The 258,507-nt window shown below is 39.6% G+C and overlaps 2 protein-coding genes, 1 long non-coding RNA gene and 1 pseudogene across 5 annotated transcripts; 1 reads left to right on the top strand and 3 right to left on the bottom strand.

Annotated features, from left to right (window-relative positions):
* Nucleotides 1-1,657: 1,657 nt before the first annotated feature.
* Nucleotides 1,658-43,977, bottom strand: LOC142876840 (uncharacterized). Its single transcript, XR_012923658.1, has 3 exons — nucleotides 43,783-43,977; nucleotides 25,448-25,553; nucleotides 1,658-3,386 (listed from the first exon to the last, which is right to left on the bottom strand). It is a non-coding gene; the product is annotated as an uncharacterized LOC142876840 (long non-coding RNA).
* A 19,727-nt stretch (nucleotides 43,978-63,704) lies between these two features.
* On the bottom strand, nucleotides 63,705-80,634 carry LEPROT (leptin receptor overlapping transcript). Its single transcript, XM_012767147.3, has 4 exons — nucleotides 80,527-80,634; nucleotides 74,766-74,841; nucleotides 70,869-71,055; nucleotides 63,705-68,916 (listed from the first exon to the last, which is right to left on the bottom strand). The coding sequence occupies exons 1-4, from the start codon at nucleotides 80,540-80,542 to the stop codon at nucleotides 68,800-68,802; spliced, it is 396 nt and encodes a 131-aa protein (XP_012622601.1). The 5' UTR covers nucleotides 80,543-80,634; the 3' UTR covers nucleotides 63,705-68,799.
* Nucleotides 80,635-86,109: 5,475 nt separating this feature from the next.
* Nucleotides 86,110-236,531, bottom strand: DNAJC6 (DnaJ heat shock protein family (Hsp40) member C6). 3 transcript variants are annotated; one of them, XM_012767142.3, is made up of 19 exons: nucleotides 236,388-236,531; nucleotides 135,334-135,484; nucleotides 134,236-134,285; nucleotides 133,980-134,128; nucleotides 124,318-124,440; nucleotides 120,100-120,233; nucleotides 118,440-118,634; nucleotides 117,423-117,540; nucleotides 115,932-116,011; nucleotides 114,819-115,012; nucleotides 114,643-114,723; nucleotides 111,661-112,095; nucleotides 109,373-109,507; nucleotides 107,368-107,436; nucleotides 104,005-104,124; nucleotides 96,539-96,805; nucleotides 93,375-93,517; nucleotides 90,815-90,991; nucleotides 86,110-88,477 (listed from the first exon to the last, which is right to left on the bottom strand). In XM_012767142.3, exons 1-19 carry the CDS (start codon nucleotides 236,500-236,502, stop codon nucleotides 88,376-88,378), a joined length of 2,838 nt encoding a protein of 945 aa, XP_012622596.2. In that variant the 5' UTR covers nucleotides 236,503-236,531; the 3' UTR covers nucleotides 86,110-88,375. The 3 variants fall into 3 exon arrangements, with proteins under 3 accessions (XP_012622596.2, XP_012622597.2, XP_012622600.2); XM_012767143.3 differs by lacking the exon at nucleotides 236,388-236,531 and adding an exon at nucleotides 227,484-233,802; XM_012767146.3 differs by lacking the exon at nucleotides 236,388-236,531 and adding an exon at nucleotides 189,493-189,917.
* Nucleotides 236,532-251,044: 14,513 nt separating this feature from the next.
* Nucleotides 251,045-253,384, top strand: LOC105872827 (RNA-binding protein EWS pseudogene; annotated as a pseudogene).
* Nucleotides 253,385-258,507: the final 5,123 nt, after the last annotated feature.

The raw sequence follows: 258,507 nt of genomic DNA, 5'->3' as shown, positions 1-258,507 counted from the left end.
ATTTAACAAAGTCAAGTTTTAAACAGACAATGTAAAAGCTGATTTAATGAAAGCCTAAAATCAAATTTCCACATTAAACACAAATGATACCCCTAGAACACATTTCACTTTTCAAAGAGTCTTAGCAATTCAAAGTTAAAGAAAATAGTTAATAAGCAATGAAAAAAAGTACTCTAAAATTTTAGAAAGGATTTGAAGAACAAACAAGGAAAATCTGAGTTTCAAAATATTTAATAAAGAGGATAATTAATATCAATGAACCAAGTTTGGCTGTCTTAAGTACTAGTGATTTTTTTCTTTAAGTTAATGATATTTAAAATATCTCCACTAAAGTTTTATCTTCAAGCCCAGAATTCAAGTTAAATCATCCAGAACAAATAGTTCCTATAATGCTCACTATACAATACAATATTGTACTCATAAAATATAGTTGCTCCATAAATGCTTTTTGAGTGAATGAAGCATTTTATGAAGGAAAGACAAAGGGAATAAATATATACAGAACAAATGGACACTTTATTATCAAGCCATAAATTGAGAAAAAAATACTAATGATAAGGAAGTTTAGATTAAAATACTTCAGGAAATCCTATGCTCTTTTAGGAAGTTCTAAGAAGGTATTATTGGATTATTGGGGTACAAAATTTAAAATAAAAATATATGTATAACTTATATTTAAAAAGAAATATGAGATGTTAGAGAACAAATAAACAAATGCATACCTACACATAGACGGCCATGTCATTCCTCCTAGGCATTTTAGGGTCCATATAACATTTTTAAGATACAGCCCTGATCATTTTATGCCCTTGCTCAAAATTATCTATGGTTCCGCACTGCCTATAGAATAAAGTTTAAACTAAGTCTGGCAATCACATTCATTCGCAGTGTCTTGTATACTTGGTTTCCCAGTACATTCCTCCACTACAGGTGACAGCTTACAGTTACCTAAACACATCTTTGCATTTTTTTTCACTTCCTGATTTTGTTCATGCTATGCTATCCTGAAAGTTCTTTCTTCATTACATAACACCTCTCCCTCAACCATCACCCATTACCATTTTTCTGGTGGTTGATATCGTAGCCAATATGCCAAGAGCCAAATAAAGATTCTTTATACTCTCCCAAATTGGAACTATGTTGTCTATGGCCTATGCTTATTCAGAAATTGATTTTGTTTCCATTTTATCATGAAATAATGCCCGATTCATTTAATGACTAGTTGTGCATATATTTATATAAATGCTCTGAGGGCAAAGATTGGTGTCTTATCAATGTTGATGTTTTTTTCTTTATCTCTTAAAGTGTTTATGACTCAATTAAGTATCTTAGATGTAGAAATTGCCCAACTAATATACACTGGCCTGAAGGATAAAAGGTAAATCTTATAGTTTTTGTTTGTATAGTTAAAAAGAACAAAAACAGGCCACCTTTCTTCCCCTCCACATAGAGCAAATAAAACAACTATTTAAAAAAAAAAGAACAAAAACAAAAGTATTTTAATTTATGAAGTTATTTCACAATGCTTATATATCTGTAGTAGTACTGTTTAAAATTCACATACCAAAGGGATTTTTATTCTAAATTTCCATAGAACATATATTAGAGGAGTTATATATGTAGCATAATCTCTATGGTTTTTAAATATATGCATATATACACAGGGGAAAATGATGAGAAATGCACCAAAACATTAACTGAGGTTATGTTTGAATTATAGAATAATGGATGAGTTTATTTTGCTGTTTATTTTTATTTTTCCAAGTTATTTACAATCATCATATGTTACTTTTATGGTCAAGGGGGAAAAAGAGTTATTTGAAAATACCTATGTAAGATCATGTACTCTTTGGAAATTATTCCTAGGAACTAGAGGCATTCAGATACTCCCAAAGGCCCGGGGCAGCCCAGTTACTGCTAGGTGGTGTTCACTGGCCAGTTGCCCCAACCTGTAATTCATTTAGAGTCCTAATCTGTTGGAACACCTTTCCTCACCCTTTGGAATACAGTACGCATAAATATGAAAGAATCCTATTACCTTGACTGCCTACAAACCTACATAACAGCAGTAAAACTCACAGCAGCTATTTATACTGTGATCAAAAAGCCGTGTAGAGTTGAAAGACAAGTCAACTGGATTGTTTGTTTACAATTTCATACTAAGAACAAAAATTATTTAACCCCAACCTTAAAATTAGTACCAGAACATGGACTAGAATATGACTTTTCCTCAAGGAATTTTTTTTTCATTTTTTAGTCCTTTATGCTATGCCTTTATATTTATAATCTATGTACCTATTTATCAGAAGTGAACACCCCAGTGGAAGAAAAACTATAAAATTCTCCAAATTTTATACATAAGCCAGGTTAATTATTATTACCTTGCACCTGAAAGAATATAATGAGAGATAAAGTTAAGAGAATAAATATTGGAAAATTACTCCTAGAATATCACTTGAAAAGGCTGCTATGAATAAACAGTTGGCTGGAATAAAATCATTTCAGAATTATGCAGCTCAGTGAAGTTTTTATTTAAAAAAAATATTTTAGATTTAAGTCCCTATGAGCCTTAAAAGAAAGTGGCCAGCATTTCTGATAATACTCATGATTGGTACACACATACTACAAACCAATTTTCACATAGCACAAAGCACTTTGTTCTCTGCGGGAATATAATGGGATTTGAGAGCAAAAGCCACCAGGCCCATTCACTGACCTATAAGCCAACTCTCATAGTTAAACTGCTGCAAAGTTTACAAATTTACAATGAAAAAGCTGTGTGTGTGTGTGTGTGTGTGTGTGTGTGTGTGTGTGTGTGTGTGTTTTCTCTGAGCCCAGGTTCTAGTTCTGAACTAATGGGTCACAAAAGACATAGTATCTTGTTCATAATTTTAGTTTCTTGCCTTGATCATATTAATATGACATTAAGGACACCTTTATTAGTATGGACATAGGAGACAGATAACCCAATTCAAACAGTTTTATCAGCCAGCTCCCCTTCTCCCCTTCCTCTGGTCAAAGTATTAATATTTCCTTTTGGCAGAGGAACTGCTCCTTCTCTGACACATGGATCTATCAGGGCCGCCAGTTATATAGCAAGTCAGGTTCAGAAGCCACAGAGCATGTGGTCCAAGCTGGACTAACCATAGTATGTCACATTCCTAACTCTGTAGGAATCTCTATCTATTGGTAGATAGCATAGGTCCATGACTAGAGAAAGGCCACTCCAGACTGTCCTCTGAAGCTTTTCAAACAGGAGCTTGGATGAGAGTGCCCAGGTGTGAGTCATAGGGAGGAAGAGCTTCTTCCTTTCAGATGGTGAATATATGCGGTTGTGAGCTGCAGATGCTGGTAGCCAGGTTCTCTGCCACATGTAAGAAGGTGGTCTGCAGTAGAAAACAGAATTTGAATTTTAGCCTACATAAGCAAGCACTCAGAAAGTGTAGCTTAAATTTTCTGTGCAACTGAACTTAATCTCGTCAAAGAGATCTTGTTTTACCAACTGATAGAAACTAAACTTCAATGAATTTCATGTTACCATTTCTTTTCCTTGAGTTCTCATCTAATTTCTAGGCAGGAGACAAGGGGGAGGAAGGAAGGCAGGGCCAGGATAAGAAAAAGTTCTGATCCTTAGTCATCTGTTGAATTTGGCATTATGACTCCTTGTCCTGTTTTTTAAATGTTGGTCTACGTGGATCCATGTCAAAGGTCACTTCAAGATCAATGACTCTCCTTGCTTAACCCTGTTTCTCCAACACCACTCTGGGCTACAGGCACCTTGGTGAAGTTTTCCAAGGCCCAACCACATGTCTTTGCTACACTCAAAAATCTTTCTACTGCTCCTAACTTTGCTGAGTCAAGTTGGAACTCTACAAGGCTGCTTCCAATCTGACTACCTTTATCACACAGCTATTTCTACATACTGCCTCATACTACTCCAAGTTGCAGAGAACACTGGGGTCTTCACTCCTAGCTCTACTCTATGATTCTCCTGGTTCTTGGATCCCCTCCAAACTCATTGGGAGTGTCTATTATTCCTCCCCAACAGGACTCAGGCCTGAGAGATTGGCTGTCCTTGATATTGTGAAACACATTCAAAATATTAAATAAAACAGTAATAAACACAAATGCTCAATGTGTGCTTATTAGTGATAAAGACATCTACTAGATACAGGCTCCTTTCCCAGTGGTACCAGCTGAGCTCTATTTGCTTCCCTTTTGGCTTTCCTCTTTTTTCTGTAATGTAGGGGGAAATCTTCAGAGCCTGAATTCACCTCTGGTTTGCATATTTTTGAGACTCAAAACACAGTGTGCTGTAATATCTCCTTTGGTGTCAATGGACACAAAAATTTCAATGAGTGGAAGAGGGTTACATGGTAAAAAAGTAAAGTACTGGGGAAAACACATCAGGTAAGAGGGCACAATGCCCAGAAAGAAAAGGAGCAGAAGCCACATGAGGGAAAAGTGTGTCACAACACTACCTGGCTCCTGGCCCAAGCTCCAATTTCCTCCTCCTGCCTTCCTAAAGCTTAGTAGATCAAGTTTTTCCTTAAGTCTGTGAGCCACCTGAGGGTCTTTCCTCAATTCCCTCTTTTACTTAAGCTAATTCTAGTTATATTTTCATCACTTGCACCCTACAGAGTCCTACCCAAAACAATAGCTTAGCAAAAGGGGGAATTTTTATTTCATGGAAGCAGGAAGATTCAACAGTCAAATAACAGGAAGAGCATACATGCAGATGGTCCTCAGGAACCCTGAAATCACAGGTAACCTTCTCCATCTTTTATTTGTTTCTTGAAATAAGTGATTTTCATTCCCTCTTACTGACCAATTCTTTCCACATAATGGAAAACATATTGTTACCATTCCCAAGTTTTCCACAGACTGGTTTCCACCGTCAGGTACAGGAAGAAATAAATCAGTTTCTATTATTTTGTTTCAGTAGTAAAAATTTAAAGAGAAGGAAAATTCTTTTTTTCATGCTATAAGTACAATAGCTTATGTTTGGCTTATAACTGTAAAGAAAACACTCCTCTCTATGACTAAGCTATTCAGCCCTTTTAAAGTTACCTTTTAAAAGTATATAAAGGAAAGAATAGATTTAGAGAGATTGCTTTGTGCTTTAAGCTAAATGCAGAGAAGAGAAAGTAATGAGAATAAAAACAATAAAAATATTTTTAAATAGATAAAAACTAGTGATGAGTTAATGCCTTGGGAGTCAAAGTTAAACATAATATAATATAACAAAGAAGGATATTATATTCCCAACATAGAAGAATTTTAAAGTCAAGGAAACTAAACTATGATAAATATATGCCCTATGTTTTTGTACCCTGCCCAAGCATAGGTTACTTCAAAAATTTTGTTTCAATTATAGATTGGATGTACTTGACATTATAAAGCACATTCAATTTAAAACACTAAGAAACACAAATGCCAACAGAATGAAGGACAAAAACCATATGATCATCTCAATAGATGCAGAAAAGGATCTGACAAAATTCAACATCCTTTCATGATAAAAACTCTCAAAAAAGTAGGTATAGAAGGAATGTTCCTCAACACAATAAAGGTCATATATACCTAGCCCACAGCTAATATCATTCTCGATGGTAATAAGTTGAAGGCCTTATCTCAATATCAGGAACAAAGCAAGGATGGCCACTCTTACCACTTCTATTCAATGTAGTACTGGAAGGCCTAGCCAGAGCAATTAGGCAAGAGAAGGTAATAAAAAGGCAACCAAATAGGAAAGAAAGAAGTGTGTTTTTCTGTTTGCTGATGACATGATCTTATGGATAAAAAAATCTCTAAAAATTTCATCAAAAAATTGATAGAACTCATAAACTAATTCAGTAAAGTTTCAGGATACAAAATCAACTTATAAAAACCAGTGTTCCAATACACTAAAAATGAACTATGTGGAAAAAGAAATTAAGAAAATGATCCTATTTACACTATCATAAAGAATACACAAAAATGTTTAGGAGTAAACTTAACAAAGGAAGCAAAATATCTGTATGGCTGAAAATTATAAAACATTGATAAAAGAAATTGAAGATGACAAAAATATATGGAAAGAGGTCGGGCGCGGTGGCTCACGCCTGTAATCCTAGCTCTCTGGGAGGCCGAGGCGGGCGGATTGCTCAAGGTCAGGAGTTCAAAACCAGCCTGAGCAAGAGCGAGACCCCGTCTCTACTATAAATAGAAAGAAATTAATTGGCCAACTGATATATATATAAAAAATTAGCTGGGCATGGCGGTGCATGCCTGTAGTCCCAGCTACTCGGGAGGCTGAGGCAGGAGGATCGCTTGAGCCCAGGAGTTTGAGGTTGCTGTGAGCTAGGCTGACGCCATGGCACTCACTCTAGCCTGGACAACAAAGCGAGACTCTGTCTCAAAAAAAAAAAAAAAAATATATATATATATATGGAAAGATATCCCAAGTTCATGAAATAGAAGAATAATTAATATTGTTCAAATATCCATACTATACAGAGCAATCCATTGGTTCAACTCAATATCTATCAAAATTCCAATGTCAGATTATGGTCAAGGATTAGAAGCAGCCTACACACACCATCCACATGGAGAAGATTGAAAATGGCACATGGATATTCACCTTCAGATTGATCATCTATGAGAGAGCATTGGGAATCAACAGAGAGGTGATAGGAGACTACCAAAGTAAAGGAGAAGGTAAAGAGGCAACCTTCTGTTTGGGATTGGACGCACATGGGGAAGGCACCCACACACAGAGAAAGGACAGGAAAGAGAATCCCAGGGCTCCACACTTCTCCTGAAGACATTGCTATCCAAGCTGTGGAAAGGACCCTTCACCACAGCAGGCCACCAGATTGACATAGGGAGTGGACTAGAGACTATGCAGGAATGTTATTCCAGAGAGAAGGCACAGTGGGGAACCAAGGGCTTGCAAACCCTGCGTACTGCAGCTGACACCATTTTAAGATTTCAGGCTCAGAATACTCCATCTACCTGGGGGTCAGATTCATTGGTAATGCCTCCTCATTTCTCCTGCCAGGCCCAGGAGGGAGCAGGGAGGACAGGAACTCTTGCATACCCCATGTGCAGGCAAGAATTATTATACCACCAACAGGGGACCTGGGCAGAGCTGAAAAACACCAGATCTGAGTGGGAGAGGGCTCAAGTTAATGCAAACCAATAATCACCATAGCCCCACAAACTTGAGTGGAGCAATCACTCACTCTGTGGTGCATGGACTGCCCATGACAACCGCAGGAGAATGGTGAGACATGAGATGGAGGAGAAGGATAGTGTTAAAGGCTCCCAGTGCATCTACCCCTCTCTTGTCATGTCAATATTCTTGAGTAGGACTCAAGTGCATCATCCAGGGACTTTTTCCTCTCTTCACTGAGTAGGAGAGTTACCATAAGAGGAGATCAGGCACACAGCAAACCTATCTATTTGTCTTAGCTGATAGAACAGGTTTCACATGAGAAAGAACCAGCACAAGAACTCTGGCAACATGAAAAAAAAAAAAAAAAGCTGTTTGACCACAATAGTTCTCCAGCAACTGACTCCAACTGAAAGGAAATTGCTGAAATGTCAGATCTGGAATTCAGAATATGGATGACAAGATCAACAGGCTTGATGAGAAAATTGAAAACCAACACAAAGAAACCAAAAAAATAATTCAGGACATGAATGAAAAATTCAATAAAGAGATAGATAAAATAAGAAAATATATAACAGAATTTAAAGAAATGAAAGAGACATTTAGGGAATTTCAAAATCAGGCAGAAAGTTGAAACAATAGACTAGACTGAGTAGAAGAAATTCAGAGCTTGAAGAAAAGGCTTCCAATTTAACTCAATCAATTGAAAATGTAAGAAAAAAAGAAGAATGAACAATCACTCTGAGAAACATGGGACTATGTAAAGTGAAAAAGTATAAGAATTATAGGCATTGATGGAGAAGAAGAAAACGCAAAAAGCATAGAAAATCTATTTGAGGAAGTAATTGAGGAAAATGTCCCTGATAACACTAGACATTTAGACATCCAGATATAAGATGGTCATTGAACACCTGGAAGATTCATGGCAAACAGGACATCACCAAAGCACATAGTCATCAGTCTGGCTAAAGTCAAACTGAAGGAGAAAATCCCACAAGCTGTAAGACGAAATGAAAGAATAATTTACTAAGGAAAATCCATCTAACTAACAGCAGACTTCTCAGCAGAAATCTTACAAGCCAGAAGGGACTGGGACCCCATTTTTAGTCTTTTTAAACAGAATAACTGCCAGCTAAGAATTTTGTGCCTTACAAAACCAAGTTTCATAAATAAAGGAGAAATAAAGTCTTTCTTAGACAAGCAAACACTAAGGGAATTTATCACTATTAGACCTGCCCTACAGGAAATGCTTCAAAGTGCTCTATGCATGAAATAGAATAATCAATACCCACCAGTGCAAAAACACATGAAAGTTAAAGCTCATGGCTCTTATAAAAAGTAACACAAGGGAGAAAACAAAGTGAGTAGGTAACAATCAACATCATGAACAAAATAGTATCTCACATATCAATACTAACATTGAATGTAAATGGTCTTAATGCTCCACTTAAGAGATACAGATTGGCTGAATGACTGAAAAACCACAACCAAAATATATGATGTCTCCAAGAAACCCATCCAAATCACAAGGATTCTCATAGACTCAAGGTAAAGGGATGGAAAAATATTCTACACAAATGAAAACCAAAAGTGAGCAAAAGTAGCTATTCTCATATGAAATAGAATAAAGATTAAATGAGAAACAGTAAAAACACACACACACACAAAGACAGTCATTGTATAATGACTAAGAGAGAAATTTGGGCCGGGCGCTGTGGCTCACGCCTGTAATCCTAGCTCTTGGGAGGCCGAGGCGGGCGGATTGCTCAAGGTCAGGAGTTCAAAACCAGCCTGAGCAAGAGCGAGACCCTGTCTCTACTATAAATAGAAAGAAATTAATTGGCCAACTGATATATATATAAAAAATTAGCCGGGCATGGTGGCGCATGCCTGTAGTCCCAGCTACTCGGGAGGCTGAGGCAGAAGGATCACTCAAGCCCAGGAGTTTGAGGTTGCTGTGAGCTAGGCTGACGCCACGGCACTCACTCTAGCCTGGACAACAAAGCGAGACTCTGTCTCAAAAAAAAAAAAAAAAAAAGAGAGAAATTTGGCAAGAAGATATAACAATCCTAAATATATATGTACCTAAAATGGGAGCCCCCCAGTTCATAAAATGACTTCTACTAGATCTAAGCAGTATCACAATAGCTGAGGATGCCAAGACTCCACTGACAGAACTGGACAGATCAATGACACAGATATCAACAAAAAACAGTGGGCTTAAACAGTACTTTATAACATATGGATCTAACAGACACTTATAGCACATTCTGCCCAAAAACTATGAATATACATTCTTCTCAACAGCATATGAGACATTTTCCTAGATAGATCAATTGTTAGCCCAGAAAACAAGTCTCAGCAAATTCAGAAAAATTGAAATCATACCATGCATCTTCTCAGACCACAGTGGAATGAAACTAGAAATCAATTGCAAGAGGAACTGTCAAATCTGCACAAATAAATGGAAATTAAACTACCTACTGCTGAATGATCCTAGGGTCAATGATGGAAATTAAAAAATTTTTCAAACCAAACAACAAAAGGGAAAAAAGTACACACCCAAAGGACCAATGAAACAAAAGTTGGTTCTTTGAAAAGATAAACAAAATTGATAGACCACAACCTAGATTAACTAGAAATAGAAGAGAAAGGGTTCAAATAAGCTCTATCAGAAATGAAAAAGGAGGCATTACAACTGATACTACAGAAATACAAAATATCATTCATGACTACTATGAAAACCTCCATACACACAAACTAGAACATATAGAGGAAATTATTAAATTTGGGGGAACACACAACCTCTCTATACTGAATGAGAAAGAAATAGAAATCCTGAAGACCAATAATGAAAACCAAGATTGAAACTGTAATAAAATAAAAAGCCTCCCAACAACAACAAAATCCCAGGATCATATAGATTCACAGACAACTTCTACTAGATCTACAAAGAAGAATTGGCACTATCCTACTGAAACTGCTCCACAATATCAAGAAGGAAGAAATTCTCCCTAACTCATTCTATGAAGCCAGTATCACCCTGATCCAAAGCCAAGAAAGGACACAACAAAAAAAGAAAATTATAGACCTATATCCCTCATGATCATAGATGCAAAAATCCTCAAGAAAATTCTAGCAAACCAAAATCAAGAACCCATCAAAAAGATAATTCACCATGATCAAGTAGGTTCCATCCCAGGGATACAAGGATGGTTCAACACATGTAAACCAATAAATGTGATTCACCACAGAAACAGATGAAAAACAAAGACCATATGATCATCTCAATAGATGAAGAAAAAACATTCAATAAAATCCAGCACTCTTTCATGATAAAAACCTTCAATAAACAAGACACAGAGGAACATACTTCAAAATAATAAAAGCTATTTATAACAAACCCATAGCCAATGTCATACTGAATGGGGAAAATTCAAAAGACTTCCCCCAAGATCTGAAACAAGACAAGGGTGCCCACTGTCACCACTTCTATTCAACATAGTACTGAAAGTTCTACCCATAGCAATCACACAAGAGAAAGAAATAAAGGATATCCAAATTGGGAAAGAGGAAGTCAAACTATCCCTGTTTGCCAATGATATGATGTTATATCTAGAAAGCCCTAGAGGCTCCAATTCCAAAAGACTCCTGGAATTGATAAATAGATTCAGTAAAGTCTCAGGTTACAAAATTAATGTACACAAATTAGTCACATTTCTATATACTATTAACAGTCAAGCTGAGAGTTGAATAAAGAATGCAATAGCATTTACAATAGCTGCAAAGAAAATAAAATACCTAGGAATATACTGAACCAAGGAGGTTAAGTATAGTAGTTTTACAAGGAGAACTACAAAACACTGATGAAAGAAATCATAGATGACACAAACAAATGGAAAATATCCCATGCTCATGGATTAGAAGAATCAACATTAAAACGTTCAGGGTGCTCAGAGTAATTTACAAATTCAACACAATTCCCATCAAAATACCAATGTTGTTTTTCCAGATCTACAAAAATTAGTCCTAAACTTCATATGGAACCAAAAAAGAGCCCAAATAGCCAAAGCAATCCTAAGCAAAAAGAACAAATCTTGAGACATCACATTACCTGACTTCAAATTATACTACAAGCCAATAGTAACCAAAATAGTATGGTACTGGTACAAAAGTTGACATGTAACCCAATGGAACAGAATAGAGAACCCAGAAATAAAACACTATAGCTATGACCAAACTGATTTTTGACAAAGCAAACCAAAACATCCATTGGGGAAAGAATGACTTATTCAATAAATGGTACTGGGAAAACTGGATAGCCAATGTAGAAGAATGAAACTGGATCCCATCTCTCACCATATACAAATATTAACTCAAGATGATTAAAGACTTAAATGTAAGACCTGAAACCATGAAAATTCTAAAAGAAAATGTAGAAAAAACTCTTTTGGACATTGGCCAAGGCAATGAATTTATAAATAAGACTCCAAAAACAAATACAACAAAAACAAAACTAAATAAATGGAACTTAATTAAGCTGAAAAATTTCTGTACAGCAAAATAAATAATCAATAGAATAAAGAGATAACAGAATGGGAGAAAATATTCACAAACTATACATCTGACAAAGGGCTCATATCCCAGAATCTACACAGAACTCAAACAAGGCATCAAGAAAGAAACAAATAACCTCATCAAAAAGTGGGCAAAAAACATGAACAGAATGGAAAAAATATGTGCATGCTATACATCCAACAAAGGGCTGGTAACTGGAATCTATAAAGAACTCAGTCAAATCAGCAAGAAAAAAACCAACAACCTCATTAAAAAGTGGTCAAATGACATGAACAGAAACTTTTCAAAAGAAGATAGACTAATGACCAACAAACATATGAAAAAATACTCAACATCTCTAATCATCAAGGAAATGAAAATCAAAACTACAATGAGATATCACTTAACTCCAATAAGAATAGCTTTTATCAAAAAGTCCTAAAATAACAAATGTTGGCAAGGATCTGGAGAGATAGGAACACTCATACTTGGCCGGTGAGATTACAAACTAGTACAATCTCTATGGAAAGTAACATGGAGATACCTCAAAGAACTGAAAGTAGAACTACCATGTCATCCGGCAATCCCACTACTGGGAATCTACCCTAAGGAAAATAAGACATTCCATAAAAAAGACATATGCACTTGGATGTTCATAGAAGCACAGTTCACAATTGCAAAGATGTGGAAACAACCCAAGTGCCCATCAATACATAGATGGATTAACAAAATGTAGTATATGTATACCATGGAGTACTACTCAACCATAAAAAAACAAGAAATTAATACCTTTTATATTACCATGGATGAAGCTGGAGCCCATTCTTCTAAAGTGAAGTATCACAAGAGTGGAAAAACAAACACCACATGTACTCACCATTAAATTGGTACTAATCAATCAATGTTTATATGCACATATGGAAGTAATTCATTCATTGAGAAGTAAGTAATTAATTCATTGGGCAGGTGGGAGGGGAAAGAGGGGATAGGTAAATTCAACCCTAATGGACACAGTGTGTGCTGTCTAGAGAATGGCCATGCTTGTAGCTTTGAGTCAGGTGTGCAAAGGCAATTTATGCGATCAAAGTGTTTGTACCCCCGTAATATTCTAAAATTTAAACAAAGACATGAACAGACTTTTTTTCAGAATAATATAGATAAATGACCAACAGACATATGAAAAAAATGCTTAACACCACTAATTATCAGAGAAATGCAAATGAAAACCACAATGTGATGCCACCCTACCCCTATCAGAAATACAATTATTAATAAATCAAAAGGTATAGATGTTGGCACAGATGCATTGAAAAGGTTACATTTATACACTGTTGGTGGGGATGTAAACTAGTACAACCATTATGGAAAGCAATATGGAGATTCGTTAAAGAACTAAACGTAGACCTACCATTGAATTCAGCAATCCCAAGACTGAGTATCTGCTCAAAGGTAAAGAAGTCATTTTACAAAAAAATACCTGCACCCAAATATTTATTGCAGCACAATTCACAATTGCAAAGATAAGGAATCAATCTAAGTGTCCATCAATGGCTGAGTGGATAAAGAAAATGAGAGGGAGAGTATATATATATACAAAAAATATATATATACACACACACACACACACACACACACACACATATATATATGCATGCTCCATGAAGTATTACCCAGCCATAAAAAGGAATGAAATAAAGTAATTTGTAACAAGAGGATGGAACTAGAGACCATTATCCTAAGTGAAGTATCTCAGAAATAGAAAAATAAATACATATTCTCCCTTATAAGTGGGACCTAAATAAGGGATATTTCTGATCATAAAGTAATGTCATTGACATTGAAAACTACGAAGAGGGAGGTTAGGAGGAGAATGAGTGGTAAAAATCTACCTATCATGTACCATGTACACTATTTTAGTGACAGGTACACTGCAAGCCTTGACTTCAGCATGATATAATTTATCTTTGTAACAAAAACCATTCATACCCTTAAATTTTTGAAATGAAAAAAATTCCAATGTCACTCTTTACAGAAATAGAAAAAAAAATCCAAAATTTATATACAATTACAAAAGACCTCAAATAGCCAAATAAATCTTGACCAAAAAGAGCAAAGCTAGAGACATCACACTACTGGATTTCAAAATAGATTACAAACATATAGTAATCAAAACAGTCAATTGATTTTCCACAAAGGCGCCAAGAACACAAAATACAAAGACAACTCTTTAACAAATGGTGTTGAGAAAACTGGATATCCACATGCAGAAGAATAAAAATGGACCATTATCTCACTTTTTATACAAGAAGCAACTCAAAATAAATTAAATACTTAAATGTAGAACCTGGAATTATAAAACTAGTAATAGAAAAGCTCCATGACACTGGTCTGGGCAGTGATTTCTTGGATATGACCCCAAAAGCACAGGCAATGAAAGCAAAAATAGACAAATGAGATTGCATCAAACTAAAAAGCTTCTGCACAGCAAAGGAAACAATTCACAGAGTGTGAAGACAACCCACAAACTGGGAAAAAATATTTGCAAATCATACACTGGAGAAGGGGCTAATCTCCAAAATATACAAGGAACACAAATTACTCAATAACAAGAAAACACATAACCCGATTAAAAAATGAGCAAATGATTTCAGTACATATTTCTCAAAAGAAAACAAATGGCCAAGAGATATATTTTTTAATTTCTCAACATTTCTAATCAACAGAGAATTACAAATTAAAACCACAATATGATATCACCTCACACCTGTTAGATTGACTATTATCAAAAATATGAAAGATAAGTACTGGCAAGAATGTGGAGAAAAGGAACCCTTGTACACTGTTGATGGAATTGTAACTTAGTATACCCATTTTGGAAACAGTGTGGAAGTTTTTTTAAAAAAACTAAAAATAGAATTACCATATGATCCTGAAATCTCATTTCTGGGTATATACCCAAAGGAATTGAAGTCAATATGCCGAAGAGATGTCTGCACTCCCATATTTACTGCACCATTACTGACAATAGTCAAGATATGAAAATAACCTGAGTGTCTATCAATGGATGAGTGAATTTTTTAAATGTGTTATATACAATGGAATACTATTCAGCATTAAAAAAACAGGAAATTTTGTCATTTATGACAACATGAATAAACCTAGAGGATATTATGTTTAGTGAAATAAGCCAGGCATAGAGAGAAAAATACCATATTATCTAACTTACAAGTGGAATCTAAAAAAATTCATAGAAGTAGAAAGTAGAAGAGTTGTTACCACAAGCTGGTAGGGGTGGGGGTGAGAGTATGGATGAAAAAGGGGAAAATGTTGTTCAACTGGCACAACATTTTAGGTAGGAGGAATAAGTTCTGATGATCTATTGCACAACATGGTGACTATAGTTAATAATAGTGCATTGCATAGTTCAGAACAGCTGAGAAATGTTTCTAAATGTTCTCACCACAGAGAAATGATAAATATTTGAGGTGATGGATATGTTAATTAGCCTGATGTAATCACTCCATAATACACACATGTACCAAAACGTCACATTGTACCCCAGAAATGTATACAATTCTTGTTTGTCAATCAAAAATAAAATAAAATTTGAAAAAAAACCCCACAAATTCCCAATGTGTGTGGTGCTTAGTGATGGAGTTATTTATAAATGAGCTTTTGTAATTATTTATCATAAAAAGGACTTAGAAATAGTGTAAATGTAAACATTTATAGATCTGTTAAGTGAAAATTCTAAGTCACTGTCACCTAACATCCATACTTCATTGAAGAGTCCTTTCAACTTCTTGCTGAAACTTTCAGATGCACTCTAATTCTCTTTTTTTATTCCTGCTCCCATCACAACTCCAAGGAAATGCAATACTTGTGTGAATTCTTGAGACTCAAAACACGGTGCCCTATAATCTCCTTGTGTGGCAAAGGACACAGAAAATAACCTCTTTAATTTTTATAGTTCCTTCTATTTTCCCTGATACTATTTCCCTCTTTATGAGGAGCAGGACAATAAGTTATGCAAGCAACTGAACCCCAGCAACTTGTGTGTCTTCTGTAACAGCCGTTGGCAACTTTCACCAGATTTGTAAGATTCTTGCGGTAAAATGAATTACAGCTGGATCCCCTTAGTGTTTCAAAGTTGAACACTCATTTACATCAATGGTTCCCACAGTCTGGATCTTGAAAGGGAAATTTCAAAAATATGTGGGGAACCAGTGTAAGTTTGCCAACTCTTTCTTTTTGCCAAACAAGGGTTTAGGGAAAATAATGTTCTAAAAGAAGAATATTTTTAAGACCAAAACAGTAGACAGGGCATTATCTTAGCTCAAAAAGGGTGTGTGTTAGGGGGTGGGGAGGGAAGAGTTGCCATTCGCAAGAACAGAGAGTTGACAACTACAGACTAATTGTATCAGTCAGAATTCTAACAAGAAACAGATAGCACCCTCAAAGGGTTAAACTAAAGAATATTTCAGAAAAGAAACAATTTACAGAGGTGTGGGCAAACTAAAAATTAAAAATAATAATAATAACTCAATAAGGGATGGTGAGTTACACAGAGTCTAGCACCAGCAGGAAGCAATTACTCCTCAGCCTGAAGGGTTAGGAAACGGAACCATGTTTCCAGAGCCAAGTGACAGCTGGAGTTGCAATAAACGCAACCACTGCCAGAACCATGATAAGGAAGAGAAAGAGTAGAGCTAAAAATGTGACACCTATCTGCTCCATCCTGCCTGGACCTAGCTGGAAACCAGAGGGCAAGGAGATCTGAGGACTGCGGTGCATAGCGCTAGCCTCCTGGAGCCCAGAGCAGGTCAAAGATGGCAGAAACCGGAAGTGTGGTGGAATTCAATAGAGCATGTCGATATGCACTGGTGAGGGGATGGGGATTTGATAGAGGAAAGGATGGAGTAAGTGTGCATATCCCTTTTGGTTTTTCTTCACTTCAACTGGAGGAAAATTACAAGAGACATTTTAAGATATAATACTGCTTGTGATTAGATGTTTGATGCATATGTCAATTAGAGGCTCTATTATCCAATAGTGTAACATCAAGTGGTGCTCAAATGGGCAACTTGTTCCAGTACTTTATTTTTATCAAGCTCATTACTAAAAATTCAATTTCACATAGGTATAAAATAGAAGCAACAGTCAACACTTTCATTTAGTTCAGAACATTTTGCATGAATTAAGGACAGCCAAAATAGTACAGCCTCTGTGGCTCAGGGACTTCTACCCCAGAGGACCCCAAACTTTGCTGCACACTGATAGCAACTGGGATGTTTAAAAAATGTTAATGCCTGGCTCATAATCCCAGACTTTCTGGTTTAATTGATATGGAATAAAATTTGGCATAGGGATTTTTAAAATAAACTTTTCATTTGAAGTTTTCAGATTTACAGAAAAGTTGTAAAGATAGTAAAATCCCCATAGACTTCACCACCAGTCACTCCTATCAACCCACATTAGTATAGTGCATTGGTCACAATCAGTGAACTAATACTGATATATAATTTTTAATTAATGTCCATAATACATTCAATTTTCATTAGTTTTTACTTTATATTCTTTTTCTGTTCCAGAATCCCATCCTGGACACTACATTGCAAGTAGTAGACAAGTCTCCTTAGGCTGCTCTTGGCTATGAGAATTGCTCACACTTTTCTTGTTTTTGATGACCTTCACAGTTTTTAGCACTGGTCAGCTATTTTATACGATGTCCCTCAATCATGCTTTGTCTAACTTTTTTCCCATAATTAGGTTGTGGTTGTATGTAATGTGGTGAGGAAGACCATAGGAGTAAAGCGCCATTCATATTAATTCACACAAAAAATAAATACTATCAACATGGCTTCCCACTGTGATATTGACCTTGATCACCTGGCTGAGGTAATGTTTATCAGGTTTCACCCCTCAAAGGTACTTTTTTCCCCCTTTCCATACTGTGCTCTTTGGAAGGAAGTCATTATGCTCAGCCCACACTTAAGGAGTGGGCAGTTATGTTCTACCTCCTTGAGGATGGAGGAGCCACACAAATTACTTGGAATTCTACTGCACAGATCTGTCTTCTTCCCCATTCATGTACTTATTTAATTATTTATTTATATCAGTATAGACATAGATATTTATTTTATATCCTACATTATAATGCAATGCTGCTTTATTTATTTTGTTGTTCAAATTGTTCCATCTTAGGCCATTAGGAACTACTTACATTGGCTCATGTTTCCCTTCGATATGCCCCATGATTGTGAAGGTTTTTTAAAGCAATTCTTTATTTCATGGCACTACAACATGCTCTCGACTCATTTTGCACATCTTCCTAATAACTAGCCATTTCTCCAGAGCTCCCTAGTTCCTTTTATTGAAACAAATAGTATTAGAAACAAAGATCTGGTGCTAAGTGTGTTCTTGATCCTTAACCTTTTCAGCTTTTAGAGCAAGATGTGTGTGTGTGTGTGTGTGTGTGTGTGTGTGTGTGTATAGCTAACTTCTGAATGTATGCCTAACTATAAATATTTCTATATATAAACATCTATATCTATAATAATGTAAGTTTGAGTTCACACTGCTGTCTCCAACTCTAATCCATAACCCCATGGGTCATTCTTGCCTTCTCCCTTTGCTTACCAGTAAGCTCGCATTTCAACAACACACCTGGCCCCCAATATCTGCATTCCATTTACTTAATTGTTCAACTCCAGTATACACGTATGGTGGTTTCAGAATGGCTAGCCCATCCCTCCACAGGAAACTTTATCAAGTAGAATACAGTGCTTACATACAAATCCTTTTCCCTTAGTCTTACAGTTTCCACTCATTTCCAAAGTTAATTAGGTAGCAAATCTTCCCCCAAGTCCTTTTGGTGACTTTTTTTCATAGATTTGTAGTCAAATTTGTTTGTTTTGTCTTGTTCTATATTCCACCCTGGATGCCCTGACCTCCTAAATGATTTTTTAAAATTTTTATATACTAAGGCTCACTCCATGCTGTAAATAAAGTTCTATGGGTTTTGATAAATGCATAGTGTTGAGTATTCACCATTACAGTATCATCAGAATGGTTTCACCATTTAAAAAAATATCCTCTGTGTTTCACCTATTCAAACTTCCTCCCTTCCCATACCCCAGTAGTTTGGGGTCAGATCATAGATGTCCTTAGATGCTATGATGAGGAATTTGAATTCATTAGAAAATAAGACATGGCACAATATTAAGTATCGGTTAGAAGAAGGTTGTGTATTAAATGTTGTATAAACGCTGGGGTAAAAGCAAACATTGGTGAACTGTAGGCAAGGAAGATTGGAAGATATTAAAATTCCCAAAGAAGAGATTCTACAGATCTGAACTTAAGTGACAGTGGGAATGGAAACATAGTACCAATTTTTGAAGCCCTAGCATATGCCAGCCCCCCTACTGGCTGCTTTGTATATGTTATTACACTAAACCTGATAACATGTCATGTCTCTGTGGTAGAATTCATCATCCTAATTGTATACTTGTGGAAACTGAAATTCAAAGATATTAAGTATCTTGCCCAAATTCATATAGCTAATAAATGGTGGGACTGATATCTAGAGCCAGAAATTTGGTATATTTTTAAGCTCCTGCCTCATCAACTTTCCTCAACCCATCCTACAGCTCATGTTGCAAATTTTGGATTATTCAGAAAACTTATTAAATGAACCTTTCCACAGTTTTCAATTTTGTACCCTCCCTCCCCAACACTCAAAAAAAGGAAGAATATTGTGAAAACACAGGAATTCTCTTTAGGAAACTCACTGCATTCTCTACTTGCAATTAGTTTGCCATCTATTTTCCCCTATCTTTCCCATCTCCTAAAATACAATGAATGTTTCACTATTGTAAGCATTTAATAACTTTCCTTTTCCCACTGGCACCAGAGAACATTAAGGGCATTTTGACATAGTAAAGAAAAGTGCCCTTTGAACTGTCTATAAAGTGAATGCTGCTACTCAAGTGCACATTGGTTTTCCTTTTAGACTAGGAACACTTAGTGTTTCTCTGCCAGAGATGCATGGATGGCCATTTACACTTGAGACATACATGAATGAGCCAGACAATTTTTCTAATGATACTGAATTGAAAAGAAAACTGTACCTTGATTCCTGCTTGTAAGTTTATTGCCTCAAAATAAAGATACAAACTTTTAAAGAGAGCATTCTGTGCTTGACAGAAGAGGACTCAATCTATTCTTTGATGAGCTTTAAAAGAAATCCTTGATTTATTTATTTTTAAACAATAAAATATCAAGGAGTCAAGTATATACCTGTATATTTGAGGCATTTAAAGAAATGATTGATGTCATTGCAAGGCAACTGGCTAGCCTCTTTTGAGAATCTAAACTAAACTAAAAACAGGAGAACCTGAGGATTTAGAAAGAAAAGCACAGGGACCAAATGAATGCTTTTCCTTCTTCTGTTTATATAATAAATGCACTTATTGTTGCCATGGCAAAAGCCAGTCTGTTTTTCCCCTTCCTCTGTCTCTACCCATTATTATATCCAACACCAGAAAATGTCATATTTCACCATCATCATTCTTGGATCATTATTTTTATCCATCTACTCTGCATTTACCACTCTCCTCTACAATTTGTTTCCACATTTGTACTCAGAGAAAACGTGATTTCAGGTAAGGAAAGTAGCTTCCAATGCAGTTAGAAGAAGGAGGAAGCAAAGAAGGTAGAAAGGAGTTAAGGGGAGGACCTCAGCAGTTATTTAGCTGTGGGGCCTTCCTAACCTTGTAAACCCTCCAGATCCCTCAGAAAAAAAACTAAACATTTCATTTAAAGCATATCCAACCTTATTGATAAGCTAAATCAACTTCCTAGAGATCTATTTTGGCCTTCTAAACACAGATAGCCATAATAATGGGGGTCATCGTCTTGTTTGTCATTATTAGGCTGAACTCATCAAAACATAATATCTAAGTTAGGGAAATTAATAATTCTACTACTCTATAACAATCAAACACCATAGGGCATATTTTGCCCAATTTATGATGACACATTTTATCAGTAACACACTAACATGTTTTCAGGAGATGGCAATGAAAGTCTTGCAACCACATTCCTCCATTCATTACTTCATTTGTGTATTCAAAAAAAAAAAACCATTTATTAAGAGCATGGTATGTGGTAGGCACTGATTTAACTTGAAATTTTTTTTAAGTAAAACCTTATCCCTACCCTCAAAAATTTCACATACCAATCCTGCCATGCAAAAGGCAGTTGAATGAACAAGGTATTTTTCTGTTTAGAAGAGAGAAGACTAAGTTTGAAGAGCTGTCCCTGAGAGGATAGCAAATTTAGGAAAATGCCACAATCAGTAAAAAACATCACTAAGGGTGAGATAAGTGGTCTCATCCTGTTTATATGTCCTGAGGCTTGAGTGTATAAACAATGAGTTCATAATGTTCTTTCCCTCTCAGTCCCATTCCACCTATCATCAGGGCAAAGGGATGGGCAGCCTGCCTCTCTTTTCATAAATCCTTCAGTTGCAGACCCTGATATCCATGCTAACACAATCTAAAGAACAAAAGTACTATCTGAAAGCTCAGGACAGGAAGGTTTCTAGCCTTGAACAATCTAAGAAGAGTCCAGCCAAGGAAAAATTTGGATTCTGTCTTCAAATATTTGAACAGTTGTCATATAGAATAAAGAACAGGATAGACTTACATAAAGTTACAAGAAACCAAATTGCGACAAATGGGTGGATATTATAAGGAAGCTTATAAATTACAAGCTTTCAAGTATATGTGTGTGTGCGTGCGTGTGTGTGTGTGTGTGTGTGTGTGTGTATACTTTAAAGTCTAAAACAATACTTTTCAACTTTGAATGTACAAATGAATCACTGGAGATCCAGTTGAATGTAGATTATGATTCAGGACTGGATTAGGGGCTGAGATTGTTTAGTTCTAACAAGATCCCAGGTTGTGCTGATGGTGCTGGTCCTAGGACCACAACTCTAGTCACACTGCTGTAGAGTTATCTGACAGTGGGGCTCCTTAGGACATACGGAATTGCCAGTCACTCTAAGTATTTAAGCAGAAGTTAATAACTATCTGTCAGGAATTCAACAAAAAGAATGTAAGATTGTTAACAATAGGGGGAACTGGGTGAAAGGTACATGGAAGCTTTCTGTACTATCTTTGCAATTTTTCTTTAGATCTAAAACTGTTCAGAAATAAAAAGTTTTTTAAAAACCTGTGATGCACACCATCTGGGGGATAGACACACTTGAAGCTCTGACTCGAGGGGGGAGGGGAGACAAGGGCAATGTATGTAACCTTAATGTTTGTACCCCCATAATATGCTGAAATAAAAAAAAATTCTTCTTAAGAAGATAATTATCTTTTAGGGGGAGGATTTTTGATTGTGGATTTTTTTTAAATTGTGGGTTTTTTGTTCTTTCAGTCTTCATTTTGTTTTCTTTTTTATTTCAGCATATTATGGGGCTACAAATGTTTAGGTTACGTATATTGCCCATGCCCCACCCAAGTCAGAGCTTCAAGCATATCCATACCCCAGACAGTGTGCACTACACACATTAGGTGTGTATATACCTATCTCCTCCTCCCCCCTCCCACCTTCCCGACATCCAATGAATGTTATTACTATATGTGCACTTAAGTGTTGATCAGTAAAAACCAATTTGATGGTGAATACATGTGGTACTTGTTTTTCCATTCTTCAGATACTTCACTTAGAATGGGTTCCAGCTCTATCCAGGATAATACAAGAGGTGCTATGTCACCATTGTTTTTTGTGGCTGAATAGAACTCAATGCAATCCCTATTAAAATACCAATATCATTTTTCACAGATGTAGAAAATATAATTCTACACTTCGTATGGAACCAGAGAAGACCCTATATAGCAAAAGTAATCTTAAGCAAAAAGAACAAATTGGGAGGCATCAATTTATCAGACTTCAAGCTATATTACAAGGCTATAATAACTAAAAAAATTGTAATTGACCCATAACGATTGTACATATTTATAAAGTACATGTGATTTTTAATACATATATGTACAATGTGTAATGATCAAATCAGGGCGATTGACATATCTATCAGCTCAATTATCATTTCTTTGTGTTCAGAACATTCAAAATCCTCTCTTCTAGCTATTTTGAAATATGTAATAAATTGTTAATTATAGTCACCCCTCTGTGCTGTAGAACACTAGAACTTATGCCTCCTATTTAATTGTAATTTTGTCCCCATTAACCAACCTTTCCCTATCCCCCCACACCACCCCTTTCTCAGCCTCTGGTAACTACTATTCTACTCTCTAATTCCATGAGATCAACTTTTTTGCCTCCCATATATGAGTGAGATCATGCAGTATTTGCTTTTCTATGCCTGATTCGTTTCACTTAACACATGACCTCCAAGTTCATCTGTGTTGCTGCAAATAACAAGACTTCAGGTTTTTTATGGCTGAATAATAATCCAATGTGTATACCACATTTTCTTTATCTATTCATCTGCTGATGGACACTTAGGTTGATTCCATAGTTTGGCTATTTTTAATAGTGCTACAATAAACATGGGTGTACATATACCTCTTAAACATACTGATTTCCTTTCCTTTGGATATATACCCAGTAGTGGGATTGCTGGAGAAAATAGTATTTCTATTTTTAATATTTTAAAGAATCTCCATACTGTTTTCCATAATGGCTGTACTCATTTACATTCCCACCAACAGTGTGTTAAGGGTTCCATTTTCTCTACATCCTTGCCAACATTTGTTGTCTTTTGTCATTTGGATAATAGCCATTCCAATAGTAGTAAGGTGATATGTCATTGTGGTTTTGATTTACATTTCCCTGATGATTACTGATATTAGCAATTTTTCATATATCTGTTGGCCATTTGTAAGTCTTCTTTTGAGAAATGTCTATTTAGGTCTTTTGCCCACTTTTTAATTGGGTTATTTTGTTTTTGCTATTGAGTTGCTTGAGTTCCTTATATATTCTGGATATTAACCCCTTATCAGATGTATAGCTTACAAATATTTTTTCCCATTTTGAAGGTTGTCCCTTCACTCTGCTGATTGTTTCTTTTGCTGTGCAGAAACTTTTTAGTTTGATATAATCTCATTTTTCTATCATCGCTTTTGTTACCTGTGTTTTTGAGGTCTTATCCATAAAATATTTGCCTAGACAAATGTCCTAAAACATTTCCCCTATGTTTTCTTCTAGTAGTTTCATAGTTTCAAGTCTCACATTAGCAAAAAATAAAAGTTTGCCACCATGATTTTGGAATGATAGTCCCAGGGCATGATAGATAGAGACTAGAGAAAGATAATCAGAGGATTACATTTGGAAGGACTTGGACATTTCAAGAACCACCTAGCAAAAGGAGATTAGGGGTCCAGAAATGAGCAATAAAGGAAACAGAAATAAATCAGTGATATGGCAGGAGACTGTGGAAATTGAAGAGAAATGTCAGTCCCCCAAATATCTCCAATGACTAAAAGAGTTTAAGAACAGTATGCTCCAAATCTAATTTAAAGTCTTCTGTACCATTATGATATAAGATAATCTCTACTTTTGTGCTACCTTTTTCTTCATTAAATATCTCTTATAAACAACTGCCTCAAGTAGTATTCTTGAGAAATAAAGGAAAATATGATTCTTTGAGGTACATGTTAGTTGGAGGTCAGAGAACAGCCACAAAAGGCAAAATGCAGGTCAGAAAAAGAATTTTAAAGAGCCAGAAATCAGAACAAGAGGTCTTTATGAAAGACATAAGTGCTCCAAGAACCTTAGAGATGGGGGCAGAGATAATGGCTTTCCCTAAATCTGAAGGACTTGTGTGGCAGGTAAAATGCAATTCAGTGAGGCTATTATTGTAAAGGGACACATTACTGGTAGTGTGTAAATGCATGGGCTTATTTTCAAACAGGAATTGTGAAGGTATTTCCCACATGCAATTTTATGAGTATAAAATGTTAAACTCCAGTTCACGTTGACCACTTCAAACAAAAGGAAGTTGCAATTTATTTGTTGCCATCTTAGTTGAAAAAATAATATGCCAGCACAGAAACTTCCTTTCAATTATGTGTCCCTGGCTTGCTGCCTTCTTAAAATAAATAAAGCAGCACTGTCCCACCTCCCAGAACAAAAACAACAGCACCATGTAATAGTTAAGCCAAAAAGCAAAACCTCCAAAGCAGACGTAATCAACCCCTTATGCCAACTCCTAACTCTGTTGACTTTAATCTATCTCCCTTGCTTACATAAGTGGAAATGTTTTCAAGATGTGCACTATTTCATTGATGACAGAATCCATGTCTGTTAACAGAATAGGGTTCCTGTGGAGATCACATTAGATTAGAACACAGGGAAAGCCAGGGTCGATTTTAATTCCCAAAACAATTATTAATTGATTATACCAGGCAGTTTGATAAAGGATAAAAGTCAGCAACACAGCCCTGTCCTCAAGAAACTTTTGGTTTGATACACAAGGTAAAACAAGCAAACAAATGGCTGTTTAAAAATGTAAAAAAAAAAAAATGGGTTCTGGAGATTGGTTGCACAACAATGTGAATATATTTAACACTACTGAACTGTGTACTTGAAAATGGTTAAGATGGTAAATTTTATGTTATGTGTATTTCACCACAATTATGAACTTTAAAAGTTTTCTAATGAAAAATAAATATATAAATAAAGATAATTAGTTGAGCATACCATCCATTTGAAGAAAAGAGAGGGAAAGGTTGGCATTGGTTCAGCACCAGGCAAGACTGGATTCTGGAGTATGGAGCAAAAGCAGGATCTTATCCAAGGATATCCACTTTAGAAAAAAAAAAAAAATGGAGAAGTTATTTCAAAATCCACTATGGAGAATCAATTAACAAATGCTAAGAGAACAGGTAGAAAAACCAAAAGCAGAATTGGTATGGAGGTGCCAAGAAAACTGGACAGAGATGGGCAATGGACAGGCAGAGTACGGAAAGAATTGGCAGACTACAAGAGCATGACAGAAATAAGAGAAAGAATGGAAGCAATGTCCAATGACTGCTTAGGGCATCTCTAGCTCCCTCCCTAGGTTGTTAGGTAACCAATTCAGGACACATAGGGACAGAGGCAGGATAGCCAGATGATAAGATCTGACGCTGGAAAACAAACTGCAAAGATCTACCAAAATGGAAGGAGGAGGAAGATCAGCTTCATGGAAGAAGTGACAGTTAAAGTGAGATTTAAATCACTTTAAATGGAGGAAATTTAACATATGAGATGGAGAAAAAAGTATTTCTATATGATAAGAGCAACATAACCATTGAAATTAGGAACGACCAGGGATTATGGTAATGTATACGTAGCATTTGCATTTATCTAAAATGCAGGAAAATTGAGACAATAATGCAGGTTAACCCTAGAAAGAAGACTAGGGCCTCACTATTGGGATATCTCAGGCCACAATGAAGCATTAAACAAAATTAATCTGACAATAGTGTTTTTAATGTATTGAAGCAGGGAGAGAGAATACATAAAAGACCTATTGGAAGGCTTTTTCAGTGACTCAGGTAAGATTATGCCCAACATGAGGTTTCACCTTGGTTATTGCTAGTATTCCCAGCTATTAAAACCTAGTAGTACTAGTTAGTACCTAATAGGTGGATAATAAATGTTTGTTGAATTAATAAATTAATGCATAATAAAGAAACACTTAATGAAAGAAATAAAAGAGCTAAGATAATGATAACGATAATGGAAAATGAGGAACAAGTAGAAAAAACATTGTTGAGATTAAATCAATATGATTTAATATTAGATTAGAAGTGGAGAAAGAATATATGACTTTGAAGTTTGGAGCCTGGGTGCTTTGGAGATGGAGGAGGGACAATAATGAGTTTTTCACCCTCACTTGTACATAGAAAATGTTTTGTTTTTTTTTATTGTTAATCTTTCTCATGGGAGGTCTAAGCTATGGTGGAGCTTGGTAAATACTCACAGTACAGGGAAGAGCACAATAAACAAATAATTGACATGAAATAGAATTTACAAATTATCTAGCTATACTTTTTGGAATGGCTGGTAACACTATTTTTAGTTAACTCCTAAAAAGTTCCTAAGCACCTTGGATGCTTCTATGATTCAATAGCTTAGGTCCAACTCAGTTTTTCTCAGCCGAAAATACAAAATGAAAAAAAGTCAATTAAGCAGAAAAGCTGCCTGATAGCCCATCTCACAATTTTAGAAGCAATCCATTTTACTTTAAGTACTCCTAACAGATACCTTCTAAAAGGCAAGGATACTGGTAAAAACGAAACTCAATGTTCCCGGCTCACAATGTTTCTATCTCTGCCCTGATGGATGGTAAAATAATCAAGATGATCTACATACTCCCTACCCTAATATCTGGCTATTTGCTAAAACAGATGTTTGCTTTGTACACCATAGATATCTTGAGTTTCTCCTGGGCATAAAATCAAGAGAGAAAGGGCTCTCTCCTAGAAGGCAAAATCTTAAAAGAGTGAATCACATTGAAATCACATTGATAAATCTGACCACACTTATCTTTGAAATCTTAAACTAAAGCACAGGTAAAGGATGATGATATTTGGCTACCTTAATAGTCACTTAGCAATAATGAGATATATAGTAAGATATAACTAAGAAATCTCATTTCTTTTTCAGACTATATAAGTACATAAGATTTTTATGAAGTTTTATAAGCTAGGCACAAATAGACACAGATCTGTTAGCCGGAAATGGGGCCTCTTCTTAGAGATCTTTAATCCCCTTGATACATTCTGCACATATAGGAAAATAGCTGCCTGGACTATTTACCATAAGGAGATTTTAAGTATATGATAAACATTAATCACTTCCCATCTGAACTAGCAGGAGCAAATTCTCAAGGCAAGGGTGATCTCTCTGCTAGCAACAAGGACTTAGTAGGGATGTAGTAAGGAAATGAAAGCACATTACACAACTATACATACAAATGTATATTGCTCAGCCAACAGTTTTCATTTTGGAGTTGTAATCTTGCAGTCAAGATCCAACCCAAGTTCCATCCAACACTCTGCTTTCCAAATAACATTCTCTCCTGCTATTAAAAATCTACAGGCATCCAGATTTCTCAGCCCACCCTGTGAGTTTGATCCAATGTTCCACAAACATGATAAATTATTTACACTTCTGAAATCATCTACATAGTCACAGTTCTAATTCTTAGTTTAAATCTGAGGAAACTCAATAGGAAAGCTTGGAAGACACTTCCACAAGTCATCCAAGAGGGTGGAGACCAAAATACAAGCAATTCAGCTTCAAAGGCACAACAGCTGGCTGCTAACAACTTTTCTTAGGTCCAAGGACAAAAATACACAGGGGAGGCCATTTTCAGTAAAATGGCTAAAAGGGATGAAAAATTATTGTGGAATTATTTGAGGTCCTAAAACACCTTGTGCATCTTGAAGAGCTGCCATTTCTAGTATCTCTTTGCTCCAAATACCATTCCTGCCACAGCCCAGATTGAAACCGCTTTGACTGAAAAGGGAAAAGTTCAGAAAACCCTCAGTGAATTAGGGAAAACAGACTTCACACCAAGAAAACAGAAACTTAAGAAGCACGAGGGAATTTGCTTTCACAGGAGAAAAAAAAAAAAGCCTGGGATAATCCTCATAAGGAAATTCATATTATCCCCAGGACAGGGCTGTACATAAATTGTGTTACCACTGTCAGATTTTTAAGATTTTTTTTAAACTAACATCAGGACTACCAGAAAAATGTACTACGCTCTTATAAAATGCTTCCCTTAATCTTCTACTTTGCAAGTTGTTTTCTACATTTCTCTTTGGGGACATGGACAGCAAATCCCCCAGTAATGAAAACAACACTAGGAGCTATCATCTACTGAGCATTTAACTAGGCGCCAGGGACTTGCTAAGTATCTTATAGACATTAAGTCTTTTAAACCTCACAGCAATTACTATAATTTGTTAGTATCAACCACTTTTAAAAATAAGACACTGAGGCTCAAAGAAATTAAAAGAATTACAGAAAGGTTATGTAGCTGAAAGTACCAGAACTAGGATTCAAATCCCTGATCTTAGTACTATACTATTTCCACTGCTAATGAAAATGGAGGATGCGCCGAGTATAAACTCAACTTATTGCCCCGGCATTTGGGCTATGAAAAAAAAAAAAAATGTGCCATCTTTATCATGTCCCCTCTCATGTCTCTGAAACTGAACCTACAGGTGATAGGAACTAGAGGAGTCCCATACAAATTGGAATTGCAGAAAAGTAGCTTGAAGATGAGGGTTTGAATGTTGGTTAATTTGGTTCCCATAAAGAGTGGGCTGGAGGAGATGAATTAAAAGCCCAATGAAAAGACAAGTTTAATTTTCAGTTCTATTCAAGATACATAATTAGAGACTAAAAGCCTCAAGACCAGCCTATCTGCTGGTCTGTAAATTTCATATTTATTTATTGAAATGGAATCACCTCTTCCTTATTGTTGGATTCTGGTAGAACTCTGTTTTTCTCTAGCTATGCATATATATTTAGATACAAATGTATATGAAATATGTACATAGATAAGTCTGTATAAAATCACACATAACACTCTAGTATCTAATATTTATTTACTACACCTTCAACAACCTAGAATCTAGGAGGGAAACAGACAGTAGGCAAAATGTTCTCTCTGCACTCAAAATAGATATGGTAAACATCATGTACTTAGAGCACTGCATCATCCTCCCCCGTGCCCACACTCAGAGCTTACGAACTTTTATTTCACTCATCATTGCTCATGAGCTTGGTATTTGGTAACCTGCTTGTTTTTCCATTCCACTGCCGATCAGAAGTAAATAGAAAGAAAAGATTATTAGAGATGCCGGTCCTCAGCAGTCCCCAAAAATGACAATTAACAGACATCTAATAAAACTATAAAAAGTACATTCACAGAGAGTACCTGCTTAATATATTGCTGTTGAATGAAAGGGTGAATGAGCAAACTTTTCAAAAAAATCTATTATACAATTGCTTTAACAGCAAGCAGTTCATGTGAAAAGGCCTGGGTGCTTTAGTTATCTGTGTGCAGAATATGAGTCAAGAATTAGTGCTATATTAGGCTGAATAAACTGTTTAATTCAGTGATAGTTTGATTGCAAGGAACAGAATTTACCTAGACAACCTTCAAGAAAGGGGTGTGTGTGTCTGCCTGTCTGTCCCTGTCTGTCTGTCTGTCTGTCTGTCTGTCTCCTTCGGGGTAGGACAGTGATTATTGTAGGGATTCAGAGATCTCACAGACATGAAGAACAGCGGACCCTCATGGACGCTGGAGCCATGGGGTGGGAAGCTACTGGGTACCTGGGCAGCCATGCGGTCCACCTCGTTTCCTCCCTGGGGCTATATGTCTCTCATCTGTGTTGCCCTTGGTTCTGCTAGAAACTCTGGCCTCCATGAGGCTGTTAACTAGTCAATGTCCTCACTTCCAGCCTCAGCATTGTATATTTCAGCTCATTTCCCCAGAGACAGGTCTTAATTCCAAATTCCCAGGAAAGAAATTTGATTGGGCCAGATTAAATCAGATATTTATGCTTAGTCCAACCAGTTGTAGCCAAGTGTGGCAGAGTCAATGTTATATCGATTACTGCCTAGAGCAGCCATTCAGCATTTATTCATTCAATCACCTGTTTAGCTGTTTACATATAATATGGGGTCCCTCACCAATGGCACTCAACATTTGAGAAGAGTGAATGGTCAGTCACATTTTAGGCTTCACATGTCAAAGAAATAGGATGCTTTATTTCAGTCACTTTAGTGCAGAAAAAATTTATTCAGTCATTCAACAAAAAATATAACCTACTATATTTCCTACACTATGCTATGTGCTGAGGTTATAGTAGGGCCCAAAATGACAACAAGTTCCTTCCTAATGAAGGCAATTTGATTGCTGTCTTCAAATTTTAAAGGTTTGCCATGTATAAAATATATATTTTATTCCACACTGCTTTAGAAGGCAGAATTCAGATCAGAGAATGGAAGCTACATAAAGGAAGATAGAAGAATGTACTATCTGACCATTATTGGAGTCCAGAAATGAAGTGAAAAATCCCAGGAGATAGTGCCTCCTTCCCCAACTGTGGCAAGTGGTGATAACGATCAGGAATATTGTCAAAGTGATTCCAGTATGGGAGAAAAGGTTTAACTAAGGTATTTGCTAAAGTCTTTTTTAATTCTAAGATCCAAAATGCAGCTTCAGAGAATGGAGTTCAGAAGCATGATAACCCCATCTGAAACTCCAGTTTACATCAGAAAGAGGGCTTTCCAACAGGCTTAATTACGTCATTCCCCATCCTCGTTCTTCTTGGAACTCTCTGTGCAGCCGACATTGTAGAAATGTTCAAAGAGACCCACGGTGGCTCCAAAAGAACATTTTTATAAGCAATGTTGAGGGCTGACTATACAAATTGATAATAGAAGCACTATAGGATCTGTTATGACTAATCTGTTTTTAGAATAGTAATGAAAAATGACACGAGTTCTAGCAGAAAGGGAAATAGGCTGGCCTCTCTGAGTGTGTGTATGTGTGTCTGCATGTGATGGCAATAAAGCATTTATGTAAGCAACCTTGAAGATCATCTGTATCCTAACACCTGAATAAGATGCAATGCTCTCTATGGCAACAGAGGGATGCAATAACCCCAGGAGTTTTAAATGCACTTTAGAGCCCACCTGAGGGCTAAGGGTTTGAATCCTGGCTCCCTCGTCTCTACTCTATGCTTTGTTTCTCATTTGTAAAATGGATATAATCACAGCATCTACATCATGATTAAAGGAGAAAATAATACACATAAGGCACTTAATCCAGAGCAGTGCCTGCCCCATAGTGAGCACTAAAGATAGTTTTGTTATAAATTCACATAATAATGAACTGCTCTACTGAATTTTCTCACAATTTTTCCCTGTTTTACAAATGAAGAAATGTTTTATGGGTGAAGAAATAGAGACTTAAGAGAAGTTAAGTGAATTGTTAAGTCAAATAATGAGTGTTAGGGCTGGAATTTGAACCCAGGTAGTTTTAATCCAAGAATTTAAACCCAAGTAATTTCCAACTACTGAATATAGCTCTACTTCAAGTGTATTCTCTCTGCCTGGCATCTTTAATATCAGGCCTCTGTCTGCATTTCAGTCACATGAAAGGAATATGAATTTAGTTGTCTGAAAGAGGGTTCCTTTCACTGACCTAATAGCAGATTTGCTTATAAATATATGCAGCATTTAATTAATACTTTTAGAATAGAAGTCATAGCAGTACCCTTGAACAATCCATCCTATTCTTTGGCCCTTTTCTTCAAAAGAAGCACGAAAATTTTAGATTCTGGTAAATCACAATAAAGGATGCATTTGATAATCTAATGTTTGCTCTGAAATTGACCTAAACAAGTCTTGACCTCATTAGTCTGGAATAAAATTTAATTTCTTTGGGTGTGAAACAACCTTCCTTTCCCATCAGCTATTATTGAAGCCAAAGGTTTTTCAGTTGCATACAGCATTCAAGATTTGATCTAATGGATATTTGTCTCACCCAAACTCCTCCTGCACCTTCAATGTCCTTTATTACCATTTTTTCCTAGTTCATATTGACAAAGCTCAGTGTTATGATGTTCTCTCTGTACAATCCACAATTGAATAGGATAAATATTGACCAGAACATAGGAAAACCTTGGAAGTATGACAACACTGACTTGGAAGCAAATTGTCAGTTTAAAAAGAAGTGTGTGATAAGTAAATAAATTTGTAATGGCCAGACACAGTGCCTGTAAACCCAGCACTTTGGGAGGCAAAGATGGGAAGATCACTTAAGGTCAGGAGTTAGAGACCAGCCTGGGCAACATGGCAAGACTCTGTCTCTACAAAAAAATTAAAAAATTAGCTGGGCTTACAGTGAGCTATGATCAGGCCACTGCACTCCAGCCTGGGTGACAGAGAGTGACTGTGTCACTAAAATAAATACATAAATTTTTTTAAAACAAGAGGAGGTATGTGTATATAACAAAAAGCCCACATGGATGTTAGTAAACTAGATTTAAAAATCTAGAAATAAAATATTTCGTCAGTGTGAATATATTAGATAAGCACTTATGAAGAATTTCTTGTGTTCCTTGATCAACAATATGTATTAAGCTCCTACTATAGTCCAGGTACTATCTAGGAACCAGGAGTATAGCAATGAATAAGACAGAAGTCCCAATTTTCATAGAGCTCATAGTCTAGTGGAGGGATACAGACACACAATTAAAAATATGTAAGGCAGTGATAAGGGTTCTAAAGATAAAGGAAACAGGGAAAAGGACAGTGACAGGTATGGGGGTGGCTTTTCAGATAAAGTGATCAGAGAAACTGTCTTTAAGAGGGTACCTTTCAGCAGGCACTGGCATGGACAGACAGAGCCTTGTAGTTATCTTGAGGAAGAACATTGTAATAAGAGAGAATGGCAAATGTAAAGGAGTAGCTGAGAAACACCAAAGAATAAGGATGGCAAGAGGGGAAAGCAGCAAGAGATGAGGTTAGAGAAGTAATGGTAGCCCCAATTATATAGGTCCTCATGGGGCATTTTAAGGACTTTGAACTTATGGTAAGTGGCCCTTAGTAGTTGATATTCATGGGCTGATGCCATCCACGCCTAGGGTTGCTGTGACACCACAACTCCCTCAGAAACTTAGTAAACTAGCCTGTAATCCTAGCACTCTGGGAGGCCAAGGCAAGAGGATTGCTTGAGGTCACGAGTTCGAGACCAGGCTTAGCAAGAGCAAGACCTCTGTCTCTACAAAAAATAAAAAAATTAGAAAAATTAGCTAGGCATAGTGGCACCTGTAGTCCCAGCTGCTCAGGAGTCTGAGGCTGACTGGCTTGAGCCCAGGAATTTGAGGTTGTTGTGACCTATAATGACCCCACTGCACTCTAGCCTGGGCAACAGAGTGAGACTCTTGTCTCAAAAACAAAAAGAAAAAAAACTTAGTAAACTTAGACTTTATTCCTTCAGGTTAATTCCATGTTGAGACTGGTTGAGTGACCAGTTTTTTGTAACATCAGGCTCTACTTTTTGTCAGTCTATGGGTATGAAATGGTATCTCATTGTAGTTTTAATTTGCATTTCTAAGATTACTAATAAATTTCAGAACATTTTTGTGGTATTATTTGTCTTTTTCTTATTGATTTATAGAAATATTGTATTTTCTGAATACTGATTATCTAATTATGTGCCTAATACACACACACACACACACACACGTGTGTATGTATAACATTCTGCAAGTCTTTGCTTTTTGCTATCTTTACAGTGTCTTCTGATGAACAGAAGTTCTTAATTAATGTGGTCAAATTTATCAATCTTTCTCTTTACGGTTTGTGCTCTTTGTGTTTTGTTTAAGTAACATTTCTTTCTCCCAAGTCACAGATATTCCCTTATACTTTTTTCTAAAAGTTTTAGAATTTTACCTTTGATATGTACATTTTTAATACACATGGACTTGATATTTATGTTCACTGTGAAGCATAGATCCAGTTCCGCTTTTTCCATGCAGGTAACTAATGGTCTCAACTGATCTGAGCCCCACTTGTTGACCACTCCATCTTTTCACTAGTTTTTAGCAGTGCTGTATCTGCTACATATCAAATTTTTTATGCTCCACTGGTCTCTTGGTCCCTTTGTCTTTATGCTAGTCACTCACTCATTTAGTATAGCTTTATCATAAGACTTGCTGCTTCTTTTTCAGAACAATTTTGGTCATTCTTGGACCCTTGGTCTTTTAGGTTTTGTCATGTCGAGTTTTCAAGTAAAACACAGATTATTTTTAGCTTTTTATTTTAATGTCATTGAATATATTATTTTCCATCTGAATAGATATAACATCTCAAGATATTTATTCTACAAATTCATAAATATGGTGTATCGTCTATCAATTCTGGTATGTTGAATATATTTTAATAAATTTAACAATTGTCTCCATAAAGATCTTTACTTTTTCAGATTATTCCCAGGGGTGTATTTGTGTGTGTGTGTGTGTGTGTGTGTGTATAAAATTGCTATTATAAATTGAATTATAACTTTTTATTTCAACTCTTTTTGAGTTTTGTTGCTGTTGTATAGAAATACAATATTTTTGTATATTGATTTCTATCCAACAATTATCTAAACTTTTTAATCAATTTTAGTATTATATCTTTAGTTTGTTGTAGGTTTTTCTATATTAAATCATCATATAAATTCCTAATAATGAAAATTTCCTCTCTTTCCTTCTAATTCTTATACTCTTATTTTTCTTGTTATTTTGTTTTAGGGTTTTTGTTTTGACTTAAGGAGACTTTATTGTGTTTTCTGGTAACATCAACAAATTACCTGAAACATAATGTGTCTGAAGTTGTATCACTGAATATTGTTTGCTATAGGTTTAGGGGGAATACCCTTTAATAGGTTATGAAAATTCCTTTTATTTCTAGTTTTATATAAGTTTTCTTTCCCCAATCATGAACAGATACTTAATTTTTTTCAAAAATGTTTCCTTCATACATTGAGATAATAAAACTGTTTTCTCTTCTAATCTTTTATTATGCTGAATTTTATTAACAGACTTTTCCAAAGTGAAAGTACATTTATATATCTGAAATAAATTGAACTTGATTATAATGTATTAATGTCTTATATACATTGCCAAAATTATTTTTAAATAATACACTGTTTTGAATTATTGTACCTATGTTTTAAAGATTTATTCACTTTACTTCCAGAATGAAACGACTTGGACAAATTTTTCCTATCTTTTATTTTCTGGAACGAAAATAATATAGGGATTTTCTGTTCCTGGAAAATGTGTTTGAACTCACCTGTAAAATCAACAAGGTCTCCATACATTTAGAAGTAGGGGAGCAAAAGCTGTGGGTGGATAACCTTGTTATGTTTTTGATGTATTTAATTTTCTATTTCACCTTTAGGCTATTTTTTCAGAAATCCACTTTTCTAGACTGTTACGGGAAGAACTATGTTCCCAGAAAATTCATAGGTTGAAGGCCTACCCACTAGTTCCTCAGACTGTGGCTGTTTAGAGATACAGCCTTCAAAGAGATGATTAAATTAAAATGAGGCTGCTGGGGGGGGGGCTAATCCTCTCTGATTAGTGTTCTTATAAGAGGAAATTTGACACACACAAAAATTTGACAGCTGGGTGAGGACACAGTAGGAAGGAAGTCCCCTCCCAAGCCAAGAAGAGAGGTCTCAGAAGAAATCAAAACTGCCAACACCTTGATATTGGATTTCCATCATCCAGAACTGTAAGAAAATAAACTTCTGTTGTTTAAGCCACTTAGTCTGTGGTATTTCGTTACATCAACACTAGCAAACTCATACACACCTACACATTTATGGAAATATAAGCTAGTTGTTCACAAACACTATTTTTTTCTTTCCTTTTTTTATTGTGTACTTTGCTCATTCAGATCTCTTTTTTTTATCAGCCTTGCTGGAGGTTTCTCTGTGTTACTAAGAGCAAACCAGACAGACTTCCTGGTTCAAATTTTAGCTCTGCCATTACTAGTTGTATAAACTTTGACAAGTGGCCGGGCATGGTGGCTCTGGCCTGTAATCCTAGCTCTCTGGGAGCCTGAGGCCAGTGGATCGTTTGAGTTCGGGAGTTAGAAACCAACCTGAGCAAGAGCGAGACCCTGTCTCTACTATAAATAGAAAGAAATTAATTGGCCAACTAAAATATATAGAAAAAATTAGCCGGGCATGGTGGCGCATGCCTGTAGTCCCAGCTACTTGGGAGGGTGATGCAGGAGGATTGCTTGAGCCCAGGAGTTTGAGGTTGCTGTGAGCTAAGCTGACACCACGGCACTCACTCTAGCCTGGGCAACAAAGTGAGGCTCTGTCTCAAAAAAAAAAAAAAAAAAAAAAAAACTTTGACAAGCAATTTAACTTCTCTTGGCTTTGTCTTCCTCTTTTGTAAAATAGGATGATTATAATACCCACATAATATATATATATATATATATATATATATATATATGAAATCTAAAAAAAATCTCAAACCTTTAAATTTCCTCTGCTTTAGCTACTTCCAGCAAATTTTGATACCAGATGTATTATCATTTACCTGTAGCTATTTTGTAATTTTATTTTAAATTGCCATTTATTGTAAAGGTTACCTGACACTCAATATTCTGTTTTGGTTTGTTTCCAGAGATATGGGGGTTTTTATGCTCCTTCTATCATTTTTAGGTTCATCTCAGTTTTTCCTTGACACATTTGTCTCTACACAGCTCACCAGACACAGGGTTTACAGGCACCATATCTTCTTGTGCTTTTCTGAGGATGCCAAACTATTTCTTAAATATTCCTCTGGATCCCAAAGAAGCTTGTTTTCACATGTGTACTCTTCCCCCCAAGTTATCGTGGTATTGTTTATTTTCTTTGTTGATCAGTACCATTTTTTTCCACTATAGGGACTATTTTATTTTTTCTTCTCTATTTCTTCTTCAACAAGGCAAGACCTATTCAAGCTCCAGGTTTTCAATATGTAGGGTGAGTGGAGTTTCCCTTGGTCCTGTTCTTTGTTCATTGATATGGTCATGGACTACTTTTCTCAAATGTAGAACTGAAGACTGGCGCTGCTTTTATTCTAAAAGCTAGCATCTAACTGACTTCCTTCTTCTACTTTTTATGAGCAAACATGTTTCTTCCAGTCAACTGAGGGGTTTTGTTTGTTTGTTTTGTTTTGGTGAGCTGAACTGAGTAAGCACCCACTAATACCAAGTTTCTATCTTTCAACTTAAACCTCCCAGACTGCATTCCTATATTCCTGGGAATTGCCTTCTTAGAATGCAATGAATGGTGCTGCTTGTCTTCTATTTTCTGCCCAATTGATTTGGGGGATTTGTGGCTTAGTATCTACCTGGCATTAAGAAGGTGACAGTTGAGTTTGATGGTGGATATAAGATCAGAAAATATGTTTTCTGTCTTAGAAAGCAGCTTTTAAAAGTCTACTAAACACATTTACTATTGTCTGGGTGAGTGAAGAAGTATAAATATTGACCTACCTTGTATCAGGTGATATTTCTGGAAATGAAGTTGCTATATCCAAGATGTTGCTTTGGAAATTGTTTCATGGTGTGTCTTGTCTCTATCACTTCTGCACATGTAACCCTGGGGACAAGTTTATTGGCTCTCTGACTCTGTTTCTTCATCTATGCAAAGGGGATACCTACCTCATTGGGTTATTATGAGGCATAAATGAGATAATTCATGCTAAATACTTAGAACTGTACCTGAATATAATAAATGTTCCATTTTCATTATCATCATAAATCAGTTACTGCTACTGTCATTATTGTAAAAAAGTCTTATACTGACAGCTATGAGACTTAGATCTGCTTTTATCTCTTGCAGCTGAATAATCTTGAGCTTTATTTTCTTTTCTGTGCTTTAATTTTTTCATTTGTAAAATTACAGTGTTGGGATATATAATCTTCAAAATCCTGCCTATTCTGATATGCTAACATTCTGTGCAAACTGAATGTGGCAACATTTTGCTTCATGTGTCCTTTGAGAATGGAAATTCTTTATAAGAAATCTATATGAAAAAAAGCACAATTCTTTCTAAACCCCACGAAGGCAAACTGGGCCTGGGGCATGCACTTTACCACAAAGGTACCCTTGTCCTCAAGAAGATTTGGCCTTGATCAAATGTAGGAAGGTTTTGCAATATCTTTTTATTTATTTATTTATTTATTTATTTATTACCTCCTCTCTGGGCTTCTTTCCCTTCATTTCAAATTCCTGGGTAATTTTACATATGAACATGCTATTCTTCTCCAAATTGAGTTAGATTCTATATCAATTGATTCACTGACTAACTACACTTTAATATATAAAATGAATTGTGTTTCATTCATATTATTAAATCAAAAATTTTTCATTCTCAATACAATGTAGAGCTTTCTTTCCCTGGCAAAAGAATCTCAGACATCATTAAATAGGCATAAAATATATTTGGGGAGAAAACAGTCCTACAAATCACACATTCATGATTTCTCCTACCAGGCTGAGGCTTTACCCTCAATACTACCTAAGTCAGACGAGAGCCCATGATGGCAGGATATTTTCTACCAGGTTTGTGCAGAATCCATCACAAGACCCCTCAGCCAGATGCCACCCAGCCCAGCCTGCCAAAGCCTACTTCTTTCCTTTTACAGCCTTAGTACAGGTACACAGCCATCTCCACTTCCCAGAATCACAACTTAACTTGCCACAACCTACTGTCCACCCCAAGAAATGGAGATACTTAAAATAATTCCAAGCCCAGGAGTCAAAGGATGGTCTATATGATCCAGAGCCAGTGCACTTGGTATTTGTTTAATTGCCTACTTGGGAACAGCATTTCCCAAAGTGTGTTCAGCAAAAAGCTAGTTCTGTGAACTATAAATAGGCTTGGTGAAGTAGAGGTAAAAGATACTATGGTCACATAAATTTGGGAAGCACTATGCTAAACAAAATTAAACAACCTTGTTTTAGAACAGGACTCCTCAGAGCCTTTAATCTACCATTATACATTGTAAATATCTAAGAGATTCCCAAGGTCTTTTAACCATGGGCCCATATTTTCCAAGGACATCTGTGAAAGTATGGATTCATATTTGGCAAACAGTCACTCATTCTGCCCCCATGATGGGGCAGTAAAGTATACTTCCCACCCCCACTGATGCTGGGCTTGGCCATGTCACTTACTTTTGCCAATGGAGTGTTAAAAGATGTGATTGGCACCAGGGCCTTAAATATTTCTGTACATATTAGTCTGTCTCTTACACTTCTGTCTTTTCCATGAGAACCTGTTTTGGTTAGCCACTTGTCCCAGAATGATGAGAAATACCTGCAGAAGACCTGAACCCAACCAGCATCTTGGAACCAAGCCTAGGTGACCTCTGACCTTAAAAGAGAACTACCCAATAGAGCCCAGCCTAGAACAGTCTTCTTGACATTGTTTCTTTTCTTCATTCATACTATTTTTTTCCATCACAAGAACTAGTATTTCTTTGTTTCTTCTGTACTCCTTCTTAACCAAGGAAAGACCTATTCAAGCTCTAGATTTTCAATAGACAGGGTTAGCTGAGTTCCCCTGGTCCTGCTCATTGTTTCTTGGTATAGTGTTGACTACATTTCTCAAATCTAGAATTGAAGAGCAGACGTACTGGTACTGATCTCATTCTAAAACTCACCTTCTAACTGACTCCCTTCTGGTCTACCTCTACTTTTTGTGGTTAACATATTCCTTTCACTCAATTGAGCCCTTTGTTTTCATGTTTTTGTTTTTGTTTTTGTTTTTGTTTTTGAGACAGAGTCTCACTCTATTGCAGGGGCTAGAGTGCCATGGCGTCAGCCTAGCTCACAGCAACCTCAAACTCCTGGGCTCAAGCAATCCTTCTGCCTCAGCATGCACCACCATGCCTGGCTAATTTTTTCTATATATTTTAGTTGGCCAATTAATTTCTTTCTATTTTTTAGAAGAGATGGGGTCTCGCTCTTGCTTAGGCTGGTTTTGAACTCCTGATCTTGAGCCATCCACCCACCTTGGCCTCCCAGAGTGGTAGGATTACAGGCGTAAGCCACCGCGCCCGGCCAGCCCTTTGTTTTTTAAGTGTGCTGAACTGATAAAGCACCCACTAAGACCAACTTTCTTCCTTTCAACTTAAACTTCAAAACTGAATTCTATTTGAACTGCAGACAAGGAAGCTTGAGAATGTATACAACCACTTAGATATTGAGGTTGGCATGCAGCAAAACTTGACTAAATACATCTCACCTAAGTAGAGTTCCATGCAAACAATTTGCACAAATGAGCTCTGGAAGCCTTCAAAATCCCTTTTTCTACCAACCTACCATCATCATTCCAGTGTTTAAGAAAATTAGGGAAGCCTTTTAGACTTAATATAATTTTACAGTTTTCATTTTGATTCTCCTTTTTATATTTCCACAAAATAGAGTTACAGCTTGTGGATTCAGATGGGCAGCCCCATAACCCAACCATATGGGGGACTTGCAGGGCCAATAATTGGCAGAGATGTCAGTGGGACCCAGGTCTCCTGGATCATAGCCCTGGTGCATCTCCATGACACTTTGCTACACCCGTTAATTTTCATAAGAAGCTCTTCATGCTCTTCTGCATATTTACTTCCAAATTTCTATTTTCGGATCTATTGTCTCATCTGAAAAGAAATCCCATAATTAAAGAATGACTTCAAAACAACCTCCAGTTGAATAATATTAAGGGGTTGCATATTTTGAGCACTAATAATACCAAGAAGCCTTCCATTTATTTAGCTGAACAAAAATAGTAATCCAATGTCCTCTCTCCCAAATGGACCAAGTAACTTTAAAAGCTACTCTAGAGGTATGGAGAGCTGTGAGAAATGACTAAATAGCACTGAAAGCTGTACTCTGCTCTTTAAAAATTCAAAAATTGGGCAATCTGGGTGGCAGGAAGATGTGTTCTAAGGGAACCAGGACACATCCCTGAACAAGTTCCAGAATTTGTAAGGAGTTATGTGCTCAAGTATTGAAACCAATAGCTGAGCGGTGTTTAAAAAAATATATTCCTCTTGAACTCTTTTGAGGGCAGGGGGTCTCTTCAGCATGGCCTTCCCCTTGTGCGTGGCACCTGTTACTGGCCAGGTGGCAGGTGGCCCCAGCCACAGTGTGCACTGCTTTGATGCTGCAAGGCTCCTGCTCCCAGTGCCCCACACAGAGATCCTAGGAAGCATTTAAATGATGTCTTAAAGTCCCACCCATCAAAGATACTGCTCTTACATGGCACTGCCTTACACTTCTTGTAGGAGTGGAAAGTAATACAGTATTTCTGAAAGGCACTTTGACAATTTTATACATTCATGCATACATCCCTGGACAAAGAGGTATTAAACTACCTCTCGATGCCAGGCTCTCTTCTAGGGGCTGTTGATACTGTATAGAACAAGGCAGACAAAACGTTCTGCCCTTATAGAGCTGATATTCTAGTGTGGAAGGAAGGGGGAGGTAGGGATGGGAAATAAGTTACTCTGAGGGAGAAAATAAGTTAATTAAAAGGTAATTACTAAATAGAAGGTGAGATAGTCTACAGAGAAATTCTATGCAGTAATGGGGACAGGGAATGGAGGTGGGTTATAATTTTAAATAAGGTGGCCAGGGAATATCTATCTCATGGATAAAGCAACATTTATCCTAATATGTTTAAAAGAAGACTATACTTTCAGGGGTCATTTCTACAGTTTGTTAATAATATGTTTAAAAGTCTATAGCTACAAAAAAGAAAAACTAGAAACACAACAAAGGGCTATCTGTAATTATCTTTAGAAGATACGATTTGGGGTAATTTTTTTTGTGTGCTGCATTCTGCATGCGTGTGCTTGTGTGTTTTTAATTAATTGGAATTTTTGAGGATGTACTCAGGCATCTCTATTTTTTAAAAGCTCCTCCAAACAATTCTGATGCACAATCAGATATAGAAGTGTTTCCTTCCCACCTTACATTTTAGATTCTGTGCTCAAAATGCATTGTCAAATGACCCTGATAAGTAAGTCTAGGCATATTGAATTCAATATTTTAAGTTCCATGTATTTTTAAAACTTCCTGAAATTGCAATTCCAGTTCCCATGAATTGAATTATCAAAGAGTCATACATAAATACCTCATCAGAGACATTAGTGAGAGATTAGTGATATAATCCACGTAAAGAGGTTGGCACTGTGCTCATTAAATGTTTAGCTGCTATTGTTGTTGTTGTTCTTACTATGAGAAACAAACTGACATACTGTTTGATCTTGACCTTGGAAAGGGAGTAGGATACGGGTAAAGGATGTGGATAAAGGCCGATGCTGGATTATCTAGTAAGGAGGAATGCATGGGGAGTGAGCTATTGCTTGAGCTACGGGATCACAGGGCCATGAGTCCATCATGTGAAACTGTGTTCACTGCTTTGTCCCAGCACTTAGCACAGTACCTTACACAAAAAGAGATGTAAATATTTGTTGAATGTTCAAAGCATTTTAACCACAACTGAATGCATGTTCATTTTAGACATGTCCTCAGGCAGTTTCTATGACATCAGTTGCCAGTTTTAACAAAGAACTAACCAGAGCCATGCTGAAAAAATGAGTTAACCAAGGAATATTCAAGTTATAAAAATCAAATGTAAGGCCGGGCGCTGTGGCTCACGCCTGTAATCCTAGCTCTTGGGAGGCCGAGGCGGGCGGATTGCTCAAGGTCAGGAGTTCAAAACCAGCCTGAGCAAGAGCGAGACCCCGTCTCTACTATAAATAGAAAGAAATTAATTGGCCAACTGATATATATATAAAAAATTAGCCAGGCATGGTGGCGCATGCTTGTAGTCCCAGCTACTCGGGAGGCTGAGGCAGAAGGATCACTCAAGCCCAGGAGTTTGAGGTTGCTGTGAGCTAGGCTGACGCCACGGCACTCACTCTAGCCTGGACAACAAAGTGAGACTCTGTCGCAAAAAAAAAAAAAAAAATCAAATGTAATAATTTGTTGGATTTGTATGTAATAATAACTCATTTATCTGATGGGGTTAGGAAATTAGTAATTTCTAAGAATAAAAATATCCCTAAAAAGTTTTTCAATTTTGTTTTAACAAAGTTGAGTAGAAATATTTTTAATTTTTATTACAAATACCTGTGGCTTTTTCAAGCACTGCACATAGAACAAAATTCAGCATTTCCTTTAATGAATCTGTGTCAGTTATGAATCAAAAGTTGTGAGCAGACAAAAGATACCTTTGTCTAACTTAAGCAAATAAATATGTATTTTATTAGAATGTTTTAGAGTAATCCCCCAAATGAAATGAAAATTAGATAACCAATCATGAAAAGATCAGGGACCATGCAGCTCCAAGGTTCTCTGTGGAAGGGAAGAATTCAGGGTACCACCACAGGGATGAACTAGCCTAACAGTTTTGTGTCACTCTGCTCCACATCCAAATTTCTACAAGAAGGCAACTGACCTGGCTTGGATCATAGGCCCGATCTTGTCCAGGGAAGGTGAGAACACCTTAAGTGACAGTTCCTCTGGAACCGAATACAACTTGAGAAGGGTCGTTTTCCAAAGTAAAACCACAGTCCCGCTTCTAGAAGAGAGCAGAATGAATCCCAGGCATGGGAAAACAGGGTCCACCATAAGAATTAGTGATCATTCCGAACATCAATTACAGTACTAAGTTATAATTCAAGGATGTTCTTGGAAACTAATCAACTGTTCAAAGCTAATTTTTCCCTTTACTTCATGGTCTCAGGCTTTTGTACTTTTCGAGTCTCTAACTTTTATAATTCTTTTGTCTCTCTTCTCTTTTTAAAATGATTGTTTACTTCCTACTTTCAACTTACCTACCTTTGGCAGTTTCTATTCATTCTCTTCTTTTACTTGCCAGTGGACTAGGAAACAAAAGAACCAAGCTTGTTGAATGTGTGTATGTAATGAGACTGTGAATCAGTGTGGGTCTATGACTAAGGCATGTGATAAATGCATTCATTTGGTGTCATCTAGATTGGCTGCTCAGAGACTTCTCTTGCTATGTTTAGTTGTTTAGCTACTTAGATTGTGACTAGATAAGGAGTTTCTCTGGAAATGATATACCACCAATTATGAGAACACAATGTTCTTTTATAATTATTTTTATATTCATTTTCACCGTATCATTGAAAGGAAGGAGAGGGCAAATATTTTCTCAGTTTTAAAAGTATAAAAAGGGAGCCACAGAGAGCTTAAGCACATTGGTGGAAAGGCTAACACTAAGCCCCAGGTGTCCCAGTTTCCATTCTAGAAGTTAGTGAATAGATTCACCTATGTCAATATCAAGAGGTCTACAGAATCATAGGTAAGAGGAACCTTAAAACTCAAGGGATCACTAGGGAATACAACAAGTCTATGATACAGACAGAAAAGCACAGGGAAAATTCCATATGTAGCTGTTAAACACACACACATACAATCCTGATAATAGTGGCCATGAATGGGAACAAACATTAATTTCTTTGTTGAATTATTTTTAGCAACAACTTGGATGAAGATACTTAAAATATGCTTACTGTTTTGCAAGTTATGCAAAACTAGAAAAGATTACTAATATATTGAATGACAAAACCAAGATTCTGGCTGGAATTATTGGCTTAAAATTTAATCACGGTAAAACTTAACATGGATTTTTCAATATCTTATCTTTATATCTAAAATTCAAATTTACAAACATTACATAGGGGAAGTCTGACTTGACAGCAATCATATAGGTTTTGGTTAACTGCAAGTAAAGAAATAATAATAATACCATATATTGAATTTAGTGCCAGGCATTATATACTAAGTGCTTTATGCATATGATGTCAATTCTCACAACAATTCTAAAAGGTAGGCATTATCGTCATCATTGTCACCCTACCCACATTGTAGGTGAGAAAACTGATAATTTGAGAAGTTAGGTTAAATGCCCAGAATCTGATAACTAGTGAATGTTGAAAATAGGAGTCAAAACGACCTAAATCCATATCTTAATCAATATGCTACTGTTATTGTTTAAAAACAAATGCCATTAATAAAAGACTCAAGGAAGTGTCTTTGCAATGCTCCTACCTTAATTGGAGTACTATCTGCAGTTTTCTGGAGACCAGTAACTTTTATATTGGTTTTTATATATCTTTTATAGAGATATAGTCACAGTTTATTCTGAGAGCATTGGAAAGCATGCCATATGAAATATGAATGAGGAAACTGAGAAAACGAGTCTGAGATACCGTGAAATATGCAAATTTGAAAGAGGAATCATGTGTGGTGTCAAAAAACTGACAGGCTTTAGACTTAGCCAGACTGGATGCACCCCTCTTAGCTGTGTGATCTTGCACTAGCTCCAGGCACCTCATGACCTCTTCCTGGCACTACTGTCGGAAACATTACAAACAATGCATGCGAAACTTCTTGGCACACCCCTGGCACAGGGAAAGTGATGAGAGACAGTATTATCACTGCTTTTTGTGGATGCTAAAGGACAATGCACTCTCTACACCAATATGAGGAAGAACCTTTTAAAATGGTAGCTATCGGAAAGAGAATTGGTTGCCTTACGAGATCGTGAACTTCCATCCCTGGGGGCATTTAGCCAGAATTTCTACGTGTATCTTAGAGGAATACTGCACCGCATTAGATGATTGCTTAGATCAGACACTATCTGAGGTCCCTTTTAAAGATTAGGGTCTATATAATATATGCATTATGTGTTCATTCCTCCATCTACAAAACAGGCTGACCCGTGCTTTGCGCTGTGGCAGTGGGCTGAGAATACATGGAGATGCCCTCACCATCTTATTCATTCCCCACTGGGCTCAAGGTTATACCCTTTCCATCAGCCTGACAAGGTAAAGGACTATGTGCCATTCCAGGTTGGTGGGCAGTCTTCATGTAGCTAAGTACCCCTGAAGTTTCCGGAAAGTGACTTTGGCATCAATCATGCTCTCAAAAGAAAAGAAAGAAAGAAAAAATATATATACTTTTTACTTATAGCCACAGCTAAATGATCCAGAGAAATAGGGTTAGTTGAATAGGGAACAAATGGAAGGGGAAGGACTGCATATTAACTTCTTTAGCCACTCCACCCCTCCTCCCAAATGACAGGCCTATTTATGAATTACAGCATCTGGTCTGGGTTGCATCATTTCACTATCTTACACTAGTATGCCGTGGGTGACCTGATTGTATCCCTTGTTGCTTATTTTAAATGAATGTTTGGTAGTACCTCATAGTTATATAATGTTTTGAAGACCTGAGTTGCTCTTTGCTTTATTTTTTTTTAACTAGATTAATAGTAGCATATTTATTCACAAGGGTGGGGGGAAAATGTTTTACTGTGTTATTCAAGTTTGGAAAGTAATCTGAGATGATGCAAAAGAGTAATTACAAACTGCCTGCAAAGCATTTAAGGAAGTGTTTTGAGCATTTTGTTTATAGGCCAGAAAGATGAAATTCTGCCTCTCTGAAGTGTTCTTCTTGACATATTTCTGGCCAGACTAAAGTAAAGTGATGAGATTGTCTAATATCACGGGATGTTATGTTTCTATTTCGGACTTTAGACAACTTTCACAATATGAAATTTATTAAAATCGAAGTATACTCTGTCCTGCATGCTACTCTTCCCTGTAAATCTCCCCCACCCCCCAACTCTTCACCAGACCATTTTCCACTCATCCTTTAGATCTTTCCTTTAAAATATCATTTCTTCATAGAGGCTTCCCTGAATACACTATAAAATTTTGTTTGTGAGTAGATCTATCTTGAAAACATGATTCTGTTTGTCCATCAAAGATTCGGTCAAAGGTCGTATGGAAAAGCAGGTCAACCAGATCATTTTTTGACTGTCCACGTGAGCAAAAACATTCATGCACAAAGGTCATGAACACCACAAACATTGTGCAGGCACAAGACCTGCCACCGTTTCATCGCTGCATTCCCCGGTACTTTCTGGGACGATAATGTTGTCAAGATAATGTTTTTGGGAAATAGTAAAAATTTAACTCAAAATGTAGGCATATTTGGCCAAGAGCAGTGGTTTCCAATCAGTTTGCCTCAAAGATTTGCCTTTTTGTTTTTTCCATACCCTGCCCCCACAACCACTTAACATAAAATCATGAGGGCAGGAACCAAGTCCACAGTGTTCCTCATGTGAGTCCCAGTGCCTGGCACACAGAAGGTGCCCAATAAAAATCATGGAATAAATGAACAGATCCCACCTTAAGTCTGGGTCTCCTCACATGAAGGCAAATTAGGAGTGATCAAACCGAGAATAAATGAAAAACTTTGATGTCAGCAAGGGAAGTTTGATTACAAAACAAGTAACTTTTTAACCAACATTTCTTGGTTACCAATCATCATGAATATTGTCTTCCTTTACTGGTCCTCACAAGAACACCTGTGGAACTCCTCAGTAGGAACTGCCTCCAGAAGGTGTGTTTTAACACACTAATTGCCTTGGAGTCACGGTGTTTTATTATGAAAATAGAATAAAATCTTCAAAAACAAATGATCCTTTCTAATTTAATGAAAAATTTGTTATTTTTTATTATTTTCTGTGCATGAGCTATATGCAATTAAATTGTCAATATTAATTGTAACAGTAACAACATCAATAAGTAAGATTTTTCACGAACGAATTGCAGGGTTTTGCCCAGGGGCCACCCGTCACATAACTTGTATGCTACAGCATGGCAGCGTGAGTTGCCTGCGCACCACGTGGCTCCCAAGGTAAAGACGTGTCAGTTACATATGCTTCAGGAGGCAGGCTCAAAACTAGCATGAGTTAAATAAAACTCACAGGGCAGTTAAAGTATTAAACCATATGAGGAAGACTCTCATTAATTTTACTCATACCTACTTAACTGCCCCTAAATAATTATCAATGATCTACTTTATTCACCATATTTGACTTCAAATAATTCTTGATAAGCATTCAAAATTATCTAATTATCATAAAATATTTTGGACATTTTTGAAATAAGGGTAGGACCCTCCCCACACATTGATTTCTTGGATAGAGAAAGCATCCATTCGGACATCAAGAATTTTCATTGCTTAACTTTTCACATAAAATTTAATTCCTATCACATATGTACATACATAAAAAAGTGATGGCGGTGAGGCAGGAGTAGCTATTTCACGCTTTCTCAAGCTATTAAAATGCCAACATTTTATAATCTCCTTATAAATCTTAATGGCAAAGTCATAAGTAACATTGGGTTATCTAAATCAGAAATTTCCCTCTGTTTGCTTATTTGGGAAGGGAGCAACAGATGGGCAAGGGCCCCACTAGGGATTTACATTATTCATTTACAACTTTATCAAGGTTGCTAATAGTTGCTACTATTAATAAGTGTCCTTTCATATAACGAAAATGAGATCAGAGTTGCTTCCTAGGCAGAACTAGAACCAATGGGTGGAAATCACAAAAAACGCCAGCTTCAACTCATTGTTATGAAAGCCCAGCCAACAATTAGCAAAATCCTACTTAAAATGTGTAGCTGACAATTTCTTGGCCTCTGATTTTTGTGCTTCACCACGAGGGGCTTAACATAAATCCTGGAAATGATATTTGATCTCCTTGGTGATGGTGGTGAGGTGGGAGCAGTTACTTCAGCCTCTCTTGGGCTATTAAAATGCCAACATTAGCACAATAAGAGTTTGAAATATAATGCTATTATTTAGGGAGGAATGTGCTCTCATCTAGTGGCCCTGTGGAATGTGAGAGTTTCAAATAAAAATTATGGATGAGAATTTAAGGGAAACGATGCCTAAGGGAGGGTAAGGGAAGCCAGCCAGACAGAAAGGGGAAATTTTCCCACCAAAATAAACCCTTTTCATTTTGTTGGCCATATGCCACACTTTAGAAGGCTTCCTGGCTGACTCTGACCTAATCTCACATTAAATATCACTGCTGTGTGCTGTGTGCACAGGTCAGGCATGGGTTTCTCCATTTCCACAGCTCTGCATCAGTGCAAGAATCCTCCAAGGGTCAAGAGGCGCTGACAGAGGAAGGAGAATGAGGGTGCAAACAGCATGTGCTTATCAGTGTAAAGCTGGGGTGCCCACGGGAGCTTCCTGGGCCCAGACAGGCCAGCTTAGCCCAGTTAGAAAGTGTATGTATGTATCAAATAACTACACCGGGCATCTGCATACACACTCTTTGGCTAATTGTTGTCAATGGTCACTCTCACCTGAACCCAATCATCCTAACTAGACTCAGGGCATTGATTTACTCTGCCTTGCTTTTTCTGGCTGGAATGTTTAGGTGTAAATATCAAATATCTCATTATAACTTGTGATTTCTACCCTGTTTTCCTTCAAGAGAACCTGAGGATTAGTCATCTGTTGCCAACAGCATATATTCCAAATGCCCACGCCCATCGTAATCCGGCTCCGACCTCTCCAGCCCGGTGACTACTTCTGTTCATGAATCAACGCCAATCATCCATCCCCAGACACACACCGTAAAGTCCCAACTCTGGGCCTTTTGCTCATGCCACTCACCACTGATGCCCCCAGCGCTTCTCTGCATTGTCCTCAGCTGTCAAGGACAAGCTCAGGCATTTACTGATCACAGACTGATCTTGTCATCACTCAGGACACACAGACCACCTGCACGCTGTCCACCACGCAGACACGTTCTGGCTCACTACAGTCGCCTGCTGAGCTCGGGACAGCTCAGGTGCACAGACAGTAACTGCAACCTGGCAGTCCGAGCACCATGTACAGTTCACAGAAGCATTTCCTGTGACACAGTTCAGGGATGCATGATGTTTAATAAAAACTTCCTGAAATAGTTGTCAACGTTTAAAAAGCAGAATTGTTGACATTTAAAAAGTAAATCTGTCCAGCTTCTTTTATAGTATGAAGCATCTCAGCTCATTCTCTGGCACAGCAAAAATCAGCCAGCCTGAGTAGCAGCTGTTCTTTCATTGGAGGTTTGTATCTCCTACTTAGCATAGTTCCCAGCACGCTCTTACTTCTTATACCCAATTTGCTTTACTCTTTCAGACTAGCTGGCTGGATGCTATGGGCATTTGGGTTTGCACCCGTGCACATACACATCACACCAAGAGTCTCACTCTCCAGGACACGCGGATCTGTAGAGCTACAGCTCTTCCCAAGAAGAGCCATGAAACAGCCAAGTAGAAACAAGTTGCACACACTAACTTGGCTCCAGCCCTTCTCCCAACCAAATGCCATCTCCTTCCTCTCACACAAGATAGGAATACAGGTCCTAATCCTCCGTGGATTTCGCTCCAACTCTCTTTCCAAGGTTGCCAGACAAAAACATTTGTTCCTGCTCTGTCATTCATTTTTTCAGTAAGATTTTTATTTTAGAATGGTTTTAGATTCACAGAAAAGTTGCTAAGACAGACTGTTTCCATATAAGTATACCCCCTACCCAATTTCCTCTATTATTATCTTACATTAGAATGGTTTATTTGTGACCATGGCAAACCAATATTAACACATGATTATTAACTAACATCCATACTTTACTCATATTCCCTTAGCTATCCAGATGTGCCTTACCTAATGTCCTCTTTCTCTCCTTAAGTTCCCATCGAGGACACTGTATTACATTTAGTCCTCATGTCTCCTTTTGGCTATGAGAATTTCTCAGACTTTCCTTGTTTTCTATGAGCTTAACAGATTTGGGGAGTATTGGTCAGGTATTTTATAGAAGGTCCCTCAGTTGGGAGATGCCCGGTGTTTTTATCAGGATTAGACTGGGGTTTTGGGTTTTGGTGAGGAAGACCACAGAGATGAGATGCCATTCTCATCATACCATATCAAGAATAGACACTATCAATGTTGAACTTGATCCCCTGGCTGAGGTAGGGTTTGGTGTTTGTGAGGTTTCTCTACTTTAAAGTTACTCTTTTCTCCCCTCTCCATAATGTACTCTTTTGAAGGAAGTCAATATGTGCAGCCTGCACTTAAAGAGTGGGGAGTTACACTCCTGGGTATCTACTCAAAGGAAAATAAGTCATTTTATCCAAAAGACTCCCGCACTCGAATGTTCATTGCAGCAAAATTCACAATTGCAAAGATGCAGGATCAACCCAAGTGTCCATCAATTCATGAGTGCATTAACAAAATGTAGAATATGTACACCATGGACTACTACTCAGCCATAAAAACAGATGAATTAATGCCTTTTGCAACAACTGGATGGAATGAGAGATGATAATTCTAAGTGAAGAATCTAAAGAATGGAAAAACGAAAACCACATGTACTCGCTATTAAATTGTATTTTTATAGATGGTTTGGCGGGCGAATGGCTAGGCAACTGGGCCTGCTGATTGGCTGGGTTTGCAGTGGAACTATAGGGGTGTAGAAATTGTCTTCTTTGCTGAGTCAGTTCTTGGGTGGGGGACACAAGACCAGATGAGCCAGTCCCTTGGTATGGGCTACTAGTCTCTGTGGGTCAGCCAGTCCACAGGAATACAGAGCTGGAAGATATCTCAAAAACTACCCTTAGGTTTCACAAGGGTGATGTTATCTATGGGAGCAATGAAGAAAGCTACAAATCTTTATGATCATCAGCTACATGACTCCTGAGTATAACCAATTATAGGAAAGCAAGCTAGGGAACAGTGGCTGGTCATATATATATATATATATATTTGCCCTACCACAGTTCCCACCTTTTGGCCCTTTATTAACTTTATAAAGGGCAGTTTTGTGGGTAACAGGCAGGTTATTTCTCATCTAAAGCAAGCCCCTTAACCTCAGAGAGCCTTTAGGTATTCCAGTAATGCTGCTGCTTTTTTAGTGTGATATGGACCACATGGAAGCCTGTAACTGAAACGGCTTTGTAAACTATAAACAACTACACAGACACACATTATTACAGCAATAAGCAAGAGGATGCTAGCAAAAGTAAAAACTGTAATGGAATACAGAGAATTCAAAATGTTTCATAATATTTTGACCCAGTGGCACACCTCTCCACTTAAATAAAGTTATTTATCCCTTCCTCCTCTCTTCTCCTTCCTTATTTTCTTTTCAATATTTTCCAGCATATTTTCAAGTCTCTATGTGCTATAGGAACAAAGGGTTTTTTCCTCCTCCCCCCCCAGGCTTCTGAAGGCTCAAGAATATGAGTCTACAAGACAAACCGACAATACACAGATTAACAGGAGAAAGAGTAGACATATTTAATACATGTGCACGGAAGCCACACAAAATATGAGACTCAGAGAAGGGTCAGATAGTTGAAGCTTAAATACCGTGTTTCCCCGAAAGTAAGACCTACCCATAAAATAAGCTCTAGCGGGATTTCTAAGCATTTGTGCCATATAAGCCCTATCCCCAAAATAAGACCTAGTGATGGGCGTGGCTACGCAGGTATCTACACAACCCATGCATTCCCTCCCTCGCAGAGCGATAAAAAAGATGAGCAGCCCTTCTCATCTGCCCCATCGTGACAGCTACTATCCCAGAGGTGACTGGAAAGGTGTGGGCAGCCCCACCAACAAGGTGGGCTCCCCCTGTCAAGTCCCGGCCATCCTGTGCGTGCTGCAAGCTGAGGCTTTGAAGGGAAAATAACACATCCCCTGAAAATAAGCCCTAGGGTATCTTCTTGAGGAAAAAATAAATATAAGACCCTGTCTTATTTTGGGGGTAACACGGTAGCATTTTGAGCTACAGAAAGAAATAGGGGCTTAGACGCTCCTGGGCGGGAGGTGACAACAGGCTCTGTGAGGGAGAGGGGAGGAAAGCCATTCTGAGCAAAGGCTATTTTGTTCCCCAGATGACTTCTTCCTGGCAGCAGCCCTCAGAAAGGACAGCGGGTAGCCTGTAGTAAAAGTTACTCCGCCAAACCTTTGAAAGTGACCTTTAGTCACCTTTTCCTGTGAGGTCATCTTTCCTCCCTCCAGATAAGGGACCTCAGAGAAAGCCTCTGCATCTGTTGTTTACTTCACCAATGTAGATTTCCTCTACGGATGCAAATCTTCCCAACAAAAGACAACTTTTCTGAGTTATTCCTGTGTCTGCAGCTTCCCTGAATAATCAACTCAAAATATGCCAAAGAAGTATATTCTGAGGCCGCATATTTTGGTTTCCCACTGTGCCAGGCATTGTTGTAGGTGCTATATGAAGAAAGCATACCAAAAAAAGACTAAGACGTGACCCTTTCCAATGCTAACTTATTCAGCTAAGTTATTCAGTATTTATTGAATGCTTACTATTTTATCCCTTAATATTTAAACATAGTGTATCTTTTTTTACATTTAGAACTCACATGTCCCCTGATAAATTTTCAAAAATGTTATCCAAGTATTGCACATTTTGTAAGAGTTAACCCTTATATATGCAGCATGTATATATAAAATAATTTATATACACAACTATATGGATTATAAGCTATATTATATGTATAATTGCTCTTATTTAAAATTTGAAAAATTGCATTTTCTTTATTTTATTTTTTATTTTTACCAGTTTCCTTAAGAGCTGGAAGGAAAACTGCATTTTCTAATTAGTCATTACTGGTAAATAGGAAAGCAGTTGATTTTTTAAAAATATTGACCTTTATTCTAGTAAGTTTGATAAATGTGATGGGTTTTTTCCAATAGCTTATAGATTCTCTTGGATTTTCTAAGTAAACATAGACTGCAAATAATGATTTGTTTATTCCTTTTCAATCTTTCTGCCACTTCTATCTCCAGCACAATATTGAACAGAGTTGAGTTAGCATAATCTGCCATTTTACCAGAATCAGACTATTGCCAGTAATTTTTGCATGTCTGCCCCTGCCTTATCCTATGAGGTCCTCAGGGCTGTTGCCTCCTCCCCCTAGGGCAGTGATTCAGAGAGTTCCCGTATCACTGAACTATCCTGAGTATGCTCTCTGTGTGCACAGTTTCCCTTGGATGGTAAGCCTCCATAATGTGTGCTGAATTGAGTAGAATGTCACATCTGTGAAGTTTTTCTAACTTTCTGCAGGAATACTTACTTGATCTTTATGTTCCCAGGGTGGTTTCATTTTTGTTTTGTTGTATTTTTTTATTTAGGTATATCATACATATAGTATACATACTGTAAGTATACAACTTAAACTTTCACAAACTTAAAACTGCTGTGTAACCGTCACTAGATCAAGAAACAAATTCTAGCATTCCAAGAGCCCCCTGCATACTCTCCTGCTGTTACAACAGCCCAGAGTAAACATTACTCTGATTTCTAACAGCATGGATTAATTTTGCCTGTTTTTGGACTGTATATAAATGAAAATCATGCACTATGTACTTATTTGGATATAGTTTATTTTATGCCACATTATGTTTGCCAGATTTATTCAGACCTTTCCATGTGTTTGTACATCATTCATTCTTATTGCTGTGTAGTATTTTATCACATAAAAATTCCACTATTTATTTATCAATTATACTGTTGATAGGCATTTGGATTGTTTCCAGATTGGCACTCTTACAGACAGTGCTGCTAAGAATTTCGTTATATGTTTAAGCAATATTTTTCACACAATAATTTCTTTCATGGCAGAGTCCCAAATCCTTAAAGGTAGCAAAAAATTAGCTAATACTACCACCCTATAACCCAATGATCACCATCTCAATGTCCCAAAGTCCATCAACATTTTGAGAATCACCCTTCCATTGTGTAGCTACATTTTTGAAAAGACTTAAGTCTCAACCTAGGTATAGCCGAGTCCTCCCAACAAATATTTCTGAGGCATCTGGAGTGGCTTCTTCTCCCAGTCACCTCTTGGTCCTTTTTACTGCGACTACTTTCTATATCCTGCGTCTCATGCCACCTTGCTTCCTCTTCTCTCTTAGCCCACATCAATCCCAACACGAAACCATTCTCTTTCTCTTCAACCCCCAACGCCACCACCACACCACAACACCAGTGTCAACAACTGTGTGTTTCACACAGGCTTTTAGTGAGAGTCTGGGGCAAGGGAGGGAGAGGCCATGGGAAAGCGGGACTGCCCCACAAACAACTGAAACGTTATTACTAGACCGTTTTGTTCTCAAAAACCCTGAGGCCGTCGTGCCCAAAGGAAAGTCTCCCAGGCGCTATTTTAGCCACAAGCCCCAGCTCTTGGGTGGCCAGGGTTTCTCTGTCTCCTTGCCCCCCTGGTCTCCTTCTCTGCTAGTGTTCATGTATCCGCACTCCCCCACTTGCCCTACATCATTTTATCCTCACTTGATTTTGTAAAACATTTCAAACCCCTTCCTCTGTCCTGGATCCTAGCTCTTAACACTCAAATGGCTTATCTGGGTTTAAACGGACAAAATACGTTTTCTCCTCAGAATCGTGCTGTCAACCATTAAAATGGCAATGCTCCCTCTGTTGCACGAAATGAATTAAATGAATTCAGTTCAAGGGCTGATACTTAGAAATCACTTTCGATTTATGGGTAGCTTAAACTTGAGCTTAAGTTTGGAGTCTGGACGGCACATGCGCCTAAATTGCACCAAAGTCAGTTCCCAGGGTCGCCACGAGGGGGCGGTGGCCCCAAGGCGTCTGTCTGTGTCAGGCCTCCCTCCCTCCCTCCCTCAGCACGGGCCCCGCCCCTTCTGCTAAGTCAGACGTTACCATCCTGTGTCTTCAGGCACCAGGGACAGACAGCCCCGTCGTCGCTGCTGAGGCCGTGTGGCACACCACGCGCAGCACGATTAGGACATAGTTTCAGTTATTTTGGATTTACACAGCATTCTTTGCCACTTCACTGAAAACATGTTTTCATGAGAACTCATCTCATTCCACCTACTGCCGGCTAAATTTATCTCCACAGAGTTTAACGACATGAAGTGATTAATTAGGGACCAAGCCATTTCCTGAGTGCTTTGGACATAACTGTGATTCTACGACTCTGTGATTCACTCTCATTGCTTCAGCCATCTGTCCCTGAACAAAATGCATTTATTTATGTTTTCTGTGGTTTGTTGTTCTTTTTGTTTTTTTTCATTCTTTCAAAGACATAATCACAATTGATTTGGAAAAACAAAATTGTTTTTTCCTCTCTTTATACAATCGTTTTAATTAAAACACAAGTAAGACCCTAAATCATGCTATTCCTGCTCAAATCCCTCTATTGGCTTCTCAAAGTCGATAGAGGGATTGTAAATGCCAAAGTCCTTACAAAGACCAATAAGGCCCCACAGAATCTGTCCAACCCCCCCACACACTATCTTACCTCCCTCTACTCTCCCCATGAATGTTCCATGCCAACCAGCAGCTGTGCCCCAGCTCTGAACGTTTACACTTGCCTATTCCTCTTTGGGGATCATCCTGTCCCACTGCCACCTCCTTAACTGTATGTGTTTTCTTCCACTTCTTTCAAATGTCATCTTCTTAGCAAGCCTTTCCTGGGCACTGTGTCTTAACCGGAAACCACCATCACCCGCCCACACCCACATGCACACTCATACACACTTCCCTTTCTTCCTTCCTTTTTTTGTCTTAGCATTCCCACTAACATACCTCACATTTTATTATATTTATGTGGTTTATTCTTTGCTTCCATACAAAAAAAGTAAGCTGCCTGGGGGTGGAGAGGCCTTTGTCTATTTTATTCACTGGTGTATTTCCAGCACCTAGAATAAAATTTGGCACATAGTAGGTGCTCAAAAAATATTTCTTGAAAGAATGAATCGATTTTTTAAAAGAGGTGAAAGAATAAATCTAAAACTAAGTCCCATCATGTTTGTTCCTTCTCATTATGCACATCTCTGCTCAAGAAGCAATCATTTCTATGCACCTTATTTAAACAAGGCCCCCTATAAATCTTTCTCTACACCTTTATCCTGATTTAATTCTTCATAGCATTCACTCATACTGTCAAATTTCATTACTCAAATATTGTTTACTTTCCGAAATTATTTGTCTTGCCCATTTGAAGGTAAGATCCATGAGGGCAAAGAATTTGTCCCCGGTCTCCTCAGCTTAGAATTTCTTTTTCCTAATCAAAAATCATGTGGCCATGTATATGTGGGTCTATTTCTGGATTCTTGATTCTGTTCCATTGATGACTGTCCTTTTCTTATCACATTGTCTTAACTAATGTATAACTTTATAATAAGCTGGAAATCAGGGAGTACATTAATTTCTCCTAAACATTTTGCTGGGATTTTGATTGGGATTGCATTAAAACTACAGATCACTTTGGGGGAAAAAATGACATCATAACAATATTGAGTCTAATCCTTTGGAGGGATATATATATGTATCTGAAGATCCCAGAAGCAATGGGGACCCATGCCCTATTCCCTGGCAGCACCCTGGGAAGGTGGCAAGACCTGAGAAGGGAAGTAGCTTAATGGTTTCATACCTCATCAGAGGTGCCCTTGCACAGGTGCAAAAACCACTGGTCCTAAAGATATCATGTGATCAGAGGCAATGAGCGTTTCAGCAGTAACATGGTAAGTAATGACCAATGACGAAAAAGGTTGAAAACTTGGTCCTCGGATTAGGATCTGGATTCTCTTTGTTGCCCTATGTTTCAATACCAAGAAAACTAAAGGTGAATTTCTCATCAGTCCATTGAGATGGGAGGCATGGAGTTAAAGTTAAGGTGATATAAGAAATACAAGAAAATGACATGTTTTCATTTGGGTTCTCCATAGTGACAGAACCATTAGGATATAGATAGAGAGACAGATAGACAGCCATGTCAAACCCAATCTGCAAAGGAAGAATTTTTCATTGGGTTGAAAGAGGCAAACCTGAAAACCAATTAAAGGACTAATAAAAAAAAAAAAAAAAAAAAAAAAACAAACACATAGTCCTAAATTGCCAGGAACTGAAAAGCAGAAGCTAAAATATACAGCCACAATCTAATCTTCTAAATCTAAACAGAATAAACCTGTTTTTAGCTAAAGGTATTTACTCTTACTACACTAAGCCTTCTCTGAGAAACTCTATACCAATTAAATTGCTATTTAATATTCTGATTTTCTAGTATGTGTTAGCTGTATTTACCTTGATTAAAATATTTCTCCAGTCCAAATAAATAAGTCCAAACTACAATCAATTTGACCCATTCAAATATGTGATATTAAACTCTTCCAATTGCTAATACTGCCCAGCAGTATATGAGGTTTGGCAGTTCTCTAAAAGCTTTTGAGTGCTCGAATAATCATTTGGCTTATATCAAATACAGTGGGGTTTGTAATCTGACTGATTTGGTTTAGAATAAAAGAGCCCATAAGAATGGACTGTTTTCAGCAGTTTCCAACCTGCTCAAGGATAAATTGAGATGATGAAAAAAACAGAAGAATAGAAAAAAAGAAAAAGAAAAATTTCCTGGCATTGCCTTAATTAGTCCTCAAAGACTAATTGCTACAAAGCTATTGCTACAGTTCACCTGCTACTACCTCATCCATCTCTACCCATCGGGAGCATTAAGGGCCACTGTACTCACTCTCCAACTCAGTCCTCTCTTCTTTTTTTTTGAGACGGAGTCTCACTTTGTTGCCCAGGCTAGAGTGAGTGCCATGGCGTCAGCCTGGCTCACAGCAACCTCAATCTCTGGGGCTCAGCGATCCTACTGCCTCAGCCTCCCGAGTAGCTGGGACTGCAGGCATGCGCCACCATGCCCAGCTAATTTTTTGTATATATATTTTAGTTGGTCAATTAATTTATTTCTATTTTTGGTAGAGACGGGGTCTCGCTCAGGCTGGTTTCGAACTCCTGACCTTGAGCAATCCGCCCGCCTCAGCCTCCCAAAGTGCTAGAATTACAGGCGTGAGCCACCGCGCCCGGCCCAGTCCTCTCTTCTTTACCATGACTGTCACCTGGCCAACGTCCCAGCTGGCACAGTACTTCACTTCCTAAATCAAAAGCTATTTTATTTAGACTTTTCATTTCTCAGCTATAGATGTCAAAGTTAGTTGGAATAGTTTCTGAAAAAAAAAAGGAAAAATTAGTGCAGACTTATTCTACAAAATTTAAAGGTATAGTATAAAGATATATATTTAATTAGTTGATATTTATTAATTATATTAATAATTATTAACATAATTATTAATATAATAATATAATATATAATTATATATAATTATATTATATATAATATTACAATCTAATATAATTATTAATGTATAAATAATTAATATTTATTAATTAATATTAATTATTAAATATTAAATTTATTTTCTCAAATAATTTATTGGTTATTAAATATTTAATATTTAATTTAAATATATACATATATATATATTTTTAGATGTGGTATGACAGCAGTTAAGAGGAACACATAAGTCAAAAAGAACAGAAGAGAAAATCCAGAAACAGGTAGGTATAAATTTTTACTATATGGTAAAGATGATATTTGAAATTTAACAAATTATTTAACAAGCTGAGATACTTAGCTAAAGATACTGGAAGAAATACTCTTGCTTCATATCATTTACCAAAATAAATTCTAGGTGAATTAAAGATATATATATATATATATATTTTTTTTTTTTTAATGAAATCAGGAAAGCTCTAGGAGAATATAGTTTTTTCCTCTTGGAATAGATAAGACCTTTCTAAGAATACATACAAATTCATATTTTTAGGGAAAAAATTGTGTTGGGCTAAATAAAACTCAGAAAAATCTGTAGATAGAAAAACTAAATAAAGTTTAAAATCACAAAGCTACCTTTATTAGTATATTATCAGATTTTAAAAATATATTTACCAAATACAAGAAAGACAGTGCTTAGAATCTTAACATGTAAAGAACTCTTACAAACCAACAAAAAGATAACCATCTATAAGAAATGTAGGCAATTCACAAAAAAGAGCAATGGCAAAACAAAATATGAAAAAAATTCAATATCATACTTTTTAAACATATGTTCAATTTAAAATAACAAGGATGGGGTTGGGTTTTTTCCTGAATAAGTTAGCAAATCTTTTAAAACATGAAAACACATATTCTGGGGGAGAAAGAGCATTCTCAAGAACTGCTGAACAGGAAGATGATTTGGCACCCTGAAAAATGTATATACTCTTCAACCCAACTTTGCTTTTCTGAAAGAGCATCTTAAAGAATTAGGATGTGCAGAAAGATTTAATTCTTCCCTCAGAAATCCAGATAGCTCTCTTTTTTGCCTCTATTGCGTCTGAACTCCTTCACAGTGAGGACTACATGGCCACTGTATCTAAAATGAATGCCCCACATACTACTTCTTCCCCTTCCCCACTATATTTTTCCGAGTAGCACTTATCATATCATATATTTTATTTATCTAGTTTTTTTTTTTCCTCATACTGAAATGTAAGCTCTGTAAGTAGCAAGAATTTTAGTCACTGGTATGGCCATGGGCAATCCTACATTTTGTGGGGCCTTACACTTAACAATTTTGGGGTCCTCCTTAAGAAAAAGAAGTGTCTTTAAATAAAATTTAAATTTTCAAATTAAAAATTTTGAGAAATAAGACACATATTACAGAATCTAGAAAAATAACAATACAGGTAAATTAAAACCACCTCATAATTTGAATTACTTTGGTATCAGCTAGATATCTGACAACATTTTCCCACAGAGCCTAAAAATAACGGATATACTTCAGCAGTTCAGACAAAGAGAGTTCATTCAGTCATTGTTTTGCAGATTTATTGAGATATAATGCACATACCATAAAATTCACCAATTTGAAGTACATAATTCAATGGGTTTTAGTATTTTAACAGACTTGTACAAACATTACCACAATTAATGTGGAACATTTTCATCACTCGTTAGTCTGTACCACATTTTATCAGTTGATGGATATTTGAGTTGTTTCTACTTTTTTTTGTTAATTTTGGGGGGTGGATTGGTCATTTGTTATTGAAATGAAGTTCACATACTACACAATTCACCCATTTAGTATATAGTCCAATGGTTTAACTATATTCAAAGAGCTGTGCAACCATTGGCACTAATTTCAGAACATTTTCATCACCCCAAAGAAACACCATACCCATCGGTAGTCACTCTTCATTTCCCTTTCCCCCAGCCCCTGACACCCATGGACCTACATTCTATTTCTATGGATTTGCTTATTTGGACATTTCATATAAATGGAATTATATAAGATGTGGCCTTTTGTGATTGGCTCTTTTTACTTAACATAATGTCGTCAAGGTTTGCCCATGCATGGTGTAGCATGTATCAGTACTTCATTCCTTTTTATGGCTGAAAATCATCCCATGGTATGGATGTATCACATTATCCACTTATTAGTTGATGGACATTTGCATTGTTTCCACTATTATGAATAATGCTATGAACATTCGTGTACAAATTTTTGTGTGATTTATGCCTTCATCTCTCTTGAGTATATGCCTAGGAATGGGATTTTTGTGTCATGGTAACTCAAATATTTAATATTTTGAGGAACTGACAATTTTTCCCCAAATTAATGTAATTCCCCAAACTAAATGTAAATAGTTGCACTATTTACATTCCCACCAGCAATTTATGGCGTTTCCAATTTCTTCATATCCTTGTCAACATTTGCTCGCCTGTCTTTTTTATTATAGCCATTGTAGCGGGTATAAAGTGCTATCTCATAGCGGATTCCCTTTTTCTCTTTATTTCCCTCAAGTCTGGAAGAGAGGAAAGTCATAGTGGTTTTGACTGGCATTTCCCTGATAAAGAATGGTGTTGAACATCTTTTCATGTGCTTTTTGACTATTTGTATATTGTCTTTGGAGAAATGCCTATGCAGATCTTTTGCCCATTTTTTAACTGGGTAATTTGTCTTTTTATTATTGAAGATGGGAAGCCACTGGAGCAGGGGAGTAACACGATCTGATCTACACTTTACAGGCTCCCCCTGACTGCTGTGTTGAGCGTAGTTTAGAGGAGGAACAGAGCAAAAGCAGGGAGACCAGTTAGGAGGCCAGTGCAATAATCTAGATGCAACAGTGTCTTGAACCACAGTGGTAGCAGTGAAGGTATAAGAAGTGTTTTGTTTGTGGATACATTTTGAAGCTAAAAGCAACAAGATTTCCTGATAGATTAAACGTGGGATGGGCAATAATGAGAAGTCCTGAAACACTCCAAGTATTTTGGCTTAAGAAACTGGGAAGACAAGGAGTATCAAGAGTTTGATCTTGGGCATACTGAATTTGAGGTGCTAATTAGGCATCCTGGCAGCTGGATATATAATTCTGGGGTTTAAAGAAGTCTGGGCTATCAGCTTCCGGAACTATAGAAGTAATAAAAAAAAACAAAAATAAAAAAAAAGAAGTCTGGGCTAGAGATTAAAATGCATGAGTCAGCTGCCTACAAAGGTATTTAAAGCCATGAAAGACAGCGTGAGATCACCCACATAATGAGTGTACAGTAGAAAAGGTTTTTGTTAAACAAATGAGTTTACTCTTAAATGTATGATATATATATATATAATCTTCTAGTATATAAATTTCAAATTAAATTTGTGGGAAGCTTATTAACCTGTAGATACTCATGTCATTAATATGTCCTCATAAATACATTTTATGTGACACCTTGTGCTCATCTCTTATTGATGTGTCTTAGGTCAAAAAAAGTCCCATCTTCAAACTGCCTGTGTATCTGCCCCACAACCTGTCGCTGCCAGTGTTTGGTGGGGACCCTTTATTTCAGAGCCTCTGGCTGGATGATCTCAGCATGACAGAAAATGTCCATAACAGGAAAGACAGGCAAAGTGAAGTGCTCTAAACCACAAACTGTTGGGATTCAGGCTGTAATGCATGGGCTTAGGTACCACTGTGAGACTCACCGCAAATACTAATGTGGTATCTTCTGTAAATGGAGCATCAGATTAAAACCTGAGTTTAAAGCTCTTTTGACTCATGTCCATCAGTGGTTAAGCAGATTTTAGCAAAAGCATTGTCAAGGGACCACAAATGTTGAGGCTGCACCAGTAATGGCTGGAAGTGCTGGAGAATTCTAGATTTGTCAGAGAACAAGCATACAATTTAGGGGGAGGACTGTAAGAATCGTGAAACTTTACAGCATATGGTGATACCATTTGCTTATCAACTACAAAGGAAATAAAAGTGTTAAGGCAGAGGCATGCGGCATTTATGCTTTAAATTAATAAGTGAAATGATTATCCAGCTAAAGTTGAACTGGTTTTATTATTTAATTATTCTAAGGGAAAAAAATGAATGCACAAGTTTAAGTGAATATCTAATAATTAATTTGAAAGTGTGTAAACAGCTATAATTATCTAATTCTGATAAAGATATAATCAACACTGAAGTGATATTGTACAACATCTCCAAGTGTGCTCTTCTCCAAATAAACACTCTTAAGATTGAGACCACTTGCCTATATGTCTAGTATTGAAGGTAACTGTTTCAAAATGGTCATCTGTTAATCTTCCATAGGAACTATTTTTTTTCTTATGGACATTTTACAGTTATGTTGGTATTATCAAATTTATTTTTGTATTAAAAATTTAGCTTTACACTTAGATGGGCAACACAAATAACTCACTCAGTTCCTTTGTAATCGAAAGTGCCTAAATCCACTTGTAAAACATCAGATCTGCCCCAAATGTTTCACACATAAGAAGGACACGTTATTCCTTAAGTACTATTTTCCATCAGTGCATTCTTTTCCGTAGTGTGCAAAGAGATTCTTCAAATGATGTAGAGCACTGTTTTAAAGTGTCAGTTTTCTCTCTCTTTTCCAATATAGCTTCTCCAGTCTTCCACCTCCACAGGGAGTGTCAGCCACAGCAAAGATGTAACCGAGGCCTGCACTCCTCCCAGTCAGCACAACCTTGCTGGATTGCTTCTCTTCAAGTGCAGTAAGTACAGGTTCAAAACTATCAAATTCATGTTAAGATTATCCAGACGAAAACACTGGCAAAACAAATCTCCTGGTCTCCTTTCCAAATTTAATGTATCTCAAGTAAAATATAAACCTTTTCATTTAACAATATACCTAAAGGACTTTGTTAAAGTGTAAATGACAAGTTTTATTTAAAAAGTAATCGTCATCATCACACATATATAATGCACCCTAAAGCAGTCTCGGGGATCTTTCACATCACATTTGGGGTTGCACGTATCACTCCTCTACCCAAACAGCACAACTATATGAAAGTAGATTGTAGTTCATGCACCATTATACACTGGGATTTTTGCAAATAAGGTACATCATGAGGCAGAATATAGAAAAAGGAGAATTAAAATGCACAACTAATATTCATTTACAGGAGTAATATTTCCCAGGTGTGAACTAATTACTTATGCTTGGAAAATGCTAGCATCCTCATAAATATTTTGGTTTTATAAGGGTACAAAACCTGAATTTTGCAAACTTTGAAAAGGCACATTTTTGTGGCACTGCCTAAGGATTTCCCTGAGAGCATAAGCAATATTATTAACATAACAAACCCTTTCGCCCTCTAGAGGAGCCTTCATCAAGGAGATACCCCAGAGGTAAAGATTTCCTGAGGACTGTAAGAAAAATCTGTGGGTTCCTAAGTGGAGGAAAAGAAAACTATGAAAAGCAAGACCAGCTGAGAACTTGCCCTGTGGAAGAGATGAGATATAACAGGGTTGCCCCTGTCCTGAAATATTTCTATCCTTCTATAAACTGCTAAAAAAATTTTTTTTCATTTTACTTGGAAACACTGCCATTTTCTATAAATGAGAATCAGTGAGTTATGAGGCATTCTCTTAAAAACTGCAGTCAGTGGTAACTGCACAATGCAGGTGTGGAAAAGAGTTTCAGATGTGGGGAAGATAATCACAAGTCATTCATTCATTCTATGAAGAAGTCTGACCAGTTTGCTTTCTTCTCAGCACCACATGATTTTGGCTATACTTAGAAAACTGATTAATGGGAGTAGGAAGGTGGGTGATTTGGATATAAAGAACTGGGTGGGGGTGGGGGCAGTGACTAGGAGGAAAGCCCCTAGTTGGGAAAAAAAGTAAGCAAAACTCACAGGCGTATACCTGGACCACAAGGACATTCAGAGGTGGAAGAGGATATAAAAATTGAAGAGAGAAATCTTATTCTTGGGGAAAGAGGTGGAAAGTTGCACTGTCCTTCCCCCAAACTGTTCGCATTACCTTGTTTCCAAGATCCAAAACTCAGGCAGGTACTTCCAGTAACAAAGGTCAGCCATTTTGACTTTACCCTGCCTTGGGAGGGTTGGCCTGGGAACTCAATCACCAATTCGTAATATCATTCCTATAAAAAAAGTGTTTCAAATCCTGCCTGTAAGCCAGTTGTTTGGAACATGCTAAAGAATCCCTTCAGAACAAATTACTGATACACACAACTTGGATGGAGCTCAAGGGCATCACACTAAGTGAAAACGGGCAACCTCAAAAATGTCATGTGCTATATTATTCCATTTATATAATGTTTTTGAAATGACAAAATAATAAGAGATGGAAATAACTTAGCATTGGCCAGGGGTTAGGGCTGCTGGTGGACAGGGAGATGTGTGTATGACTATAAATCAGTAGCACAAGAGACATCTTTGTGGTGATAGAATAGTCTGTATTGGTGGTGGCTACATTACTCTACACTTGTCATAAAATCACATAGAAATATACATACATATTTCCCAACGTTAATTTCCCAGTTTTGATATTGTACATTATCTAAGAGGCAATCATTGGAGGAAGCTGGATAAAGGGTATACGGTGCCTCTCTGCACTACCTTACTACCAACTTCCTGTGAACCTCTTTGAGTTATTCAATTATTTCTTTCAATTAAATTACTTCTACTGGAAAAAAAAAAGAATCCCTTCATAAAATTACTTACTTGTGGGGAATATCTGAAGTGTATTCTCAGTTTTAAAATGTAATCAATATGCTTTGAATCTCCAAATATATTTTTATAATATATAGGAAAAAATGAAGCTTATATAAGAAAAAAAAATGCCCAGCATTTATGTCACCAGGAAGAAACTTTTGTATTGTACATTCATAAATAGTAATATTTCCTACTGAGATTTATTATTTAAATGATACTTAGGCACTGCACAATAAATGTCTCTCTTTTCAGACACACAGCAAATCCAATAATCTATCACATCAAATACTCTTTATGCAAGTACCTATATCATTCTGGAAACACAATCAAGAGGTAATGCTTTAAAGGCTACATATTAAGGCTATCTTGGTTATTTAAAATGTGTATAAGCAACAAAGACACTTTTGCAAAATGTAGTATAAATTAATCACAATTGCCATCTTAGAGAGAAAAGCTATTACATGCCAACTAGACATTCAAAATGGTATCTTAAAACTTATTGCTATTATTCTATTACAGGACAAATTATTGCTCAAAAGTACCCATTTAAAAACATCAAGAAATTCTCACTCTTTTGTTATCTTTCAAGCAATGTGACATCACAATAAAAACTTTTAAAATTAAACTTTTCTTCTGTGTTAAGTGAAATTTATTACAATACAGTAAGTGCAAGTGTCATTTAAAATGCTGGTTAAAATTATATAGTATCTAAATACTTTTTCTAGTATTTAATATAAATATTGGAAAAACAACTGCGACAATTCAATATGTACACAGAACATTAGAAACAGAAAATCATGTACAAGGCCAAGAATAAGGCATATTAATCCTGTAGGCATCACTTTTATCTTCTGGTCCCAGCATCATGCTAGCATACACAGGGTCATCAGATCACAAACGTCGAGGTTTAAGTGTTAGGAACGTATTTCAGTCATCACACTTCAACAATGCTTAAAAACCACTGGTTGTATTCAGGTCAAGTGATTCTATTTCCCATATTTCCCTTTGTCAAAAAGGTCTTGGACAAAAAGATGAGCTAGAAAAACTGTGATTACAGGATCCCACATGACATGTAGTGCCAATGATTCACTTAAAAGGTGATATGAAGTTAGATGCGAAAGTCCTACAGGACATGAAAGACAATAAATATATGGACATGTAAATAAGACTAAGCAGTTCACCTTCTGCTTGCTTCCTCGACTCTTCTGTCTCTTTAGGAAGGAGAAGCCAGAGCAAATCAGAACTGCTGAGGGCAGCACAGGGAAGGCGCTAGGGAGAAGTGCCAGATTATAAAGGGACATTTAAAAGTATTAACTGTCTATCCTTCCCCACTCCTGCTGAAGTAGGAACTGGTTCCAGCCCAGTCTCCCTCCCCGACATCCAGTGCAACTCTTCCCCCAGCACTGTGAAAACAGCCACTGCCTTTCAGACAATACCCAAGGGGACACCTATTCCCTACTGAGAACACTTTCGGAGAGAGGGCGTACGGGGTACGCAGCATGCTTTGTTTTGTTTTTTTAACTTTTTTTATTATACATTGCCAAATTATAGTTGTATATATTTATAAAGTACAAAGTAGTGTTATGATTTTTTAATACAATGTGGAATGATTAAATTAAGCTGATTATTAATAACATAAACATCACCTCAAATATTTAACATTTTTTGTGATGAGAACATTAGATATTTACTCTCTTAGCAATATTAAAAATGTACAGTACTCAATTATTACCTATATTCACCATGCTGTGAGATTGATCTAAAAAAATTTATTCCTCCTATCTAACTGAAGCTTGGCATGAAGAGTTTTCACAAATTTGAGGAACAGACCCTATATTATAGGTTTGAACACTTCACAACACCAGAGTCTGAACCAGGCATTCTCAAACGGTGCCCACAGAGGACATTTATCTGGCCCGCCACTGCCTGTCCTGCTTAGCAGCCAACTGGTCTCGGGCCCACAGTGCGCATGTGTGGAATGTGCGCTGCACTCTCCAACGGCCCTCTAACAGTTAGAGGGACAGTGAACTGGCCCCTGTTTAAAAAGTTTGAGGACCCCTGGTCTGAACCCATCCTCAACATGAGGGCAGGTGAGACATTTTTTACAAATGAGCAGGTAACATCCAGAGAGGTTAAGTGGTTCAGCCAGGGGGCAGACAAGGAAGCTAGATGTAATGTTTCTTCCTCTAAGACAACTCCCCTCAATCTTTAATGTGCGTACAATTTGCTTGGATCTCATCAAAATGCACTGGAGTGGGGGTAAGGGAGGGTTCTGAGTCTGCATTTCTCATAAGCTCCCAGGAAATGTCAATGCTCTTGGTCTGTGGGCCACACTTAGAGAAGCAAGGATCTACAACACAAAGAGGCAGCCCACCTCTGCCTTTCTGGGCCATCAGAGACCTGCTTCAGGGCTACCTGCCTCCCAAAGCACATCCCCAGGCAAAAGGTTCAGACCCACTGCATATGTGAGCAGCTGTCTATAAGACTCTGCTAATATATTTTTTGAGCACCATGATTATATGAACAGCAAACAAGTAACAATCTAAACTTGAAAGGTCTATTTGCTGAGAAAGAAACTAATCTTTTACTCAAGAAGTATTCCTTAAAGTGAACATGATACAAAAGTATAAAAAAAACCCAGCATATTAAATTTCATAGTAAAATGCCATATGTGCACACATATACCTAGAGTATAAATGCTAAAAAATTCAATGAATTCTGTCATAATAAAGTGCTACCACCGGTCCCAGCCAAAATCATCTTCTCTTCCAAATACAAGGAAAAAACCTTGAATTGTAAGGAAAATGACTGCATTGCCTGCCAGCACAAGGCCACAGGCTCCCCATTTGATCTGAAACACAAGAAAAGAAGGATTAAATCCTTACTTCCTTCATACTGTACTCTTTGCAAAACTCTGTTATTTTCTGCATTAGAAACATCCAATGAAATATTACACAAAGCTGCTAAAAGGCTTAATAATGTAACAGGCAGAAACAGTAAACTGTGCAGTAATTAGACTAATTACTTCTGCAATGCTTGTTAATTAAGTCTGGTATCATCCTTAACATTTTCCCTATTAGTCATATTTCTCTACTGATTTTTAATTGACGATGATTGCCTTAAGTAAAATATAAGCAGTAAGATTATAAAGAGTCCAATTACAATATTGGGTACTGAAAGTTCTGTACATATCGACTTCTATCATAGAAAATAGGAATTGGAAAGTTATGGATTCATTTGTTTCTTTTCTAGGCAAGAAAAGAAAGACTTTAAATAATAATCTGTACACAAATGAAAGCAGCTTTCCAGCTTGGCAGATGGTTTTACAGAGGCACAGTAGGGGGTGAGAGTACCCTCTAGTGGGCACTTTTTGTTTTAATTTAACCAATAGAAATAGCAATGAAAATTTCTTCACAAAATGATAGCAGTATCAAAAGGGGAAAATATAAATATTTACAGCAGCACTTAAGAAGTGCTAGTCTAAGGCACAAGAAGAATAAAGTCATGACAACCTTGCATTCAAAACCTTCCTTATTAGATAAAGTTCAAACTGGCATGCCGCTCAGACCCTTGCTAAGCAGTCTTCATGTGTACTCATGAAGTATTCCTTAAAGTGAACATGATATAAAGGTAGGAAAAAAAGCCAGCATATTAAATTTCATAGTAAAATGCCACATGTCCGTACATATACCTAGAGTATGAATTCTAAGAAATTCAATGCATTCTGTCAGGATAAAGTGCTACCACCAGTCCCTGTTAAAATCATCTTCTCTTCCAAATACAGAGAAAAAAACCTTGAATTTTAAGGAAATACAATAGTTATGTATACAACCTTTCTACCCTTAATCTCAACTACTTTCTTTTTGCTCCATCATATTAGACTGTCCTTTATTCTACATATTGCATTTTCACACTTGGGTGTCATTCCATATAAAGCTTTTCTTATTTTAATACAACTACTTATCCTTGGAGGCCTGTATCAAGTGCTAGTCAGAATTTCTCTCTGCTTGGTGCTCCTATGGCATTCTGATCATGTTTCAATTATCAAACATAGTACACTTACAGTAAACTTACTCATCAATCTAGTTTCTGTGTTCTTTAGGAGCAGAGAGAGTATCTGGCTCTTATTTATGGTGTTTTACAAAGAGCAGATGGTCCAAAGGTATTTACTGAATGAATAAACAAGACTTGTGCGTATCTGATGTTCAATGCCCCCAAATAAGAGTTTCATAAAATTAAAATAGAATGTAGTTGGAGGGATTAAAAACAAATAGTAGGAATGACAACAAACATCAAAGAACTGACTAAATTACAACCACAATGTGTTTTGGAGACAAAAAGAAAATTTTTATATTGGATGCAAAGATGTCATCTTATTCATTGTATTTGATAGTTGCTACATAGTTGTCTCTCAATATATAACTATTATATTGAGAATTGAGTTAACGATCCCATTTGCAGGACAAGATTTTGATATGATCTTCATTTTGTAACTAGAAAAGTATTGCTAGCATATTTCCCTGTGTAACGCCATAAGATTTAAGAGGCAGGGATTTACTTAAGAACAATTCCAGAGAACAGCTTAAAGTAGAAAAAGCAAAAAATGGTATGGTTGTAAGAGAAACAAAGAAAGCATTCTGAAAACATGGCTGAGATACTGATAGTGGATCTAAAGTGGAGGAAGAGAGAAACTAAAACTACAGCTAGCTTGGAATACAAACTCTAAGCAATGAAAATGAAATTGAGGTCCCAGACACAGGCCTTTCAAGTAAACTCAGCAAAACAATAGAAAACAAAACTTACCACAGCCACACGAGCAAGAATAACAGGAAATCCAAAGGCAGAAACAACAATTCCAGTAGTGAAGAAATATGCCAGTTCCCGACAGGCACTACTGGTTGCATCAGAGTCATATGTGACTCTTTTGGCAATGAAATGGGGAATGGGGGAGATGGCGTGGAAAATCAGGACGAATAAAGGCCAGTAAACGCTGTCAGTTGGACCCAGACAAGACCCAAAAAGAAAAGTTACATTTCAAACAGTTATATTTTAAATGAAAGACATAGTACTGTTTCAAAATCATTGTTATTTAAATGTCTAGGTCAAAAAAAATTATCAATTGTGACTATTAGAACATAATTTGATTTCTACCAGGAATAGTGATAATTTAAAAATTATTAATACTAGTTCATTAATATGTAGGTAGCTTACATTGTAAGAAACAACTATCCAATGTATAATCTAGAAACTTTATTGTTTTCTGGATTACTGAGCTGTAATTTCTTTTAAAGACAGAATTTTAACTTAGTCATCTCTGCTTTCTCTATAGAACACAGTACAGTGGTTTGCAACATGCTAATTCAACAAAGATCTTTTCAGTGCATGCATGCTTGATACCTTTCAATGGCTTAGAAGAAAACCCAAATTCCTTGCCCCAGCCTACGAAGCCTTATATGACCGAGTATTGTCTACTTCTTCCATTCACTTTGTACCACCTTCCCTTCATTTGCTTAATCTGTAGCCACACCAGCCTTCTTTCTGTTCCTTCACCACTCTGAGCTCATAGTTGCTTTGGGGCCTTTGCACTAGCTGTGCCCTCTGCTTGGAATGCTCTTCCCCTGATCTTCTAGTTTGCTAGCTCCTTCACATCGTGTGATCTAAACTGACAGATTCCCTCCTAAAAGTGGCTATCCCTGACCATTCACTCTAATGTACCCTAGGTCACCTTCGAACTCTCTTTTAACTTTATGTACAGTACTTATTCCCATCTCATATTTTCTTGCTATTGAGAACAGAGATCTGATTAGTCCTGGTCAATCACCATTTATCTCCAGGGCCTAGAATGAATGAGGTGCTGCATTGATGTTTGTCGAATGAATGAAATAATAAGTGGATTTTAAATATAGAATACATGAAAATAAGTATGCTCACTGTTAAAAACTTTAGATGCACTCTATTGTTTATTATAACAGATTACCATAATACTCTAATGCAAAAACAAAACAAAACTGCTTTCTTTCCAAATTTCAATGATTTGCATTTATAAAAAATTGCCATCTGGTTTCCAATAGTGTTTTCTCTATAAGTACTTCAAAAATAATCTATCTTTTTTTTCTCCATCAGTTACACATTTATTATGCTTCATTTCTTAAGAAAAAAACATAGTATCTGCTTATTTTTATGTACATCATAAATGAATAATTCATGTCACCCAATACTGTGATAACAGATCCACACAGATAGCTGGCATCTACAAGCAGGACTTGGGATAAAACCAAACTAATGAAAGCTTTCCATTTCAGACACAGATCTAGGTACCAAAAAGCAAGAAGAGTAAGTATCCTTCATCAAGAAGACTCAGGATAGAAACAGTGAGTTTAGATTCCTAATTTTAAACTAGAGGGATTATAATATTAATATGTTTCAAGAATCATCAAACAATACTGCTGGAGGAGCCCTTAGAGATTCTTTAGTTCAAAGCCCTTCTTTTACCAGGAGGAAAGGAGATACAGAGAAGGGAAGAGGCCTGGAATAGACCCAGCTGTCACCTGACATGCCCATAGCCAAGAGTTCATAATTCTTCCTGGAATACAGGGATAGTTTTCTGAAAAACAATCTAAGGGACTGGCCTCTATGTTTCCATTCACAGTAAGCAACTGAATATATTACTGAATGAATATATACTATTCAGTAAATATGTAGGCCAGGGGTTGGCAAACTTTTTCTGAAAAAGGCCAAAAGTAACTATTCAGGATTTGCAAGCCATAAAGTTTTTGTTTCAACTACTTGACTCTGCCTTTTTAGTGCAAAAGCAGACAAAGATAATTCATAAAGAAATTAGCATGGCTGTGTTCCAATAAAACTTTCATTACAAAAACAGGCAGCAGGCCATTTGTGGCCTATGGGCCAGTTTGCTGACTTCTGATGTAGATGATAATTTGGGGTCACTATCATTAAGATATAAAATTAATTTCTTTATATTAGCAGTAATGGGTCATGTTCTTACCTTACAGAGACACGGTGTATAACAGATTATTAAAACACCTGGATTCAGAGTTGGTTGTAGAATAATGGAAAAACCTTTGGTCAAGAGATTCAGAATATAATCTCCACTTCCATCTCTGCCACTTATTGCAGTGCAACCTGAGTAAGTCTCTAATTACTCTGGGCTTTAGTTTCCCAGCTAGAAATGAGGATAATAGTAACTTACATCCCTAAGGCTAGAATAAAATAATAGCTGTGAAGGCTCTGAACAGATATAAGTTATTGCTTATATATGGATCCCTGTTGTGTTTAAACAATGGCTGGGATAGTGAGCCAGGACTGGCATGGTAGATGTGAACTCATCAATGTCATAACAACTAGTTCTAGGTGCTCTCAGTTAATCACATCATCTTCTATCCATTTGCTCAAGCCAATCATCTGGAAGACATCCAAGAACTCTCTCCCCTTGTTGTTAAACTCTGACATCAATTCACAAAACCTGTTGGTTCTGCTTCCTGGATTGCTCTCCTTTTCTTTCCATTCCCACTACCACAGCCCTAGATTTTGCTTGATTTATGACTACAGTCCCTTACTATTCTACCTGACTATAGTCTCAGCACTTCCCTATCTTATCTCACATTTTGGCCAAAATGACTTTTTAACATAACCCCCTCCCCTCAAACCTGTTCTCAAGATATCTTCCCAGCCCCTATTGCCTGAGCAGACAATCCAATCTCCTCTGCATGACATACAGAGCCCTAACGGATGACTCTATGTTCTTGACCAGCCCTTCTTTTGCCCCTCCCAACTACAGTTTATGTCCTACCATAATGAACCACGTGTGGTTTCCTGAAACGTCTATGTGCTTTCATGTCTGTGGGCCTTAGCATATGCCTTTCCTGCTGCCTAAAGCCCTCCTTTCTCAGAGAACAGTATGGCCTACTTCCTGATATTTTTTTGACGTTTCTGCTCACATGTCACCTCTCAGAGAGGCCTTCCCTTACCACCCACTTCCCAGCCTCTGTGCCCTTTATCTTTCATGACACTTCTACCTCTGACACAATGCACATTGTTGTTCTCTGTTTACTGTCTATCTCCCCACTGAAATACAGACTCTGAGAAAGCAGGATCTTTGTTCTCATATTTCTTTATTCCTACTTCCCATACAGTGGCTGGCACAGGTAAGCACCCAATTGACAGGTGTCGAATAAAAAACGTGAATGTTCCCTCTGCCTGGAATGCCCTTCCCTAAGAAACTCTTATTTATCCACCAAGTCTTGGCTCAAATACAACCTCTGCAATGCAGCACTCCCTGACAGTAGCACTGAAACCCAGGAGCAAGTCCTCTGCACTCCTAGGGTGCTTGCATGCAATGCCACTGCAGCTGCCGTCTTCCTGATGGGACTGTCTGCCTGTCCCTCACTCACAACCAGAACTGTAGCTCCTTGAGGACAGGACTGTGTCTCTTCATTCTCGTACCCCAGGTGGTCCAGAGCGGGTGTTAAATAAATGCTTATTAAATGAATATATCAATTTTTAAAAGAGCTTTTCTCTGTACAAATATACTTGACCTGTGAAGGGACTGTGTTTATAATCTGGGCTTTACTAACTCCTTGGTTAGCGCATGGTGCTAAACAGACCAAACTCTTTAACACCCAAACTAATGGTGACAGAGAAACAAAAAGAGGAATAGTTCTTTCTGAAATGATAACTTACCCATAATCCTCTAAGGCACAGCCCAGCATAAGAAAAGTCAGCCCAATGGCCCCACTGAAGGATAATGCCACAAGAGCTGTAGAAAAACAAAACAAGAGTTAAATGACCCAGATCAGCGGGTTGCCAGGGGCTGGAGAGTTCAGGGAAAATGGGGAATGACTAAAAATAGGTACAGAGTTTCTTATGGGTGTGATGAAATGTTCTGTAATTAGACAGTAGTGATAGTTTCACAACCTTGTGAATATACTAAAACCCATGAAAGTTTACACTTTAAAAAGGTTAATTTTATGTATATGAATTACATCTCAATAAAAAAGTTTTACTAATAAAAGGCTCAACATTTAAGCAAATGTAACAGCTTCTTTATTTTATTAATTAATGTTATATTTGACTAACAAATGATTGCTGTTATGGACCACATATTTGTGTTCCCCTCAAATTCATATGTTGAATCCCTATCTCCCTGCCATGAGATGCTATTAAGAGGTGGGAGCTTTGGGAGGTAAATAATTAGGTTTAGTTGAGGTCTTGAGGGTGGAGTCTCCGCCACGGGATAGGTGTCCTCATAACAAGAGAAAGAGACCAGAGCTCTCTTTGCTCTCTCCCATGTGAGGACAAAAAGAGAAGATGGCCATCTGCAAACCAGGAAGCAGACCCTCACCAGACACCAAATCTGCCAGCACCTCAATCTTGGACTTCCTAGCCTCCAGAACTGTGAAAAATAAATGTTTATTGTTTAAGCCACCCAATCTATAATATATTGTTATAGTCACCCAAACTGATTGAGACAACTACCTATGCCCACCACTTTAAAATCATAAGGTAGAGAAAGAGCTCAAGTAATTCCAGTACCTAACCCCTATCTAATATATGAACTACCTCTGTATTTGCCACGAGAGGCCAGCCAGCCAGCAAGTCCACACAACTCCAGTGAAAGGAAGCTTACTTCCACCCGAGGCGGGTCATTTCATTCTGACAGTTTCTAAATGTTGAAAACCCTCCTTCTTTAACTTATATCCAGAACTTCCTCCCTATAATATGTACCTTTGGCTCCCCAAACCATAAATTGCTTTCACATCTTCATAGAATACAATTCCCTGCATCTGCTGGACACTCTACTCTGAGTGTAGGAATGTATTTGCCCTTGTCAGGCTGCTGAGTGAGAGACAGAATATCAGGGTTGTTAAAAAATCTTGAGCTGTGTCACAAACATAGATCAAATCTTAACTATGCCACCAACTGGTTGTGTGACCTTGAGTAGAATCTGAATCTGTCTGAGCCTGAGTTCTCACCTGGCTCAAGCTCAAAATTTATGGGAATTAAATAACCATGTAAAGTGCTTGGCAAAAGGTAGGTCCTCAATAACTAAAAGTGGACAGATGCAGGGATCTACTCATTTTAGTAATGTTCTCTGATAAAAGTATAAATCAAGAATGGAAAAACAAATGCCACATGTACTCACTATTGGGAATGATGAGCACACGTGCACAAAGGGAAGTAAACCTCAGTGGAAATCAACTGGCGGGAGGGGCAAAAACCTACCTAGTAGGTACTATGAACACTATTTGGATGATAGGAACATCTTTAGCCTGGACTCAAACATTACAAAAGTGATCCATATGATCTAAAACATTTGTACCCTCTTAATATTTTGAAGTTTTAAAAAAAGTATACATCAAAAGCAGAGGACACTATATTATCCAAATTTTCTTCTGAAAAAAATCTGTAATACAATTAATCATTGATTAAACTAATGAACATTTTTATTGTTTCATTTTACTTTGAGAGGAAATGTAGGAAAACTGTTTTATAGGAAGATGTCAAGGAGCTTTTAAAAAACATTTGAGGGGAGGGGAGGAAGGGATGGGTATATTCACACCTAATGGGTGCAGTGCACACGGTCTGGGGGATGGACACGCTTGTAGCTCTAACTTGGGTGGGGCAAGGGCAATATATGTAACCTAAACATATGTATCCCTGTAATATGCTGAAATAAAAAAATAAAAATATAAATAAATGAAAAAAACATCTGGGGCCGGGCATGGTAGCTCATGTCTATAACCCTAGCACTCTGGGAGGCTGTGGCAGGAGGATCACTTGAAGCCAGGAGTTCTGGACCAGCCTAAGCAAGAGAAAAATTAGCCAGGCATGCTGGCATGTGCCTGTAGTCCCAGTTACTCTGGAGGCTAAGGCAGGGGGATCACTTAAGCCCAGGAGTTCAAGGCTGCAGTTAGCTATGATGAAGCCACTGCATTTCACTCCAGCCTGGGCAACAGAGCAAGACTCTGTCTGAAATTAAAATAAATAAAACAGATAAATAAGTAAATAAATCTGGAAGTATACAGATGTTAGGGAACAAGAAAGAATTTTCCATTTTAACCTATTATATCTTTTTCCATTTAGTACATGCCACTTTTTATTTTTTTGTTGTTTGTTTTTTGTTTTTGTTTTTTTTTGAGACAGTCTTGCTTTGTTGCCCAGGCTAGAGTGAGTGCCGTGGCATCAGCCTAGCTCACAGCAACCTCAAACTCCTGGGCTCAAGCAATCCTTCTGCCTCCCAAGTAGCTGGGACTACAGACATGAGCCACTATGCCCAGCTAATTTTTTCTATATATATTAGTTGGCCAATTAATTTCTTTCTATGTTTAGTAGAGTGGGGGTCTCACTCTTGCTCAGGCTGGTTTTGAACTCCTGACCTCGAGCAATCTGCCCATCTCAGCCTCCCAGAGTGCTAGGATTATAGGCGTGAGCCACCGCGCCCGGCCCATGTCACTTTTTAATAGAAAAATGCCCACAAATAGACGGGAAGTAACTTTTCATGTGTTTTTTTCATTACAGATGACCTTTTCCCAGCCAGCTTTGCTCTCCCCTTCTGTTCCTGACCATCTGCAGTATTCCCTCTTCCAGGAATCCTGTCAAAGCTAAGAATCATAGACCTCTTCCTTCTGTGCTGACACCAATCTCTCAAGGTTCACAGCTATATTTGTTAGATTCTTTTTGACCCTTTTTTTTCCTCTTTTCTCAGAAATCACATTCTCTGCATCTCCTAAAGTTGCAGTTGACCAGGAATCTAACCCTATTTCTCTTTTTACTCCACACACTCCTGATGAGAAAATGCATTTGGCCCAAAGCTCCCAGTACCACAAGGGGTAGGCCACAACTGAGGATCCAGCCCAGAGTAGGTCCTAAGAACTAGGCCTGCATTTCCACCTCCAATCTGGACTTCTCTGCCTGGACAGCCAGCAACAACCTCAAAGTCAATATGTGTAAAACTGAACCACCCTCTCCCCTTAAACACGCACTTCACCTTCCATTTCAACATCCTATCTTAGAGGATTGCCACCATCACTACACTCTACCTTCCAGCAAATCAGCACATCAAGAGGACCCCATCTCCCAGACCTCACTCAAATCCACCCTCTTCTTCAGAACTCTCTGCTACTGCCCCAGTGCAAAGGCCTTATCATCTCGTGCCTGCCTCCAACCATGACTCTTCCAACCCATCCTCCCTCCACACAGGAGACAGTGATCTTTCAAATATACATGGCCACTGTCCCCCTTTGCAGTTGCTTTCACAGCCTACAAGTTGTTCAGACCCTGAGGCTCACCATGGTCTGCCTCCTAAACCGCTTTTCCAGTTTCAACCCTCATCACCACTAAGTTCCAGTCTTACTAAGGGAGCTTAAATTCCTGAAGAGAACAAGGCATGTTCTTTCATGTCCCCTGCCCCACATCATGTGTTATTCTCTCCACTTGGAATATACTCCGCCTTCACACCATGCCTTGTCAGGTGAAGCCTTATTGATCTTTTTGGATTCACTTTGAGCTTTGTCTCTTCTATGAAAACAGTCCTCTTTCTCCCTGGAGCAGGGTTAAGCAATCCCATCTGTATTAGTTCCCCAGGGCTGTAGCTATAAAGTACCACATACTGGGCAGCTCAGAACAACAGAAATTTATTCTCTCACAGTTCTGGAGGCTAAACTTCTGAAATAAAGATGTCAGCAGGGCTGTACTCCCTCTGAAGGCTGTAGGGAACAATCCCTCCTTGCCTCTTCCTAACACCTAGGTGACTGCCAGCAATCTTTGGTGCTCCTTGGCTTACACCTGCATCGCTCCAATTTCTGCCTACATCTTCCTTCACATGGTGCTCACCCTGTATGTCTCCATGTCCAAATTTCCCTCTTCTTGTAAGGACACCAGTCATCGGAATAGGGCCCACCTTAAGCCAGTATCATTTTAAATTGATTATTAATACGTCTGCAAAGAACCTATTTCCAAATAAGGTCATATTCACAGGTTCTAGTGAATTAGAACTTGAACATACCTTTTTGGGAGACAAATATCCAACCCACCATCTCTGTGCTCCGACTTCATCTAAGCACCTAGACACTTACACAGTAATATAACTATTTCCAGCTCTGTCACTCAACAATAACTTAATTTTCTTTTTATCCCAAGTCTCCAACATGCAATTGTTCCTCAATAAAATTTGAATTATTTGCAAAATGCTCCCTTCCCTTAGGCCTTTTCCATTTCATAAACTAGCTTCCTTTTTACTACATAACAATTTCTAACACATTCATATGTAAACATTATTATCTGGCAGTTTCTGGTCGTGTAGTACTGAAGTACTACCTTTCATCTGTTTTCTGCATTGGCTTCAAATGGATGTATTACATAGGTGGATACCGTCCAAGTAAACCATGTTTATTAAACTGATATTGAATATCAAAGTCAGTCAGAAATAATGATACAATGTATCTGCTGCTGACAGCTCATACTGATAAATACGTAATGAACACACATGCATAGACATGCCTATATTCTGTATTCATGTTTATAGCACATGTTGATACACTGGAAGGATCCTTGGGTACAAATTTCAAGGATAGGAACTCCAACGTAAAAACAAGTTACAATACTATTTGAAAGATTAGAAATGGAATGGTTTCCTACAAAAATAACAGGAAACCTTCAACAATCTCTTCCCTTCCTCATCCCTCTGAAGACATAAAGGAAGAGGTGTTCTTTGTACCTTTTAATCAACTGCCCCATACAAAAACACGTACTGCACAAACACTACTTTCTTGTCTGTCCACAGATGAACAAAGAAAACACTAAAGAAAGTAGCGTTAAAATTGCACCTAATCTAGTCTTCAAGACTAGATTGCGAGAAACACAGCATTTCTGGGCGCTTTCCATTGACATCCACCCGCAGTCAACTCTGCCCAGCTGGAAAAATCTTTAAGAACAAAAGGATTAAGTTTCCCCAGGCGGAGAACCCTGGAGACAAAGGGTCCTTTGTAAGAAATGGGAAACTGAGGAGGGGCGGGAAACGGGAGGTAAGGCGTTGGGGCGGACACGTTAAGGAGTGGAAACCTAGTTCAACACCTCGGGGTGGAGGGCGCTCCGCGAACTGAGGCGGCGCTGGGAGGAGATGCTCCGGAGCCGGCCGGGTCTCCCAGGCAGGCACTGCCCCGGGCGAGGGGGGCGTTCCGCCTGGAGGGTCTGGGGGCGCCACTCGAGAGGGGAGGGCCGGTGGCCTGGCAAAACCGGGCTGAGGTTCCCCCGAAACGCCCCCCACCCGCACCCCAAGGGACGAAGACAGCGGGCGAGCGCCTGCCCACCCGCAGGCGGGAGGGGTGGCGGGGCTGCGGAGGCCGATGCTCGCCGGCGCGCTGAAGGCGCAGCTGCAGGCGTAACCCGGGACGGAGGTGGTGACCGCACTGCTCAACAAGCGGGCCGGGGGCCACGGATGTACCTTTAACGCCCGCCATGTCTCCCGAGCTGGGGCCGCGGCTGCTTCCGGCTTCCTGCCACAGCCCGCGTCCCCGCCCGGGGCCGCCCCCAGAGTCCCGAGCCCGCCTCCGTCGCGCCCGAGCCCACCCTGGTCACGTAGAGCCCCGCCCTACAGGTCCATAACTCCGCCTCCAACTCGCAGAGCCCCGCCTTTTCCAGTCCTGACTCCACCCCTGCCACGCAGAGCCCCGCCCTTGCCGGCCCAGAACTCCGCCCCCAGCCAGCAGAGCCCCGCCCTGCCAGTATTAAGCCCGCCCATTCTGGTCCTGACCCCGCCCCCACCATCTAGATCCCGCCTTTCATTCCATAACTCCGCCCCCAGTACTCAGAGCCCCGCCTCTACGGGTTCTGACTCCACCCCTGTCATGCAGAGCCCCGCCCCTACCACACCTCATCCCCACCACTCAAAGCCCCACCCATGCTGGTCCCGATACCGCCTCCGCCACTCAGGGCTCCGCCCTCGCCACGTAGAGCCCCGCCCCTGTCGGGCTAGACTTCTCCCCCAGTTTGCAGAACCCTGTCCTTATTGGTCCTGATCCCCGCCACTCAGAGCCCCTTCCCATACTGGTTCCGATCAGGGCCCTGCCGCTTAGAGGCGTGCTTCCGCAGGTTCTGAGCTACTCTACTTGCTCATAGAGCACAGCCCTCAGCCTTGAAGTCCAGCCCTGCACACCCGAGTTCGCCCACGGTAACCCCGACCCGGCGCCCCGGGCTCTCCTCCTCTGTCCTGCGCCCTCCGGGTAATCCCCAACCCTCCCCACGCTCCGCCCTTCCATCTGTGTGTTGGGGCCTCGGCTCCGCCCGGACCTCGGGCCCTGTTGCTCCCCCAGGCCACTTGGGACGCGGTCCGCACAGCCCTGGGGTCTGCCAGGCGGAGGCCCGGCACTCTTAGCTGCCAGGAGCCCTGCAGAGAGTGGAGATGGAGAAATGGGCAAAGGGAGGAGAGTGTCTGCCTGGGGAGGTTACAGTCCGTGGCAGAGGGACACCCACTCACTAACCAGCATTACCTTCTCTGAGCCCCTGTGAGCCTGTGTGCCGGTCAGCGTTCATGTGGCAAAGGTGGAGGGTGGGGCACCAAAGAAAAGCCCTCTGAGAGGCACCCCTACTTAAGAACTTGACGTTTGCATGGGCTTGCCGCTTTATAGCAGCAACATTAGCACTTTACTGAAACTAGCAGTTTCTTCCTTTACTGTCTGCTTTATTTGTAGAGATAAAGACCATATAAGCTTTTTTGTGTCCAAGGCTTTCACGAACTTTTAGTTATTATTTTCGTACCTTAGGACTTCAAAGTCTGCAGGTAACCAAAGTCATTGTTTAGATCTCCAAGAGCCATTTTGTACTTACCGTCCTCACAGTAATGGATAGTTTTGTCTTGATGAGAACAATCTGGAAGACACCTTTGGAAACCAACTGGCCCAAGTGCTTCATCTTACCTTTAGGGAATGAGGTGCAAAAAGGGTAGGCCTTGACTGTCACGCAGCTCTTGGGAGGCCACTTCCCCTCATTATAGCTGAGAAGTGCTCCACAGAATGCTGTGGTCCCTTTACTCCTCCTTTTTCTCAGTTTTCAACAGGACTGAAAGAGAAAGGGGTCTGTGAGAACCAGGTTCCCCTGGCTACCTGAGAAGTACAAATTCTCACCACCACCACCACCTTTCAGCCTCCTCACTCAGTTTTCTTTTTCAAATGCACACTGAGCATTTGAACATGTTATTGTCTCAATAAATGTCTAATTATCTGTCAGTTTATTTTCCTAGCTCCTCTCATTTCTCTTCACAGATGAATGGCACACTCACTAAAAACATTGTGTTGTTAATACCTGACTCACTACAGATGTTTGGAGATCCAGTACTACACTCACTCTGCTTTATAGCCATCAGTCTATTCAAGATCCTTGAGAGTGTATGCCACTTTGGCTTAAGGATTATTTTGAGTGGAAGGCAATTGAGAAGCAGATACATACAAGAAAAGCTCCCTGTTCTCCTATTCGCCAAAAAGCAGGGCATAAATTTACAGAGGTAGCTCCTGCCTGCTCTACCAGGAAGGACAAAGGTGAACTAGAGACAACTGGAGACCCTATAAGGGTCTGGAGACAGCCTGGAGATAGGACTAGAGAAATCTGCTTAACAAATTTTAATATTTAGGCTTTATCTTTAGTTTCCCATATATTTATCTTCTACAACTTTCTGCCCCTTAGTGGAGTGCTAAGCCATCTCATGAGGAAGTAAGACTTTTTTCACCTTAATTGATGAGGCTATTCTTTTTTTTTTTTTTTCTTTTGAGACAGAGTTTTGCTCTGTTGCCCAGGCTAGTGTGTCATGGCATCAGCCTAGCTCACAGCAACCTCAAAGTCCTAGGCTCAAGCAATCCTTCTGCCTTAGCCTCCTGAGTAGCTGGGACTACAGGCATGTGCCACCATGCCTGGCTAATTTGTTTTCTACATATTTTTAGTTGGCCAATTAATTTCTGTTTTTAGTAGAGATGGGGTCTCGCTCTTGCTCAGGCTGGTTTCAAACTCTTGACCTTGAGCGATCCTCCCACCTTGGCCTCCTGGAGTGCTAGGATTATAGGCATGAGCCACCACGCCTGGCTGATGAGGCTATTCTATAAAGTTAAATTTCCCCCATTTTCCCTCCAATTCCCAACCACCCAGTGTGTTTCCAGATTGTCTAAATAGGGTTTGCTAGAACCTTCCATGTCAGCCTGACACCAGTCCCACAGAAATGATTTTGGAAGAAACTGAAAAGACTTCAGAGGCAGAGCTTGATTAGAGTGCCCTAGGGTTAGCAGTAAGATACCGGAAGATGGTGGGAAGCAAAAATTGAAGTGTTTGCCCCAAGGTAATGTCTAGAATCAGAAAAATGCTTATCTCCAACAAGCTTTCTGCTCATACTAGCCATCCTTTCCAGGTTGCCAAACACTTTAGAGAGAAAGTTAGCCAACTTGACCTAGACCTTAACCCTCTGAGAAAATCTGCTTTTTTATTGCCAGATGTTGCACTGAAAATATTTTTCTTCCACTTACTCCACATTTTCTCAAGAATAAAAGAGTCATCAGAAATGGAAAGTAAAACCCTGGAAACCTAGCCCTTCTCCCATTTGCCATTAGTGTATTGCTTGGATGTATCAGATCTGTGACCTCTGTCTCGCTACCTAGGACTAAATGGACTTCTTAGGATGAATTCAAATATTCTTCTAGCATTCAGTAATCTCACACTTGAGCTAGGTTTTATTGTCTCCATTTTACAGATGGGAAAACTAGGTCTTAGTAACTAGTGAATGGGGAAGCTGAGATCAAGCCTCAAATTGTTCAACTCTGACGTTCTCAGATGGTCAACACTTGTGCCATTCTCCACAGTAGATCTTGTGCATGAGAAGGCAAGAATTCTCATAGTAATTAGAAGTAACAGTAACCCCTTATGTTCAACAGGGCATCAAATCCACTTGTTGATAAGTAACCCCTTATGTTCAACAGGGCATCAAATCCACTTGTTGATATGATTCCCCCCTACATATCTATTAGTATCTCAAATACACTATTGGCTGAATTAACAAATATTTATTAGTTTACCATAATAGTATCACATCTTCCTATCCTATCTAAAGAAAAGATCTAGCCTCAAATCCTGCCTTTGGGTAGACTTATCCATGCTTTCGTTTCCTGAGGTAGGATTTATAAAACCTGCCTTTCAGAATTCTTTTTCTAATTAAATGAGAAGAAAAATATGTACATATCTATTTAATAGCACATATTTATATAATCTATATAATAGCACCTCGGGCAGTATATACAAGGTAGATGCCAGAGTTTCACATCTACACTGAGACAGGTTCTCAAGTCAGTGCATAAGTTAAATGTAAGTATGATAGAACACTAATTGAAATCAGTACAGGTGGGGTTTCCTTCCTAACTCTCAACTGCCACAGCTATTACCTTTACAGAACCTACACTGCAAGTCTCTTTGCCATTTTGTACAGACCGATAGATCTCTGCTGGCCCAAGGAGTTAGGGGTAAGAGTTAAGGCACAAGTTATTTTGGGTTGCCTTTTCTTACCTATGTTATCCACTCTCCACAACATGAGGTTTCAATGTAATTCCAGCCTCAGTACTGACCTGCAGTGAAACACTTTTGTCTTATTTACTATCTATAACAATAACACTAGTTATTTAGTGAGTACCCACTTGGTAAGAGTTTCTATAGACAGTCCCTAATCTCTCAATTGCAAGTTGTTACAATTCTATTTTAGAGGTGATAAAAGTAAGTTTGCCAGGCGGGGTGGCTAGGAAGCTGAGGTGGGAGGACTGCTTGAGGGCAGGAGTTCGAGACCAGCCTGGGCAACATAGTGAGACCCTGTCTCAAAAGAAATTATAAGTAAAAATTTAAAAATTAGCTGGGTGTGGGGGTATGTGTCTGTAGTGCCAGCTACTCAGGAGGCTGAGATAGGATAATCACTTGTGCCGGGAGTTTGAGGCTGCAGTGAGCTATAGTGACCTATGATCATGCTACTGTACTCCAGTCTGGGAGACACAGCAAGACTTCATAGCTTACAAAAAAAAAAAAGACTCAGAATTAAGAACCTTATCCACTATAATAGTCTTTAAATGAAAAAACCAGGATTCAAACCCACTCTTTTGGTCTCAAAGCAACATGTATCACTATGCCCAAACACCATGGTCTGCCTAGAATAATGAAAACCTGTTTACTTGACTTAAAATTCTCTCATAGGTGTATCTAGCAGGAAAGTTGACTTGTTGCTGAGATAACTGTTTCTGTAAATTCAACTTTTTTTGTTGTTTTTAGGGTTTGTTGTTTTTTAGTGGAAGTGGTGCATCATTCCTAAAAGTTCTACAATACCAGGTGGAGTATAGAGTAAGCTCCTATTCCATTTCCCTACTCCAAAAATCCATTTAATATATTGTCTTTGGATAGAGGATATATCAGATATCAAACTGATAAGAAGCTACTGGAATTCAACTTCTGAGTTCATTCCTTCCTTACACAATGATTTCATTAGCAGCATTAGGCTACACATTGAGCATTCTTCCAGATGTAGACAGTACGGTGATGGTTCAGGTGCTTTTAATTTATAGCATGCATTTGTTTCCAAGTAGGCATGCTGCTTCTGTCCTCAGAGAACTGAAATATATGGGACTTTGTTTCTATAATAAAATCCCAGATTATCAGGATCAATCCCTTTGCTTCAACATAAAAATTCACTTTTGAAAATCCATTAATATTCTAGCTAGGAGACTAGGATTTCTATGGTGATTCTTTTTGAAACATAATATTCATGTAGCATAATCAAAAGTACATGTGTGTGGGAATGTCTGTGTATGAGGGAGTGCATGTGTACGTATCAGGGCAGGAGTGATTAAAGTATAAATCCAGAAATCCTGTCAGATTACATTTTGGGGCAGATGTATCATATGCTTTTCATATTTTTCCCTCATAACTTTCCTTAAAAGCGAATCACATCAGAAGGTATAATTCAAGCTCATCATCATCCCATTCCTACAAGGACAAAAATCACATAGGTTTCTACAAATATTTTTGAGCCTTTTAATATACATTACAAATATTTTAGACCAATCACATTTTGTTGTGTGTAACATATTTACAAAACAAAAACTATATTACAATAAATATGAATGAAACAGTGAATCTGATCAACAACAAGCTCTGTCACAACCAGATATTTAAAAGGAATGCAAAAACCTGTTGGTCTGCATATGTTAAGAGTTTTGAGATAAATATGGGTCCAGAATTATAATGTATCCGGCAAAGAGATATGGGGAAATCCCCAAATTTAAGTAAGATTCCTTCTCATTACTAATTACATAATGTTTAATGATGTTTTAAACTGTGAACATTGATGAATTATCCAAACATGATACAAAGCTAATGTAGTGCTATCGTTTCAAAATGTACATGACACCCACAGAATATCCTTTTAATTATTATCATTATATACTGTAGTTCACACAATATCTACAAATGTGAATGAGAAAAAAAACAAAACACAGGTCACAGCAACATGTCTCACATTCCAACTTTAAATAAGACAAGCACATACTGGATCAAACATTATTTTATAATACGTTAATAAATAACACCTAGTTTGTTATGGTTACCTTGAACAGTTTATGACTGTATATTTTAAAAGAAATTTTTTTTGCGAGTTTTACATTGCCAGTAAAATAAATAATGAAATTTTGTAACAAAAACAAAACAAAACAAAACAAAAGAGAGAGAGCAAGAGAGATCTATATGGAACCTAAAGTATTTTTGACATGCTGCTTTTCTGGTACAGTTTGCCACAAGAAATTAAAACAGAAACAAAAAATGATTGTCTTTTAAAAATAACTTTTAAAAGCTTTTCACAATATTGAGCGTGAACCTTTTAAGATTAGCATGAAAATCTTTTTGCCCATCTGCTTTGCATATATATATAATGCACGTTGTGTATGTGTACTACCAAAATCTACTAAAGTCACAGGATAGCAAACTGCTTACCCCTCAAAATGAGAACCAGCCACAACACTGATCTGAAATCTAACCAGTCTGAGGTCTGGAAAGGTTTCATTCTTGCTTTGCTTTCACAAATGTCCCAGGGTGAATGTTGCTCCTGTGAATCCCCAACTATTTTTAAAACATAAAACCCCACTGTAATAATCCAAGGAGTTCAGATTTACATGTGGGGAGGTGGGACTTGGTTCCTCAAAGCAAATACTGACAAGCCATCTAGCTGGATCTGAGGGTGGGCACAGCTCTCTCACTGCAATCGCGCCTTTCTCATGACTCGAATTCAGTGTTGTCATCTTCTATTCTCTTACCACAACCACTCACAAACTAGAGAACACGGAGTCCATACCAGTTACAGGTCCTGATAAATTGTGAATGGACCAAACTGCTTTACAACCTGTTTCCAGCTAAGAATGTTTTCTTGGCTAAACAAAAGAAAGAGCATTAAGCCTTATGGTAAAATTAGAAGTTTCTTTCAAATCAGGTTTAGCATTGTTATGGTATTAAGACTTTTTCTTTAATCAACCACAGTTTTCTAAAGGGAAAGGAAAATAGCCCAACATCCTGAGCAGGAATCAAGTTTTCTACATCTTCAGAGTCACTATTTTCTTTAGCCAGCATTTTCACTAATTTTTAGCCTATCTAGAAAGAGTTGGTGGTAATCACTGTACTGTAGTATTAATATAATCACTTCCCACAATTCAAATTCTTTTATATATGTTAGTTTTCTTGACCAAACGATGTATACAGTATTGTGCTAAAGACCTTAGTAAATTTCTACTAAAAAACAAACAAACAAAAAAAACCCTTGGTGGTTATGTTCCTGGAGTCTGCATAAAGCCATTGCTCAAATCATATATTTCCAAGATAATCTAAAGACCATTATTTTAAACCATTATATAATCCTGTTATCATAACTTTTGCTCATTAATCCTATTCTCAGACAGTGAGATGGGTGATATGCCTTCATGGGTGGTGGCCACTATTTTCCATTTCCCCCAGGCAGAATGCTCAGTAGTAGGTTTCCCGAAGAGCAGGATGGAATGTTGTAACTCTACAAGGTCATCTGGCTAAAAAAGTTCCTCTCATGCTTTGGATCTTTTATGGCAGGGACTTCGAGAAACCAAACATCGACATTCCTTATCAATGAGAAATTAATTCACAAGAAATTTAACAGTTGAGTACTGGAAACATGTTACTGGAGTTTTTGGTTCATCTGCGAAAACCTCAGAATTGTGACGCGCTAAGCATTAGCACGGGTCTGCATCAGAGATGGAAAAGCTCATAAATTAATACAAGGGCTTCTGCCCTTGGTTTTCAAATTCAGACCAGGCATCATTTAGCTCCATGAAAATCATCTTTGCATATTGTTCATAGGGTTGCCCGGTAGCCTAGAGAAAAACAAAAACACATATCAGATACCACAGACCGGAATTTTATTTATATTAAATTTTCCACTGCTAATATGTGGGTTCCAAGTAATTGAAATGGTTTTCTATTTGGCAATTTCTCTTTTTACATCCTAATCTATATGGCCCTATGACCTCCCTAAAATACCCTCACCCTGGATATTCACATAGGCAGTGGTAATGAGCCAGTGGGTAGATATCAGTAAGCTTAGTGGGCAGCAAAAGTGGTAGATCCCCCTTGTCCAGAGGATCTACCAAATGACAGACGTTCATGACAGACTGTCTCCTTGGCTATCTGTATTTCTAAACTCCCATTTTCCCGTTTCTAAAAAAAGGTAAGTTCTTTGAGACCCATAACAGTTTGTGGATTTTTCTGGGCTCTTGTTTCTTTTTCTCTTTTGATTCATCCAAATCCAAGGACTAGCATTGATTCTCAATACTTCTTCTATTCAGAGTAGTCACAAGAAAGTATGGGGGGATGAGATCAAATATATCAAATCCAAGCATGTGCTCCCAAGTGGCACTTCACTCATAGCTTCATGTCATATGACTGGGATAGTCTACATGACAGCAAGATGACTCACTTCAGTCTGAGATGTTTCTGTGTATCGAAACCATCCATATGAAAATAATGTAGAGCCACAAGGTATAAACAGTAATCAAAGTCTGATCTTTATAAAAGTGTAGATATAACCAGAAGTTAACCAGTCATTGTCCCCTAATCCCTTGCTGCTGTAACTAGTCACTGCTTAATGGCACTACACACCCCAATAGGCGTAAGATTTGAGACTCCCCCCTCCCCACTACTATAGATAATAGTGCTGTTGTAAATCCCAAGACTGGTGATTCTATAGATAACATTGCTGTTGTAAATCTTAAGGCTGGTCTTTGAGGTGTTTTTCCAACTCTTCATTCTGGAGACCTCCTGACTCCAAGCAGACCAAGGATAGGCATGGGAATGGATCCAACAGTCCTGAAAACCCCTACCCAGGAAACCCCCCCAACTGGGAAGATAATTTCTGCATCCCAACCCTATTGTCACAGAGTAGTCGCCCATCATCCCATGGAGGAGAAAAGGTACGAAAGGGTAAAATCAGCAGTGGGGAATATGTAACAGAGGGAATGGCCTGAAAAAAAGGGCAAACTGTTTTCTGTTTGTGCAAAACCTTTTCAACCTTTTCACCCTTTTCGAGAACTAAAACCTGTATCCCTGCCTCAGCCCAGTGGTAGGGAAGGGGAGGGGAGTATCCTTTGTTCTTTGTGCCACAGGAGATGGCTCAGAGGAACCATCTGTCTGGATGGATGGATGGATGGAAGCCCCAGCATGGGGGTGGGTGGAGGTCACCAGACTGTCTTCGCTGGAGATGGGACAGATCAGAATATAGCCTGAACCTGAGAACCCACCCTTTAAAAGCTCTGTATTTCTGCTTATGATGAGGAAAATTGGTACTTTAAGATAGGAGTCTGCCACTTTCCTCATTTGCCACAAACCACTTGTCCTTGTTCTTCTGATGTGGCCTGGAGGACAAGTGCCACGCTTTCAGTAACACTATGAGTTCATCCACTGCCAATCAACAGATCCAATTCCTTAGCCTTTTTCCCACCAAACTGTCTTTAAAAACTCTTTCTCTCAAATTCTCGGGGAGATGGATGTGAGAAATTCCTCCTATCTCCTTGTTTAGCACCTGCAATATTACACTCTTTCTCTGCTGTGACCCCTGCTGTCTCAGTGTACTGGTTCCTCTTGGGCAGTGGGCAATGAACCTCACTGGGCTGTAACAGTCTTATGATGATGTCAACTGAGGCATGAGTTACTTGAAGTTTCTGCTGATGTAGAGCACTTATTATGTGTATATAATGAAAGCATAAACTGGCATAACACACAAAGTGATGAGTTTAGTTCCATTTGGAATATTTTGTTGATTCTCACCAATTTTACCAACCACAATCTAAAGCTTTTTCACTACAATCCTGGTTATACATACTGTTGTATCTCCAAAAGATAAAAAGATTTCCTCAGTCTAGCTCTTGGCCTATACTTAACTATTTCAAATCAGGACACAATTCACTTCTGAGCCCTAAAAATTTGTCACTTGGTGAATCCTACACCTCTCTAAGTAAAGACCCTGTGATATATAGTTTCAATTCCCTTTGCCCACTTCATAAAGTATAACTATTTGCTTAAATATCTGATTTTATCCCATGGACTTAATTTTATTAAGTGGCTTAATTGACCAGCAAATTGAAAATAAGATACATGCTCATAAAATGATGAAGCGAGGGCCAGACAAGTGGTAGGACAGGGCAAGTTATACTCACTTTATCTGGGTGCACCACCAGGACAGCCTTCCTGTACACCTTCTTCACCTGCTCTGGTGTCACCAGGTCTGCCATGCCAACTGGCTTCCACTTGGTCTCTCCAGCCCACAGCACGGTGTGCATCGTGGAAAGAAGTGCTCTGATATTTCTCTCTTTGCCTTCAATCCATTCCAGAATCTGTAAATGCAGGGGGGATTAAGAAATTCAAATGCTTTCTAGTCTAGAAGGTTTCCACTAGGACTCTGGAAACCCTTCTTGCTCCGGCAACTACAAAATACTTGGGGCACCCTGCATACTCCAAGCTGTTTCCTCTACCTAGAATGCTCTTCCTCCTCTACCTCCTGCCTAGTCTTTCTGATTAACTCTCCGCCATCCTTCAAAAGACTGCTCAGGAATTTCACACTGTTAGCCTTTGAGAGTTTGAATTCCTTGCTCTCTGGCACCCTCAGAGTTCATTACTCACTCCTAGGGTGTAAACTCCATGAGGGAACATACTGCATCTGTTTTGTCCTCTGTACTAAATAAATATCCCTTTGAAAAAAAACCAAACTCCTCTGGGCTACTCTGCCTTACACATGTTCCTGCCATAATATGTGCCACACTTTATTGTAATTGTCTGTGTTTTTGTCTTTCCCCCCCTTAGGCAGAGCTGTTTAGGAAAGGTAGTGTTTCTTATATATCCACTGTAACTCAGGAACAAATAATATACCTGGTGCAGAATAAAGCTCAAAAAGGCTTGTTAAATGAATTGATCCATTTCGTCATTTATTCAGACTGTGATCATTCATAGTTTGAATCATCACAGTTTGAACCAATGAGGTGATTAAGTTGAAGGGATCTTAGCACCAAACAGGAGTTTAGTATTTGTTGTTGGATGAATGGTTTAGTCATGCTTAATGATGGCTCCTCTCCCAAACAATTAAAGGCCCTGTACCAATTAATTACCCAAACATGGTTTAAAATAAATAAAAGTTAAAAGTAACTTTCTTTAAAAGAAAACTTTCAGAGTTTATCTAATGAACAAAGGTTATCAAGATAGAGCACAAAGTTTTTAGAAGGAACATTGAGCCTCTGGAATGTTTTATGAAGTGAAAAACATGCAAATGAAGGATCTTACATTGTACTAAAAATGTATCAAAGAATCTATCCATCTTAACAAATTTTCAAATCTGTCAGGAAATTATGGAAAAGAACAGTGATATACTTGTTCAAAATGTGTAAGACTGACTTGCTGTGCAGGTCCTGGTTTTGCAGATACTTTAATGCAGAGACAGGGTAGATCCTCCTCTTTCAGTTCATTATCCTGTCAGCATATTTAGCATTTTGTCATGTAGGAATTCAACCTCTCTCTCTGTGATGAGCATTGCAGTTCTCTTCATCTTCACTCACTCTTCCAACCTCACACCATTCATCGGCATAACCACCCCTCTGTTTCCAAGCTAATCCGTATCTACCTGGCTACACAACCTCCTCATCTATGAAGTAATATTTGTTTCCCCATCTATGAAATCAGGGGGTTAGATTTGCTGATTTGAAAAGTTAAAAAAAAAGCAAAAAACATACTTTTTACCCTAAAATTAAATCTTTCCTAGGCCTCCAGAATAAAAAACAGACTATCTGGTTAAGAGTGGAGAGGCAATATGGAAGCCAGGCTCCACACTTCCCTCAGCCTTCCTCTTCTCCACCTTCCCAGGCCTCCAGGTCTAAGGTTACAGGAGTTGGTAATTCCTGGGGACATAAATATTTCTCTATCTGCAGAGAAAAGATCCCGGTGGCTTCAGTCAATCTGATCTGATAAAAAAAGCTCTCAAGCCAGCAAGAGAAAATTTCTAATGATTTATCTTTAGAATGTGAATGCCATCTGAATAACAAAATCACCTTTTAAAGAGTGCCATTTCCTCATCTGAACAGCAAACAAAGGAAATCTATGTTGCTATACCATGGAATAAAACTTATTTTATTAAAGAAATCAAACAGCCTGTGCAACTCTCTCCAAAGCTACTTTGCTATTAAAGGACACAGCTGTATTCAAATCATAGCTGCACAATCAACTGACATACAGTGATCGCCAGAAATCTAAGACAGTGCCTTCTATAAGTGCTATGGTCTGAATGTGTGCGTCCCCACAGAATCCATATGTTGAAATTCTAACCCCCCACGCGGTGGTATTAGGAGGCTGGGGCCTTTGGGAGGTAATTAGATCACGAGGGCAGAGCCCTTACAAATGAGATTAGCGTCCTTATGAGAGAAGCCCGGGCAAGATACCTCTCCTCTCCTGCCGTGTGAGGACACAGGGAAAAGACCACAGTCTATGAACAAGGAAGAGGGTCCTCACCAGACACTGAATCTGCTGAGCCCTTGACCTTGGACTTCCCAGCCTCCAGAACTGTGAGAAATAAATTTCTCTTGTTCCTAAGCTACCCAGTTTATGGTATTTTGATACAGCAGCCTGAATGGACTAAGACAACAGGTTAGTCTCATGCTGATGGCTCCACACATATGACTTTGCCACAAGACCTTGTCATACAGAATAATCACATTGAGTCAGGGGCTCACGCACCTTTAATTTCTCAGGGTCCATTTCCTTAGCCATTTCCTCCTTTCTCATCTCAGCTATTGTTCGAGGCCCTTTTTTGTCTTTGTGAGCATTGAAACCTTGACCCGAGAGTAGGTCTTCAAAGTCAGCTGCCTTCTGTTTCCCTTCTGCAATATAATTTTTGAAAATCGTTATAGTTTTTATTCTTAAACATAACCTAGTATTAATATCCTATAGCACTTAGAGTCTTCTAGGTGTTTTTACACGCATTAAACCCCTTAACTTTCACACTTACCCTGTGAGTAGGGTAAGAGACTCTTGTGCTCATTTTACAGATAAGGAAAACAAAGTCTGGAGAACTTAAGAGGTCTTTCCAGAATTATATGTTAAATAATATGAATATGGCAAGGCTAGGACTGGAGGCTAGATCATTAACCTAAATCCAACTCCATTTCCACTGCGCCTTCTTTTTAAATGAGGATACTTATGATCACCACCCTCCCCATCATAAATAATTAGTATCAATGATGGAACTAGAACCTGGGTTTTGGTAGTTGAAATCTATGCATGCTACTGCTTCCCTGCCCACACTCAGGCGATAGTTTTAGCTAATCATAGTGTTCTTTGCCTCCAAGTCTGGCTGTAGCCTCACAATCTTTGTCTATCTGTTTGCCTCTAGCACGGTGGCAAAGAGCAAAGACTCCCGATGCAGAATCCCCAGGTTTGAATTCCATCTCTGCCAATTATCAGCAATGTGACCTTGGGCAAGTTACTTACCATCCTATGCCTCAATTTCCTTGTCTATAAAATGGGGATGGTGTTGATAATATTGCTTACCTCATAGGATTATTTGGAGAATAAATGAGTTAACATTTTAAGTGCTTAGAAGGGTGCCTGGCTATCTCAATGTTTGTTAAATTAAAACAAAATAGAACCAAAACACAGTAGTCTAGGCAGTCAATTGACAATCAACCAAAATCAGTTTCTAAGTTGAAATCCATTTGCCATCTCTGTACTGTAAGACATTCTGGACACACTGGAATCTAAGTGCTCTGAGACTAGAGATTTTTGTCTTTCTTGTTTGCTGCTATATAGTGTTTTTTCTACACTTGCTCCATAAACATTTGCTGATTAAAGTCACTCCATATCTCAAAATAAAAATCGAAGGGAATCACATGACTCTATGGAATTATGCAGGGAATACCCCTGCTAGCCAAAGAACAGGCATGATGTTACATGTTCCTAACAAGAGAATTCCTACACGTAGGTGTTGTGAGAAGGCACCAGTGTCATAGCCAAAAGAGTGTGGCAGTTAAGAGCAGAGGTTCTGGTGCCAGATTGCCAGGGTTCAAATCCTGGCTCTGTCGTGTGTAAACCATATGAATTTAGGAAATTGCTTTATCAATCTGGTGTCATAGATTCCCCATCTACAACATGGGGTTGGGTTTTTGGGGGTTTTTTTTTTATTTATTTAAGACAGAGTCTCACTCTGTCACCTCAGGTAGAGTGCAGTGGCATCATTATAGCTCATTGCAACCTCAAAATTCTGGGTTCAAGCGATCCTCCGGCCTCAGCCTCCCCAGTTGCTGGGACTACAAGCGCATACCACAACACCGGGCTAATTTTTCTATTTTTAGTAGAGATGGAACCTCACTCTTGCTCAGGCTGGAATGGGGCTGGTTTTGAAGATTATATGAAATGATACAGGAGTCCTCCTTATCCACAGGGGATGCATTCCAAGACCCTTAGTGGACACCTGAAACCTCAGATAGTACTGGACCCTATATATACAGTATTATGGGATTTTTAAATCTTAGACAGCTGCTAAGTGACTAACAGGTGGGCAGCAGATACAACACAGATATGCTGAACAAAGGGTCGATTTGCATCCCAGGCAGGGCAGGGTGGCATGGTGGGAAATTTCATCAGGAGACTTTAGACTGACCATGGGTAACTGAAACTGCAGAATATAAAGCCACAGACAAGGGGGGATGACTGCGCATGAAAAATGCTTACAATACCACCTGGCATATAGTAAGCACTCAATAAACGTCAGCTACTGCTACTAGGAAGAGTAGAAGAATTGCCTTTTCCATGTTCCATAGGGAGAAAGGCCTATTTCCTCATTGTGTATAATGAATTCATCAACTGAATTAAGGGTGTGAATTAATCAAATGAAATGTAAAAGGTACCAAAATAGGCTTTTTTTTTTTGAGACAGAGTCTTATTCTGTTGCCCAGGCTAGAGTGCTGTGGTGTCAGCCTAGCTCACAGCAACCTCAAACTCCTGGGGTTAAACAATCCTACTGCCTCAGCCTCCCAAATAGCTGGGACTACAGGCATGCGCCACCATGCCCCGCTAATTTTTTCTATATATCCTTTTAGTTATCCAGGTAATTTCTTTCTATTTTTTTAGTAGAGATGGGGTCTCGCTCTTGCTCAGGCTGGTCTCGAACTCCTGAGCTCAATCGATCCACCCGCCTTGGCCTCCTGCTAGGATTACAGGTGTGGGCCACTGGGCCAGGCCCCAAAAAGGCTTTTATTAAACTCAAATCTAACCATCCCTGCTATGTAAAATACATTATTATTTATTCATTGTCAAGAATCCCATCCAGAGTATCCTCCAGCCTCAGGTGTTGGCACCATCACAGGTGCCCCACTGATGTCAGGAATCCACCAACCAGGGCATAAGGTAGACCAAACGTCCAAGACACATATACTCTGCTAATTGGGATCCAAGGGCAAATCCGAGCGCAGTGCTTGAAAGGTCCCCAGCATTTCTCTTCCGCCTCCTCTTCCAAAGAAATAACAACTTTAAATTCCTTCCACCTCTCTATTCATGCCCATTCGAAGTTCATGCAGTACCCACTCTATGCCAAGCACTATACTAGGCACTAATGATAACATGGCAATAAGACACAGTCCCTGTCTTCCACCCGGTTCCAGTGTGGAGAGAGACAGACAAGCAAGTCAACAGTCACAAAACAGTATAAATGTTAGGATCATGGTAAATCCAGGATGCTCCAGGTGTAGCATTGAGGGCAGAGATCATGGTGTGTCTCTATAACTGTAAGATTGCCTCAGAAGGTACTGGAATTGTTTTCAGTTTTCTTCAGACATTCAAACCCTGGCAGTGAGACAATACTGACAAGACCACCCTAGAGCTAGGTCCCATTCCACCATCCTTACCCACATTAGCCGATCCTTTCCCACGTTCATTCTGGCCCCCAGGCATGGCGGAGAAGCTCACGTTGTAGTTGGGCCGGTTCTGGGGAGACGAGTGGGGCATGCTGGGCTGAGGCTTAGGCTGCGGCTGCTGCCAGCTATAGCCACCTCCTCCCTGTTGCCACCCTCCACCCATAGGCTGGGGGGATGCCTTCTGTGGTGAGCTGAGAGGCGGAAATCCTCCACCCAATCCAGTCGGTGTGGTGGGTTTGCTGGCAAATGAAGAACTACCTACAGAAAAAAAAGGAGAAAGAAGGTAAGGCTATTTTGAGTAGCCTCTAACTCTTGTGTCTCAAGATATTGTTTGCAATGACTTTAGTGGAAATTGCCTCGATCAATAGCATAATTAACTTTCCTAATAGGTAAAGAAATTGCAGACATATATATCATTTCGTTAATCCCCACAATGACATTTGGGGATAAGTTTTTATAGCCTCAGTTTTGCTTCAAACAAACAAACTGCAAGTAGTTAGGTGATTTTCTTAAAGGCACGTGGCAAGTGGCAAAACTAGAACTTGAATCTAGATCCTACTAAGCAGATTCTATTTCTTTACTAGAACAAAAATTACTAAATGACAAGAATGGGGAACAAAGTAAGTTCACTCATTAAGGTGCCAGTTAAGCTTCAGTTAACAGAACTAATCATTGTTTGTTGTTTTTTTTTTTTTTTTTTGGTTTTTTTTTTTGAGACAGAGTCTCGCTTTGTTGCCCAGGCTAGAGTGAGTGCCGTGGCGTCAGCCTAGCTCACAGCAACCTCAATCTCCTGGGCTCAAGCAATCCTTCTGCCTCAGCCTCCCGAGTAGCTGGGACTACAGGCATGCGCCACCATGCCCGGCTACTTTTTTCTATATATATTAGTTGGTCAATTAGTTTCTTTCTGTTTATAGTAGAGACGGGGTCTCGCTCTTGCTCAGGCTGGTTTCAAACTCCGGACCTCGAGCAATCCGCCCGCCTCGGCCTCCCAGAGAGCTAGGATTACAGGCGTGAGCCACCGCGCCCGGCCTAATCATTGTTTGTTATAAGTACAAACATGGTTAGTGACCAAGAGTAAACAAAGGCGTTCTGAAATTTCACAAGTGGGTTTCGATTTCATACTACTTCCATTTCACTGCAGGAGAGCAAAAACAGCCAACATTCTGACAACTTTGGACAGGACAAAGGATCTCATTCAAACTTTAAAAAGTGTTGCTTTGTACCAGGAATTTAAGTAGAATCCTGAGTCCATAATTGTCAAACTTTTAAGCACTCACTGCATGCATGCTGAACTATTTCCAAAATATGACATCAGCTGTGACTTGTGTTTAAAGAGACAAAATGAGACACCAAAATATGGTGATCTCCATGATCTCCTTTCATGCAGTGAGTACAAAGTAATGGTGTTAATAACATAACTGATATTTATATAGCTCTTTAGAATTTACAAAATGTGTTTATGTATGTTACTGCCTTTGATCTACACAACACCCTTAGGAGGTAATCACTTTAAAGATGAGGAAATCAAGGCTCAGAGAGGTTTACTGATATGCTCATGATCACACAGCTAGTTAACAGATCTGGGATTTCACCATAATCATCCTACCTCCAAATATCATGTTCATTTGCTATGCCATAATCTCCACTTCCTCCCCAAATCTCTGAGCCCTTCACTACAGCTCATCCCTTACTGTGTCTTCTTTCTACAGATATTTCCCTGCTATTCTGATCCCGGGACGCCTCTTTCCCTCCACACTTGGGATGTTCTACCACAGCCACAGGATGTGGAGTCAATCCGAGTTTGAGTCTCAGCTCTATCACTCATTCATCATTCATTCTTACATGCATGCATTCATTCATACATTCAGTCACCAGTATTTCCTGAGCAGCTATGATGGGCACTGGGAATATAACTGAAAAAAGATAGAGAGCATCTTTGTTCTTCCAAAGCTGGGTGAAAAACTTCACTTCTTTGACCCTTAATTTCCTCATCTGTGAAATCAAAACTATATCTATATCACAAATATACTGTAAAGACACCGTAACTATATGAAAGTGCTTCTCAAACACTGGACTATGGAAAATAAGGAGCATTATATATTAAAACATATTGCAAGCTCATATGCCAAGCTCACACCTGATACATTATAAAGGCTCAATAAATACTCAGTAATAGGAAAAGGGAAGGACAGGGCTTGTCCTTGAGCTTGGCATTGCCCTCATCATTCTGTAATTCGTACCACGAAGCCTCTCTATGTGTCCCTGGGCCTTCCTGCCAATAGCAGATCAATGTACACCTAAGGCTGGGCATGCATTCTTCACTGGAGTTTCATTTTATACTTAAGAATGCTTACTTTATTCTAAATATATATGTTTATTATTTTAAAATTTTCTAAATATAAAAAAAAACCTAAAGAACTAAAAAAAAATTTTAAAAAATCAAAACCTTCCATATTGCTGGCATACTGTCATTCATTCATTCATTTATGAAACACTGTTGAGCACGCTCTGCTTTCCAGGCTGCGGATACAGTGGTGGAAAGGCAGACACTGATCCTGTTCTCATGGGACCCATTGACATTGCAGGACTTTCTGACTAATGCACGTCCAGAATATTTTCTACCCATGATCGGCAATTCTAATTGCTAATGCTATTGAAGCAGAGAACTGACAGATATACAAAGCAGTAGCTAAACCCAGAGGCCATTGCTATCCTCATTAAAAGCTGAAGCGGTGGTTCTCAACCTTGACTGCGAACTAGAATTACCTGGGGAGCTTTTCTTTTTTTAATGCCTCATCTGTGTAGCCCCTACAGCAGTGGATATTTTAGATTTGATTAAGGTTTCTCTCTCCCATTACATTGTAAGTTCCAAGGAGCAGGGATGCTATCTGCCTTGAATTTTTTTTTATTACATCCTGAATGCCTAATATGTAGCAAATACTCAAAAATACCTACTAAATGAGGGAGTTAATGCTAAAGGGTAGAAAGCCATTGCCTGGATGAACTGAATGATACCCCTCCCCACTCTTAGCTTCACCAGCCTCTCGATCTGTTCCTGCTCCAAAGGTTCTGAGACCTCCCCCAATACATTTGGGAGAAATTAAAATTCTCCTCTCCCTCAATTTCCCTTTTAATCCATTAACAATTTCTACTGATTTCCTGTATTAGATATCAGGTGGCTCTGCTGCCATTACGGAGTTGAGACTGTTGCCTTACGTTGTCCGGCAGCAACCTGCAGTCGGCTCTTCCCATGCCCACTCTGCCCTCATTCTTATTGGCTCTCTGAGATGCATCCAGAGTCATCTCATCTTCCTAAAATGCAAAACTAACTGCTTCCTCAATTTGCACTCAGGTTAAAGTCCAAAAAAATTCTGAGATCATTCATAAGTTGGCTTCACCTGTCCAACTCTGTCTCTCTCTAATCCCTCCCGCCACCTCGCCGCCTCGCCCTGGTCTAGCTCACGGGGCTTTTAAACATACCCTTCCCTCCACCTGGTCCTCTTCCCTGATGCATGGTCTTAACCATCTCGCAGGTCTGCCAGAACTTCTGGATCCCCCAGACTTTGGCTTAGGTGATCTCAGGACACCTGTGACCTTCTTCAGTCCTCTAGCCCCTTTCAGATGATAATGCAGTTGCTATGTAACAGAGGGGGTCCTCTGGGGGCTCTTAAAATGCCCTACACCCAAGCCACAGCAGGAGGACCAATTATATCAGAATATATCTGGCAGGAACCAAGGCATTGGTGTTTGTATCAGAATCATTTAATGTGAAAATACCTTAAGGAGAAGAACACTGTCTTTATCTTTTCTGAACTGTAGCTGCATAATGTATAAGTTTGATTTTTACTCTTAGAGCACTTGCCTGGGATTCAAAGACTCTGGCTGGCAGCTCTCATTTATCTATCTGTTCATTGTGTAGCTTTAGAAAAGTCACTTAATTTTTCTATTAACATGTTATGTGACTTAAAAAATAGGGGAAATTTAGGAAACCAGCTTCCTCAGAAGGAAGTTGTAAGAACTACTGCATTTCAAAAATGACAATAAATTCTTGAACTGCTCAGGTAGGTTTGTTGTTTATAGTGACATGGGTGTAGCTATGCTGAAACTATTTTTGTCATCGGACTATAAATGTTGCAATCCAAGGAAATGAAAGATACACACATGGAATAGAAGAAGGTATTGGATTGCAATTATATATACTTATTGTTACTCAGCTTCTATCTGTCTTCTGAATGGCAGAGCAATGACACTCCAGTACCAGTGAATATATTTAACAGAGATCTTGGTTTTTAAATGCCATTCCAACAAAAAGGAATGAAGGCTCCTTAGAGAGTGTCTGCTTCTAAAACCGGGGCATAAAATGTTCAAGATAAGTATGGAACATCTTGCTGTGTCATAAAGGAAGAAAGTTCTCAAAAAATGATGCAACAAGTAAAAGGATACAGAGCTTTCATAAACCAAATCAAGGACAATGAGAACTTCAAAGTAAATAATGACAGTAATGGATGATAACATATTGAACCAAAAAAGAATCTATTACTCCCTTCAGATGACAGAGAAAGATGACATAGTTTGGATATCTGTCCCCTCTAGATTTCATATTGAAATTTGATCCCCGATGTTGGAGGCGCAGCCTGCTAGGAGGTGTTTGGGTCATGGGCACAAAGCTCATCCCTCATGGATGGCTTGGTGCCCTCCCTGCAGCAAGGAATGAGTATTTGCTCTATAGCTCATGGGAGAGCTGGTTGTGTAAAAGAGCCTGGCACCACCTCCTCACCCTCTCATTTCTTCTCTTGCCACGTGACATGCCTCCTCCCCCTTCACCTTCCTCCTACATTGGAAGCTCCCTGAAGCCCTCACCAGAAGCAGATGCTGGCACCATGCTTGTACAGTCTGCAGAACCATGAGCCAAATAAAACTCTTTTCTTTATATTAATAGATTATCCAGCCTCAGGTATTCCTTTATAGCAAAGCAAACAGGCTAACACAGATGATAGGTAGAGAAAGAAGGAAAGGAAAGGAAAAGAAAAAGGAGGAGGGGGGAGGGAAAGGGCAAGGACAGGAAAGGAAAGGAGGGAAAGAGACAGAGGGAAGGAGGGAAGGAAGAAAGGATGGAAGGAAGGAAGGAAGGAAGGAGGGAGGGAGGAAAGGAGGGAGGAAGGGAAAGAAGGAGGGAAGGAGGGAGGGAGGGAAGAAGAGAAGGAAGGAAGGAAGGAAGGAAGGAAGGAAGGAAGGAAGGAAGGAAGGAAGGAAGGAAGGAAGGAAGGAAGGAAGGGAGGGAGGGAGGGAGGGAGGGAGGGAGGGAGGGAGGGAGGGAAGAAGGGAGGGAAGAAGGGAGGGAAGAAGGGAGGGAGGGAAGAAAGGAGGGAGGGAAGAAAGGAGGGAGAGAAGAAGGGGGAAGAAGGGAGGGAGGGAAGAAGGGAGGAAGGAAGGAAAGAAAACACAATCTTGGAAACAGCATAGTATTAATAATAATTGCTTTGTGCAAGAACCATTAATGAATGGTAAAACTACTGGGTAATAGTCAGATGGAAAATAGAATATTCTCAAATAGGATTAAGTCAAATAGGATAGTCTCAAAATACCACCCCCAGCTTACTCATTACAAAAGGAAGAAACCTTTTCAGTAAAGAACGCTAATAGATACCACCTTAACCAAATGACTCAAGTTAACATCAAACCCAAACTGAGACTTTCTCAACTGGCCTATACCCTTTAAATATTAATGTCATGAAAGACAAAGGCTGAAGAATGACTCCAAATTAAAGGAGTTTAAAAAGACATGATGACTAAATGCCATGTGATGTCAGATTTTTAGAAAGAGCTTCCTATAATTAGGTCACCTCTTCATAGAGGACTTCCCAAACCACCTGCTATCTACAATAACACCCAGCCCATCCATCACTTGCCATCTCTTCTTTTTTCCTTATGTTTTCCTTTTCCTTATTTTTTTCATAGCACTTAGCATGAGGGCTGTAAGTGTAAGCTCCAGAGCCAGACTTCTTAGTGTTTAAAACCTTGTGATTTGGGCATGTAATTGAACCTTTTCTTCCCCAGTTCCCTCATCTGCAAAATGAAGATTATAATACTGCTTACTTCAAAAGATTATGAGAGAGATTAAATGAAATAATATACATAAAACAGTTAAAATAGTGCCTGGCACATTGTAAGGCCCCCAAGTAACATTAACTGCTATTTTTATTATTTTTATTTGATATTATACTATGCATTTATTCATTTACCATTTGTTTCTCCTTTTAGAATGTAAGCTTTATTAAGGTAGGAGTTTTGTTTCGTTTGGTTTGCTCATTTGGTCGGTTTTTATTAAAACAGTACTAGCACATAGAAGGCACTTAGTAAGTATTTGTTGGATGAATAAATGCATAAAAAACAAACAGTGAATGAGATTTTATTTAAGTAAAATTTCACCTGATGTTATGTATTACTTTAAAATTTGAAACTTACATTAAGATACAAAGAAGGGTGGGGAAGAAAATGATCATGTAAAACAATTTTGAGAATTCTTCTTAAAAAAGGGGAAAAAATCTGACGGGTACAGAATGGAAGGTCAAGATTCTGACACTATTGTTGGCAAAAACATCAACCACGCTCACATTCCCTCCTGACAATCTGGCTATAAATGCCCTGGGGAGGGCTTTCTGAGAACACAAACTATCAACACGGCTAATGTAAACTTTTGTGTCAGGCTAACCCATCCTTATTTAACATCTCTGTACTGCCATAGAGGAAGGAAAAGGAATTCAGAAAAGGATTCAGAACACAGCAGTCCAATGAACTCCTCCTAAAAGAAAGGTTCTTTGGTGAAATAGGTTTGAGAAGCCTGGTTACTGTATCCTTGTTAGCAGTTTTCAAAATCCACCGAACCCAGTGTTTCCCAAAGTCACTTGCTCATGGAACACCTATCTTGTAACAACTATTAACATATGATGAAAAACATTCTGGAATTACTATACAGAGAGCCTATTTTCTGTATAGAATTTTACAAATTGACCAGAGAGCACTATAGTTAATGAGAGAAAGGAAGATAAGTGTGAGGATCTCACAGGTAACATCACAGTAGGCTTCTGCAAGGTTGGCATTTCGTCGTACAAATCTATCTTACCAGCTTTGTCTCAGACCATTCCCCACACGCTACCTTTGCTATAGTCAGCTCTACTGTCGTGTGCTCCTAGAAGCTCTAACATTATTCATGCTACTAATCCAAAATTGGGCATTGAAGAAATGAATTAATACAGGTAATTTACAACCCAATATCTGATACCTATTTCTTTTTTTTTTTTTTAAGCCGATCTCAGGTTTCAGAGGATAGCTTAAGAATACATACTATTTTAGGTCCTGGGTAATAATACCAGTGTGTTGTAATATCAAAGATTTAGATTTGAGCCTTTGTAGCTATAAGTAAATGCTATTTATATTTTAATCTACTGAGTTTGTACCTAGCGTTCCAAGGTCGGCAAAAGGATCCAGAGTCTGGGGTTTGCTTTGATGGGTGGGAGTACCGTGCGAGGATCCTGTTGGGCTGGTGGCAGCTGACTTGCTTCCCATTCCAAAGCCTCCTGAAAAGGAAATAAGGTCATTGAAAATGAGTTAGTTGTCTGAAGCTGAATTCTGAAATTCAGAATTCCAGAGCTGTTGTTCATTTGTCTCCAGGGCAAATTGGGACAGGGTTTGGAAATGTGTAAGAAGTTGCTAGGCCCTGTTTCTCTGACCTGGGTGAATGGTGGCCTAGAGCAAGGACAGGACAGAGAAAAGACAGATGCTCTTTCCCGGCCACACGTGTGAACTATTATTTCCAGTGTTTACCTCTCATGTCCCCTTTCCTATGGGATTTGCCAGTTCCTAACTGAGTAACCCTGGGAATCTTGTTTTCCATCTTTGAGCTTCAACATCTTATCATTGGTTTTTTTAAAGAAAAAAAAAGGGAACAATAAGAAGCCAAAATCACAGGCAACAGAAGAAAAACAGACAGGACTATATCAAACTAAAAATCTTTGCAGTAAAGGTGACAATCAATAGAATAAAAAGGCAACAGAGTAAAAAGACCACTATCTGTCACCATATATAAAAATCAACTCAGAATGGATTAAAGACCTAAATTTAAAACCCCAAACTAAGAAACTCCTAGAAGAGAACATATAGGAAAAGCCCTATGATATTGGTCTGGGCAACATTTTTGGATATGACCTCAAAAGTATAGGTAAGAAAAACAAAAATTGACAAAAGGGATTATATCAAACTAAAAAGCTTCAGGACAGCAAAAGAACAATCAACAGAGTGAAAAGGTAACTTATAGAATGAGAGAAAATATTTTCAAACTATGTATCTGATAAGGGGTCAATATTCAAAATATATAAAGAACTCAAACAACTCAATAGCAAAAAAACCAAATAGCTCAATTAAAAAATGGGCAGAAGACCTAAACAGACATTTCTCAAAAAAAGATATATAAATGGCCAACAGATATATGAAAAAATACTAACATCACTAATCACCAGGGAAATGCAAATCAAAACCTCAATGACATATCACCTCACTCCTATTAGAAAATCATTACCAAAAAGACAAAAGACAGTAAGTGTTGGTGAGGATGTGGACAAAAGGGAACCCTTAACGTACTGTTAGTAGGAATGTTAACTGGTACAGCCTTTATGGAAAACAGTATAAAATTTCCTTAAAATATTAAAAGTAGAGCTACCACATGATCCAACAATCCCACTACTGGGTGTGTGTGGGTGTGTATGTGTATCCAAAAGAAAGGCAATCAGTGTGCTAAGCAGATATCTGCACTCCCATGTTTATTCCAGCACTAATCGCAATAGCCAAGATATGGAATCAACTTACATGTCCATCAATGGACGAATGGATAAAGAAAATGTAGGGTATATACACAATGGAATACTATTCAGCCATGAAAAGAAGGAATTTCTGTCATTCGCAACATCATGGATGAGCCTGGGGGACATCATGTTAAATAAAATATGCCAGGCACAGGAAGACAAGCACCACATGATCTCACTCCTATATGGAAGCTAGAAAAGTTGATCTTATAGAAGTAAGAGAGTAGACTGGTAGTTATCAGAGGCTGGGGTGGTTGGACGTGAGTAGGGGAGGAAGAGATGTTGATTAAAGGGTATATAATTACAGCTAGATAGGAGGAATAAGTTCAAGAGATCTATTGTACAGCATGGTAACTACAGCTAATGATGACATGACTCATTCTTGAAAAATGCTAACAGAGTAGATGTTCACTGTTCTCACCACAAAAATGATAATGAGGTAATGCATTTGTTAACTAGCAAGATTTAACCATTCCACAATGTACATATACAAATATATACAAAGTGCATATATACAAAACATATATATATAAAACATCACATTGTACATGATAAATACATACAATTTTATCTGTCAATTGAAAAAACTTTTAATCAAATAAAGAAGGAAACCTTGTTATGTGCTGCGACATGGTGACCCTAGAGGACATTGTGCTAACTGAAATAAGACAGTCACTAAAAGACAAATACTAGGCCAGGCATGGTGGCTCACGCCTGTAATCCTAGCACTCTGGGAGCCTGAGGTGGGTGGATTGCTGGAGGTCAGGAGTTCGAAACCAGCCTGAGCAAGAGCTAGACCCCATCTCTACTAAACATAGAAAGAAATTAATTGGCCAACTAATATATATAGAAAAAATTAACCGGGCATGGTGGTGCATGCCTGTAGTCCCAGCTACTCGGGAGGCTGAGACAGAAGGATTGCTTGAGCCCAGGAGGAGTTTGAGGTTGCTGTGAGCTAGGCTGACACCAGGGCACTCACTCTAGCCTGGGCAACAAAGCGAGACTCTGTCCCAAAAAAAAAAAAGACAAATACTGCATGATTCTTCTCATAGGAGGTACTGAAAGTAGTCAAACTCAACGAAACAAAATGTAGATGGTGGCTGCTGGGGCTGGGGGCAGGTGGGAGTGGCAGCTGTTGCTTGGTAGGTGTTGAGCTGCAGTTATGCGGGTGGTGAGTGGGAAGGAAGAGGTCATTCTGAGGATCTGTTGCACAACAAAGTGCATGTAGTTGACAATGTTGTACTGCATGTATGTTTGGAAATTGTTGAGAGAGTGAATTTTATGTTATGCAGTGGGGGTAGGGGTGCTATAATTTTTTAAAAAAGGAAACAGTAACTGCTTCAGAAAGTAGCTGTTCTAAGCACATTGTGTGTCTTTGTGTGTGCATGTGCTTAACTTGTAGTGTCATGAAGGCAGTCACGCAAGACAGCTCTCAATAAGTGCCAGAGTAGCCACGAGAAAGAGACCCCGTTAATTACTGACTAATCCAGCCCTTAAATAAGTACTTTGTGAAGAAGGAAGAATATTCCCATTTATTCAGGATCTGCTCTATACCAGAAACTTTCATGTAAACTTTCATAACATAAACTTACACAACTGTATTGGACAAAAGATACCATCCCCATTTTTCAAATTAAAAACTGAGGCTCAGACTTGCCAAAAAACTCTAAGAGTTTCTAAGTGGTCAAGGTACATATACAGCTGTATCTGTCTGATGCTATTGTCAAGACAGACATTCAGCGAATGAGACATAGAAGATAAATAACATATAATAAGTAGCACTATCATGTCATCAAGTGCATTGGGAAAAGCTCCTCCAGAATACGAGTGAGTCTTTAGGAAACATCAACACAAATGACATAGTTGGCCATACTACCCTGTAGGTATTCACTTTATCTTAGGTCAAGGTTGTGCTTTGGCAGTTGGCTAAGTGTGTACAAAAAATGACCTGCTGACCTTTACCTGGTTTAGCATGCCAGTCCCAACCTCCCGAAACATCTGGCTGAATGTTCACAGCAGGTGTACTAGAAGCTGCCAAGGGAGAGAAGAAAAAGAATGAGAACAAGATAGCTCAGAACCCACTTTTCTGAGTCCACACAGGATAATGCCACCCTTTCTATGAAACCGGCATGGCCTTCCAAGATCAAAGGGATTCATTCCTCGCTTCTGAGTTCTCACCGCACTCAGCAACACTCGGTATTTTCTGCTTTCACCTATGGCTGCTGACATGAGGGTTGGCAGAAACCATAGATTATTGGCTTCTGTTCCTTCCTTGGGTCACCTTTGCTCTACTCTCCATATTCACACTCTTTGAATTATAACTGAGCATGTGGCTGTCGCCCTTAAATTGTGAGTCCCTTGAAGGCAAGAATGATCTTATGCATGTGTCCCACCCCTACACATAGCACAGAGTCGGTGGGCAATAAGAAAAGAGGAGGAAAAAACTTGAACTCGATTCACTTAGCTAAGCATTCATTAACAAGTATATTTGTATTTGAGGCATGACCCACTTAGAAGTGAAATTTTATTTTCTCCTCTGCTGTGACATGAATTGAGAATGATGAGTCATTCAGAAAATGTACTGGGCACTGGCTATATACCACCCGCTATGAAAGTGCTAGGGATGTGTCTATTGTTAATAAAAATAAACTCACTGCAGCTTCAAAAAAGATCACTTGGCCCCTCTCAAACTTTCAAACATATAATTTTAAAGATATGTTCAGCTACAGAGAATCAGGTGTACTAGAGGAATATGTAAGTTTGGCAGGAAGTTTTTTCTACATCTATGAAATCTACATAAGAAACAGGATGCCATAAGAAAGAATTTCATTCTAAGGCACCTCTAAGTTTGGCCCATAAAAATTTGTGAGTAAAATACAAATACTAAACTGAAACTGCAAGTGGCATTTAAAACACACACATGCACACACAAACACACACACACACACACACCAGAAGAACTATGAAGGCACCAAGATTAGCATTCCAAGACTTTTATTTACTTGTTTCCTTTATTTAGTACCAACCAAGACATTCTGTACCTTTTCCATCATTAAATTAAAAAGAACATGCCATTATCAGTAATAACAATATTTTCCTTTCTAATCTTCCCTTCTCTTTTTCCCTAGTAACCCATGAAACATGAGGTAGACATTAGGCAGCTTTGCCAACATTTACTGTCTGATTTCCTATAAACTCTGATCTCATTCTCACATCCAACCAACTGGGATATAGAACGAGGCATTATAACTTCAACATTATTACTAATCAAACCCTTCTAAAGTTGTGACCAGTAATGTTCAACAGCTTTCAACATAAGGAATGAACTATAATTCTCTGGCTCAAAGCCATTTACCCTTCACTTCTAGTTTTAAAACTAGAAGTTTTTAAAACTTCTTGTTTTAAAACTTCTAGTTTTAAACAACATTACTTAAGTGACACACTTTTGTACTTACAAATGGATCAGACTTGCCACATTTCAAGTGCTGAACAGGCACTTGTGACTAGTGGCTATCGTATCCTAAACTTTGTGTTCTGGGCAATACTAATTTTGTGGAATATGAATGTATTTTATTAATTTAAGAGCTATATTTTCCACATCTCAAAGATTTTCCCAACAAGGATGCAACTTTCAATCATTTAAAAATGGAAGTGTTTTTTCTTTCTTATTGATATACAAAATAATGATACATCCTACAACCAATGGTGACTTATGATTCTCTTCATATAGCTCTAACACAAAAAATAATTCCACAGTCAAATAAAACAAAGTTAAGCAGGCTTCTTTTTTATAACATACCCCAAAGCTTTCACTATCTTAATGTGAATTATTAATTTCCAGAAGAGAAACATACAAGGTAGCTTTTCCAAAAAAGAGGCATTCACAGATGCTCCTTATATCTGAGCACCTACTGATACTTTGTGGAAAACTATGTTCCACCGAACACAACATAAAATACTTCCTTACCGTGTACTGTGGGTGAAGGACTCCTTGTTGGCTGAAGAAAGGGGTCACTGGAAGCACTGGCCGTGTTCAGAAAAGAACCCAGCAAATCTTGACCTGATGGTTTAGAAGGTGCTCCAAATGGGTCAAAGGTGGCACCTAGAAAACGCCAGGAAAAATGTATTTATTTGTCCTATGAGTTCATTCATTCACTAAATATTAAAGAATTGTCACTATTGCTTAGCCCTGGGCCAAATTCTTGAACAATCAGGATGATACATGCTTCCTGGGCTGCTCCACGGGCCTAGCCTAGCCTCAAAACTTCCTGCAGAGCTAAGAATAGACCCAGAGGATTTCTGACCACACATGAATAATCCCATCTTTGCGGACAAAGGGGTAGTTTGGATTTACCTGCCAGATGAACCGCAGCCGATACCACCGCCGCTACACAGAGCTATTAATAATCTGCTGCCAGCAGGTGTTGGGAGAGCATTATGCCAGTGAAGTCACAGCTGAAAACTTAGGAAACCACATATCCTACCTGGGCTGTAGGAGTGGGATTTATCTGTTAACCAGCCTTATCCGTTCTCATCATGACTTAGAGTACATTATAAATATCAATTTATATTTAATTAGAGGCATTTTCCAATAACTAAAACTATTCGACACTACAAGAACTCAAAATTTAGTTCTGCAACAATGCTGAAAGGTCATGATTATCCTCATTTTATAACTGAGGAAATTAAGATTTTTTTCAATAAGTGTACGCAGATGGTTAAGTGTTGGTCCTGGGATTCAAATCCAGGCCTTCAACTCTAGACCTGGTATTCTTTCGACTTCCTCTTTGGGAGCAGAATACTTGCATTCTACACCTGGGTCTGCCGCTAATCCTCTGGGTTACTCTTGGACAGGTCCATCAATATATCTAGGCCTCAGGCTCATTGCCTGTACCCAGAGGCACGGAATTAACTGACAGGTCTAAGGCCCCTGCTAGCGGTGGCACTGGACTACATACAACTGCCTGCACGGGACTGTGATGAAAGAAACTGACAGTCATGCACAGTGCATAGTCTTAAAACGTGGCCATCAAGTACTACGCTGTCTTGGATCTTGAGGATTTTTTCTTTTTCTCACAGAGCTTTTTCTCACTTTGGTGAGCTGAATGGAAGGCAGTGAAGTATAGAGAAAATAGCCTTGGCATCGGAGGCAGGGCACAGAGTTCCCCAGTAACTAATGGGGGAGCTTGAGACTCAATACCTGTGCTCTGACTCTGAATCCCATTGTCATAAAGGATGCCTCCAGTTGAATCACCATAAATCAAGACCATCCCAGAGTCTTCTGAGAAGGGAAGGGTAAGCTTGGAGGAAAAAGTTCCTACAGGACACTATAGGCTTGAAGCATTGAGACATTTCTTATTACCCTTCCTAATGTGATGTCGTCTTGGTTAATGATGACAGTAGGCCAGGGGGAAGCTGTTTTGAATTGGTTCTTCAGAAGCTGTAATGGATCTCTGCTTACCCAGCTACACTGTCTTGCTTGCAAATGTCAAAAAACGGTGGATGGCCCATTGTAGAAAGGGTTGAGTCTGCAGCAATGAGCACAGTGAAACTATCTGAGCCCCAGGGGGCTCCAGCTCCTTGTTGGGTACCAATTGCTCTGTTTCAGTCAGCTGTGCTGATGGCATGAGTCACTGAAATATATTTTGAAATAACCAAACACTTCTCTGCACAGCCAAAGTGTATTCAGGAAACTACAATTCCAGGAAGGCATTACAAGAAAACTGAGGGAAAGCTCTGGAGTCAAATGGCCTAGTTTTGGACTCTGGCCCCATCAATTACTAGCCATAGACACTTATGCTACTAATTTAACTCTAAGTCCCCATTTCCTCAAATATAAACAATTATACAATGGGGATAAGACTCGTACTTATTGATTGGGTTTTTCTAAAAAATTAAATCATGTTTAGTGTTAAATTCCATGTCTGGGAAATAGTTAAGTGCCCCATAATTATCAGGGGCTATCATTAATAATAATTCATTGGTCTATATCTCCAAGCAGAAGTAAGCAAAGCAGCTCAGGGATTGAAGTCCCAAAAACAAGGAAATAAAAAAATAAGAATGTGAAGCTCAAATATCCAGTCTTACATTACCTTTCTTCTCTTGTGATCTCTGTTTAAATGAAGACACAAGCCTCTAAGAGACCTTCAGGGAAACCAGAAAAGTCTAGCTTATTAGGAAAATTCAATTCTACCTGCTTGGCCCAAATGTTAAAATTCAAAACTGAGAGGTACCGCGCAAGATGGAGAAAATTACCTTCTCCCACTCTGAGGGTTGGAGACGCAGAGGCGGAGGCGGCAGAACGGCGCGGTGTTGACTGGGAGGACGCAGGTCCACTCGCATGAAACACGTCTTCCACCCCTGCCTGTCCAGCCTGGGCAGGGCCAGCCGCTCCTCCACCCCCAAACAGGTCGCTCAGCAGTTCAGAATTGCTGGGAGGAGCCGCCGGTGGAGAGAAGTTCTCACTCACTGCAGACCCTTCTAGGCCCAGCAGGTCCACTTCCTCAGGGGGTGGAGGGGCGGTGGGCTCCTGCTGCTTTTTGCTGGGCTTCTTGGCCCCACGAGGCTTGTCACCATTGGCATTGCCATGTGGACTGGAAAGGGTCAGAAGTTCATCATCCGACTGCTCACTTTCCTGATTCACCAGGGCAGCATGATCCTCCTCACAGAATGACTTCTCCGATTTCTGATCTAAGGAAAGCCAATATGCTCATAAATGCTTAGTTACTGACCACAGCATTGCTGAGTTTTGCTATAGGTACATAATTCCAGAAAGAGAGAGAAGAATCCAGCCATGAGCAAATAGTGCTTTCAGATCCTTACCAATGGAAAATGTGACATACTTCACATTCAGATGTGACATACTTCAACATTCACTTATATTCAGTCACCATTTGTTGAGCATCTGAGACACGGTACAGTATGGTGGCGAGGAGCAGAAACTCTAGAGCCAGACAGCCTGGGATTGAATCCAGCTCCACTGGTTCTGTGACCCTGGGCAAGTTACTTTACTTCTCTGTGCCTTGGTTTCCTCATCAGCAAAATGGGGCAATAAATAATACCTAATTCACAGGCTACTGAGAATTATATAAGATGATATTATAAAGTACTCAGATCAATAGTAAGTAGTACCTACCTGTTGACTTTTCTTATGTAATTTTCAGGCATTATGCTAGGTTTTAGAAAAAGAGCATTATCTGCTAGTCCTTTGCTGATACCTCTCACTGTCCTTTACTTCTCCCATGTGTCCTATAGCCAAAAGAGAAGCTTTTCTCCCACTGTCTGGAGCAGAAATGACCACACACCTAGTAAGTGGAGAGAAGGATTCTGCTTCGGATGGTCCTTATACCAGCCTGCAAGAAGATACTGTCAGCATAAATTGGGCAGCAAGAAAGAGGCCTGTTAGGGGAGAGAGTGACTTTCCAGGCCCTCCTTGCGGCAGATCTTCCCATGAAAATGTATTATTGAATGTCAGATAGACCCACATTCCAAAGCAAGTACAGATCCATATCCTTTACTCTCAATTCTGAAATGCAAAAAGCTATGAAAGGGAAAGGCCTTCCTAAGTTTGGCATAAACTTAGTTGGCAGAAAACTGTCCAGAACAGATATGAAGATACTTATAGTCTCCATTTATCTCACTCAGGGTTATTATTTATGTGTTCCACTGCAGAAATATTAATGTGTTTGATTATAGGCTGTTGTCTGATATACCACTGAGGATATTAAGTAATACAGGGTTTATGTACCATATCACCTTTCTAAAATTCAAAAAATTCTGCATTCCTAAACATATCTGGCTCTGAGAGATTCGGATAAGAGATTGTGCATCTGTGCTAAAACGTTATTTCAGGCCAGGTTTTGTGGTTCACATCTGTGGCTCATAACTTAGCACTCAAGGAGGCTGAAGTGGGAAAACTTGCTTGAGGCCAAGTATTCGAGACCAGCCCAGGAAACATAGTGAGACTTCCTCTCTACAAAAAAAAAAAAAAAATTAGCCAGGCATGGTGGTGTGTGTGCGCCTATAGTCCTAGCTACTCAGGAGGCTGAGGCAGGAGGATCGCTTGAGGCCAGGAGTTCAAGGCTGCAGTGAGCTATGCTCATGCCTCTGCACTCCAGCCTGGGCAACAGAGAAAGACTCTGTATCAAAACAAAAAACCTATTATGGAGCCTACAGGAATCATTTCTAAATTTTTCATTAAAATGGTAGTGGAGAGGTAAGAGTGAAGTTGTATTAAAAGTCCTTACTATGAGGAAGGTAAGAGGTAAGGAAAACCAAGAGGGAGCTGAAAAGTCTACCTGTTGTCTAGATATCACCAGGTTTTCTTAAGTTTGAGAAGTTGCTAGATGCATTTCTCAGAAGAAAATTATGAAAGTAAGCCCTTCAATTCAAAGAAATTTTATGAACAATTTTTTCACCAAACACTGAAAACTTCTGTAGGCAACAGGAATACTGTCTCATATTTCTCACACTGGAGGAAGGCCAATCAGGAGAATTTCAAATAGACCGTCACCAAAGCCAGTTTTCCACCTCTTTCATTCAGAAAGTCCCAACTAATCAATTCTACACTGAACCTTGCAGGTAACCACAGACAATTCTAAAGCAAAGATGGCCAGTGGGCATTGATTAGGAGGCCAATACCAGTCTACTGACTGGTAGTGGCTAGAAGTGTTATATTGAGAAGAATTCTGAAAATATCTCTAGGTTTGAGAGAAAAGACTACAGTGATCGAGCCCTGATGACTGCTGTGGTTGTCAAGCAAGTAGCAGAGACATTACAGGTCAAGTACATGCATTCCCTGCACCAGAGTAAGCTCAGTTCTGCCCTGAAACTGGTTATAGCTCTCTGGAAGAAATGCTCAATATTGTATTTTTAGAATATTTAAGGCCAGGAGATAGACTCCTTTATGAATCTCTTTGTACTGGCAACAGCCTAAAAGAAATCCTAGAAAACATCACACTTATTTGTCAAACCAGGAAAGATGTGACCCAAAATACGGCATAGAGAGTGAAGCTAGAATTCAGCTTAAAATGGCCTTTTGCATCAGTATAAGAGCGTCTGTGGAGTTGAAAGTAGGTAAGTTGCCTGACTTGAAAAAGGAATGCGTGGGAAGGAGCAACTTGGATGGCTTCTGTTTGCTGCTGTGCTCTAGGCTGCTTCTAGGGCTAATCATTTTTATAGAAGAGCCACATAATTTAATCATCAAACCACGTAACTTAAAGAAACGCTTGTAAGTACCTTGCCAACAGAGAGAGGCAAAGAAACCGCCTTGCCCGAAATGCCTGGGGTTGTCTGGAGGGATATCTATTGGAGCCTGTCCTGGAAGACAAAAGGCCATGCAGCATCAATGAAACACAGGAAATTAGTTCAATGTGGCAAATAATAGAGGGGCTTCGTCTTGAAAGAATTCATACCTCCTAAGGCCAGCGTATCCTGATGCTCCTGGTGAGAAGAGAAGAGGATGCTGGGGTTGACATCTTTTGTGCAGTAATGTTCCCACGGTGGGGTTAAGTCTATTACTTTGTCATGGGGCTGTAGTTCTACATCCAGTGTCACCTGAAATAGCTGAGGATACTTTTCTGGTACATCACATGCATCTAACTCTGGCCTAAAGAGGAATTTAAAAAAAAAAATTGGGTCAATGAAAAACAATGGGACCAACATGGAGTCCAACACAGAAACTAGCATAGGTTAACTCTTAGGTTAACTTTGAGGCACATTTCTAAGGAAGACTCAATCATAATCAGATAAGTTACTTGACTTTCCTGAGCTTCAGATTCCTCATCTAAAGAAAGAGAAGAATAATCCCTGCTCAGAGAGTTTCTCAAGTTGAATTTTGAGGATAGGAAATAAATGAAATTAAAAAAAAAAAAAGAAACACAGAATTTGGACGCTAATGCATATAAAATCATTCTAGAAAGCAGGCCAGATATATTGATCAGTATGCACTGGCATGGTCCAATTGGTTGTTAAAATAGTGAAAAGGGCCCACAGCTACCAGCATGAGCCCTTGAACGTCTCCACCCCTATCCTGGCCCCGGCAACCCTTGCCTATCACCCAGCTTCAGCCGCCCCCTGAGTTCCTAGACCACATAGGATGCAGGGTAATGTCTGGCAGGGGGATCCTCCAGAACCCTGCTTCAGAGCCATGGCCAGGCATCCACTCTGGTGGTCACTGCTCCTACCACACCGCTGTCTGCACTGCCACCCCTGCGGGAAAACACAAAGGGACACACAGATGCAAAGCCTCAAAAGCAGTGATACTTTTCCCCCTCTTTGTTTACTCTTGTTTCCTTACGTGGAATTTTAGACCCTTCTATGTGAAGTCTTTGATCTGTTTGTAGCTCTCAAGACTAGTCACACCCAGCTGAAAAATTTCAAGTGCGTCCAGCCTCTCTGAGCTGCCAAGCTACACTCAGCGGCCCGGGAGCGTGGGATTCCGGGGGATATGGCAGCGCAGCGCCACGCGCCTCCGCATGTCACGGCCGCACTGACTGACACTGACTTTTGGCCCAGGCAGTACTTACTTGGTGAACTTTAAAACCGTTGTGTCCAGTGGTATGAATCCTGTATGAAACTGAAGCTGGAATATCTGCGTGTTGGTCACCTAAAAATACACGAGAGAAGCACATTACGATTGATCAGTGACAAGGAAATGGGATCAAAAGATTAGATTTGGGGGAGCCAGGCTCCTTCAATTATTTCTACATCTGAATCTTTGTTTACTCTGAATATTAAGAAACCTCTCTGCTCAGAACCTGCTCAGCTTCATTTCCAACCTCTCCTCTCCATGAACTCTGCCTTGGCAAGCCATGTCCTCATCTACTAATGTCCCATGTTTTTCCACATTCGTGCACGTTGCCGTACTTTGATTCACTTTGATGCCTTCTACCCAGGACGCCCTGCTCCAACCCAAGCAACCCATCCTTCAAAGGCCACCATGAAGGGTCATATCCTCTCTGCAGACTTTCTAGGCCACCACTGGCTAAAACAAACTACTCCCATTATAGCACCTCATCCTCCCTCTAATGTGGTATTGTGGATATTTGTCCTTGTGTGAACTTTGCTTGCAAGCGTGAATTTCTTAAAGACAGAAACAGTTTTGTTCTTGTCAATCCTAAACACCTAGGCAATGGCTATCACAAAGCATACGTACACTTAGCAAAAAACGTCTAATGAATTAAAATGCAATTATTTGCAACATTATTCCTAACAGCCAAAAAGTGGCAATAGTCCAGATGTCCACCAACTAATGAAGAGATTAATAAAATGTGATATAGACATACAATGGAATATTACTTGGCCATATAAAGGAATGACATAAAGACACATGTTATAACATGGTATGCCTCAAAAACATGATGCTAAGTGAAAGAAGCCAGCTGCAAATGACTACATAGTGTATGATTCCATTACATGAAATGCCCAAAATAAGCAAATCCATAGAGACAGAAAATAGATTAGTGGTTGCCAGGGGATGGGGGAGGAGGAATGGGCAGTGACTGCTGATGGGTACAGGGGAGTGATGAAAATGTTCTGAAATTAGATAGTGGTGATGATTGCGTAACTCTTTGATTATACTAAAAACTACTGTATCACATCGTACAATTTTAAAGGGTGACTTTTATGTTATGTGGATTTTATCTCAATAAAAAAATTGAAAAAAAAAATCATTGAATTCCACATCCTTAGTAGAAATCTCTCCCCTTACACTAATCCAAGTGGGACACTGTAAGAAAGACCCAGCTTCTAAAAAGCATGGTTTGCTAAAAGTTCAAGGGCTGCCTCCTCTGGCACAGTTACCATCATGCCAAAGACTTTGGGAAAGTCACAGCCTCTCTGAGCCTCAGTTTCCTCTCCTATAAGATAAAGGAGATGAATATGAGCAATCTTTAAAGGCTCTTTCTCATTCTAAAACCACAAGCCATTCAAGCCCAAAGGGACGTGGAGAAAAGAGTCAGAAATATTCCTTTTAAAGACTCAGATGAGTTTACACCCGATTCTTCCTGAAACCATACCTTAGCCTGCAGCCGGCTCCCGATGGTTGACCTCAAGTGATACATGGACACGACCACATCTCCTTGCACAGTGATGTTCAAGGGAATGAAGATTTTTCCATCTTGGACACGGTACTCTCTTTAAACAGAGACCAAAACGTACATTGAAAGAGAGTTCAATCTGGTACAATCACACAGACACAGGTGGAGTTCCCTGTGGCTCTGGGCAAGGGACCTGTTTTCCCAGGCCTAGACCCAGAAACCACTTCCTATCTTGAACAAAAACAGGACTGCAGCTTGTGCCAACTGGGTCTGCAATGGGATGGAGCTGGTCTGATGCCAGGGGCTCTCTTTGCATCCACCTGGACTTCCAAACAGTGCAACTGCCCATCGCTGCTTTGCAGATCTCTTGTTCTCCATGCATGCATCTAGCCCTGGAATATTTGCCTTTTCCTAACCTTAAATTAATAGTAAAAGCAGAGGTAAAAGGAAAAAACAATCCAATCGAGATCAGTATAGAAACAGAAATGTCATGCTCAGTGAGGGTCTTAGGTATCAATCCCCAAATTCAATCTGTTCCAAACTAATTTCAATTTATGTTACTACCCACTCCTTTCTCTCCACACTCTCTACAAACTCCCACTGGCACTTGCTCTTTGTTATGGATTCTATACCTTCTTTCATTATATCACCATCTACATAGTTGCTTACTCTCATTCATCACTGTCTCTGCCACCACCCTCACCGAATCCCATCAAGACCATCTCCTTTAATGACCAGGTCCTTTGATCCCCACCACTGTCTTACCTTCATTACAGCTCGTGCTGGTCCCTTAATCTGTACTGACATTTGACTTGAAAAGGGGCCATGAAATCCCTTGATTTAGCTGTCCTTTTCTATGATTACCACTGAGATTGAACTTTTTAAATACCTATCAGCCATTTCACAATGCTATAGTCTTGCAGGAAGAAGATGATCCAACTTATACAGGAATTGAGCAGTGCACAAGAAGAACTGAAGAAAAGTATCATGACTTACTTCATTCGTTCAAAATCTGTGCAGGTTGAATATATTTTGGTTTCTCCAATCAGCACATCACAGTAAGGGCGACATCCGTTCCTCTGTTTGTTAAAAAAGGGTATTGGACTGACAGTGATAGACTTAATTGTGAGAGGCTTGAAGTGAGGGCGGTAGGGTTTGTCTGCTAGTAGGTCACACATATAGCCCAGGTATCTGAAACAGAAGATTGCCACTCTGTTGGGGCCCATCACACCAGGAGAAACAAGCGATCTTTGTGATGAAGATAGCAAAAGTTTGTCCTTACAAATTATTAAGTTACCATAAACATTTACTCTGTTAATTTCTCAAACACTGACTAGCAAAAGAGAATGCATCTTTCTCTACCTTTGCCAGAAAAGAAAAAGAAAAAAGAAAAAAGAGAGAATGCAGCCAATAATTTAGGAAATATTTTATCTATTGAGGTTGCTGTACTTCCCCAAAGAACCGATAATGAGCATATTTATTAAATCAAAAAGCTGCTGGGAGCTTTACACTAGCTCAATATTTGAACATCTATTCCTAGTTTATCTAGAAGATTAAACTTAGCAGCTAAAACCTGGCTTTGGATACAATTTAGAATTTTCTCCTCAGAAACGCTTTTAATTCAAAAAAGTAAGGAGATACAATTTAAATAAGAAAAAGAGCTGAGCATGGTGGTACACCTATAATCCTAGCTACTGGGAAGCTGAAGAGGGAAGATCGCTTGAGACCAGGAGTTCCAAAGCAGCATGACCAGCCTGAGCAAAATGCCCAGGGGGAACCTCTTAAGAGGTCTCACAAGTGAACAAGTGAGATTTCTAAAAGACTAGTAGACCCTCAGGTTAGTGTCCTAGGGAAGTCATATGTTAGAAGATGGGAGTATAAATATTAAATTTTAAAAAATACATGTTAGGATTCTTTCTTATCATTGCATATAAAATTATGAAGTTTTAGAAATTAAGTTTTTCTTCAAAGGTCATTATGCTTAATTTGAAAATGTGTAGGAAGACTGGAAATAGGAGATCCTATTTTGAACACTGGAGCTGTGGTATAGTTTGAATAAAATTGAAGAACCACGTCTTTTCACTTAGTTTTATGATAACATAGCATCCATTATCCTATCACAAGCAATTAACTACTGAAAGAAAGATTTTCATCAAGAGTAACATGAGCTCCGGTTGTTTTGTACTTCAAATTCCTTCCGTGTCTGCCACAGGATGAACATCATTGGTAAGTATAATCATCTATTGCTAGTATTTCAATAAAGATCTGTGTAGTGAAACAAAAAGGGTCTGGTCTTAGAGCTTGGGATGAAGGATGATGTTCTGGCTGTGTCCATTAGGTATTTTAAGACCTAGGGCAAATCACGACCTGTCTGAATCTCAGTTTCCTCATCTGTAAATTGAGGGAAGTGGACATAAGTATTCTTTATTTAAAATTTCCTTCTAATTTTAAAAGCATAGATTCTCATATTGGGGGGGCTTATGAAACTTTATAAAAACCCAACATCCTAATCCAATTCAATTTTTTTTCCATGGTTTAGGGTAATGCCAGATAAATTAAAAGAAAGTTATGAAAGCATCTACAAGACAGATTTCAAACAGTGCATGGATAGCAATTAGACCACGTCTGTGTCTTCACTGCTTCTAGCTTACTTTACCTCCTGTGGGAAGGCGAAAGTCCAATTCCTGGTCGCTTTGCATACAGCAATCGAACCGCTGGGCCAGGAGTAGAGTAGAGATTACAGAAAATGAACATAGCACCAACCAGAATTGACGATGCTGCCCGTCCATCCTTTCAAAGAAAATGCATAAACTCATCATGAACATGATCAAATTGGCCATTCTCCAGTAAGAGAAATGAAGAGAGAGAAAGAGGAGAAATCCTCTTAACTAGGTACGGGTGCCTTTTACTTCAAAATGGTTGACTTGAAAACCAAAATCTTTTCCAGCTATATAAATCACAAAGCAATAAGAAAAGACTTATTCTTAGGATAAAATTGACTCTGTACTAACCTAAGAAGCCCAGTAAATTTTATTTGCATCTATTTACTGAAAAATAAGGTAATCTTCAAAGTAACTTGGGACTTGTTGCACCAAAAATAATAGCCATAGTCTTCTCATTTAGGACTGGAAGTAAAGACCTCACAGGTAAGGTAAATGTTGCTTGTTGAAATATGCTATATATGTATTTCTCCCAAAGTATGCTCCTAGATTCATATAAAATAAAGAAGCTGGGCCAGGTGCAGTGGCTCACACCTGTAATCTCAGCACTTTGGGAGGCGGAAGCAAAAGGATCGCTTGAGACCAAGAGTTCAAGACCAGCCCGGGCAACATAGCAAGACCCTGTCTCTACAAAAAATTTTAAAATTAGACACGTGTGCTGGCGCACAACTCTAGTTCCAGCTACTCAGGAGGCTGATGCAGGAAAATTACTTGAGCCCAGAAGTTCGAGGTTGCAGTAAGCTATGATTGTACCACTGTACCCCAGCCTGGATAACGGAGTAAGACACTGTCTCAAAAAAGGAAGTCTCACCTAAATAAATCTGTTGTGACCTGAATGTTTATATCCTCCCAAAATTCTTATATTGAAATCCTAACCCCAATGTGACAGTATGAGGAGGTAGAGATTTCAGGAGGTGACTAGGTCATGAGAGTGGAGTTCTCATGAATGCGATTAGTGCTCTTATAAAAAGCGACATCAGAGCTTGCTTTCTTCTATTTCTGCTCCTGGGCCAATGTAAGGGTAGAAGAAGACAGCCAGGAAGCAGTCCCTCCCTAGACACTACATCTGCAGGCACCTTGATCTTGGACTTCTCGGCCTCCAGAACTTTCAAAAATAAATTTCTGTTGTTTAAGCCACCCAGTCTATGGTATTTTGTTACAGCAGCTCAAGCTGACTAAGACAACATCCAAGAACATCTCTATAGATGGTGACTCAGACTCTTCTAGGGCACTTTCAGTGACAGCAAGATTACTGATACTTGAAGTAGCCCATTTCAGTTTACAGAGTGCTTCCTTATACTGAATATGTTGAGTTGAATTCTATTCCTCCATAGCTTCCACTCAATGACAAAAAATAAATCCACTCCTTTCTCCCTGTGACAGCTCTTCACATATCTGAAATATCCTCCCTTTCCATTAACACTTCTATTTCCCATTCAAAACAAACCCAATCCCTTCAGTTCTTCCTCATTTCATATCCCATGTTAATAGATAACATTTAGTGCACTTCTTCTAAACAGACGCAAGTTTTAAAACAACCACCTTAGGTGTGTTGCCGGGATGTGAAACATAAGATATGAGATGCATTCTGACCAAACTAGAGGGAAAATATCATTTTCCTTAGTCTGGGCACTATGCTTTTATTAACATAACCCCAGCCCAAACTAGTATGAATGTAGGTTAAATCACGCCATAAGCTCTTAGTCATCTCTCTGTCTGCTAAAACCCCTAGATTTTTTTCCAGAGGATCTGTTAAGCTAATAGATTAACAGATGTTTAATCTTTTAGAATCAGAATTCAGGACTTTACATGTATCTTGTATTTAATTTCACATTGTTAGTTTTCGTTAAATGATCGACCTGTAAAAACTTTTTAAATCCAGATTCATATGTGACCCTCACGATTCTAACAAAACTGGTAAACTTGATTTCCACATCTTCGTCAAGCTGTTGATTAAAACTTTGGGTGACTAAATTAAACCTTCTCCCAGGAGGATGCTGATCCATTAATCACATACCTTTGGAAGCAGATAGTCAGCCATAACTCAACTAAATGTACAACAACCTAGCTCAAATGTCTCCATCTTCACCATAGGAAACTGAGAAATATCTTTCAGGTATCCAATAAACTATCTCAGTTAGTCTATTAAGCATGTTGTGAAGTGTTCTGTTGGTTTGATGTGTGTGATCATAATGAACCAATAGGGACTCCTTTTTTTTCTAAGAGTGTAAAATAATCAGTACAAAAATTTACTAGAATTTTGCCTTGAATTACTATCAGGCTCAGCAGAATATAACTTTCCAGGATCAACCTTGTCCATCTATGGAGGAGTATCTCCCCTCTTCATTTGCCTGGCACCTCTCCTTCCTGTTTCCTCATGGTACACAAGAAATCCATAACTGCTTCTCCAAGTGTTTGCAGCAATGTGTCACACAATTCAAATCTAGAGAGTGAATTAATTTTAAGACCTATGGGGCTCTCGTACTATCTCACTACCTATCAGCTTTCTCTTAACTATCATTGTTACATCTTTTCTAGATTGATGTTTGCTCCCTCTGATAAAGGAGACAGAATAAAGGAGTTAAGATTATATTATATGCCTCAAGAATTTGTTGTTGTCCTTATTCCAAACATAATTTTCTTCTAAAAGACATTTTTCTCAATCTTAATTCTTTTTAGAATTTAGGCTTCCTAAGCCTCTTTTAACAAATCTGTGGCTCTTGAATATGTGTTCCCTCCTTTTCTCCATCATGCAGGTCTTTTTAAAAGTTTTAATTTTTTAACTAAAAGACTAGTATGTGCTTATTATTTTTATAATTTTGTTGTATGCTAAGATAAAAATAATAGCTCCCACTCCCAGCTTCAATTTCATTTCCCAAAGACTTGGCATAGACATCCAAATTATGCATGTCCCTTGCAAGTGAGCCTACAGAGCATATATTTTGTGGAACCATAATCATTTGTTTGCCTCTTTTTTTCTTCTTCTTCGTTGCATTTTTATTCTGTATGACCATGTCCTTAGAGGTCTCTATCAAGCCATCTTCCTTATGTAGTTGTCAGATATAGGTTCCCTGCACTTTTAAAAAATTCTTGAGAAAATCACCAAGGTGTTTATAGCTGCTTAGTCCCTAAATGTTCAGTTGCACAATCTGTTGTGCCTTGGAAAAGAAAACTGTTTGGTCTTTAACACAAGATTTCTACAAATACCAAGTGGTTTTCCTTTATTGCCAAGAGTTTAGGGGAAATGAAGTAGAAAGATGAAAAACTGATCGTCAGCTTTCTTCCCTATTTTAGCCAGCTAGCCCTCAAGAAAAGGCTGGGGGTAAGAAATCATCGAGTAATATTAGAGCAAAAAAATACATCCTAAAGTCTATAGAAGCAATGAATATTTCCAGCATTTATGCTGAGATTCCATTTGCATATTCATCTGTTAATGTATTCAAGCACTTGTTCAAACATTCATGCCTGGGGTATGAAGGTAAGAAAGGCACAGTTCTTTCCTGCAAGATGCTAATAGTCTGGTGGCAAAACAGGCAGGAGAAGAATTCATGATGATGCAGGGTATTAAATTGTAAATGCCACAGAAGACATTTAGACACTGTGAGAATGAATCTCCATATTGTGAAAATGCTCACAAGTCAGAAAGATTTTACCTAAAGCTGAGTTTCACAGGATAACCAAGACGTCCAAAAAGGGCTGGGGAACTCTAGGAAGTCAGTAGTCAGAAAAATCATCAGTCTCACCAGGAACTGTTCTAAAATATCTATGTGACTTCTTTCAAAGGCATCAGTGTCTTTTTCTTTTATTTTTATTCAAACACAAATAGGAATAAAAAATAAATATGCCAATATATTTATTTCAATTTCGTTCACACAAAACTCAATGGCATTATTACCCGGGCAGCCACAACTCTTGTTTCTATCTCTTTTATAATACTTGCCACATTCTAGAGTCCCCGCATTATGTGGGTTGTGTACACATCTGCCTCTCCCATTAGTACTCAAGCTTTAAGCCAAAAATAATGAATACTTATTGAGTATGGGCTCAGTGAATCCTACTGAACTCAAATATGACCTGCCCACCGTTCTGTACAGGGCCATCTGTACTTGACCAAACCAAACCATCAACACCACCAACAACAAAAGGTTACTCACCAAGCAGTGGACAACACAGACATTTTTGGGATTCTGTAGTAGCCAGTTATACATATTCCGACACACAGCAAAGAGGTTGTGCAGACTGGGGGCCTGTCTGATGGGCCAACTGCATTCTGAGACCTAAGGGAACACAGCAAAAGGAAATGAATTCTCCCAGCAACTTTATCGCCATAAGAGGGTACCACACCAAAGAATTTCTTCTGCAAGTGATATATCCTCTTTTAACATAGCCAGGAAGAGTTGGGAGCAGGGTCCAATGCAAAAAGAAGAGGTGTTTAACACAATAATTTTTTTAAGTAAAGAATTCTGTTTCAGTAAAGATATGAAAACACATTTTGAAATACACCTGAAATTAGATTAGACCATTTCAACTACATATTTGGATTTTTTCTATTCTGTAAGGTTATATATAATTTAATTTCTACTAAGTATAAAATGCTTTGATCTCCCCAATAAATGCTTAATTACAGGATTATCTTACAAATCCTGCACTATCCCTAATTTTATCCCAGCTCTCATGATAATATGAAAAGTGCTACAGAGTGAGCCAAAGGCAGACTTGAGCAATGATCTTACTTGTTCACTTTTAATGAAGGGACACACAATTCACAGGCAGGGCCTTCAGCATTTTCATTCATTTAACACATTATGGAGCATCAACTATGTTCTAGGAATGCTACTTGGCTCTGATTCCTGCAATAATCATTTCAGACAGGTATTAATATGATCTTCATTTTGAAAATTAAAAAACTGACTCTTGGAGGTTGTCTTGCCCAAAGTCACACTGCAGATCAGCACCAGTACTACAGCCCAGGTCTTCTGAATATAAATCATCATGCTACAGCAGCATACTGGTTGCAATTATAATTTGCTGCAAAATTCTGGACATGAGCCTCAGTTGATTAGGTATTTTCTAACTTAACTAATAAACAATAAGGAGAAGCTTAGATTTGAACAAACATCATGACCTCTCTCAGCCTTCCTTTCTTCATAAAGTGTGGTGAACAGTACCTACCTACATACCTCACAGGGCTGTGTATATTACATAAGAATGTACTTCAAAGTCTTAGCTCAGTATCTGACACGTACAAAGTGATCAATAAATGTTAGTAATTATTATTGTTATTTTATCAGGTAACTGCTAACACTAAGCCTTAGGGTCTGAAAGAGCCGGCCAAAGTTTTAAAAAAAGGAATGAAGTCTTGTATACCAAGAGTTACAAGGCCTTGTTAAGGAGCTAGGAGAATATTTAAGGAGAGTGACTCTCTCAAATGTGCATTTTTTTTTTTTTTTTTGAGACAGAGTCTCACTTTTGTTGCCCAGGCTAGAGTGAGTGCTGTGGCATCAGCCTAGCTCACAGCAACCTCAAACTCCTGGGCTCAAGCAATCCTCCTGCCTCAGCCTCCCAAGTAGCTGGGACTACAGGCATGTGCCACCATGCCCGGCTAATTTTTTCTATATATATATATATTAGTTGGCCAATTAATTTCTTTCTATTTATAGTAGAGACAGGGTCTTGCTCTTGCTCAAGCTGGTTTCAAACTCCTGACCTTGAGCAATCCGCCCACCTCAGCCTCCCAGAGTGCTAGGATTACAGGCGTGAGCCACTGCACCCGGCCTCAAATCTTCATTTTCCAAAGATCTCTCAAGCCCCATTATGGAGAAGGGAGCAGGATGACAAGAGGTCGAAGGCAAGACACCAGTGAGGAGGCTGGTGAGGAGAGTAAGTAAGGGATCAAGGTGGCTCAGTCCAGCTGAGTGCAGTGGGGTGCAGACACACTTGAGAGATTCGGGACACCTGGACACAGGACTCGGCTGTGGATCACATGGTGGCCATGCATGCATGTGAAGGGGTGGACCTAAGAGAGAGTCAGGGAGGAAAGAGTCAAGAATGACTCCCAGGTTTCCGGCTTGCATGGCTGGATCGGAGGATAGAAGCAAGCGCCATTTACTAAGACAGGGAATTTTGGAGCAAGAACTGGTTATGTATGGATGGTGTCATCAGAATATTGACACCACTGCCCTAAGAAAACACAAATGTCACAAATTCCTTATGTTTGACGGGAAAGGGAGGCAGGAAGACAGTTTGGTTGGCCCTTTAATGGTAACCAGATAATAACTAATGAAAACACAAGTGGGAAATTTTCTGTGGTTTCTGTAGAGCTGACGTCTGAAAGCAAACATGTGAAGTTTTTCTCTCTGGGGCTGCCAAGAAAGCTCATTCTTTTTGGTCAAATTGTAACTTTTTTCTATAAGATGGTTGTGGGGCAGTGGCTGGGCACCTTCCAGGTTACCCATTTTCATATATCTTTTGGAATGACAGGTATAGTTTATTATTTAAAGTGCTTGACATAGCTACCAAACAATCCAGGGTGATCCAGTATTGGGCCTCTGTAACGGCTTACCCCTTTTACCCAACATGATTTAGGGCTGTTTCTGACTCAATCTTTACCCCCAAATGTATTTCCTATTGATGTGTTCTCAAGGAATGGAAGGACCTGTTGACTAAAAATATAAAATAACTGGGAAGATAAATTTTGCTGTCAGAAGAATTATAAAATGTACATTTTTTGTACAAGCTGCTTCCTGTCTGCGATGCTTTTTCTTCCCTTGGTAAACTTCCATTCATCCTTCAAAACCCCAAGTTCAAGTGCTCTTTTATCTCTGACAGTTTCTCTAATACCCAAACACAGAAATGTTTAGTCATCTTTGTACTTAGGCCCTTGTCTATTTTTACCTATTATTACAGCTTTAATCAGTAGAGCAACATGGTTAAGGCCACAGGCTGGGTTTTCACCTTGAATTTACCACTTACTACCTGAAAGGTGACCTCACCAACAACCTATCTAACAGAGGAAAATAAACTATCAAACAGAAAGCAGAGGAAATAAACTCACAGCACATAATTGCCCCTTTAAAGAAAAAACTCACAGGACAACTGCCCTGTGCTGTGATTAAAACACCTGTGGCCTAACTTGTTCTCTCTAAGAGTTTCATTTTCATAGCCTTGAAGAGCCCTAAGCAGACAGTAGGGGTGTGGACTTCCCACCTGGGTTTCCACCAGCACCAGAATCCCAGGACTCAGATAAAGTCAGCCTCACAGAGAAAATAAAGAACACCTGCGACAACTTTGCTGCCGCTTCTGTTATCCATCTGCTGAAGCGGGGGGGATCCATTTTTACCCTTTAAAAGCAACAAGCTACTTTCTTCAACCGCCCCAGCACTACCCTCCTACCCTCTACCTTTTCTTCAGTGCCGGGGCACCTCTCCCTCTTTCTCTCTCTCTTTCTTGGTGTGAGAATTCTTTCTCCAACCCGCATCACGAGCTCCCCATGAGGTCCCCATCCTAACACTACCTGACAGACAAACTTTGGGCAAGGTACTTCCTCTCCAAGCCTCAATTCTCTTGTGTAGAAAGTATAAAAGGGCATTATAAAAATTGGTGTAAGAATTAAGTAGCACAACCTAAACGTAGTAAGTGCCAGCTTATTGTTAAGCTGTACCGAATTAACTGTTTATATCTGTCTCCCCTTCTAGACGCTGAGTTCCATGAGAAGAGAGACCATAATTTATTCATTTCTGTAACCCCAGCGTCCACTGTCCATGTGCTGCTCGCATGGCAGGTGCTCAGTGGGTATCTGCTGAGTGACTGGATGAGTAAAAGAATAAAGGAATGAACCCCATTTGGCAATCTCTTTTTATAATAAGATTTATCTACATGTACAGTATCTTGAGGAGAGACAGGTGAATCAATTTTATTGTTTTTTTTTTAGACTCCAATAAAATAAAAGCATAGGAAATTTGTTTCTCCAGGCAATATTTTTAAGGGTTTTAAAAACTACATGTTACTCCCACACACACCAAATGTCAATATCTGTAATGAGTCTCAGCTAAAAGTCGGCTAAATTATTCTTATCACAATAGGATAATAGCTCCAGAATCATTAAATCAATCAAGTAAATAATATTAATTTAAAGTACTCCATAATTATATATTTACTTGATATATAATTATACAACATTAAGCAAACATATAATTAGAATTTTTTTAAAAGCATGCGCTCTGTCTAAAAGGGGAAAACATGAAAGCATAAACAAAACCAAAAAAAAAAAAAAATTTAAAAAGGAATTCAATCACTGCAAGCTCTTTTTGTAGCTCTCTGGAGTTCACGGCTTCGTGCGATAAGCGCAGCCCTTGGGCGTACGACACCTCACGATGCTGTCCCCAGTCTCCCTGACACCTGGAGCTGCTGAGCGTCGAGGACACCACATGGATTACAAGGCTGCGTGATGCCACCCACTGGGGAGAGAGGCCAAAACATCGCTGGCTGGAAGCCATTCCATTCTCATCTCTCCATCGTGCCCAGCACAAGACAAAAATGGGCAGAAGCATCCATCTGCTAAGCCTAAGAGCCAAAGGGGCTTTAGGGAATCAGACTGAAATGCCACGTCCAGCGTTCGATGAATCTCACACCATTTGGGGAGGACAAGAGTATTTCAGTCAATCATTTATTGTGGTATTTCATTATTATCAACATTAGTCAGAACTACCATTTACTGAATGCTGATTCTAACCAAGACACTATCAAATTTATTACTTACAACAAACCAACAAAAAATGTTTTTTAAAGAGCACTTGTGAGATAGACACTCTTATTGTCATACCCATTTTACACAAGAGAAAACTGAGTCTAAGGACAGGTAAAATGACCTGCCCAGAAAGAACAGCAGCTGAGATGTGAACCTAGGGTTATTTTTAAAAGTTTAGATCAGGCACAGTGACTCATGCCTGTAATTCTAGCACTCTGGGAAGCCAAGGTGGGAGGATCACTTGAGCTCAGGAGTCCCAGGCCAGCCTGAGTAAGAGTGAGAACCTATCTCTACAAAAAATAGAAAAATTAGCCAGGTGTGATGGCACACACCTATAGTCCCAGCTACTTGGGAGGCTGAGACAGGAGGATCGCTTAAGCCTAGGATTTTGAGGTTGCTGTGAGCTAGGCTGACACCACGGCACTCTAGCCTGGGCATCAGAGCAAGACTCTGTCTCAAAAAAAAAAAAAAAAAAAAAAAAGAAAGTTTAAAATTTGTATATAGTGTATGATTTCATCTCAATCTAAAAAATAAAATTTATGTACTCTCCATTAAACTATGTTGTCTGATGACTTACTGTTAACAATATTTCCATCTTATATTTGTTCAGTGGTTACAGCTTCAAGTCATGGCTATATTTTACCAAGGCTAAGCATTCAATTCATGCAAGGCTGCATGACTAGAATGTAGGGATGCCTTGCCAGGGATTGTTTTTCTACACCATATTTCCTATTCTGATTCTGATGCCTGGTGGCAGAAGGATAGATGAAATATGAGCTGTAAAGTCACTCCCCTATGGACAATCCCCCCCACCAACCTCAAACCAAAGCAGAAACAAGTAGGAGCTGCGGTGACCTCTTTGGTGAGCTCTGGAAGGAAAGAGGGGGAATAAGTTGGCCTTCAATCATGAGCTCTTTAAGAAACCCAAGTTGATAATACATTTTCTGAAAATCAAGTTGTTCTCAATGGGAAAGAAACCCTACAAGATTATGTGGTTTAGAAATAATCAACAGGGAGGAAGAGTCTAAAAGAAACAGCTAGTCTACTGGTTTCTATGCTAACTAACAGGGCTCCTTCATCCTGTTGTCCTTCATAGGTGGGCGGAGGGAGGAAGAGAGCCAGAATGACATTGGAATAGCATTAATCAGAACTTAAGAACAGGGCCAGTTTAGATTCAGTGTCCACTCACCCAGTTTTCCATTTACTGCCAACAGCAACACCAAGAAATGTATAAAGTAGAAGTTGCTAATATTCTGGAGTATGGCTATAAACCTTCTGTGCAGAAACAGAACCCATGTATACCCACATAGATACACACACACACACAGAGTAGATGAGTATAGTGTGTATGTATGTTGAGGATAATGAAAAAGGTTTGAGTATAGGTAGTGGTGATGGTTACACAACACTGAATATAATTAACGCCACTGAATTGTACACTTTCAAATGGTTGAAAGGATGTTTATGTTATGTATATTTTACCATAATAAATTTTTAAAAGGAGTGGAAGCAGATGGCTAGAGTCTCCAAAGCCCACCAATGGATCTAAATACAGAGTGGAGTCATGGGCCTTTTAAACTCAGATTAAGAACATCTGATTTAGATGATGCACCTCATTGGTCTCCAGGACTTCACTGTTAGCATCAGTACTTTTATTTCCTTAACGTCTGTGAAGAGTCAAAAAACTGAGGTGCATTGCCTCCTTTGCAGTCCTCACTAAGGCATCCCAGCACCTCACTTTGAATGCAGGGCTGGCTGCCATGCATTGGCTTGAGTTGGATCCTCTGCTAAACTAAGACTAAACAGAGAGTCCTATTTTAACATCCTGTCACATATGCAAATACTGAGGAAATTGCTATGTGATTATTTCGTATGATTCTCGTCAGCCAGTGTGGCTTCTAAGCATAAAGCTAATCAAAATACAGAGTTACGACCCTAGGCAAAATAAAATCTTCCTGGACATAGCCTGTCTCTGCTACCACCTCCACCTGCATCCCCAAATATACCAACAATCATATAAAGCATAAAGTGACTGAGTCCAGGTTTCACGGCACAGAAATATAGGATGCAGACAGAGCCAGACTCTCATGAGTCTATAAATAAAACCAGTTCCCATGTTTGGTCTTTACCAACACTGTTATTTATGGAAGACTCTGCCATCTACATTCATTAAAATAAGGTTTAATTGCAGACTTAGCATTCCACTGAACTGGAAGGAGGCAGAAATGGCTCTAGTCCTCATGGACTGGAAGAGGAAAATGAAGAAAACATTTCTAAATCATGTAAACAATGATATGCAATTCAATTTACGGTGTTAGTCCCAGGGAGAGAAAGGCCTAGGGGTTTGAAAAGAGACGAAGCCAAATCAAAAACAGAGCTGACACGAAAATACTAAGGCTTTGGGACTGTCTTTCTGAGATGCAATTGAGGGTTGAGGGAGACAGGTCAGAGGAGCCAGTCCCATTCTGCCAAATTCTGGTACTGTCTGGGAAGGACTAAAGATGTAGTGTGATCCTGTGTTTCAGGGGAGAGACTTGGAAAAGCCCCATGGCAGGTGGAAATCCTCCCCTTGGCGAAGTCGGGCTAACAGAGAAGGGGTGGATGGTGTGCGGCATGGGTGCCTTTCTAGAGAGAAGGAGGTGCTCATGCAAGGAGACAGCGAGTGGTGGCGGAGGGTGGGCTGGGGGGTGTGCACATGCATCCCTGCTTGGAGCCTGGGGTCTCTGGGCAATGAAGAACAGCAATAGATGAAGCTAGAGAAGGAGGTAGAAGCCAGATTAGGAAGAGCCTCACAAGACACATTCTACAATTTGCATAGAGAAGAAATGGCCTCACTCCTTTCATTTCTACAAGACTTACTGGGGCTTTAAGGTCCAGCTCTCACAGCTGTCTCCCTTGACTAATCTCCCTCAGAAGCTATTGTAAATATTATTCGTATTTGCCTCTAGAATGTCCAGGGTATTCTCTCCACCTAGGCTTAAGTGTGTTGAGAACATGAACCAAATATTTATTTTATCTCTACAGTATTCAACAATTCTTGGTACATTCATTCTTTTAAGAAACACTGATTAGCCATGTTGGGCACTGTTCTCAGTATCAAATAAAATAAACATGTCTCTGCTCCTCCAGGGCAAGTAAGAGCAGCCCAGGGTAAATGTTCAATATGTAATTCCTGATTCCTTTGGTAAAGTGTTAGGTCCAATCACAAAATCTTTAGTTACACTGATAGATGCCTTTCTGTAAAGATATCTTAATAGAAATTGCCTTTTATAAAGACTACACAAAGAGACATCTTCATATACATGAATGCTTCTATTAATGACATTACATCTTTATTTACTTTCAGAGGGAAAATGTTTTAGACTATCACAGATCTTTCAAGATCAAATAAAATTTCTATGAAATATCATAGAGGATGTTTCACAGTCCTTCAATTATGCAAATGATGGCACTGACTTAGTCTGTAAGAGAAATCAACTCAAAAGATTTGCATTGAGTTAGAAATAGAATACCTACCCATATTTTTGTTTGATGTTAATTCACTTGCTCTGAATCAGGAATGGAATAAATGGAATAAAAGTTGGAAGGTTAGTTTATTACGGTGGATTTTAAAGAGCTGCATTTATAATCTCCATTATAGAGTGGCAATTTAGATCAAACCAGTTCAGAATGGTTTTGCCAGTGCTTCTCAAAGAACGCTGCCCACAGCAACATCAGGAGCAACTCCTAGGAAATTGTTAGAAATGTGGAGTCTCACTCCTCCCCATCCTACTGAATCAAAAGTCTGTGTTTAATAAGCCCTGCAAGTGATTCTGATGCACACTAAAATTTGAGACTGTTCTTAGAACAGTCTAAAAACCCAGTCCTTAACAAAACTCTCCCAAATCTTATTTAATGTTAGGGCAGGACGGGGTCTTAGAAAGCATATGGACCAACCTTCTTGTGCATTTTACAGATCTGGAAACTGAGGCCCAGAGATTATCAATAGTAACTGGGATTTGGAGCAAAATGCGTTCCAGCACCAAAGCTGAGATCCTAGAAACATAAACTGTCCACCAGCTATCATTTTGCACATTAGAAAGCAAGTTTCACGTTTAAAGGTCCATGTATTGAGAGCTTTTCTATTTATTAATAGATCAGATGAAGTTGCAGACACAATCGTATCTAAAGGCTAAGTTAAAAATATTTGAAGATGCTCTCAAGACAGAAAAGGCCTGGAAAATGGAGAATTCAGTAGCCAGGAATATCAAGTTTGGCATCAGATTTAAACCTAAGCCAGCTCAAATAGTTTCTTAACCAGCTTGAAACTAGGAATATTTCTCTGCCTAGTTCAAAAAGTTCCTTAAAAGAATCATGCAGAGTTTCCAAGTAACACTGTCAGCTCAGGGTAACAGTTAAGAACACAAGCCTTAAGCCCCTCGGGCAAGTTACCTTACCTCTTTGTGCCTCAGTTTCTCCATCTACCTAAGAGGACTGTTGAGATAATTAAATGATACAGTACATGTAAAGTTTTCATCACAGTGTAAATGCTCTATGAATACTGACTGCAGCTCTCACTATTAATATTAGGAACAGTATTACTGTTTATGTGCTATCCTTCACTTATGAAAGAGGCACCTTTACTGAATGTCAGAAATATATTTCCGTTAATACTGCTGTTTCTGTACTGGTCTAGCCACCACTGCCTCATATTGATGCCCAAGTAGCAATATGAAAAGGTCAAAGGCCTTGGTATTACAGTATAAGGTTAACCGACTACCATATGTAGCATTTTTATATTCACTTGAGCCTCACGAATCATGTGTCAAGGAGCAACCACCAACAGATCTAAGACCCCAACTTAGATGGTATTTCACTAACGAACACATTTTCCTGTAAATGTCCTCACCCAAGGAAAATCTTCAGAATATCTCATAACTGCCTAATGACTATTTTGTGGATAGAAATGTTGAGAGTGTTACAGCTTTTCAGCTTCATATGCCTAAAGGAAAGGCTCTGAGGATCTCTTGTGGGTGAAAAAAACACCCTGTTACGTCTTCAAAAGTGCAATCCTAGGGCTAAAATCCTTACCCGGCTGTGAAACTTGGCAGTTCGATAAGACTTAGGTGACAGATTGTACACCGTGTAGTGGTCAAGATGTCTGGAATCCAAAAAGCTCCGAATGTCATCAACCTGATTCCTGAATCCTATGTCAACATTGTCCAAAGGAAAGGACATCACTAGGAGAAGTCACACAGAAAGAAAACGGGTTAAACAAGTCTGCTGTTGCAATGGGCAGCAACTGAAAGTTGAGCCAAAGAGGAGTTAATAAAAATGAGAAACTTACCAATAATTCTGGAGGTAACATAAGTGAAGTCTAAATCTCCCTTTGTGTAGCTAAAGGTGAGAAAAGAAAGGGCATTCATGAAAATGATCCAAATATGCCAAGATGAATTTCTTTAAATCACCTGTACTCATGAATTGGGACACTTCTGTCTAGTGGGCATATTTTGACTTCCCTCTAACCCTTCTCTCTAAAAAGGACACATCATCAAGAGGAGGCAGCCCACGTCATCAGGGGTATAAATATACCACTCCAACTGGTGCATCCCAATGCCCTCGTAGATGCCACTTCATGAAAAGAATCAGTCTCAGAATGGAAAACCTTGCTTATTTTTAACACTGATTGTTCCAGCCTTTTTGCCTGCACAGAACTATATCCCATAATTGTAAGCAGCTATGGGGGTAGGGAAGAAGTGATTGAGAAAGAATAAATGATACCCTTTTTCTGCCTACCAGGCCCTGGTTGAAAATTAAAGATAATATATCAGACTTATCATTTGAATTTATGATCTGATACAGCATATTGTAAATTAAAGTGACCCTAGAATTTTCTAATATCTAAGAATAAAAAATAATTCATATGGCCTGCTTGCAAGAAGTTTTAGATGGTGAAAGAGTAGAAAACTTCGTCCACTAAATGAATTTTAAAGGGCTAGTAGGATATGAAAACAATGTTCTGTTTTGATTACAGCCCACAGGTATTGCTTATTCAGACTGCATGTGCATTATTAGCTCTTCAAACCAACCAAAGACACTAATCCTATCAGGGTAAAACACTAAAACTCAGAGAGGTTAATTAACTTGCCTTAGGCCACATGGTTAACAAGGGCAGATACTGCATTAGAACCCAGGATGTTTGATTCTAAAACCAGGGGTGGCAAACACTATACACTAATGTAACAATGAGTGAGTCGTCCTGACCTGTGCTTGAATTTTCTAAAGGACTCAACTTGATGGCTTCAATGACATTCCTCAGCTGATGAGATCCTATGCAATTATATCACAAAATGGACACTCTTTGTGTCAGATAAGCATTTGGCAGGTAACCAGATCCTTTGAGGGCACCGGGATCCATTGACTTAACCAGGAAGAATGTGCATACCTGGTAACCGATTGTATAACTCTAGAAGATGTGTCTTTGAGGGTGTCTTTCAAGTTGTCCTTTAAGTTACTAAAGAGCCTCCCTGCACCTCCTTTTACCATGTCAAAGAGACCTCCCCCATAGCTGGGCTCCATGTCTGGAGACGAGGCACCTGCCAAGGAAAAAGAGAAAAGGAGGTGATAGCACAGAATACACTGAAAACCAATCTCTCTTCATTCCTGAAACATACACAGACGGTCTCTCTAGGCATCTGGGACAGATGTTCCTCAAAGTTATGTCCTGCTTTCCGAATGCAATGACTCTGAGTTGCAGCAATGCTGCTGGTCCTCAGAGTCCCAGGAACAGAAGTCTCCAGAGCTGCACGGCCCAATATTGCAGCAGCTAGCCACATGTAGCAACTGAGCACTTGGAATATGGCTGGTCCAAATTGAAATGTGCTGTGTGAGTATAAAACACAACACATTTCAGACTTGGTGCAAAAAAAAAAAAAAAAAAAATGTAAAATGCCTCAGTATTTTTATATTGATTACATGTTGAAATGATAATATTTTAGATTTACTGAATTATATAAAGTATACTACCACTAAAATTAACTTCACCTGTTCTTTTTTAACTTTTTTAATGTGGATCCTAGAAAATTTTAATTACACATGTGGCCTGCATTACACTGCTTTCAAACAATGCTGGTGCACAGAGTGAGGCCAGGGCCCTCCTTTGCCCTTTGATGGAGCTGATGGTGTTAGAAGCCCCATTCCATGGCTGTGCCTCTAAGCAATAGTTCATTTTCATCATGAAAAACCCCTTCTGAAGGAACTTCATAACAGATTTTAGGTCTTAGGATGCATGGTGGTCACTAGAGTTATTTGCTAAATATACCAGGTTCTCTTCCTAACAACTCCATAAAATTGTGCTTTCTGGTCCCTGATGCTTAGCTCAAGTCCAGGGTTGTTCAGTCTCGGCACCGCTGACATTTGAGGCCAAATACTTCTTTGTTGTGTGTGTGTGTGTGTGTGTGTGTGTGTGTGTGTGTGTGTGTGTGTGTGTTGAGGGGGGGCTGTCTTATGCATTGCAGGGTGTTTGGGAGCAGCCCTGGCTTCTATTCACTAGAAGCCAGTAGCACCTGCCCCCACCCCGACACCCCTGAGTTGTGACAACCAAAAATATCTCCAGACATCAGCAAATATTCCCTGGGGGGAAAAATTACCCCTGGTTGGAAACCATTGCTTTAGCCGATGACACATGAGTAGATGTGTTGTGTATCACTTCCAGATACAACACTAAAAACTGTTAGTGTGAGATTCTCCATCGTTTTCTCTCTCCCTCTCGTTCTCTCCTTCTCGCTTTCTCTTTGCCATAGCAACCAGGAAGGTTTGAGACTGTTGCTGCTCTGTCCAAGACTCCTGGGCCCCAGAGTAAGGAGCAATGTGGCAGAGCTCCCGGCTGGCCTTTGATGACTATTTGGCATGAGAAAGAAACACCGCTTTGTCCTTAGAAGCCACCAATATTTTGAGAATGTTCATTATTACAGCACAAACCAGCCCGTAAAGACTGACACAGGCCTGAGGTGATGGATACCCCAATTACCCTGATTTGATTAATTCACATTGTATGCCTGTATCAAAACATCACATGTTCCCTAATAAAGATATACAACTATTATGTACCCATAACAATTTTTAAAAATAAAATAAAATATTAGGAATCCAGGCAAAAAAAAAAAAAAAAAAAAAAAACCAAAAAGACTGATGCAGGAATCCATGCAGAAGAGGCAGCTAATGTAAAAAGTGGCCAGCGAGGGCTCTAAAGCCTAGCAGTCAAGAGCATGAGTCATTCTCACCTGGGTTCCTGCCCAGCCTTCCTACTCCTAGCTAGGTGATCTTGAGAAGTCAGTCTTTCTAAGCCTCTTTCTTCCCATCTATAAAATTGGGATAAAAATAGTGCCTACTTCATAGGGAAAGATTAAGTAAGTGCATATAAAGCTGTTAGCACAGTATCTAATAAAATCTAGGGGTCAACAGATTGTAGCTATTACTCTATTATGCCACACCCTGAAATTCCTATATTGATGATATTTTTAATCTTTGTTCATTTTTCAAGTATATGATGACAAAGGGCAAGAATGACATCTATTCTTTTTTTAAAAAAATAGCAATATATAATATTTTAAATGAATAAAGAATAATAAAAATACTCATGTATTAGGACATATAATGGCTAACACATACATAGCACTTACTATCTGCTAGGTATTACTCTAAGCATTTTACCTATATAATTTATTTAATTCTCACAGCATCCCTATGAAGTAGAAAATATTATTATTCCCATTTTACAGATCAGAGAACTGAGGCACACAGATTAAGAAACTTGTCTAAGAGCATACAAGCTATTAATAAACAAATAAATGGCAAAGTTGGGTTCGAGTCCAGGCAACTCTTCCAATCACATCCTTCTTTCTTCTCCTAATACCATCCTTAATTTTATATTTACCATTCCAATTAATTCCTTTAAACTTATATTCATATGTTTGCAACCATAACAAATATATTAATATTATTATATTATTTTCCATGTTTTTCTTTTTTTTTTTTTTTTTTTTTTGAGACAGAGTCTCGCTTTGTTGCCCAGGCTAGAGTGAGTGCCGTGGCGTCAGCCTAGCTCACAGCAACCTCAAACTCCTGGGCTTGAGTGATCCTTCTGCCTCAGCCTCCCGGGTAGCTGGGACTACAGGCATGTGCCACCATGCCCGGCTAATTTTTTTTTTATATATATATCAGTTGGCCAATTAATTTCTTTCTATTTATAGTAGAGACGGGGTCTCGCTCTTGCTCAGGCTGGTTTTGAACTCCTGACCTTGAGCAATCCGCCCGCCTCGGCCTCCCAAGAGCTAGGATTACAGGCGTGAGCCACAGCGCCCGGCCTATTTTCCATGTTTTTAAGCTGCACATAAATGGTTTTCTGTTTGCATTCTTCTGCAACTTTATTTTTTTTCATTCACCATTGTTTAAAATTCTTCTAGGCTGGTACCACATGTAGTTTTGCTCACTTAATGTATGTATTGATTATCCCATTGATGGACACTTTTTTGTTTGTTTGTTATAACAAACAACACAGGAACACATACCTCTGATTACACATGGGAGATTATAGGTTGTTTGTAGGAATGGAATTTGCTAGTAGGTAGGGTGTGCACATCTTCAAATTTCTAGATTGACAAATCATTTTCAAAAGTAGCCATATCAGTTTAAACTCCTACAAGTAATACATATGAGCTCCCTTGCTCTATAGTCTCCTTAACACTTGGTATTATCAAACTTTACATTTTTTACCAATTTGGCATAAATCAACATAAATCATTAAAAACCATAAATCAACATCTCATTTTGGTCTTATTTTGTGATTTCCCTGATGACTGAGGATGTGAGGTATCTTTTACTGTGTTTTTTGGCCAGGCAGCCATTCTTTAAATCATATTTCATGTATCTACCATTTAGATGCTCACAGATATACCTATTAAATGCAACTTGACTGTTATATTCTGCCACTGTGATCACAAGAGCTACAGATGCCCCTTATAGCAGACGTTAGTAAGAGGTAGAGCTCACCTATGCAACAAGAACTATGTTTGGACCTCTGTGATGGCCAGTTTCATATAGTTCTAGTGTTTATTATTCCCACTTTACGGATGAAGAAATGGAAGCTCAAAGAGGGAAAGTAACCGAAGATCTCAGCTAACGAGTAGAAGAGCCAGCAATTCAAACCCAGATCTGTGTGATTGATTCCAAAGCCTATGCTCATCCACCATTCCACACTATTCTACAGCTCCACACAGTTCAGGGTTCCAACAGCTGTAAGCAAGGCGGTCCTTGCCTGCCTTCTACACAACTGCCTTTCTCCTATTCCCTGCCCTTCTCCACCTCCCACCTGCATGCCTTTCATCTGGCTGCTCTCAGCAGCAGATGTCCCTGCAGTAAGCAGCCTCGTAAATCACTGCATCTGTCACATCGGCCAAACCAATCTCATTATGTGGGCAGCCAGAGCCTCTGTCGCCCTTACTGCTTCACGGCCCTGAATAAAACACCAGCAATGGGACTGGTGGGCAGCTCCACAAACATGGGTTAGTGCTACAAATCTGAGAATGTTCTCTTGTGTTCTGCTTCCCTATGAGACAGGGCACATTATTTCCTTTTAAACACATTCGCATGTCAAAATCTGTATTGTGACTTCATTTTAAATATGGCGAGGGAGGGGCAGCATAAAATGTCTGCAATTCTCCCCTTTTTGTCCCAAGTTAGCCCTTCAGACTGTAAACCTTCTTCTTGTATTTAACACTGTTTTATTGACACCAAATTGATTACCTAGAAGTCTTTTCAAATCTCAATTTCATGTTAGAACAGAACTCCAAGGCACCAACCTATTAAAAGATATAAATATCCTTGACTATCTCAAAATCAGACTCTCACCATCCCTCAGGCTGCATGCTCTGCTCATTAGAGCCTTGGAATGCTGCAGAAACCAGAACAACTTGCCAGAGTCCATTTGTAACCTTCATATACCCAAATTGTATTTTGAATTAGCCAGGACGCACAAAAAAAGAAGAGGGAGGTTATCTGATGTTGCAGGTACTTCACAGTAGATATTCTCAGTTTCCCTGATGAGCTACATAAGTGCCAAGAGCGCAGATTCTGCAAAGGATATTTTAGCCTCAGCTAGCTGAAAGAAAGGGCAGAGAGGTTTCAAACAATGACACATCAAATAGGGAAATGCTGCAGTCAGAAAGTGACATGCAGAAGAAAAACAACAACCACAGTAGATCAGGTTAACAAACTACGGTCCATGAACCAAATACTGTGTACTGCCTGTTTTTGTACAGTCTGGGGAAAAACAATGACTTTTACATTTTTAAGTGATTGAAAAAAAGTCAAAAGAAGAATAATGTTTCATAACTTGTGAAAACTGTATAAACGTCGGGTTTTAATGTCTAGAAGTGAAGTTTTATTAGAATACAGCTAACTTATTTGTTTTCATACTGTTTATGCCTGCTCTGCTATGACAGCCAAGTGTAGTTCCGACAGAGACCTTAGAGTTCACAAAGTCTAAAGTATTTGCAAAAAAAAGTTTCCAACCCCTGCACCAGACAGTTGACAACACTTGCATTCCCAAGAATGCAGAGGCTGCCCCCTCCAACATCTTTCTAAATGCTTTGGCTAAAATGGCATCTGGGGGAAGAACACTACCTGGGCTTAGTAAAGGGATTTGAGAGTCCAAGAGGGTGGGGACTGGGGAGGTCAGAGTTGAGAGAGGATGAGTTGCCATCCAAAGAGAAAGGTTCGGGTCTCTGCCTCCAAGACTCCAAACTTACTTGAAGAGTGACACAAAATTTATTTCTCATTTTCTCATGGGAGAGAATTTCTGCCTTCCACTGGTCTGCTAGTTAGCTATTTGATCATTTATTTGTATCAAGCTTCATTCTCAAAGAGATATGAGCTGATTCAATAGTTATTTGGAAAGTATATAAAAAGGACAAGCACAAACATTAAGGGTGGTCTTACACTGCCTTAAGGTAACCAGAAATACAGGAAAAGTAGGTGTGGCTACTTTTCATAAACATTTTATTGACTTGTTAGTCATGGGGAAAACACTGTGAGAATACCGTAGAAGGGAAAGGAAAGGATGACAAAGGTCTTGCCACGGAGAATCCATAAAGCACAGCGGCCTTTTCCCCATACGCTCCCACTGCTCAGACAATATGCGCCTATGACACCCTGGGCTGTGGACAATTCCACTCGGTGACCCCTGAGAAGGGTGCTCCCCCATAAAGCACTGTCATCAACAGAAGCATAGCATGCAAATACTTAGCAAAAAAAAGATGCTCATCCAGGTATTGTTTATAATGGCAAGAGGCTATAGATGATGTGTTTTTTCAATACTAAGGGAATTAGTTAAGTATCCCTAAGAATGCCATATAACTAACCATTAAAGTCACCCTGTAAAAGAGTACAGATGCTCATGGCACAGGGCTAAATGAAAAATAAGCAGGATACAAAATATGCACAGTCCAATCTCATTTTTGTAAAAGAAAAATATTTGAGTTTAGAAAAAGAATTCAGAAGATACAATAACTATAAAATAATGATAACTCAAACCTACTGAATGCATACCATGTACTAGACCACTGATCTAAATTCTTTATATGTAGTAACATATTTAATCTTCATAACCACGCCATGAAGGCAACATCATAGCCATATCCATTTTACACCCAAGGGAACTGGAGCAAGGACCCATCAGCGATGCCCCCTAAGTCCCACAGTTAGTAAGCCAGGCAGGACCGGCACCCAGGCAGGCTGCTCCAGGGCCCAGGCTTTTATCCACTCCATTGTCAAAACAGTTACAATAATTATATTTAATTTTATCTGGGAGAATTAAGAGTTATTTTTGTTTGTATGGTTGTATTTCTAAATTTTCTAAAATTTACATTTATTAGTTTTGCAATTAAAAATATGCTATATGAAATAAGGATAACAGCCAAGTCCTATACTATTAAAGTTCAATATATTCTTTCTGAACAAGCTGTAGGGACCTCCCGCCTCTTGGGTGATTCTCAGCTGGCCTGTGAGAGGCAAGCAAATGCTGCCCACAATTCATCCAGGAGCCTGTGTGGCTCCCTGACACCAAGCAGGCTGGCAGCTTGCCAGAACATCCCTCTGCACTTGACTCTTCCTAAGACCTAAGACCCTGCTTCATCATGGTAGTAACTCTCTGCTCTGGCATTAATATACTCAGGGTGGCCCAGTCTGCTAAGGACAGGGAAGAGATGGCAAAAGCCTCTTGGCAACAACTGTAGTTCTCAGGACATCAGTCTTCCTCAGTAGGTCCTCTGGGCCTCCACAAAAACACTTTGACAGAACATCACCTTTCCTCTTTCCAGAAAGTCTTTGCCATCTAGTTAGAGTAACTGTAAGTTATTATTCCATTGTGTTCAGGATCAGCCTGTTGGAGAGATGACTGATAACACTGAACTTTGGCATTAGAATCTCATCATACTCATGGTCCTGTTCCACGGGGCATTTTCCTCTGTGGCTATCTAAGTGTCACAATGGTTAAAAATGTCTTGCCCTGGCTTCTAACAATGTTGACAACTGCAGGATAGAAATCCCTGAAACCAATGCAGAGACGAAACACTAGCCCCCGCTCTAGGAAAATGCCATTGCTTCTCTACGATGCTTGGCAAAGGGCAAGAACTACAGTCATTACTGCAAAAGGCTTCATCATCCTTGTTCCTAATAGATTTTTTAGCTCTTGGCTTCCCAGCAGTTAGAGAAATGGATCACATGGGGATAACAACCAGACACACCACAGAAAAGCCCACTGCCTTGGCTTCGAGAATCAAAGACTGCTTAAACATCATTCCCCGTTCATCCTACTCCAGGAGGCTTTGAGAAAACAGGATGGACTTCAGGGAGACAGGTCTTAGAGTGTGGCATGGTTTTTCTGCTTAAAAGCTGTGTGACCTTGAGCATGTCATTTTACTCCTTCGGGCCTTCTTCCACTAGACCCTATAAACTGGAACTAACTAAGAATAAACACTTTTCTATGTGCCTCATAGCATCAACAGGATCAAACAGGACTATATATGATAATGTGATTTTTATGTAGTGAGATCTTCTAAAATGGTCAGGGATTTTTATTTTAACTCTTAGAAATTCAGCTTTCATGGTAAATGAGTCCATGGATTCCCTACCATAAAATGGCCAGGAATGCAACTAGAAATTAAAATTTCAGAGAAAAATAAAATAAAATTTAGCAAAAAAAAAAAAAATCAATACTCCCTATGCCCAACGAACAAGAGGTTAGACATTGGACAAAGCCACTTATGTTAAACTATGGGCTTTATGTCAGCCACAACTGATTTGGATCTCACTTCTGCTACCAGCTGGATATTGTCTAGAGAAGTTAAGTAACTGATCAAAGTCTTAATTTCTTTATCTGCAGAATGGAAACATTAATAGAATATCTCATAGAGTTGTGGTGAGGAATACACAAGATAAAGTTCTGTAAAACCCTTAGCATAGTGGCTAGCATGTTGTGAGCATTGAATAAACCATAGCTACCAAGTAGCTGTGGACACAGAAAGGGCAAAGCCATGAAAAATGCTGCCTGAGCAATAAAAGGCTACACTGTTCAGTTTCAGGGTTAACAAAGCCAGACTAGAAATGTGTTCAAGAACAGCAGAATCTCTTCTTGGTGCCTCCAGCTACAGCACACGTAAACACTTCACTTTTGCCAGTCCAGGATAACAAATGGTTAACAGAGCTCAACATCATTATAGCTCTGAGGTTTTTGTTTCCCATCCTTATGGGGTCTGGTGCCTGGTTGGGGGACTTATTATGACCTATTTGCTGGGCTAATATTCAGGTTCACGCAGATTCAGTGGTACTTACTGGCTTTTGAAATATTATAATATTTCTGTACTAGTGGCACAAAGTATGAGCTGTTAAAACTGTAAGTCATGTGATGACATTGAACAGCAGTGGCCCTGGACACAGAAAGGTCTGGCAGCTGCTCAACAGACCAAGTGAGCAGAAGCAGGGCCACGTGCAGCATCTGCTGGCAGCTCCAGAGGATCTCAGCACTGGCAGGCACAGAGTAGGTGGTGCCAGTGAGTCAGGCTCTGGGTCCAGGCCACGGAGGAAGCGCTGGCATCCTAGAGCATCATGGCTATTATGAGTCAACAGCACACCCAGCCCGCCTTAGCCCGCAGTAAGGTGCCAGGGTCTTTAGAATAATTAATTTAATGAGGAACTTGCTGGAAGGGTCTGCTACTATTTCCTATGTCAAACCATGGCCCAGAAATGGAGATAATTTAACTGGTAACAAGAACACTCTTGAGAATGTCCAAATACCCCACACAAAAAAATTTGGAAATCAGAGTGATACATAATTTGTGCTATAAGTAAGTTATATCACCTGGTAAACAGTGATAACTATATGTGTGCATGTGTGTATTTGTTTACAGAATAAAATGGGGCTATACTTCATATTTTATGTATATACTGATTTCTATATTAATTGTGTTAGCATACCAATTATTAAATATTTTATTATCGCAACAGAGACCATAAAATCGGTATGTACACTATTTTGGGACTCTTCGGGACCTTGATGGGAAGCACACTGGAATAGGAGAAGCCCCCAGCTCTTTCCCAAGATGTGTAGCCATGGGAAAATCACAAACTCAGGGTTTCAAAGAATATAAAAACAGGTCAATGAATTAGAGGACTTCCCAGGTCTCCTCCAATTCTAAAAATCTTTGACAGTACTGTCATTCTACAGGGGCCATCTATTATTAATAAACAGGCACTCTAGGATAGGGTCCCTGCTAAGCAGTTTCCATGAACTACTAACTTGGCTCTCCCACTAAGCACAGTGGCGTATGGGAGTCCACTGAGGAAACGGAGGCTTTGGGGAGATAAATCTTGCAGTCATGGCAGAATGAGATTGGACCGAGGTTTGGCTGGATCCAGAGCTTCTGCTCTTACTCACCTCCCCATCCTGACTCCTTCATGAGGGACTTTGTCTCTTATGCCTCCCTTCTCCCAGCTCACTTTATGCCTCCATCCTAGGACTCAGCGCAGCCTGCTTATATTAGAATCACTTGCAAATGAGTCTGCCCCCCCCTCAACTCTGGTTCTTCAATAACAAGGAGCATGTTCCATGCCCTTCAGAGCCTGCTAAGACACACAGTGAGCACGTAATAAATGTATATGAAACTGGGCTGCTATCGGATGCAATAATCAAAGAGAATATGGCAGGGATGGGAAGGAGGACCAAACAGATCAATGCTGGCAGAGACCTGATCTTCGCCTAACTGCAGACAGCAAATATGAGCGATGTTCTCACTGTCTCCTCACACCTCTCCAGATTCCTGATTGCAGCACTGCATCTTCCAGCACCCACTGAGTATGCCTGAGTGGAGATTTCATGAAACTCAGGAAGAGTTTTATTGTACAGAAGACTAATATTTGATGAGAAAACCAGGGAGAAATTTTACCCTCAGAGAGATAAGAGGAGCTAATTAAGAAACCAATACTAGCTCCTCTTTCCCCAGAGGATCAACAACATGAAAAAAATAAATAAATAAGAGCAGAAAAAATGAGAAATACAGTCAACGTGAAGACCACATTGAAACCAAAATTGACATTTTGTTCTTTCAAGGATCGAGGAAATCAAGCTATAGTTGCCAATCCAAATTCTACCCCATAAACTCCCATATAATACACGGATATTGCTTAACTGGATTACTTTGTTTATATTCATATACAACAAATATAGGCAGTACTTACGGTGTGCCAGGGAAAAGGGGTTTCTATAAGGGATCTCTACTCTCTAACACTGGGGCCAAATAAAGAGGTTCAGCATCATGACATAATTACAATCAAGTCTATTTAATGACATCAACACCCCAAATAGAAAACTGGAGAAACAGAAAGAGTTCTGCCCACCACATGGACTCTCAACTCCAGGAAGTGACCATTAATTATTTTTTCTCCTTTCTCTAACCAAAAGATCAGGGCTTAAATTGCATAAAATGGACAATGACGTTTCCCTCTTAATTACTAGCTTTGATGCCTGAAACAGAGAAATGTCCACACAGTTATCTGACCCTGTCCACGATGGAGAACAGAGGGAGACAACAGAGGCACCCAAGGGTGACTAAGGGAACTCTTATCAATCTTCCCAAATAACCTGCCATATGCAGGTAGAACCTTAGAATCTTAGAAAACCAGTGTTTGTTAGGTGAATGCAGCCCCAACAAGAGCTCCTCCCCTTCCAACAAAACTGTTTTCTCTTAGCTTCTAGAAAGAAATTCTGGAGTTGCCACTACAAGTCAACTTTTTACAGAAAGATCAAATTGTTACTCTCCAGAAGAACAGCAGCAACTGTCTGGACAGATACTATTTGCTGTTTATAAGATCATGGTAGGCGTATATATGCTTTATGCTACACACAATACACACATATGCTATGCATACCCCAAAGTGGCATTACTACATGCTAGCTAGGTACTATGCTAGTATACAGTATATCACACAATAAAACTGAAAAATATTTTGCTCTTATTTTTCAGATGAGAAAACCATGTCTCAAAGAGTCCAATCCATTTACCTAGGGTTGCTTAGGATACATGCAAATGTCTGCTAGATGCCATGACCCATGCTTTTTTCATTTCATAAGGCACAGTCAGGTACATACAGTCAGAGAGGTGGAAGCCCTCCTCAGATGAGAGGAAGCAGCCCAGACTCATAACACTTTAATACTCAATTGGATACTAGCGATGTATCCCTATGCCTCAAATGGATATACCAGGAAGAGAAAATGACTTCCCCAAATCATTGCTAGGATTAACTTTTTTAAAAAAACAACATTATTGACATACAGGAAATTGACAGACAATAAACTCTACACATCTAAAATGAAAACATTTTGTAAGTTTTAACATATATGTATCCATACATATATATGTGATTAATTCTTGCAGTATATTTGATCAATGATTCTGCTGTGATGCAGTATTCAGTTCACCATCTCTATACAAGATGGTGAACACACACAGTACAACTCAGCACCATAGTAAATAACACAAATGCACATACACCATACTCAAAGGGATCTCACAAGAAGCATGTCAGAAAAGAATCCTTTAATCTTTGCTAAGTACATTAATAAAATGCCTCGCTCTCCTGGAGAGCAGAGATCCTCTGACAATCCCTCACAAAGCAAGAGCTGCTGTGAACACTTTTTATCTACTTTAAATAGTTCATACCAGCATTTCTTAAATGCGATCCACCAAGCATCCGCTTCGGAATCATCTGCAGCCCTTGCTTAAAAATGCTTATTCCTGACTTCCATTTCTGACCATGACAGAGTAAATAAATGGTATTGGACTTGACCCCCTGGGATAAACTGTATAAGCACCAAGAAACATTCGTTTTTATGCTAATCAACAGGGCAAAAAGGACTAGGATCTTTGAAAGGATCTGGAAACACAAAAGGTGAGCCCCATGGTTGCTCCAGCTTTTTGCCTTTTTGCCAGCACTTTCCTGCTACCGTAAAGGGATCTAGAGCCCAGGCAGAAGAGTGGTCTTGCTGAGCGAGGCAGGGATCAAAAATACAAACACAAGCTAAGAAGCTGGGATGTGTGGGGTGACATAAAAGGAAATAGGGAACAGCACAGTGTGGAGGTGGGAGTGCTGAGGGGGAGGGGGCAAAAGTCTGCATGGAAATTCACCCAGAGGCCTTGGCTGAAGTCTGGGCTGTGACTATAGAGCACAAAACTGCAGCAGAGGCTGCCTGATGCAGGGTTGAGAACTAAACCAGCACTGTATACCAGAGGTTGATGTTCCAGCCTACCCAGAACAGAAAGGTCTTACTGAGCATCTCAAACATTCAGTCAAATATTCAGTGTTTCTATATCAGATTCAGAAACACTGTTTCTAAACCATAGTGTCTCTGTACAGTGTTTCTATGCCACATCCACACCAGAAATACAGACCAAAATGGTGCTGGGAAAACTGGATAGCCACCTGTAGAAGGCTAAAGCAGGACCCACACCTTTCACCTCTCACAAAAATCAACTCTGGATAACAGACTTAAACCTAAGGTATGCAACTATTAGAACTCTAGAGGAAAATGTTGGAAACACTCTCCTAGACATCGGCCTAGGCAAAGAGTTTATGAAGAAGTCGCCAAAGGCAATCACAGCAGCAACAAAAATAAATAAATGGGACATGATCAAACTACAAAGCTTCTGCACAGCCAAAGAAATAGTCATGAAAGTAAACAGACAACCTACAGAATGGGAGAAAATTTTTGCATCCTACGCATCCGATAAGGGGCTGATAACTAGAATATACTTAGAACTCACGAAAATCAGCAAGAAAAAATCAAATAACCCTATTAAAAAGTGGGCAAAGGACTTGAACAGAAACCTTTCTAAAGAAGACAGAAGAATGGCCAACAAACATATGAAAAAATGCTCAACGTCTCTAATCATCAGAGAAATCCAAATCAAAACCACAATGAGATATCACTTAACTCCAGTGAGAATGGCCTTTATCAAAAAGTCTCCAAACAATAAATGCTGGTGTGGATGCGGAGAGAGAGGAACACTCCTACACTGCTGGTGGGACTGCAAACTAGTTCAACCTCTGTGGAAAGCAATATGGAGATACCTTAAAGCGACACAAATGAATCTACCATTTGATCCAGCAATCCCATTGCTGGGCATCTACCCAAAGGATCCAATGACACTCTACAAAAAAGACACCTGCCCTCGAATGTTTATAGCAGCACAATTCATAATCACAAGGCTATGGAAACAGCCCAAGTGCCCATCAATCCAAGAATATATTAATAAAATGTGGTATATATATACCATGGAGTACTATTCAGCTCTAAGAAACAATGGTGATATAGCACATCGTATATTTTCCTGGTTAGAGGAACCCATACTACTAAGTGAAGTATCCCAAGAATGGAAAAACAAGCACCACATATACTCACCAGCAAACTGGTATTAACTGAGCAACACCTAAGTGGACACATAGGTACTACAGTAATAAGATATTGGGCAGGTGGGAGGGGGAAGGGTATATACATACATAATGAGTGAGATGTGCACCATCTGGGGGATGGTCATGCTGGAAACTCAGACATGTGGGGGGAGGAGGGAATGGACATTTATTGAAACCTCAAAATCTGTACCCCCATAATATGCCGAAATAAAAAAAAAAACCACCCTAGGATTTTAAGTTTAAAACCACAATTCATTTTCAGAAAGAATAAACCAAGCCTGAACAGGACCCAAAGAATATGCCACTAATTTAGCCATTTTCCAAAATGAAATTCAATATGTTTCAGAGGAAAAGTACAATCCAGACCTCTGACAAAGTATCATCACAATGTCTATCATATAATTAAAAAAAAAGACTAGGCATATAAACAGGCAGTAAAAATTGATCAATAACAAAGTAGTAAATAGAAACAGATCCTTAAATTCCCCAGATATTGGAATTAGCAGACAAAGACTATAAAGTTCATTAATATGTTCAAAGATTTAAATGAAAAGATGGTGTTAATGAGTTAACATGAAAGAATGTAAAAAAAAAATTCTAGAATTTATACGTGTAATATCTGATATGAAAATTTCACTAAATGGACTTAAGAGCAGATTGGAAATTGCAAAAGGAAAGGTTACTGTACTTGAAGAAAGGTCCATAGAAATTTTCCAATCCAAAAGTCAGAGACAAAAGAAAATTTAAGCTTCAGTGACCTGTGAGATAACATCAAGTTGTTTATAATAAAGTAAGTAGAGTCTAAGAAGGGAAGGAGGAAGAAAATGGGGTAGAAAAAAATACATTTTCTTCCCAAGATTTGATGAAAAAAATCAACTTAAAAATCAGAGTGTCTCAAGCTTGGTACTTGGCACTACTGACATTGTTAGTTGGATAATGTTTTGTTGTAGGGGGCTGTTATGGACATCGTAAAATTTTGAGCAGCATCCCTGCCCTCTACTAACTAGTTTGTAGCAGTATTCTCTCCACCTTGACTCTAAACAAAGACAACCAAAAATATCTCCAGACATTGCCAATGTTTCCTAAGGAACCAAAGTTGTCCCTGCTTAAGAGAATTATTGTTATAGACCCAAGTAACTCAGCAAACTCCAAGTAGGATAAATACACAAAGAATCGCCTTAAATACATCAAAATCAAACAACTGAAACCAAAATTAAGAAGAAAATCTTAGCAGCAGACAGAGGAAAAGATAGATTACATACAGAAGAACAACAGTGTAAATAATGGCTAGCTTATTTATCAGAACCCATAGAGACTAAAAACAAAGGAATGACTTTTTTAGAATGCTGACAGAAAAAAACCATCAAACAAGAATTTTATAGGCAGCAAAAAATCCTTTAAAAACAAAATTTTTGATTAAACAAAGCAAGAGAATTTGTTACTAGTTGACTTGCATTATAAGAAATGATAAAGGAAGTCCTTCAGACTGAAGGGCAATGTTATCAGATAGAAACTTGGATTACTCAGATCTATAGGAAAGAACAAAGAATACCAGAAATGGTAAATGTATGGGTAAATATAAAAGACTATTTCTTCTCTTAAGTTATCTGAAAGACAACTGTTTCAAGCAAAAATAACACTGTATTGTAGAATTATTACATAGATGCAAAATATATGACAAAATATCACAAAGGATGGGTAGAGTGGGTAGAGGGCAAATGAAATTTTACTGCTATAACATTCTTTTATTTTATTCTAAGTATATAGTAATAAGTGAAGAATGTATATTGTAATCCCTGGAAAAATTACCACATACAAAAAAAGGATATAGCCAAGAAGCCAGTGGGAGAATTAAAACTTAATATTAAAAATATATGATTAATCCTAACAAGGCTGAAAAGAAAGAACAGGAAACAAAAAATAGAAGGGACAATTAGAAACAAACAGAAAAAAAAAAAAAAAAGAAACAAACAGCAATACGGTAGACTTAGTCCCAACCATATTATTAATTACAATAAATCTAAATAGAGTAAATACGATAATTAAAAGGAAGAGATAGACTGGATAAAAGGCAATACCAAATTATATGCTGTCTACAAAAGATGCACTTTAGTTACAAAGTCACAGATAGGCTGATAGTAAAAGGATGAGAAAAGATTAACTATGCAAAATGATAAGCAAAAGAAAGCAGGAATGTCTATATTATCAGACAACTTAATTTCTGGGCATGAAGCATTCCAGAGATAAAGAATAATGTTTCATAATAATAAAAGGGTCAATTGTTCTGAAAGATATAATAATCCTAGATAAGTACACACCTACTCACACAGCTTCAAAATACAGAAAGCCCAGCCTGAGCAACATTGTGAGACCCTATTACTACACACACAAAAAAAAATTGCTTTAAATTGGCTAAGTGTAATGGTACAAACCTGAAGTCTCAGCCATTTGGGAGGGTGAGTCAGGAGGATCATTTGAACCTGGGATTTGGATGTTGCAGTAAGTTATGATGATGGTGTCACTGCACTGTAGCCCAGGCAACAAAGCAAGACCTTGTCACAAAAACAAAGAAACAAACAAAAATATGGATAGAACAACAGAAATAAAGAGACAAATGGGCTGGGTGCAGTGGCTCATGCCTGTAGTCCTAGCACTCTGAGAGGCAGAGGCAGGAGGATTGGTTAAGGTCAGAAGTTTGAGACCAACCTGAGCATAAGCAAGACCCCATCTCTACAAAAAAATAAAAAAATTAGCTGGGCATTGTGGTGCACACCTATAGTCCCAACTACTCAGGAGGCTGAGGCAGGAGGATCTTTTTTAGCTCAGCAGTTTGAGCTTGCAAAGAGCTATGATGATGCCACTGCACTCTAGCCAGGGCAACAGAATGATACCCTGTCTCAAAAAAAGAAAAAAGAGAGAGGCAAATCAAATATCACAAATGCAAATTTTTAAACCTCTCTCAATAACTGATAGAACAAGTAGATAAAACATTAGTATGGGTATAGAATATTTGAACAACAACATCAACTACATTGCCCTAATGACATTTATAGAATATTGTAACCAAAAACTAAAAAATATATCTTCTTATCAAGTGTTTACATATGCTGGGGTATAAAATAAGTCTCAACAAATTTCAAAAAGTTAATAAAAATGCACATTTCTGGGTGCTGACCCAGACTGATTGAAATGTTTGAAGGCATTATGAGGAAATTAAGGTTCAAGTCACCCAGCTTGCTAGTAAGTGGCAGGATGAGGAAAAGAACATCAGTCTAACTCCAAAGCCTATGTCCCTTTTTCCATATGCTTAAATAGAGCCTAGACTGTTTGGGGAAGATAAGACAAACACTCAATTAACTATACAATGCCACCCTTGGTCCCATAAGGCTATCTGCATTGCCACGGCCATTCCCTGTTAAAATTGTGCTGTGCTCACTCCTGAGCTCAACCGATCTTCCTGCCTCAATCTCCCCAGTAGCTGGGACTACAGGTGTGAACCACAGCACACAGCCAGAAAAACCATACTAATTTTTAAATCCAATATGCGTTCTAACCTCTACCCTGTAATTACCCCTCTGAAACCAATATGATTATGTCTTTTGATATCTACAATTGGTATGTCAAATAGGGGTTAGACTACAGTTTGGGCAACTTGTACTCTGCTGCATCAATTGGTAAAGTGATTCTAACAAATAAAAATTGAATGCTCAAAAAAAAAAAATTGTGCTGTGTTCAATTCACAATTGCAAAGATGTGGAAACAACCCAAGTGCCCATCAATCCATGACGGGATTAATAAAATGTGGTATATGTATACCATGGAGTACTACTCAGCCATTAATAAAAAGGGGGTGAACTAATACCTCTTGTATTATCTTGGATGGAACTGGAGCCCATCCTTCTAAGTGCAATATTACAAGAATGGAAAAACAAGCACCACAAGTACTCACCATTAAATTGGTACTAATTGATCAAAACTTATGCACACATATGGAAGTAACATTCATCAGGTGTCTAACAGGTGCTGGGGGTGCGGGGGAGAAGGGGATGGGTAAATTCACGCCTAACAGATGCAGTTCGCACTGTCTGGGGGATGGGCATGCCTGTAGCTCTCACTCAGGTGGTGCAAAGGCAATTTATGTAACCAAAGCATTTATACCCCAGTAATACTCTGAAATTTAAAACAACAACAACAACAACAAAAAAAAAACTGTGCTGCGCTAAAAACTAAGAACTCTATTACTTGGGAAAAGTCACAGTGAAAACTCCACACGTAACTATATATCACAGAACACAAGGGAGGGAATCAACCAATATATGCGATAAAGAATCCTGGGATTTGGGAGCTGGAAGTGCAACTGGACAAGAAAATCTTCATTCCTGTGTGTGTGTGTGTGTGTGTGTGTGTGTGTGTGTGTGTGTGTGTGTGTGGTGGGGGGGGGTGCACGTTGGTTTTGGACGTGAGAAAGAGGACAGCTTTATGGAAAAGGTGGTGTCTGGACTGCAGTTTGAGTGGCAGTGGGCTTAAGTGCATTTCAGACTGAGAGGGGAGAGCAAGCAAAGGCCAAGAGATCATCAAGTCAGGGACATACATGAAAGCAGAAAGGACCATCACTGAGCACGGTTACAGCTGCACTAGGCTCACCTGACACTGAAGCTGGGGGAGGGGTCTGAGAAGGCAAGTGATTTGCCTGTGGCACTGACCATAGCACATACTGGAACCAGGAGAGCCTGTTTCCTCAGGGAACTGGGAGGACTGACACAGAGGGTGTGTTGGGGTCGGGGGTGAGACTGGGAAGGGAGGTGGTCCTCAGATCTCACAAGGCTTGAAGGTCATGGGAAAGAGTAAGAACTTTGACCAGACTGTCTGTGTAACTGCCTGTGGGATTTGGTCCTCACGTTGACAGAACAAATGACAAAACAAATGGGCATCGGCAAATTTCCAAGAAGCTGCTCGCAGAGCAGACTAATATTGCCTCAGATGAGTGGATTTCCCCAGGGACAGCACATTCTTTAGGCATATTTCAAAAGTAAGAATTCCATCCCAAGGCACCTGACAGAAATTTCAAGGCAGTCCTTCAGCATATAATTATCAAATAAATGTATTAGTAAGAACCTCCATTAGGAAGTCTCTGTAATAAGTCATTCCAAGCATAAAAATGCTCAATGAGGCTAAGCAAACTCAGAATGAGGACACATCTAAATGCTAACCTCACAGGGTATGCAGATACAGTCTGAAGGTGAATCCTAGGACAAAACAAAAAACCTTACAGCAAACATTCGGAAGAAAATCTGCTACCTAAGTGCAAAGAGAACCTGCTACTCCTCTGTTTCACTGGTCTCAAGGCCAAAGAAAACCACTGCTGTCTGTGGGCCCAGCTTATGGCATGGACTTGGCTTGCGGAGACATTCTCACAAATGCCTGCCCACTACCCTCTCTTTTGGAAAAACCAAATACTGAGCAAATTCAAAGTCAATGAGAGGGGTTGGCTATCTGGGCTTGGCCAGACTTGGTAGACTACCGGGGTCTGGACTCAGCACACAGAAGACATGGAGTAAATCCCAAAAGCCAAACGCACACCCTTACTTGCTGGGTTGGTTCCTACCCTGTCTTCAGATTCCTTCCACTCAAAAAATGACCCTCCATGTGTTTCTTTTCCCAAAAAGTCTTAAATCAATAATAAACACTCCAGGAGAAGCAGAAAAAGAAAAAAAGCATTTGGGACTAGCATGATGTGATTGAAAGGACCTAGGATTTGCAAACAAGCATCTTTGAATTCATGACACTGACCCTCTTTCCTTAGTACCTGCGTAACAGTGGGCTAATTAATCTCTCCAAGCCTCAGTTTCCTCAACTGTAAAATGGGGGCAGATAATATCCTCCTCCCATATATGTGATGATGTTTAAATGAGATAATGATGAATAAGTATCTGTCACCTAGAAGAAAATCATAAATAATATTTGCCTATGCACACCTATCTTCTTATTCTCAAATGGGAAAGTAGAGGAGACCCTAGTGGGCAAAGCACGTGCGTGCACACACATACCATATAAAAGGAAAGAAACAGAGAAACAGTCTGCATCTAGGAACTGCCACATCATTTCATCAATTCAGCAAAAAGGCCATTTATTTGCTGTATGGCCTTGTGCATAGAGAAAGGCTACAGGACCTTCCTCAAAGAATCATTGCAAAGATTAAATCCATCATCCATAAGAGCACACTGTTATATTTACAACTTAGTAAATGGTAACTTGGTGTGGAAGTATTACTATATGTGGTAGGACTGAATTAGCAAGAACGCTGCTCACAATGGATCACCAAGTGGGACTCAGAAATCTTTTCTTTGTCTAGAGATTTTTATTTCATGGGGATCTGAATTGTACAGAAACCAGGAAGCATCCAGGAAATGATCCTCAGATGGAAATCCTCACATACCGCCCCATCCTGCCTGAGGCAGGCTTACCAAGCAACGGGATGGGGTCCCTCTCTGAGTCCCACGCTAACTAGCTGCTCGGCCTGTCTTTCTGACTTAATTATGCTTCAATAATCCTGACAAGATTGGCTGGGCTTCACTGTAAATCATGACAGTGGAAATCCTAAAATAAAAGCAAGATTAATGCTATGACCTCAATCTTGGCATGAAAGCCCATTAATTGGAAATCACGGACTTAATTGAATTCTGGGCATAGCACTGCCAGCTGGATTAAATTTTCTGAGACCTGTTTCTTCATCCACATGAAGATGACTGAAATGCACCAATGACAAATATGACAAATATTGGGCGTTGCTGAGGAGACAAACAATTGTTTCCCTGGCACACTAGTTGCCCAACTGTCAGAATAATCTGGAGTCATGCTTTGGAGCATCATTCCAGCCACCCTCCCCGTCTTCATGCTCAAGGGTGTGACATAACCTCTTTAAACCTCAGTTTTGAGATATTAAGAATACTTGTTAAGTAAATGAAATACACATATGCCTACAATAAGTGCTCAATAAGAAGTAGCCGTCATCGTCATCATGGCCTCTTTGCTATCACCCGTTATCATAAGGAGCTGGAGCGAAGGAAAGAGCTGTGTAGCTTCCCTTCTGCAGGCTGCACCCTGACTGGCTGCACAAATGGCACCACAGATGACACAGAAAAATTACTGCACACCCACCAGGGCCTCTCTGAGTTCAAGCCGCTTCTGCCTCTACTTAGCATTTGGCCGATGCAGACACCAGTACAGTGGTCCCCTCTTATCCGAAAGGGACACATTCCAAGACCTCCAGTGGATGCCTGAAGCCACAGATAATACCAGATCCAACTGCCATCCACCAGAACACATTTCTGTTCATGTCCTCCACTCACCAATTTAGTGTCTTTTCCATCTAAACCAGGCATCCTCAAACTACGGCCCCCGGGGCCACATGCGGCCCGCCAAGGACATTTATCCAGCCTGCCGTGTGTTTTTGCCGCCGCTGCCTGTCCTGCTTAGCAGCAGACTCGTCCCAGACCCACAGTGCGCATGTGTGGAATGTGCGCCGCACTCTCCAATGGCCTGAGGGACAGTGAACTGGCTCCCTGTTTAAAAAGTTTGAGGACCCTTGATCTAAACTAACAAATTATTTTTTCCTTCTTCACAATTTCATGGATAGAGGATTCATTCTTACTGTAGATCTTAGCAACCTTAGCATATGATTTCCTTTTCTTTCTTTATTACGTCAAGAACTTTCACCATCTTACTTAAGGGAGGCACTCTACGGCTTCTCTTCGGCATATCCAAATTGCCCACATCACTACCCTTGCGATTTTGGTGCCATCATAAAGTAAAATAAGGGTGACTTTAACACAAGCACTGATATCACCATAGTGGATCTGATCACCTAGACAGCTATTAAGTGACTAACAGGATGGTAGTATAGACAGTGTGGAAATGCTGGACAAAGGAACAATGCACGTCTCAGGCATGATGCAGTGGGACGGCGTGAGACTTCATCATGCTACCCAGAACAATACAGAATTTAAAACTTATGAATTGTTTATTTATGTAATCTTCCTAATATTTTCAGACTCCAGTTGACTACAGGTAACCGAAACCACGGAAAGCAAAACTATGGATAAGGGGGGACTATTTCTTGAGTCTTCTATCTCCTGCTGCCTGGTCTGTGTGGTTCCATCTGCTCATGGGACAAAGATTTACATGCATAAACCTTCACCCAACACTGAGATGGGTACTGCAGTCTCCACTACACAGGAGGAAGGAGGGGACTCTGAGAGGGAGAGAAATGGGTATAAGGCACTGGCTATGGCACACACTGGAGTCAAGATATCATCATGGTGTTTCCCCCACAGAACTGGGCGCTCACAGAGCGTGTATTAGAGAGGGGTGAGAGGTGAGACTGCAAATGTGAGTGGTCCTCAGATCCCAAAAGGCTTGAAAGGCAAACTAAGCTTCAAAGAGTAGATAAAGGTATTTAGAATTATTGAGAAGGGTGTGGGGATTGCTTTCTTTGAAAGCTGCAGTACAAAATTAATTGAGAATCAGCAAGAGCTTAGAAGAATTTATATCTATACTGTGCTGTGTCATGCTATGCTTAATTTATATCTGAATCGTGCTATGTCGTGCACCCAGTACAGCACTTACCAAGACAAACAGTCCAAAAAAGGACACTTAATTGAACTGAACTGAATCCTCAAGAAACCGGGAGAGTTCCAATTCACTTTTAAATGAACTGCAATTGCATAGAAATGCAGCAAGGTGATAAAAACATCATCTGTCAATGACCTTCTTCTGATTGCTGGGAATTGGACTACAAGCTTTATATTCATTATCTTATTTAATCCTCACAATCACATTGCCAGGTAGATTTTATCATCCCCCTTTTACAGATGAGCAAACCGAGGACCCATCTTAATCCATTTGGGCTGCTATAACAAGATACCATAAACTGAGTGACTTATAAACAACAGGAATGTATTTCTCCCAGTTCCAGAGGCTAGGAAGTCCAAGATCAAGGTGCCAGCGGGTTTAGCAAGGGCTTACTTCTCAATTCATAGACAGCCATCTTCCCCCTGTGTGCTCACGTGGTGAAAGAGGCAAGCGAGTTCTCTGGGATCCCTTTCTTAAGGGCACTGATCCCATTCATGCTGGCTCTGCCCTCATGACCTAACCACCCCCCAAAGGCCACACCTCCAAATATTATCACATTAAGGGTTACGTTTCAGTATATGGATTTTGGGGAGAGGGGTCACAAACATTCAGTGCGTAGCAGAACCCAAGACAAAAATCTAGGTCACACAGTCAGGGCTCTTCCCCAGGTCTGTCTCACTCTAAAACCTGTGTTCTTCTCATGACATTATGCTGCCTCCCACCGTATTTGTTAAAAGCTTAAAACATAAAGGGAAACAGTGAAACCCAAAGGCACCGCTGGAGAATAGAAAAGCCAGACCTCGGCCTGATGTCTGCTTTGTGTAGGATCTAAGGATATTTTCAAGAACAGACACACAGGAGGAGAAAACTGCTAAGCATCAATTGCTGGGAAGGCACAAATTAGCGAAAACTACCTTCTGAGGCTTGAACAGGCAGAAGAGGGCAACCACTGTCCAGCTAGAATTGTGGTCCCTTATGCAAACTTGGTTTGACAAAGGGTTGGTGGTAGCAGCTGAAAATGCTCTTTCCTAAATTAGCCTGTTCTTGCTGCCCCATCCCATCCACCCCACAGGTGTATGCAGTCTTTACAGTCAGCTACTCAGACTTTGATTCTCATGTTCAACAGCCACATGAACCAGCAATCCAGGGTGAAGCAGAGCACAGGAGGGGGGAGGAAGAGCATGAACCCAAAGAACCAAACTGTAAATATGCTTTCCATTTTCCCCAAAGAACCATTCTATAGACTTGGAAACCTGCCCATAGTCAAGTCCCTTTGAGGTATAAAAGCACTGACAAATCCAGGGTCACAGCCTTTTTTCTTTGGGAAGGTTGTGGCTGAAAGAGTGGATAAGTCATTAACAGCATCCTGTCTCCCTTGGTGCCTTTTAGACCCCAGGTAACATGATCAGAGCTCACAGGCTCTGAGATTTCAAAGACAAGCACTGACGACCATGAAAAGGGTCTCAGTAAAAGCGGGATGAAGGGCAAGGCTGAAAGCAGGTGGCTTTCCATCACGAATAATGTGTCCTCTGCAAAATTCAAAGAATGGTAAGAGTGGATTGGCAGGTGAGTTTTAAAGGTTTGGCTTCCAAAGGAGGAAACAGGGCTACAGCTAGCTGATTGGCTAGAGGAGGGAATTGCAGCTCAGTGTCTGATGTCAGTATTCACTTAACCCCTGGAACAAGCGCATCTGTGTATAGCGTGACCACACAAGCAAATGTGGTAGTGCCAGGGTGAAACTCATCTTCCCTGGGCTCCCTCTATGTGCTAGGTTCAAGCGAGATGCTTCACACACATCATTTCATTTCACCCTTAAAAGGACCCTGCTAAAGATGTTGTCAGTCCCACTTTACAGGTGCAGAAATGAGGCTCAGAAAAGTCACATAACCTGCCCAAGCTAAGAGGCCTGGCAAACAGTGGCGCAAGAGGTTCCCAGAATTAAACATCAGATCTGACTCCAGATAGCCTAGGGGCTGAGATATTGCATCAAAATACCCTGGGGTGCCTGTTTAAATATGCAGATTTACAGATTTTTTCCAAATCAGAATCTTTGCAGGTGGGACCCAAAGTCTGCATCTTTCAACACCCCTCAGGACCTTCTGACAAACAGAAGTACAGTAACACAGCCACAGTCCTGCCATACCACCTCACCAAGGACAGGCAGCCCTCGGTGAAGGTCAGGTGGGGTCGGGGCGAGGTGCAGAGGAGCTGCCATTTCTCGCACATATTTTATTTACCAGATGCTTCATACAGGCTACCACATTTAATCCCTACAGCAACCTGCTGAGGAGGATGTTATCAAGCCCATTTTACAGAGGAGGAAATTGAGGCTCAGTAGAGTTAAATGACTAGATGAAGTTTATATATCTCACAAACATCAGGGTCAGAATGTGAACCAGATCTGTGTGGCTCTGAGTCCCATGACTTTTCACTATCGCATTCTTCACTTTCCATGTTTGACAGAGAAAAAGAGTACAGGTCTCGATGCATGGGTGGCCACAGCTCGATGCATGGGAGGCCCAGAGAAGACCTAGCCTAATATGAATCAGGCAGAGAAATGCTACATCCTGGCAGTGCACAACTCTTCCTTCAGCAGCCACTGTTGTTGTTGTTCTGATAGAAACAGAAGCCTGGACTCACCAGGTACAATGTGGATGGCAGAAGAGTGGAGCCATCCTGTCTCTGCCCAGCACTCTTGCAAGTGGGAGCCCACTCCCTCCCAGGCATGAGTCCGGGCACGTGGGAATCCATATGGTCTGACCCACAAGGGTAACCAATGGAGTTCAAGTTCTAAATACCAGTGTGTCCTTAAGCAAATGGCTTTCCCTCTTTGGACAAAGTATCTTCCTCTGTAAAATGAGGAGACGGAACTGGCTGCTCTCTAAGGTCCTACGGACACTGGTTGACTCCATGATTCACAGACTCTATATAATGTAAGTGTTAAATGTGACTTACTTCAGGGCAAGGACTCGTAGGAGCCCTACCAAACTGAACGTGGAGTGGAAGTTTTTGTTGTTGTTTTTTTTCTGAGACAGAGCCTTGCTCTGTTGCCTGGGCTAGAGTGCAGTGGCATCACCACAGCTCACTGCAACCTCAAACTCCTGGGTTCAGGGCCGGGCGCTGTGGCTCACGCCTGTAATCCTAGCTCTTGGGAGGCCGAGGCGGGCGGATTGCTCAAGGTCAGGAGTTCAAAACCAGCCTGAGCAAGAGCGAGACCCCGTCTCTACTATAAATAGAAAGAAATTAATTGGCCAACTGATATATATATAAAAAATTAGCCGGGCATGGTGGCGCATGCCTGTAGTCCCAGCTACTCGGGAGGCTGAGGCAGGAGGATTGCTTGAGCCCAGGAGTTTGAGGTTGCTGTGAGCTAGGCTGACGCCACGGCACTCACTCTAGCCTGGACAACAAAGTGAGACTCTGTCTCAAAAAAAAAAAAAAAAAAAACTCCTGGGTTCAAGCAATCCTCCTGCCTCAGCCTCCCGAGTAGCTAGGACTACAGGTGCATACCACCACACCCAACTAATTGTTATATGTTTTGTAGACACAGAGTCTTGCTCTTGCTCAGGACAGTCTCAAACTCATGGCCTCAAGCAGTCCTCCCACCTTGGCCTCCCAGAGTGCTAGGGTTACAGGCATGAGCCACCACTCCAGCCAGAGTTGAAGTTTTAATTGCTGCTACTGGCAGCATCCATAGAACAAAAGCATTCAAATCTCCACCATGCTTCTGTTATCTATTTCTGCCCCAGAAGCCCTGGTGAGGGCTGTTATCTAACTGGTTGGCCAACTACAAGTTCCTTCTTTCCTCTTTCTTTGCACTTGGCATTAATCTCAAGTAACCACCTGCTGATTAACCACTCCCCAGTTGCTCATCTGGTAACCTTTAAACACAAGCATCTTGCCTATAAGCTCCTAGAAGACAAGATGGGTGGGTTAAAGAAGGCTGCATGCACACTGCCAAGCACAGAGCTGTGTACATAGTGGTAGTAATTGTATTCCAGGATTCTGCTCCTAAAAATAAATAGTAACTAAAATCATCTAACATTTGAATGCCCCCTGTGTATCAGGCATTATTCTAAATGCGTTACAATCCTATGAGGTACTACTATTACTATCTTGTATTTTGCAGATGTGGAAACAGATATAGAGAGGCTGACTTACTTGCTGAGGCCACACAGTTAACAAAGGCTAAACGTGGACAATCTCTCACCACCATTTGTTGAATGAGGACACGTGGAGAATGGCTGGGGCTGTGTGGCCTTGGCATGAGACAGACTTGGGCTCAAACTCCAACAATTTACTGGACGTTTCTTTAGATAAGCTCCTTAACCTTTCTGTGCCTGTTTGTTTCTTCATCTGTAAAATGGGATAACACCAGCTCCCTCATGGGGGTTTTCTGAAGAACCTAGTATTGCACCCGGCCTATTTATTTATTCACGTATCTACCGAGCTCCTACTGTGTGCAAGAGTCTATGATTGGTGGTGGCAAAACAGAAGTACAAAGCCTGATCCTTGCCCTCAAGTTGCTCACAGTCTACTGACCAAAAAACACAGACAAGAAAAAATATATCAATACCATGTGGGAAGGACAATGTCAGGCACAAGGTATCACTGGAGCACAGAGGAAAGCACCTGCAGGCAAGGAAAGCTGAATGGAGTTTGCAGGGGTGAGTGAGGCTAACCAGATCCCCATGGACAGATGGGAGAAGGGTACTCAGGGCCAGGCTGCTCCATTCTATCAGTTGATAACGCCATACCCTGGGCATCAGCCTCGACCCTGTTCTCAAACCTCTCATCCAGTCGTTCAGGAAATATTGTCTGTGCTACCTTCAAATTTTATCCAGAATCTAAGATGTATACAGAGCTCCCACTCAGCCCAGAGAGAATAGAGGGGACACAGGAGAAAAATTTTTGCACACGCACACACACAATTTATAAAATGAAAAGATAAACCCAAAACTTGAAAGAGAGTTACCTCCAGGGGAGGAAACCGGGCATAAGAGGACAGGGATAGAAACTGGAATTCATCCTGTTTTTATAGATTTGAACTTGGAACTACGTAAATATTCTACATAACTACAACTTTTAAAGCAACTCCTCAAAAGTGAAAGCAAATTAACCCAACCAAGTATTAAATCACTGATGTAACCACACAGAGAGAAACTATTTTAAGTAACTTTAAGGCATAAAGTAACTGTCTTAAAGTAAAATATACCCAGCTTCTCCTCCCCAAAAAACCAAAAGCCAAAAACTACCTTAAACTCTTTTGGTGGTAGTGTTGGTATTGTTATTCTGTGACTGTCTATTATGCATATAGCAAATAAGTAACCATATTGGTGTAACTGAGAACCAGAAATTTTGGCACAAGAGAAAGCATAAAGCCATAATGTACCTTTACCATTTTAAAAACTTCTTTCTAGCTCTGTCCACTGAAAAGGCCAAAGACCAACCCAGGAACAGTGAGCACATCTCACACCAAGATAGTGGAGTGGTCTTGAAACACCATTTCCCTCTAAAAGGAACTAGGGGCCTTTGACAAAGTGGCCGACTCTACGAAAATGCACGAGATGAACCTGGCACATCCTGTGATACCAGAAAGCAAGGAAAGCATCAGAGATTACTTGGTGTATCGAAAGGACTGAGGAGCCACCTTAAAAGGCTCCTACTGGCCAAAGATGGGTCCATCTGATCATCCGTAAGAATACAGTTGTCCCTCAGTATCCATAGGGGATTGGTTCCAGGGACCCCTTGCCAATACCAAAATCTGAGGATGCTCAAGTTCCTTACCTAAAATGGCGTATTTGCATATAACCTGCACAAGTCCTCCTGTACACTTTAAATCATCTCTAGATTACTTATAATACTTAATACAATGTAAATGCTATGTAAATAGTTGTTACACTGTATTGTTTTTATTTGTATTTTTATTGTTGTTTTTATTGTTATTTTCTATCGTTTGGGGGTTTTTCTTCAATCCATGGTTGGTTGAATCTACTACAGATGTGGATATGGAGGGCTGACTATAATAACTACAGTAGATTAAAACATAAATGTATGTTTAAAACTATGAGACCATAATAATAAAATAAAGAGAAGAATATAACAGAAAGAGAGAAACTTCATTAGTCACCTTTGGAAAGGCTAGCGAACCCCTTTTTTATTTTTGAAAACTGGTAAATAAAAGGAAAGAATCAAGCCTTTTTCCTTCCTTTGCTATATGAACTGTCCTCTAGGATAACCAAGTATCTAATGAGGAAAAGTTTTTCCTCATAGAAGCATTATTTATTATTTGCAAGCCCTAATAAAATGATGGAACTAGGCAACGATCACAAAAATAGAAACAACCACACATTACATATCCCCAGTGGAAATATAAAACACAAACTATGAGACAGACTTGGCACGAAATCTAATCTGAATCTAAATCTGATGAAGCCTCCACATCTAACTACCAGGAACACAGGGGACGGAAGAGTAACTTAAATGACACCACAGGTATGCAGTCAACAAAATCCAGACTTCAGGAAAATCTACAGTACAAATTGACCTGGTTTTAAAAAAAAAAAAAAAAAAAAAAAAAAAAAGACTGCAAGAGAACAAAACAGAGAAAACTTTAAATCCAACCAACTTTATTGTATGAACATTATTTGGATCCTGGTTCAAACAAACTGTAAAAAGGCAAAAATAAGACTCCTACTCATAAGAATTAGAAAAATTTGAACAGATTGGATATTTGATGATATTAAGGATGATTAGCATTTTAGATGAGATGAGGATATTATGACAATGCTTTTTAAAAGAAGCCCTCATATGTTAGAGGCACATTCACATATTAAGGATACAGTGATATTATTGCTGGGATCTACTTCACAACACTCCAGGGGGGCGGGTACAGGTGTAGAAGAAATGAGATTGGTCATGAGTAGAAAACTGTTGAACCTGAGCAATGGGGACCTGGGTTTCTGCTTTCTGCTTGCATTGTTTCCCCTTCCTACTTTTATGTATATTTGAATTTAGAAAGCTATACATATTTATTTATTGTATACATTATATATGGTGTGTAATTTTTATATACACACACATATATAATCAACCTTTTCTCACTATTTTATTTCACAGCCTAGCTCAATAAATATTGTTAATTTTGACCTTAATTCTGAACTGTAAACTGCTCAGCAATACTGCACACAGTATTGAGCACAGGGTGGTAGCAAGACCACATTATGGAATGTACATATGCCCATTTATGACACTTGAATTTTATCTTGTAGGTGATGGGAAATCTCAAGCTATGTATCATAGGCCTTCAAATTTTAGTTATACTCACACTTACCACCACCATTACTGCACCAAGAGAAATATGTACTTTCTTGATGTTTATATGGCATATACATTAAAAGGTTTATCACTTTCTAATTAAAGAAGCTGAACCACTGTACTTCTGGTTAGCCACTTAACACAGCTCTTTCCTCCTGGGTTAGAATAAAATGTCCCTGCATAAATAGCTATGGATATATACAAAAAAAAGGCAATCATTTCCCCACAAGGTTCTTTAAATAAAAAGGCCCCAAGGACACTAGTAAATTAGGTGAGGGGTGGTTATTAGGAAAGAATTTGTTCAATAATTGAAAAATCTCTCTTGTTGATTGGCCACAAAAGCCCTACTGGGAATAATGATTTTATAGCGTGGGAGATTTGGGGGTAAGAATGGATGGACAGAAAGAAATCTGAGAGTCACCTTGTTTCCTCCCCTATTCCCATAGGCAAAACCAAATCCAACCCACCTTTCTACACACCTACTACTGGTTAGTAGCTCATGCCATTTCTACCTCCAGCCTCCTAACTGTCCTGTTAAACTGACCTCCCTGCCACCAGCTTTGGACCTCTCCAATCCTCTCCAGAGGGAGGAGGCATGTCGTTAAAATGTAAATTTGGTATTATCTCTCCCTTTCTTAGAAACTTTTGAGGGAGCAGGGTAACAGGGTTTACAAAGCCTTGAAGGACCTGGGAGCTGCATACTCCCCTCACCAGTCTCACCTCCTGTCCTCCTCCCGCATCCATCCTCCAGCTCTTTGCTCCACACCCAGGGAACCTCTCCCAGTTCTCCCAACAGCCCACGCTCACACTTTCTTCCAGAATGTCGCTCACATTGTCCTCAGTGTCCTGTGCTGTCACAAGAGTAGTTTCGCTCTCCTCTCCAGCAACAATTCTGCATGGTGCATGTGTTACACTCTGTGCTTTATCTCAAGAAAAGCCATTCTAAAAGACCACACATTACTCACCACCTTGCCAGAGGCTGTCAGGCTTAAGGATTTTATAGCCTATGTTCTCCTAGTTCTTCTGTCAAACATGGTTACATCTTACATTAATATTTGCAGTTTTCAATGTCTGCCTAGAAAATTTTGCAAGGGTAATCTCATCTGAGTATCTTTTTCTTTTCTTTTCTTTCTTTTTTTTTTTTTTTTTTTTTGAGAAAGGGTCTCACTCTGTCACTCAGGCTAGTGGCATCATCATACGGCATCATATATCTCAGTGCAACCTCAAACTACTGGGCTCAAGCGATCCTCCCACTCCCATCTCCTGAGTAGTTGGAACTACAGATGCACACCACCACGCCCAGCTAAGTTTTGTAATTTTTGTAGAGACAGGATCTCACTATGTTGCTCGGGCTGGTCTCAGACTCCTAGCCTCAGTGATCCTCTGGCCTTGGCCTCCCAAAGTGCAGGATTATAGGCATGAGCCACTGCACACAGCTCCTTCTTTTCCTTTTGACATGGTTTTGTTAGCACCCTCTCCAAAGAAGGGATGGTTACATTAACCTAACAACAAAATTGCCATCTTCTTCTCAATTATCTAGTCGAAGAGATTGAAAATGTATCTTCAGTAGAACTTCTTACAGTGAATGAGTCAGATGTGGACATGGCTGAAGCCTTGGTTAACTTGCAAAAGAATTTTATTTACGTTAATATCTATGCTTTTTATTTTAAAAGGTCATGCAAGCAACCTACAAATCCTTAATAATGATTCTCAAAGCTCTGCCTTCAATATGACATATTTAAACACAAGGCAATATTAAAGACTGAGGCTTCAAAAAAAACCAAATAGTCACGAGGAATTCTGGGTCAAGGGACATTATAGAAAGCATTATTCAGGTTAGGATGGAAGAGAATTTGCAGTTATTTCCTTAAATGTTTAAAACAATAACCATGGAGGGAAAAACCCCAAGTCATTGTTCTAAAGATGGCACCAATGCTTTTTAAGATTTTAAAGTTTTCAGGAGTTATAACTATTTGTACAATAATATCTAGGTTGGAGTTCTGATTCTGTCACCTACTTGGTATGCTGTGACCTTGGACAAGTCACTTATCCCCTTTGAGCTTCAGTCTCCTTAGCCATAAAATGAAGATAATTATACCTAGCTCATAAGGCAGTTATAAAAATGAAGTAAAATGGTGTTCATGGAAGTACTTAATAAACTAAACATAAAGCATTGATGGTTTTTATACATGCCCGATGCCAAAAAGCAATACAATTAAAAGAAAAAACTCTTTCCAGAACTTCAGTTCTCCATCTAAGAGTCCATTTATTTCACCAGGCTTTTATTTTTATTGTTCTTAAAAGCACACCAAAAGGATCTCTGCTGAGCCCCAGCAAGTAACAAGTCCAGTATGTACTAATCAATTCCTACAATTAATTTTTGGGATTGTGTTCTTTTCCTTTGCTTTTTTAGAAGAACCACTTAGTATGTTAAAATCCTTAATATGAACAGGTGAATTAACATTAAAGAACCCGAGTGCCAAAACTGGAACAATGTACAAACCTGCAGTAATTGATGGACTGTGGCCAGTTGATGCACATCTGTGAAGCTCTATCCACTGTAAATAAGAGAATCTACCATTGTTTTCAGAGCAGCTCAACTCCCCTGCCAACAGAACAGCCTTTGAGCACCCTCCAATTTTGCTATAAATTCCAAATTTGCGATTCTGATATAATCATCTAATGTCCGACCCTTTACATGCCTAAATGGATTTTAAGAGGAAAGGGGAACCTAAATATTTTTATAAACCATGCTAATATCAAAAATACCACTGTTTTCTTATGTTCCAAGCCCCTGGAATACTTTGAGAGAATTCTGAAAGGAATGTTGTCAATTTTACCACTTTCAAAGGTGATTTTAATGAAGCTAAAGAGAATAACGCTTCATCAAGGACATCAATCTTCCAAACATACCTAAGTGAAGTATATTTGACAAGCATGAAGGCATTTACTGATAGCATCATTGAGGCCTGTCCAAAAACAGCCATTGATTAGGGGGAGGGGAGGTGTTTCTGACAATGAACTTCTGTCTCTCCTTCTGTAACAAACAAATTAAAAAATGCATAAGGCTCAAATGTGATGAGTCTATTTCTGGTCTCTTTTCTGTAGGGACTCAGGGTATTTGCTTTTGCTATTCCTTTTACTTAGAACCTCTTCCTAGCTCTTTGCATAACTGATTTCATCTCAACCTCCAGGAGATCCATTCAGAAAGGTACCTCACCACTCAATTCACCAAATATTTATTATTCTGAAATATCTAGGTCTCCTGTCCTCTCTCTTTGGTTTACATATCACGATTTGGGGATGGAAAAGAGAGTTGACCACACAGACAGGTACTCCTCATTGAGTGGCCCATTGTTAATAGTTGTATGCATAACCCACCTACCATATGGATAAGAGAATAAAAGCAGAATAAATTTTATAAAGTAAGGCTATCAGCAAATAAGAGCTTAGAGAAGTCTGTGGTCAACCAGAGCCTGCAATCTCTAACCAGGTGCACCAGGGCCAGCACACTTAGGCCTGGAACCAGGTCCCAGGACCTGCTGAGAGACTCCAGGACATGAGGAAATGGAAGTCCAGACCCACCAAAGTAATGAACATGAGGCAGCGGGCAAATTACAATTTCCATCTCAGTATCAGACTGACATGGAGCCAAATCCCAACTCTACCTTGTGTAGTAAGTCTGGTGATATCCCTGTGCCTCAGTGTCCTCATGCAAAAGAAAAGAAACTAATGAGCACTGCTGGCAGCAAGATGAAACACAGGGACAACAGCCTCTGCCAATCTGGTCACCAAATGCTTTGTCTGACCTGAGCTCATACTCAGCAGAGTATAAGACCCATCCCTCCAACTTGAGGCTCATAACCTATTTAAAACAACACTTGCTGCTCAGGTTATAATTAGCAGTATCTGATTATTATAAGGAAGATGAGAGGGCTTTATGAAGTGTTAATGAGCAACTCTGATTTGTCTGGCATCAAAGTGAGAGGGCAATGACCTCAGGCCCTGGAGCACTAAGACAAAGGGTGGCAGCTTCCCCGTGTATTCACTGTGCGTGACCTTTGGGAAGTTACTTCATCTCTCTGGGAAATTTGGTCTGTTAACTGGGAATTAATACTAGTCCCTACCCCCCATGATTCCTCTGAGAATTAAATAAGACAGTGGATGTTAAAGTATTTCACACATGTCTGGCAAATACACAGTAAGTCCCAAATAAATGATATGTATTTTTACCATTGTGACTTCCTCATCAAAGATTCTGAATTTCAGTCTTTCATGGAATGCTGAGAATTTCTGGGAGGTCCTGCTTTGCCATTTTTCCTAGAAATAGAACATCATAAGCCTGGGAAGCCAGGGGCTATAAAGTAACTAACAACCAGGGCCTGTTTTTCTGGAACTGAAACATAGGAGGGGTATGGTAGACACTGCTATTTGCCAACTAAAATCTATTCTCCCTTCTTCCTCTCAGGAATATTTTGCTCTCAGAATAAAACTCTACATTTCCCAGACTTTAGCCGGGTATAAGCATATGATTAAGTTTCAACCACCAGGACTTGAGTGGAGGTGAGAATGCAACTTCTAGGCTGTTTCTTGGAGAGAAGAGGATTACCTTTCCCCTTCACCTTCACTTTCACAGTGGCTAGAAAGCAAATGTGCTGGTTGGCTGCCTTAGATAAGGAGGAAGAGAGTAACACACTAAGCATCAAAAAGCAATACAACAGAAGGGGCCTGGGACCCTGGGTCCTTCGTAGAGTAGACCATCCCTTCCAGATAGACTTTCATATGAGCAAGTAATAAGCTTCCATCTGTTTAAACCACAGTTATGATGGTCTCTGTGACATGTAGCCAAACCTCTAGCTTCATAAATATTGTAGACAATGTGGACAGGAGAAAAAGATGGGCAGAATGTGGTAGAGGGTTACAACATGTCCCTGGTGCAGAGTGGGGTCTCATAATTATTTGCAGAATTAGACATCCTCTGCAGGACTCCAGGAAATCAACCCAAATTTTGAATATTGAGGTCAGCTAAAAAAACAAGAGGGACACGGGTCAGCTGGACAGTACCCATGAGGAGAACGACTAGGGCAACGAAAGGTCAAGAAAACCCATCTCATGAGGAAAGACGGAAAGAGCTAGAGGAGAAAGGTACACCAGAAGGCAAGATTAGGTTTCAAGCAGCTCAAGGTAGTAAGTTGAACACTTTGCACTCAGGTTCCCCCATCTCTAAAATAAATAGGTAAAACCAGAAAAATCCCTTTTAGCTATCCCATGAGGGATCTATAGGTTCAGAGGAATTTATGTAGCATTAAAAGACAGAAATACAAACTACCTAGATATAGCACTGAGAAAGGGTAGATATCCACTGAATTCAAAAGACAACATCCTGGCAGTGTTTCTTGTCCTGCAATAGAATGGCTACATTCGAAAGTCCAGAGCTACCTCACTAGAAGAGTTCAATCGGGGCTAGACCTGGATACAGGTGCCTAGAGGAAGTGCTAAGTCTTGGAACAATCAGGGACTTAAAACAACTTCTTAGATACTCAGCTCCTTCTAACTGGTCAAGAAAGTGGGCTTTGTAATAGATGGTCCTGGGTTTGAAACTAGTTCTACTATTTATCTGACTATATAATCCTAAACAAGTTATTCACCTTTTTATTTTTTTTTGAGACTTAGTTTCCTCATTTTAAAAATAAGGATAGTAAAACATGACTTGAAGTATATTTTAGTAAAAGAGATAATATATACTGAAAAAAGACACCTGCACTCAAATGTTTATTGCAGCACAATTCACAATTTCAAAGATGTGAAATCCAAGTACCCATCAATTCATGAGTGGATTAACAAAGTGTAATATATGTATACCATGGTGTACAACTCAGCCATAAAAAGGATGAACTAATAATGCCTTTTGCAGCAATTTGGAAAGAAGTAGAGACCATTATCCTAAGTGAAGTATCTCAAGAATGGAAAAACAACACCACATGTACTGTCTAATAAATTGGAACTAACTGATGGGCACACAAGCACACAGAGGAAAGTAAAATTTATTGGAACTCAAGCAGGGGGAAGGGGGTGGAAGAGGAGGACAAAAATCCACCTAACAGGTACAATGTAACAGTATTCAGATAATGGGCACATTTATAGCCCTGACTCAAGCCATGTATCAAAAAAAAACCTGTACCCCCTTAATATCTTGAAATAAAAAATAAATAAAAATTTTAAAATTTTTTAAGAGAGATAATATACATACTGAGCACACAGCACAACATAAACTCATAGCTACTCCTAGTAGTCATCACAATCAAATCACTTTATAAAGGGAGGAAGAGAAAGATGTGAGGAGCTCAGAAGATGAGAGCTAGTCATCCTGGTGGAAGCATCAGCAGGCAGAGGGCTGGAATTTGTGGACTGGGTAAGTAATTGCACAGCCCACATAAACTAGGGCTTGCCGCATAAATGTGTGGTTGAAGTGTAGGCAGGATCAAAAGCCACTCAAAGAGTGGGAGAGGAAGGAGAGCTGGTGGTTGCAGGCTCATCAGACACTGGGAAAGCACTCTCACCCAGACCTCTACCTGCCCCTTCAATATTTATTATCTATGAGCAATTATAAAATCAGAAAGGTGCCATCATGAGGAAAATACAGAGCATAATCAGGGCACAGATACGAAGCACCTGACCTAGACTGAGAGGGTCAGATAAGGGTTTCCAGCAGAAATGATATCGAACTCGAGAACTGCATTACTGAGGCAAAGGTGTTTGGGGGTGAAATGTGGGGAGCAAGCTCAAGCTGATGATGTGTTTGGAAGAGGGTGGAGAATCATAAAGCCTCTCCAACTTTCCCTCTAAAGTTCCTGCGTTCTGAGTGACCACTAAGACTGCCATGTCCTTAACAACTCCAAGATTCTACAATTATGGCTTCAGATAAAAAAGCAAAATAAAGTAAATGCCCTATCCACTGAGGTTACGTATGTTTTAAAAAGAATAAGTAAGGGTGGGTGTGGATGTGGTTATAAAAGGGCAACATGAGGGTTCCTCGTGGTTTTGGAACTGCTCAGTATCTTGACTGTGGTGGTGGATTCAGGAATTCACACAAGTGACAAAACAGTATAGAACTTACACACACACACACACACGTGCTCATACTCACATGTGCATGCAAATGAGTACAAGGAACTAGGGGGAATTTGAGGTGGCGTGAATCAATGTCAATATCCTGGCTGTGATACTACACTACAGTTTTGCAAAATATTACCATTGGGAGAAATGGGCAAAATTTATATCTCTGAATTGTTTCTCACAACTATACATGAATCTATAATTATTTCAATAGAAATTTCAGTTACAAAAGTAGCTACAGGAAAAGAATATGGTTACATGCTGGGTGTGGTAGCTAAGGCCTGTAATCCCAGCACCTTGAGAAGCTGAGGTGGGAGGATTCCTTGAGGCCAGGGGTACAAGACAAGCCTGGGTAACATAGCAAGACTTCCTCTCTATAGGAGGCTGAGGCAGGAGGATCAGTTGAGTCCAGGAGTTGGAGGCTGCAGTGAGCTATGATTGCACCACTGCACTCTAGCCTGGGCAACAGAGCAAGACCCTGTCTCAAAAAAAGAATATAGTTACATAAAATTATAGTTATGAATTATGAATTCATTGGTGACATTTTAGCAAAATACATTTTAAAAAGTTTAATTAGTAGTACTCTAATATCCAAATATTCTTTTGTAATATTTTGATAGTTCTTTCATTTTTACACTAATATATATATATTTATAATGATCTTCCTATATATGTGTGTGTATGTATGTTTATTTTTAATTGATTGAATATAGTTTGTTTTTTATTTATTCTATTAATTTTATACTTTGAAGATCTTCCCATTATATTAAAAATTCCCTGAATGATTATTCTTTGATGGATAATATTTAATAATACTATATAGGCATATCATAATTTTCTGAACCAATCTATTTGGGGACATTTCTGACTTTCAAAATTTTTTCTATTATAAATATTTCTGCAATAAATTAAATCTATCTGGCTGCCAACATTACTGAGATGAAAGAGAAAAAGTCCCCAGATACAAAATGTTGAGTCAGAATGGATCTTAGAAATCACCTGACCAAACAATTCCCCTAAAACAAACACATACCCACACATAAATCATTTTATAGTTATGGAAATTATGTACCCATTTGCACTTTAGGAAGTAAGGACAATGCACAATTTCAATTTCAAAAGTTCTCTATGTAAAATAGCAAAGAAAACCATGAACCACCAACCTTGCTCTAAGTCATTTTTGACTTTGTAGAATCAAGTAGAAAAAGCATAAATGAAGGAAACTATAGAGAAAAAAAAAATAAAGACTCTGCAACATGATAGATATGGTTCATATTCCCATTCTCTGTAACCTTGGGAAAGCAGTTTAACTCTTTTAATTTTGTTCCTTCATCCATAAACATATTCTCCTCCTTACTGGACCTTCGGTAAACATTGCTGTCCGAATGAGTGAAGTACTGGCATATATAGGTACTCAAGTGCTCACTGTTATTAAACATTCAAAGTTCTTCCAAGCTTCTAGTTTGGAATAGATAAAGATGACAACGCTTTTTCCTCCATCTTTTTATCATTCTATTTCTTCCTTTGAAAGTACTCTTTCTGACTTTATCTAAAATGTTCAAATCCTACCCATCCTGCAAGATTGGCCTCCAGTGCAACCTAGCTAAGGTCAGTCTCTACCTCCTTTGCACCCCCTCACAGAGCATCCTATCTGTGCTTGGCACATGTGTATTAGAGTTATTCCTGTATTTGCCTTATCCTCCCTTTAAGTCACTTCCTCGCTCTAGGCCTCATTGGATGAGATTGGTAGTTGTCAAACTGGACCCTACACAGTCCTGGGTTCCGAGTTATACCCCAGACAACAATGTTGGGGGAGGGAGAGCAGTGGTCTCAGAAAATCAGCGTCCAGTCTCCCACCCTTACTTTAACCAGAGCTGCTCTGTTTTCACATACAGTCATGCACCATGTAATGACGTTTCCATCAATGACAGGCTGCATATGAGACAATGGTCCCATAATATTATGGTAGAGCTGAAAAATTCCTATAGCCTACTGATGTTATAGCTGTCATAACATTGTAGCACAGCACCTTACCTTTTCTATGTTTAGATATGTTTTGATGCACCAATATGTGCAATTGTATTACAATTACCTACAGTGTTCAGTACAGTAACATGCTATACAGGTTTGTAGCCTAGGAGCAATAGATTATACCACAGAGCCTAGGTTTGTAGTAGCCTACACCATCCAGGTTTGTATAAGAACACTCTATAATGTTTACATGACAAAATCGCCTAAGGATACATTTCTCAGAACATATCCATCATTAAGCGATACATGACTGTATTTTATATATTCATAGTCTAGGAAAGGCTTTATTGAGAAAAGGAATCTAGTACTAATCAAATTTGAAAACCCTAAACTAGAAAATACACAAGGTGTCAAGATTCCATAGCAGCAGTGCACAATAAATAACAAAAACAAGTAAAATTTCAATGAGCTAGACACTGTTCTAAACATTACATCATTCATCAACATTTTTTTTTTTTTTTTTTTTTTTTTGAGACAGAGTCTCACTTTGTTGCCTAGGCTAGAGTGAGTGCCGTAGCGTCAGCCTAGCTCACAGCAACCTCAGACTCCTGGGCTCAAGCAATCCTCCTGCCTCAGCCTCCCAAGTAGCTGGGACTACAGGCATGCGCCACCATGCCCGGCTAATTTTTTCTATATATATTAGTTGGCCAATTAGTTTCTTTCTATTTATAGTAGAGACGGGGTCTCGCTCTTGCTCAGGCTGGTTTTGAACTCCCGACCTCGAGCAATCCGCCCGCCTCGGCCTCCCAGAGAGCTAGGATTACAGGCGTGAGCCACCGCGCCCGGCCCATTCATCAACATTTTAATCATCACACAATCATAAGAGGTAGATATTCTTAACTCCATCCTAAAATGGGAACCTGAATCCCATAAACTAGAAGTGGTAAAGCCAGCCTGTACACCCAGGCAACACAGACTCAGATCTGAGTTCTTAACCATAGTATGTAACTGTCTTCTAAGTTCCTTTAAGGTCAGCTACCTTGGCTTTTGTTTCTTTTCTTTTTTCTCCCCCACAGCACAGTACTCCCCCTGTGACAGTACTAGTCACTAAATAATGTTTGCTGAATGAATAAATGCTTGAATGAACAAAGGAAGTCTATCTTGGATTCCATGGAAACTGAGACACAAACTTAAACCTTCCGGGACCTCGGCTGCCTCCAGATGACAGCCCTCACCAAACACAACCATTTTATGACTTAAGTCTTTTCCACACCATCTCCTTGAAAACTAAAAGATTTCTTGCAGCCTGGAAGTAATTCCTTTTCAGTGTGGTTCATTATCTTCAACTCATAGTTAGTATACTTCCTCTGTCAGGGTTTCTTCCCCTTGGCAATACTGATATTTTAAGCCAGACAGGCCAGGGGCAATGGCTCACGCCTGTAATCCTAGCACTCTAGGAAGCCGAGGCGGGTGGATTGCTCGAGTCAGGAGTTTGAAACCAGCCTGAGCAAGAGTGAGACCCCGTCTCTACTATAAATAGAAAGAAATTAATTGGCCAACTAATATATATATAGAAAAAATCAGCCAGGCATGGTGGCGCATGCCTGTAGTCCCAGGTACTCGGGAGGCTGAGGCTGCAGGATTGCTTGAGCCCAGGAGTTTGAGGTTGCTGTGAGCTAGGCTGACGCCATGGCACTCACTCTAGCCTGGGCAACAAAGCGAAACTCTGTCTCAAAAAGAAAAAAAAAAAAAAAGCCAGACGATTCTCTGTTGTGAGGAGCTGTACTGCACATTGTAGGGTGTTTAGCAACACCCTGGCCTCTACCCACTAGATGCCAGTAACAATTCTCCCTACTATTGTGACAGTCAAAAATGTCACCAGACATTCCCAATGTCCTGGGAGGGGGACACAAAATAGCCCCTTATTGCCAACCACTGCCCTAATGAACTAGCTTTTGTAGAAACACCAGGAAAACAAGAGAGAAAAAGAAAATCAGGCAATGGCTAATCATGTTTAGAACATAAATAACAATTTCCTTTCATCTTTGGCTTCCTGGACTTCATCATCCACTCTCAAAATTCTTCTTAAACTAGGCTGTTCTGAACACCCCATAATGTAACATGCAATATCACTTCTTGATTATACCTTGACTGCCTATTGACTGCCTCAACCAAGAGTTTTGGTGATAAGTATCCTCACATTTATGAGGACTTGTAGGGTCTACAAATTGCCCTAAAGTTTATGAACCATCCCAGAATGAATAAAGCAAAGAAAAGGTTCAGTGCCTTGTAAACTGAAGAGAGTAAAATGATCCACCTTGAAGAAAACCTCAAGATAATAAAATATTCTCAACACTGCCTTACTTCACTTCAACCTCTTGACACAGTCCACACTTAGGCACCTACTATAGGGCAGGGAAAGCACTAGGCACTTTTCTATACCTTATCCCATTTGATCTTCCTAATCTGGTAAGAAAGGCACTTCTGTTTTACAGAAGGAGAAATTGAGGCTCAGAGGATTTAAATGACTTGCCCAAGGTCACAAAGCTAGTTAGCAATGTCACAAACTTGAATCTAGAACAACTACTGGCTCCAACTCCAGCTGTACTGCAGTATTCTATAAGAAAAATAGTAGCCACAACCAATGAAGAGCCAAGAAGGTTAATAAAAATCTTTTCATTCATACTCTATACATAGAGACAAAAGGATATATTTTAAATGTTCACAATGGTCCTTCATGGAAAACAAGTTTGTCAGTTATTTTTTATTTTTTCTTTATGTTTTTCTGCATTTCCAAAATTGTTTTGCCTTGCATATGTATTACCAACATAAAGAAAAGTCATTAAAATTCATTTTCAACAACAGAAATAATTCACGGACATTTAATGCCACTTTCACTGACATTTAATGCCAGTTTCAAGCAAACCATTATCATCACTTCTCACAAGACTAGCAAAGATTAAGAAGTTTGATAATACTCAGCTTTGGCAAGGATGTGAGAAAATAGTCTTACATACAGTTAAAAATTTAAGTTGGAACAAGATTCTTAGCAATATGGCAAGATCTATCATAATGTGAACTGCACATGGTCTCTTAATAATTCACTTGTAAGAATTTTTCTCACAGGTACACCACACATACAATATACAATAATATACATTCAAAGATACTCGCTGCCTATCAATAGAGGGACTGGGACAGTGGAATTCAAAACAGTCAGGTACATCTTTAAATACTAATGCAGAAAGTTATCCAAGACATAGTATTAAATAAAAATAAAAAAAAAGTTATGTGATAGCATGTATAGAAGGATCCAGGACATACAAGTGTATATATTATATATGAATGGATGCATATGTATATGTGGTATGCAGAAATCTGCGAGTATCTTTATAGTTTATATAAGCTTATACATGCATAAAAATTTTTGCAAGTATAGGCGAAAAACCATTAATATTAGTTGTGTCTGAAAAAGCTGGGGAGAAAAGAAATGGATTTTTATTTTCATTTTTATATCACTCTCTGAATTGTTTTAGATTTTCTTTTCATGAACATGTATCACTGCTACAAACTAAAACAGGTTTGGGGAGGGGTTGGCTTTGAAGAGCCAAGAGGCCTGGCTCTCATGCAATAGCTTAAAAACAAAGCAAGACATGAAATAGAGCTGTCTTCTGTTATAACTACAAACGCTCACAAAACAAGACAATGTGTGAAAGTTTCCCAGCCTCTGTGTGCCAGTGAGAGGCATAATGGAGACAGTTCTCTCCTGGCACACTGAGAGACAAAGCCAGGCTCCTACCCCCTGTTAGACTTTAATGCCTGGATTTTAAGACCAATAATTAAGTAAAATCCTGTTACGCTTTTTAAAACAACCTAAACCAATTTCCCTAGCGGTTAAAACCCAATTTTTCGTGTTCTATCCCTCTAACTTGTCTCCTCCTAAAGTACCACGGGGGTGCCCAAGATCCCAACTCTCCTCCTTTGCAATCTCTGTCATGCCCCAATATGTCAAAAGACCTGGGCTGTGCTGCCAGCTTGGTTGTATATACGCACATTGAACCTAACAGAGCTTCTCTCTAATATTTTGTTAATGTCACCTACCTCACTGGTTCATTTCAAGATCAACATACAATAGAGTATAAAAAGCATGCTGCTGGTGGGAGGTGTTTGTTCATAATGGGGGAGGCGATCACATGTGGGGGCGGGGAGTATATGGGAAATCTCTGTACTGTACCTTCCTCTCAATTTTGCTATGAACCTAAAAATGCTCTAAAACAAATAGCCTTTAAAAAATTAATTTTAAAAAAAGGCTGAGAATTAATGTTGAAGAGTATAGTTGCTGACCTCGTCTATGGTATATTAAATCCTATCTACAATCTGGAATAGCTTTGGAACCACATCAAATTCTTTCTCAACACAAGTGGCCAAATGGTCTCTTAAAAACACAGCTCAGGCCTCATTTGCTGTCATTCCCTCCTAGCCCAGTGTCAGTTACACCAGTTACATACTCCATTCTGCAAGGCTGTCCCTCTCCTGCAGGTCTTTGCATTTGCTGAACCAAGTACTCGAAATGCTCTACACTCAGCCTTTTCTTTTTCCTGCTTGTTTCTGTCTCCTCAGTTATCAGCTCAAGCATCTTCTCCTCAGAAAGGCCTTTCCTGACCAAAGGAGGTCTCCCCCCTCCACCCTCCTGGGCTATTCTCTCCTCAGTCTAGTCCCTCCATAGCATTTAACGTACCATGAGATCATTCCCCTTCGTTCACTGGTCTGTGCACTAAAGCGTAAGCTCCTAAGTGCCCGGGTCTTATCTGTCTCATCCTCTACTATACCCCCGTGGCTAGAACAGTAGCCACACAGTAGGCAGCCAGGAGGCATTTATGAAATGACACGAATGACAAGTTACCACTGCAAAATGCCTTCACGTATATTCTCACGTTTTGCCCCACCTATAAAACAGGTAGGAGCAGCATGATTTTTCTTTATTTAAGTGACTTGCCCAAGATCATAGCTAGTAAGTGACAAAGCCAGAGCTTATATTTGGAGTGCCTGACTCACAATTCCCTGGTATCCTCACTGCTCAACAGCATCCACAAATTTGGACTTGGAAGGGTTGAAAATGGAGCAATCTATCCAGGCTTCAGCAATAAGGGAGAGGAAGAGAAAGATCTGCTTTCTTGCAGAGGTAAGGTAGGAGAGACAGGGAGGGGAAATAAATGGTGAGCTATTATCTTGTACTCCCTGGGTGCGAATTAGTAAGTAAAATTTGTTCCTTCATCTGAATGAAATGCCGCTACCTCTGGGACAGAGCCTTATGAAATCTCTCATCACCAAGTCACAGTGTGGAAGGAACACTTTGCTAATTGAAGCGGCAAGTGAAATTTTAGGTAAGCTAAATGCAATTACCCAAATTGGAAAGTGACACCAGTCTTCACACCTATTGAGCCACACGCAGCAGGCTGAGAGCTAAGTCACACACACCCCCCAAACTACAGTCATCCACACACCTTGCTGGGGCAGGGGGCTCCAAGTCTCCCAAACACACTGACTCACTGACTGGGGAGAAGACCCAGACAGGAAAGGGGAGAAGGAGAGAGGAGAGGGGAACAGAAGAGTAGCAGAGGCAAAGGAGAAGAGAGAGGGATGAGGATGTCTACGGTGGAGGATAAGGAGAAAGAGGAACACGAAGGAAGATAAGAGCAGGAAGGACCACACAAGGGAAACTAAAGAGAATAAAGGGCAGGGAGAAATGAGGACTGTTATTCTGCTAAGGTTTTTGCTGCAATGCTCAAGTTGCCAAATGCTGGTACGAGACAGTCCTTGAGAATTTCTGGGGTCAGGTTTTTTTTTTTTTCCCGGTGCTTGTCTGTTTCCATAGAGACTGGCAATTTCTGCTCTCAATAAGCATCTTCCAAGTGTCCCAGGTGTTTGATCTTTCTTGCTGTGCCTCCATCACCAAGCAAAGGACCAGAGCTAGGGCTCGCCTGGTGAGAATGGGCAGAAGGGTGGGCCGGCCACCCTACACCATCCTGGCCTCCGGCCTGGGGCCTGGCCTCAGCCCAGGGCCACAGAGCTTCAGTTCTAGCATTTCTGCCGATCACCTTACTCCTTCCCCAGGCAAACAGAGGGCCTGCTCCCGCCTCCCGACCCTCTGCAGCACTGCCCTGGGGATGTGCACAGCCGAACATGCAGCCTACCAAAAAGCTGAAAGCCTGGGCAAACCAGGTGCCATGCTGACGGCATACTCAACCCTTCCACAAGTATGTTCGTGGTGAGCTTGCAACATAGAAAACCAGCTGGTCACATTTTCCACTTCTGGCAGAGATCAGAAATACTCCCTTTTCTCCTACTGCCATCCAGGCTAGACTTCTCTGGCTTCCCCTACACCTCACACCCCACATCTGTCAGTCGTCGGTCTGTCATTCACCTGCACGATGCTTCCTTGAGCTGCCTCTTTTCCCCAATCCCAAGGGCACTGCCTTGGCTTGGGCTTTTCTTATTTCTCAGGTCATCAACTAGACTGCCACTTGACTGTTCCCTCATCCTCCAGGTGCACGCTCTGTCTTCCAGTACCTCCCTTCCCTTCCTACTAAGGCAGGCAGCCCCGGGGCCCAGGAAGCTCTGTGTGCAGTCAGCACCTCAGGTGAATCTGATGCAGCCAGGACACAGTTGGGGACCGCAGGTGGGATCCATCCTTCCTGCAGCTGCAAGTGGTTACCTCCAGGATTCAGGTTCTGCCCTGGAGCCCCAGCGTAACTTTGGGGGGACCTAGGCTCTTCTACCTTCATAACCTGTTCCTCCAATAAGAGAAAAAAATTATATATTTTATGACTGCATTGATATACAAATGAATTCATTATTGTTATACTTATTTATTTTATTCTGGTTTTTAAAAGAAATTAAAATTTTAGAATTTTTATGGACCCTAAAACTATTGTGGTCCCTAAGCACTGTACCTAGTGGATGAGTCAGCCCTACCTCACCACTGTCCCCACTCCTAGTGGCTTCCAATGCCTGCATAATAAAGTCCAGGCTCCCGAGAAGGCTCACCCTGACCTGAGCTCAGTCTACCTTCCCAGCACCATCTGCTACAACTCTACCCATCCATCTGGGCTCCAGCTTCAAGGCCTAAATGCAATTCTCTCCCATACGCTATGATGCTACTGTGCCTTAGCCCTCAGCCCCCAATTTTTCCTTCCTTCTTTCCCTACTGATATCTCATCCAAACATCGCATTCCATTGTTGCCATCCCCAGTCCTCCTGGTGAAATTATGACTCCTTCCTCTGCATCCCTATAGCACTTCACATGCCTATTATTATACCACTTATTCACCCTACCGTATCCCGAATATCCCCAATTCCAATGTGCACTTCTCTCACAGCATAACATTTCTAAAATCAGGAAGTGGCTTACAACATTTTCCAAACACATTTGCCAGCTACCAGGTAGACCAGGTAGAATACTACACCACAACATGCCAATGGTCATTTTCCGCACGTGCAAACCCAACACTGCACAGGAGGCACCGGGTCATCTGGCTGCTTCCTTGGTGGTGTGGTATTTGCATTGTTAATGCCACACACAGTTCAATTTAAATTTAAAGTTTCTCTCCCTAGTACCTTTAAAAATTATGTTCTGATGCATTATGGAAATAAAAAGATATTTTGGATCCAAACTATGGCCTGTGATATGTCAGACAAACCAATTAAAGGTAGTAGAAACTAGCAAGAAACTGCCAGGTCTCTTGGCACATGTTATGAAATTTTCTAATTCCTTGGACCGTGAAGAACTTACTCCTCAGATACTGAGCTGCTCTGTCAAAAGCATCCAAGTAGATTTTAGGAATAACTGTTTAATATACAATAACTATAATTTAGTTTCTTTCCAGAGCTACAAATTTTGCAACGTGGAAATTCACAGTCTAAATTCCAGGATTCTTCAATCTATCTCAAAATTGCAGCTTTTTTTCAAAAAGGAGTTCAAAGTGGTGAACACTGATTATAAAAAGCTTAAGTCACCATAACACTTACATATAACTGCAGGTGGCCAAAAGTGATACAAAGAACTCTTAATATTAAACCTCAAAATAGCTATGATGCAGACCTTGTGATACTGCTTAAGAAATACAGAGAGCTATAGATAAAAATCATTTATTGTTAGTTCATAAAAAATTATATATTTCTAGTTCCATTGTTTTCTGCGTAAAAAAAGGTAGTTACCCTTATGATAATAAATCATATACTAGATTGCATTTTTTGGTCAAAATAGCACAGTCTTTTGGTAAGCTAATTATTTCTTCACATTTCTGCAACAGAAAACTCTTAGGGGTCTAGACTCTGTATTAATCATCTGTCTTCCCCCTCCAATGTCCTTGCATATGAAAAAATTTTCATTATTGAATTGATTTAGTTTTCTGGCAACAGTTTCATTGCTTTCAAGCCTGGGCTTACTTCTGTTAAAATCGAGCTGTATGCTTATTTTTAGGTTTGGATGGGCATATTTCATTATAAATGCCCTTTTTAAAAATTCAAACTCCGTTCATGCCTTTATTTATTCAACAAGTATTTGTCAGGCTCCTAACAAATGCCAAGCTGTGACAAGAATACAAAGGTGAATAAGACACAGCCTTGCTCTGAACTTTACTTACAGTCTAGAGGGAGAGACAGGCCGGGCAGCACATCACAACTGCATGCAAAGAGAGCCATGGGGGAGAGTACAGGCTGCTGGGGAGCATGGAGAATGACCATCACTGCAGCCTACAGGGTTAAGGAATATCAAAGGAAGATCACCTGTAAAATGGGCATCCAGATGGCCTATAAATTGGCCTAAGTTGAGGGAAAAGTGTATGCAAAAGCATAGAGATGGGGATGGGGTGTGAGGAGGGGATCTAGCAGTAGAGAAAGGACGAGAAGTTTTGCTGGGCTAGATTTCAGAGGTATAAGATGTCCCGTTAAGAATATCCTGGACTTAATCCTAAGAGCAGTGGGGATCCATTTTTCTTCGCAAGAGATCCATAAATCTATAAAGCTGTACCAATTATATTATTCTCTCAATATCAAGGCTTAATCAGATTTATTCAATGCTGGTTTTGCTCTGCCTGCTTCATTTCCAATGTTTTAAAATTCTTCATCTTATATTTAAGTCAAGAAGACATATTTGTCTTGTTTCACAAGAACAAAAACGAAAAACAACTGCACCCATTTTAGTTCCCTCAATCACTCCTATTTATCTTTTCCTCTGAGAAAGAAGCAAATAAAAAAAATCACCACTAAATTCTTCACTTGCAATCGTACGGGCATTTCACTCAATATAAAATGAGTAGAGCCTGTGTAAGCTTTAGGCAACTTGTTTAACCTTTCTGGGCCTTGGTTTATTCAACTATAAGAGAAAGGTAACTATCACCTATCTTACAGGTTATCAGGTATGGAATGTCCGATTTCCTTAAGTACTAAATTTGACACTTGATATCTCTGACATTTCACTTTAACACTTCTTGTTTTTCCTTTCTTTCTTTTTTTTTTTTTTTTATATTGTGAAGGTACATCCTCATTTTTTCAAACACATGTTTTGGCTTGTGATTATCCTTCAAATTTTTTTAGAGCAATTTTTGTGAAACCATGGATAACCCAAAAATTCATGTTATTTTTTAACATGTGATCTGCTGTGGAACCAATGCAGTGCAGATAGCTTGAAATATCAACAAAGTGTTTGGGAAGGCTGTGGCTAATGAATGCACAATACATTGATGGTTTGAGAAGGTCCACTGTGGTCATTTTAATCTTGAAAATGAACCATGTGGGTGACCTGAGACCAAGGTGGATAATGATGAACTGAAAGCTGTAGTGGAAGTGAATCCATCTCAACCTACACATGAATTAGCAGCAAGATTTGACATTACTATTCCAACAATATTGGAGCATTTGAAACAAATGGGAAAGGTAAAGAGGCTGGATAGATGGGTTCCACATGAATTAAATGAGCATCAGAAGAGAAACTGTCTCACAGCTTGCCTTTCTTTGCTGTCATGACATAAAGGCGAACCATTTCTACACTGTATTATTAAGTGTGATGAAAAATGGATTTTTTTTGACAATCGCAAGCATTCGGCACAATGGTTGGATAAAGATAAAGTGCTGAAACAGAGTCCAAAACTGAATATTTGTCAAAAAAAGCTGATGGTGTCTGTTTGGTGGTCTAGCACTGGTATTAATATTATCCACTACAGCTTCATGAAACCTGGTCAATTGATTCCAGTGGATGTCTACTGCAACCAACTGGATGAAATGATGAGGATGCCTGCAATTAAGCAGCCAAGATTGGTTGGTAGAGACAGGACAATGCTCTTGTAAGACCACATGCCACATAAAACAAACTACAAACAAACAAACCACAGAAGCTGGACTTAGAAACTCTCTGTCATCCACCATATTCACCAGACCTTGCACCAGCTGACTGCCACTTATTCCAGGCTTTGGGCCACTTCTTGCAAGGAAAACTATTCAATTCTCAACAAGCTGTAGAAAATGCCTGCCACAATTTAATGGCCACTGGCTCTCCAAGCAAAGCTGTGTCAATATTTTAGATGCATACTTTGATTAATTGTACTGCTTCTTATTTAAGACATTATAAACTAAACTTTTGATTCCAAATCAGACATTTCATATTTAATGACCTAACAGAATTCTTAGGAGGTTTAAATAAGATACCATATATACAGTGTTTAGCATTATGCTTGAATTATAATTATTAAATTGCAGCTATTTTTATCATTAAGCATTATCAAACAATGTATAATATATATACATATATATACATGGTTAAATTTTGAATTTGTATTTTAATTTTAATGGTACACACATACATATATACAATCTACATGTTTGCAAACACATACTATTTTTGATACAGGGTCTATCTTTGTTGACTGAGCTAAAGTGCAATGGTGTTATCATAGCTCACTGCAACCTCAAACTTCTGGGCTCACATGATCCTCCTGCTTCAGCCTCCCAAGAAGCTGGGACTACAGGCATGCACCACCATGACCAGCTAGTTTTTCTATTTTTCATAGAAACAGGGTCACACAATGTTGTTCAGGCTGGTCTTGAACTTCTGGCCCCAAGTAATCCTCCTACTTTGGCCTCCCAAAGTGCTAAGATTACAGGCATGAGCCACTGCACTTGGCCCTACACACAAAATAGATTGTATGTCAAAAGTCCTTCCAGATACTTTCCATAGGAGTTACTTCAGAGGCAAGGGCCTAAAGAATCAAGGAGAGAAGAGAGTGCTTTTTCATGTTATTACTTTCTATAATCTTTAATTCTTTTTTAGCCAAGAGCCTGGGAATCTTATATAATAAAAATTTATGAAAAACTCTGTTATGCAAAAATCAAATAAATAAATTATTCTCAAAGCTTAGGATAATAATACAGAAATCACTTTATACAGGAAAAAAAGGTGTGAAAGCTAGGTTTCATGAGCCTAGAAAGGAGGAGAACTACACTAAGAAGAGCAAAAGTATTTATTCTCAAATTATCTAGGGCTGCCATGTAGAAGAGGATTGGATTTACTTTGTATTTAGAGAACACAAAGGCTAGTTTTGTCCAAATAGAAGAACTCTGTACTGATTAGAGCAGTCCATAGATACTGCCCCAGAAGGAGGTAAAAGCCCCATCACAAAAGGTGTGCAGCATTGGCTACACGGCCATCTTCAGAGATTTCGTTCAAGGGATTACCTTTCCAAGTCTATGAAACCTGCAGTCTCTAGACATTTGAAATTTGACACTTAGATGGACACATCTTGCTCTGTTATCCAGTAACTAGTGTATTTTTAAATGGTTATCCAGAAACATCCAAACTATAGCCACAAATTAAATAAGTTAGATGAATCAACTTTGCCTCCAACCACAAGACCCGTAAATAGGCAGGTATTCTTATGAAAAGATTATTAGTAAATATGTTTATTATATTTCAGTAAATTATAAAGTCATTCAAATACTTCACAATGTTAAAACCCAGTTCAAAATGTAGATGCTGTGTTTAAACACTATCTAGAATAATATTTGTTAAAGATAATTTTTGTTTCCAATAGATTCACACTACATAGTATTTTAGCATTCTTCATTACCCATATTCTTTCAAATTTCATTAATATCTGTTTCCAGACTTCAATTGGACTACTCTTTTATGGCTGGCCATTATGAACTTGATAAATTAAGTCTAATGATAGAACACTTCCATGCCTTAATATTGGGAGTTCAACTTTTCTGGGTTCTACTTTCCCTGAAAGGTAGAGTACACACAAGGGAAATATGGGGTTTGATGAACTGGAATAGCTGCAGTGCTTTTGAGACATGGCAGGATGACCTTTAAATGACAACCTTTTTAGAGAATAATTTGAATGAAGAGAAAGTTAGCCAGAGAAGGCAGAGAGTTCTGCAAGACACACTGAGCTAGGAGACTGCGCTGGTATCTACCACTTGACAATCTGTTGACTTAGAAAGTCATTACATTCCTCTGAACATCCGTCTCTCTTTTATCTAAAAGCAGAGGGGAAAATCAAAGTAGATAATACTGTTTCCATTTCAACAATCAGTTAATATTATGCCTACCCAGAAAGACAGTTTAATTCAATGGAAAAAAAATTCTCACCTTAGAGTCAGAAGACCCAATTCTGGCTGTTAATAACTAGCAATTTTGCCTTGGACAGGTCTTCTACCATCTCTAAGAATAAGTTTCTTCATATGATAAATTGGGAGGGCACAGAAAGCAAAGAAAAATTGCAAATGCATTCTCAGGTTGTTTTAAGCCTCAACTAAAGCTTTATATTAAGAACAGGGATTACAATTCCCCTTTTATAAATGGAAACAGACTTTAAACGGTTACTAGGTTTTTCAACTGGTAACAATAGTGCAGAGGTTTGATACCAAGTCTCTAAGCATAGACACACGCTGCTTTACCCTACCTATTTAATAGAATTCTGGGAAAATGAAATAAGGTAAGTGTCCAAGTGTTTTATCTATTATAAATAACCATACAAATGTAAGGTATTGTTATGACTAAGCTATAAATTCTCTGGAGAGATACTGACATATTTTTTCATAAACATTTCTGTCAGAGCAAAAACCCCATAAAGCACCTATCCTATCCAGCATGTCACAGCACATCAGTTCAATAAATGGACAGATTACTGCTACTTTAGAAATGATCCATGAATTTAATTAGATATCCTAAACAAATGGATACATTTACACTGCACAGGCTACACTTTGAGGATCTTATAAGAAAGAACTATAATTAGACAAGATATAGTTGCACTAGTAAATGAATCCCACTCTCAGAGTCCAATTCCTCATTCAAACTAAACAAATAGCATCATTAGACTGCATTCTCAATTGGAAATATGCATCAAAGTTGTCATAAGATAGAATATACTGCTGCAACAAAGCCACCACGTTCCCCTAACCAGATTTTGGAGTGAATGGTGGGTAGGGGGAGGAGGAAGGGAATCCCTGCAGCCTCTTCAGACAATGCTAGATCAAACTGAAGAATCAACTCCTGGCAATAGCACTTTAGAGATACAGTATTTTTAATGAAAATACTTTCCCATCGTAACAGTTTATCAAGGCAATCCATTCTCCTTCTCCTAATCTATTGAAAAAGTCTGATTTAGTGAGAAAGACAAGCCTCAAAAGTCCAGGACTTACCCTAGGCTGCTCTGTTAGAGTTACTGCCCCTACTAACTAACAGCTCCCTAGAAGCCGGAAGGATCTCATTCACTACTATATTCATGCATAGTACTCAGCACAGTACCTCGCACATAACTGGGCTCAGGAAATATATGTTGAATTTATTCTACAATGTAACATACTTCAAAGACCAATTCCAACTCTTAAAATGATAATCCCTATAAAAAATTGAAAATATGTGAATTTCATATTTCTTTCATTTCCCTAAAGTGAGGCTCCTCCATGCTCATTTGGAATGTGTTCATTTTTATTTTGAATGTTTACATGCCCACTACATTCCCAAAATGATCAAGGTGGCATCATTTAGACTAGTACATGAATCTTTTTTAATATATAAATGCAATCATATCCAATCAAAAGATGGGTTACACTTTGATATACCATAGGTTTGAAAAAATATAAATCACATAACCACAAATATCAATACCAAAGCCCTGAAACCATTTAGGGGTGGGGAACCTGCCACCTCAAGGCCACAGGCAGCCCTCCAGATCCCTGAGTGTAGCCCCTCGACTGAATCCAAACTTTACAGAACAAATCCTTTAGTAAAGGCCACACTCAAGGATCTAGAAGGTCACATGTGGCACCAAAGCTGCAGGTTCCCCACCCTCCCACCAATACTTTATTTAACTTCAATACCAGTTTGAATGGGTAAAACTCATTTTCAGCCCAGGACATTTGAATTTGTGTGGACAATATCTCATCCCACTTCAGATGAGAAAAATAGAAAATGATAGCCCAGGGACAGCCATTACTCAATTAAAATAAGCAAGCATGTGTTTGCAAAGTGCAGCATTTAAATTCAGTTTGGTTTCATTACTGTCCAAAACCCCAACATGAATCTTTCCTCTGGAGTCCTCAGCTGTCCAGTATTAAAGTTACCAATGTCTAACCAACCACTGACCACTTCAATTATAAATTATCTCTATGTAAACAATCCTCTGATCCTAGTTCCCTGGAAAGGTAAGCAAATAGCTATAATAATACCCCTGGTCCACCGTGGGTATATTAAATGACTGTTTTGCTATAGAAATCGCTAAATGCTAGCAGCATTTCCAAGAGAGGACTCTAACTTACTAAAACATTTTATAAAAGATGGTTGCAACCCCAGATACAAAGTTTAGAGGCATTTCCATTGTCCCTACATTGTAAAAAGGTTGACGAAATTTTAGTACACTCAATGTAAAAGCATAAATATAAGATCAAAGGCGACAACAGATGAAATAAATTTCATTGTGCAAATCATAAAAGCTGTGAAAAAGGGCTCTCAGTCCCAGGTAGAAACTGCAGGAGAAAGGTAGCAGTCTGAACCCTCGCAGACAGCTGAGTTAAGAGATGTGGCAGAGCTTTGCACAATTCCAAGTACCATCAGCATTACAAGAATAACAATTGCAATAAACACTGGTCCCACAGGCTGCAAAAACAATCAACGCACTGGCTCTTTCACCTCTCCCCCTCATCCAGCTGGGTAGTGAAAGCAGCTGCCCCTCCCCGCCCTCCTTCCAAGCCGCTCTTCGCGCCACCCCCTCCCCCTTTCTCTCCCCCTCCCCGCCCCCAGCTGGCGTATTCAGCAGTCTAGAGAGATTAAGAGGCGCTCGCTACGGTCACAGGGCCTCTTGGACTGATCCAACGTTTCCTAGCTCTCTGGACGACAGAAAACAGAGGCTGCACAGCCTGGTGGCATTCGAAGCCTTCGCCTGCAACCCAGCTTTCTCCCAAGCCCGGGGCTGGGGTGAGAGCCGGGGGCCGGGCGACTGGGAGGCTGTGCAGGGCCGCGCGCTGCGCCCCGCGCCGGCAGCGCTACCTGAGCTGTCCATGGTGCTGGCGCGGTCCGGAGGCTGCCGGGCGGGACTCCGCGCCGCCGCCGCCCCGGCGCTCACTCTCTGCCTGCCGCCACCCGCGCCGCTTCCCGCACTTAAGTCCCCGTTACTGTCCACCAGCTGCAAAGATTCATAACCATCGTTGCTGGTCTTTTTCCGGTAGCTCCCGAGGAGGCTCATGGGCAAGCCCAGTGGAGAGGGAATAAAATCAACCTGGGAAACGAAGGGGGGTGGGGTGGGAGGTGGAAGGTGGAAAGGGCTGAAGGAGGAATTGAAAAACAAAACAAAACAAAACAAAAAAAAATCAAGTGCCCGACATGATGCAAAGAGAAGGGGAAAGGCAGAGTGGCCGCCGGAGAGGAGCTTTGCGGGGCGAGGCGAAGCCGCCGCCCTGGGCAGAGCGCGGCTCGGGGCGCTGGGAGCCAGAAGGGGAGGGAGGGAGCGGGGAGGGCGCGGGCGGGCAGGCAGGCGGGCGGGCGGGTGCGCGCGTCCTCGGTGCCGACACCGCGGAGCCGCCGGCCCTGCCGAACTCCGGGCCCCGGGCCAGCACACTCCGGCTGGGGAGTGCCCGGAAGCAATCCTATAGGTGTCGCCGAGCCGCCCTGCCGCGCAGCAGGGCAGCTCCAAGAACCGCTGGCCCACGGGGAGGAAAGAAAAGAGGGGGAGTATGAGAGGGGAGATTCGCGAAGAGGGGGTGGAAGTCGGAAAATGGGGCGGGGTGGGAGGGGGAGGGGACTACTACGACAAGGGTGGGAGGGGGTGTGTTCGCCTGAGTGCATGTGATATTGAAGGAAAGGGCTAGGTGTCTCGGCCTGGTAAGCTTTGAGGACCTGGGGGTCTCTTGGTAAGATCCAGGCACGCCCATTTCGTATAACTTAGCCTATATTTGCTGGGAGATTCGGCGAATCAAAGCCATCCGGACAGAATCCATCCTGGAGGGCTGACTGGTAACTCAACTGAACAGAAAAAAGAATGCATGTTAAGTGCCAGGCTATAGGGTATAAAGGAAGAACAGTATTATTGCACATTACCCAGAATGGGAATGATCCCTAAGTGAGATATCAAAGAGTTGGATATTCTAATACTCGGAGGCTGTTAGGACCATTCTCCTAGTGAGTAGATGTTAATGCTTACAACTATTTGTTGAGAGAATAAATTGGGGAGAGGGGCAAGGTTAAGTCAGGTGCAATTTCAGATCTGCCATCATTTACCTTCGGACTTGGAAACAAGGACTCTACCATTCAGCTGGCTTCAGGGCATGGTTGGGGAGCAAGATAGACAAGGGTTTTCTTCCCATCCTCTAGCCTCACTCTTTATTGTTCTTTCATAATCTGGGCAAAGAAAGCAGTCACTCATTATCAGAGGAGAATTTACCAAGAAGCTAATTAAGCTGAAGGGTCAGGGCCCCTTTCTTTCAGAAGGCCCTTTCAAGGTTGTGTACCTAATTTTTTTATTGGTGATTATATATTCTTATCCTTAAAGAGGACCCCAATATTGTGTAAGTTTCCAGCCTTAGGAAACCTGGATAACTGTTAAGTCTCAAATGTAATTACCAAATGTTTATTTTCACCTGAAATAATAAGATTTCAGAAGGATCCCTCATTCTCACATCTCACATGAAGACCAGGTGAAAATCTTGCTTAAAAAATCATCATTTTTTCCATCTAGGACTTGGAAAGACTAAGTGAGGAGCCTTTCAAAAGTCACTTGACAGTGTTTCCTCACCAGAACAAGAGAAAAAAGTACATGCATATAAAACTTGCATGAGCCCATACACAAAAAAGCTTTGCTTTCTTCTTACCTGACATTCTCTTGCTATCATTATTTCAGTCATCTAAGGACACACAATTAAGCTATAGAATTTAAGGGGCTTCAGTCTAGATCATTTGGGACCCAAAGAGTTTCCTGGAAGCTCTAGCTCTACATAGGTCTACATGAAATAAACTAATTGGATTAAGATACATTTTCCTATACAAGGATCACTCAAACACAGATTCTTGTAGGAAGAGGATGAATCAAGAGAGGTCTAGAGTGATGTATTCTAGATCCTTCCAGTCCAGAGAAGACCTAAACTCCCTGACCAGTTGTTTTCTCAACTGCATTATTTGATGTAGGCGTGGTATTACCTGAATCACAAATCAAAGTTAATGCTCATTTGGAACAATATCAAATAACTTGAATGGTGGCAGGAAAAACTATAACAGAATTCTAAGCACAAATTTTATACTTTTAATTTTCCAAATCTGTCAGATTGAGCTATTTTAGTTACTTGACTAAAATAATAAAACTCAGTAAAGTCTAGTAAAGAAACATTTTCCAATAACATTTTATGTAGTCTTTTTCTACACTTTTCTGTTTCTTTTAATTTACTACTTACCCACAGGAAGAGTAAATACTTAGTGTCCATCATGTGCCTTGGAAAATGCTGGATTTATGATCACTGGATTAAGGGAATTTAGAGAGGATCATTTTTGAAAAGTGACAATTATTATTTTCAAAAAGAACACTTGGTTATTTTTGTTCAATTTCAGAGTTGCAGACATATTGCTGAAAGAAATTATAGATGAGACATATGTCTTTGCCTTTGTATTTTTCTATATCTATCTCCCAAGTTTGCAAATTTAGAGAAAAGCATGAATAAGCTATAAGGATAATTTTATTTTTTATCTTTATACTTAATTTAATATAAATAAAATCAATCAGAATAACTATTAATAATCCTGCAAAATTGGGGCTGTGACAAGCATATTAAGGCAGGAAAAATACAATAACTAGATTAATTTATAACAGTCTAAAAAATGGTGTTTGGGGCCTAAATTGGAATATGCACCAATTTCAACACTAAAATTTCGTTACTATGCTAAAGATCAAATTTATAAAGAGTTCATTTATCCATGAAGATCTTATTATCCTACTTTATAAAATGAGCATAGTACTATCATTATATAGTTGAGGTAAAAATTGAATTAGTACTATATATATAGGAAGTACTTAACAAATGTTCTCTATTATCACTATTATTGGTCTGTCTTAAGTGCAACTCTTCCCTCAGTGCCTTGGAGCCCTAGTTCCTCCCATGGGAGAAGCTCAATAAAGGCTAAGTATTAATTTTTTTTTTCCAGGAATATGTCAATGGAAGTTGTCTACATAATTTGGAATGAGAACCTGGGCTTAAGGAAAGGAGGTGGCACTGGTAAAGCCCAAGTTGAACATTTAGAGCCTAACTCTCCTGTTTTTCCAAGATCAAGTCCGCTCCGTAATTTATCTCAACAATACCACATCGCCTTTGGGAAAGAGGCAAAGAAATAGATGCCCTCTTTTCAGAATGCGCTTTGCAGGAGAGCATTCTTTCCCTTTTCTCTTACTGACTTTGGTTGCTTTTATTAACTCAATGACGATTATTCACACTGAGGAATGTTCTAGAGCCAGGCTCTATTCCTCCCCATCCCCCTCACACACACCCCATCTCAAATGCTCTCTTGTCACAGCAGACACAACATTTTTGCGGTGAGCTAGAAGAGGAAGGTAGGTATGCTGTGACCTCTCAAGGTTTATGATCTGTGCTTTTTGATTCCCAGAAAATATTGATCAAAAACTATTGATCAAATACATTGATCAAGATTGAGGTTCTGGACTCATATTGCCTATGAGTGAATCCTAGTTCTACCAACTCTTGGCTCTATGACTTTGGGCAAGTTGCTTAACCTCTCTGCCTCACTTTTCTTCTTTGTAAGATGAGCATGGTAAGAGTGCCTCATAATAAGGCTGTAGTAAGAATTAAATTAGTTCCTACTATACGGTAAGTGCTTAACAAATTGCCACCTATTATTACTGTGATTCTTGTACTATTTTTATATAGTTACTTTTTCAAAAACACAATTTCCTATCTGTAAAATTAAGCTAAAAATCTGCCCTGGCTACTTAAGAGATGTGTTATCATTATGATGTATGATAATAAAAAAGCACTCTGTATAATGTGAAGTGATTGTTCTGACTTGAGTTTTTGGATATTTTCATGCATATCTGTCCTACTGTATTTGTACTTCTTGAGGACAAAAGTCCATGTTTTATTCATGTTTGTATCCCTCATGACACTCAAAAGAGCACCTCACTGTCACTGATATTGAGTAAGTATCTACTGAATTAATAAATTAATGAAGAAACAAAAATGTCTTTATCACCTGGTCCAGTGATTTTTTTAAACTATACATGTTGTAGCCTATGAATGGATTATAAAATAAATTATTTTCATAAAAATGAAATAGGTTAAAAAAATCAGAGGTTTTAGAACATAGTAAGATATTTTGGCTTTAGTGTTTTGGGTGTGTGTGATGTGGGTGTGTGTGTGTGTGTGTGTGTGTGTGTGTGTGTGTGTGTGTGTGTGTGTGTGTGTAGAAGCTCAGTAATGACATAATTGCATTTCTTACTGTGGGTGCTGATTATAAATGCTTGAATGTCTATGTTATGGCATACCCTCTGGTACTAAGAGGTCCTAGTGTTCCCAATTGTGAATGTCCTGGATGCTGTGACATCTGAATTCATTTGGACAAATGGATAACAAGGGGTTTGGGCTAACCAGACAGAAAACAAGGCCAGAGCTTCTACACTGTCCTCTCTGTTGCAAAATGCATTATGATCATGTTTCTAGCATGCATTTCTTCAATATTCTGTTTTAATTAATACAAATCAATGAATAGTATTGAAACTTACTTTGGCAAGATGCCTTAGGGTCATAATTCAGATTTTCTCCTTATTGAATAAGGCCTAGAGACATACATGTTGCAAAAAGCATTCAAACTGGGGAGCAACAGGCCGTATCAGGCACTCAGACAGGTTTTGTGTGTCCTGCTCTTTTTTTAAAACAACTTTTTAGTTTAGATGCCTTTTCAGAGGGGACGACACGGGCTCCAGCCTGTGAGCCATCGCTTACCACCATGTCCCAATATATGATACCCAACCTACTCCACTCATTTGCAATATCAGTCAGCCCCTGCAGGCATTTGAATTTGAGACCTATAGTGTAGTGGCAAAAGCTGAAGTAGCACCGCCACCAAAACAGATAACCAAAAGCCACACCTTTAGGCCACAGTCCAGGAGAAAGGAGAACAGAGTAGGAATCCCCTCCTGACTCTGCTCTTACTCACAAGGATGGCCTTCTTCATTCATTCTCCTTCTCTTAGCGGTGAAAGAGAGGCAAAAGGGTTGAATTACATGATTCTCTTTAGTTCTCAGATTTTCCTATCTTTCTCAAAACTTTAGTTGTCATTTCCCTTTTTCCTCCAAATGATGTCCATAGGGAAAAACCACAGCCATTTAAGTGTTCCAGTTTGCTATGTCCCAGTTAATCAAGGTTATACTGTAGAATGCATGCATAAATAGTAGCAGCTGTCAAGAGTGACACATAAAGCAACACACAAGAGAGAAGAGGAGGTATGCTAGAAAAGAATTGAATGTGTTGGTAATATTTAATAAAAGAAAATCTGAACTATTCCTATAATGTTACTTAGAGTAGGGATGTCTGCTCTTGGTGCCTGATGGAGTGCTGGGTCCCCCAGAAAATAGGACACATTTTCCGGGAAGGGCATATGTTTAACACGTTGACTGCCACACTAGAAAAAAATATTTTTCCTTGGGGCCATGGTGTTTTATTACAAAAATAAAATAAAAACTTCAAAAATAAAACGATCCTTTCTAATTTAATGAAAAATTTGTTACTTTTTATTATTTTCTGTGCATGAGTTATATACAACTTGAAAAATAGTTCACGCAACTCCCAAGGTAGACACGTATGAGTTACATATGCTTCTCGATGCCCCAGACTCAAACTAGTGTGAGTTAAATACAACTCACATGGCAGTTAATGTGTTAAAGATAACTCAATATCCTGAAACCCATGCTTACTGGAAGCTCTCTCTAGTAGTACTAAAAGTAACTGCTATTGATTATTGACCATTTGCGCAACGCTTTACCTACTTTAACTCTCACATTCCCAACAACCCTGCAAATGTGTCATTCTTATTTTTAGGCAAACTTAGAGAGGATAAATAATTTGCCCAAGGTTACACAGCCATCAGTGAGGATTCAAACTCCCAACTTTTGATCATACTTTGGCCACTGCACCAGGCTAAAGAGGTATTTCCACTGATCAAAGTAAAAGTTGGAGGACATTTGGGTCATTCCTTAGATCTGACCTGCCTTACAAACTGTGATCAGTGAAAAATGGCTTGGGCATCTTATGGAAATCACCCTTGCTTTACCTCCCACGTGGCAGGTTATGCTCAGTGAAACGTGAACGCTTTCAATTAATGTAGCTCCCCAATAGGCAATCTTGTTTTGTAAACTACTGGCTCAGAAGATGTTTTATGTTGTACTCCTAGAAATTTATAGTTGGCCACTCTTGTCCTAGTTTGAAATCATTAGAAGGAAAAAAAAATATTTCATTAAAAGCAAGCTCCTAACTTTAAAAAAAGTTGACCTCTATTGTGTTTGCACATGTTGTATATGTATAAATATGTATGTATGTAAATTAAAGAGACATCAAGACATGGCAGAAAGACCATTAGCTTTGGAGGAAAAATTACATATATGCCTGAGTCCTAGACCTGCCATATGTAGTTTTCTATAATCTGCTTAACAACTCGTAGCCATATCCCCTCTCTATACAATGTAGAAAAATACCTGTCCTTCCTCACAGGAAGAATCAAATGAAATAAGGTACATTAAAGCAAAAAATAAACACTAAAGCCCTACTGATACGCTGCATTTTATCAAATCTAAGAAACCATCCACTGTAAGTCACAACATTAAAAAAGAAAAATATGCTACTGATGAAATTATGACATACTAACAATTTTAAGATGCCTAAAGATTTAATAAATGTTAACATGTTAAAAAAAAACTTTTAGAATTGATGTAACAAATGTTATTATTGGACTGTATATTAGTCTGAAAATATATTTGTCAATTTATAATTCAGGAATTTTGAGCAACTCTGGTAGATAAAGACAATACTCACCATGCTTTGCCAGGCCTAACATAGTGCCTGCCAAGTAACAGGTGCTCAGTAAATATCTACTAATTGAATGAAAATGCAAAAAACTAACTGGGAGGCCATTTTTAGCTTACAGAAAAATTCACCCTGGCTTTCCTTCGTAAGCTCACTTAAAACATAGCTCTATTTGCTAACACTTGACTTATCCTTGACTTTTGAAGGGTGTGCTTATAGTATAACAATGTTTGTCTTAGTCTGTTTTGTGCTGCTATAATAGAATACCTGAGACTGGATAATCTGCAAAAAACAGATTTATTTCTTAACACTTCTGGGAGCTAGAAAGTACAAGATTGACAGGCCCACATATGGTGAGGAATTTGATGCTGTGTCATCCCATGGCAGAAGGCAGGGACAAGAGAAGGGCAAGAAAGAGCGAGAGAGTCAGAGAGCAAGGGGGGCCCAACTTGCTGTTATCAGGAAAACCACTCCCTCGGTAACAGCCCTAATCTACTCATAAGGGCAAAACTCTTGTGGCCTACCCACCTTTTAATGGTATTATTTCTTAATACTGTCACAATGGCAATTAAATTTCACCATAAGTATTACAGGAGACATTCAAACCATAGCAGTGTTACAACTACATTACCATTTCAAGAGTAACTCGTGGAAGTGTCTGTCCTTTTCATCTGTCATTTTACAGGCAAGAAAACTTCAATTTCTCAAATAACAGACACTGATATATCATGGGCTGGCCTTGTGCTCAATTGCTCTCAGTCTTAGAGAAAACAGACCCAAAATCCAGGGGTGGTAAATAGTTCCTCAAGGTCAGGTGCAAACCAACACTAAAGTGAATGTCTCCCCGAATCCTGGATATTCCCATGTGTGGCTCTGAGCTCATCATACAGAATTTTATATTCAAGATCCTGAAAATCTGGATGCTTACTCTTCCTAACTCCATTGTACCTAACAAGGTACTGGGCCCTAAAGCATGTGGAACATGTGGCAAATCCTCTATCATGGTGACGCAGAAGGCAGAGACCACCTCAGACACAGGCAGAGCCAATTCTTGGGGTGCTGGGTCTCCAGGCAGAGTCTCCACAGCACCAATCCATTGCTGCCCCCATGACCATGTCTAACTGGAGAGAAGGAGCCAGCATTTCCTGAACACTAAACTAAGTGCCTGTATTTATCCATTCAAATGTGAAAGGTCTTTTGAGAAGGATTACCATGCCCATTTCATACTCAAGGAGACAAGAGGTCTGGAATGCAGCTGAGTGTCAGCTAAGCTGAGACTGGTTGTGACCCCAATATTCCTCTCCATCTTCTATGGTGATACGCCCTTTAGCTGGGCATATGGCCACATAGTGCAAAGAATATATTTTTCGGTCTCCTTTTGTGTCTTGGATCAGGCACACATGAGTTTTCTACAATCTGTTAGGTATGCACATAAGACTGAGTTTTAGCCATTGCAATATAAGCAGAAATTATATGTGCAATTACAGGCATGCATCCTTAAAAGGGAAGGAGGGTGGTATACCCTTCTGCCAATCCTTTTCCCTTTCTTCTGATTGGAACATGGAGCTCCAGCAGGTATCTGGGACCACGAGGTGACCGTGAGGATGGAAGACCTTCACAATGAAGCTATAAGATAGAAGAATCCTGAGCCCCACAGAGCCATGGTAGCCCTGGACTGATTATCTCTAAATTACTTAAAGATGAGAGAGAAACAAACTACTTTCTTTTAAATTGTTATGTTGCCATTATTATTTTGTGTTTTTCTGTTATGCGCATCCAAACTAATCCTGAGATACAACTTGCAACCTAACCACTGGATTTCAGATATTTATTTACCACAACATTTACTAGGAATAACATATCCATGTGGTCATGGACAAATTATATAACTTCTCTAAGCCTCCATTTCCTCATCCATAAAATAGTTGTATCTAACTAATAGGGCAGCTATTAAAATTGCATGACATAAAGGACATAAAGAGATTGGCATAGTGCCTGGCATATAGTGAAGGAGGGTTCAATGAATGCTATCTGTTGTGTTTTTTCTTGTCAGTGTCCTTCAACATAGTTGAGTCTATTGTGTCTGATTCCAAAGCCAGCAATCTCTCCATCTCGCCCTGCTATCCAGAGACTATCTCTCAGGACCCAGCCCAGAGCTGCGGAGCCCTGCCTGTGTCAGTGAACTCCCTAGTAGAGTTGTCCCTTCCTTTGGGTGTAATTCTTTCTCTTTGATCCACCTATATAATCTAAGTGCAGTCTGGAATATTTTACACCATCATAGTTGTTACAGAATTTACAGTAAAGTGTTAGTGTTTATGACACAGTGGTTCTGAGACTATTTGCTTAAATATAGCTAAATAAGAGAATCTGACTCATTCTCCATTTGTGCTAAAATAAGTAATTTAGGTAATCAGTGGGGGCATTTTTATTTATTTTTTATCTTTTTACTTTCTATTATGAACATTTTCAAAAATATGCAAAAGTGAAATATGCAATAGAGAAAATTGGATAATAGAGCCCTTTGTACCCATCACTCAGCATTAACAATTACCAAGACATGGCCAACCTTGTTTCATATGCATAGATCCATACCTAGTGTTAAGCAATTCCCAGAATCATTTCATCTTTAAATATCTCAGTACGTATCACTTCAATTTAGGGGGAATAGCTATCAGATATCATCTGTACTAGAAGCAGGGCCAGGTGCCATTCCACCTGCTTGCTGAGAAGCCAGAGGCTATCCACTAGTTCCTTTTCAGTAGACTGTCAGAGGACCCTACATATCTTCCCATTTCCTTAATTTCCAGTGGAAATGACACATCAGTCACCTGTCCCCACCTTACAATCAGCCCTACCCACCTCATCCCCACAAAACTCACCTCTTCAAGCACTAGTTGTAATCTCAGTACTTACTGCCCAAGAGATCTGGAAATTAGAATGGAATTAAGCTTTGCTAGAATAGGAGAAAGTTATGGAATGATAAAGTTGGAAGGAGCTATAAAGGGTAGATTATCCTTTTCAATTTGCAGATAAGAAAATCAAGACAGAGAAGTAAGGAAATTGATTCGCATTTGAGCTTTCTAAAATGCGGATCCAATTATGTGACTTAGTTGTTAAAAACTGTTCAAATGTTTCCTATCACCCTCAGTCTAAAGTATTTAATATGATGGACCCTTCACATTCTAGGTCCAGCTACTTCCCCATCAACACTGAGCCCTCAGCCCTCACCACTTCTTTCCCCAAGAACCTCTCTCTAAGTCCAGACATAGAGCTTCTTTGTGATCCCCCACCTGGCCAATTCCAGTCTGCCCTTAAGATCACTGCATGGATAGCAGTTCTTCCAGGAAACCATCAAGTTTCTCAAAACCAGGTTTGGTATAATTCCATGAGGTCCCATAGAACACTGTATATCTTCTAACACAGCACTTACAACACTGAATTACCTGTTCACATGTATGACTTCCCATACCTGACTGTATGCCCCATGGCGGCAGGGCCATGTTTGGTACCTAAATCCATGCCTGACACAGTGCAGACACCTGACAAAGATGTGTTAAATGAATGAATATGACTAGTGCCACTGGGAAGAGTCAGTGCATGACCTGTGGGAAGGTGATCCCTATGCTGTTTAGCACCCAGTGGAGGTTAGCCTTTGCACTTGATACTGATTAAGGCCACAGAGCTACTATCTACATATGGAGGACAGTCAGAGCTATCAGCAATCCATCATACTGCCTAACATGAATTCAGCCAATAAAGTTGTCACTTACTGCTATTTTCCATTTATAGTAAATCAAAGTAGACAAAGGTAGATTTATAGCCTTTTGAAATTATTTTAGTTTAAAATTTTGATTTTACTTTTGACCTAAGTAGGAGATTTACACACTCCAGATCATTTTTCTGAGAGATTTATAGATCATCATTTTTAAAGAAGATTTCCTTTTGGCCCTAGGTTATTTATAAAGAACACAAGATGACTCTTTCATCTTTGCCTCTGAAATCACTATGCCCATGTGGTATAGAGCTTCAGTCTCCAACCTCCAGCCTTGGACCAGTACTGGTCCGTGACCTGTTAGGAACTGGGCCACACAGCAGGAGGTGAGCAGCAGGCAGAGCAAAGCTTCATCTGTATTTATAGCCACTCCCCATCACTTGCATCACCACCTGAGTTCCACCTCCTATCGGAATAGCGGTGGCATTAGAACCTCATAGGAGCTCAAACCCTATCATAAACTGTGCATGCAAGGGACCTAGGTTGCAGGCTCCTTATGAGGATTTGTCTGAAACCATCCACTCCACCCCACCCTGATTCGTGGAAAAATTGTCTTCCATGAAACCAGTCCCTGGTGCCAAAAAGGTGGGGGACAACTGGACTATAGGGACCCATGTGTCAGTGGAAAATAAGAAGTTTTCAAAAGAAGGCAGAAGATTGCAAATTACAAGAATGAAATGCCCAAGTAATGGCAAGTATGCTTTATTTAAGCTTATTAGTACAAAGATAACAATGGCAGAGCTTTTCTATCACCTTTAAAAATTTGACTATGAGATTAAAGAGCAGAGTGGTGTTGGTTTTCAATTCCAAAAGGATTTACTGAGTGTTACCACGGGGCCAGTTCCCTTATTCTCAATCCCATCATAAGTTTCAATGGAAAGCGATCAGGAGGCAAAAAATAGCAAAGAGCTAATTCTGTAAATCATAAGTCAACACATACCCAACTTACTAAACTTACTAGAACTCTCTCCGTGTAGTGGTTAAGAACATGGGCTTTGGAGACAGACGGACCTGGGATTCCAGCCTAGATGTCTGAACTTGGGCAAAATGTGTAACTTCTTTGAGCCTTAGTTTCCTCATTTCTTGAGATATTACCCTGCCAATTGGCTGTACAAATGAAGTTAGCTAGAGTAGGTGTAGTATACATTTATTCTTTTATCAGCCAAGAGCAGCACTCTTTTTTTCTGGGAAATTCTTCTCTGCGGCTGTAGTCAGTGCTGCCTTGGCCAAGGTGTGGGTACCCGAAACCAAACTAGGTCAACCATGGCCTGTTCATGGGACTTTTTGACTTAAAATCAAAAAGAGTAAGTCTGAATCCTTCCCTATCGCAAGGACGACACATGGGGTGGTAGGTGAAGCCACGCTTTCTGATACATGGAGATAAGTGACCGGAGAGAACGGTGTTGCCAGGGAGGGAGAAGTAAATTTGAGAGAGGAAGAAAGAGAGAAAAGAAAGACACTGTTAAAATCCTAGGACTTTGGGAAGCCCAGATGTACCCCTACCCTTTCCACAGTTACAAAATCACCCTTTTTCAATTCAGTTAATTCACACTGCATCGCTTCACTTATAATCAAAGGAATCCTACCTAATACAGTACTTAGCCCAATGCCTGCATCATTGTAGCTCAGTACACTGAAGTTGTTATTATTTGCTCACATAATTGGATTATTACTCCCACCCTATTTACCTATTACACATAAAAATTTTTTAAATGCCTAAATAAAAGCCTACATTAGAAATTTAGTAAAAATAATAAGCTTTGTGCTATCACTTAGAATCCCTGTATAGTCAGTTAAACCGCCTACACTTTTTCTGGCTATAACTAACATTTATGCTGTACTCTATAGTTTACAGAGAACTTCTATGAAGCATAACATTGTCTAGTAGCAATAGAATATGAGCCATATATGTCATTTTAAATTTCTAGTAGCCAAAATAAATGAAAAACAATGAGTATATTAAAAGAAATTTAAAAAACCGGCGAATTAGTTTGAATAATATATTTTCTTTAACTCAATGGGTATAATATAATGCCATTTCAACACATAATCAATATGGTATTTCATATTTTTTTCATACTAAGTGTTGGAAATCTATTATATATTTTACACTTTATAGCACATCTCAATTTGGACTAGCCACATTTCAAATATTCAATAGCCACTTACAGCTATCAGCTGCTATATAAGACAAAATGTTTTTGTCAGTCTTCACAACAACTCTAAGAAGAAGGAAGCTTCTGTGATTATAGATGAGAAAATTGAAACTCAAAAAAATTAAGTAATTTTTTTCACAGTCAACAGCTTATCAGAACAAAGCCCAGGCTCAAACCTTGGCCGCTGGCCTCCACATTTTATGCTCCTTATCTCACTATGCTATCTGTACAAGAAGAAGTGATGTTCAACACAATCCTGAAATGCAGCCAAATCAATCAAATAAATAAATAATGGCATGGCTTCACCTATAAAATGAGAAGCTTGGACAGGTGGGTGATAGGTACAAGGATTGTATTTTCTGTATTTTCTATTATACTTTACAGGTCAGGCTTCAAGAGAAAAATAGGCATTACTGATATATCTTAACCATTATCATTTTCTCTACACCTTTTTACAAAATCCATTCACTGAATTTTCCTTGTAGCAACAAAGGAATTCCTTGTTTTGGCGCAAATTAACCATGCAAATTAACAAGAAACTTTCTTGTGAGTCAAGATACCTGTGTGAAAGTGCTTAGCACAATGCCTGGAACATAAGAAATTTTTGTTTGTTTACTTTGCATCATGGAGTGAACATATTTTCAAGGAAAATGTAATAACTGGGAAAATACCTACAAGATAATATTAAGCAACACTAACAGAACATAAATTTGATTCTAAAATGTAAATTGTATTCTTTAAAAAAAAAGTAGAAAATGTCTGCCTCTGTATGTACATAGACAAAACAATAGAAGGAAATACACCAATATATTAACAAAGATTATCTCTTGATAGTAGTATTAGTAATGACTTAAAGGATGTTGACTTATGTATGTTCTGAAAAACTGTTTGCAAAAATGGCTGCAGTCAATCACCCCCAGCCCATTCCCATTTGCTACCATTCATACCACCTTGCAGTATTAACTTTACATTTCTACTCTACTCAGGGCAACAGAGTGAGACTCTGTCTCAAAAATAATGATAATAAAATAAAATAACTTTACATTTCTTCTCACCAAGATGTAGAGTACATTTCTTCCCTCCTTAAATATAGGCTGGACTTGTGGCTTGCTTTGAACAACAGAAAGCATTATGGATTAAATGTGTCCCCCACAAATTCCTATGTTGAAGTCCTAAACCTCCAACGTTATGGTACTTGGAGATGGGGCATTTGGGAAGTAAGTAGGTTTAGATGAAGTCCTAAGGGTGGAGCTCCATGATGGGAGTAGTGTCCTTATAAGAAGAGGAAGAGGTACCAGAGCTCTCCCTCCCGCCCCCCACCACATGAGGACGCAGTGAGAAGATGGCCTTCTGCAAGCCAAGAAGAAGGAAGGCTCTCACCGGAAACTGAATCTGCCAGCATCTTAATCTTGACTTTCCCAGCCGTCAGCACCGTGAGAAACAAATGTGTTTTGTGTAAGCCACACAGTCTACAATATTTTGTCACAGCAGCTCAAGCTAAGTCAGCAGGACAGTGCTGTTGTACCAGCTCCAAGCCCAGGCCCAAAAGCACTGGTGAACTCCCGCTTGCTCTTTTGGCTCCTCTTCTCCTTTTCCAGGAGAACGAGCCCACGCTAGTTTGCTATATAGGATGGGAGAAGAGCTGGCCCCAACATCCCAGCTGATGCCCCAGACGAGTGTGAGCCCCACTGGCAATAGCCGAGCTTGGCCCAGATAGAAAAACTGCCCAGCTGAGCACATCTCAATTACTTCCAGCAGAATTGTGAGCTGAATAAATGGGTGTTGTCTTAAGCTACCAGGTTTTGGGCTGGCTTATGACACAGCAAAACCTAATCGATACATAGGTGTTTTCCGGAGTTTATAGAATGAAAAGCATAACATTTAAAAAACAAACAAAATGACCTTCTTTGTAAAGAAGGAAGGAATAAAGGAAGAAAGGAGGGGAAGGAAGGAAGGAGGAAAGTAGGAAGTAAAGATGAAAAACATTGGCCGGGCGTGGTGGCTCACGCCTGTAATCCTAGCTCTCTGGGAGGCCGAGGCAGGCGGATTGCTCAAGGTCAGGAGTTCAAAACCAGCCTGAGTAAGAGCGAGACCCTGTCTCTACTATAAATAGAAAGAAATTAATTGGCCAACTGATATATATATAAAAAAAAAAAAAATTAGCCGGGCATGGTGGCGCATGCCTGTAGTCCCAGCTACTTGGGAGGCTGAGGCAGAAGGATCACTCGATCCCAGGAGTTTGAGGTTGCTGTGAGCTAGGCTGACGCCACGGCACTCACTCTAGCCTGGACAACAAAGCGAGACTCTGTCTCAAAAAAAAAAAAAAAAAAAAAAAAGATGAAAAACATAAACACGGATGTGAGCTCAAATCCCGGCTCCACCATTCAGTAGCTGTATTAGTCTAGTAATCCAAAACTTACCAACATTTTCTGATATTACCTACCTCATTGAATTGCTCTTTAAATTAAAAGGGATAATATTTACAGCACCCAGCAGAGTACCTGACACTTACTGGGCACTCAGTACATCTCATGTCCCTTCCTCACCTTCCCCATCCTTATGTTCCCAGCAATACCTACATTCTCATGGCTCACCTTGCTCCCGCTCGAGAGTGCAATGCTGTCGCTCACATTTTATTCTTAATTCATTTTCATCTCCTTTCCCAGGCAGAACAAGCCAAGTGACTCAAAATCCATTTAATTAGGTCCTTATGTACCTTTCACTTGGGAGAAAATGTTAAATAACAGGAATGCTATAACTTCGTTATTAACTTTTCCTTGAATATTTTACTGTGAAAATTTCAAACATACTAAAAAGTTGAAAGAATTTTACACGATAAATACCTACATATCTAATACCTAGATTCAACAATTAAAAACATTTTGCAATGTGCTTTATCTAGATATTTGGGTTTTTTTCTTGTTGCTGAACTTTCTAAGATGAATTGAGACATCGTGTTACTTCACCTCTCAATGTCTCATGATGCATTTCCTAAAAATATTTTCCTGCACAACCACAAATTTAATAATAATTCCCTAATGTCATCTAATATCTAATCTAAGCCTGGCATGGTTGCACACACCTGTAGTCTCAGCTACTCAGGAGGCTGAGGCAGAAGGATTACATGAGCCCAGGAGTCTGAGGTTGCAGTAAGCTATGGTGATGCCACTGTACTCTAGCTCAGGTGATAGAGAGAGATGCTGTCTGCAACAAAAGACTTTTTTAATAAAAAAAAATCCAGTCTATATTCAAATATACCCACTTATCCCCAAAATATATTTTATAATAGCTGACTTTTTAATAATAGCTTACATTTAGACAGACATGATGCTTACAACAATACTTTGAGGTAAATATTATTATCCTTCCCATTTAATAGTCGAACAAATTAATTTCAAATGCTAATTGCCTTGCCAAAGATCACAGAGATAGGGGGTTTGTGGCACAGTCACTATTTAAGCTTATTTAAGTGTTTAATTATTTTCAATAAATAAGGGTGATATGTGAAAAAATACATTTAATTTTTTAAATAAATATATTCTAAAGCAATAAAGCTTTTAGAAGAAAGCATAAAGTAATATCTTCATGACATTGAGGCAAACTGAGATTTCTTAAATAGTACCCAAAAAGTAGTAACCGTGAAGCAAAAAATTAATAAAGTGGACTGTATTAAAGAATTTTTGTTCACCAAAAGACATCATTAAGAGAGTTAAAAAGAAACCGCAATGTGAGAGAAGACTTTTTACAACACACATATCCAAAGAATTCATAATATAAATCACTAAGAAAATCTACAAATCAATAAGAAAAAGGCAGACAATCCAACAGAAAATCTGGCAAAAGTCATAATTAGGCTTTTCACAACCCAATATACAAATAGCCAATAAATTTATGACAAGGTAGTTAACCTCATAGTCTTCATGGAAATTCAAATTAAAACCACAGTGATAGACATACCAACCAGAATAGCTAAACTTTAAATGACTGACAGTGTCAAATGTTGATAAAGATGTAGAGCAACTAGAAATCTCATTCACTGCTGATAGGAGTAAAACTTAGTATATGACCAAAGTGATTAGCACTGTCTACTAAGGCTTACTGTACACATACCCTATGACCCAGTAATTTCATTCTGAGGTATATAACCAGCAGAAACATATTCACATATGTACCAAAAAACACACATGAGAATGTTCACAACAGTACTTTTTCATAATAAACCAAAATGGGAAATTACCCAAATGTCTGTCAAAATTTTAAAAAACTAAAGTACTATATTTACTCAGTGGAATACTATATAGGAATGAAAATGAATGAATCACAACTACCACACAATGTAGATGGATCTCACAAACATAAAGTTGGGCAAAAGAAACTAGAGCAAAAGATTATATACTGAATTATTCCATTTATATAAAATTCAAACATAAGCAAAACTAATATACAGTATAAAACCTCAAATTGGCAGTGACTTCCAGTAGAGGTGGGAGGGTAGGTACACACTAGAAGGGGGCTTTGGGGTTACTTAGGTAATGTTACTTGATTTGGATTCTAGTTACACAATGTATTCACTTTGCAAAGATTCTTCAACCTGTACACTTAGAAGTTGTATATACTTTTCTTTGCTTAAAAAATTCAATGTTCTTTCAGCGTAAACATACTCACAAATCATTAAGAAAAATTCTAGCAGTTCATCTCCTGAGAAGACTAAATATGCCCACTTGTGCAATGTTCTTTCTTACTTTTCTATGCTGCCAATTTTGCTTTTCCTAAATGCTGTCATTAGTTATAAATTTCTCGTGTTAGAGTTAAGCTTCTTGATTTTGCTTTTCCTTCAAACTTTTTAACCGTTTCTTATGAATGCGGAGAAAACCAGCAACAAATTATAGCTGATAAAAACAGAGTCAAGAAAGCTAACCTATACCTGGCAAGCTAAGTTACAATATAGAATCCCCTAAGAACTCAGGATTTGACAGCACACTCACCTTGGAGTAATGCAGTGAGGGGTCAAGGTAAGACTGAAACAGTGGGAAGGATTGGCTACTTAATCCAGTAACAGTTAGACTCCCAGAGCCTGTCCTCGGCCCATGCAGCTGGGCAGCTGCCATTCCTCAACCACAGAAGGATCACTCTCCGGACAGTGCATCAAGAGGCTCACCAGGACAAAGCAACAGCAGGCAGAGTTTAAGGCTGATGTATTGCAATGGAAACAGAGAGCTAAACTAAGTGTTTACATTCCAAATGCTAAGACTCACAGTGTTCTTCCCAGCACTTCATGTGATGTACTGGCATTCTCTTCAAAGAAATTAAATGGCAAAGCAAATGAAGGTAGGCAAATGGAGGAATGAGTATTCTTCAATCTCTTTGATGCTTAATAAAAATCTATTTCCCCAAAAAAGATAAAATGAATAAAAGGAAATGAAAATAAAAATGAATGAAAGGAAATGCATGGTAATAGGAATAAATTAGCACTACTCAAGAACCACTGAGGAAGGACCTTTAAAGAAAAAGGTACGGAAGTGGGACCAAAATGAACTACAATAGCGTCTCGCTACCCCACTGATTCATGGACTCATAAATATCCATTTTAAAGGATCTTATATGTAAGCTCGTCATCCTCTCTCTGTTTTACATTGCACTACTTCAACTGTCTGCATTTTTTGAATGGGCTTTTAATTTCTTTTAAGATGATTTTCCAGCAATTCTACCACCATAAATATCTGATTTTAAGTGCCGTAGTATATCTAGCAGAGTAATACATATGGTACTTCCACCTTACACCGCCATTCTTTCATTCACTCATTCATTCATCCATTCACTCACTCATTGACTCAGGCATTTTCATAGGTTTCAGTAATAACTTAAAAATAATAACTTTCAAAATGTAATTTTCAGATGGACATTAACTCTTACAATGTGACAATTTCTGTGTTTATCTAAAGAGGCGAAACAGCACAGAAGGCATAGGTTGTGGGAGCAAAGACACCTGTTTTGGAATACTGGCTGCACCACCTACTAGCTATCTGACTTTGAGCAGGTTATTTCACAATTCTAATCTTCAATGCCTTCATCAGTAAAAATGGACATATCAATACCTACCTCTCAGGATTAGTGCTAGATTAAATGAGATAGCATATGCTAAACACTTAACATAATGTTAACACATAGTAAAAGGCAAGTAAGCAGCAACTCTATCGTTTCTTAAATGTATTAATAACCTACTTTGTATATCTAAGATTTTAAATTATATGCATCATCTCACTAGTGTTACCTCAAATTCAACACATTCCTCCCATCATTTCTGTTGTGGTTTTCTACATTTATCAAACAACAGGAAAGAGACAACCCAGGGGCTTTTCAATGCTAAAAAGTGATCTGTAGGTGAACAGAACAAAAATGAAAGAAGATGGCCGGGCGCTGTGGCTCACGCCTGTAATCCTAGCTCTTGGGAGGCCGAGGCGGGCGGATTGCTCAAGGTCAGGAGTTCAAAACCAGCCTGAGCAAGAGCGAGACCCCGTCTCTACTATAAATAGAAAGAAATTAATTGGCCAACTGATATATATATAAAAAAATTAGCCGGGCATGGTGGCGCATGCCTGTAGTCCCAGCTACCCGGGAGGCTGAGGCAGAAGGATCACTCGAGCCCAGGAGTTTGAGGTTGCTGTGAGCTAGGCTGAAGCCACGGCACTCACTCTAGCCTGGGCAACAAAGCGAGACTCTGTCTCAAAAAAAAAAATGAAAGAAGATGGCCACTGTTCTACCTATAAAACTTGGAATTCTGTGACTCAAATGGCTAATGCGGAGTACTAACTAACAAAACAAAACTTAGATTTTGGTTGTATAAGAGAAAAATACTAACAAACATAATAAGATCTGGTTTATTCAGCACATGTTCATTGATCTTGCAAGTTGCTGGGGGAGGGGTGACAGATATATTAAATTATTCCATAAATGTATCCTTGCATCTACTTCATAGTAGGCATTGTGGAGCGCCCTGGATGAGAAAAAATCTCCCTCCCCCCCAAAAAATGACCTAAAACACAGCACAAAATGAGGCAAATACCATAAGAGAGAGAGGGGTAAAGCTGTGGGTGGGCAGAGAAGGGGAAAATGGCTAGGAACACCATGGAGAGGCAAGGATCATTTCACATCCCTGAGACTCAGAAGAGCGCTTGGCATCATGTACAATACATGTTATTGTTAGGGCTGAACATCTAGTTTAGGCAACAATTCAGAAAAAGCTTCAGGGAATATACTTTTTCAAAAGGATTTTCAACAAAGAGTAAATTTCCGCCGACCAAAGATTGATTTGTGGAGGTGTACTTCTAAGGCAGAGGCAATAAAATAAGGCCAAATAACTAAATCCAAAAAGAACATGGTAGGTCAATTGTACACCAGGTATTTCGGTAGCCCCATAAATCAGGCATGGGAGATTAGTGGAAGCCTAGGCTGGAAAAGCAGGTGGCAGTCTTATTGAGAATACCCGGCCTCCAGGGAAAGGAGAGCAATTGATGCTGTTATGCAGGGAAGTTAGAGCATCAGAGATTGTAAAGATGAAACTGATGGGACTGAAAAGCAGGAACCAATCAGACTACATAACCAAAGCAATTCGATAGTTACAATTATTATTACCAATTTAAAGGAGCTGAGCAGAAAGGTAGGAGCCAGGTGAAAAGCCAGAGAATAAAATCAGTGACTCCAGAACAAAATAATTTGGTTCCCCAACATTAGGGGAAGACACTGTTGATGGGAAAGTGAGAAGAGGAGCCCTGAGATTTCCAGAGGCAGCAGTCTCTGAATCTGACTATCCACTGGAGGCCTTGAGGAAATTGCTAAAAATAGAGACTGTCAGGCCCTGCACATCTCCCATCATAATGGCTAAAATGAAAAATAGTGATTATACCAAACACTGGCAAGGATATTGAGAAATGGATCACTCATACAATACTGGTAGGAATGTAAAATAGTACAGCCGTGCTGGGAAATAGTTTGGCAGTTCCTTTCAAAATTGAAATAGAAATACAATCCAGCAATTGCACTCTTGGGCATTCATTTATCCCAAAGAAATAAATCCTGACTTTCACACATGAACTTATACACAGATGTTCACGGCACCTCTATTCCTGACAGCAGTACCTGGAAACCACCCAAATGTCTTTTGATGGATGAATAGTTTAAAAAAAAACTATGGCATATCCACACCAGGGAATACTATTCAGCAATAAAAGGGAACGAACTGTTGGTACATGCAACTTGGATGAACCTCAGGGAAATTATGCTGAGAGAGAAAAGCCAATCTCAAGGATGCATACTTCATGGTTTCATTTTTGGGACAGTCATGAAATGACATAATTACAGAGATGTAGAACAGAGATTAAATTGCCAGGGGTTAGGGACTGGGGGGAAGGAATGGCCATAAGGGGGTACCACAGGGAGTCTGTGGTCACGGTTCAGTTGAGTATCTTGATTATGGTGGTGGTTATTCAAGATACCACATGGGACACAGAATACAGCTACAGACATACACACACATGAATGCATGTATAATAGGTTAAACCTTAATAAGCTCTATGGATTGTGCAAATGTGAATTTCTTGGCTTTGATATTGTGCTATAGTGGTATAAGATGTTAACATTCAGGAAGGCTAGAGGGAGAATGCATAGGACTTTATTGTACATTTCTTTGTAATCTCTGACAGATCTATAATTATTTCAAAATAAAATGGCTTTTTTAAGTCAACAATGCAACAAACTGAATATTGAATAACAGTCATTTAACAAGTATCCATTGACTCACATATGCTAGTTTCCATACCAAACACTGGAGACATAATTGTGACAAGACACCGTCTCTGACTTCAAGGAGTTCATAATTTAGACAGGGACTCTGACATTGCTCCTTCCAATTTCTTAAGAACTACAGTTCGCATGAGCAAATAGCTCATTCTCTACAAACTACTGCTGACTACCTTACACTCCCCCTTGGGAATACTAGGAGACACAGAGGAGGAAAGGATGATGTCACCACAGCCCAGCAGATAAAGCCCACCTGCTTTATGTGCACCTGACATCGTTGTTTGTGCCCACCCACCAGCCACCCTTCCTTCTGGTGACATATTAATACTTTGATTTTTCCACTGAGGCCTACCCTAATTCCCACACCCCCCACTACCCTCATGCAGTGAAAGTCTGGCCCCAATCCTCTCCCCCCAAATCCAGAGAAGGAAAACAAGACTGGCCAAAATCAGCACATTAGCCTCTCGACTTTAGGAGAAGGAGAGGAGCTTACAAAGTTTTGCGCCTTTTATTTAAAAGGCTGAAATAGGGAGCAGGGAGGAAGGGATGGGTAAATCCACACCTAACAGATGCGCACTGTCTGGGGGATGGTCACACTAGTCGGGTGGCACAAAGGCAATTTATGTAACCAAAGCGTTTGTACCCCCATAATACTCTGAAATAAAAAAAAGACATAACCAAAAAGTGTGGGGAAAAAAATTTAAAAAATAATAAAAGCCTGAAATACTGAATGAACACTGCGGATAAAGCATTTTACTGCTATGTGACTTTCTCTAATAGTCAGACCAACTCTTTTCCAACTTCGAAAAAAACCTTTTCTAAAGTGCCTAAATAAAAAGGAATGAAAAAAAAAATGAAGTAGTTATATTAATACATGCTACAACATGGATAAACCTTGGACACATTATGCTAAGTAAACACAGCCAGATGCAAAAGACCACAAACTATGATTCCATGTATATGAAACGTCCAGAATAGGCAAATCCACACAGATAGAAAGTGAATTTGTGGTTGCCAGGGGCTGGGAGGAGGAGGAAAAGGGAAATGACTATTAATGGGTTCCGTGAAAATGTTATGGAATTAGATAGTAGTGACGATTACTATCATCACAACCTTAGAAATATACTAAAAACTACTGAATGGTACACTCAGATATACCAATTAACAAAAGAAAAAAGTACACTGGAATTTCATTGAAATTTTTAAACTTAATTTTTTTAGCCATATAATGGAGAGGAAATCTACCCAATATGAAAACATCTCCACAAAACTCTAATACTCAAAAAAATCCAATTTGAAAATCTCTATAATAAAACCCACTTCTGTCATTTTCACAAATGGGAAAAATTGAACCAGAATGTGAAATGACTGGCCCAAGGTGAGTCAATGACTGGACTGTAAGTAGGAAAATTTCAAGCCTCCTAAGTTCTAGGCCAATAGATTTTTCATTCTATCTAGCTGCCTCATTTCTTTCACAATCTAAAATAACCCTCCAATCCATGAAAATATATATTTTAAAAAAAGGAAACAAGGAAAAAAGGAAGAAAAATCAATTTATACCTTATCCGCTATATTTTTTATTTACCCAGGATTATGAATTATCCTCCTAACTCATAAACATATTGTATGGTTAAAAGTAGAGTTCATGGCCAGGCATGGTGGCTTACACCTGTAATCCCAGCACTTTGGGAGGTCAAGGTAGGATGACTGCTTAAGGCTAAACGTCTGAGACCAGCCCGGGCAACACAGAGAGACCCCCATCTCCACACAAAAAAATTTTTAATTAGCTGGGCATGATGGCATGCACCTGTAGTCCCAGCTACTTGGGAGACTGAGGCAGGAGGATGGCTTGAGCCCAGAAGTTTGAGGCTGCAGTGAACTATAATTGCACCACTGCACTCCAGCCTGGCCAAAAGAGTGACACTCTGTCTCTAAAATAAACAAACAAACAAATAAATAAATAAAAGTAGAGTCTGAATGGATAAAGTGTCAGTTTCTAAATATTAATAACTGAAGGCCTGGTCATTATTATGAAATGCTATAAATATAGCAGTATTTTATAGATACCAAAAATGTGGAAAGTGAGTAGTCACATTAAAAAGAAATATGATTTCAACTAAATAAAGTACACATGTAGATATAATATATAAAGATATGCACAGAAAGGGGATACACTGAAAGTTTAACAGCAATTATCTCTAAGGATTGGGATCATGGATACTTTTACAGGTTTTCTCTATGTTTTTCTGAATTTTCATAATTTATTTTTCGGAGCATATGTACATTTTTAATTATGCTATACTGAGTAGCCACTATGTCAGACACTATGCTAGGTGCTTTTTATATATTATTTATAATCTCACATCAACCCTATGAGTTAGGTATTACTGTTTTCATTTCGATAATGAGGAAACTGAGGCTCAGAGAAGTTGAAGAACTTGTCCACCTTGCTAAGTTTAAGAGGGGAGATCCAAACATAGCTCTCTTTCATTTTCCCTGTCTCTCTCTCTTCTTCTCTTCTTTCCTTTTTTTCTTTCCTCTCTCCATCTTACAGTATATATTGAGGGCCTAGGATGTACCCAAATTTCATTGAACGATTAAAAGTATGGGAAGTGACACAAAAGGGAAAACACAGATGCTCTGGAAGGATATTATGGGGTAGGGTGTGAGGAAGAGACCTGGAGTCAGAGGAAGCCACTACTAGAAAGAGTTGAAGAACTGAGCCAGGCAAATAGGAGGGTGAATGTATTCCAGGCAGAAGGAACAGCATGTTGGAAACTCAAAATCTAGCCTTTGAAGATATAAAATGAATCCAGGATGACTTACTACTAGTTCCAAGCTACCTGTGCATATGTGTGTGTGTGTGCATGCGCATGTATGTGTGTGGATATATGTGTGTATATATATTTAGAGGCATATTTACATTAAATATTAATGTCATGTTAATATTTATTATCAACATATTACTATGTACTTTAATTAAACTATGTAATAGATATGTTTTAATATTTAAATCCTGGATTCCCAAACCAAATCAGAAATACTCTTCACTCTATCCTCAGCAGCCAAATCCCGCAGGGGCTGGAAGGGTTAGGCGCGAGGGTTCCCACTGTTTCTTGATCCTTACCCCCAGCCCCATCCCAGTTAAGGCAAGTCCCCTTCCCTGCAGCTGCCTCTCTTGAGAGGCCGCTCCTTTTAACACCAGTTCCCAGATTTTCTCATTTATCTCGCAGCAGCAGGAGTCACAGCTGGGTTCAATCTCTGCACGTCCCCACACCCCCAGTTGTAAAAATATATTCTAAATTTAAACCACACAGCACCAAACTAAAAATGGCTTAGAAAAAGGATCAAACGTACCTTGTGCTGGGCTCGTGTTAAATCTCACAGGCACAAATTTCCTTTTTTTTTTCTCGGCATATGTAGTCAAATGATGCTCAGGTGATAAAGCCACCATCTCCAAGTTCACATGAGCTAAAAGTGTCTGGTTTTAAATGGCCAGGGAAGAGGGTGCAGGAGGACAGAAAGGGTAGTGGGTGAAGTGCTGACTCGCGCAAGGTGCATTTGGGCTTCTGAGAACAGCACCCAGCTCCAAAGTTGGTGCATGCTGGATTTTTCCTCACCCCCTTTCTGATCAACAAGTTGGTAAACGAAGACAGAACTAGGAGTCAGAAGGCCTGAGTGCCAGTCGGTCATGAATCATTTCACCAATCCCCAGGTAATTTCCCCTTTCCAAGCTTCAGGTTCCTCATTTATAAAATCAGGAGGCTGAACTTGACCAATGGTTCTTGAGCTTTTTTTGTCCTCAGCACTTTTTTTGTATTTAACTCTTAAAAGGTAGTTCATTTTTTACTTGTATTGAAGTCTAGCAGACACATTGAAAAATGAACAAATCCTGTGTTCCACTCAAGGAATTTTCACAAACTGAATGCACTTAAAAAACCAGCAGCCAGATCAAGTAACAGAACATTATTAGCCTCCGAAGGCCCCTTCCTTAGGACATTTTTGAGTACGAGAATTGGAGTCGGGGAACACATCTGAAAAGCCTGGAAAGTATGTGCCTGTTTGTTTGTGTGACTGGTTTTAGTACAAAATTTGGGAAAACATGAAAAGCATTTCCACAATTTCCACCACTGCACCAATCACTTTGTCACCCCTCAGCTCTGTGTCACACATGAGTGGAGCTACTGACTGCCCTGACCAATTCCTAGAACTACCGTAATATGGATTTGAACAGGAAGGAGACCCGAATGCATAAGTGCTCAAAAAAAATGAGATGACTGAGTAAATGAAGTGAATTGCATCCAAGAGGCTGAGCACGTGGGCGTGAACAGCAGCGTCATACGTAATCCTGCAGCTTGGGAAGGATGTTGAAAAAAACTCCCACTCAGCTATGGTAAAAAGGTTTGGACCACATTTTCTTTTCTTACTTTTGTAACTCAATTATTCAAATTATTTTGGAAGTTTTAGAATCATGTTTAACTTGGGAGGTGAGAGGACAATTTCAAATCATAAAATCACAAACATATTAAACATTTGGATGAAAGACCAGACTCAGGAAAATAAAAAAGTCTTTTAGGCCAGGCACGGTGGCTCACGCCTCTAATTCTAGCACTCTGGGAAGCCAAAGTGGGAGGATCTGGAAGGACCGCTCAAGGTCAGGAGTTCAAAACTAGCCTGAGCAAGAGCGAGACCCTGTCCCTACTAAAAATAGAAAGAAATTAATTGGCCAACTAAAAATATATAGAAAAAATTAGCCGGGCATGGTGGCGCATGCCTGTAGTCCCAGCTACTTGGGAGGCTGAGGCAGGAGGATAGCTTGAGCCCAGGAGTTTGAGGTTGCTATGATTTAGGCTTACATCACGGCATGGCATTCTAGCCCGCAAAACAAAGTGAAACTCTGTCTCAAAAAAAAAAAAAAAAAAAAGTCTTTTAGTATATATATTATCTGGAACAAAACAACAAAACTCTCTAAGTATTTCAGAGCAATTATGGGGAATGATACTGATAAGCTTTTAATAAGCAAGCAAAGGTAACTAAAAATCAACTGTATATATGCTTTATTATTTATATAAGATGTTTAAAATATCATTGATATCTTGATATTTTAGCCTACCATTTTTATTTTTTTAGCATAGTCCATGTTAAAAAAAAAAAAAAAAAAAAACATAGGTTCAACTTCCTGCTATAATGGAGTGAATTGTAGCAGACCAGTTCTGCTGAGGGCAGTTAGAAAAGCCATATAAAAATTTTAAAACATCTTTTTGAAGTAACAGGAAAGCTACTAATGAGACAGTATAGGAGGCAGACTTTGGCTACCTGCCTGAACCTTTAGCCAAAGCTTAAGTCTGCTTACAATACTAAACAAAAGCTTTGAAAATGATTAACACTTAGCTTCAATAGAAGGTAGTTCTGCTTTCTTAAACAGGACTTGGTGACCACTGGAGCAAGGAGTCCCCTGGCCCCAGTCAAAGCCTACACAAACCGGTTGCTGCCAAAATGAAGGCCAGAGTTTTTGCCTTATTTTAATGCTACAAATCACGACCAAGTGTGGAGATTTCACATGCTAGTGAGACACACGATATATGAAGAAGCATGATCACTGGATGAGCAGCTGCCAACAAAACTCAACACCTACATTCTATGATTTCAATGATAGAATCAAACATTCTCTTTCTACCCTTTAATAGTTCCACAGCTCTTTGTCCAAGAGCCAATCTGGTTGCTCCTTAACCAGCACTGTCTCCCTTTTGTTCAAGCAAAAGCCCCACTACCATAAAGCCTTGCCTGTATAACTTCCTTTTTCGGTCTTGTGCCCATTTCTCTTGACCGGGTGACCAAGAATTGAAAAGTCGGTAACACTAATCTGCCAGGATTTGAGGAGCCAGATCTTGAAAAGAGGGGAGGCTCACTGAGGTGAGCCCAAGTTTGTGCAAGCCCATTTTCCCACTTACATATTTGCTGAAAAGCCGGGCAGGGGATAGCTGTTAAGAGACAGAGAGGCCTGCAGAACTTGTGACAGTCTAATGGGGTAATGGGGCTGCAGAGACAAAATGTGGAGCTCAAGACTGAAAAGGCACATCCCTAGAGTGGCTCAGAGAAGTGAGCCTGACTCAGGTTTTCTTCTTGAGGTATTACTGATTCACCTGCACAGGGCTAGGGGCTAAGAAGCCAAGAAAAGGCCAGGCACAGTGGCTGACACCTATAACCCTAGCACTTTGGGAGACTGAGATCCCTGTTTCTACAAAAAATTTTAAAAATTTATCCAGGCCTGCTGGTGCCCACCTGTAGTCCCAGCTACTTGAGAGGCTACGGCAGGAGGATTACTTAAGCCTAGGAATTAGAAGCTACAGTGAGTTATGATGACACCCCTGCCCTCTAGCCAGGGCAACAGAGCAAGACTCTGTCACAAAAAAGCAGCCAAACAGAAAGCAAATGAAAAGCATGATGACCATTTTGCAAAGTAGAATTTTCAGCAGATTCAAAGTACAAATGAGACAAAAATTGCAGTTTAGGACCTGTCAAGGGGAAAAGGTAGTGAGAAACATCTCAGACTCTTAGTCAGTTCCACTGGTGATCTAAGACTGGAAATAAACAGAAGTAGACCAAACCTTAAAAGTCTGCAAAAAACCTTAAATGGATTGAGTGCCTCATTGTACTGATGTGATCTCCTCTCTACTGCTGGCAAAGAAAAGAACAAATACTATCAGCAGGTACATGACATCATCCAGATCATCTTCATATATGTTGCTGTGTATTTAATAAAAAATATGACAAGCATATGAAGAAGACCAAAAAGAAAAACAGAAAAGATAAAAAGACTTACAAGTGACCCATACATTGAAGTTATCAAATGGAGTTTTAAAAATGACTATAATCTGTATATTCAAGAAAACAAATAACAAGATGAAGAAACTATTTTTTTAAAAATCTAATAAAAATTCTAGAACTGAAAAATATAAAATGAAAGTATAAGAAATTAATATATGTGTAACAACAAATTAGACACAGCAAAGAGAGCTAGTGAGCTATAAGGCCAGTAAAAAATACCCAAACTGAAAAAGAAAGGACTAAGTATACAGAAAATACACAAGAGATTTAATAAACAGGGTAAAAAGTTCTAACATAAAAGTAATTGGAGTCCCAGAAAGAGAGAAAAGTAGGAGCAAAACAATATTTGAAGAGATAATGGCAGATAATTTTGAGAATTACCAAAAAAAAAAAAAAATCCAGACACATATTCCAGAAGGGCTGAAAACTCCAAGCAGGATAAACACAAGGAAAACCACACCTAGGAAAACTGTTGAAAACCAAATAGACAGAGAAAAATCTTAAAAGTAGCCAAAGAAAACAGATGCAACATCAACTAGCAACAATCAGACTAACAGCCAACTTCTCCAAGAAAGGATGAAAGCCAGAAGACAATGGAATGACATCTTTAAAGTGCTGGGAGAACACCTGCCTCCCCAGAATTCTATATGCCTAGTAAAATTATCCTTCAAAAGCAAAGGCAAAATTAATTCATTTTCAGATCAGAAAAACTGAAAATATCCTTTTTTAGCAGTTATGTATTACAAGAAATACTACAGGGAGTTTTTAATGCAAAAGGAAAAGATCCCAGAGGGAACACAAAAATTCAGGAAGAAATGAAAAGTGATAATTAGAGTAAATGTGTGGGTAAATCTTAATGTATACTGATTCTACAAAACAATAATTTTAGTGCCCTATGGAGTTTTAATATATTAATATATATAATTAAGATGAAACACAATAACACAAAAGGCAGAAGGCAAAGTGAGAGAGAAGACAGGGTACACAGAGTTAAAGTGTTCTAGGATCCTAACATTGTCTGAAACATGATTAAGTAAAAAAGTAGCACGGGGGCAATCTCCCACATACATGAAAAGTAAAATGAAACCAAATTGTAATTAATATGCTAGTAGAGAAAAGAAGGGAAAGTTAAAAATAATGCTTGATGAATCCAAAAGAAAGCAAAGTAGTACCTAAAACAGATGGGACACAAATAGGAAACAAGTAGTAACATGATAGCTATGAACTTTATCAATAATTATATTAGATGGTTTAAATACTCACAATAAAGAGCAAATTGTCCAGACTAGATTTTTAGAAACTCAGTTATGTCTGCTTATAAAAGACACAGATTAAATATTAGGGCACAGAAAAATTGAAGTATTAAAGTGGGAAACAATATACTATATATCTATTAACCCAAAGAAATGTGGTATAGCTACATTAATTTTAAAAAGGTAGAGTTTAATGCAAAATGCATTACGAGGGATAATCCTTCACAAGGAAGATATAACAACTGTAAATTTATATGGTGTGCATCTAATAACATAGCCTCAAAGTTAAAGCAAAAATTCTATTGGTTCTATTGGAACCAATAGAATGAAAAAAAAATCAGTGAGGATATAGAAGATATGTCCTACAAGATTAACAAATTGAAATAATTGACACATATAGAACACAGAATCAAACAATCTCAGTATGGTTTTATCGTACAAATACTACATACAAATATAAAAATTGGCCATATACAGTGTCACAAAAGCAAATCTCCCAAAATTTCTAAATCATCCAAAGAATATTCCTTCACTACAATGACAGTAAGCTAGAAATCAATAGCAAAAAGATAACTAAAAACTCCCCAACTGCTTAGAAATTTAAAAGTACATTATTACATGACCTTGTGGGTCAAAAAAATCAATCACAAGGAAAAGTATAAAGTATTATAAATTAAATAATAATAAAATATGATATAATACTTGCAAGATGCTAAAAGCCATACTTTGAAAAAGTATAGCCTTAAATGAAAATATTTTTTAAAGAAAAAGCTGAACATCAAAGATAACAAACTTCCATCTCAAAAAACTAAACTAATTCAGAAATTACAGCTAAAGAGAAATAACAAAGGAAATAGTAAAGATAAAAGTAGCAACTCATAAGATAGAAAAATTGTATAATAAAAACAAGAATTGAAAGATTACTAAAATTCATAAAACCTTGGCAATATATATCAAAATAAATGAGAACTGCCAGTATAAATAATGGAAATGTCAATATTAGGAATAAAAAATAGGGACAAGATCACACAACCTGAAGACATTCAAAAGAGGATATAAATAATACCCTATGCTAAAAAATGTGAAACTTCAGATGAAATGGACAAATTGCTAGAAAAATACAACTTACTAAAACACAAAAATAGAAAATCTGAATAAATGTGTAACTATGAAACAATTGAATCCATATTTTAAAACCTTCCACCAACAAGATTCCCAGACCCAAATGTTTACCAGTGAATTTTTCCAGACATTTAAAAAATAATTCTAATCTTACAAAACTCTTTCAAGAAATAGACATAGGGAACACATCCTGATCCATTTTATAAGGTCAGCATATCCTTGATGCCAAAACATGGACAGGGCACCACAAAAAAAGAAAATTACAGGTTAATCTCTTTCATGAGCAAAGATAATCCTCAACAAAAAATTAGCAAGTCAAATCCAGCAATACATAAGAAGGATAACATATCACAACCAAGTTGAGTTTACTACAGAAATGTAAAGTTGCTTTCGCACTCAAAATTCACCATGTTAACAGAATAAAATACAGGAATCATATGATTAGCAAAATTAGAAAAATATTTGATAAAACTCAGGACTGATCCATGATAAAAAACATAGAACACTAGGAATAGAAGGTAACATTCTTAATCTGATAAAAAGTGTCTCTATAAATCCCACATCAAATATTGTACTTAATGGTGAAAAATTATAGCTTTTCCCCTGAGATCAAGAATGAGATAAGGATATTCACCATCACTACTTCTATTTAACATTGTAAAAGAAATCCTAGCTAGTGCAGTAAGACAGGGAGGAAAAAGTGTAAGGATTGGAAAACAAGAAATAAAGCCAGTATTATTCACAGAAAACCAACTGTCTACATAATAAGCTCCCCAAAATATAAAAACTATTTCAATTACAAGTAAATGTAGCAAGGTCATTGAAATAAGGTTGACATATAAGAATCAATTATATTTCTATATTCCAGGAACAATTAAAAAATGAAATTATAATGTGCCACAAAGAGTAAAATACCAGACGATCTCACTTATATGTGGAATCTAAAAAAGTCAAACTCATAAAAGTAGAGAACAGAATGGTGGTTACCAGAGGCTGGGGGTGGCGGGCAGGTTGGGGGTGGATAGGGAAAGGGGAGACATTGGTCAACTGGGGAACAAAGTTACTAAGTTCTGGTGTTCTCTTGCACAGTACAGTGACTGGAGTTAATGTGTTGTACATATCCCAAAAAAAGAGAATTTTAAACGTTCTCGCCACAAAGAAATGATAAATATTTGAGGTGATGAATATGCTAATCAGCCTGATTTGATCATTCCACTATGGATACATGTATTGAAACATCACATTGTACCCTATAAATATACACAACTATTATTTGTCAAGTAAAAATAAAATAAAACTGAAAAAATAATAACAATTTTTTAAAAGTTGATATAAACCAAGATTAAAATTTGAGAATGGTGGTGCCCTCAACAGTTATGCGAGGAAGATTGTCCTGCTGAAAGAATATAAATAAAAATTTAGAAACAAAAAAAATGCTAAGTACTAGTTACAGTAGCATAAAAAAAAAAAATCAATGACCAGTGACATCACTTTTTAGAAGAGGTGTAGCTCTTATATCCCAGTTATCACTGCCCTTTAAAGAAAGTAGTTTATGTTCAGCTCAATCCCAGTGTTGCAGACTGATCCAATCTTTTTTAAAGGAGTCAGAAATACTTCATTGAACCTGTAATCTCCAAAAGTTTAAATGTTGACTCAGATTCTTTTAAAGCATTAAGGGGGACAAAATTATAAACTCTGAGTAACACAAATGTCTATAAATATAAAAATATTTTGCATTTCCTTGCTTAGTATCTCAAAATGAAATTCAAAGATGAAATAACCTACCTAACACAAAATTAAACAAAATGCACATTGTTTCAACTGTAATGTAAAGGAGAAGTAAAATAAGTTATTTATAATAAAACAACATGTATTTCAATATGCAAATGCTCAGTCAGGACTATATTAGAAGACATAATTGTCAGCTACTTGTGCCTGTATGTAGACTGAATGAGACAAGTGTGTTGTTGCATTAGTGTCTCAAACACAAGCAGCATTGCTTTGGCTAAGTGATTTCCTAAACAGAATTAAGTATAATCTTCCTTAGCTTTACACAGCATTTTTAATCCTGGAAAGTTCAGTGTATATATAAAACCAATTATGTTCTAGGCTCAGAAAAGTATAGAGGGTTTTCACCTACCTCTTCAGCAAAAAATTTGCAAGTTGCCCAGGACATACGCTAATTCATCATTGAATGGAACAATCTAGAACATTGCAGGACATCTAGCATTTCTAGTTTCTGCCCATGAATGAGATTAGAGTCCCTCAATCATGTGACAACCAAAAAACACCCTTGCAAATTTCCAATGTGTGCCCTAGGAAGCAATGCCATGCCCATCCAGGACCACTGGCACAGACCCGTCTCTCATCCCAGCTTTACCACAGGGTAGCCGTGCGAAATCACCCAGTCATGCACAAGTCACCCCAGCATCATTTCACCAACTCACCCAGTCACATGCAACAATGACAAAAATCCTTGAAAGAATTCAGTTTTCTCTAAAAGTATCAAAGTAGTCATGTTGTTGAAGAAAAATCACATTTTTTGTTATTTCCTTACACTTATTTCATTTTGAAATACAGACTGGGGAATTGACATCAACACTATTTTTTTAATATTTAGGGCCTAAAAGTCTGAATCTGAATCTGACCCTGTTCCAATTCCCAATCATGTTTTGTGGTAAGTTCCAGGGAAAAACTCCTTCAGGAACCACTGGCATAGGTGACACTCAAGTGCTAGTTTTACCACATTAAAACGTTAGGCAAAACTTTGCTCACAAAATGCCATGTTTGCCCTTTTGAAACAAAACTGAGAAAAATAAAAACTGGACAGAGGAGAATTATTTTATCTGACCTCATAGAGACAAAAAAAATTTCCACCCAAATTTTCAAATTCTACATTCTTACTCCTTCATATCTCTGCTTCTAAGACCAAATTGTTTCATAAAATACTCAAAGAACTTAACTAAAATGGAAATCTGGAGTTGAACTTAAAGAGTTAAAATGTCTGTTTTCCAAATAAACACAATTTAAAACAATTAGTTAGAGCCGGGCGTGGTGGCTCACGCCTGTAATCCCAGCACTCTGGGAGGCTAAGGCGGGCGGATTGCTTGAGGTCAGGAGTTCGAAACCACCCTGAGCGAGACCCCGTCTCTACTAAAAAATAGAAAGAAATTAATTGACCAACTAAAAATATATATACAAAAAAAAGTTAGCCAGGCATGGTGGCACATGCCTGTAGTCCCAGCTACTTGGGAGGCAGAGGCAGGAGGATCACTTGAGCCCAGGAGTTTGAGGTTGCTGTGAGCTAGGCTGATGCCATGGCACTCACTCTAGCCTGGGCAACAAAGTGAGACTCTGTCTCAAAAAAAAAAAAAAAAAACAATTAGTTAAAAGCCATCATTTTCTAACGCTCATAGTTCTTTTCGTAATAGGCAAATTAATTCTAATAATGAATGATATTGACTATTTTATTAAGAACTGTAACTTTACAGAGTACAGAGCTACTTATTTTTAAGATCTTGCCTACATGTGAATGCTTCTGAAGGTAAAATAGACTTGGGTTTGAATCCTGGCTCTGCCACTTAACTAGCTATAGTTATGTGTCCCTGTATAAAACTCTTAATCCATTTCATTACATGTAAAATACCACCTACCTTGCTGTGTCGTGACAATATGTAAAGCACCTCACAGAGAGCTTTTCTCATAATGGGTGGTCATAAATAGGAGCTATGATTGTTATTATTATAATTAGCTGTCATGTTTGCCAATATCTACTTAATAACCTACTCAACTATTTTTTTCTCATTGCCTCATACATATTATTTTTTCTTGGCCTGCAAAACATTTTGGGATATGCTCGGTAAATGTTATGCAATGTCTTTCGTATCTAAAAACCTCACAGAATTGTCTTAAGATGAACTAAAAAGAGGAGAAAGAAAGAAAGGTAGTTATTTAATCACAATTCAACATTTACTGAACCAGCCAGGTTACGGTAGCTTATAAAAATTCACATCCAACTTCCTGATGATTTATTTGCCCTTGTCAACCTCTTTAAATTTTACTAGGTTCTCTTTTTCCATCTTTACAGGGAGAGTTGACTTCCAAACAATTCATAACATTTTAATAATTCTTCTGTGGTCCTTTTCAACACAAACACTCTCAATTTTCAGTGTTTTTATGTTTCATATTCAGGTCACCAACTGGTACTTTGATACCCACAAATAGGTCTCACGGTCTGGTTGCCATGGGCACACCTCCACACACACACCCTGCCTCACATCACCCACTCAGCTGGTCTCTATCAACACATTCCTATCTCCCAGCCCTAAAAGGATTGTTTGATTTCAAAGAAATTGCCTGGCAGAGGTTTGGGGGACCTCAGAAATATAATAATTCATAATCTATTTGGGGTCTTAGACCCCTCTGAAAATCTGAGGAAAACTATTCTCTCTATATATATAAATACATGTATGTACATATATATCTATGGATATATATATACAGATGTTTATATATGCAAGTATACACACATATTTATATGTATAAAACTTCTGGTTTTCACAGACTCCTTAAAAATCAAATTAATAAGCTATGATTTGTTTCAGTGTTCCTCAAACGTTTTTGACCAAAACTCATAGCAAAAAAATAGATTTGATGTCAGAATACAGCCTCTACCTACATACATAAACACAGATATCTAAAACAGAAGTTTCAGGAAATAGTTACCTATGCCATGGGCAATGGTTTCTGACATTTTCTATTCTATTTCATCTAACTAAAATGTTGCTTAAGACTCACTAACTTGTTTTCTCATCACCCACAATCTGGAAAACAGTAATCTAGTCTAAAATATCTCCATTTTAGAGATAAAGAAACTTAGACCCAAAGATATAAAGGGTCTCGCCCTAGGTCATTAATGAGTTAATGACTGAACAAGCCAGAACCTACCTATCCTGACTCCCAATCCAAGGCTCTTTCCAATACAAAATGAGACAAAAATTCTAAATACCAACTCCCCTCAAAAACATGCTGGTACACTGAGAATCCAGGAGTTTTTTAACTGTAAACAATGGTGAATATTAACTTCAACCTGAGCTTCCCAGTCAGGTAGCTTTAAATTTTTCTAAACCATGTCCATGGCCTAGCATGACTTGGCAAATAAACAAATTTCTTCCTTCTAGAAACCCTTTCCCCAGGCAAGGAAAACAACATAGGAAAAGCCAACATTCTTAGAGCTGATTTTCAATACTTTGATTACACACACACAGATACTATTTGTCCATGAGAGTCTGGCTTAGAAACAGGAGTGAATAGGTCCTCTTTTCCACCTACCAGGTGTATGCATGGCTATTTTCTTCCCCACTTAGGCTGCTTAATTAAAATTTAAACATCAAAACCACACCGATCGATACGTGGCTGTGAATGATCCAGAGCCTATGATGTGTTAATACTACCAAACCAGCCCTTTTTAAAGACTCAATTATGGAAAGTAAGATTGCTTAAGAGCCTTCATTACAGTTTAGTAGATTAAAATACCATTCTCCCCACTGGCATCAGGTTGTGTGCAGGGTCTTTTTTTTTTACTTTTCCTTTTTAAAATGTGGAATATATGTGTATGTTTGTGTGTGTGTGTCTCTCTCTATATATATACCTCGTTGCCCATCACCAGGCAGGAATCCTGTAACAAACCAGACAAGAGTGGCAGGCTCCTGGGGACTGGAGAAGGCCAAGCCAGGCGGCCCTGCGTGCAGGAAGGCTTGGGGCCTGTGTTGTTGCACTGATCACCCAAACAACTTAACTCCGGCGCGAGAAGGGTCGCTGGGCGCAACGCAGGAGGTGAAGGGGCAGCGTGTAAACCGCCCGCGGCGCTTCGTGCCAGCTGCACCTGCTCTCCCAAGCCCCGAGCCCAAGGGCAGAGCGCCGGGGCCTCCTTAAAGGGCGCGCACCAGGAGGAGAGGGTGGGGTGCGCACTGCTGCGCGGCGGCTCCTGGGCGAGCACACTGAAAGCCGGTGGAAAGACAGCAGGGACCCTAAAATTAGCGCTCGGGAAGCAGGGGCAGGGCACCGAGGCGCGGAGATGGCGACCTCAGTCCCGGCGGCAGCCCGGGGCGCTTTCCCGGGCGCACGGCCCCTCTGCGCCTTCCTCCGCCCCGGAGCACAAGCAGCCGCGCAGTGGGAAGGAAGGGCTCCCCCGGAAACAGCATCGGGGAACACGTGCAGCCTCCGGAGACCCAGGGGTCTATCGCTCCTCCCCCAACTGCGACAGAAAATTTAAGGAGCCTCACCATTTAAAACCCCCAAATCCTCCAGAATCCTTGCGGTTGAACTTAAAATTTGGTTGGCTCATTTTCAGTGACCCCTTTCCTTTCCTGAGTTATCATTTAAATCCGTTTCTTTCATCCCCCCCCATCCCTCCAACAGAATTAGAATGTTGGGGGTGGGAGGTGGGGGGGGATGTGAGGTACTCATTGCGGGTGGAGGCAGACGGAGAGGGGGCAGTTTGCATCCCAATGTCTCTCTGCAAGATAAACAGTCCTGAAGGTCAGGGACGGCTCCCCATAGAGCCCTCCTAAAAAGATTAATGTTCCTTAAGGGATTCTCCGCAAATGTTTGTCTTGAGAACCCAAACTGTTTAGGTCCTAAGTATTTCAGATATTCCAATTCTAATAATGCATTGAAAACCTACATATCCATTATTAACTATTGTAAACATCCCCCCCCAATAAAATTATCAAAATTCTGGGAGATATTATAAGGAAATCTGTGAAATGGAAATAACGTGTTACTCTGCCAAGACTAAATAAAGAATGCAAGAATATAGTTATATTTAGTACTACGAAAATGGAAAATTGAATGACACAATATTTGGAAACTAGAAGCTAGTCATTTTTAAAAGTCATCATATTTATTATATAACTAGAATTTCAAACTTATACAGGCACAGTTATGTTAAATCAGCCATTAATACTAACTAAACCTGTCTGTGGGGTGACAGCTCATCCCTAGATCTCTAAGTGACCCCCCTCTGCAGTCGACCCCATACCTTTATTTTCAGAATCTTTCATTCTCTGCTTCGTCCCTCTGCTGCAAATGAGCAGGAAAGTCCGGCTGATTCTGCACCCCTGACTTGTGATTTGTCATTCACAGTCAGTCAGCGGTCTCGGGGGCGAAGTCCCTCAACGCAGGGGCACCGGGCTATGATAACTGCAAGCAAGTCGGTGTGCCGGGTTATAATTTTGCTAATGCTAGAGCGGAAAGGATGAGGATGAAGGCAGACGTAAACACAAATTCCAAAACGCGGCATGGAACCGGATCTGGAGCCTAGGCTCGCCTTTCCTTCCCTCAGGATGAGGAACCAACTGCTTAGCGCCTCCTTGTCCCTGGAGAGATCTGGTTCAGATAAATGTGTGTGCCATGTGCCAGGCTTATTTTCAGATGGTAACCTCAACTTTGGAGGGAGATTAAGAGCCCTGTATTTTGTTTCCTCTTACATATTCATTCATTCATTCAACAAACATTTCTTTTACCTCTCTGGGCCACACTCTCTGCAAAGCATTTGGGAATACAACCGTGTACCGGACCAGCCCTCGGTCCTCAAGCTGCTTACAGGCTACTAGAACACAGAGGCATGCATTGCAATACACTGACCCGTGTCTGCTGCCCGGACACAGGTTACGGAACCCATTCTACCCACGCCTAAGTTGATACTCAAGGAGGCTCTAGTGATTGCTTGTAGCCATTGAGTGACTGCTTGTAGCCAGGTATAGGTATAAGGAAGCCAAACCATGAGACCCCTCCGTTGGAGAGCAAAGAAGATTCAAGCAAATCTTTCGATCATTCAATTTAAGCTAACTCTGTATCATTACACAGCTCGCATTCATGCATTCATTCCTTCAATCACTCATTCAACAAATGGTTATTTGTGCCAGGCACTGTTCCACCTGTCAGTGTTTTGGGTCCCTGCTCTGGTGGCTGTTACATTCAAGTGGGGGGATTCACATAGGCCATATACAAACAAATATAAACATACAATAAATGGCAATAAATGCTGTGAAGAAAAATGAAACATATTAGTGATGAGGAACAGGGATGCCATTTTAGATAGGGTGTCCAGGAGAGGTGATATTTAGCTTATTTTATGGAAAATGGGTAAGAGTCATCACTGTCTCCTTCAAATATCTTCACTCAGGAATTGTTTTTTGAAGTTCTGGATGCTCACAATTTTCATCTGCATCATGTGTACTCACTGTGGGTAGTATTGATCCCCCATTATACAGATTGGTAAACTGATATCCAGAAAGATTAACTGACCCAATACAGGGCCTAACTAAGTTGGGAGAAGAGTAACAAAAAGAAATACATGTATACCTGTTACTCTCATCCTCAGAAATTACTGAGTTAAAGGCAATGTTGACTTTTAAAAAATTGCTGGACTAAAAGTTAAGAGGGTAGAAGACCTATATCTGCCATTTATAAGCTGAGTAATATAGGGCAGATGACTTAACCTGTCTGGCATTAGTTTTATCATCTGTAAAGTACTGATAATCATAGCTGCCCTGTATATGTACTAGGCTGTTCAGAAGATCAAAAAGGAGAACAGATGCAGTGCTTTGTAAACTAAACACTATATAAATGTTAGGTATAATTACCAACTGCTTGGGCACATGTAAGAGGACTAATCGCCAGGGTTCACCTATTCATTACTGGAGCCCAAGAGTCAAATACAGCTATACAGCAAAAGCTTCGTGGCCACTAGGGGTCCCTTAGTTGATTTCTAGCTGCCACAATTTGAAGACTCTCTGAAAGTTTTGGGAAATTTTAAGTATTTTTTTTTTTCTGGTTCCCATCTTTCCTTGGCAGTGGATAATACCTTTCTGCTCCTCTTTGACAACTTAAGACCAATAAGGAAAATCTGCCTTCATCACAACTCCTTACTGGCCACCAAATGAACCACTGGCCCGTAAACTACATCAAAGAAAGAAGCATCTTTACTTCCAAGGACCAAGGCCAGGAGAGCCAAAGTGTACCCAGTAGCAGCACTTCTCAGGGCTGAGAGGGTGAGGGAGTAGGTGATGAGAAGCCACCATTCATGCACTCCTTCACTCAATAATATTCATTGTGCCAGGCACTGCTCTGAACACTGGGAATGACAGTACTGAACAAAACATTCTCTGTCCTCAGGAGCTTGTGGCCTCAGGTCAAGAGGTTTCCACAGGGTATGTCAATTTACAGAATTAGGCAAAGGAATGTCAAGACCTGGGTTTGAATACTAGGGCAAAGATTCTAAAGCAGAAGAAGAATTGGTTCAAACATGGGTCTGCCACTTACTGGCCCTTAGAATAAGCTAGGACAAGTTCTTGCATCTCTCTGAGTTTCTATTTCCTGATCTGTAAGATGAAGGTAATAATGGTGCCTACCTCCTACAATTGGGTGAGGCTCAAACAAGTTAAAACCAGTAAAGTGCATGGCACAAAGCCTGACACATAAAATAAGAGCTCCATAAATGCTGTAAGATTAATATTATTATTTTGTGACTAGTCAAGCTTACCCCTCTGAGCCTCAGTTCCTTCATAAAGTATGGGAAATAATAACTAGTTTGTAGGGTTATTGTGAGGAATTACATATAAGGAAGAATATAAAGCCCTTGGCATAAAGGAGTACTGAACCGGCTTCACTTCAGGCCCTTTTTAATCAAGCAGGCTGGCCCTGACAAAGAAGACTCATGCTGGGAGTAGGAAGGAAGTGGAAGAAGAGAAGGAAGGCTTCTGTTGATATTTAAAAAGAAGTAATTCTTTTTTCAAAAGTATAGTAATTTCTAAGGGTATCTGCATTTTACCTAACATTGTATTTGGAAAAGTTTCAAGCATGCAAAAAAATTAAAAGAATTATACAGTGAGCCACATATCCAAGTACAGTTTGGTATATTTGCTTTATCGCATGTGTCCATTTCTCTATCTATCCTTAATTAATCTTCTAAAAAAAAAATCAAGTTGAAAGAGGTTTGAAGGCCTCATCCAATAAAAAGAATCTTTACTTTCCCTCCTGACACTGTATTTACAGCAGACTTAGATCTCCTGATTCTGTGGCCATTCCAAGCAGGGACAGGTGACCTCTCAGAAGCCTTGCTTTGCCCCACAGTAAACCTCAAGGCCACACCCAGTTAAGGGACAAGGATAGAGCCAAACCTCAAAGCTTTCTACAACAAGGCCATGTCTCTGGCAGACCTGGAGCTTCAAATAAACTGGCACCAATGACCACTGTAAGGAGCTCTTAGTGGACATCCTGCTCTATCTCAACAACTGGGTTTAGGGAAAGCTTCGGGCAGGCTCCACATGCCACTAAGTGCCTTGATAACTCTGTACATCCTTGTCTTCTTAGATACCACTTCTGAGTCACTAAACCGGTGAGTCATGCTCAGCAAGCAAGGCCATCTTGAGAGCAAAACCAAAAAGAATTTTCAGGAACAGTGAGTGAGACTCTGAATTGAAAGAGAATAAGGCTTTTTATTGCCCTAGTGAAACAAAAATGAAAAGAAAAAAGCACTGCTGTAATATTGTGGGTTAAATTTCCCCAGCTGCAAATTTTACTCTGAAGAAAAACTGAGCAAAGGGTTGGGGTGGGGGGGGAGCTTTTACATTCCCTCGGAACTTTTGAGTCATTTTATTTCCTGATTAGTTGATAAGTAAGCAGAGGCTCAGAACATACGTCCCAATCAGGCAGATCAGACTTGTCCAAAGCCTTTTCCAGCTTAGTCATGCTGGCATGGAGTGAAGGGAGAGTGGCTGAATTCACCTACATCACCACACTCTGTTTTCCTCCATCGAGCCAAGCCTCTGCTTGGTTTGCTCAGAGCACACAAATGGCCAAAAAAGAGGTGAGATAGAAAAACAAAAATTGCTTATTGAAAAAGAGAGGGGGTGGAGGTTTATGGTTAGGGCTAACCACAGAAGAAAGCAGTATGATTTTATAAGAAAAGCTGAGTAAACTCCCACGAAGCCAAGCTACCAGCCATGGGGAAGGAAATTAATATATGGAGTTACCTCTTATGTGCCAGGCAATTTTCTCATCATCATCATCATATATTTATCGACAACTTTTTATTTGCAAAGCGTTGTCTTTAATGCAAGGACTCTCACAGCGGACCGCCTGGATTTGAATCCATGTGTAACACTAGCAACCTCTCTTACTTAACCTCTCTTTGCTTCAGTTTTTCTCAGATAGAAAATGGAAGCTGTAAAACAGGGTTATTGTAACAATAAACTAAAATCATGCACTGTTTAGGACAGTGGCTGGCACACAGTATGCAGTAAGCAATGCATACATGTTAACTTTTGCCATTCCTGTTTTGTCGGATGTGAAAAATGAGGCAGAGAAAGGCAGTATGACTTGCCAAAGGATGCAGAGTTAAAAACGTAGAAAGTCAGGATTCCTCATGTCATTTATTTCTCACAACAACCCTGTGAGAAAAACCATATAACCCGATTATCCTCCTTTTATTGGTGAAAGCTTGGATGCCCAAGAGGGGTCTAGTTAACTTACTATGTCACAAGTTGACAAATAGAAGAGTTGAGATTTAAACTCACATTTGCTGGCTATAAAATCCTTGCTCATCCCACTAGGATCAGTGATTCTCAACCTCACAGCATGCATTAGAATTACTTCAGGGCTAATTAAAACAGGATTTCTGATTTGGTAGCTCTGAAGTGGGGGCTGAGAATTTGCATTTCTAACAAGTTCCCCCAGTGATGTTGATGCTGCTGTTCTGGAGACAAGCTTGCAAAACCATGGCTAGACAATCATGTACCTGTCTGCAGAACAGGTGTAGGAGAAGGGGTAGGGGCCTCAAGATCGTAGCTCAATGAGGTTTTCCCACTCTACAAATTGTTGGTTACTTCCCAGAGCCTAGCTAACATACCTTGTAGTTACACAGCCCTTTCATTTTTATGATCTCATTTGCTCTTTCTAATATTCTTAGGAATAGGTTAGGTAGAGATCATTACCTCCATTCAATGTGATTTGTTTTTAGGGACGCACGGCTAGAAAATGGCAGTGAGGGACTAAACCACTGATCACATGACAAACGTCCTGGAGAGTACTATCTGCTGATGGAGACTGACTCTAGTTCCAACCAGTGTCTTCCCAGGGACTACCACAGCTCAGGAAAGGGTTCCTCGCCCTACTAGGGTTTAGGGGAGGTAATTTCTGGTAGGAAGAACTAAGGGCCAATTATCTACCATAATTTCAAGGGCTAGAGAAGTCTGTTGCTTACAGAATGCTTCCATCATTTGCTTGCTCCCTTTTCTATAAACTAAAAACTTTGATATTTGACTAAAATATGGTTCTCTGAAAAGGATGGAAGCATTTGGAGGGTTAATTTCCACTTGGCACAGCTTGTTCATATTCCCATTTAGACCTACTGTCTTGATTATATATTTTTTAAAAAGTTGTTTACACATCTAAATCAATAAATAATTAGTATCCAGAATATTTAAATTTAAATTTAAAAATGGGAAAAGACATCAATAGGCATTTCACAGAGGTTCACATAAGAATGCCCAATATTCATGGGAAAAGATACTCAGCTTCATTATTCATCAAGGAAATTCAATCTAACACAACCATGGAGTTCCACTTCACACCCATCAAATTAGCAAGGATTAAAAGGTCTGGCTGTGCATGGATCACACCTGTAATCCCAGCCAGGGCACTCCAGCCTGGGCGACAGAACAAGACCTTGTCTCAAAACAATAAATAAATAAATAAGTCTGACAGTATTCAGTAAAGAATCAGAGATCTCACACTCTCACACTGCTGGATAGAAGTGAATTAGCACAAATGTTTGGAGGTCAACTTGGCAATGTCTTTTAAAATTAAAAAATCATACAGCCTTTGACACAGTACTTGTCCTTTTAGGTATTTATCCTATGGCTACAGTAACAAGTGTTCAGAGAGTAAATTTCAGACTCATTCTTTTTGGAGATATATATGAATGGAAGGATTCATTCATTCTAGACATATTTATTGAATGTTTGCTATGTTTAAGACAGTGTTAGGATGAAAAGATGCCAGAGTCCCTAAAAGCTATGTTTCTTCTCCCCTGCAGCTTCCTGGTGAAAAAAAAAAAAAAGTGAGAGAAAGAAGGTGCAGAAGAACTTCTGGTTGGCCCAGAAGGGTTAGCTGTTCCAAAGGAGCCTCCAGCTGTGGCTGTTTCCTATAGCTCATTGAACTTTCCAGCCCCATGACCCACCATATTTGAAGTGTGATCATTTGGTTGAAAATCTACACTAATATTAATAAAAATAACAACCAGCCTTTGTGCACCTCATTTAATCATCACAGTAACATGATAACATAGGAATTATCACCCTCATTTTTCAGATAATATATAACTCAGTTTTAGAAAGATGAAGCACCCTGGCCAAGATCACACGGCTTATTAGTGTGCCACTCCCTAGCAGCAGCTTCAAATCACAGCCTGATGTTAAAGCATCTGATTCTAGATGTCCGAAGTGGTGTTGACTTCGTCATGAGAAATTCATGCTAACTTTAGAAAGCAAATACACTTGGGATGCAGATTTCTTTTATTGCAAAATATTTATAAATTTTACTTCTCCCTTCCATGAGTATAGATGTGGGGACATGTGTGTGTGTGTGTGCAGGGAGATGAGGCAGAAGTCCTGCTATAAGGGTAGCCAGGTCTGAGTCTGCCACTCAGCAGTACGTGACCTCCTGCAAGTCACTCCTACGTGACCACCCGCAAGTCACTCCATATCTCTTCCTCATAGATAAAATGGGGGAAATCAATAACATCATAAGATATTATAATGGCATTATCCCCAGGGGGTATAGGGGAAAGGGGAAGAGAAGTAGTAATGTAGTGAGCAGCCAAGATCCCACCTAAGAAAAGAGAGGTGTGGGACGGCTATGAGCCCAGGGCAGTGGGTGAACACTAGGGCAGAAACAGAGAAGCAGAGATGGTGTATGCAGTAGACACCTGGTTTTTAAAATTATAAAACGAGAACACTTACTCTAACCTGATGGCAATATATACATTTATTTCTCTTTTGTAAACATTCACACAACACCTGGAATAACACTAGGCACAAAATCATCACTCAAGGAATACTTGTTGCAATCATCAACTTCATTCAAGCTAATATAAAGGGGTGGTCAGCCTTCAGCCCTACTAAGTTCCAGCAACAGTTCTTGATAACAGTAAGGAAGTAATTTTATTGGTGCCTTGACTAAAACAAGTAGGAATACATACTTTGAAAGCCGGCAAGACAACAGTGACAAGCTGCAATCTCCCTGACTACCACCAATAGAAAAGCTTGTTTCTGATCCAATAAATAAATTATTTGAATAGTAATTATTGCTGGTCTTTGTCAAATTTATTTTTATAAAGCTTACTATCTGCCAACACTTTATAACTATGAATTCATTTAATGCATTAATTTACTTAATGCTCACAACAACTGGTGGCAGTGGGAGGAAACTATATCCATGACAGGAAGGACCCTGGTGCCATCTAGCTCTGCTTGCATCAGGTCGGCCATTTTAGAAATCAAGGCCTGTCACCCTCTCAAAGAGGAAGGATCCTCAGAAGATAGAAACAGACAGAAAGGACAAGACAGAGGACACACACACAAGCATTATCTACAAAGTACCAAGCCCTGCACTTAGCCTGCCTGGGGATACGAAGATGAAGAACATGAGAACGTAGAATCTCTAACACCAGATGAACAGTGGCAAATGCCCCACAGGTGATGAAACACTAACGGAGAGGTTACAGGTGGCAGGAACCTCAGGAAAGGCCTCAGCAAGGAGCCCAGCATTCGTGCTAGTCTTGGCAGATGGGTAGGAACGGCCAGGCTGAGAGATAAGGACATGGCCATTGCAGATAGAGAGAAACCATGAGCCAGCAGATCATGTCACTTCCCTGCTTACAACACGTTAGCGGCTTCCCAGCTCGCTTAGCATAAAATCTGAACTCTTCCTCACGGGCTGCCCAGATCTTGATCCCGGCCCTGCAACCCTCACTGTCCCCCTTGTTCAGCTCCTGGCACGCTGGGAACCTTGCCACTTGTTATCCCTCTGGCAGGAAAGCGCTCCTCCGGCTACATGCTAGAGTAACTCCTAGACCGCTGACTCCAGCGCCTGAGAGAGGCCCGTCCTGCCTTTTCTCCTCTCCCAGCTACAGACTATCTGATTCCTTCCCAGCACGCACGGCACTATGCAGCGAGGATTATGTTTTGTGTGTGCCATGTCTGTCTTCCTCTCTGGACGTAGTGCCAAGAGCAGGGCCCCTGGCCTGTCTTGTTCTCGGCAGGCCCTGGCAGATAGAGGGGCTAGATAAAAACTGCGGAGTGAATGAACGGAGTGAGTCAGTGATTGAATAGATGTGAGTTAAGGCCCCGGTGAGGACAGGACGGAATGCGTTTGGAAAATAGTTTACGGTGGCTAGAGCCCAGGAGATCCGCGCAGACAGGTTGGAAAGGAGATGGGTCCAGATGGGAAGGTCCTCGAAGAGAGCCTTGGGTTCGGATTAATTCCCCCAATGGGTACTGCATTGCAGGCGCCCGTCCCGGTGCTGGGGGGGGGGGGGCAGGGGGATGCAAACCTGGGTAAGACTGTCGCCGCGCCAACCTGGATGCCCTCTGGCTAGAGCCAAAGGGGCAGACAGGGACTGGGGTAAGGGGGGACCGTGCCGGCACCAGCCCCTACGCCCGCGGAGCTCCGGGGACTGGCCTTGCCGAGCGGCCGAGGGTCGCGGTAGGGGGTCCCCCAGGCTGCGCCGGGCACCCGGGCCGCGCCGCCCGCCTCGGGTCGGGGACGGCGAACGGGGCGCGAGAGGCCGCCCGCGGCTGCCGAGCTCCGCGGCGCCCCCGCAGCGGGAGCCGGCGCCGGCCGCGGGTAACAGGTCCCGGCCGGCCGCGCCCACACTCACCCCGCGCCGCCTTGCGAGCCACGCGCGTCCGCCACAGCCGCCGCGTCGCCTTCCAGGGCCGCAGCGAAGGGAACAGCCTCCAGCTCCGCTTGCCTCCTTTCTCGGGGGCGCTCATCGGTGCGCCGCGCCCCGCCCCGCCCGCCCGCCGCCGCCGGGGCCCCGCTCGCCGCCGCCGCCGCCGCGCGTCTGCCCGGTGCCCGCCGCCGCGGGTGGACGCGGCCACCACCAGGGGAGGAGCTTGTGGCCGGGAGACCGCGGCGGGCGCGGGGCCCGGAGCGGCCGGGCCGGGCTGGGGGCGGGGTGGCGCCGCGCGGACCCGGGAGGCGCCTTGCAGGTGAGCGCGGACTCGCGCCCCTCCACCAGGGAGGAGCCGACCGCGGGCCCAGGTGCGGCGAGGCTCCGTTAATTAACACAGTGATCCCGTGGGACGTGCACTTATTTTCATCGCCGTGTTACAAACGGTAAAATCGAGGCTCCGAGAGGTCAAATGCCTTCTCATAGATCACACAGTGCCAGATGACGAGGATTCCTAGACCTCCCTGCTGCCTCGGAATGAACCGACATTATGTTAGAAATTTCTTTTAGAAAATTCTGGCAGATATTCCTGTTTTCCTCATGCAACAGGTTATGACTGACCCACGATTTTTCTGAGAGACTATTCTATGTCCAGCCACTTTTTCATACGTGTCATTAAAGCTCAGGGCAGCCCTGTGGTGTGGGAGGCATCTTCCCATTTCCCAGATGAGGAAACTGAAATGGTGGGACTGAGGCTCCCTCTACCCCACCCCCCCACAACCACCGCTTGTCGCTGTCCGGATTTTGCTTCGAAGTGGGAGAAACTAAGAGGAAGATCAAAATCAAGATCCATCAACACTGCGGTACTGCTGTGATAATAGCTAATATTTATAGAGTGCGTTTTATATGCCGGATTTTACATGCTTTATCTTATTTAACCCTCCCAGTAATACTCACAGGAGAGAAACAATTAATATCCACGCTAAACAGATGGAGAAACAGCATCAGAGAGGCAGGTTACGTACCTAAAACTTCAATACAGGTTGTATGTTTGGTCACATTATGAAATTTTTGTAGGGCTGAACAATTGAATGTCAAACAAGAGCTTCACCAGGTGACCAAAATTAAAATTACCAACTGAGACAGATGAAAACTGAATGCTTCCAGATGTGATATGCTGAGAAACACATCACCCATGGAATATTCTGGCTAAAAATGCACAATCTGAATCTAATCATGAGGAAACATCAGGTAAACCCAAAATGAGGGATGTACTATTAAAGGGGGGAGGGGAGTGCTGTTTTCCTCAAAAGTGTCAATGTCATAAAAGAAAAAGTAAGGCTGCGGAGATGTTCTAGATTAAAGGAGGCTAAAGAGATATTGCAACTAAATCCAATAACAGACCCTAGACTGGACCCAGTTTGGGAGGTTGTTTTTTTTAAAAAAAGACTCTCAAGCTGGGAGTTCAAGGCAGGAGGATCACTTGAGGTCAGGAGTTAGAGACCAGCCTAAGCAACAGCAAAACCATCTCTACTAAAAATAGAAAAAATTAGCTGGTCATGGTGGTACAGGCCTGTAGTCTCAGCTACTCAGGAGGCTCAGGCAGGAGGATCACTCGAGCCCAGGAGTTTGAGGTTGCAGTGAGTTACAATGACCCCACTGCACTCTACCTGTGTTGAAAAAGGGAGACTGTTTCAAAAAAAGAGAGAGAGACTCTCAAGGACATTACTGGATTAAATTTCCAAAAAAAAAAATCATAGATGGGTGGTAGATAAGAGTATTTATCAATAATAAATTTGATGACATTAGTAACTATACTGTGGTTATTTAAGAAAATATCCCTATTTTTAAAAAATACACACTGAGGTATTTAGTAATAAAGGGCCATGATGCCTTTAACTTACCTGCAAGTGACTAAGGAAAAAAAAGTTGTGTGTATACATACAAAATAAAGTGGGAGGAATCACTCTACCCAATTTGATACCTGTAGCCTACTATATAAAGCTACAGGTATCAAAACATTGTAGTATTGGCAGAAGAATAGACACATAGGTCAATGGAACAGAATGAAGAACCCAAAAATAGATCCACATAAATATATCCAACTGATTTTTGACAAAGGTTTAAAGCAATTCAGTGGAGAAAAGACAGCTTTTCAAACAAGTGATGCTGGAGCCATTATGGGACATCCATAGACCAAAAAAAAAAAAAAAAAAAAACTTTGACATAAACCTCATACCTTCTATAAATACCAAATCAAAATGGGTTGCAGGCGTAAATGTAAAATGTAAAACTATAAAACTTTTGTAACAATATAGGAAAATATTCTAGAATCTGGACTATACAAAGAGTTCTTAGGCTTGTTACCAAAAGCACAATCCATAAGATAAAAAAATTGATAAATTGGACCTTATCAAAATTATTTTTGCTCTGTGAAAGACCCTGTTAAGAAGATGAAAAGACAAGCAAACTACAGACTGGGCAAAATACTTACAAGCCACATATCCAACAAAGGGGTAGGATTTAGAATATGTAAAGAATTCTCAAAACTCAACATTAAAAAACAAAGAATCCAATTTTAAAATGTGGGAAAAACATGAACAAATTTCACTGAGGAGGATATACATATGGAAAATAAGGATATGAAAAGAAATTCAGCATCATTGGCCATTAGGAAAATACGAACGAAAACCACAATGAGATATCACTATACACCTAACAGAATGACTAAAATGAAAAATAGTGTTAACAACATCACCTAAACGCTAGCAAGAATTCTCCAGGGAGAAACTGGATCATTCATACATCATTGGTAGGAATGTAAAATGGTATAGCCACCCTGGAAAAGAGTTTAACAGTGTCTTATAAAACTAAACACACACCTACCATACAATCCAGCAATTGCACTCTTGGGTACTTATCCTAGAAAAATGAAAACACATTTGCCCAAAAACCTATACATGAATGTTCACAGCAGCTTTATTTCATAATAACCAAAAAATGGAAACAACCCAGATGTCATTTAATAGGTCCATGGTTAAACAAGCTGTGGTACATCCATGCTGTGGAATACAACTGAGAAATAAAAAGTAACAAACTATCGACACATGCAACAATCTAAATGTTTCTCCAAGGAATTATGATGCAGGAAAAAAGCCAATCCCAAAAGATTACATACTGTATGTTTCCATTTATATAACATTCTTGAAATGGCAAAGTTATAGAAATAAATGACAGAACAGTGGTTTCCAGGGAGGAAAATGATGGGTGTGGCCTATATAAGGGCAACAGGAATTTCCCTGTGGTGATGGAACTGTTCTGTATCTTGACTGTATTGATGTCAAAATACTAGTTGTGATAATAAATTGCAGTTTTGTGCAATGTTACCATTAGGGTACATGGGATCTCTCTGTATGATTTCTTATACCTTCATATCAACCTACAATTATCTCAAAATAAAATGTTTTAATTTTTTTTAAAGTTGCATATTTGCAATTTTGTATGGTTCAATCCAATATCTAAAATGTAGTTGAGCCACAATTCAACCTATACTCATTACTTCATAGCTACATTCGACTTCCCCATGACCCCTGGCTCACTCAAGGAGGCCAAGGATCATCTGCTAGGTCCTAGGGAGGAGGTTGGAGGACTGGGAGAGGTCAACAGGTGCATGGAGGTCCAGGCTTGTCAGGGAGAGCTGGATTACTCTCCTAGTTTAGAATAAGGCCCTGAGTGGTTTAGATAAGTAACACTCTAAAAGAAATTTGGAGACAGCCCTATTTTATTCTTTTTCTAATTCAAAAGAATAGGAAGATATAAATATGAAATGAAGAAGGGAAGTGGGAGAGACTAAGAAGAAGGTGGAAATTGAGAGATGCTCTCACCTCTGTCAGCAATAAACTGAGCTGTCTTCTACATTTGCCTTCTCCATGGCCTCCAGACTGAATAAATAAGCCCCTAGAAGAAATGATCTAATTAGCAAAGCTACTCAGGAATAGTGCCTACATGCGACCAACTAACACCCTAGACAAGGGTTGCCCACTGCTCCTGGGACTTCCTACCCTGGCCTTAGGGTTAGAATACCTGGTATCGAGTCCTGCTTACCCAAACCATCTGTGAAAGATTGGTTATGTCCCTTCCTCTCCTGGCTTACCATTTAACCACCACCACTACCATACTCCATTAACCAGATGACCTAGAAGTTCCCTTCCAGAGTCTCCCACCATCCCTCCTCTAGGTCCTGACTCTCACTAACAGGTTGTGAAATACTGTTAAGTGTGAAAGCCCCAGTGGGCCTGGCTTAGAGACTCACCTTTTCTTCCATTGTTCTGGCACATCCAGTGGATTCAAGCAGCTCCTTGGAGGGGCCCCTTGCTCACTGCTTAGACTTCACTGGTCAGGGAAAGATGAGAGGGACATTCTTCTGCTTGCCCTTTAAGTCCAAACATCACATGATTTCATAGCACTGGTCCAGCTGGAGCTGACTGGCCAGAAGCCTCTGGCCCCCACAATTATGGCTTGCTCCAGGCAGATCCAATGCATAGGCTTTGCCACAGTCCCTGGGAGCCACAGGAAAAGAATGTGACCAGAGAGAGCTTCCACCAAGTGCCCTAGGGCACATTCATGAGCATTAGCAACATGGAATTTCTTTTCAAATGTCAAAAATGCAAAACAAGCCCACTTATTTGTAAGTCTGGCTCACTGGGCAAGAAGAAAAACAAAAAGGAAAACAAAAACCCTGAATTCCATTTATGTCATTGTGTTTACAAAGCTAGGTCCTGAAATGTGAACATGACAGCCCTCAAAGGCATTGGGGTACAAGATGTGTGTGTGTGTGTGTGTGTGTGTGTGTGTGTGTGTGTGGCGAGTGGAGAGTAGCCAATAGAAAGAACCTGGACTCCCAGCTAAGCACAGCTGTGAGAATCCTGGCTCTGCAACTTACTAACTGTATGGCCTTGGCCAACTTGCCTTACTTCTCTAAGTCTCAGTTTCCTCATCTGTAAAATGAAAATAATAAATAGTACCTACCTCATAATTATGTTAAGCTTTACATTATATGTAAAGGATAAGTAAAATAGGCTCAATAAATGGTGCTTATTGTAATACTATGTCCATTTAGAGAGACAGTAACAGATAAAAAGGAATGGTGCTTTTTTTTTTTTTTTTTTTTTTTTTTTTGCGTTGAATAAATGTGTGTGTGTGTGCCTAAAGAGAGAGAAACAAGGCCTGGTGTAATAGCTCACACCTGTAATCCTAGTACTTTGTGGAGCTGAGGTGGCAGGCTTGCTTGAAGCCAAGAGTTTGAGACCAGTCTGAGCAACACATGGAGACCCCAACTCTACTAAAAAAAAAAAAAAATTTTTTTTAATTACCCAGTCATGGTGACATGTGCCTGTAATCCCAGCTACCCTGGAGGCTGAGTCAGAACAATCACTTGAGCCCAGGAGTTCAAGGCTGCAGTGAGCTAGAAGGACCCCATTGCACTCCAGCCTGGACAACAGAGATGCTGTCTCAAAAAGAAAAAAGAGAGAAATGAGAAGATTTTGATTTTTGGCGAAGGTCATATCCTTCAAACTTCATTATTTAAATGTGTCTCTCTTCTATTATGCCTGAGGGGCCCTGTTCCCAGCCTCCCTTACAGAAAGTTTCAGAATATCAACAAAGCTGTATAACCTAAAATCATCTCGAATGCCTCTGGAGCCATTAGAACCGATAATTTTGTTTCACATTTCAGTTGCCCCAGTGGCAATGCCAGTAAAACCATTACCAGCGCAGGAAACAATGAAGGGTAATCTTCACTTTAAAGTTTTCAATCTGAAGTTCTCCAAATTCACAAAATTAAAGAGCAATACCTCCATAAATCCCCCCGACGGTGACAATTTTCATCAGTGGCACCTGGTGTGAGAGGAGAGAAAACCGCCCATGTAAAATGTCTTAGGACTGCTAAGCAATTTGTGTCAATCATCTGCTACATAATAAACCACCCAAAACCTAATGACTGAAAACAATTGCAAATCACTTACTTGCTAATGAGTTTGAAATTTGGGCAGGGCTTGGAAGGGGCACAAGGTGTCAACGGGGGTTGCTCAGGGCTTGAAGATCCACTTCTAGGATGGCTCACTTACAGAGTGAACAAGATGGGGCTGGCTGTCTGCTGGGAGCTCAGCCAAGAGGCTCCTTTCTTCTCCGTGTGGTTGCAAAGACATCCTCACAGCAGGGTGGCTGGCTTCCAAAAGGGAGGAGGCTGGAGCTGCTAGGCTTTCTTAGATCCTTGGCTCAGAAATCCCCCAAAATTACTTCCTGCACATTCTATTGGCCGAATCAGTCACAGACTCAGCTATTCAAGAAAGGAGTCAAAAGCTCCACATCTTTTGTTTTGTTTTGTTAAAAGACAGAGTCTCATTCTGTCATCCAGGCTGGAGTGCAGCAATGCAATTGAGGCTGAGTTCACTGCAAAGTGTTCCTCCTGCCTCAGCCTCCTGAATAGCTAGGACCACTACCAACCAGGCTAATTTTTTTATTGTTTTTTTTTTTAGAGAGACGAGGTCTTGCTATGTTGCCCAGGCTGGCCTTCAACTCAAGTGAGCCTCCTGCCTTGGCCTCCCAAAGTGCTGGGATTACAGGTATGAGCCACCATGCCTGGCCAGGTCCACTTCTTGATGGGACGAGTAGCAAGCACATACAAGTAGGGCAGAGTAGTTTGAGATCATCTTCAGAGACCAACTAGCACAAGCCCCCACCAGCCAAAGAATAACCCCAACCAGCAGGTAAATGTCCAGATTCTCATAATTAGAGAGCAGATGCAGTGTGCTGAACCAACACTGCTCACTGCTCACCCTGAGGAAATGGGAGTTTTGGAAGAAGTTCCCCACTAAATGGGGGAACAGGCACAGGACGGGGGCCATCATTCAAAGGCGAAGTAGTATCACAAGTTAAAACCATAAGAAACCTAAAAACGCTTTTGAATACCTACTGTGTACTCTCAGCACTTTGGGTACAGGGTAAGGCAAATATTATCATCCTCAATTTAGGGGATGTGGAAAATGAGATGCAGAGGAGTTAAGTGATTTGTGTGAGGACATTAAAATGGCAAGTAAACGGGACTCCATGAGGTTTTGGATGCCAAGCCTGGTGCTCTGTTCACTTTGTTCAGTGGGGGAGAGGTACCTTTATGGCTGAAGCTTGGCAAACAAATGGAGAAAATGCCACAAGGCGAAGCAGGAAAGAGATGGATTTGGGAATTCTTTTGTGGATGGGTTGGGGGAAGCTGTGACACGCACTAAGAAGTCAGTAAAATCTCCTAAAATTCCATGAGCCATCTTGATTTTTGTTTTCTCCACATGACCTTGGTGACCCCAGGGGGCCATAAGCAGTGGCTGATGGGGAAGCAGTCCCACCCTGTTGGTAACTCACGCAGCCTCTCAGCCACAAGTCCTTTCCTGAGGAGCTTAGCGATCCCTTCTGGTTTATCAGCTTCAGGGACCACCTGGGCAGCCTACCAATTGGTTCAAAGTTCCTGCGTCTATCAGAAGTGAGTTTTGCTGATGCTGCATGTGGCCCCTCAGCCAGCCTGACGCACCGCCCGGCTCCATCTGCATCCATCAGCACAGTCCCCTGGTGTGTGCTTTGCTCGCATCGCACACAAGGCTTGCACCCTTCCTGCACTCAAGTACAGAAAATGCAAAGGAAATCAAGGCTTCAGAGCTATGTCGTCCAGTACAGTATCCACTAGCCACACGTGGCTATTTAAATTTACATGTAATAAGTACAAATTAAGTCAAATACTTAAAAATTCCATTCTTCAGTTGAGCCAGCCACATTTCAAGTGCTCAACAGCTAGCTACATGTGGCTAGTGGCTACCTATTGGACATCACAGTTATGGAACATTTCTATCATTACAGAGAGTTCTATTGGACAAGCACTGCTGTAGAAACATACTTCACGCACCTTGGACTCATTTCAAGGTCTGTAGCCACAGCAGAGCATTTTATTCCAAAGCCCTTCTTTAGTTCACCATGGTTTACCCCCATTCATAGGTTACAGGCAGTCTCTGGGGATACAGACAAGATATGTTCTTGAGAATGTCTTTAGGTTGGATTTGTATGTAAATGTCTTTAGGTTAGATTTGTATGTTGGACTTGTCTTTAGGTTGGATTTGTGCGTACTTGGATCCCTGATGAACAGCACATGTACAGCAATGATAATAATAATAGTAACACTATAATGGCTCATATGTGGTAATAACACAGTATAATGATATAATAATAATACCCCTGTGCTGTAATAAATTACAGAACTATTGTGCTCTTTCTTTTAATTTATAAGCTAATAGGAATGTTACACTTATTTTGATCTTCTAACCAGCTCAATAATAACCTTTCCATTTCAATAATTAATCCACTACACTTCTTAGTAATAGTTGACGCTTCCCTAGAGCACTGCCTTTCACATGTTCCATTATTCTCACTTTATCCTTTATAATTGTTCTGAAAGACCAGTGACTGCAGCCTAATGCTTTCCCAGTGAATGGTGGCATGTGGCTTTTCTCCAAATGCTTAATTATTTCTACTTTCATTTCTATTGTCATCACCTTTCTCTTCACTGCATGCTCACCTGGACTTGCAGTAGAAATTCCGTTTTGGAGGCATGGTCATACAGGTAAACACAGACTCACAAAATTCAATAAATAAGTTAAGATGACAGTGATGTTGTACTTATGCGACTATATAAACAATCAGACTAGCTGCTTACATAAAGATGCTGCACCAACAAACTGCTTACGCCATGCTTCACAGAAGAAACTAGTTCCCTAATTATTAATTTAATTATCTAATGACAAATTATCCTTATAGGAGGCCTTGGGAGCCCATTAGCAAGTACAGAATGCTGTAAATGGGGTCATCCATAACCCAGGGACTGCCTGTATTCTTTCTCCTTCAGCTAACGTGCACTGAACACCTACTATGTATCAGACCCTATGATACAAGACTTAGCATTTATTTCCATGAAATTGCATTGTTTTGTTTTGACCAAGACTCAAGGTCCTTTAAAATCTTGATTCTTTTATCTAGACAGTGATCCCTCCCAGCTGTAAATCTAATCAGTATGATTTTACTTCATCCAAGTCACTGAAACATCCAAGGCTAAGAACAGAGGCTTATATACAATAAGATAGGTGCAACCTTGGATCCAAATACATGACTCTCCTTCCCCTTCCAGTAATGTTGGCAAGAGTCTTGTTGTGGGACTAGTGCTCTACCCTTTGCTTTCCCTCTTCCTCCACTTTAAGTCTCCCTATTTAGACTTGAACTAAAAGACGGTCAAGTGTGGTGAAGGAGTGAATGTATCAGTTTACTTTCTGAATCCCAAATAGCTTTGGTGACAAAAATCAAAATTCAACACAGAAGGAGTTTGAAACAACAAAGATAAAATAGGATTTTTGGGTCCACTGAAAAGTCCAAATGGACATTAAATATAGATCAGAAACCCTTGTGATTGATCCATTACGTATTTATCCTATATCCGCTCTTCCTGTGAAGAATCAGCAAGGAAAGAGGAGACACAGGGCTATCTCGTGTACATGTCATGTTTTCTTTTGCTTCTGAACCTCTAGTTTGGAGTGCGAGGAGTTATATTAACAGGGTTCACAAATGTCAAGCTCCATCTCCTTCCTGGCATGTGGTAGAATTGCAGTTCTCCACTTTTTACTACCTTCCTTAGAGGCAGACACTGTTAACTGCTTGACACAGACCTTTCTAGACCTTTCTTCTACATTTCCACACATGAGTAAATGTATGTAAAAGATACAGCAGGAAAACATTTAGAAATATTAATCTAAACCAGGGGTCCTCAAACTTTTTAAACAGGGGGCCAGTTCACTGTCCCTCAGACCGTTGGAGGGCCGGACTATAGTTTAAAAAAAACTATGAACAAATTCCTATGCACACTGCACATACCTTATTTTGAAGAAAAAAAACAAAAGGGCAAAAATACCCACATGTGGCCCGCAGACTGTAGTTTGAGGACGCCTGGTCTAAACCCTCCTTGCTGCCACTCTCCACACAGCATGGCTCTTCTGTGCCCATTGCCACAGGGAGGGACGGAAGAAAATCAACAAGCACAGGGCATTATGAAGGTTAAATCTGAGGACAGAGGGATCCCCTGCCATCGCTTTCCCCATTCTTGACTATTCTCCTGGGAGACAGAGAGACAGGGGCCTGAGAGAAAGCGGTGGGACTATATTTTGGAGCGTCCTAGAATGAGGAGCTTGGCAGCCTGTCTCAGGGGCAGAATCCCAAAGAGTTGCCTGTAGACAACCTCTCAGACATTCCAAGGTCCTGGCAGGGAGAAAGAGCAGCAAAATGAATCCTGGGCCTGCAGAATGATTTCTGTGCCCATGGGCAGAGTACAGAAGTAGCAGAGAGAACCACCAGACTGACAGGACGGGGACACCTGTGTGAACTGACACCAAGACTCAGATATGAAGGTAGGATATCTTGGCAGGTGCCTATGTTGACAGATGACCTCAAGTATCAGACGGACTGACTGCTCTCCCAGCTCCTGGTGCTTTGGGACTCAGACACAGTCCTGGAAAAAAGAAATGAGAAACTCCAAATTCACTGAGGCTGATACTGTGGGGATTCAAAACATAAATTAGATTGAAGTATAGAAAACTAAAAGAAGTTCTATTTGTTGTATGCCTGAGTTGTGAATTTACTATTCAACACAGGTACGTACATATACATACACACAAATATTTTTAAATGGTATCATAATCTATATATTGTTCATGTCTTTATTACAATGTATCTGTAAACAATTCCAATGCAGAGTATACCACAGATAGATGTACTATGACTTATTATTTATTATTTAGCCACATACTTACTGTCAGCTATTTAGATTGTTTCCAGTTTTTGCTGTTTGTTTCAACCATAGCTTCAAATGGATATCCTTATGTGCACATATGTATTTCTGTAGGATAGATTCCTTGAACCAAATTATAAGATCAAAGGGCATAAGAATTTTTAATTTTGATACATACTGGCTATTTGACCTCTGAAATGACTAACAGTTTATATGTCTATGGGAGTATATGAGAGTTTCTCTTTACCTTATAACCTCACAACCCTGAATATTATTAGTATTTTTCATTTTTGAGATTTAATAGTTAAAAATGGTTTTTCATCATTCTTTTTATTTCCCTAATTGGAAGATTTAACAACTTTTCATACGTTTATTTATCATGTATATTTCTTTTGTGAATTATCTGTCTCTCTTCACATCTTTTACCCATTGTTCTACTGATTTTCTCTCTGATTTGTAGGCAGTCTTTATAGGTTATGGGTATCAATCTTCTCTTTATTACATTTACTATGAAATTTTCTTCTAAGTCAGTCACTCTTCTTTTAACTCTTTAGAGTATTTCCTTGCACATAAAATTTAAGTATTTAAGTAGTCTTTTTATTTTATGAATGTCTCAATTATGAACAGCTTTTCACTTTGGTATTATAGCAGTAAATGTTTTATATTTTGTTTGAATACCACTATGGATTTAAATGTTTAATTCAGTTGAAAGCATTTTTTCAAAATTTTCAGTGGCCTCTGTTTACCAAGTTTTTCCCTCCTATCAGGCCCTGTGGCAGGCTGGTCCCCACCCTGCATGAATGTTCAGACTGTGCAATGTGATAAGGAGTGAAGTAATGCAAAGTGCTACAGGAACACACGTGGGAGGAGCCTTCAGGGCACGGGGATGTGAGCTGGACCCTGAAAGATGAGGTATTTGACTTCTTTTCGTAGAAGAGAAGAAGAAACATTCTAGGAAGATGGAATAACACACACAAAAACAAAGAGGTCCCAAAGACCAAGGCGTGTTTGAAGAATGATGTGGCCATATCTTAGTGTGAAACAGCTGGGATATAAGGCTCACAGGGATGTGGCAGGAGATGAACCTGGAAAATTAGTCAGGACCAGATGGTGAAGGGCCATGAGAAGTGTACACTACTTCAGGAAGTTCCCAGTCATCACTGGACCTGGGGATCACTTGAAAATAGTCCAAGCATGGGGAAGTGGATCAGGATATCGATGAAAGAAAATTGGCCAAGCATTGATAAGCATTGGAGGTAGATGATGGCTATTTGGACATCATTAGATATGTTTAGAAATTTTCATAATATATATTTGAAACAAAAAGGTTATCATCTTATGCAAGGACATTCTTTGATGTTATATAATATTAAAGGATTTTTGTTGTTGTGAATAGTATTGTTGACTTAAAAAAAAAAAACAAAACACAGATTAGGGCCAGGCATGGGGGCTCATGCCTGTAATCCTAACACTTTGGGAGGCCAAGGCAGGAAGATCAGTTGAGGCCAAGAATCTGAAACCAGCCTGGGCAATAGCAAGACCCTGTCTCCACAAAAGAATTTAAAAACTAGCCAGATATGGTGGCAAATGTCTGTAGTCCCAGCTAGTGGGAAGACTGAAGCAGGAGAATCACTTGAGCCCAGGAGTTGGAGGTTGCCGTGAGCTATGATGACACCACTGCATTCTACTCTGGGCAACAGAGTGAGAGCCAGTCTCAACAACAACAACAACAAAAAGCCAATTATTCTATATTCCATTGTTATACCAATACCTTACCCTGCTTTGGTGGGGAGAGGAAAGGGGTAAGCTCTTTTGTTATAGAAAAATATCATCTAATGAATATAGAAGAAACGATATAATTAGAAAATGGCCATTTTGCAACTCTCAAGGTAATAAAGCATTCAGGAAATTATTATTAGTTGATACTCAGACCATTAAATGCAGATTATTGGGGGAATTGTATATGTGTAACTTCTCAGAGTATCACCCCACAGGTCACTTACTGATTACAAAGGGAAAAAGGTAATTTTAGGGTAGTTGCGTGTATTTATGTGCATGTACAGAGGCAGCCACAGAACATAGTTTGGGACAATTAGGCAAATGTAAACATGACTCGATTAGATGATAATATATAATTATTTTTACGTTCATTTTCTTAGTTATGAAAATAACATTGTAGTTGTGTATGATATTGTTAAGAAATACATACTAAAATATTTAGGGGTAGGATGTTCAACAGTCTTGGTTTGCCTGGGATTAGGGGATTTCCTTGAAGTCAGGGCTTTCATTGCTGGGCAGTTTTGAGCAAATCAAGATGGTTTGTCACCCCAGATGAAGTGTCATGTTGTCTATAACCTTTTTCTGATAGTACTGGGGGAAAAAAAAAGGTAGTGGTGCAGTGGAGAAAGAAAATGTAGTAAAAATGTTTAGCTGCTGATTCTAGGTAAAAAGCCCTGGGTTATAGTATTCTTTAAATTTTTCTATTATGTGGAAAAATTTATGAATACTAAGTTGGAAAAAATTTTAAGTTTAAAAAGTATTGGCCGGGCGCTGTGGCTCACGCCTGTAATCCTAGCTCTTGGGAGGCCGAGGCAGGCGGATTGCTCAAGGTCAGGAGTTCAAAACCAGCCTGAGCAAGAACGAGACCCCGTCTCTACTATAAATAGAAAGAAATCAATTGGCCAACTGATATATATATATAAAATTAGCCGGGCATGGGTGGCACATGCCTGTAGTCCCAGCTACCAGGGAGGTTGAGGCAGAAGGATCGCTCGAGCCCAGGAGTTTGAGGTTGCTGTGAGCTAAGCTGACGCCACGGCACTCACTCTAGCCTGGGCAACAAAGCGAGACTCTGTCTCAAAAAAAAAAAAAAAAAAAAAAAAGTATTGGCCAGGCACTGTAATTCTAGCACTTTGGGAGGCCACGGCAGGCAACTCTTGAGCCCAGGAGTTCAAGAACAGCCTGGGCAACATAGCAAGACCCCGTCTCTACAAAAAATAAAATTAAAAATTTTTTTAAATATTGATTTTATATTGAGTCTTTATTAATCTCTTAGAAACTTATTTTATAATTTCTGCAACTTAGATAAATATAGGGCATAAACATGTAAAAAATGTCTACACTTCTGTGCTTGTCCACTGGACAGATTTTTGAGTTATTTGGTGCATAGATATTCATATCTATTATATCTTTATTGTGGATTGTGTAAATTGTGTGAACTGTGTTTATTATCTTATTTAGCACTTTTGGGTCTGAATTCTACTTTCTCTCATTTCAGAATCATAACCTCTGTTTTCTTGCTGTTTGCATTTTCCTTGCATACTTTGCCTATCTTTCAGAATTACTTTAAATATGCCCATTGTTTACTTTAAAGACTTGAATTTTGTGAGCCAACCAAAAAAGCTTTTTCTAGTGGATGAGCTAACCCAGGGCATGGGCAGTAACCTTCAGTCTTATGGCCACATGTGACCTTCTATGTCCTTGAGTGTGGCCTTTTAACGAAATCCCAATTTTACAGAGCAAATCCTTTTATTTTCATTAATACGGTTTTGTTCATCGTTTATTAGGTTGGCGTGAAAGTAATTGAGGTTTTAGCATTGTGGAAATTGGCCATTTGCTATTGAAATATATTTTTAAATGTGGTTATGTACATATCATTTTGATATGCATTTCTTGCTTTTTATGTCTTTTTGCTAATGACTTATTACTTGCTATTTATTTTATATTTATTTTAGACTATGGAAATGATGTTAGACAAAAAGCAAATTCCGAGAACGAGGAGGAAGGATAGAAAATGGCGTCCACAGATTACAGTACCTACAGCCAAGCTGCAGCCCAGCAGGGCTACAGCGCTTACACCGCCCAGCCCACTCAAGGATATGCACAGACCACCCAGGCATATGGGCAACAAAGCTATGGAACCTATGGACAGCCCACTGATGTCAGCTATACCCAAGCTCAGACCACTGCGACCTATGGGCAGACCGCCTATGCGACTTCTTATGGACAGCCTCCCACTGGTTATACTACTCCAACTGCCCCCCAGGCGTACAGCCAGCCTGTCCAGGGGTATGGCACTGGTGCTTATGATACCACCACTGCTACAGTCACCACCACCCAAGCCTCCTATGCAGCTCAGTCTGCATATGGCACTCAGCCTGCTTACCTAGCCTATGGGCAGCAGCCGGCAGCTACCGCACCTACAAGACCTCAAGACGGTAACAAGCCTGCTGAGACTAGTCAGCCTCAGTCTACCACAGGGGGATACAACCAACCCAGCCTAGGATACGGCCAGAGTAACTACAGTTATCCCCAGGTACCTGGGAGCTACCCCATGCAGCCAGTCACCGCACCTCCATCCTACCCTCCTACCAGCTATTCCTCTACACAGCCGACTAGTTATGATCAGAGCAGTTACTCTCAGCAGAACACCTATGGGCAACCGAGCAGCTATGGACAGCAGAGTAGCTATGGTCAACAAAGCAGCTATGGGCAGCAGCCTCCCACTAGTTACCCCCCCCCAACTGGATCCTACAGCCAGGCTCCAAGTCAATATAGCCAACAGAGCAGCAGCTACGGGCAGCAGAGTTCATTCCGACAGGACCACCCCAGTAGCATGGGTGTTTATGGGCAGGAGTCTGGAGGATTTTCCGGACCAGGAGAGAACCGGAGCATGAGTGGCCCTGATAACCGGGGCAGGGGAAGAGGGGGATTTGATCGTGGAAGCATGAGCAGAGGTGGGCGGGGAGGAGGACGCGGTGGAATGGGCAGCGCTGGAGAGCGAGGTGGCTTCAATAAGCCTGGTGGACCCATGGACGAAGGACCAGATCTTGATCTAGGCCCACCTGTAGATCCGGATGAAGACTCTGACAACAGTGCAATTTATGTGCAAGGATTAAATGACAATGTGACTCTAGATGATCTGGCAGACTTCTTTAAGCAATGTGGGGTTGTTAAGATGAACAAGAGAACTGGGCAACCCATGATCCACATCTACCTGGACAAGGAAACAGGAAAGCCCAAAGGTGACGCCACAGTGTCCTATGAAGACCCACCAACTGCCAAGGCTGCCGTGGAGTGGTTTGATGGGAAAGACTTTCAAAGGAGCAAACTTAAAGTCTCTCTTGCTCGGAAGAAGCCTCCGATGAACAGCATGCGGGGTGGTATGCCACCCCGTGAGGGCAGAGGGGTGCCACCGCCACTCCGTGGAGGTCCAGGAGGCCCGGGAGGTTCTGGGGGCCCCATGGGTCGCATGGGAGGCCGTGGAGGAGATAGAGGAGGTTTCCCTCCAAGGGGGCCCCGAGGTTTTCGAGGGAACCCCTCTGGAGGAGGCAATGTCCAACACCGAGCAGGAGACTGGCAATGTCCCAATCCGGGTTGTGGAAACCAGAACTTCGCCTGGAGGACAGAATGCAACCAGTGTAAGGCCCCGAAGCCTGAAGGCTTCCTCCCGCCACCCTTCCCGCCCCCGGGTGGTGATCGTGGCAGAGGTGGCCCTGGCGGCATGCGGGGTGGAAGAGGTGGCCTCATGGATCATGGTGGCCCTGGTGGAATGTTCAGAGGTGGCCGTGGTGGAGACAGAGGTGGCTTCCGTGGTGGCCGGGGCATGGACCGAGGTGGCTTTGGCGGAGGAAGACGAGGTGGCCCTGGGGGGCCCCCTGGACCTTTGATGGAACAGATGGGAGGAAGAAGAGGCGGACGTGGAGGACCTGGAAAAATGGATAAAGGCGAGCACCGTCAGCAGCGCAGAGACCGGCCCTACTAGACGCGGAGACCCCACAGAGCTGCATTGACTACCAGATTTATTTTTTAAACCAGAAAATGTTTTAAATTTATAATTCCATATTTATAATGTTGGCCACAACATTATGATTATTCCTTGTCTGTACCTTAGTATTTTTCACCATTTGTGAAGAAACATTAAAACAAGTTAAATGGTAGTGTGCCGAGTTTTTTTTTTTTCTTTTAAAGATGGTTGTTTAAGACTTAACAATGGGAACCCCTGTGAGCATGCTCAGTGTCGTGGAGAACCAAGAGGGCCTCTAACTGTAACAATGTCATGGTTGTGATGTTTTTTTTTTTTTAAATAAAATTCCAAATGTTTATAAACAGTAAAAAAAAAAAAAAAAAAAAGCAAATTCCGATTTTCTTATTCAAGTTCAAAATAGGTCGCAAAGCAGTGGAGACAACTCGCAACATCAACAGTGCATTAGGCCCAGGATCTGCTAAGGAACCTACAGTGCAGATGGTAGTACACGAAGTTTTGCAAAGGAGACGAGAGCCTTGAAGATAAGGAGCTCAGTGGGCGGCCATCACAAGTTGGCAATGACCAGTGGAGAGCAGTCATCAAAGCTGATCTTCTTACAACTACATGAGAAGTTGCCGAAGAACTCAACATCGACCATTCTATGGCCATTCGGCATTTAAAGCAAATGAGAAAGGTGAAAAAGCTCTGTAAGTGGGTGCCTCCCAAGCTGGCCCAAAATCAAAAAACTCATCGTTTTGAAGTGTTATCTTCTCTTATTTAAGCCACCATTCTGAGTTAGTTTTCACAGTTCCACAGTATACTCTTTCAACATATAGAGTCAACAGATTTAGGATTTTTAAATTTGGTTTTTAGTAAGTTTATTTTTTATTTTGTTATTTATTTTTTGAGACAGAGTCTCGCTTTGTTGCCCAGGCTGGAGTGAGTGCCGTGGCGTCAGCCTAGCTCACAGCAACCTCAAACTCCTGGGCTCAAACAATCCTTCTGCCTCAGCCTCCCAAGTAGCTGGGACTACAGGCATGCGCCACCATGCCCGGCTAATTTTCTATATATATTAGTTGGCCAATTAATTTCTTTCTATTTATAGTAGAGACGGGGTCTCACTCTTGCTCAGGCTGGTTTGGAACTCCTGACCTCGAGCAATCCGCCTGCCTCGGCCTCCCAGAGTGCTAGGATTACAGGCGTGAGCCACCGCACCCAGCCTATTTTTTATTTTTAATTTTTAAGAGATAGGGTCTTGCTCTGTCACCCAGGCTAGAGTGCCATGGACAGTCATAGCTCACTATAACCTTGAACTCCTGGGCTCAAGTGATCCTCCTGCCTCACCCTCCATGTAACTGGTACTACAGGTGCATGCCACCACACACAACTAATTTTTTTTTTTTTTTTTGGTAGAGATGGGGTCTCCCTGTGTTGCCCAGGCTTGCTTTCTGGTAAGTTTTATTGGTTCATAGCTTTGAATGTTAGTCTTGAGTCATTGTTTTTTCTTCTTTAGGAAATTCAATTACAGGTGTGTTAGATCTTCTTTGTCTTCTATAGCTATTACTTTCTTTCTAAGTGGTTCACTTTTTCATTTAATTTTAATTTTCTTGGAAACTTTCATTCTACTTTTTTATGTCTCTTTGGTATACTTTTTTAAATTTGTACCCTCTTGTATACATTGTGATTTAGCCCTAATTTTTAGAATCAGTGTCATCCTTCACTTTTTTCCTGTGCTCAGTCAACTTATTTCACAAATTTTTGTTTTGTGCCCACTTCTATTCTGCATTTGTGAATGTCTGATTTGTGCGTTTTTTTTTTTTTTTTTTCATATCTGCCATTACTTGTCTAGTACTATTTGATTCATCTGGGAGTGTTAGCTATAGTTTCCTCTGGTTTGAAGTTAGGTCTTGATTATTGCCATCAGCTGAAGAATTTTTATTTTCTTTTAAAAACGATTTTGAATGATGGCTGACTTTTTTGGTACATTTTCAAGACTTGGGTTTTCCTGGGCCAGGTATTACTGAAGGGCTGAAGGATTTAAGAGGCTTACTAGGTTTTTTAGCTCAAGAGTGCCCTCTTCAGTTGGTGCAGTGACATGCAATTGCTTTAACAAATGGCATCTTTTTAATTTGTTTTGGCATGGGGTGGGGAGTGTTAGGGAGAGTTTAGTGTGTCTTAGATTTCATGAAACTCTTCTTTCTGTAGGATCTTTAATTTCTGACTTCTTTATTCTTCCCTATTCTTCATCACCAAATTTCTAAGAGATGCCTTTTCCTTCTGAGTTCCTCTGTTCTTTCCCAGAAGCAGTACCCTCTCGAGATGTAGAGATTGGGCCCATGCACTTTCAAGCCCCTTCACCTCCCCAGTAGCAAGTGCTCCGATTCAGTACGGCTATTCTTAGTATTTCTCCACTTAGTGTGGGACTCTCTGGGACCCCAGTGCATTCTCATTTTCTCAAATAATTCCTGCCTACCTCTCTACTTCTGCATGGGCTCCACAGCTGGTACTGTGAGTCAGTCACTGATTTCAGATATTTATTTCCCCACTCAGATGAAATGAGAGTATGCAGTATTCTATTTCCCGGTTATGTGGTAGATAAACTTGTGATTTTATTTGCTGTCCTTGTTGATCTGTGTGGTTTTTGAAGATGTGTAGAAAGATTCAGACTTAGGCATTTGTCATCGTCTTCAGAGTCCTCAGTATCTAGCCTCGATTTATAAATGCCAATATTTATAAGTTTTTAGGTAAGACTTTCATATGTGCACTAAATAATTGGCCTGTTTTGTTGGCTTCATACTGGGGAAACATACGAAAGGGTTTTTTTATACAGATAAAATACAGAAGATGGTCCATCCAGGTCTCTAAACAGTTTTAGCCTGCCCCCCTTCACTCTGCCCTGTTGTACTGATAGAAGGCCTCTATATTGTGGTGGGTGCATGTGATCAACATATCCAGGATAGTCAGTACCTCCTAGTGGTCAATATGTCCAGAGTAGTCTGTCTGAGATGGTCAGTGTGCCCTGGATGCTTGATGTGCATGACAGCCATTGGATCTGGAGAGGTCCGTGCATGTAGGCTACTACTGCAAGGAGACTGGCTGGTCTGTTCTGACTGTTCAGGACATGGACTATTCGTTTTTGTATTCCTGATTTCTCCTTGTCAGGAAATTGTATTCCTCTCTCAGGGAATATGGCAGAAGACTGGGGGCATGTACACCCTTGCCAACTCCTAATGGCATGTGAGATTTAATTTCTTCATGGGAGGTCTTCTAGGCTTATTAAAGGACTGGCCCCAGGATCCTGGCTAGGAGAAAAGCAGGCTGCAAGAAAAACTCAGCACTGTTCAGCTCCTAGTCACCTCCAAGTGGTGCAGCTCCCACCTCCACTCCTTGTAGCTAAGGGTGGCTTGATTGTGGTCCCTCTGGGTCGTTGAGTAATGAGAGTCAGAATGAGGAAGAATAGCTGACATACAAGTGCACTGGAGTTGAAGCTGTCATTCTACCACTTAGTAGGTAGGTGGTCTTGAGCAAATAACTTAATTTCTCCGAGCCTCAGGTTCACAATGTGAAATTGGTATACAATGCTTGGCTTATTGCCTGGCACCACAGTAAACTCTCAACAAACTGTAACTGTTATCTTCTATTACACATGCATGCATATATGTACATACGCAAACACACATGCACGTGCGCACACACACAAGTGGGTTTCCTCCAGTATAGATATGGTTTTCATTTTATCACTGGATACTCATATATTCACTGGCTGAAATTAATATGGAAAAACATCACACCCAGTTGAATTCTGGGGAAAAACACTTAAGTAACTTAAATAGGTGGTGCTGTCTGATAAAACAGAATTCTGTATAACTCTGCATTTTGTTGTTGTCAAAGCTAGAAAATCCTCCCCTCATATTTCACCTTTAGGTATCCTATGCCCTCCCATTTCACAGACATGTATCTGGTCACAAGACCCTCAATCCTTTTTCCTGCTTCTCTCTCTAATCCAAAAGTCCCAAATTGACCGAGAAGATATGCTGTTTGGCCTGTGCAATGTTTTTTGGGTTTTTTTTTTAAATTTAAATAGCAGACATTTAAAAATCATATTTCACACAAAAACACAGATTTTTGGCTTCCCTTGACAAACTGAATGAGTAGGGCAGCACTGGGCCATCATTCCTCGCAGTGTGATGACTGGCCAGAACAGAGCGATGGCGCAGGGAGCTCCGGGCCCCCAGACCCGCCGCTCCTTACTGCCTCACGCTCACTCCCATTTCTCTTGATTTGGTTCCTGACTTCTCTCCTTGAGGCATTTTTCACTCCTGTTATGATCCAACCATCCCCTTTTGCTGAAGTTTACTACCAGGTCTTAGTTCAAACCTGTGAGAAGGTTACAATTTTATCATGCAAATCTGAGATGTCATTTTCTGGTATATAGTCTATACTGTCCTCCATTGATAAAGTGAACCAGGCCCTTGCCGGTACAATTCAGTCTTACCTTTATCTCCCCAGTCCTGCCTCACACTGCTTTGGCCTCATGCCTTCCTGCACATACCATTCCCTCTGCTTGAATTCCCTCTTTCCTACATCACTCAGCTCAAATACCGTGTTTCCCCGAAAATAAGACCTACCCATAAAATAAGCCCTAGCAGGATTTCTAAGCATTTGCACAATATAAGCCCTACCCTGAAAATAAGACCTAGTGATGGGCGTGGCTATGCAGTGTATCTGCACAACCCATGCATTTCATCACAGAGCTGTAAAGAAGATGAGCAGCCCTTCTCATCTGCCCCATGAGAGTTCCATTGCTCAACATGAGAGATTGGGGCTAATGGTTCTAAAGGAAATAGAGTCCCAGGAAATTCAGGATGGAATTCGGGGTTTGGAGAGTTATGATGATGTTCCAGAAGAAGACGACTTAACTATATTTGAATAAATGTAGATTGTTGTACCGTACTTAAAAAAAAAAATACATCCCCTGAAAATAATCCCTAGGGTGTCTTCTTGAGGAAAAATAAATATGAGACCCTGTCTTATTTTCATGAAAACACAGTATTAGCTTTCTTGGTCTCTACTTGGCCAGCCAAGACAGTCACTACCTCTGTTCTCTCAAATATGGTGCAGTGACTAATTCCAATAGGTATGTACCCAATGATCTAATCAGATGTCCATCTCCTGCAGGAGACTGTGAGGAAGTCAAGGGCAAAACTGAGTCTTATTCATCTTTGTATCCCCAGAGCCTGGTGCTTCTTGACAAAATAATCCAAGTTATAATTGGATGATGACATACCAGTTTTGGGACCAGTCACATCAGTTAGCTCAGCTAAATTATGCCGTGGTACCAAACTCTACCCAACTCTCAGTGGCTTATAAAAACAAAGGTTTATTTTTTTTTTTATTTTTTATTTTTTTGAGACAGAGTCTCACTTTGTTGTCCAGGCTAGAGTGAGTGCCGTGGCGTCAGCCTAGCTCACAGCAACCTCAATCTCCTGGGC

This window comes from Microcebus murinus, chromosome 2 (genome assembly GCF_040939455.1).
Source record: "Microcebus murinus isolate Inina chromosome 2, M.murinus_Inina_mat1.0, whole genome shotgun sequence".
Lineage (NCBI taxonomy): Eukaryota > Metazoa > Chordata > Mammalia > Primates > Cheirogaleidae > Microcebus > Microcebus murinus.
This window is presented reverse-complemented; position numbering and strand designations above follow the sequence as displayed.

Excerpts from the sequence above, each read along its gene's own strand:
- LEPROT (XM_012767147.3), bottom strand. Across the intron at positions 71,056-74,765 it reads TGTGCCTTAGAGGATTATGG|CGTTTACTGGCCTTTATTCG; the intron begins GTAAGTTATCAT and ends TCCAACTGACAG. Across the intron at positions 68,917-70,868 it reads TTCTTGCTCGTGTGGCTGTG|ATCAAATGGGGAGCCTGTGG; the intron begins GTAAGTTTTGTT and ends CTTGTGTTTCAG.
- DNAJC6 (XM_012767146.3), bottom strand. The coding sequence starts at position 189,688 with ATGAGCCTCCTCGGGAGCTACCGGAAAAAGACCAGCAACGATGGTTAT. Across the intron at positions 134,286-135,333 it reads GTTATACAATCGGTTACCAG|CTACACAAAGGGAGATTTAG; the intron begins GTATGCACATTC and ends TCTCACCTTTAG. Across the intron at positions 112,096-114,642 it reads TGCCTCTCTCTGTTGGCAAG|ATCAGAAATCGGAGAAGTCA; the intron begins GTACTTACAAGC and ends GGCTTTCCTTAG.